Source organism: Canis aureus, chromosome 16 (genome assembly GCF_053574225.1).
Source record: "Canis aureus isolate CA01 chromosome 16, VMU_Caureus_v.1.0, whole genome shotgun sequence".
NCBI lineage: Eukaryota > Metazoa > Chordata > Mammalia > Carnivora > Canidae > Canis > Canis aureus.
In genome coordinates this window covers 61810448-62048027 of record NC_135626.1, presented here as the reverse complement: position 1 = coordinate 62048027, position 237580 = coordinate 61810448, and the positions used below count along the sequence as shown (strand labels likewise).

At 58.0% G+C, this 237580-nt stretch overlaps 6 protein-coding genes and 5 long non-coding RNA genes across 31 annotated transcripts; 5 read left to right on the top strand and 6 right to left on the bottom strand.

Annotated features, from left to right (window-relative positions):
* Window positions 1-5410: 5410 nt before the first annotated feature.
* LOC144287150 (uncharacterized) lies at window positions 5411-11050 on the bottom strand. Its single transcript, XR_013355039.1, has 3 exons — window positions 10854-11050; window positions 9324-10222; window positions 5411-8403 (listed from the first exon to the last, which is right to left on the bottom strand). It is a non-coding gene; the product is annotated as an uncharacterized LOC144287150 (long non-coding RNA).
* Window positions 10858-16309, top strand: LOC144287148 (uncharacterized). 4 transcript variants are annotated; one of them, XR_013355035.1, is made up of 7 exons: window positions 10858-11139; window positions 12445-12555; window positions 13486-13653; window positions 13868-13971; window positions 14411-14875; window positions 15084-15389; window positions 15706-16309. It is a non-coding gene; the product is annotated as an uncharacterized LOC144287148 (long non-coding RNA). The 4 variants fall into 4 exon arrangements; XR_013355033.1 differs by having other exon boundaries at window positions 10859-11139; window positions 14411-14903; XR_013355034.1 differs by lacking the exon at window positions 10858-11139 and adding an exon at window positions 12118-12354 and having other exon boundaries at window positions 14411-14903.
* Window positions 13843-19726, bottom strand: LOC144287149 (uncharacterized). Of its 2 annotated transcripts, none has more exons than XR_013355037.1 (3): window positions 19327-19726; window positions 14745-14916; window positions 13843-14402 (listed from the first exon to the last, which is right to left on the bottom strand). It is a non-coding gene; the product is annotated as an uncharacterized LOC144287149 (long non-coding RNA). The 2 variants fall into 2 exon arrangements; XR_013355038.1 differs by lacking the exon at window positions 19327-19726 and adding an exon at window positions 16740-17007.
* A 1596-nt stretch (window positions 19727-21322) lies between these two features.
* NPTX1 (neuronal pentraxin 1) lies at window positions 21323-30717 on the top strand. Its single transcript, XM_077854543.1, has 5 exons — window positions 21323-21796; window positions 22065-22272; window positions 24452-24696; window positions 25872-26051; window positions 26745-30717. Exons 1-5 carry the CDS (start codon window positions 21353-21355, stop codon window positions 26964-26966), a joined length of 1299 nt encoding a protein of 432 aa, XP_077710669.1. The 5' UTR covers window positions 21323-21352; the 3' UTR covers window positions 26967-30717.
* An 8563-nt stretch (window positions 30718-39280) lies between these two features.
* On the top strand, window positions 39281-40057 carry LOC144287146 (uncharacterized). The gene is made up of 2 exons (XR_013355032.1): window positions 39281-39491; window positions 39627-40057. It is a non-coding gene; the product is annotated as an uncharacterized LOC144287146 (long non-coding RNA).
* Window positions 40058-51292: 11235 nt separating this feature from the next.
* Window positions 51293-69145, bottom strand: ENDOV (endonuclease V). Of its 6 annotated transcripts, none has more exons than XM_077854539.1 (10): window positions 69039-69145; window positions 68512-68683; window positions 63678-63812; window positions 63384-63423; window positions 62454-62587; window positions 61239-61307; window positions 60854-60982; window positions 59130-59200; window positions 58367-58425; window positions 51293-51447 (listed from the first exon to the last, which is right to left on the bottom strand). In XM_077854539.1, exons 1-10 carry the CDS (start codon window positions 69092-69094, stop codon window positions 51428-51430), a joined length of 885 nt encoding a protein of 294 aa, XP_077710665.1. In that variant the 5' UTR covers window positions 69095-69145; the 3' UTR covers window positions 51293-51427. The 6 variants fall into 6 exon arrangements, with proteins under 6 accessions (XP_077710665.1, XP_077710664.1, XP_077710666.1 ...); XM_077854538.1 differs by lacking the exon at window positions 51293-51447 and adding an exon at window positions 53431-54449; XM_077854540.1 differs by lacking the exons at window positions 51293-51447; window positions 58367-58425 and adding an exon at window positions 53431-54449.
* Window positions 69146-69170: 25 nt separating this feature from the next.
* Window positions 69171-82616, top strand: LOC144287144 (uncharacterized). 2 transcript variants are annotated; one of them, XR_013355030.1, is made up of 3 exons: window positions 69171-69544; window positions 70137-73550; window positions 74491-82616. It is a non-coding gene; the product is annotated as an uncharacterized LOC144287144 (long non-coding RNA). The 2 variants fall into 2 exon arrangements; XR_013355031.1 differs by having other exon boundaries at window positions 69183-69544; window positions 70137-70289.
* RNF213 (ring finger protein 213) lies at window positions 71507-169600 on the bottom strand. Of its 5 annotated transcripts, XM_077854533.1 has the most exons (67): window positions 169442-169582; window positions 168507-168625; window positions 160262-160446; window positions 151445-151930; window positions 149856-149984; window positions 149042-149217; window positions 148312-148473; window positions 147744-147946; window positions 144736-145019; window positions 143652-143908; window positions 142773-142970; window positions 138866-139088; window positions 138278-138333; window positions 136430-136583; window positions 133788-133961; window positions 132660-132749; window positions 131625-131747; window positions 129758-129935; window positions 127721-127894; window positions 127269-127418; window positions 124328-124917; window positions 123174-123339; window positions 121955-122172; window positions 120603-120743; window positions 120323-120487; window positions 118486-119641; window positions 117223-117416; window positions 116872-117027; window positions 112460-116071; window positions 110712-110848; window positions 110239-110334; window positions 108829-108947; window positions 107709-107828; window positions 107194-107324; window positions 106733-107064; window positions 104927-105118; window positions 103721-103866; window positions 102703-102860; window positions 100645-100863; window positions 100133-100314; window positions 99436-99556; window positions 95856-95956; window positions 95553-95735; window positions 94686-94855; window positions 94491-94590; window positions 91716-91827; window positions 90535-90745; window positions 90101-90291; window positions 89295-89417; window positions 88438-88548; window positions 87189-87431; window positions 86831-86912; window positions 85584-85618; window positions 84192-84286; window positions 82921-83080; window positions 81741-81921; window positions 80920-81011; window positions 80075-80326; window positions 79165-79297; window positions 78765-78848; window positions 78255-78435; window positions 77954-78155; window positions 76903-76980; window positions 76160-76354; window positions 75671-75760; window positions 75389-75567; window positions 71507-73044 (listed from the first exon to the last, which is right to left on the bottom strand). In XM_077854533.1, exons 2-67 carry the CDS (start codon window positions 168598-168600, stop codon window positions 72891-72893), a joined length of 15585 nt encoding a protein of 5194 aa, XP_077710659.1. In that variant the 5' UTR covers window positions 168601-168625; window positions 169442-169582; the 3' UTR covers window positions 71507-72890. The 5 variants fall into 5 exon arrangements, with proteins under 5 accessions (XP_077710659.1, XP_077710657.1, XP_077710658.1 ...); XM_077854531.1 differs by lacking the exon at window positions 169442-169582 and having other exon boundaries at window positions 102703-102857; XM_077854532.1 differs by lacking the exon at window positions 169442-169582 and having other exon boundaries at window positions 133788-133958.
* Window positions 169601-178178: 8578 nt separating this feature from the next.
* Window positions 178179-195938, bottom strand: SLC26A11 (solute carrier family 26 member 11). Of its 2 annotated transcripts, XM_077854529.1 has the most exons (17): window positions 195862-195938; window positions 194715-194950; window positions 193983-194175; window positions 193600-193685; window positions 191205-191284; window positions 189970-190112; window positions 188749-188924; window positions 188333-188405; window positions 186094-186144; window positions 184224-184284; window positions 182970-183025; window positions 182756-182896; window positions 181171-181298; window positions 180698-180797; window positions 180116-180249; window positions 179698-179770; window positions 178179-179035 (listed from the first exon to the last, which is right to left on the bottom strand). In XM_077854529.1, the coding sequence occupies exons 2-17, from the start codon at window positions 194946-194948 to the stop codon at window positions 178944-178946; spliced, it is 1821 nt and encodes a 606-aa protein (XP_077710655.1). In that variant the 5' UTR covers window positions 194949-194950; window positions 195862-195938; the 3' UTR covers window positions 178179-178943. The 2 variants fall into 2 exon arrangements, with proteins under 2 accessions (XP_077710655.1, XP_077710656.1); XM_077854530.1 differs by lacking the exon at window positions 181171-181298.
* Window positions 195939-196013: 75 nt separating this feature from the next.
* Window positions 196014-202403, top strand: SGSH (N-sulfoglucosamine sulfohydrolase). Of its 2 annotated transcripts, XM_077854526.1 has the most exons (8): window positions 196014-196146; window positions 196769-196929; window positions 198292-198397; window positions 198526-198676; window positions 198985-199141; window positions 199472-199553; window positions 200335-200538; window positions 201322-202403. In XM_077854526.1, the coding sequence occupies exons 1-8, from the start codon at window positions 196044-196046 to the stop codon at window positions 201879-201881; spliced, it is 1524 nt and encodes a 507-aa protein (XP_077710652.1). In that variant the 5' UTR covers window positions 196014-196043; the 3' UTR covers window positions 201882-202403. The 2 variants fall into 2 exon arrangements, with proteins under 2 accessions (XP_077710652.1, XP_077710653.1); XM_077854527.1 differs by lacking the exon at window positions 196014-196146 and having other exon boundaries at window positions 196789-196929; window positions 198145-198397.
* A 437-nt stretch (window positions 202404-202840) lies between these two features.
* On the bottom strand, window positions 202841-231100 carry CARD14 (caspase recruitment domain family member 14). Of its 5 annotated transcripts, none has more exons than XM_077854521.1 (22): window positions 230888-231097; window positions 228457-228767; window positions 225758-225987; window positions 224216-224353; window positions 222986-223311; window positions 219371-219538; window positions 218439-218558; window positions 217802-217927; window positions 217435-217584; window positions 216629-216748; window positions 216070-216212; window positions 215832-215926; window positions 213925-213985; window positions 213509-213701; window positions 209997-210123; window positions 209465-209702; window positions 208590-208653; window positions 207770-207884; window positions 207139-207312; window positions 205455-205576; window positions 204426-204541; window positions 202841-203841 (listed from the first exon to the last, which is right to left on the bottom strand). In XM_077854521.1, the coding sequence occupies exons 3-22, from the start codon at window positions 225966-225968 to the stop codon at window positions 203634-203636; spliced, it is 3015 nt and encodes a 1004-aa protein (XP_077710647.1). In that variant the 5' UTR covers window positions 225969-225987; window positions 228457-228767; window positions 230888-231097; the 3' UTR covers window positions 202841-203633. The 5 variants fall into 5 exon arrangements, with proteins under 5 accessions (XP_077710647.1, XP_077710650.1, XP_077710649.1 ...); XM_077854524.1 differs by having other exon boundaries at window positions 207770-207881; XM_077854523.1 differs by having other exon boundaries at window positions 216629-216745.
* Window positions 231101-237580: the final 6480 nt, after the last annotated feature.

The following is a 237580-nucleotide window of genomic DNA, read 5'->3' as shown; positions in this document are numbered from 1 at the left end:
CAGCCATTCTGCCCCAAATGCCACCAAGGACCCCCAGAGAGCCACCAATGACCTGGGTCAGCCCCACACAGCCCTCCTGTTCCCTGCCTCTAAGATGAAGAGTCAGGTTGGACTAAATGTGATTCTCGACATTAAGAGTAAATCCCGAGAGGCACCTGTGGGAAAGCACCTGCCGTGTAGAGGCCACAGGTGTTCCAGGTCATAGAAGGAGACCCTCGAAGCCAGCCTGTGTGCCTGTCCCCCTGCCCCCAACCGCAGCAGCCCTTGTGCACATTGCTGCAGCCCTATCCCCAGGCCCGTGGAGGCTCAGATCTCTGGTTAGTTGTCGAGACCGGATTGGTCCAGGCAACAAAGAAAGCAAATGTGCGCAGTATGACGGTCCCATGATGGATTTCTGGCCTGTGTTTCCTAATCATACCATCCTGGGGGCGTGCAGGGAGGGTGTGTGTTCTCAAACTTTGGGACATCGCTCTGCTTAGGAGCGTGGTTGCAGACAGAGCATGGAGAGCCCAGGCAGGAAGGCTGGTACCGAGGAGCAGGTGTCTATGCTACTTCCTCCAGACCAGGCCGGGCCTACGTCACATGTCCCCTTGGGAGAGCCTGAGTGTTTAGATAGCTGGGCTCTTCTTGGGTGGCTTGACGCCAGAGAAAGTTAATGTTCTTAATTCGATAAAGTTTATTGGGGTCCTTTTCCACTGTAAGTGCAATACTCACTTATTGATGGGACAGAAATAGGTCCCGCACTGTGCTAGGTGCTGGGGACAGCAGGGTGACACGTGGGTGACAGTCCCCGACTTCAAGCAAGTGACAGCCGTAATCGAGAAAGGGGGCCCTGACCCACGTTTCTAGCCTGGAGGCCCCTTCACTGCTGCTGAGTGTGTGGGACCCTCCCTGCACAGCGTCCCCCTCGCTTCCCCACTCTTGGGCCCCACCCAGGCCTGCCCTGCAGCCCCCTGAGAAGGAGGCCTGGCTTGCCCTCTCTGAACAGAGCCACATGGGGCAGGGCGGGTGTAGGACGTACAGGGGACGAACCGTGCAGAAGCACTTTCCACGCCGTGAGCTCGGTGCCAGGCTCGCATTCCCGTCAACCGTGTCTTGGAAAGCGCTCTTGTCATCCTTGTCTCTGTTCTTGGGAGTTGGATCCAGGCCCAGCTCTGTCCTCCTTTTCTTTATTCCCCGTCTAGTGATGATGCTGTCTGAGAGCCCGGCTGCCCGGGGAAGGAGGCTAAGCTAAGACCACGGCGGGGGAGCGGGGAGGGGGGGCGGGGGGGGCGCTGATCCCAAGCTTGCTCCCCTGCAGCTCGGGCCTTGGCACATTTTTGAGGTTCCCAGTACATCTTCCCAAGGAGCCTCCTCTGAAAAGGCGGGATTCATTTCCACGCCCAGCACCAGCACAGCCAGGGGATCTGGGCTTCTCCAGCTGTTCGCCCTTGGGGCTCCTCTCATGGGACCCCCCAGGGCCAGGCTCCCCATGCCCCCACCCCGCTTCAGCCCACCCCGCAGTCCCCACGAATTCCCCTGAGGGGCCGTGCCCCCTCAGTGCACAGCCAGGGAGGGCATCTGGGTGCCACCCGGAGACAGCAAACGAGGTCTGGTCCCAACCAAGGTGACGTCCTCATACGAGAGGCAGATGAGCTAGCTTGGTTTTCAAGTATTATTGTTGATTGCGGTAAATTACACATAACATAGAGTTTATCATCTTGACCATGTGAGCAAGCTGAGTGTCCCTAAGTGCATTCACGTTGTGTATGGCCACCACCACCATCCAGCTCTTAACCTGTGTCATTGTCCCCAACTGAAACTGTCCCCGTGAAACATTAGCCCCCACCCTCTCCCCAATGCCTGGTGCTCACCATATTTCTGTCCCGAAGAATTTGAGTGCTCTAGGGACCTCCCAGGAGCAGAATCATAAGAGTATTTGTCTGCTTGTGATTGGCTTATTTCTTTCTTTTTTTTTAATTTTCATTTATTTATGATAGTCACAGAGAGAGAGAGAGAGAGAGAGAGAGAGGCAGAGACACAGGCAGAGGGAGAAGCAGGCTCCATGCACCGGGAGCCTGATGTGGGATTCAATCCCGGGTCTCCAGGATCGCGCCCTGGGCCAAAGGCAGGCGCCAAACCGCTGCACCACCCAGGGATCCCGTGATTGGCTTATTTCACTTAGCATCACATCTTCAAGGTTTATCTATTTTGTGGCAGGTGTCAGAATTTGTTTCCTTTTTAAAAAAAAATATTTTATTTATTTATTCCTGAGAGACACAGGCAGGGGAAGAGGCAGGCTCCCTGCAGGGAGCCCGATGTGGGACTCGATCCCAGGACCCAGGGATCACGACCTGAGCCGAAGGCAGATGCTCAACCTCCAAGTCCCCCAGGTACCCTGGTTTCCTTCCTTTTTTAAGGGTGAACAATATTCCGTGGTGTGGAAGGGCCACCTTTAGTCCATCCATTCCACCAACGGACACTTGGTGGCTCCCACCTTTTGGTGACCCTGGGTAGCGCCGCTGCAAACATGGGCGTGCACATAGCTCTTGACGACTGTGCTTAGGATTGGGGACTTTGTGGCTCACAGAACCACCCTTCCTCCCACAGAATTCCAAGCAGTTGTTTTCAAATCGACTCTCCTTGAGTTCTTACCGAGCAGGGTGGCCGTGGCGGCGCCCCCCTCCCCCCCACCGGGCGAACGCTGGGACTCTGTTACCTAATGTGCTCAGCCTGGCATTTCGACGACTGTCCCTATTTTATAGGTGGGAAAACTGAGGCATAGAGGGGATAATAAACTTGCCCAAGGTCACGCATGAACTAGCCTACTGACGCAGGTGGAAGCCGGGCAGCCTGGCTCCGGAGCCCACGTGCTAAACCACTTGACTCGATGGTTTCAGCATCCCCGTGAGAAACGGAAGGGGGACATCATTGTCATTGGGAGGAGAAACTGAAGTCTCAGACAAATTACGTGGCTCTGAAGGCCGCACAGCTCTTGTCTTGATTCTCATTCTGTGACTTAGAAACCCAGGTACGGTTGTTGGCAGACCTTCCACTTTCCTTCCCCCCTCTGCTCGCTACCTCTTCAGACCCGGAATCCCAGGACTTCTGTTCCCGAACCCTGCCTGCCGCCCATCCCGGCCCAACAGAGGCGTCATGACGTGCAAGAGGCACCACGTCTGCTGGGCCCTGAGTCAATCAGACGAGAAAAAGTTTAGGCGGCCAGAGGGAGCTAAAAGCCCCTAAAAGTTTAAAGAAATCCTGCCAAATGGGTGATTGGCTCCCACTGAGATTAGTTTTAATCAATTATTAAGCAATAGTTTAATATTTTAAGAGTTTATGCGATCACAGAGAAACGAAAACATTTTGTGATTTTCTTCCCTTCTATCTTCCAAAATAAAAAAAAAAAGGTAAAACAAGTGACTAGTGGCATAAATTTGTCTTAAATTTCCTTTCTATTGAAATACTAGGATGTCTTTATTTCAATTGTTTAACTTCCTTTTGTTCCCCTCAATGCTTAGCCTTTTGTGAGCCTGACTGGGTGCCAGTTGTGATCGCCTGCCTGACGTTCAAGCACCAGCTCTGCTCAAGGAACGCCAGGAAACATCAAAGCGTCCTAAAGTGCCCCTGACGTGCTGACAGTGGCAGGCAGCCCTGGGGCCCAGGCTCTCCAGGGTGGCCACATGGGAGACTCCCAGCATCTGGTTCTTGAACTTTCACCTTCCAACCTCTCAAGGTCTGGGCCCATTCCACTCTCCTCCCTGCTCCCCAAGCCCTCCCTTTCCAGCCAGGAACTGCAAAGCAACAGGTAGAGGGCAGCAGGAGAAGAGAAGGATGAAAGCACATTACTCCCTCTGTGACAGAACTTGGAAAAATACAGGTGAGAGGTCTCCCATTTTTATTCTGTGATCAGTTCCCCTTTGGAAGCTTGATATAATGTGCCATTTTCACCCACTCATCCAGCCAGCCACCCATCCATCCATCCACCCATCCATCCATCCATCCATCCATCCATCCATCCATCCACCCACCCTGCCAGCCAACCAGCCAGCCACCCATCTAACCATCATCCATCCATCCATCCATCACCTACCCACCCACTCATCCATCTAACCATCATCCATCCAGCCATCATCCATCCATCCATTCACCCACCCATCCTCATCCATCTAACCATCCATCCAGCCACCCACCCATTCATCCATCCATCCATCCACCATCCATCCATCATCCATCCATCCACTCACATATCCATCCATCATCCATCCATCCATGCATCCATCCATCAATCCATCCATCCATCCACCCATCCATTCATCTATCCATCCATCCACCTATCCATCCATGCATCCATCACCCCTTTCATCCATCCATCCATCATCCATCCATTGGTGTAACAACGTGTCAGGTGCTCAAGGAGCTCACTCTCTGAAGGGAGACAGACCTGAAACTGTACATGCCACGCAGGGTTCTGGGTGCTAGACCAAAATATCCTCAAGACACGGAGGACACAAGGGAGAGCAGGGTCCCTCCTCGGGATAAGTGGACTTCACAGGAAGGGGCTCTGTGCTCTATCCAGACAAATTAACTAGCAGGTGGAGTTATTCTAGGCAGGGATGTGGGCCCCTGAGTCCCATTTGGCTCATCTGTCCTGGTCTCAGCACTCTCCGCCTTCCCAAACCCAGTCTCCTGCCCTGTCAAATAAGGACACTCCAGCCATTCTCTTGGGGCCTTCAGCATGTGGGTCACTCTGAAATGATCCACATGCTGGGCAGACCCCAGCATTTCCTGTCTGCCTCTGTCTTCCAGAGGAAGCTCATATGAGGGGGGAGGTGGTCAAGGTTGGGGTCACTTCTGTAGATTATTCAGATCCATTTGCTGTATCTAGTTCACACCGTGTCCTAATTAGCAGACCTTCAAGGTTGTACTATTTGCAAAGTTTTCTGAAATGGGCCAGTGCTTTAAACGCCAACTACTCCTGCCTCCCCACCCAGAAGTTTCCCTCCCTCCCCATGGCCGCCCCCCAGACACCCCAGCTTCCACTCCCGGTGGAAGTCCTGCACAGCGGGAACACAAGATCCTACTTTCGGCTTTTCTGAACTCTGAGCCTCACTGACCAAGGGACGTGTGATAACTGATTTGCCTCCATAAAATTTGCAGGTGACTAATATGCCCAAGAATTCCCAGGCAGCTCCTGGCTACAGCTCTGTGTCACCCATGCGTGGGTTGTTTTCATCGGACGTCACCGAGTGAGATCCAAGGCGGGAGCTGTGGCCGCAGGAACATATGGGCAGAGCCAGGGCTGAGCCTTTCCTATATTCTTTGGGTTCAACAACAGGGATTGTTTTAACTCTTCAGTCAGGGGATCTGTATATCCTAAAGACAGTATGTAAAATATTTATTAAGAAGAATATCTATTTTTAACCAGGGATGATTTCAGTTCTATTATTCATGCAGCCTCGGAGGGCAGGCTTCATGCTTCTCGGTTTGCAGGAGCTGTGAGACAGAGCAGAGGCGAACCTGAAATCAGAAGCGGAGGCCGGGGGAGGCAGCGGGGTTTCGGGCAGGGGCAGGGGTGGGTGGGGAGAGCCACAGCTGATGCTGCCTGCCTGATTTCCGCCAAACCTCCACGTTCAGGTAACTGTCTGCGTGAGCCGGTGACAGCTTTGCCCTCATTTTAAACACAAAGATGCCTGTGCCCCCGGCCAATCCTTTGGAGGCTCCCTCTTACAGGGAGCCGAGGCTGAGCCGTGTAGGAATCAGTGAACACGGCCCCTCTCGGCTTGAGAGCCCAGAGTGACATCCCCGTCAGAGACAGGAGGCCTCCTCCCGGCAGCCCCATGCTGACAAGGTCTTGACAAACAAGCTTCAACCTGTCAGAAGCCAACAGGAACACACTCGGCCTCCCAGGGGCTGGCGAAGGCACCGGGGCAGTGACCCTCCGAGGGACCATGCTTCCCCTCTGCTTCCCCGGGGCCCTGGGTATGCAAAGCTGCTGAGCATCTGGTCACTCGGGGTTGGAAGGAGGCCACCCACACACGCTGAGCAGGGGGGACACCCAGGAGTATGGGGGCCAGTGCACCAAGCTTCAGTCCCACGTCCACCGGGACCAGCTCTGGGACCTGAGCCCAGTCCCTCAACCGTTCTTGACCTCAGTGTTCACATCTGTGAGGACCACAGTGACATGTCCCTCCAGGGGACGTGCTATTCTTGGCAGATGCTCCTGCCGGGTGCTGGCCCCACAGTCCCGCCGACTGTAATCAAGAGTAGCCCGTGGGACCTGGGGGCAGGCGGTTCTCATGGGCACGTCCAGTCCTGCCAATCGGCAGATAGGAAGCGACGAGGGATGTGCCAGGCCCTGTGCTAGACGCACGTTATTTCTTCCAACCTGTGCGCTGCTGCTGCCATTTGCAGACCAAGAGTCCGTCCCCGGAAACCCTTCTGTTCCTCGTCGCACACACCGCAGAGAAGTGCGCCGTGCCGGGCACCCCAAGTCCCCGCCCGGGCTCCGGTGCCAGCCTGACCTTGTCGGGTGGAATCAGGGTGGAGGAGGACAGTGGGGGCGGGAAGGCTCAATGCCTGGGTCCGAAGAACGTGAGGGGTGGACGCTCAGGGCAGAGAGAGGCGGAGGCGGGACAACGAGGTCAGTGCCAGAGGCCCCGAGGAAAACCCGATTACAGCGCAGGCTGGCAAGGGAGGCCTGGGCCGCGAGGAAGGTCGCCGGGCCCGAGAGGCTGCGGCCGGGCCTGGCTCGCCCGCCCCACACCCCACTCGGCACAGGCCCGGAGCCGCTGCTGTGGGGCCGTTCCTCTGTGGGGAGCAGGGCGGGGGCGGGGCTGCTTCCCTGCAGGGGTTGGGGGGCGGAGACACTTGCTGCCCCCCTCCGCCCTCTCCCCCTGCCTCTTCTGCGCACCCTCTGGAGCCCATGGCCCCCAGCTCCCCGACAGCCACTGCATCCTGGTCCTGCATCTTTCCTGTGGCCGGCGTCCAGCCACACCGCCCACCCACCAGCCCAGAAGGTCCCCTAAACACCCAAGGGCCACCACTCTGGCCTTGGGCCAAACGGTCACATTTGGTAAATATCTGTACATTCTGAATGGTTTCTTATAGGGCATGTATATTTGGGTTTTTTTTTTTTAAGTGTTACTAAGTATAAAAGTAAAAAAAGAAAAAAGTGCTGTCACAAATTTTAAAGGAAAGGAGACAGAGGCCCAGGGTTGGTGGCTGATAGAAGCCCTCAGCTGTCAGAGATGAAAATTGGGAAGTGAGCAGCCTGGGGACCCTCTGGGCCTTCTCAGGCTCAGGCCTGCCGGGTCTAATTAATCCGGCTTGATTCCAGGCCCCCGAGCAAACCACCTCTCAAATGAGGCCAGCACCCCCACCCTGCCACCAGGGAACAGCAGGGCTCCTCCAGGGGAGCTTTGCCACCAGCCAGTGCTCAGTCCCCACCCCTGCACGGCTGCTTGGGTGAGCCTGGTGCCTCCTCTGCGTCGGGTGGGAGACGGGGAAGCCCCACGGCCCCCTGCAGGCGGCCTGCATGGGACAGTCCGGGGCAGGCCTCAGCCCAGGGCTGCCAGCAGGACCCTCTGGGCCCAGCCCCAGGGAGCGCAGACCATCGCCCACCGTCTGGATTCTACACCCAAAGAGCGGAGGCTTGGGGGGCCGATGGGACCGGCCCAGACATTGAGCCCCGGGCACCAGGGCCTGGTCCCAAAGCCCATGCCCACCGCCGCCAGGTTCACTGCCTCCCCCACCCCCAGCTCCGGGCCCTAATCTCTGTGTCCCCGTGTGCCCTCTGCACATCCGGCGGGGGGAGGTGGGAGGGCAGCGGACTTGTCACGAGTCCACTTGACAGGCTGCCCCACGCCCCTCCCGGGGGCCGGAGCCCACGCCTACCCCGCGCTGTGCTGGCAGCTCAGAGAATAAGAGGGAGCTGACCCAGAAAGGGCGGGCGACAGGCTGCCCCCCTCCCGCTGCGCTGGCTGCCCGGCGGGGCTTGCTTGCAGCGGGCAGGGCGCTCCAGGCGGACCCGCCAGGAGAAACTTCCTGATGGCCAAGTTATTACCTTTATTTACGTCCTCCGTGGAGACGCTTGAGGCTTCCCAACAGCAAAACACTTTAAAAACAATAAAGAGGAGTCGGGATCCTAACCACAGGAATCCCGGGAGCCACAGGCGCCGAGAGAGCCCGTGGCTGGCCCTCTGCTCGGGACCCGGGTGGGCGCAGGGGCCGGGGTACCCCCGGAGGCCAGGGGTGGGGTCGGGGGCCAAGCGGACAGCGAGGTTGGCTCCACACACAGTATGACGCCCAGGTACCGCGCCAGCTGCTTTGCACACCTCCTCTCCTGCCACCTGCCCTGTGGGCGCCGTCCCCTCCAAGGTCCAGACGTGCTCACTGGCTTTCACACAGATTGAGGACGCACAGCTGGAAGGGGGTGCAGCCGGTATTCAAACCCAGGCTCGCAGGTTTATGGCCTCAGGAGGTGGGGGCGTCCCTTTCCTGCTGTCCCAACACCCCGCCCCCCCACACACACACGCGCTGCTCACCATCCCCCCCAGCCACACCGCACATCACCTCCTACTCTGATGGCCTTTGTTGGCTTCTGCAACCCGGTCCCCACCGCCCCGGACGCCTGGTCCCCACCCCAGGAAGGAAGTGTCCACTGGCAACAGCTCAAGCAGCTTCCTCCGCCAGACCAGGCTGCCCCGTGCAGAGGGAAAGCTCTTGGGGCCAAGGCGAGCATCGAGGAAGTCATTGGAAGGGGGTTGGTTACTGCCACCAAGGAACAGAAGCCAGTGAGCCGGGCGTGGGCAGGACCGGGCAGCCGGGCAGAGGCGCCGTAACGCACAGTCGGACACACCAGGGCTTTCCCTCCCTGTGCCCTCTGGAGCCGTGGTGCCACGGGTCAGCAGGAGGCCCCCTGTCTGCCCTGGTGGCTCAGGGACCCCGTTGCTGCACCGGGGAAGAGAAAGAGAGAATGACCCAGAAGGCCTGCAGGGCTCTGGCCTGAAGCGACACTCTTCATTCCATTCATGACTGGCCACTGCCATTTTGGCCCAGAGCGCCCCCTTCCCAGGATGTGAGCAACGATGCTCGCTCGGTGTGCCCATCAGAGTCCACCTCTCCCAGAGGGCCCTCCAGGGGCCGGGGCGCAGGGGCAGAGGGACGGGACGGGGGAGGCTGGGGCCCTGGGGCAGACTCCACGTTCTGCAGTTGTCAACTAAGAAATCCAGACGGGGTCAGGCCACCCAGAGATCCCACTCCCCGGCGTATACCTCCCCAGGAGTGAAAGCGGGATCCCAAAGAGACATGAGCTCGCCGGTGTGCGCAGCAGCGTTACTCACAACGGCCAAACGCCGGGAGCAGCCCAGGCAGGAGTCCGTCGCCCACCAGTGGAAACACCAAACGGGTTAGTCCTCAGTGTTGAAGAGGACCGCGTCCTGACACCTGCGACGGGGTGGGCGGACCTGGAGGCCTGGCGCTCCCGAGGTAAACCAGACACAAACATGGGTTACCCATTCATAGGAGGTGCCGAGAGGAGGAGGGCCGGGGAGGAGGGCTGGGGAGGAGGGACGGGAGAGCGGGCCCTGGGGGAGGGAAGGGGGTGGGCTTAAGGCACCGAAGTTCAATTTGAGAAGATGAGGAGGCCTGGGGGCCCCGGCACTGTGCTCGCCGCCGCCCCACTGTATCCTTCAACGGTTCAGTTAGATTTTAGGTGTGATGTACTACACATTTTAAAAATTAATCAAATTCAGATTAAAGACGGGGTGGTGTTGAGCAAAGGTCCAGCCCATGGCGTCACTCAGAGGCCCACCCCTTCCTCCCTGGCACTGACCAGCGCCTGCACACCCTGAGGAGGGAAACGGCCACATGATCCTGATCGGCAGGTACCCAGAGCTTCCCCAGCCGGCACCCCGCCAAGAGCTTTACGGGACTTACCTGATTTAGCCCTGGACAGAGCCCAGAGAGGTGAGGTCACCTGTCCGAGGTCACGCAGTCCGAGGCTGCTGAGGCCACCCTCTCACGCCCAGGCCCCTCCATCTGTGAACTGCCCAGGAGCGTCCGGCAGGTGCTCTAGCAGGTCCTCCCGCAGATGCTCTCGCAGGTGCTCTGGGCTCCCAAAGCTCCCGGGAGGGGGTGAGGAAGCGGCGCTTCTCCAGCCTGCGTCCGCCCGGCTCCTGGGGCGCTGCCAGGCCAGGCTGTCTCCACGAGCAGCCCAGGATCTCCGAAATGCCTCTCTGGACTGCTGGACAGAGCTGCCCGTCCTTTCTGTCTCCCAGGTGGTGCTGCGCAGCCACCCCCTCCCACGCAGAAGGACCCGGTGCCCCCGGCGCCCCCTGCCCTGAACGGCTGTGGCCGCCCAGCTGAGTGAGCCCGTGGGCACCGTCTTCCCGCCCCGGAGCAACGATGCTCTGAAAACCCCCCCCATCACAGGAATATTCACCTCGGCCTGCTTCCCCAGGAATGGAGGAAGGTGCCTCAGGTGGCACACAAGGCCCCCCAAAGCACCCCCGGGGTCAGGAGACCCTGGTCCTGGCTGGCTGTGCCCCCCTTCCTGGAGAGCCTGTGAACCTCACACCTGTACCCCCAGCTCTCACCCCTGTGGTGCCTGCAGCCCGCCTGGGGAGACGGGCCCCTGCAGGGGTGTTTGGGGCCAGTCTCTGTGCAGGGGGGGGTGTGGCCCTCTGTCCTGGTCCTGCCTGGGACCCAAGGGCTTGCTGTGTGTCCACCACCAGCAGACCAGGACCCGTGCACTGATGTGAGTGCTGCCCACGCTCTGTCCAGGACATGCGGCCTGTGACCCGTGTGCTCGTGGGAGGGAGTCCCTACTCTGGGGGTGGGGTGGGAGGGCAGCAACACAGAGGGAAACGCACCTGACACCCCCCTTCCCTGATGTAAATGCCAAGGCAGCAAATCAATTTTGCAAGCAGCACGTCCTCTCTCTGCAGCTGGCCCCGGGAGGCTTAACCGAATCCCTCTGGAACACAGTCAGAAGATGGCCCGGATGCACAAACCCCCGCCCTCCAATATCCGGGCCACCCGGCCACTGGGCCCAGGCCAGCGGCAGGAAGTCACCCAGGAGGCCCCTCCGCCCCCACCAGAGCCACAGGGGAGCGGCCCCCTCCCGCAGCGCCAACTGGAAAGAAATCTCCGGGAGGGGTACGTAGACCTCGGGGATGGAGGGAGCCCAGGTGGAGAAATGAGACGGACGGGCGGGCTTTCAGCACCTGCGATTCCCGGCAGGGGTCTCCTGGACCCAGGCTGCCTGCCCCACGGCCAGGTGGGGGTCATGGAGGCACGGGCTGCGCCTCCTCGGGGTGAGGGGACAACCTGAGCTCAGAAAGGGCCATTCACCTGCGGGAGGCCACACGAGTGCAGCTCTGACCTGCAGGCTGGGAGGGCTTCAGGGATGGTCCAGTGACAAGCCTCCCCCCACCTGGCCCTGCTCCGGGGCCTGGGCTCCCAGGAGCTCTCCCCCCCCCCCCGCCCCCTCCCCGTGGCCAGGGAAAGGGAATCGTGGTGCAAGCTCTTGGGAAACATTTTCTATGAATGGTCCGGTTCCCTCCTCCAGCCTCAGGAGTGGAGGCCCCAGCAGGCGGCGGGCAGCCAATAGGAGACGGACCTGCTGTTCCCGCCCCGGGAAGGCCCCCCCCTCCCTTCAGGCTGGGGTTCCCCCTCCCCGAGACCTCCTCTGCCCCCCACCTGTCGCCGGCCCCTGCCATCCTTTTAAAGGGAACACTGCAGATTTAAACCACAAATTAAATTTTTAATGAAACCGCATAACACGAGGGCCTGATGCACTGCAGTATTGATGAGATCACAGTGTCCGGCCGGCAGGAGTTCGCCCAGGAAAGCTTTTTAGGATGTTATGCAATATGGAACCAAATTAATTATTTGCAACAAAGGGATCCGTGTCTCTGTCGTGCTGCTGGGGCCCAGTGAGTGTAAAGCGGGTGCTTTTCATTACTGTCAGCTATAAATGGCAGTCACGGGAAGCAAGCGGTGACTTCACAGACCCAATACTAGAGTGTGAGCGGAGATCACACAACGAGGACGAGGACAACGTGGAGTAGGGGGAGGGAATGTGTGTGTGAGAGGGGGGAGGAGGGAGAGGGAGGGAGGGAGGCAGGGAGAGGATGGAGGGGACCTACCAGCCAGATACTGCAGCAAAATGCAGCAAATGTCTTGGAAACTGGCTGGGAGCTCCCCTACCTCTCCGAGGCATCCCCTCACTTAAAGGGGCAGCAAGCAGAGCTGGGCACCCGCAGCTGCAGGTCGGAGATGATGCCCCCCAGCTGGGGATGGCGCTGCCCGCGAGGAGGGCCTGTCCCCCCGGGTCAGGGTGTGAGGCGGCCTGAGTCTGGCCATCACAAGGTGAGCTTCCTGGTGGCCAGGTCTCTATCCTGCTGAGTTACCCTCCCAGCCGCTCCTGGCTCTGGCTCAGATGTGGGTGCTCTCCTGCAGGTCACCCCACAGCCTGCCCTGCACCTGGAGGGCACGTCGCCGGAAAGGGAGCCCAGCCCCTCAAAGCCGTGGGGCTGGGCCTGCACGAGGCTCCCTGGAAGCCATCCCTGGGTGAGTGGTCACCCCGGGTTGGAGCAAACTGGCCTGGGGCAGGAGGCTGGGTGGGGAATGGCCCGCACCCTGGACAGGAGCCGAACCGCAGGGCCGTGTGCCCGCCTGCTCCGTGCCGGTGCCACCTCCGCGCCCACCACTGCTCCAGGCTTCACCTCCTGACACGCTTCCTTGGGAGGCAGGCAAATCCCTCTTTCGTAGACGAAGAAAGAGACTCCTGCGGTTGAGTGAGTGTCAGAGGTTGTCGGATGAGAGAGGGTGCAGCCCCCCTGGCTGGCCACCAAGGTGCACGCCCCACGCCCCACGACAGCCAGGCTGCTTCCCACGGTGCACGGCAGCCCTGCCCTCCCGCTCCGCTCTGCTCTGCTCAGTGGGAGGCGGTTACGAGACAGCTGGCTGCGGCTGGGCTGGACGAGCGCCACACAACATGAGCACTGGGGGTGTCCCCAGACCGACCTAGGGAATCGGGAGACGGCAGGAAAGGGGCCAGCGGGGCAGTGTCAGAGGCCTGTGGACGGGATTCGGGGCTGCTGGGTTTGTGGGAGGTCACCCAGAGCCACCGCGGAGGCCACGAGCTCAACATGATTGTCCGTCACACCGAACAGACACTGATTCTACACGTGACAATATTTTGGGGGTGTTCTCCCCACCTCCACTCTTCTTCCAAGCCATCCTTCCAGCCGGAACAGTAGTCTAACTGATCTCCCTCCACTGGTGCCAGAGCTGGATCCATTCTCCCTGAGTGGCCAGCAGAATCTTTCCAAAATCGTCCCCTGCTCCAAACCCCTGGGTGGATCCCCAAGACCCCAGTGTAGTCTAAACCTTTAGCGTGACCCACATCTGCCGCTGCTCACCCCACTCTCTGCTATAGCTAGTCCCAAACACCTTGCTGCCTCAGGGCCTTTGCACTTGCTGCTTTTCCTCACTTAGGATACCTCTGTGCCAGACAATTCCGGCTCCTGCTGCAGAGCTCCACTGAAACGTCACTGCTTGAAAAGGTCCTCCGTGACCCCCACAGCCTGGGTCAGGGTCCTGCTGTGTGCTCCCCAGACGTCCCTGAGCTAGCTGGGTTCCCCCCAAAAGTGGAGCTTGAGGCTGGTAGGTAGTTTATCTGTGAAGTGGTCCAGGAGGGAAAGGGAGTGCAGGGCTGAGGGATGGAGCCGCCCATGTCTGCAGGCAGCGGGTGCTCGGCCCCGTGGGGCCTGCGGAGGAGGCTTACAAACCACGCCAGGGCCACCCACCTGGGGGTACAGAAGGGCTCTGGTCCATCGAGTCTTTGTGGGGTTTTTTAAAGATTTTATTCATTCCTTAGGGAGAGCGAGAGAGAGAGCAAGCGACCACACATGCAGCGGGAGCAGCAGAGGGAGAGAGAGAAGCAGGGGGCCCCACGTGGGACTCGATCCAGCTTCCGAAACTGTGAGGATCTCTTCTGTGGATCCCGCGGCGTGGAGGGGGCGGCTTGTCCTCAGTGATGTCCCCTGTGCCCAGCACCACCCTGGCCCGTGCGCGGCGCAGAACAAATGGCTGAGGCGGGTGGCGGAGGGGGGGCGGGGGGGATATATAGGCAGAGGCCTACGTCTCTCGCCACTGGAGACAGAGTGCGGGGCGGCCAGGAGGGGACGCGGGGGGCAGGCACGCCTCCCACGGCCCCAGGGCCCTTCCTGAGAGGCCCACCGGGGGACCAGTTCCTGCTTGGGCTCCTCGGGGCTCAGCCTTGGCCCAGTGACCCCTTGGGGACCCCGGCCCAGTGACGGTCAGCTGATCGGGCTGGTCCTGAGCGGAGGACGGGCTCTGACCAGTTCCTGTTTTCCTGCCTTCCCAACGTTCTGCGCCCCGCCGACCCTGTGCTGAGCAGGAAATGGAACAGAAGATGAAGATCTTCCCAGAAGGAGGGCGTTTTGACCCCACGACCTTTTTGTCCTCTGTTTTCTTCCCAGTCACCCGAACAGTTTAAGGTTTCCCCCATTGCACGCGCATGCACACACACACACGCACACGCACAGAGGGTGCTGGAGGAAGGCTCCTCTCCCAGGAGTCCCCCTGCGTCCCCATGACATCCCCAGAAGGGTAGGAGGGACCACACACCCCACAGGATCTGACGGCTTCAGACACTGACTCAGCATCGCACAAGAAAGAGGTGGGATGTGCATCCCCAACCCAGAGCCAGCTCCCTGCCTCCTGCATGTCACCTGGGCTCCCCTCCGGCTCCGAGACCCTCTCTGCAGAGCTTCAGTCCAACAACATCCAACACCATTGATCCTGCCGGCTGTGTGCCAGGCCTCCACGGCGTCCCCCCGCCCCGTGCCATCTGATGACATCTGTACGTCTCCCTGGGGGTCCTGCAGCTGGTAAATGGTGGGCCTGTGCAGGGGTGGGGGGACCGCTTGCATGCTGAGCCACCTGCCCTCCTGGTTGGCTCCCTCCCTCCCTGCACCAGAGCCCCCCGCCCCCCGCACATCTTACAGACATTGCGGATCAAGGTGGGGGATTGGCCCAGAAAGCTGAAATCCTGCCCCCCTAAACCGCAGGTCGTTTAACGTCCATGCTGCGGGCCCAGCCAGACACAGTCTCAGAGGGATCCTAATATAGCTCCCGGTTAGTAGATGCCAATGTTTCAGGAAAAGTGCATGAAATTGAAACTTAAGACCAAGAAAACTCTAACCGCCAGAGCTGGAAGGCTCTTGGGTCTCTGCTTTCTGGGAGCCATCCCTGTGACACACAGTAGGTTCTGGAAGAAAGCCCGCTGACCCAGCGAATGAGCGAGGGAACGGAAACCCCGAAGTCAGTTCGTGCGTTACTGGAATTCGTGGTGCTGCTCGGGCCAAGGCACTAAGGCAGGTGACATAAAACCAAGACTCCGGGCATGGGGGGCGGGCTTCGGCGACCAAGTGGAGGAAGGCTTGTGAGGGCGACTCGACAAGTGTCCTCTCCGCCCCCTGCATCAGCCCCCCCCTCCCCCCGGCCTGAGCCCCAGGCACCTGCCAGCCTGCAGCCCCCCAGCCCCGAGCTCGTGCCACGAGGCTCCCGCTCTTCCCCTGCCTGAGAACTCCCAGCCCAGGCCTGAGGCCTGTAACCCCGGCTAGCACACCCCGGAACACCTTGAGGCCTCCCCTCATTCTGTTTCCTATGCCCTCTCCTGACGGTCAGCAGATGGCGGACGTGACGTGCAAGGACACATCCGGCTGGCGGCCGGCACCCACCGCACCAGCCAGGTGCTGCCAGCTGGGAGAAGTGGACCAAACCGACGCTTACTGGTGTTGGCGGGGCGCGGGAGCCCCGGGGCCACCCCAGAACCGGCTGCCGCATTTACTAGGTCTCAGAGGGCAGAGAAGGCGGCGCGGGAAGCACTCTGATGCCACAGGTGCCACCTAAATGGCTAAGAGCACCAGGGCCCAGCCTCCCCCAAGTCCTTGAACGCGGAATTCAGCTATTGTACCAGAAGGGTCCATCCGCATCCTCTCCTATGTCCCACCCTCTCCCTGGGTGACCGATCCCCCACTGTCCTGAGCTGATGGCCTGAGTTCACCTGGAGGCGGACGCTGACACCCCCGAGGGGCCCACTGAGAGCTGGCTGCCGGGACAAGCGCCCGGACGGGGTGGCCTTGGTGGCCTCGGTCTGCCCCTGGCTAGCGGAGATGCGCACCGATGCAGGCCCCCCGCCCGCCACCCACTGGCCCAACCCCGAGGGCAGAGCCAGCTCCCTCCCTCTGTTAGCTCCTCACCCCAAGTCACCGCCAAGCCCTGACAGCATAACCTCCCTCTGCCAAGCCCTGACAGCATAACCTCCCTCCGATGTCCCTTCCAGCAGCGCCTGGAGCCAGGCCCCTCTGCAGCGTGGGCTCCCCCAGGGGGTGCCCCCCAGGGAAGTGTTCCCAGGTGGGATGTCTGTGCCTCCTGGCCCACGGGAGGCCCCGCGGCCCCCAGCCGGCATGCACAGCTCCCACCCTCTGCTTTGCACTTTATTCTTCAAAGATGAAAGGCGTCCCCTCCGTGCATGGCATGTCCCCACCTCCCCCGCCACTGGCCACGCTAGCCTGCTTCCTCCTCACTCTTCAAGATGCCTCCCTGGGGTCACCACCTCAGGACACCGTCCTGACTGCTGAACCCCGGGCCACCCGTCCGCCAGGGCTTGCGGCGTCTCCGGTCCCCGTGGCATGCACCTGCCCCGCGGAAGGGGCACTTACACCTGGGTAGCCCGGGAGCCGCCATGCCCTCTGGGACAGAGAAGACTGATTCCTCTGTAGCCCCGGCACCTGGCCTGCCCCTCAGTCGATGCTCGGGAAATATTTGCTGAACTGCGAGCAAACCTGATGAATATTTACACTGTACTACATGCCCACGGCTCTGCCTGGCACCTCAAACGCCTATTCCGGGGAAAGTGAGACGAGACTTCCCGGGAAGGGCTCGTGCTCGAGCTTACAAAGCTCCCATGTATGGGGGTCGGCCCCAGTTGGCCCCCCGCCCCCGTGTGGGGCTCAGGGGAGGAGCCCCCCAGGGCTGGGCCAGCGTCACCACGCCGCCTGTGGCCCGGCAGCCGCCGCGGCTTTGGTGGTTTCTGCAGGCAGACGTGAATGTGTAAGGCCCACGGAGAAGCAGGGCGGCGTCTCCTCCAAGGCTGGCGGCCGGGCAGCTCCTTGGACTGGGCTCTGTGGACCTGGCCTGACGGGCCTAACCCCTCCTCATGCTGCTTTCCCCCAGTCCCATACATGAGGGAGCTCTTGCCTTGGCCGGCCGGGGCTCCCGGGCTGAGTGGGGCGACGGCGGGGGGGGCGGGGCAGGGCCACGGCTTGCCCCCCAGTTTTGCTTCCACTGGACGCGTGTGGTCTGGGGCTTCTCAGGCCTCTCTCGGTGTCCCCATCCGTCAAGTGAGGACAGTAGCCCACGGGGGCCTTACGAGCATGAATGAATGTGGACAGACGGCTTTGCAAAGGGACAGCTTCTTGTTTGCAAGATAGGGTTATTATTGCACAGGCGCCCAACAAGAGGGCTGGAGGGACTGCAGGGTGGGGTGGGGGGTGCGGGGAGGCCACGCCCGGCAGGGCCCTGTCCCCGTCACACCAGAGTGGGTGGGCAGGGTCTGTCAGCAAAACCGCTCCACGGGGGCTGGGGCTTGCTGTCAGAACTGCCCCGTGCCCACCCCTCGAGCATCATCTCATGGGGCCAGGAGGGAGTCACACGGCCTGCCCCACTCTGAGGGTCCAGCTGCCCCGTTGATTGTCACCTGGTGTCAGCCAGAAGCCCGTCTCCCTGCTCCAGGGACAACCCTTGGGTGCCACACATCGCTACACCTCGCGTGAGGTGTCTAATCACAAAGAGAAAAGTGCACCGATCACATCGCAAAGTAAGCACCGCCAGGAAGGGACACAGAACCCAGAGACACAGAACACGGCCGGCAGCGTAGGGGCTGTGGGGGGCACAGAAACAAAACCAAAACACCACCTGGGCGTGCTGCAGGAAGTGTCCCCCACGTGTCTAAAATGCTAGCCCCTGCACGCCTGCAAAGGGTCCTCCCATCCCAGCTGAGACGCCAGCCCACCCAGCAGCGGCCTGCGGCACCTCCTCCGGAGCGACGTGGACCTGATGGAGCCGCCTGTGCTCCAGAGCTGGCTCCGGGAGGACTCCTGCCTTCTTCTCTTCCCAGACAGGAGCCCACGGCTCGCCCCACCCCACCCTCTGCTCCCCGGCCTGCCCACTTCAGGGGTAGCTATTTAAAAAGGCAGGGTGGGCCTCAATGATGGACAGGCTCAGAGTCAAGGGCTGGGTGGGCCATGTCTTCCTGTCCGGTGTTGTCCTAGGTCTTCCCAGCATCTTCCCGGGACCCTCTCTGCACCCATCCCCTCAGCATCCACCCAGTGGCCCACTCTTGCCCACCCCTAGGGGAGTCTTCTGTGCTCAGGTGAAGGTTCTAGATGGGTTCATGGCTTTGGTCCAGGGAGAGGACAGACCCGGAGACATCACAGGTCCTGGGCACAGCATCAGGCTGGGACACAGCCACACTTGCCCCCAGCCCTCTGTGCCCTTCCTGCCTTCTGAAGGCCTCTCCATCCACTTCCACCAGGGGTGTGCAGAGCGGACTGGCACTGGCTCATTGCTATGTTCTCAGGAATTTGCAAGTGGGATTGCTAAACGTAGCCATCGTTAAAATCTAAATTACACAAACTTATAATTAAATAAATTATATTAAGAATAAAGGTAATACTCAGAACTCATCCACTTCTAATTATTTTTATTACATTTTACTATTATCTGTGCCTGTGAAGTTACTTACACCTCTTGCATACTTATGGTGGGAAAGCCCCGAGGACTGTCTTCTGGGCTCAGCATCCAGGCTTACAGCACTTCCTCCCTGCCTCTGTGCCCCTGGGGTGACACAGGAGGGGAGAACCGCGGGTCCACAGAGGAAGGTGCCCCTGCATTGGACCTTCCCACCAGCTAGCTGGGCAGCTGAGGGTTCCTTTTCCATGGGTTTTGTTTCCCCAGCCCCGGGGCTCTCTGGTATCTCCGGGCCCAGGGGACGGAGAGGAAGCCCCAGAAACCATTAGGTCTGGATCTTTCCCTGCCCAGGATTGAAATAAGGTAGAGGGACCGGCAGCTTGGCCCAGCACCCACGGTCCCTGCAGGGCCCCCCCATAGCCCTTCTGGGGGGTTGCAGCGCTCCAGGGGGCTGGGGGTGGAGGGGTCCGTCCCTGGGCCACCGTGTCCTCCCCTCGGATCTCCACACCGCACCCCTCCCCCCGCCCCTGTGCCCCGCACCGTCCCAGGCCCACCTACCCTCTGCGGGCTGTCACTCCATCCCCTGCGGAGCGGCAGGGCGGGCGCCCCTCAGTGCCAGGTGCCGGGTCTCCTCTCCCGGAGGTGAAAGCCCAGCCGTCGGCCGTCGTGGGCGCAGGTGGCAGGTGAGCCCCGCCCGCCCCGGGCTCAGGACGCAAGGCCGGGCCGGGGTTCCCGTTCCTTCCGCGCAGCCGGCCCGGGCCCCGCGGGTCTCTTCTCCTGCGCCCACGCGCCCTCTGCGCCCTGGACCCCCTCGCCCCGGGGACCCCTCGCCTCCGAGTGGCCTCTAGCCTGGGGAGATCGGGGTGCAGGCCAGCGGGGGCGCAGGGGGGGGCGCGGCGGGGCTCGGAGCCCACGACGCCGCTGCGGCCCGCGGGGTCCCTCTGGCGCCGGGAAGCGGAGGCCGAAGGACGCGCGGGCTCCGGGGAGGTTCAGGGATGAGGCGCTCAAGGAACGCGGGCGGCGGGGCGCGGGGGGCGCGGGGGGCGCGGGGGGCGCGGTTTCTGACCCAGGTCTCCACGGAGCGGGCCGCGCACCCCGGGTCCTGGGCCCCGCGCTGGGGGCAGTGCGGGGGCGTCCGCGGGGCCGCCGGGACCGCCGTTCGTCCCGGGCTCCCGCTGGCACCTGCAGCCCGACCCCCCGCGCACAGTGGGGGCCCCACTCGGAGCGCCTAGGGCGCGCCGGCCGCTCGGGCCTGTCGGAAGTCCCGAACCGGGCGTCGGAACCCGGACGGGAAGCCGGGGCCCAGCCTCGCGGCGCAGCTACTCAGGAAACAGGTGCAGGGGGTGGGGGGGGACTGTGAGTAGAGAGCCACCGCGTGGGGCGCTCCGCCCGGGCCGCGACCCCGCCGAGGGCCGGGACCCCTCCCCACCTGCCGCGGGCCGAGAGGCGGGCTCCCGCGGGCCGGAAAGCCCAGCGCACACGGACACACACAGACGCGCACACGCGCCTTGGAGACGGGAAGGCGCTGGGGGCGCGGAAGGGTCCCGGGGCCCCTCGCCCCTCGGGAGCGCAGCGGCCTCAGCGCCTCCCCCGGGGCTGCGGGAGCTTCTGGCCCCGCGGCGCCGTCTGCCCGGAATCCGCGGAATCGGGCGGGCTCCGCGGGCAGGAAAGGCTCGGTCGCCAGGGCTGCATCCGAGAAGTGCCCGCGGGGGCGGGGGCGGGGGCGGGGGCGCGGGCGGGGGCGGGCCTCCATTCCCCCGGGACGCGTGGCGCGGTCCCCAAAGCCCTGGGCCTGTGGCAGGGGGCAGGAGAGCCAGGCCCTGGGCCGTGGACAGCTACACCCAGGGGCAGACCGGCTGTGCAGCGCCGCACGGGCGTCCGAGAGCCCCGCGGCAGCTCGGCCACCGCCTCCCTGGACTCAGCGGCGGCGCGAGGCTTCGCTCCCCAGCGCTCCTCCCCCCGCAGACGGTGTAGACGGTTCGAGTCCCGGAGGACCCGCTCCTGCCTTGAGCGCCCCCCGCCCGGGCCCGAGGGTGCTCTGTGCGCCCCAGCGGGTGCAACCGGATTCGGTCTCCCGGGCGCCCGTAGCCCCGTCGGAGATCCGGGGGCATCACGCAGGTGGCCCACCCTGCAGTCCAGCCCGCCCCGCCCCCCCGCCCCCCTCCCGCGGCTCTCGGGCCTTGGGGCGGCGGTGCCGGCTCGGCGGGGGGCGGGGGAGGACGCGGAGGACGCGGTCCCGGGCGCGCCCCCACGACCCCCGCCGCGCCGCGGGCCGGGCCGCAGACAATTAAAGCGGGATTCCTCCCCCGCTGACGTCGGCAGCGCCCAGGCCCCTCCCGCGGCGGCATAAAAGGCGCGGGCTCCGCAGCGCGGGCGGCAGTGAGGGCCGGGCAGCGCGGCGGTGCGGACTGCGCGGCCGAGCAGCGCGGCGCCCAGAGCGCGGGCCGCCGCCGAGCCCCGGAGCGCGCCGAGCCCCAGCCGAGCCCCAGCCGCGCCCCAGCCGCGCCCCAGCCGAGCCCCGAGCCCCGAGCCCCGAGCCCCGAGCCCCGAGCCGCGCCGAGCGCCGGTCCCAGCGCCCGCAGCCATGCCGGCCCCCCGCGCCGCGCGCACCTGTGCGCTGCTCGCCCTTTGCCTCCTGGGCAGCGCGGCCCAGGATTTCGGGCCGACGCGCTTCATCTGCACCTCGGTGCCCGTGGACGCCGACATGTGCGCCGCGTCCGTGGCCGCCGGCGGCGCCGAGGAGCTCCGGAGCAGCGTGCTGCAGCTCCGCGAGACCGTGCTGCAGCAGAAGGAGACCATCCTGAGCCAGAAGGAGACCATCCGCGAGCTGACCACCAAGCTGGGCCGCTGCGAGAGCCAGAGCACGCTGGACGCGGGCGCCGGCGAGGCCCGGGCCGGCGGTGGCCGCAAGCAGCCCGGCGCGGGCAAGAACACCATGGGCGACCTGTCCCGGACGCCGGCCGCCGAGACGCTCAGCCAACTCGGGCAAACTTTGCAGTCGCTCAAAACCCGCCTGGAGAACCTCGAGGTCCGCGCGCGCCGCGGCTGCCCCTCCGGCTCGCGCGCCCCTCTGCCCTGCCCCACCCCCATCCCCGCCCCCGCCCCCGCCCCGGCCCGACTCCCCCACCCCGCCCGGGCCGCCGGGTGCCCGACAGGGGCCCCGCAGACGGCCGCTCGCCCCGGCTCCCCGCCAGGCCGCCCCCGCATTCGCCCTGAGGGGACCGCGCCGCGGGCCTTGCGCTGGGTCCCGCTCCGCGCGTAACGATGTCGTTCCCCCCGCCCTTGCACCCCCGCAGCAGTACAGCCGGCTCAATTCCTCCAGCCAGACCAACACCCTCAAGGATCTGCTGCAGAGCAAGATCGATGACCTGGAGAGGCAGGTGCTGTCTCGGGTGAACACTCTGGAGGAGGGCAAGGGTGGCCCCAAGAACGACACCGAGGAGAGGGTCAAGATCGAGAGCGCCCTGACCTCCCTGCACCAGCGGATCAGCGAGCTGGAGAAAGGTAGCCTGGGGCGGTCAGGGTGGGGGGTCCCCCGGCATGCTGCCGGCCAGCAGGGCTCCCTGGGCCGCCGGGCTCCCTGGGCCACCCGGCTCCCTGGGCCACCGGACCCTGCCTCCGGTCCTGGCTTCCTGCATCGCTCAGCTCCAGGCTGTAAAAGCCCTGAAGCTCCTCCAGCCCCTTCCCGCTCCCCGAGTCCCTGCCCTGGGTTTTGGGTTTCCAGGCAGTGTTCCTGGTAGGTCTGGGGCCCCCTGGGCTGGGGACCTCAGGAGGGAAGGGAAGCAGAGTGAGGAAGGGGTTGATCGGTGTCGGCTGCACCCCCTGCGCACACACACTGGAAGGATTTTTCCAAGTCCGATTTGTTTAATCTTCAGTAAGTTTGCACTGTAGCTGTGGCGCTCCGAGCCCTCCCTGCCGAGGAAGACCGGCTCCAGCTGGTCCCCGTCCCCAGCAGAGAACGGGGCACCGGCTGGGGATGGTCCTCCCGGTGCCCAGTGGATTTGGTCCCCGAGCAGGTTTTCTCTCACGCCTAATGCACCCCTGGTGTCCTCTGGGGATCTCCGGGTTCCCCACTTCAGGTGAGCACCCCTCCCCGTGGTTTTATTTCCTGAGTGACCCACAAGCCCTGGCATCTTGCATGTCCTGTGGTTCCTGGCTCACCAACGCTGGCCAGCCCCAGCTGCACCCCGGGGCTCACAGATGAGCTGGGCTCAGCCTTGAAGTCACGGAAATCAAACAAGGTTGTAAAAGGGGGGGTCCTGGGCTGGGAGCGGGGCCACGTGACCCTTCTTGGACCGCAAAATGTGCCGGCTGGATTTAAACAGTGCCATCTTAAGGCATGTTATATAACTGAAAAACAGATCAGGGGAAGGAGGGACGGGGGAGGGAGGGGGAGGAGGGAGAAGGAGGGAGGGGAGGTTGGGGGAATGAAAACTACCCCCTAGGGAGGCCAGGGGCTGGATCTGCTCCAAGGTGTGTGTGTGGGGGGGGTGCGGGAATGCGAGCCGAGATGGCTGGGGGAGCCCTGAGTGGGCCAGCCCTGCCCCTGCCGTTCCTTCCCTGATACCTGACTTGGATGGCGGGTTGCTGGCCCAGCAGGATGCCTTCTAGAAATAATTCTTGGCCTGGGGGCCTGTTTAGTTCTGGGCTCCCTGGTGAGCCCCGGAGCACACCCAGGAGCTGGCAGGTGTGTGTCTTCCTGGCTCCAAGCCTGGTGCCTGTGCCCACTGCTGGGTTGGAATGTTTTGCCTGGAGTCAGTCACACCACACCCAGGGCCACAGCTCCAGTGTGTGTGTGGGTGGGGAGGGGGCAGACAAGCGTTCCCTGAGACATCGCTGGCAGGCAGGGAGCTGGTGGCTGTTGTGTAAAGGGAAGCTATCAGGCCAGGAGCCTGATTTTTCAGGAAACGCAGAGGAAGCTCTCCCTGAGAGTGAGTGGCACAGTGCTCAGAACAGTCCGCTGGGCCGGGGCTGGGGGCCGGCTCCCTGCTGTCCTGCCCTCCGTGCGGGGCTCTACAAGAGCCTCAGAAGAACGCCTTTCCCTCCCATGGGGGTAGATGGCATTCTGGAAATAGCCGGAGTCCTCGAGGCTGGTTGATCGGGTCAGGAGAGTGGCCAGGGACTGCAGCACGTCCTGGGCCTGAGAGGAGTGTGCTGGGCACCGGGGGCCTGGTTGTCTCGGGTGGGAATCCAACACGAGTATTTGTGAACACGGCCGCCAGCCTGCATCCCTGGAATCGGGTCTGTGAAGGGGCTGCTGGGGGGAGCCAGGCTGCAGGAGACCCCCTGCCCCTGGGGCTGCACCGTCAAGGGCCAGTTTACTCACTGAGCGCTGACCCATTCCCTGCCCGTGCCCACCGCGCAGCCTAGGCACAGAAGCCTCCAGCCCCGCACGCTCCCCCCCACCCCCCCTGCCTCCCAAGGGGCAGGATGTGGGAGCCTGACCAGCGAGTGCAGAGATCTTGGGTCAGCTCTTTTGTTCTAGCCCTGTGCCCTCGGGCAGGGCAACGCTTGACCCTGCTGGGCCTCCCTCTCAGCTACTCTAGAAGGGAGAGCAGTGTGCTTGTCCGGCTTCCCAGAGCGTGGGGGGCGGGTGCGGGTGGAGGGGAGCACCGAACGGTTCCTACGACAGGGACAAGTGCTTTGAGGTACAGATGACAGGACTATGTCCTGTCCTTTCCAGGTCAGAAGGACAACCGCCCTGGGGACAAGTTCCAGCTCACATTCCCGCTGCGGACCAACTACATGTACGCCAAGGTGAAGAAGAGCCTGCCGGAGATGTACGCGTTCACCGTGTGCATGTGGCTGAAGTCCAGCGCGGCGCCCGGGGTGGGCACACCTTTCTCCTACGCCGTGCCGGGCCAGGCGAACGAGCTGGTGCTCATCGAGTGGGGCAACAATCCCATGGAAATCCTCATCAACGACAAGGTAGGGGCCCTGCCCACCTGGCCCTGTAGGACAGCGTCGTGGGGGCCCAGGCCCACCCGGCTGCTGGGGCGGGTCTGCAGCGGGAGGGACACACAGCCAGGGACGCGGCTGTGGCCCCACCAGAAGGGCAGGCAGGCAGGACTCGGGGGGATGTGACAGGCAGGAGGGCGCCCTTGGCCATGCTCCATGGACGGGGTGAAGCTGGAACTGCCCCAGAAGGAGGCCAGAGGATGATCCAGAGGGTCCTGCGTCCCTGGGATCGATCCCTGGCTCCTCCTCCCCCAGCCTGCCGCAGAACTGGCTTTGCTCCTTGGGGGGGGGAGGGGGGGAGGACCGCAGAGGCTCCCCGGGTGGTAATTCTAGGGTGGAGATTCTTCCAGAATACAGACCTATACCCTGCTCGACCCCTGCCCTCTGGGCCCTTGGAGGGTGCGGCCTCGTCCCACGGGGAGCCTTCTCCACCCTGGCCTTCTGCGAAGCTCAGAACGAGCTGCCAGCCGTCCAACCCCCTGGTCGCTGTGCCAGCGCTGCTAGTAAACATCTCAAGCTCAGGCTGGGGATTGGAACCCAAGCCCTCACTGCGGGCGCCATGACCAAGAAGGCTGTTCCTTTCTGAGCCCCAAGTGAAAGGGTCTATGGGTCGCACAGTCCGCCCTCCCCCACCCCCCAATGCTGGAGAGGGAGGGAAATCCCAGGCCAGAGGCTGGCCTTGCGCTTTAAAAGGGCCGGTGCCATGCCCCCCGGCGTCGGAGTCTGCAGAGGCTGTGCAGTGTAGACCCAGCAGGAGAGCGGAGAGGCCCAGACGGTAGCCGTCGATGTGAGCTGAGACCCCAGCGGTGGGCCTCTCCCTCCCAGGGCCGGTTTTGTAGACCAGCAAAGAGGGAGGAGGGTGAGGAGCGGTGAGGATGTTGTGTGTTCGGATGGACCTTAGGGGTCCTTGACAAATGGTCACATTTCCTGTGTGACTCCATGGTTCGTTGATGGATGGGGCCGGCGGACAATAACGTCTCGGGGGGTGGGGGGGCAGGTGCCGAGACAATTCTCTAACGGCCCCTGGTAATTATTTTAAACGTCGTGATGGGAAGAGTAACAGTTGAACCGGTGAGTGGCGACGATCACTGACCCTGTGCCGTGCCCTGTGTCCATCGTGTTGTGTGTGTCCTGCTTCCTCCCAGGTGGCCAAGCTGCCCTTTGTGATCAACGATGGCCAGTGGCACCACATCTGCATTACCTGGACCACCCGGGACGGGGTCTGGGAAGCCTACCAGGATGGCACCCAGGGTGGCAATGGCGAGAACCTGGCACCCTATCACCCCATCAAGCCGCAGGGTGTGCTGGTGCTGGGCCAGGAGCAGGTACTGGCCTGGGAGCTGGGGGGATGCCGGCTGCGGGGGGAGGAGCCCCAGAACCAGAGGAAGGACAGCATGGCAGGAGGGTGGCCGGGTGACCGGGGGCAGCAAGGAGGGAAGGAGCCACGGAAAGCCGGTTGTGCGGCGGCTGCGGCAGGGTCCCTGCCCTGCGGGTGGGAGTGGGCTCGGTCTGCGTGCTCTCGGGGGCTGCAGCAACACCCCCGGGCACGGGAAGGCTAGTCCGCCTTTAGCGATGCGTGATTTATTTCCTGGAAATGGCTTGTGTCCCGCTGGGCAGCCAGAGGGAAGCGCAGGTGGGAGGGTCCCAGGCCTTCTGTTCTGTTGGGCTCAGCAAGGAGTGACACCTGAGCTCCTCCGGGCCCTGCTCCTGTGGTGGTACCAGGCCCCAGCGGCCCCCTCGCTGGCCCCCTCACTGGTGGAGGGACGGGCCGCAGGTGAGGCAGAGTGCAGGTGTTTCCGGGAGAAGCTCTGCATCCGGGGCACAGATGGCCAGCAGTGTCCCCTTTCCTGGGCTCCCCGTGGGAGGGGGACCGATGCGTCACCGAAGACCCAGAGACAGGATGTGAAATGTCCTTGGGGGTCCGTGTGAGAGAGCCCCTGAAGGGGACACATCACGTGCCCCCTCGAGAGACCCCCTCCATGGCCCCTTCCACCCTCACTCTCTGCTTCTCTTTCGAGGACACTCTGGGCGGCGGGTTCGATGCCACCCAAGCGTTCGTGGGCGAGCTGGCCCATTTCAACATCTGGGACCGCAAGCTGACCCCCGGGGAGGTGTACAACCTGGCCACCTGCAGCAGCAAGGCCCTCGCGGGGAACGTCATCGCCTGGGCCGAGTCCCACATCGAGATCTACGGGGGGGCCACCAAGTGGACATTCGAAGCCTGTCGCCAGATCAACTGAGGCTCCTGCCGGCCGAGCCTCCCCCCTGCTTGTGTGGTGATGACCCTCTCGTGTCTCCTTCTCTCCCTCTCCCCAGGAGTGACTCAGGCCCTCACACGCCCATGCGCACGCACACGGCCTGGCTCGCCCTCGTGCCCCAGGGGAGGCCCTGCTCCCCTGGGGGAGCCCACTCTGGTTCCCCGCTCGCGCTCACAGGCCCATGTGGCCGTAGGTGAGGTCGTGTGTGTGTGTGTGTGTGTGTGTGTCACGCGCACATGTGCGTGTGTGTGTGAGTGTGTGTGAGTGTGTGTGTCTCGGGGAGGCGCTTTCTTTCAGAATGAGCTAGCTCCTTTCCTCCTCCCTCCGCGGTGTCGGGAAACCCCGATGGGGCAAACATGTGAACCTGCCGAGCCTGGGCCGCCCGTGGGCCCCAGGGCCGCGTGGCTTCTTCCGCGCCCGCGTCTGTCTTCGCAAACCCTGTCTGGCGCGGCCGGTCTCTGTGTGGGATGATACGTGCCTCTCAGCGGTTGGCTCGAGGCCGGGGGGCCTCTCCGCAGAGACTCTCTCTCGTAGCAGGAGCGGATCGTCCCCGATGGGGCCCTGGGGTGGCAGCTCGTGCTCTGTGGCCGGGCGCGGGGCGGGGGCGGGGGGCCGGCCTCGGGCAGCGGCCAGTGCCCGCCCAGCTGGTTTGCATGCCCAGCTCTCAGCTCGGCCCAGCACCGGTGCCCGCCCCCAGGCCCGCGGGCTCGTCCCTCCCTTGCTGCTGCAGGCTGGCGCCCCTGGGGGGAGGGGTCCCTCCCATGGCCCAGGAGGCCCCCTCGCCTTCGGCCTTGGGCGGCGGGACCGGAGGCGTCCGCGGGTCAGCTCCACGGAGGACCCGTTGGACCAGGAAACCCACGTTCTGATTAAGACCCAGCCAGGTCGGGCCCCTGATGCTGGACGTGTGCGGTGGTGAGGTCCAAGCTCATCTTGACAGCCCCCTTCCTCCCGCACCCCCGGGGCCTGCGGGCTGGCGGCCAGTCCTCCCCGTGGCAGGGCCTCCCGATGCCTCCACACAGAGCCCGGCAGGGCCTGAGACCCGCTCCCCATCACAGGTCCTGCAGGGGCCCCCACCCATCACCAGCTGGTGACCCCCAGGCCCCCCAGAACCTTTCCTTCCCCGCCGTGAACAGCACCCATACACATTTCCTCCTAGTCCTTCCGAGGCGGGGGGGAGCGTATGTGTGTGTGTGTTTGTGTGTGCACGCGTGTCGAGAGTGAGAGTGAGAGAGAGAGAGAGAGAGAGAGCTCGCGCTCCAAGACGGATCACGCCCACGGTGAGCTCCCTGCTCTGTTGTACCATCTGGGGGTCGCACCCTGGACTCTGTCGCCAGGAGTCTAATTAGCAAAAGGCTGGCACGTCTTTCTAGAAATTCTCCCGCACTGCCTGGCTCATCTACAGCTGCAGACATTTCTTCTGGAGGAGCAGGTGTTCCCATCTTCTGTCCCTCCCGGGGGCACCTGTCTCTTTAAACGCAGGTCCGTGTTGTGTCGGAAACCTAGTGCATCTGTGTGTGTCTGTGTTGTTGTCTCTGTGTTAGTGTTCGCGTGGGCGTCCGCGCGGCACCCAGTGGCCGTTCCCCAGAATGGGTGCGGGCCGGGCGCGCGCGCTGCGTGTTGTGGTTCAACAGTGGCTTTTTTCTGAGACCATCGTGCTTCGTCAGAGCCCGTCGGGTTGTGGCATCTTTGGATCTGCAGGGATCTTCTGTGTTTGCATGTTCCTTGGGGTGGCGCGTCCCTTGCTCCTTTGGTCCGATGTGTGTCCCCCCTGCCTGCATGGACTTCTGGTTCTGTGTTGTGTGCGCACTGCCACCCGTCGTTCCGTGACCATCCACGTAGCTACCGAAAATGGCTGGATAAGCAAGCCAAGGGTGTCGGGGGAGGCCCGGTGAGGGAGCCGTCTCCCTCCCCTCCTCCCCACTCCCCAAACACAACAAGAAGTATTTTTCACATGTAGGTTGACAAGGAGCCTGAACAGAGCCCTTGACTGGGACGGAGCGAGAGCTTGGAATCACCCCTCTAGACAGGTCGGCCCCACCCCTCACTTCAGCCCCCGGCGGCTGTTGCTTAGGCAGAGGCCCGGGGGGGTGCTGGGTGCTCCCCTGTCAGCACCTGCCACCAGCCCCTGCCGATGATCTAGCGGACCCCAGACCACCGTGTGCCCCCCGTGGGCCCTGTGGGAGCTGTCCGTGCAGGACCACAAGCCATCCTCTGCCCCCGCCAGAGCCGGGCAGAGCCGACCCCAGACGCTATGCCTACACCCCCGTGGCCCCCGTGCCCCGTGCACCTTCCTCGCCCTCCCCGGCCGCACCCCCGCGGTGCCGGGGACAGAAGCTGACATTTGGCTTCCTCCCCGCCCCTCTCCGGAGCCTGTGCCAAGCCCCTTGACTCCCTCACTGTGTTCACACTTGGCACGTTGCTGGCCCCGAGAAAGGTTGATGACACAGCCACAGATCTAATCCACGTAGTCTCCCATCTCCTTAATCTGACCGACGCTCCCTCTTGCACTGAATACCACATGCCTATCTCAGGTAAGCCGTTTTATAAAATAAGAAGATGCACAGCACTGCCGAGGCGGTGTTGGCTCTTGCCGAGCTGGTGTCCCACAGCTCCCCGGGTGTCCGAGCTGGGGGAGCTGCCGACAGAGGCTCTCCGGGCCCTCGGGGCTTAGATCCCACTGGAATCGTAAGCCTTCTTGCTTTTGATAACACAGTATTATTTCTCTTACTGTAGAAGAAAAAAGTTTATTACCAAACAAGAGTATTTTTATGAAAGAAAAGGACAAACCTATAAAATTAACTCAACCTATATCTCCCTGGAAAATACTTTCAGGCTCCGCCAAAATGTAGGATTGAAAGCGTGTATTTTGGAAGAAAGAGATACATTTTGTATGCTTTCTTTTCCTTTTTGTAGATTCCCGGTTTATTTTCTAAGACTGCAAAGATCACTTTGTCACCAGCCCCGGGACCTGAGACCAAGGGGGTGTCTTGTGGGCAGTGAAGGGGGGTAGAGGCTGGCGTGAGGTTCAGTCATTCCAATGAGCTCCAGAGAGGGGCCACGTGCGCTCAGAGGTGTTGGGGACCAGGATGCGAATTGGCCCATTCGTGGTGGACCCTTTGCCTCGGAGCCCATCAAGTCCAGGACTTGATGGTCAGTTCCAATCCCGGTAGAAGAAACTAGGGTTGCGTGTTGTTAACACGAAGAGGATAGAACACTTTATAATCTCATGGCAACCAAAATGTGGCTTGACACAGCCGTGGTTTCATCTCTTAAAACACAGCGTGTACATTTATTCAGCTAATGATGGGAAACGTGTCACTTCCGGGCACAGTGGACTTAAGTGCAATTTGTCCAAAGGGAACAAGTCATTGAGGAGGAAAAAAAAAAAAAAGCCCAATACTTAGAGTCCCGATCTTGTCTTATTTGCCAAAAACAAACAAATCCAACAAAGCAAACCCCCTCTGGTTGATATTGTTACAATGTATATACTGTATAATATGAAAGAGAATCAATGTATCTTACTTTTTCATTATTTGCTAACCAAAGCTGTACATTTTTCATATGATCTGCAGCCTTTTGGGTATCAAATGGGTCAAAACCATGGGACCTGCCACCTCCCATCAGCAATTCTGGAAATGCACTATTTCTACTGGTATTGCTTTTTTTTTCATTTTCTTGCTGAAACGACATGAATTGTTGAGTTTATTTTTACACAGTAAAGAGTGAAGAAAGACGGTGGTGTGCGTGGAGTGTTTCTTTCCTCAAGCTCGCCGGGGTCACCCCGACCTGCCTCAGGGAGGGGCCGCCCGGGCACTGTGCCCCTGGCAGTCTCACGGCCTTTGCTGATGCTGGGACATGGGTGTGGGGGACGCTGGGGGGGGCTGGGGTTCACAGGTGCCACTGGCACAGAGAGGGAAGGGATGCCCTGGCTGGGTGTGGCCACACTGGGCTTGGGGTGTAGAGTGCCCCCCGCCCCCATTCCTCGCCTTACCTGCAGTCCTGCTCCCTCCTGGGCGCATGCACTGCCCCCACCACCGCACAGCCAGGCGACGCTCCAGGCCACCCCGGGCTCGTGCTTCCCAAGCCACCCTGCTCTGTTCTTTGCCATGTCACAGCTGGCCGGATCGTGGCCAACGCCTGGTCACCTCCCCTCTTCTGCGGTTCCCGGGCCCCTTCCCTGCATTCAAGTAGGAGAGCATCCCCACATTCACACGACAAGGGGGGCAGGTGAGGCGGGGGCTGCCCTCCCGGCCCCTCGCGAGCCGAGCTAGACTCTGCATGCACATAGAGCTCGTGAGCCGCTCCAAGGGACAAAGGGACCAAGAGCAAAAATAGCCCACCTGGTGGATTGGTCTCCCCACCACACCCCAACACACTTGTGCGCGGCGGCTTCGCAGAAGGGGTGAGCCCCGGCTTCTCAATGGCACTGACCGTGCTCCTCACCTCACCCACGGATTTCCTGCCCGGTGCGGTCAGTGGCCTCTGTTGGGGTTCCGGGAGCCGGCGTTGGCTGGGGCGTGAGCGAGGCCCCTGGTGGCCGGTGGGTCAGTTCTCCGGGTTGTGCCTGCGGGAGGAGCCTCTCGGCCCCAGAGCTGCCTGGGGGGGGCGGGGGCTGCAGACCTCACACCTGGCCCTGTGGCCGGGCCGGGGCCGGGCCATCCCCACAGCCGCAGCCCACGCTCTGCCTCTTTGCGTCCCCTCAGGAAAGCGCGTGGTCAGGCCCGCGATAACGTCACTGAAGTTTTTCATTTCCCCGAGGAGCTCTTTCAAAGGCTCGGGTGTTTCAACTATGATTAGAAACGAGTTTCTCGGGATCCCTGGGTGGCGCAGCGGTTTGGCGCCTGCCTTTGACCCAGGGCGCGATCCTGGAGACCCGGGATCGAATCCCACATCGGGCTCCCGGTGCATGGAGCCTGCTTCTCCCTCTGCCTGTGTCTCTGCCTCTCTCCCTCTCTCTCTCTGTGACTATCATAAATAAATAAAAAATTAAAAAAAAAAAAAAAAAGAAACGAGTTTCTCTCCACACCTCTCCCGATCCTGGCGCATCAATGAATGACGTCGGGGGCCTTGAAACGGAAAACGACCTCTCAGGGGCGCCGGCTCGCGTGGGCGTCTGAGCAGGGGGACACAGGCTTGGGACGTCAGCTCCAGAGTGTCTGGGGGTCAGCGATCCCGGCAGCTCATCAGACGCCTGAAACTCCTCTCGGCTTGCACACGTCTGGTGATGGGGAGCTCACTATCCCACAGAGACCGTCTGTCCCGCTTTCAGACAGCTCCACCAGGGAGTTTTTTTACATGTTTCTGTTATCTGCCTTTTTTTTTTTTTTTTAAGATTTTTAAAATTTATTCTTGAGAGACAGAGAGAGGCAGAGACACAGGCAGAGGGAGAAGCAGGCTCCATGCAGGGAGCCCAACACGGGACTCGATCCCAGGACCCCAGGGTCACGGCCTGAGCCAAGGCAGACGCTCAGCACTGAGCCCCCCAGGCGCCCCATGTGTTCTCTTCCTTGGATCCTGTGCTCGGTTGCTTATACTGAGGTGCAGCTTCCACCCACCTGTTCCCACACGTGGACACCCACCATGTGCCCCGCGTCCCCACCACCCCTCAGCCGTCGAATCACACGGGGCAAGGAGGCCACCTGTCTGATTTGTGGCTTTGTCTAGCTCCGTCATTGAGGGGGGACAAAGCTCAGTCTCAAAGGCCTGTGAGATGGAGAGCCCCGAGGGTCCCCTAGCCCAACCCCTCCATTTTACGGATGAGGGGATCGAGGCCCAGAGAGGCCGTGTTCAAAGTCACACAGCTCGTGTACGCCGGCCCGAAAGAGACCTCGGGATTCCTGACTCCCAGCCCAGGACTCAGTGGCCTCACCTGTCACCACCTGGCAGGTAACAAGGGGGGCAGCTCCCCACTCCTCTTCCTGCATCCCTCCCCCCTCAAGAAGGCTGAGCCCCGCCCCTCACTCCCCATGGGGCCTCCCTGAATGCGGAGGGGAGCTGCCCGGGTTGGGGGGTGTGGTCTTCTCCAGGTTGGGCCGCGGGCCATGTCGGTGCAGCCCTGGGGCCCAGCGAGGGCCTCTTGGAAGGCCTGGGAGGCCGCTGGGCCGCTCCTGCCTCCCCCAGCCCTCCCCACCCCACCCAGGGCTGCAGCCAGCATCTGTCCTGCACGGCTGACCTGCTCCAGGTCTCGTCGAACTCCTGGCCCCCCGCAGGGGCAACGGAGAAGCAGAGAGTGACCTGGGGAGGGTCTGGGTGAGACTCAAAAGAGCCCACTGCCAAGTACAGGATCTGCTTGAAATCGTGCATTTTACCTGAAGCTACAATGCGGATTCGCGTCCTCCTCCACACCAGACCCCTGCAGACCCGACCTGGTCCCTGCCCTGGAAGGCTGGGCCACATGTCCCCCTGGTATAAAAAGGGTAACGCCAGAGGACTCTGCGGTCCCTCTGAGCTCTCCCTGGGGCCTGAGGACCAATGTCCCCAGTCCTGGGGTGTCAGTGTCGTCCTCTGCCCCGAACCCCTGCTCACACAGGCCCCCTGGCCTCCTGCCCCTCGTGTGTGTCCCCTGCCCCGCCATCAGTCCCATAGTCATGGGACCTGCCCTCACAGACCTTCCCACAGTGTTGGCTGTCCTCTCAGGGTCCCTGCTGTCCTTCCTCAAACCCTCCGGCCAGAGACCCCTGCCCTCTCAGCCACGCAGGAGCTCACATGTCTCATCACTGGTAGCAGACCTTGGGTCATGGTTTCTCCCCGGAAGTTTCTTTTTTCTTTTTTTAAAAAAGATTTTATTGATCTATCCATGAGAGACCCAGAGAGAGAGAGACAGAGAGAGAGAGAGAGAGGTGGAGACACAGGCAGAGGGAGAGGCAGGCTCCATGCAGGGAGCCCCATGCGGGACTCGATCCCAGGACCCCAGGGTCACGCCCTGAGTCCAAGGCAGGCCCTCAACCACTGAGCCACCCAGGCGTCCCACCCTGGAAGTTTTTTAGCCACCATGTCAACCGGGGTGCACAGAAGCCCTCGGCGGTGGAGAGGGGGGTGCATTGAAGGTCTGGAGCCCAGAGTCCCTCCCAGCACCCGGCCGCCCACCCGTTTACAAGCTGGGCCTCCCATCAACATGGACCCCAGTGGTCTCCCTCTTGGGAGGGGTGCAGGGCTCAGGGGGCTGACGGGGTTGAGGCGATGCAAAGCCTGGAGGCCGCACTCCCTGAGCACCTGCGGGGGGCAGGCACCTGGGCCGCGAGGCCGGTGGGTGGTCACCGGGCAGAGGGGGTTGGCTACAAGGGGTGCTGGGCAGCTCCGGGGCAGGGGAGGCAGGGGAGGTAGGGGAGGCGGGGGAGGGCTGGTGAGAGTTTGCAGGCTTGCATGCCTATGAGACATTGCCAAGGAAGCCGTCTGTCCCGTTTGATTTCTGTGCTTCTCAATTCAGGCCAAGGTGGGGGGCCATCTGCTAAAGTGGGCACGGATAAAACATTGTCGCTGTGCAGAAAATTGGCTTCTGAGGGGAGGCTGTGTGCTCAGCGCAGAGCAGCCTGCAGAGTTGCAGAGTTGCTGCCAGAGGCGCTGGGCAGCGCCGGGGTGCAGGGAGAGAGGCACTGGCGCGGTGCGGCTGCAGCAACACCCCTGCGCCCCCTGCACCCCCTCGCCGGGCTCCACACAGCCACCACTCCAGGGTGCCAAGCCCCTTCTCCAAACTTAGGGGCCGTTGCACAGGGGGTCACAAAGCTTCCTGACGGCTTGACTGACATACGATTCCCTGTCCTACATGCCGCCGTTTAAGTACATGATTCGATGGCTTTCACGTGTCACACTACTAATTTTTAAAAATTGTGGCAAATGTATGTCCCATAAAATTCAATGTCACTGAAGCGTGCAGTTCAGTGGTTTTGATTACACTCCCAGCGCTGCGCCACCTCCGCCACCACCTCGTCCCAAAACTCTTTCATCCTCCCACTCTGTCCCCGTAAAACGTCGACGGCCCATTCCGCTGCCCCCCACTCACGGTGACCTCCGTGGCCTCTGACCTACTGTCTGTCCCTATGAATCCAGGCCCCTCGTGGAAGTGGGATCAGACGCTATCTGCCCTTTTTGTGCCGGGCTGACTTCACGGAGCATCGTGTCCTCAGGGTCCGCGCACGCTGTGGCACGTGTCGGGCTGTCCCTCCCTTTTCACGGCTGAGTAATACTCCGCCGCGTGGATGGACCACATTTTGTTTCTCCCGTCATCTGCGGACAGACACGTGGGCTGCTTCCAGCTTCCGGCTACTGTGAATAGGGCTGCTGTGCTCAGGGGCGTACCAGGATCTGTTTCAGGCCCCGCTGTCAGTTATTTGGGGTATGCACCCAGGAGTGGAATCATATGGGAATTCTATGTTTAGCGGTTTGAGGAGCTGCCAAACTTCTTTTTATAGTGGCTGCACCGTTTTACATTCCTACCAGCGATGTGCTAGGGTTCCAATTCCTCCACCAACATTTGTCACTTCTGTTTTCTTTCGTTCTTTCTTTCTTTTTCTTTCTTTCTTTCTTTTTTTTTTTTTGATAGTAGCCATCCTAATAGGTGTGAGGTGGTATCTCGTGGAGACACGGATTGTGTTTCATAATGATTCGTGACATTGTGATATCACACAGTACAGTGATACAGCGATTCTTCACCCGCTGTTGGCCATTTCAGTCTCTTCTCTGGAGAAATGTCCATCCGTGGACATCTGGGGGGCTCAGCGGTTGAGCATCTGCCTTCGGCTCAGGTCGTGACCCCCGGGTCCCGGGATCGAGTCCCGCATCGGGCTCCCCACAGGGAGCCTGCTTCTCCCTCTGCCTGTGTCTCTGCCTTTCTCTGTGTCTCTCAGGAATAAATTTAAAAAAAATCTTAATAAAAATATCCATTCACATTCTTTGCCTGGTTTTCAAACGAGGTGTTTGGCTTCTTTGTTGTTGACTCATAGGTGCTCTTTACATGTTCTGGATACGAATCCCTCATCAGACATATGACTTCTGAATATTTTGTCTTTTTGCACTCTCAGTTGTACCCTTTAATGCACAAAAGTTTGTCATGTTGATGAAATCCAATTTGTGTATTTTTTTTCTTTTCCTGCCTGTGATTTTGGTGTCATAGCCAAGAAATCATCTTCTTAACTAAATCCTACTCATCCCCAACCCTCCCCTTCCCCGTGGGCACCCAGGACCCCTCTGCTGGTCACATGCAGCTGGCCACACACATGCAAGTGTTCCGCGTGGCTCCGTGTCCCCCACCCAGAGCCTGGGACGCGTCCTTCCTCGCAGCAGAAGCCCCTGCTGGCTTGAACATTCTTGGCTCTGGGCTTTGCTCTTCAGAATTTTGGTTCTCTAAGAATCACAGAATGTTAGCACAGATGTAGAAAGAATTAAAAAACAACAACAACAACCAGAAACGCTCTTTGAAATAAGAGCTGAGTGCTTTCCCCTTCTGCGGGAACAGCAGAAGTCCTAGGCCAGCTGGACTCCAGTTAGGACCCCCTCCCATGGCTTCTGTTGGTGTGAAAAGGCGCCCCCGGCTCTGTGCCCTCCCTCGTCCCCCGCCTCCGGGGGTCCGGGAGGAGGGAAGGGGTGAGGGGAAGGGGTGCGGGGAGGAAAGTGGGGAGCCCATGGTTTTCTCAGGCATCCTGGGAGAAAGGCGACAGCCTGTGGAAGAGAAAGCTGAGACAGGGCCGAGGGGGGCAGAGGGCGACATCGCGGGGGGTGGGAGTGGGGGTGGGGGTGGGAGGGGAGCCCCGAGCCGCTGCCCCCCATCCTGGATGATGACTCGCCGAGTGTCCACTGCCCAGAGCCACCCGCGGGGAGGAGGCTGTGCACGCATGCAGCGTGGACCACCCATGAGCACGCGGCAGAAGGGGGCGCCGAAGGAAGGGAGGGGAAACGTGGGAGCCCTCCCGGGACCCTGGGTGCTCCAGGCTTAGGGACGGCGCTGTGCACCGCTGAACAGCGCCCCCCCACTCAGGCCACCCAGAACCCCAGAGCCTGACCTCGTTTGGAAACAGAGTCTCTGCAGATGTGATCCAGGTGAGGATCCCTTGGCTCCGATCCTACCAGCAGCAGCATCACAAGAAGGGGGACGTTTGGTCAAAGAAACGGAGACCCGGGGAGAAGGCCGAGCAGACACGGGGGTGGGGGCCCGACCGCGGCATCCACGAGGCTTGGTCCTGGAGGGGCTGCAGGCAGCTCCACTGATGGGAAGACGCGGATCTGATTCTGCCTCGGGGCCACCACGAGGTCCTGCTCACACCTGACTTCACCCCTGGGGTCAGACTCTGGGCCCCCGGGACCGTCCGGGATACGTTTGTATGTGCGAGGCCGCTCCGTTTGGGGGATCCCATCCCAGCAGCCCCAGGAAGGAACAAGGGTCTGACGGCTTCGTGGTCATCGCACAGCAGGGGGTGGCTCAGTCGAGTGAGCGTCCGACTCTGGATTTGGGCTCAGGTCATGGTCTCGGGGGCGTGGATGGAGCCCCGTGTTGGGCTCCACACTTGGCGGGGAGTCGGCTTGAGGTTTTCCCCCTCCCTCTGTCCCCGCTCGTGCTCTCTCTCTCTCCCTCTCTCTCAAACAAATAAATAAATCTTTAAAAGCAAAGCAGAGAGGCCCCTAAGCCTGACGTCCCAGGAATGCCAGGTGGCTGAGCCTGGCTTGCCCTGGGGTCCCTGCCTCCAGCTGGGGGCCGGTCCCCCGCACAAATGAGGCAGACCCACTTCGGGGACAGTGAAGGGCAGGCTCTGAGCTCAGGGTCTCTTCCCCTTAGGGCTCAGGGGGCACCAGGCTTTGGCCCCTGGGCATCTGGCGGTGAGAGTACCCAGTGAGCCCGTGTACTTCCCCCACCCACCTGCCCCAGCAGAGGAGGGTTCCAGGTGGGCCCACCAATACCGACAGACGCACGGATGACTTGGGGGGACAAGCGCTACCCCCACAAACCCTCCGTGCCCTCCAGCACTGGGATGCACTCGTGTGTGACTCAGCCCCCCTGGGCTGCGGGATTTGGTGGTGGCACGGGGAGACACATGAGCCCGGGCCAGGAGGTGGAAGGACGGGCGGTGGGGACGGGTCTGCTGAGGAACGAGTGACCCAGGATGAAAGGACGCAGCATGAGGCCCCGCAGGGAAGGCAGCCAGGGCTGAGGGCACTGGGCAGAGGGCCTGGCCACTGGGGAGGGCCTGCGAGGCCTCGGGGGTTGGGGGGGCGGGTCTCACTGGGGGCGTGGGAGGGGACAAGCTGCAGGCCTTGGAGTGGTTGCTGGCGACCCGACAAATTTAGGGTCAACGTCACAGGACAGGGGCATCGCTCAAGGCCTCTCTGTGACGGCGATGAATCGAGACCAAGGCAAGAGCGCCGCCGGGTCATGTCTGGGTGCAAACACCGCACACACTGTCCAGACTCCACAATCACCCCCCCTTTCCTCCAGATTCGAATGGCTTTTCCAATTCTGGCCTCAGCTTGCCCTGTTTTCCTGCCTTCCGGATAAGAATTATTAGGATACTACTCACACAATGACGCTGCCTCCTTGCCCCCCCCCACCCGTGAGGCCCCGGCGCTGGGTCTCCCAAGTCCTGGCTGACGCCCTCCTGAGGACACACGTGCAGCCCTCCTGAGGACACACGTGCAGACTCCGCGGCTTCACCCCAGGTGGCCTCCCGGGGGTCGGTGGACGGTCGGTGACTGACACCTCATTACACCATTGAAAGAACTGTGGGTTTTACTTTGAATGATATAGGAAGCCACCAGATGGTTTCAAGCAAGGAGAAGTAGGTAGTGATTTTTGAAAGAAACATTCTGGGAGGCGAGTCAGGACGCCGTGTCTGGGAGCCCAAGTGTGGCATCTGCAGTGGGCGCTCTGTGGCTACTCGGGCGGGGGGGGGGGCGCTCCCTGCCCTGCAAGGCCGAGAGGGAGCGAGGGCGAGGACGAGCGGGTGGTCTCGGTGTCCCAGAGGGGACTCCCAGGGGCTCCTGAGATGAGCAACCGGCCACGTGCACAGGACAGGGCTGTTTTCCTCGCTCTAAGCAGCCGGAACACAGAGCATCCTGCGGGAGGAGCACTGAGGAGCCTACCCCCGCTGCCACCTTGAAGCCCTCGGAGCGGGGAGGCCATCACACCCAAGACTCCCTTGAAGACAGACTTTGTCAAAAAAATAAAACCACCCCAAACCTGCAGGCATCCAGGAGCCGGGACACATCCGTGTGGTCCATGCCCCAGCCTGCCCAGGTGTCCGAGGGGGCGGCAGCCTGACCCGTGTCCAGCTGAACGGTGAGGTCATTCCCATGACCCTGGAGAACAGGGTCAGGACGACTGCTCATGCTCAGCCAGGAGAACTGAGGGGCCAGACTTGTGCACCCCTGACCACCCCGATCCCGGCTCAGAAGGAAGCACCCTACCCCACTCTATGCATCTACGGGGTGCTTCCAACTTTGTCCAGGGGTGGGGGGGCTGGGCTAGCTAGGGGCTTCCTCCTCCTGGATGCTGACCACAACACGAGGCCTTGTCCTGTTAAGGTGAAACCATGTGGTGGGTGCATATGGGGGGGGGGTCTTCCTCTGGTTACTGGTCCTAAAGGCAGAGGTAAAGGGTTGGCACTCGGCCCCGGCTGCCTCCCTGTCTGATCTGGCCACTTTTCCTGTTTCTCCCAGGACCCTCGCTCACCAGGACTGCTGGGTTCAAGCCTCATCCTGAGCCTGCCTCCCACCCCGGCACCCTGGCCTCCTGCACCCCAGGACCCCCTCTGTAGGACGAAGGTGGAGCTCTGGCGGCCAGAGGCTGCACCAGCACCAGCCCGGCCCAGCACAGCACAGCACACCGGGAGCCCCGCTCCCCAGCTCCGTGCACCAGGGTCCCGCCCCCGGGCTCAACCCCACATCTTGCCGGGAAACCACGTGCCTGCAAGGGCCACGCAACGGCCTGCAACGGCCACGGGAACGCCAGCCTGTCGGCGCTTCTGTCTTGCGGTGGGATCAAGAGTTTTTATACTTTCCTGTGTTTTCCAAATTTTTTATACCGAACACGTGTTAGTTATGTAATTTAAATTTTATTTATTTATTTTTAAACCAAGTTCTCCAGCCAACTGTGCTGCTCCCCGGCGCGGTAACTTTCCTTTGAGTCAGACTTCTGGGTGAAGTCAAGGCGCACGACCCCCCCCCCCGCCCCCCAGGCTCACAGGCCTGCACCCTGGCGTCCCCCTCGCTGGACCGCGGGGCCGGGCTCAGCGCTGCGGACACCTGCCCTCCGGCAGCCCCGCGGACGCCCCGCGCCCCCGTGTCCCCTCCATCCTCCCTGCCGCGGCCCCGAAGGCCGGCCCCCGCCCACGGCCCCCAGCTGCCCGGGGTCCAGTCCCCGCCTCCTCCCGGTCCAGCAACGGCGGCCCTGAGCTCGCCATGGAGGGGGCGGGGACGGGGGCCCTAACTGCAGGTATCGGGGGTCGGGAGGGGCGGGGCCGAGGGCCGGGAGGGGCGGGGTAAATCCCCCCACCCCCGGCAGGCCGGCCGCGGCTGCTCCGCTCCAGGGGAGGGGGAGGAGTGTTGGTTGGACAGTGAACGGGGTGGACGGCCTCCCGCCTCCACCTGCCCCCGGGCCTCCCAGTGCGGGCGCCGCTGCGCGCCAAGCGCGGCACAGGGACCCAGTGGGCGCCGAGGCCCGGCTGCCCGGGTCTGGGAGATCAGGACCCGGCCCGGACCGAGACGCAACGGGGTTGCCACGGCGACGCGCTCGGGCGCGCGGTGATTGGCCAAGTGTAGAGGGGCGGGGCCCGGGAGATGCTCTCGCGAGAGCTCGCCCTTCCGGCTTCCGTCCGGCAGGAGCTGGCGGGGGCCGGCGGGGCGGGGCTTCCGGCCGGGGCGTGGTCTTGGCCGCAGCCCTCACCTGCGGGGGGGCGGGGGCGGGTGTGCGCGGACCTGGGCGCGTCTTCCGCGCGCCGTGCTGCCCCCTCCGCCCCGGGCCGCCCTCTCGCCTAGCCTCCCGCCCCGGCCCCAGAGCGGGGTCTCCCTCCGTGTGCCCTCGACACGCAGCCCGTGACCTCGTGGTGCCCCCTCCCCGCGGTCCCCAGGTCCCCGGATGGAGAGGCGGAGCCTTCCCGAGGACCACTCCCTCCCTGCGCCCTGCACGCCCGCCGGCCCTGGGACCTGCTGCTCCTGCCCTCGCTCCTCTCTGCCCCAGGGCCTTTGCACTTGCAGGCCCCTGGGCCTGGGCCGGCTGCGCCCCGCCGCACAGAGACCTGCCCGGCTCTCACCTCCTTGGGGCTTTGCCCAGCCCGACGCCCTGAGCAGACGACCCTCCCCGTGCCCCCGCCCCCGCCCCCGCCCCCTGCCGGTGTTCTGTGCACAGGCCTTAGCGCCATCCGCGCGGTGCGGCCTGAACGGCGCAGGGGGTGCAGCGGGGGTGCAGCGGCTGTTGCTCAGGCCGCAGCAGGTGCTCGGGGAACACTGCACACCGAGCAGGTGAATGAGGGCTCCTTGCTCCTCGTCCTCCCCGTCCTCCCCCGGGGTGATTCTCTGGCAGGGGAGCCAGCAGGAAGGAGCGACTGCCCACGTACCAAGTGCCTTACTTTCAACATGTCGCTCCGAAAAAGCTCGCTCGTGTGGGAGGAGCGAGGCGCTCAGGGAATCCTACCCTCAGACACCGGCCCCCTCTGCTCGGGATGCTCTGGGGCCCAGATGTGCCCCGTTGGACCAGGGCCTGGGGCGCCCCCAAGGCTCTCCGCCTGGCGGGAGGGACTCCCGGGCGAGGATGGCGGCCGTGCAGGGGAGCGGGAAGCACAATCCCGGCGGCGGCGACGGGGGCAGCGGGGCGGCTGCTGGGGAGGGGGTGGGGGTGGCGGTCCTCGGAACTCCCCCCGGCCCCCGAGGCCACTCCTGCCGTGAGTCGTGCTCCCGAACGGTCACTGTCCACTGCCTGGCCTGCGCTCGTGTGGGTCTGGCTGCCCGTCCTCACGCGCGATGGAGCAGGACGAGCCTCCAGCTGGACGGGCTGCCCGCAGACGGCTAAGCGGGGCCACCATGTGCTGCCAGCCTCGTGGGGAGCAGGGCACAGGCCACCCGGCAGCCAGATGGTCCCAGCCTCGCTGTGGTGCCACGGCGGTTCCTTCAGGAGCTGGAGCCCCGGTGTCCCCTCCTCTGCGCCTGCCGCCTGTCAGCTCCCGTGGCCAGGGTTTTGGGGTGGTCGGCCGGGAAGGGGCGCGTGCTGCCCTGACCTGGGGCGGCCACCTGCCTGGCCCGGGCGGACACGGGCTCTGCCTCAACCTCCACGGCCCTCGGGGCCCCGCAGCAAGGGGAGCAGAACCGGCCCCCAGGTTCCCGAGGCAGCCCCTGCCCAGGGCCCACTGCGCCGGGGCTTCCCCCAAGGGCCAGGCCAGGGGGATCCCGAGCTCCTTGAGGTGGTCGGGGCGGCCGGCAGGGCACCAGCTGGCTCGGCAGGACACGGAGCCCCAGAGACCCGTCCTTCTGCGGCAGGAAGCCTGGGACCTGCTCTGGGGCCGTCTCCAGTTTGCATTCCCTGTGCCCTCACGGGGCGTCGCTGGGCTCAGGGCAGGGAGAGCCGCCCCGCTCGCTCATTTTCCCGCGGCCGGAAATCAGGGAAGCCGGGCTGAGGCCAGGACACGGCCAGGATTGGGGACGAGTGTCCTGCCCCAAGCGAGGAGTTCTGAGGCTGCAGCTGGGCCGGGGCCGGGGCTGGGGTCGGGGTCGGAGCTGAAGGCGTGAACAGAAGCAGCCCCAGCGGGCGGTGGCCGGGCGGCACCTCCTCACCCGGGCCCCTCCTGTGGGGTCACACGGAGCCGCACCCCCCCCCCAGCATCCTCCTCCCTCCGTGACGCCCCCTGGAAGCCTGTGCCCGAAGCCGGGCCTGGTCACCTTCCCAGACGCAGAGGGGATCCCCGGCCACGGTCACACGGCTTGGTCATAGGCCTTCAGGGTCCAGGTGCAGCGGCGGGCGGGGTGGCCGGTACCGGGTTCCGGGGCGCGGGACACACAGCCAAGGGGCAGAAGAGAGGTGCGGGCCCCCTGGGGCCCCCGGAGGGGGCAGCGGGGAGGAAGGGAGTGGTCCCCACACTGGAGGAGGCCCGGGGCCGTGCCCTGGGCGGGAGGGTGTCTCTGGAGCCCGGGCGCCCCTGGGGGTGGCGGGAAAGGCCGCGTGGGGGGCCCAGACCCGGTGGGCACCGGGAGCCCGGCCCGGAGCCATCAGAACTTGTGAGGCCCCGGGAAGTGTCGTGGGCTTGGCCGGGGGCACAGCCGCACTTGGGGAAACCGCTTTTCAGCAAGTGCCGGGAGCTTTCTGGGAAGCAGGCGGAGTATAAATCATAAACAAACGCGAAGTCTGCAGGTGGGCGTGGGCCGGCGGGAAGAGGGAGAGACCGCAGGCAGAGACCTCACCGTCCCAAGCATCTGCAGCCGGTACCCCGACCTTGACCCCACCGCCGGTGGCCTGGCGGGTGGCGGGGGGGGGGGGGGGGGGGGGGGGGTTGGTGGGGGTGGGGGGGGCTGGGGGGGTGGGGGTGGGGGGGGCTGGGGGGGTGGCTGCTGGGGCTCCTGCAGAGGGCGCCGCTGGGCCCTCAGGCCTCAGGGAGCTGACTTGCCAGGCCACAGGGCAGGCCCAGGGCAGACCCTAGGCCAGGGTGGAGAAGGCCCCCGGGCTCCTGCCACCCGAGGAGGTGCAGGCCTGAGTCTCCCTCGGACAAAAACAGGCCCGGTGGACACTCATCCGTGTGGGAGGTGTCTCACCAAATGTTTGAAAGGGAAAAAAATCCCATTTTCTTAGCTTTTTTTTTTTCCTTTCTATTTTTTGATTATTTTTCTAGATGACTTCATTTCTAAGAAGGGTGTAGGGGAGAGAAGGAGGACAGAGGGAGGGAGGACATGCGCCCCGAGGAGAGCCAGGCGCGAGGGGAGCAAGGGTGGAGGGGGCAGAGGCCAGTGCCGGGACCCAGGGAGGAGCCGAGGCCTGTCTACCTCAGGGAAGGCGGGTGTCCTGTCCCCACCAGGGTCCTTCCCCCTGCTGACCCCTCCCAGCCAGCTCGGCGCCCACGACGCCCTGGGCAGAGGGCAGCCCGGCCAGCTGGGACCGAAGGGAGCTCCTCGCTGGCCCCGGCCTCTGCCCAGGGCAGAGCCGGAAGCGGTGGGCAACCGCACACACCGCGTGGGGCCCACAGAGCCGCCCCCGCCAGCTCCCCCAGGGGCAACAGTCGTCAGTGGCTCCGGGAATCCCCTGGACAGCTGTGCACTTGTCGGTGCCACACGTCCTGGAGCCACCTGCCGACCCACAGTCCACATGCGAGACCTGGGCTCCGAAGGCAGAAGTCAGTACCTGCGTCCCGACGCCCTGCAGCCCAGACTCGGGGCACCTTGGGGGGGGTGACCGGGGCGCTTGCCCTTGGGGAGTCTGGGCTGCAGGGCGTCGGGACGCAGGTGCTGACTTCTGCCTTCGGAGCCCGGGCCCGTGTAAGGCGGAGAAGGCCCGCGAGGCGGCCTGGCCGCTGAGCCCCAGGATGACCCGTCCCGGGCCGTCTCCCCGCCCCCGCTGACCTCTGCCTCCACCTTCAGGGGGCATTCTGGGTCTGAGCCTCCGCCACCCTCTGCCTTCCTCTAACCACACTGGACACTGGGGTTGGGCCCCCCGTGAGCTCATCTCAAGATCCTTAACTTACTTATGTCTGCAAAGACTCTTACTCTAAGTTCTGGGGGCACATCCTTTGGGGGCCCCCATCCAGTCCACCCCAAGAGGCATGAGAAATGGGCATGGTGCCCGGGCCGGGGGGGGGGGGGGGGAGGATGGGGGAAGGAGCGTTGGGGCAGGAGGGGGAGCCCTCGGACCCCAGGGCAGCTGTGTCAGCACGTCCCAGCTGCTGGCGCCACGAGCACCCCGCTTCCTCCCAGGCCCCGGGCGCCCCTGTCCTTGAGAGGCCGCCTTGCCCCTCCCCCAGGCCAGAGCCCCCGTGCCCCGAGCTCGCCCTTCCCGGCTCCTCCCGGATGGCTGCGCTCCCATCTGCGGCAGCGCAGAGGTGGGGAACCCTCAGGGTGCACGTCTGCGTGCACTCCCGTCCACGTGTCCCGTCCTTGGACCGCCTGCCAAGGAGATGCCGACGGAGGAGGGTGCAGCCCCTCGGGGCGGGACGACCTGCGAGGTTCCCACAGGCACCCTGGGGCTCAAACGCCCGCGCCCCGCTCCGGCCCGTGACCCCTTCCCGCCAGCGCCCCCCCACCTCCCCGTTCGCCAGGCTCAACCCACGTCAGAGCTTGAACCCTCCTCAGAGCAGGGAACTCAGCACCTAACAAAATGGCAAATTTCACGGACAATCCCGTGTCCTTCATTGAGGGAGAGCCCGTCCGCGTCCGGTAACTTGATCCAGGACAAAGTGCTTCATTTCTTCCCTTTCTTGAAAAGCGGGGCTTGGCCCCTCCGCGCGCATCACCCTCCCTAGGAGGGTTTCTGGCCTCCCGATGCCCCACCTACAACATCAAGGACACAGGTCCTTGGGTCATGAGACGGCGACGGGGGCACTTTGGACAGTGTCCCCAGCACCATGCCTGGGTCAGCGGAACTGAGGTAAGGACCGCGCTGCCCTGCAGGTGACAGGCTCTCTCTGCCCCAGGGGATGCGCAGCCATTTGGTCACCTCGACTGCCTCGAGCCGGGGCCACCACGGACAGTCACCCTGCCACAGCGCAGCAGCAATGTCATACTTTGGAAAAGAAAAAGAAAAAAAAAAGGCAACCACCAACAAGCGGAGAGGCTGAGTAACAGCTGAGCTGAGTCACGCCGGGCGGGCGGAGGCGGCTGCGGGCCGGGGGGGCGGGGGGGCCGCCCGGGGATGGGGGGAGGCGAGGGGCACCCGGGCCCACCTGGCACCCTCCCCTGGGCTTCTGGACTGGGCAGGGGTGCGGCGCCGGGCAGCCACTGGTGGGGTGGTTGGTGGGGAGCCCCAGGAGTCGGGGGAGCCCTCCCCCCCGGCTCAGCCCCAGCGGCCCGGGGCCTCCCCCGCCTAGTGCTCCTGTGCCCATGAGGCGGCGGCCGGGGGCAGGAGCTCGGCGGCCTCGGGCGTCTGGGCCCCCAGCGCCTGTCCCCTTCCTTGTCAGCCAGGAACCCTGAGCTACGTACATTCTGGCGCCTGCCCATTGGCCCCCGCCCAACCCCCCGTGCCCTCCCTGGCCTGTTGGGCTGTGGGCTGTTTTCTCCAACCTCCCCACCCCTGCGCCCTCCCCCGCAGTGCCCCTGAGGGTCCCGAGTTGGGGGCCCATGGCACCCAGGCAGGCCGGCTCCCCTGCCTTCGTGCATCCGGGCCCCGTGACCTGATAGGACCCTCACTGCACGACTCCAGCCGCAGCCAGGCTGCAGGTCCCGCTTGTGCGGCACTCCACGGGGACCTGGCCTGACATTTGGGGCTACCCTGACCCCTCTGGGGGCCCCAGCCTCGGAGCACACGGCAGTTGCTGCCCACGTGCCCTGGACTGTGCTGGTGTCCCTGCCACCCTCATGTCCTGGCGGGGGGGGGCCCTGCAGATGGCAGGCGTCTCTTTGCTGAGGACACCCCCATCCTGCTGAAGCTCGGGGTTCAGGAGCTGGGAGGCACCCCGGAGGTGTTCCCTGAGGCCCCGAGAGGGGCCCTGCTTGCCCGAGGCCATCCGGCCAGCAGCGGCAAGTGTCCCTGCCCTGCCCAGTGCCTCAGCGCCCTGCCACGTGCCTCACCCCACACCCGGAGCCCCTGTGATCCCAGCCCCCTCTCCCTCCCCAGCACTCCCCGCTCCCCCACCGGCCTGCCTCCGCCCCCACGCTCTGGCGGGAAGGGGTTCCTATGGCACCCCTTCCCCCGCACACACTTAGCTCACTGGCAGCCCATCTGCCCCGAGACAGTTAGCAGCAGATGCCTCCTTGCACAGCGGTGCCTGAAGTGAGGCAGCCCTGCGCTTGCCGGACGCGAGCCCTGCCAGCCAGGCCCAGGGGGCTCACGCAACACTTGGCGGAGGCAGGGGACCCCCCCCCCCCGGAGGGCCCACAGGGCTGCGGAGTGGGGTGTGGGCTGGAATGGGAGCTGCCCTTGCAGCCCCCAGCCCTGCGCCGGCCAGGGCTCCAGCTGCCTCGAAGGGAGTTGGCGGGTGAGACGCTCTTAGCAGGCTGCACACCTCGGGGGGCAGGGTTCTGCGGCTCTCGGACTCCCTGGGGAAGGCCCGAAATGTGGGGGTGCTGCTCCCAAGCCCCCGGCCATCCCCTTCCCCAAGAAGGAGGCTGGCGGACCCCCTGGGCAGACCCCACAGGAGGCCCGGGCCCTCGGCTGGGGTTGTGGGGCAGGTTTTTTGCTGTCAGCTGGCCTCAGGCCCCGGCCTGCTGGGCCCCAGGGCCAATTCCAGCCTCCCCCTGCTCCCTCCATCTCCAGGGGCTTCCCTTACTACCACTGGACACAGGTGGCCGAGCAGGGTCAGGGTGTCTGGCACTGGGCCTGCTGGGAAGAGGTGGCCATCGTCCCTGGAACCATCCACCATCTCCCATGCACGTGGCCAGTTGGCAAGGAGCCTGGTTTCCATGGCAGCAGCCTCTAGCCCTGGGTCTGGGAGGAAGGGCCGCTGAGGACCCCGGAGCTCAGCCTTGGCTCCCGCCCTGCCCTCCGCAGCCCTAGGAGCGAGCTCTGTAGCCGTGGGCGCCCAGCCACGCCCTGGGGTGCCAGCCTCTCACGGTGGGGGGGACGGACGGCGGCGGCTGCTAGGCCCCCACCCACTGACGCGGGGCGGCGCACTCACGCTCCATCCCCAACAGAGACAGAAGAAGGAACTGGCCGAGCCTGGAGCTCTGGGGACTCTGGTTTGACATTAGGTGGAATTTCCTGATTCTGGGAAGAAGGAGAACAGTTCAGTGATCTGCACCCGGGGCTGCTGGCCTGTCTTGCTCCCGGCCTGCGGCGCAGCGTCCGCGTGAGGGGTGACGGAGCGAGAGGCCGTGAGAGCCGGCCTGCCCGGGGCAGAGGAATGGACGACTCGACCCCTGAGGACTCCCTCAGCTAGGACCCCAGAGCCACGAAAATCCAAGCTGCCCCCCGCCCCGCTGCCGTTTACCGTGTTTTCCTCCCTCCTCCCAGCGCCCCCGTGTGTGGGGCGAGCGTGCAGACACACACACACAGACGCACACGCCCCCGGGCCGCCTCTGCTCCCCTCACATCTTGCCTTTGTTTTGCTTCAGCGGGGCTCGAATGGGGACACGCTGCACTCACAATTGGCAGCTTCCTCCGGTCCCCCCACGGAGGTGCCATATGTCAGTGTCATGAATAAGCACGAGGCTCCGGGGCAGGGAGGGCTGGGAAGTGGCAGCTGCCAATCACCGCTGAGGAGACGTGAGGGGGCCATCCCTGGGTGGGGGTCGGCTGCACGGTGGGGGGAGGCCGGGGGGCACAGCCCGGGCCGAGCCACGGGAACAGCGCTGGTCCTGACCCAGAGGGACCGCCGCGTTCCTGGAGACCAAGCAAGCCCGGAAGGCGCGGTGGCATTGGTGGCCCCCGGCCCTGCCTGGTCCGCCTGTGTGCCCGCTGGCCAGCCCACACCACCTGCTCCGGGATGTCCCCCCCGCTCCCGGGCCACATCCCTCGTGTTCCTCACTCCCCGGCCTCTTCCGAGGAGTGGAAGAGGCTCCATCCGAGCCCCCCCGCCTGCCCTGTGAGTAGCTTGCGGGCCGGGCACCCGGCCGGGCACCTCTGCGGGGCACTGCTCACTCTCACAGCATCGCTGGGAACCAAGGATCACCAGCCCCATTTACAGGTGAGGAAACTGAGGCCAGAACGGTTTAAGACACTGCAAGTCCTACAGGCCCGTGGACGAGCTGCCCTCGGCTCAGTTGGCCGCTTCACTGGCCGAGGCTCGAGCCTGCGCTGTGCTGGGAGCCTGCGCCCGGCCGCCCCGAGCCCTCACCCTGACACCCGCCACTCCGCCTTGGCCTCCCTGCCTGCGGCTGCACTTATGCAGCTGGGATCCTAGAGCCACCACACAGGTCACGGTCCCCTGAATGCACACTGGTCCCTCGCAGCTCGGTCCCATCCCTGACCAGCAGTGACCAGGTCGGGCCTGAGCCCGCAGGTGGTCATGAGGTGAATGAATGATGGACAGAGGCAGGCTGCGAGGCAAGAGCAGCGCACCGAGGGGCCCTTAGCGTGACTGCAGAGGTGTGTGTCCTGGGGCGATGGAGGCCGGGCCCCGCCCCCCTGGGCACCCCAGGCCTCTGCCTTCATTCCAGGCCCTGCTGGAGGCTGAGGCGGTGACTGCTGGGGATCAGATTAACCGCTCCAGGTTAATTGGCTGTCCCCCGCTACCAGCATGACAGATCCTGCTTGACATTTCCCTAGATAGTTGATACCCAAGTAATTTGTCATGGAGACCTTGTTATATGCCAACTAGGTCCCCTAAGCCGTCAGCGTCTGTGCCCCAGAAACAAGATTGGCAAGTTAATAATGGAACCTTAATCACGCTGTCTCCTGCTGGCATTGGGAGAGAATTACCCAGAGACAAGATGGGGCATCGCTGGGCAGAGGCCCTGCTTTCTAGGGCCTTGGAACAGAGCATCCTGAGAGATCCTGAAGCCACTGCCCCTTCCCGAGAAGGTCCCCTCCCCTGGCTCCCAGCGGGGTGTGCCCTTCCTCTGGTGAGTGTTTCGTCCACTGAGGACCTCCCTCCATGGGTGCGCTGATTCACTGCCTGGCTCCACCCTAGCCACGGCGATCAAGCCAAGCAGGGACCGTGCTCGGGCTGGGTCAGCCTGTACCCAGGGCCATGGCCCTGGCGCTTTCGCCAGAGCCTTTGGGACTGGAGGGGGCACTCTGCCTGGGAACATACAGGGGAGAATGTAAGCCTGGGGCTGCCGCCAGCCACCCGGCCCCCCGAAGAGAGAGGCCCCCAGAACAGCGCCCACAGGGAGAAAGCAGGTGTGTGGTGCAGCCAGGCCGCCCGCAGTCGCTCTGCTCCTAGCGTGAACTAACAAGCTCGCTTTTGCTTCCTGTGATTTACGTCGGCTTCTGTCGCATGCAATTTGCAGGGTTCTCAGCTCAAACACCTCCAGGCTCTCACCCCAGGATTTGAGCCCACCTGCAGAACCTGTGTAGGGCCTGATCTCAAATGAGCACAGAGGGGCACCCGGGCAGGAAGACAGCCAGGGGGAGGACAGGGCCAGAGCTGGCAGGGAAGGGATTTTTCAGGGTGGCACAGCCTCTGCCCTAGGGAGGGGGTGGCAGGGTGAGGAAGGAGTAAAAGTAGGGCAGGGGCTCTCTGGTGGCACCCCTGTGGCGGCAGCAGCTCCAGCACCACGGACAGCGGCGGCCCCCCCCACCTGCAGCCAGGCAGCCCTGCGGAGCGCATGGTGGCTTCTCCAGGGTCCCTGAGGGTCCCACATCATGAAATGAGACAGTGTTGATAGATACCTGAGGGTCATCACGGTATCCTTGCACCTTAGAGACAAAAACTCTTCTGGGGAGTTTAAGCAAATCAGCCACTTTCCCAGGTCTCTGATGGGAGACCAGAAGGGACACAGGTTTCTGGGTGAGGGTGAGGGTGGAGTTGTTGCTCTCCGATACTCGCTCTCGAGAAGCCACCGGATGGTGCACACCACTAGTGCAAGGGAGCAGACCCAAACAAAGGACTACTGCACAGAACCCACGAAGGAGGGGACTCAACACAGGAGAGATTAGGGTGGAGACATGTCCTTGGTGATGGGTGTGTAGCAGGTGTACAAGGCAATCGAGAAAGGTGGGCATAGGAGGAACGGCTCGGAGTTAGCTGGGTTTTGCTGCTAACAAATTGTCCCAGAACAAAGATCTAGTGTCTCGCACAGTTTCTGAGGGATAGGAACCCAGGCGTATGCTGGCTAGCTGGTTCTGGTTCAAGGTCCCTCATGAGGCTGCACTCGGGATGACAGCCAGGACTGTGGACATGGAAAGTGTGCACTTAGAGGATGGCTTCCTCACATGCTGAGCGGCTGGTGGGCTCCGTTCCTTGCCATGAGGACTCCACAGAGCAGCTTATGACATGGCAGCTGCCCTCAAAGTGAACGATGAGAGAGAGAGAGAGCGCCATCAAGAAAAAAGTCCCAACAATCAATGTGGCCAGAGGACTGCACAAGCCTGGGGGCCGTGGACCGCTGGGCACCATCTCGGGGGCTGGCTACCACAGGCTCTATGGGCCACAAACCAAATTCAGAGATGGCTTGATGTTTTTCATGTACCAAATAAAGAGACTTCTATTTTTGTTGCAGGGTTTAGGGATGAATAAGTAATAGGCACACAGAAAATAACCCAAAACACGAGGCAATTATTAAGTCCAGGAAAAACAAGAGTTTGTACGAGAAAGATGTTGTTATGATACGTTACTGGGGCGTGAGTAGCATGAACGAAGAAACAATAACACACACACAGAATTAGGATTCGGCCAAATGGAGATGAGTGGAAGGAAAGTGTGTGTGAACAAACTCTCAACAGCAGAAAGTCAGTGGATAATTTCTAAATCTGAAAGAAAAAGAGCAACATTACCATGTTGTTTAGAAGTAAACACCAAAACAAACTAACTAAAATAACAACATTTTGCCTTGGAGAAGAGGAAATCAGGAACAGAGAGGGGTGGGGGGGGGAAGGAGCTGCTGGTTTTTCATTACAAGTCTTGCCCTCCCCCACATCCCTGCGTCCGGCCTGGGTCCTCCCGCCTGCCCACAGGGCCCTCCGCGGGCCCCCACCCTTTTCTTCCCTCTCTGTTGCCCTAGGTCTGCTTGCCTGTCTCTCTGGGACAGCGAGCCCACCTTCACTGCCCCCTTCCCCATTCTTCAGCCTGTTGGGTGGGGTAGGATCAGATGGAGGGGGGCCCAGCCCCGTCCCCAAGCAGTAGCTGTCCCTGTCCCCAGCACCGCCTATGGTGGTAAGAAACTGCCAGAAGTTGCTCCTGCTTCCTAGGGAGGTGAACTGGGGATAGCGGGCTGTGCTCCATCATTTCCATGACACTTGCCTAATTACCCAGTGTGCTATTCATTTGGATGTCAGCGCTGCCGCATGCCTGTGCCTTTAATTAATAATTTGGTAAAACTCCATGCAGGGCCTGGCCAGGGCAGTGCAGCAGGAACTGCTGGGGCTGGGACAAATCTGGAGGGGGTGGGCCCGGCTAGTAAGGGACTCCGCCTCCCCCAGCGAGTGCAGAGGCCTTGGGCTGGAGCTTAGGACTCTGGCTCCTTGTCCACCTGTTCCCACCAGGCCCTGAAGGCCTAGGGGAAGCCCCTGCAGGGACCCATCCAGGAAGAGGCAGGAAGACAGACCCCGAGGGGTGCATGTATACCAGTGACTGGGGTCCACGTAGGGGGATTAGTTCCCCTGGAGCCCAGGGGCCTTTGGGCCCTGGAGAGTTGGGACCCCAGGAGCCCAGGAGGAGGAGTGAGGGATGCTCAAAGGTGCTGAGGAGCTGGGCTAAAAACCAGGCTCAAACAGGGGTTGGGGGGGATGTCCCTGGGACAGTTGGGATCATGGCCAGGCCTCCCCCTGAGGCCTGGCTTTGGCCTGATCGTGAAGAGCCACTCCCAGCCCTGGGTGCCCTGCATTCCTGAATGCCCCAAGAGAGGGGAGGGTGCATGGGCTGGGGTCCCCAGAGTGGGGAGACCCAAGGGGCCCAGGTGTGACCTGCAATGGCCAGGCCAACCCACCTCACGGGAGCCTCTTATTCCCAGCCCTTGAGCAGGGTGGGGACTTAGGGAAGGGGCGAGGAGGCCACTGGGTTAACAGGAAGATCTATTTGGATCGGACTTGAATTATTGAGTGGCTCAAGACTTATTCTTGGCTCTGGGGCAGGCAGTGGTCTGTGAAGATAGACATCATCTCGGCCCTATTTTTAAGGTTCTGTGGGAAGAAGCTGAGACACCACCCACCCAGCGCCCCCACACGCCCTCTGCACTGGGGCGAGAGAGCAGAGAAGAGCTCCTGAGGTGGGGGTGGAGGGGGCAAGACATGCCACCCAGGAGCCCCCTCCCCACACCCACACCTCACGCTTTCTGGGTCTCCCGAGAATGACCCTGGCTCGCAGGTCCCCACCTGCCCCTCCATCTGCGTCTGTGCACACCGCCCTGCCACCGCCCCTCTGCTGGACCTCCCAGCCTGGCCCACGTCTGACCCCTGCATCCCGATCCCTGAAGCCCAGCCCCTTCTGAGAAGCCCTGGCTGTTTTCCCACTCGTGTCCTCAGGGTGGGCGGGCTCTCAACAGACTGCCAAAACCCTCTACCTCTTTGAGGCATCTCTGATCTGTGCTCAGTGCCTTGGTTGGCCATGGGAAGGGCTGAGGGGCCACGGCACCCCACACTTCTGTGGGTTCTCTATGGGCAGGCCAGCACTGCCCTGATATCAGAGCCGGACAAAGACATCACAAGAAAACTACAGACAAATAACCCTTAGGAATATCGATCTGAAAGTCCTCAACAAAATACCAGCAGATCAAATTCAGCAGCACAGTAAAAGGATTATACATTGTGACCAAGTGCAATTTATTTCAGAAATGCAGAGTGGCTCAAAATATGACAATGTAACCCATGCAGCACAGCACATGACGGAGTGAAGGAAGGCGATCGTTTCGACAGGTGCAGAGCAGCGGACAAACCCAAGCCCCGCTCGTGATAAAGACACAGACTAGGAACAGAAGGAAGCTCCTTCAACCTGAAAAGGGCGTCCGTGAAGAGCCCGCGGCCCACGCCGTCCTCACGGGGGACCGAGAGGTTCTTCCTAAAATCGGGAGCCAGACAAGGACGCCTGCCCTCGCCACTGGAATCCAATGTCCTACTGGAACTTCTAGCCAGACAATCAGGCAGGGAAAGGGCAGAAAAGACATTCAGATCGGAAAGGGAAAAGTAAAACTATCTCTATTTGCACATAACATGATCTTACACGGAGAGCACCCTGAAGAGTGTGTGCACACGTGTGCAACACGCACACACACACAATCCGAGCTAACAGATTGTAGCACAGCTGGAGGATGCAAGACAGAATCAGATGTGTTTCTGCACACACTAGCCACGAACAATCCAAAAACGAAATCAATAAAACAATTCCATTTGTAATGGCATCAAAAGGAATACTTAGGGACAAATTTAATCAAATGAAGTGTAGGACTTGTGCACCGAAGGGGCGCCTGGGGGCGCAGTTCAGTGGGCATCCGACTCTTGATGTCGGCTCAGGTCATGATCTCAGGGTCGTGGTGTCGAGCCCCGCATCAGGTTCTGCGCTCAGCAGGGAGTCTCCTTGGGATTCTCTCTCTCCCCCTCTGCCCCTCCTCCCCACCGTCTCCCTCCCTCTCAAAACCAAACAAACAAAACCCAGAGACTAGCGCGCTGGAAACCACACGGCCACTGGAAAGAAGCTGACGAAGTGAAGGAAAAGCACCTGGGTCAGTCGGCGCCGCGCCCATCAAGTCCAGCTGCCTCTCAGCCGAAATGGACGAGCTGGTCCTGAAACTCTTACGGAATTGCCGGGGACCCCGCAGAGCCTATAGAAACATTACCTCAGAGTGGGCCAGAGATCGAAACGGAAGGGCTGAAGCCACAGCATTCCCAGGACGTCTCCCTGACCCTGGATTAGGCAGGGGTTTCTTACCTTCCCTTCCTTCCTTCCTTCTTTTTTTTCTTTTTTAGATTTTAATTAATTAATTAATTAATTTATTTATTTATTTATTCATGAGAGACACACACAGGCAGAGAGAGGAGCAGACTCCATGCGGGGAGCCCGATGTGGGACTCGATCCCGGGACCCTGGGGTCATGCCCTGAGCCGGAGGCAGCCGCTCCACTGCTGAGCCCCCGGGCGCCTCTAGGCAGTGATTTCTTAAATATGACGCCAAATGCACAAGCAACAGATACACTGGACTTGATCAAATTAAACAGCTTTCATGAACCCAGAACACTGCCTAGGGAGTGACGAAGCAGCCCCAGAGCAGGAGAGCGTGTGAGTCACGTCCCTGAGAAGGCAGCTCAGCAAGAGCACAGCCCCACTTCAGACAGGGCCAAGGATTTCTGTAGACATTCCTTCCAGAAGGACGACAAATGGCCAAGGATCACTCAAGAAAGTGCTCCACGTCCTCTGTCATTAGGGCAATGCACGTCCCCCCCCCCCCTCCGGGATGGCCAGAATCAGGAGGGCAACAAGAATGTCGGTGACGGAGTGGACACGGGAGCCCCACGGCCTGCTGGCGAGGATGTGGAAGGGCACAGCTGCCGTGGAACGTGGCGGGAAAACTGCATGGCTCTTCCCCAAAAGGCAGACCCACGGCTGCCAAAGGGCCCAGAAGCTGCCCTCCTGGGTGGACGCCTGCGAGGACGGAAATCCCAGGTTCATACAAACACCCGTCTACCTGGCACCCAGAGTTGCCAGGCAGGGGTGGGGGGTGACTGCTAACGGGGACGGGGGCTCCCTCTACAGTGACAGGGCAGCCTGGGAACTAGACAGCAGGTCTGACTGCACAAGAGTCTGTATCTAAAAACCACCAAATTGTCCACTTAAAAAAAAAAAAAGGCTTAAAATGGCAGCTTTTGTGATGTGACTTCAATTTCACAACGAAAACGACTCGGGTGAGTGGTCCGCAAACTTCTCTCCAGGCTCTGGTCTGGTCTTCCCTGATGGGGAGGAAAGAGGGATGGGGACGCCACGGCGCCAGGGCTCTCAGAAGAGCCCCCTCCCACCCCGGGGGGGAGCCAGGGCCACCTGCCCGCACCTGCTGCGACACGGCGCCAATCCTCCCAGCCCCCAGGAGGCAGGAGAGACGGAAGGCACGGTCTGGGCCCGGGAGGCCTGGTCCTAGGAGCCCGTCTGGCCCTCACTGACCCCGCACTCGGGGGGCCTGGGGTGGTGGGAGAGGCTAGGAAGAGATGAGGACTCCTGCTTCCCGTTTCTTCCTTCTCGCTGGAGTTGACAGCACAGCCCCACAGACAGACGGCCACCAACCCCGGCCGCCACGGGCCAGCTCCCCTCGGCAGGACTGGCGGAGCCGGGCTCCGCGGCGGCACCGGTGTCTGTAGGGCACAGCCTTGCCCCGGCCGGTTGGTGAGGGGCAGTGGGGCCAGCCGCCTCCACCTGCACTCCCGACGCCCCACACCTGGTCCCGATGCGCCCCGGGCGGGGAGAGGCCCAGGTGACGTCAGGAGGGCAGCGGGTGTGGAGAGCCCTGCTGCTGGTGGCGGGCAGGAGACCTGGGCAGTGGGCTGGCCGCCTGGCACAGTACCCCACGCTCTGGGCACTGCCAGCTCTCCCTGTCCTGCCTCAGACCCTCCTCCCAGAAAACAGGTGTCCTCCGGGCCTCGCTGGGCCTGGGGACGGGGTGGGGAGAGGCGCTGAGCCCGACGGTGCAGCCCTGCTGGCTCTCAGGACCACGGCTGGCCTTAGCTGCCGCGTGACCCGCCCCTGGAGGGGCCCCGCTGGGGCTGCTTGTGCCGGGGACCCCGTGCCCCTCACACCTCACAGAGGCCTACCCGGGACAGACGCTGGGGTGCTGGACTCCCATGTGTTTGTTTACAGGGAACAGGGCCCACCACTGGGTGAGAGACTACATGTAACCTCACACCTCACCCACCAAACCTGGGGTGCTTACGACCCCGGAGAGAAGGCAGGCCCCGAGTGCGAGGTCATACCTCGGAGCTCCGTCAAATGCTGTGTCACACTTTCCCGGGGGACAGCCTTGTGCCTCAGTCCCAAAGCAGGGAGAACGGGGCCACCTTGGCAGAGGTGAGCTGGAAGTCCCACTGTCAGGATGCTGGGGTGCAGGGTCTGAAGTCGGGGGCATAGCACCAGGGCCCGGGGTCCTGCTGAGGAGGACAGCTGGGGCTCCCTGCACACCCCAGCCCCGATGAGTCCCAGGCCCAGGATTGGGAGGAACGGAAGCTATGCTCAGAAAGGAGAGGAGGTGCCAGGGGAACACCTGTGGAGGCAGCAGGAGTGGGACAGGAGGATGGAAGCCAGCCTGGTCCTCCCCACAGATAGGAGTCCCTGGAGGGCCCCTGTGGAACATGCTGGGACCTGCTCAGCCCACTGGGCCGGAGGAGAGCCCCTGAGCATCTTGGTGGCACCCCACAGCCCCACCTGTCCTGGGCAGTCCTGCTTCCTACTGAGAGGCCCCAAACAGGAGCCACGACCCTACGTGCCTGCCCCCAGCCACCTGGCCTTCCCTGGTGAAAGCAAGAGGGGACGGCGGCCAGCACCCTGCCGGCCCAAGCCGCAGCCTGCCTCGCTCACTGTCCCCCCCCCCCCCCTGCTCCCGGGGGTCTGGGTCCCCAGAGAGGAGCTCACTTCCAAAGGGAGGTGCTGGGGCAGGAAGCGTGGAGACCCAAGGCCGTCCCAACCGGGACCAGCAGCTCTCTGACAAACAGCAGGAGTGGCAAGAAATCATACTTCCCAGCGAATGCCAGCGTGGGGAGGGAGCCTGGGGGCTGCGGCTGGGCCTGCCCCCCACCCACAGCCTCTCAACAGTGAGACACGAGACCCAGACTGGGTGGGGGGCATGTCGCGTCCCCACAGTGGAGGCGGGGCCTGTGCTGAGAAGGGGGGCGCAGCGAGGGGACGCTGATGGCAGTCCAGCCCAGGGCAGACGTGCCCCACCGGCTTCCCAGACGGGGCTGCCCACCTTCACAGCCCCTGCTCGGAGCGGAGGGCCCAAGCCCCTCCCCTCAGATACCAGCGCGGGTCCTCTGGCATCCAGGCTGCCCCATGTGTCCCTGTGCCCTAGCGAACCAGCAGCAGGAGAGCTGGCAGATGGGCAGGGCAGCTAGGGACCGCGCCCCGCCACCCCAGCAGGTGCTCTCCTGGGTCAGGGCGGAGGGGACTCAGTGTGGCCGACTGGTGGAGACCAGGGGAAGAGCTGGTTTAAAATGAACCCTGGAAAATAAAAAAGCAAAAGCCAAGGAAGCGGTGGTGTGTGCGCCGAGGGGGAGACGGACGGGCGGCCAGGGACAGACAACGCAGTCTGGCAGTCTTAAGCCCACCTGGGCACTTTTAGAAAAAAACAGAAAACACCAAAAAATCCCCCTGAACACTGAACGCCCCTCTCCTGCTCTTGGGGAAGCAACGTGACACTCCCTCCAGGTCTGACGCTCTGTGGCGAGTGGGCGGTCTCCTGCAGGTGGTCTCTGGCCGAGCTCTTGGCCGCCTCGTGACGAGACCTCGGAGCAGGACGGGCAGTCCCCGGGCCCACCCAAGCTGGGGCAGGCCTGCTGCCACCCCGTGCGTGGTGTGGCCAGCGTGCGCTGGGGCCTGGGTGCTCCACCCATCATGGGGGCGCCGTCCCCCAGTCACGACTCCGAGCAGGAGCTGGACGTCAGACAGCTGGGAGTCTCATGTGACCGCTGCACCCCCTACTGCTGCCGGGCTTTCCGGTGTGTCTTCGGGCCTCAGCTGTGTGCCTCAGGGGGGCTGCCCTCACCTGCGGGCTCTTCCGAACCTTCCTTGGGGCACACCTTTGGCTTCTGTAGTTTCTGACTCCTGGTAACGACATCGAGGAGGGGCAGCATCAAACGCAGAGGCGGCCCGCAGTCCCCCTTGCTCCCCGGGGGGCCTGGAAGGTGCTGCTGATGCGAGAAGGCACAGACCCCGTGTGCGCTCCTGGGGCCAGGCCCCGCACCTGCGCGAGCTTAGCTGGGCCTAGGACGGCCCCGGACTGCGTGGAGAAAGGAGCTGGAGGTAAAGCTGATGGTGACTGCTCTGGGGCTCGCTTGTCAATGCCAGGCCCGGTCCGCATGGAGCGTGGACAGTGGGCCACAGCACCTGTCTCGTGGCAAGCTGTGGCCAGGGTCAGATAACCATCCCCACCGGCCGTGACCATCCGAGCCAGGCTCTCCCACCTGATCTTGCCAGCCCACGAACAACTACGTCTGGCACACGGATAAGGAAACCAAGGCCCAGAGAGCGTCACCACCGCAGCAGCCAGGACGAAGCCCGGGGCCACCTGACTCCCACGGCCTCCCCGTGGAGACCACGACCCAGGGCCGCGCAGGCAGTGGACAAGGCCGGTGGGGGCAGCCCTGGTGGGCTTCAGGAATTCCCGCTGGACTGGAGTCTGCCCAGGCGCCACACCTCCTGCCTCGGCTCTGCCAACCCCCAGGGACTCTGCGTCTCCCAATCGGCCCCACGGGTCAGCGGCCCCACCACAATTGCCCCACACCGTGCCAAGTGCCCCCAGAACTCACCTCTCTTGCTCTGGTGGGGGCCTGGGGCTTCCCAGGGTCCTGCGGATGTAGTCTCGAGAGCGGATGTCAGCCTGGGGAGAGGGTGGCTCTGTGAGAGGTGGTGGGCCCTGGACAGCCTGGCGGAAACACTCTTGTTCCCCAGAGAGCCCACGGAGGTAACACCAGCCATCGCGGCCCAGCCTTTGGGACAAGGACTAGAGCCCCGGGGGTGACACGATGGCAGGTCCCTGAGGGCCTGAGTGGATAGGCTCAGGAGGAGGCCCCGGGTCACCCCCCAGGATCCAGTGGAGCCGCTGGGCTCTCACTGGGTTTGTGGCCTGCGCTTCCGTGGGCTTTGCTTGTGCCCCAGCCCTGATCTCCCAGGGTCCTCCTAGCCCAGCTGGCCTGTCCCTCTGGCTCTGGTCTGCACCAGTGCCCCCTGCCCCCCGGGGAAGTGTCGACGGAAGGTTCTTCCAAGTCACTGGAATGGACAGCATCGAGGCAGACCTGAGGGAGGGGGGCTCAGGCCTGAGCGGAGACCCCCAGGCACTGCCCCAGAGGCCTGGCCTTCCAGCCCCCAGAGAGCCTCAGGGCCCCAGGGCCTGGAGCCAGAGCCAGAGCCATGTGCGGGCTGCTGCTGCCACCTGCAGGCCACCCTGCACACCAGCAGCGGGGGAAGGTCCTGGCCCCCAGAGGCGGTGGCATCTGTGAGCAGCAGGGGCGGGGGTGGGGGTGGGGATGCATCACCCCCGTGCTGAGCCCTGTGCACCCGCTATCTCCAGGCAGTGGGCCCCGGGGCCCAGCCATGTCGAGCTGACCCAGCACAGGCCGTGGGGACACGGGGGAGGCAGCAGGTACCGGGGCACCGTGGTGGGAGGATTCCAGGCCCTTGGCCCTCTTGACCTACCGCAGCACCAGCAGGAACCTGGGCTCCAGGCCTGGACGGCACAAACCAGCACCTTGTCTAGACGGGCTCCCCTGGCTCCTCTGAGCCACCCACAGAGCCTCTGCTTGTGACTCACACCCAGGTCCCTGTGGGGAAGCCTTGCTCGTGGGCTTGCACTACCCTGGCCTGGCTCCGGCCACACTTTCCTGAGTTTCCTGCTGAGACTCATTCCCACCCTAGGGCCTTTGCGAATGCAGGTCCTTGGGCCTGGACCACCTTTGCCCCTCCTCAGACTGGTCTCTTGCTGAGGAGGGCTCCTCACGGGTGCTCATTCCATGGCTTCTCTGGGACACATACCCACCCGTGACTGCTGATGCCCGGTCCCCACCCAGGCCACTGATGCAGGCCCACGGGCAGCTTGTGCTCACCTCTATCTCCTACAGGCTGAGGTTTTTCTCAGCCGAGCCAACCTGTTCCCCAAAGTTCTGCTCTCGCCCACCCCCGCTGCCGATTTAGGTGCTGGGGGCCCGGCACAGCCACCTCCTGCCACTTCCTGAGGACTGGGCCAACACAAGCCTTCCTCAGCACTGCCTGCAGCCCTGCAGGGGGCTCCCTCCCAGGCTGCTGGGCAGGTCGGGCCCTGAAGGGCTAGCCGGGGGCTGGCAGGGGTGAGCTGCCACCAGCTGAGGCTCCTGATGACCCCAGGACGGGTGCAGGAGGCTGAAGTGGCATGTAGGAGCACAGTGGACCATGGGGCCCAGGCAGGGCAGGGCCCCAGGATGAACTCTGGTCACCCCCTAGGGCGTCCCACAGGTGCTCCTGCTGAGTGGGGAGCAGATGGTGCATGTGGCCCACCCACCTGGCGCACGGGCTCTGGGCTCCGGAACCTGCAGCAGCTTCGGGTCAGGCGTACAGCAGACTCCAGGCTTATCCTGTGGCCCACGGAGACGTAGAGGGGCTTGCTGCTGTGGCTGTGGCTCTTCAGGGCCTAGGACAAGGAAGGCAAAATCAGAGCACAGTAGAGACAAGCCCTGGGGGCTCCAGGACAGATGACATATCAGCAAGTGCAGCCCAGAGGTCCTCTCAGCACAGCTGAGGGTGGTGGTGCGGGGGTTGAAGGCACTGGGCACACCCTGTGTGGGTTGGAGTGGCAGGGGGAGGTGGACAGGGTCTGGTGCACACGAACAAGTGCCTGCATGTTTGTGGGTGCCGCCTCCTTGGGGTGCGGGCCGCTGGCCACTCACCATGCCCAGGACAGTCCCAGAGCCTCCTATCAGAGGAAAGGTGTCTCCTTCAGCCTGTAGAAGTCGTATCTAGAAAGCAGGAAGAGAAAGCATGGAAAAAGTCTTTTTTCGGTGAAGGGCAGGCCTGTGTTTTTGGAGTCGGACGCTAGGCAAGGAGGGGAAGGGCTCAGGTCCGCACATGGTCTGCAGCCGCTTCTTGCAAAGCCACGCAGCCTAACGGCTGTCCTGCGAGCGGACTTGGTGTCCAGGAGGACATCCCAGCGCCATCTGACCCTGACCAGGCCCTCGGAACCCAGTTCTCCCCTCCTTGTTCTGCGGCTGAGGAATCGCGGGGCCTGGAGAAGGGGCGGCAGGCAGCCCACCCAGGCCACAGTGCTAAGGGTGGAGGTGCCAGGCAGGGACGGAGGCCTGGCGAGCGCCCACCCTGCCTGGCTGGTGGACACACAGGTGCTCCCCTCGGGCCAGGACCACTTCCTGCTGCTTTGTCTCCTGTGAGGAATTGGAGTATGTTTGATTCGACCCAACAAGTCTTTTAGGGGCGAGCATTAGTCCACTGAGTGACTCAGAAGCCTCCTAAATGTGCTCTGGGCTCCCCGTCAACTCCATCAACAACTGTTCTGTGCAGGCACAGCATTGCCTGGAGAAATGAGACAGATGTGATCATTGTTCTCCGAGCCTGCCACCCAGCGGTAGAGCTGGATGTGTCCCCGGGTCTCTCTGGAGTGGGGTGTCACATTCCCAGTGCCAGCCTTGAGGCCAAACGAGGGAGATGCTGGGAGAAGGTGGGGCAAGGAAGCTCCGAGGCAGGCCGGGCAGCAGCGTCCTGCAGGCCCCGCGCTGGGGGCGGGGAAAAGCACAGAGGGCCATACGGGCTCCCAGACGCCCTGTGCCCAGTAATTGGAGGCCCTTCCCCTATAGGAGGTGCCACAGCAGCACAAAGGTGGTGGTGATGGGGAGGCGAGCACGTGCCCAGGAGGCTGGGGGAGCTCAGCGGCTACTCCTCCACGCTGGCAGTCTGCGGTCGTGCCCCACGACCCACGGGGGAAACAGGGCACGCACAGAGAGGTAGGGAGCCAGGATGGTGAGGAGCGCGCCAGCAGGCCAGGGCTGGACCAGAGGTGTGTACGGGGCAGGTCACTGGGGCCGTCCGAGCTGCATGCCCCCCAGGCCCTGTGCTCGCCCTCCCCGCGGGCAGGCCATCGCCCCATCCCTCACCTTCTCCTTGTGCTGGGCGTTGTTCTCCAGCCCGTCCACCTGCAGGAGTTTCTTGGCCACCCCAATGCAGGGCAAGTCCGTGAGGATGCCAAGGTGGCAGGCCACCCCAAAGCCTACAGGGGCAGAGGGTGAGGCTGGGCTGGAGGGTCAGCGAGCCTACCAGGCTAGAGACTGTGGAGACGGAGGGCAAATCAGAACCCGCTGAGTCTCCCCAGGTAAACAGAGGCCTGTGGGCAGACTGAGGACCGGGACAGGACTGGGAGAGCCAGCTCGACAAGGGACGTGGCCCCCTGCCCCAACCTCACGGTTGTCGGGCTGGGGTGGAAGATGCTCCTTCCTCCTGGAGAGGTCAGGAGCCTGATTAGCTCATGATACTTCACCCCAGTTCTCCTCCCACTTTCTGGCACTTTCTATCCTCCTGTTTCTTTGGCAGCTGCCGTCAGGCCTCTGCGTCACCCTCCTGACACACACTTGGGGCTCCCGCCAGGCAGTGCGCATGTGGGCGCCCAGAGGTCCCGGGGCCAGCCTGCCCAGCTCCCCCTGCGGACCCACGCCCAGGCCCATGATGGAGGGGGAGAGCTCCCCTCTCCCTCGGTCGCTCTCCGGAGCCGGCGTCCCAGTGCCCAGTTGGGTGCAAGCTTCTCGGTGTCAGCGGGGAACGGTTTCGGTAGAAGGCCTGTCACCACTCAGTGGGCAGCCCATCAGACAGGCCAGCGAGGCAGTGGTCAGGGTGCTGGCTGGGCAGGCAGGAAGGAGGCGGGCTGACAGGAAGCGGGACTCTGCTGGCCGGGAGCCCGACAACGAAGTCAAGGCCAGAAAGTGTGGCCGGGGCCCGGCTGGCAGCAGAGGGGCCTGGGCGGGTGCGCACACTCTGGGAGGACGGGTCAGAACTGGCCCCTCCTGGGCCCTGTCTTTTGGGAGCAGGATTACCTCGGTGGTGGAGAACCCCATTTCCATCCACAAAGAGGACCTGGAAGAGCCACAGGGGAAAGTCAGTCAGCCGAACGGCCCTCACCCATCAGGCCAGGGAATCCTGCAGCAAACAGTCTGGGATCACCACTCCCGGGACAGGCGGCTTTTGAGAAATTCTGATCCCTCCCCTCCAGGTCAAAGTACATCTTCCCAGCGAGGTCAGAGGACTCCCCGTGCAGTGCGGGATGCAGCCCGCAGAGGCCGTCCCTCCTGGGCGGAACCGAGGGCCCTTTTTGCAGTCGGGGTACCTGCCTGGGGCACCATGTGGGGCTCCTTCTCCTGCAGCCGCTGCACCGCATCCACCAGGAAGGGCACCTCTCGGAAGGCCAGGAAGCCCGACATGTAGGGAGCCGTCAGGTTAACCATGCTGCAGTCCTCATACACCACCTGTCGCCGGGCATCCAGGTCACGGGTGGGCGCAGCCTCGGCCCTTTGTCTCTCAGGCCTGCTGCTGCGGCCATCCCCCTCCCCAGCCCCCGGGCCCACTACCTCCAGCCTTGCCTATCTGGGGGGAGAGTGCCTGGTGGCAAGGTGATCCACCGGGGATTCAGCCTGCAGCCTCCCGAGGTGCTCGCACACCCGCTGCACCAGGCCCTCCTCCTGGGGCGCCCTCTGTCCACCGCGTACCTGCCTATCGGGGGGCTCAGGGAAGACAAAGGGCAAGAGGCACGTGTGTGCCACCAGAGCAAGGGCTTGGATGTCACTGTTGCCCATGAGCGGGGACTCGGGGGAGGAGAGGCCGGGTCTTCACAGGGCCTACAACCGCATGAAAGGCAACCCCGGCTCTACGAAGGGAGATTTCAAAGAATCCAGAAAAGGACAAGCGGCTTTCAGAGCTAGACAGTGTGAAAGAGGAAGGGTCCCGAGGGACAGGCAAGTGTCAAAGAGGCAGTGAGGCCGCCGGAGGAGCCAGCAGGGCGCCGAAACCACCACCTGAAGCTCCCTTGTCGCAGGCCGAGCATGGGGGCGGGGGCTGGGGCAGCCTGGGCACCATGCAGGGCCCCGGAGCGCGCGGGGCCTCGGCCGACCGCGGCCCAGGGAGAGGAGCCCGGCAGCTGGCGGCGGCGCCCACGGCAGGGTGACCCCACGGGGACGCACTGCAGTGTGGCCTCTCACATCATTGCGGCCGCTCACGTCTGACCTGCCCGCAGAGGTTCCAGAAACCCGAGGTGCCAGAGCCCGGCAGACACCCAGCCCGGGGCGCACAGAGCCACGTGGCCTCCCCGCGGGGCACGCGACAGCCAGGGCACGGCAGCTGCGGGTCCAGGCCGGGCGAGGACAGGCGGGGACCACGGCAGGCAAGGACGGCACCGGCGGGGGCGCCACCCGGGCCGGCCTCCACATGCCCGCATGAACACGATTCCCCGCGTGACCTCGGACGGCGGCGGCCCACACTCACGGCTCCACAAACACATGCTGCCCATGGGCGGTGCGGCGGGGTAGACGGCCCATCCTAAATGTGGGGGGGAGCGCGGGCAAACCCCAAACACTAGGGACGGACACGAACAAAAACATGGGCAGACGGATGGCCAGAGCACGTGACTGAAGGGGAAACCAGGGCGGCGGGGCCGAGCGAGTGGAGAGTGCGTAGGAGCCTCCATCCGAGCAACATTCCAGAGAAAAGGAAAGGTGACTCCACATGGTCAGAGCCAGCCGTGAGCTTGGGAGAAAGGGCCCTGGGCCCTCGACCGTCAGCTCAGGGTGAGTGAGAGAAGAGGAGGAAAGGAAGCGGGTGCCACACTGGGCACCCCCTGCCCCGAGCCCACGTGACCCCAGGGCAGCAGGGGACATGCACTGCCCCCTGCCCCCCCCCCCCCCCGCTGCCCCAACCTTACTCCCCAGAGAGCAGGACCAGCTCGAGGCGACCGGGGAGACGGGACACGGACAGGGTTCTGGAGGTACTGCGGACCCCGAGGTCTGCTGTTATGTAGGTCCCTCAGGACAGGCCTGTAGGGGGGCCCCCAGGTGAGCTGTCAGCACCTGGGGAGACACCTGCGGATCCCTCAGCGTGCACACACATGCACAAAATACGACATCCATCGGCAACAGCTGGATCTAAGCAGAGTATACGGTGTTCAACGTGTCATTCTTCCAATGTATCCACGTTTACGCATTTTGAAGTTAAATATCAGGAAAAAGTGAAAAACCTCAATTGCGTAATGGGTGTGTGGGCACGATCCGGACGGTCAGTAATCTCCGAGAAGATCTGCAGGTCTCACCCTAAGTCGGTGACGTGGCCCCGAAATACCCCGTCTCTTCGGTGCACTGCGGCCCACCGAACTCAGGTGCGGCTCGGTTCAATGCTGGCGCCTGATGCAAAGATGGACCTGCTGACTGCGGGCCCGCCAGAGGCCCAGCAGCACGGGAGCTGCATGTCACATGGGCGAGCCTCTGAGGACACAGCGGACCACATGGACGAAGCACAGAGTGGTGTCCAGATGATGGAAGGGTGGACGTTCAGGAAGGCGGGTCTGCGCTCTGCTGCCGGAGGCACAATCGACAAGTCACAAACATTTCAGCTTCCCGCGGAGAACACACTAACCAGGTGTCCGACCATGGGATGGGCTGTTGTGAGGCCCCCATTCATCAGGGGTGCTGAGGACGGGATTCCTGGCTGCACAGAAGACGCACCAGGGCCTCCCACCCCGGCTCTACTCTGTGATCACAGGGACGCTTGCTGAAAAGATTTCCAGGTTGTACGCTTGGAGATTTTTTTTTTTAAAGGAAATGAATTAGGGCTCTGGAATCTATATATATATATATATATATACATATATATATATATACACATACATATATATATATATTTTAAACTTTATTGAGGTACAATTTACTGCTATGAAGTTCACTTGAAGTGTATAATTCAATGTTTTTATTTACGGAGCTGTACAACCATCTGATGCCCCACAGCACCAATAAACCTTGCCTCTGCTACCAGTCACACCCCATCCACCCCTCTCCCTAGCCCTCAGCAACCAGGCATTTACTTTCTGTCTCTGGATCTGCCTATGGGGTTTGCATCTCTAACACAACTCAGGAGACTGATGGGGGCAGACCCGTGATCAGGCTTTTAGGAGCCTCTGCACCACACTCCGTCCAAGCTCCTTGCCCAGTCTAAGCTCCCACAGCACAGGACGACGAACACTGACCCCATCCCAGGGGCAGGCACTCTGCTCTCTGCCGGGGTTACAAGAGGAATACAGGATCACCCCACCCTTGAGAACCCAGTCAGTGCGGAAACTGTTAATGTAACGGAAGAAGCACCGCATGAGACAGAGACCACGGACAGGGATGAGAAGTGGCTAATCCTGCAGCCAGGACAACAGACGCGGGAGTACATGAACTGTCTTGAGAAGGGAGGTGTCCTAAGAACAGCTAACATCTATCTTTTGAGGACTTACAATGTGCCAACTAACTGCTTTCCATGGGTGATGCCATTCATCCCTCACAGTGGAGCTGGCTATCAACAGTGCCACCATCCTCAAGTTAGAAGAGGAAGTGGAAGGCCTGGGAGTGGGGGTGAAGTGGGAGGGGCAGACGGGAGGTAGGGACGCAGGCAGTCTGGCTCCCGAGGCTGTGGCTTATCCCCAAGGCCATCGTACACACTGGGCAGGGACTCTGGATCCACTAAGACCCTATATCCAGCCCTTAGCACGCAGCGGGCGCTCAGTATGTTTTTGCTGAGTTTGACTAATGGGGTCTTCCAAGTAAAGTGGAGAGACACAAGCAAGAACAAGCTGCCTTTGGGAGCAAACAGACGACAGGGAGGGTGAAACTCTGAGCAGCAGAGCAAAGGTTTCCTCGTCAACTTCTTTAGTCCAGGCTTCCTGAACTGTGGTCCCCCAACGAATCCCAGGCATACTGCTGAGTGCGTGTCTGAGGGCCTTCCCTATGGCAGGCGTTGAGCTAGGTGCCCAAGGCTACAGCTGGTGGACATGGCAATATGGTTGCTATCACCGTGGAGCTCACATTCTGGGAGGGGAGACACACCCACCAATTCCATCCAGTGCAATAAAGAGGAAAGAGAGGATACTGAGTAACTCCTGGTCTTGCGGGGTGAGGGGGGCGCTCACTGGGGGACCTGAGAAGTGAGCAAGGGTTAGCCAGGAGTAGAAACATCAGTGCAAAGGTCAGGCAGGCAGATACAGCATGGCACGTTTGAGGAATCTGAAGAAGTACTCTGGGGTGGGGAATGGGGGTTGGTGAGTCACACCTACAGCTTTACACTCAGTATGGTCAGATCCCAAAGGGTCCTTATCCTTATTAGCAAGTTCAACCCCACAGAATCGGCACTGAAATGTTTCAAGTGAACTAGGTGGTGACGTGGTCATATTTACTTTCTAGGAGAATCACTTGCAGGCAGCATGGAGAAGGCACCACAGAAGGCGATCCTGAAGGCAGGAAACCCAGTGAAAACTCCACTTGTCCCCTGCAGGACAGGTGACAGGGGCGTAGCCAGGGAAGTGGTGGCGAGGATGCAGACAGGGGGCCAGATTCCTGCAATATTTAGGAGGTGCATAAACGGGGCTAGCGTGGGATAGAGCAGGACTCCATGTGTGAACGCATCTCTGGGGATACAGAGGTGTCCAGGCCGGGCAGTTCGGGACGTGTCGCTGTGGGGTCACTGACATGGGAAGGCCCAAGAGAATAATTAGCCTGAAGTAAAGACGTGAGTCAGGGATCCCTGGGTGGCTCAGCGGTTTAGTGCCTGCCTTTGGCCCAGGGCATGATCCTGGAGACCCGGGATCGAATCCCATATGGGGCTTCCTGCATGGAGCCTGCTTCTCCCTCTGCCTGTGTCTCTGCCTCTCTCTCTCTCTCTTTCTCTCTGTCTCCGTGTCTATCATGAATAAGTTTTAAAAAAAATCTTAAAAAAAAAAAAATAAAGACGTGAGTCAATTCAGGTTCTAATTCACAGAATCTCTTTTAGTTTCTACTGCCCCCCTTTTTTCTTCAAAGGCTTCCCAACCTAATAAGGAAATCCTACAAAAGGAGAAGCAGAGTTCTACACGGGCGCTGGTCCCCGAGCCCCGCCTCTCTCACTAATGCAGCCCACGCCAGGGAAGGGTGGCCCCCGCGGGGTTACCTCGAGCTCAGGGTAGCTGAGCACCACCAGGGAGGCACAGGCGCTGGCACTGTCGCCCTTCACAAAGGACAGGTCCACGCCCCCGACCCTCTGCAGGCCTGAGAACGCGGGGTCCCGCTGCCACGCCTCGGTGTCCTGCTCCACGAGGAGGGCCTTCAGCTGAGCTTGCTCCCTGAGGGCAGACACATGTCCAGTGGCCTCCTGGCCCCGAGCGGTCCGCAGGGCTTGCGGATCTTTCCTAGGGCACTCCCGGTCTCGGGGGACGCCCCTGCGCGGCCTCACCCCTACCTTCCTGGGGTCGCTCCTGCGCGGCCTCACCCCTACCTTCCCGGGGACGCCCCTGCGTAGCCTCACCCCTACCTCTCCCAACCCCCGCCCAGACCCGGCGCCGGAAGCGAGCGCCGCCGACCCTGCAGACTACAACTCCCGAAGGCCCTTTCTTCTGCGCGCCGGAAGCGGGTCGGGCCCCCCGCAGCCCCAAAGCCGCTCCAGCCCCCCGCAACTTGGCAGTCAGCCCGCCCCATTACCGTTTCCAGAGCGACAAGATCTCCTCCGGCGGCTTCTCCGCGGCCTCCCGCGCCATGGCGCGGCCCCCAGGGCTCCTTCCGGTTGCGTCGCTTCCATCTGGCGTCACTTCCGGCGGCCCGCGCGCAGGCGCCTGGCGGTCTTCCCGGCCTTGGCGCGGCTGGCTGGGGCGCGGGGTGGGCGAGGCTTTGGGACGCAGCCGCCTGCCGGCGGGAGGCTCGCTGAGCCCCGCTGCCCCCCAGCCTCGCCCCTGCAGCAGGGCCGCGCGGGGGGAGCCCGCCCGCCGGGGGGCCGAGCGCTCCCGGGCTCACGTGGGCAGAGCCCTCGCGGGGACGGACGGGGAGCTGCGAGCCCTCGCGGCCTGGGCAGGACCCGCCCCGCCCCCCCAGCGCGGTGTGCAGTGCACAGCGCGGGCAACGGGACTGACCTTCCCTCTTGCCATTCTCTCTCCGGGCGTCGCCCGGCCCACGGCACAGTGACTTTAGGTCTGGGGACCTCGGGGACCTCGGTGAGCTCCTGAGAGCAGGACGGAGCCCCCGCGGGCCCAGACTCCGGGGTCGTGGGAACATGGACTGGAAGCCCTAAGCTCCTCCGCTGAGTGAATACTTGGGCCCTGCCGCCTGTGCCAGGGCCTGTGCTGGACGCGGGGGTTGCAGCCTCCTGGGGCGCGGCTGCCCGAGGCGGACGCCCTCGGGAGGCCTCTGGGGCATGGCTATAGGGAGCCGGGCCAAGGGTGCAGCCCTGTCAGGGTCCTGGGGTAGGCAAGGCCACCGCACCTAAGGCGGCCAGTGAGGCATTTGGCCCACAGTTAATATGCTGGGGGGATTCAGAGAAGGGCAGGGGCAAGAAGGGTGGCCCCGGCGCTGGCATTCGGGGTACCTGGGACCGCTGGGCACACTCGGCAGGGCGCAGGCTGGGAGGCGGGGCTGGGGAGGCCGGAGAGCCCTGCCCTCCCCTCCCCTCCCCTCCCCTCCCCTCCCCTCCCCTCCCCTTTGGCCTAGATGGCTCCCACCTCACAAGGAAGCGGGGTCCTGCTGTCCCCAGGACCCTGACACCGTGAGCTCAGCATTTGCCCTTTTCTGGTTTTGCTGCTTTTCCAGTGTCAACGGGGACTTGCGATGCTGGCGCCCGAGCTTCATTTAGTGACCGACCGAGATGGACCTGGACAGTGCTGCCTGAATCCCGGAACCCCCGGCGTGTCCCACGCTGGCTCCGTTAACAGATGAGGAAATCCCGCAGCCCCGGGACACGAGGTACAGCGTACACACACACACACACCAAGGTGTTACACAGGAGACAGTGATCGGCGGTGGAGACTTACGGGGGAGTCACACCCGCCTAGCGACCGTTTCTGCCTGGGCCGAAAGCAGAAGGAGCTGGAACCGTCCAGGCGGGTGGACGCGATTGGGAGATGGGAACGAGGAGGAGGAGGAGGAGGAGGGAAAGGGGGCAGGGGACCCCGGGGTGGGCTGGAAACATCCTGCGGAAAGAAGAGCCGTGTGACCTCAGGGGCAAGCCCTCTGGAAGCCCACAAGTCCTCCGCCGGGCGAGCTTTTCTGTTCAGAAGAAAACATGCAATTTCCTCCCTAAAGTGGTATTTTAGCACTCCAGCTGGGAGCTTACTGCGTATCCCTTGCCTATATCTTTGTAAATATTTTATTTATTAATGAGAGAGGCAGAGGGAGAAGCAGGCTGCACGCAGGAAGCCCGATGCAGGACTCGATCCCAGGACCCCGGGGTCACACCCTGAGCCCAAGGCAGACGCTCAACCACTGAGCCACCCGGGTGTCTCTCACTTGCGCGTCTCTATTTCCTTTGACCGAGGCGGAACCGTTGCACGTGTCAGCAGGCGTGCTGCTGTCTTCCAGAAAATGTCTTAGGCAGGGAGGGCGGGTTTACTGTGAGGCCGAGGCCAACGTGTTTGCCCCAGAGCCTGGCGCCTGGGGACCGGGGGCCAACAGTGGACCCCGAGCTCTGCTGCTCTTGTGTCCTGACAAACATTTACCGCCCACGTTCTGCACCATAGTACATTTAAAAAAAAATTTTTTTTTAAAAGCCACTGAGATGTTTTTATTTGAATCTTTTCAGATAAAGTTTCCCAAATATACAACATGCTTTACTAATTTCTCAAACAAAGGATACTTACCACAGTTTAATTTGTTTTGGAGTTCAAGATTATCATACTAGATGTTCATTATTTTTTTTATCCACAATAACCTAATTTGACAATTGTTTTATTATTTATTTTAATTTTTTAATTTAAATTCAATTTGCCAACATACAGTAAACCCCCTGTATTCATCCCATCAAATGCAGAGTGCATTTTGTTTTTGGAACCTTCCACTCTTATGGATGCGTCTACTAGTTCATTTTCACAAAAAAAAAAAAAACCCTCCCAAAACCTTTACTCCCCAAAGCTGAGTTGATGTCTACTTGCCATAAATAGAAGCTCTGCCCTCAAAGAGGAGGATTCTTTTAGCAGCAAAACTCAAGTTTATTGAAAACAAGTATGACAAGTATAATAAAATTTATATTTGCCTGTGCTACGCCAGTGTGTTTTTGTACAAATGAGATAATGCTAGATAAGACAGTTAAGGCTTTGAAAGCATAGCATACAAAACAAAATCATTAAAAAACCTTTCATAAAAGTAGGGGGGAAATTCCCAGCCAAAAAAAAAAAGCTTTATAGCACAAGATTGTCACCGGACTCCCCCGGTAAGGTGTGGCACGGTGAGGACGCAGAGCAGCACCTGATGGCCACACCAGCTCCGTCCCAACTTGGAGGTATCAAAGGAATTCCAAGTGCAAGTCGAGGACCTGAAGAAGTCCCCCCACCCCCTTGGTCCACGAAATGGGCAACCCTGGTGGAAGGTGGGGGGGTACCTGTGCATAGTCTAGAATCTGAGCAATCCTAGTTTACTCGGTGCAAATGGATGTTGTATCAGGTTAATCTCTGAGGGGTCTGGATTCCCGTGCATCCCCTTCATCAGACCCCGAGGAGCGTGGGGGGCAGTTTCTTCGGCCTGAGGCTTCCTCCACTGTGGCTACAGAGTCCCAGCGGTCCTGGCAGCATTTTCCGCTCCTGCAGCTCTCACCCCGAGGACCCGGTTTCAAGTTGATGGAGTCATTAACTCATTCAGAATGTAAACTGAAGACATTTGCCTGTGACTTGTCAACAGCAGTCGTCCCAGTGCCGATGGGTGCTGAGCCACCTGGGAGCAGGAGACCGTCCGGAGGCCACAAGTATCCGAGGACATTGTGCAAAAGAGACCCAACTCTCACAGTAAGAAAGGCACAGGATCAGAGCTGGTTGGCTAGTCTTTTCCTTTTTTCCTTTTTCAGAAACTTAGTGGGTTCTGTGTTCTGAGTCTGTTTTTATGCCGTGGCTGAGATTCAGAGGAAGGACCGGAGAGTCCCACGTCAGGGACACTGAGGCCACGTCAAGACCACGCATATATTTAGCAGGAGGCTGGACCGTCCAGAAGTTCCCATGAGAATGCCGGAAGCATGCCTTTGATCCAACTTTAACTGATAAATCTTTAGAGTCAGAAGCAAATCTGGCCGTCACTCCAGGCTCTTCATTGTGCAAACGAGGAATGGAAGGAAGAAGCAAGCGGGACTCTCCCCGTGCGTGTAGGGTGCGTTAGCGAGAGAACGGAAGCAAAACCAAGAATGCTGCTTCCTCGGCCTGCGTGGCCCCCAGGCCTCCCCTCCCGGCAGCGCCCCCAGCCCCGGGAGGGAGGTGAGGCAGGCCAGGACGGCGCATCTGTTCCAGGAGCGGTGTGGCGCAGGGCACAGCACGCCGGGGCGGAGGACGGAGGAGCCCGTGTCCCCAGTCGCCAGCAGGGCGGGCTCTACGTTGCCTGCCGAGCCCGCTTCAGCCCGACAGCCAGGCTCCAGGCGGGGACACAGTTGCTCAGCAGGATCTCCTCTGGGAACTGGTACTCTAGCTCAGGAGGAATTTCACTGTCTTTGGTTTCCATGTAACTTACTAGGGTGTCTCTCAGGCTGAAAAACCAAGGAAAGAGCCAGAAGGTTAGGCGCTGTCCCTTGGAAGGCCAGGGCAGCCTTAGCGCTCGTCCCTGGGTCCAACCAACGACTGAATGCCTGAGCAGGGCCTAGGGCCGGGGCTTGGGGGCTCCAGGACACACCTGCTGCTCCCCACGCCGCGCCACACAAACACCCCGGAATGGAGCTGACCCTGGTGGCTGCCGGGTCCCATCCCCTTAGGTGCTCCGCGAATGGGACCCGCCTTATGAGCACGCAGCTTTGCCGTTCGAAAAAAGCTTGTATTCCATTTCATATTTTCGGTTAGCAAGATGCTAAATTCTCTAGGAATGAGATCTTTGTCTTCTACGCTAAAAGTCCAGGAGAGTAAGGACTCGTTGAATATGTTCAAAGAATACAAATGTGTGCATATGTGTGCCAGACAGCGTGATGGAAGAAACTGCAAATACGAAGCGTGCTGGCGAGGAGCATTGGGATTGGACCATCCATGTAGGAAAACAGGAGTGGTAAGTCCCTACCTCACACCACACATAAAAAATAAACCGGTCAACAGAGCCCGCGTACAACATGAAACCATAACTGTACAAGACAAAGTATGGCAGGCTACTTCGCACCCGGGGGGGGTGAGGATGACCCTGGTGGGTGCATTTTCCTAGTCCTTATACAAAGAAGCTACCAGGTCTGGCTTCCTTGAAATTCAAGACTGAGGGAGAGCATTTGTAACATAACAAATATGAGGTTAATCTTAAATCTTTTAAGAGGATGAGAAAGGATAGCCCGAAAGAAACATAATGGATGTCAAGAAATAATTCAGGGGAAGATACAAAACTAGCAGATACATTGGAAAAATATCTAGGAAATAGGAAGATACAAGTGAAAATGAGACCTGTTTTTTGGCCAATGGATTGGCCAAAATGGAGAGTATCCAGCGTTGGGTATTCTCATATACTGTGTGTTGGTGTGGCTTTTTCTTTTTAAAGATTCTATTTACTTTTTCATGAGACACACAGAGAGAGGCAGAGACACAGGCAGAGGGAGAAGCAGGCTCCATGCAGGGAGCCCGACGTGGGACTCGATCCCAGGTCTTCAGGATAGCGCCCTGGGCTGAGGCGGCGCTAAACCACTGAGCCACAGGGCTGCCCAGTGTGGCTTTTTCTATCGAGTTTAAAATGCACATCTCTCTCCTCTCTCTCTCTCTGGTGTTGAGTTATGTACGCTCTTTATATGTTTTGGGTACTAACTCCCCAATAGATGTGTCACCTGCAAAAACCTCTCATTCCATAGGTTGCCTTTTGTTCATGATTTTCTTTGCTGTGCCAAAGTTTCTATTTTGGTGTAGTCCAAATGGTTTATTTTCTGCTTCTGTTTCCTTTGCCTGAGCAGACATTTCTAGAAAAATGTTTCTACAGCTGATGTCAAAAAACTACCGCCTATGTTTTCTCCTAGGAATTTTATGGTTTCGGGAGAAAACAGAACCCTCATGCACTGTCGGTGGGAATGCAAACTGGTGCAGCCACTGTAGACAACAGTATGGAGGTTCCTCAAAAAGTTGAATATAGAGCTGCCCTATGACCTGGCGATTGCACTACTAAGGATTTACCCCAAAGATCCAAATGTAGTGGTTTGAAGAGGCACCTGCATCTCAATGTTAAGCAGCAACGTCCACAGTGGCCAAACTATGGAGAGAGCCCAGATGTCCATCAACGGATGGATGGATAAAGAAGACGTGGAATATTACCCAGCCATCAGAAAGAATGAAATCTTGCCATTTGCAACGACGTGAATCAAACTAGAGGATGTTATGCTAAGAGAAGTAAGTCAGAAGAAAACAAGTACCGTGTGATATCACTCATTTGTGGAGTTTAAGAAACAAATCAGATAAAGAAAAAAGGAGGAAACCAACAAACAAAAGAACCAGACTCTTAAGTACAGAGAACAAACCAGTGGTCACCAGAGGGGAGGTGGAGGGACGGGTGACACAGGTGAAGGGGATTACGAGTACTCGTAGCCTGAGCAGCACTGAGTAACGTACAGAACTGCTGAATCACCACATTCTACACCCGGAACTAACATAACATTACATTAATTACACTTCAATAAAAAAAAAGAAAAATAAGTAAAATGCACATCTCTGACCTAAGTACACTTGTTATAACAAGAATATAGGATTTCTGTAATTACTTTAAAAAACCCAACAGAGACCAAACCCCAGAGGCCAGCCCGTGGGGTGCCCGGAGTGGGTAAAACAGCAGGGCGCGGGGCTCCTGAGGTGAGGCGGGGGCCCCCTCCCCATCTGGGAAAGATCACGGGATGGACCGCGGGACACCTGCGCAACCCTACGTACCTCCACTCAGGTCTGAAGTTGTCCTCGGCCTGGGGGCTCTTCAGTTTCAAGATCATCATCTCATGGAGCTCCAGGAGGAAGGCGTCGAGGTCCATCTGATTCAGGAAAGTGCTGAGACACTTGGCATTTTCTGGGCTGAGACCAACTTTGTACCGGCTGCTAATTTCCCTGAAGGGCTCCTAGAACACAGCAGGAGGGAGGCAGCAGGAGCTGGGGGGAGGGGGAGCGCCCTTGCAGGTGCAGGTGCGGGTGCGGGTGCGGTGGGAGCGGAGCTGTGCTCACCTTTTGCAGGCGGAGCAGCTGTTCCGACCTGTGGGCGGACAGGATCTGCCAGAGGGCGATGGCATGCTTCAGCTGGCATCTGTTGAAGGCCTGCAAGAGCAACGGGCTCCTGAACAGGACGTGGGGCTGAGCGCGAACAGGCGGGCGTGGTGGGGCTTCTGCTCCCCCGCTACTCGGCTCCCCGACCCTCAGATGCCTCCCTACCCTACCACCAGCCACGGCCTCACCTCCAGAGTGTCCCCCCATCCCCACCTCAGGCCGCGTCTCGGGAGAGCCAGGTGGCCTCAGGTGGCTGCAGTGCTGCAGGGGGGCGGAGGGGGGTTGCCCAGCTGCCATGTGCCTTAGTCAGAGTCTCGCGCTGCAGGTGCGTCTCTGCCTCTGGCCCCAGAGTGCGGTCTGTGGCCCCCCCCCCCCCCCATGGCACCAACCCCGCAGGAAGCAGGAGGGCAGTGTGGACTAGACGGTGAGGTGACCCCAGCCAAGACCCACCTTTAGTACCAGTTCTGCCTGGTCGCCCATGCGCAGCATGTCTTGGACGTACTCATTCAAGGACATGTTGGGGTCACCGCCGGCCGTGCTCAGGAACCCCAGAGTGACCTCTATGACAGACAGAGCCTTGCAGCCATCGCTGTAGGATGGCAGCTGTCCGCGGATGGAGCTGATGGTCGCGTTGGGGAGGGGTTTCTAGGGAGTCAAAGGCAGGACAGGGGTCCACGGTTGGGGCTACCCGCACATCGCTACCTGGCAACACCGCTTACCTTCTTCGCTGCCAAGGGCACAAGGTGGGACGACCCCGTGAACCATAATGACAGTTAACACGTCGTGACTCCTAAGTGGCAGCGGTACTCTGGACTCTTTACAGACACAGACCGAAGTCACGGAGCCCTCAAAACAGTTTTGTGGGGATATTCACGTGGATGCGTACACACGCCACACACACACTCCACACATGGGAATCCAAACGCCAGGAATAGGTAAGTTCTCTGGACCTTGTGCGTCAGCCTACCCGGCGTGACATCATCACTGAGAAGCTAGCGAGGATTTCAGCAGGAACGCTTTGGCTGATTGTCCTGCTTGCACCCTGGAAAGGGCGGCGGACTCAGGGAGCTCAGGGAGGCCACCCCGTGGTGCTCCGGGCCAAGGCCCAAGCGAGGCCCAGCAGTCCCCCTAGGAGGAAAGCACCACGATTCAGGCGGAAGCACCATGCAAATGATAAGGTGCATTGCGATCACCTGTAGCATTTTGTTCTTGATCTCCATGAAGAGCTGTTCATAGTTCCAGTCACGTCTGTACACCAGAGTGGGTATTCCCTAAATTGAGAAAGAAAACAGTCTTTGGAAATGGAATCCGCCGTGGGGTTTCCTGCACAGTAACTCCGTGGCAACGCCGTGCTGTCCTGTGCATCACCAGGCGGAGCGTGCCGCTTGCTGCCGTGTGACATCTGCATTTCACCCGCGGTCTGCGCCAACAGAAATGCAGGGAGGGGCCTGGGCCTCGCCTTAATGGCCACGCAGATGCCAGCACGCAGAGCGCTGCAGGCTTGCGAGGCGCCGGGGGGAGCAGGAATGTGGGGGCCTCTGGTTGCTGCAGTCGGCCAACCACTACGGGCCACGGCCTGGGACAGGGCAGCGCAAGCTGACGTGATGCCGTGCCCACGCAGCTCAGGGCCTAACTGTAGGCAGTGAGGGGGCTCACGGATGCACAAGGTCTCCACCGGGCCCAGAAGGAACAACACTGGCCCGGAGAAAACGAAAAGGAGAGACATGATGGGTGCACAGTGTGTGCAGGGAAGGAGGGCAGTCCGGTGTGCAAGGTCACAGGAGTCCACGCAGTCTGTGAGCAGTGGCCGGAGACAGGCCTGACGAGCAGCGTGGGTGTTACCCTGCACCCCCTGGGATGCCCGCCGGGGATCGACTGCCAAGGGGAGCAGTGGGGGCTGCGTGGTAGTCACAGTAGGGATGGGTGCAGGGAGCGGGAGCTACATGGGGCGGCCGTGGAGCCAGGTGACAGGCTGCCCAGGGAGAGGAGAGCCCAGGTGCAGCCGCCAGGGGCTGTTGGGGGAGAGATCCAACAACCGGTCTGCTGGGACCTGAAGATGAGGGGGACGGAGGCCCGGGAGCAGCTCGGGAGAGCCGGGGGCATGGCCTCTGGGGGAGCACGGGGCTGCACAGGCATTCCCACCCTGCCTCGCTCGGAAACCACGAGTGGGACGAAAACCACACTCGGGCCGACTTCCCCAGAACAGACACGCCAACACAGTGATCAGCCCGGGGTCTGCCTCACCATGAGGGTGATCCTGGGCTTGCCCTGGAGGAAGCGGCTGGTGACCTGGCGCTGGATCTTCTCCAGGTCGAACTCCTGCAGTGTCTCCTTGCCCTGCTCCACCTGGTACTGGCAGTTGGACAGGATCAGTGGCATCAGGTCCTGCTCGACCTCGTAGCTGATCACGTGCAGGTCTGTGACCTCAGAGGCGTCTACGGAGTAGCTGGGGGACGACGTGGAGTCTCAGGATCCAGTGTGCCCCCCAGAGCCTGACCCAGGGGCTCACGTGTGCCCTGTGCCCTGCAGGCATGCAGGCGCTCACCTGTTGTTTTCGTCGGAGAACTTTCCCACCGCATAGACCATCTCGTTGTGCAGGCTGATCAGATAGCTGACTAAGGCGGTGGAACAGAGGCCCAGGCCGCGGCGGCGCGGCAGGATGACCTCGAAGTTGGTGTCCATGTCCAGGTCGGCACTGCAGTAGCTGTCTGGCAGCTTGATCTCACCTTCGCGGGACAGAGTGTTCTGAGCAGAGAGGCCCCCACCGGCCCTGTCTGGCTGCCACTCGCAGGGCAGCGGACACCTCGCAGCCACAGGGCTGGAGCTGGGGACGCCTGATGGCTCCGCCTTCCCCCTGACTGGCGTCCAACGTTCCCAACCCCGTCCTGAGTCTGTATCGACAGACCAAAGGTGACCAGGGATTTATTCCTCCCGGTAGGTCATTTCGTGGGTCCCAGCCGCCTCCACCCAGAGGGTCACAAGTGACACGCATGGGGCATGGCACCGTGGGATCGCAGGGCAGAGCTGGGCGGGAGGCAGGGGGCGTGGGGCCTACCGTTGGTCTGCAGTGATCTCCTCAGCTTATTCCAAGTTGACAGAAAGATCTGGATTCTTCCGTGAAACAACTGCTTCAACCCATCTGTCATACAAAAAAAAAAACACTTCTTGAGATCCCCGTGGAAGACACCTGCCCCGTCAGGTCCAAGTGACTACACCCCAAGCTCTGGAGAGGAGCATCCCATGGCGCTCCCGGGGCTGGAGCTGTGGCAGCGGGTGTGGCCGAAGCACAGCCTCTGGCAGGCTGGCGGGATTCACGCAACTGCCACTTTGCCCTAAAAAGCCCACAGCGTGTAGCACCTGGACGGCACTGATGGCACCTCTCCCGACCCAGCTGCAGCAATCGCCCAGGTCCACAAACACTGGGGAGCCGATATCTCACTAGGGCAGAGCCGTACCTCCCTGGTGGCTGCTAATGAAGGATCGGATGGACTGGTAGTCGGCTTCGGAAGCGTTCTGGAACCGCCTCACTAGGTCCCTCTGCAGGGCCAGGATCTCAGGCAAGAACCTCACGAGTCTCAGCTCTGCCTCCTGGAGAGGGAAGACGGCCCGGCCACGTGTTAGTTCACCTAGAACGTGTCCCTGGGGAGACTCTGGGGCTGGCTCAGGACCCGTGTTTGTCTGCTCGCGGTCTGGGCAACGTGCTGGGTCACATGACGCTGCGTCGGGCTGCTTGGACGGGAGCGAGGCCGTTGTGTCCCTCACAAGAGCCCGCTACCCACTCGCTGAGCATCCTGCACTCCGAGAATAGAGGCATGAACAGGACTAAGCCCCTGCCCTCGTGGGGCCGACACCTCATGTGGGTTTGCCAAAAGCTCGTGAAAGAAATCGGCGTCATGAGCCCTTGGGAGGGGCTGGGTGCACAGAGAATCTGCTGAGAGCAGAAGGGCCGGGAACGTAGGCTGCTGCGTGTTGTCTGAGGATGGGACCCAAGCATCTGCAGCGGAACGGGACTGGGCGCTTCCACGGGAGACCTGGGAAACCCTGTCCACGGGAGCTCCCGCCCTTTCACCGGCCGACAGACACTTCTGCTGGACTAGGAACGCTGCTGCAGAGGGCATCAGCCCAGCAGCCGACTGGGGAAGACCAGCCTGACCCGGGCCGTGTTTGCGGTCTGACGACGGGGCCAGCTCACCGCACTGCCCCCGTGCCCCAAGGCCAGGTTGGGAACAGGGGAGGTTTGGGGCCATTTGATCCTGGTCATGCACTCCTGATGAACACTTCTTCCTTCAACTGACACTCACGGATGGCCGGGGGCTCCTGGCACCGGGGACAGGTGGGTGCGTGGTCACAGCGGGACAGCCTTACCTTCTGCAGGAACTTCCAGAGGATGGGCACGCTTTCTTTGCCGTTCTTTTGCTCCACAATGTGCTGGAGGTAGTCAACGGTGACCTTCCTCCTGCAGGTCCACATCTTAGAGCAGTGGAACACGCTCTTCCGGGGCAGGTGGGGCAGGAAGACTGTTGGGTCCTTGTACACGATTCTGGCCACAGGGTTGGAGCTGATCCGTTCATCTTGGCTGATGCTGGCAGTGACCGTCAGCAGGGCTTTCTCCAGGTGCTGGGCGAGAGAAGGGCCCAGGGGCCCCGAGGTGAGCCACTCATGTGGGCTCGGACACCCCGCAGCTTCAGCAGCGGGCCAGTTGGGGAGTCTGCCCTACGCGGCCCAGCGCCCTAGCAGGTGGTCGCACTGGCTGTGTCCATTGTGACCGCTTACAAGCTCCTCATGTGCAGGCTTCGTCTCCCCAAACAGGAGATTCAGAGGCCTGTGTTCTAAGCCTGATCTTTTACTGACTTTTACTTCCCGTTGAGCTCATAAACTCTCAGTACTGTTCTTATCTGACAGTACTGTTCTTATCTGCATGAGAGTTTGTCTGTCTGTCTGCTGCTCCCACATCCTGCTGTAAAAGGTGGTGGAGCGAGAGCCACCTGCACCTTCTGGACTCAGAGTAACCCCTCCACCTGCCTGCCCAGCCTCAGGGGAGGAGGACACAGAGACAGCAGGACAGTGGAGTGTCCGGGGGTTCAGCCCTGGGCTGGGGCGCGGCCAGAGCCCCCAACAGCACCTGCGCGAGGGACACTGGCCCGAGCGCCTGCGACACACCCGGGACACCTGCCTGCAGGCTCCCAGCAGGGCTACCGGCCGCCGCGTACCTCCAGCTCAGGGAGAAGGAGGGTCTGCATGGCTTTCTCCCAGCTGTTTCTCTGCTCTCGGGTCTCCAGGTTTGCCTTGAAACAGAAAGGCCCTACAAGGGAACATGTGAGTTACCCAAGGAACGGAAACCACGGCAGCTCCGTGAACACGACCTAAAGGTGACACTGAAATCACACACCCTTTCAGGGCCGGGGGCAGGTGGGGTGCCTCTTCCTAAATTAACCTGAGTATTTAGAAATGGTTCCTGCTGTTCCCACCAACCCCATGATCTTGAGAAGAAACAGATAAAAAAAAGAAAACCAAGTCACTCCCGATGCCATCACTCAGAACCGTTTTCCTAAGTTACCTTATGGAGCGTCCCTATCTATGGATTTCAGTTTAGCTCAGTGACCACCAGGGTTTGCAGCCCACGTTTCCACACAGCAAACCGTGGACACGTCAACACGGTCAGGCAGCCTGGGCAGCCATGTCCTCAGGAAAAGCAGAAGGCCCCACAGACAGACCAGGGGTCCAAGGAGCACACATCTCAATAAGTTACCAGACACTGGTGTCCGGCCAGTGATGACTCACACATGGCCCGTCCCGGAGATGGTGCACAGCACAGCAGGCTGGCGCCCGAAACTGCTAAGCCTCCCCGCGGCGTGTGCCCCTAACACCCCTGTGCACACGACCCTGCTAGCTCAGGTCTTAACCCGCAGGGGAAACGCAAGGGCGAGCCATCCTTCTGTCCGCTCTTCCACACCCGTCTCCCAGCTCCCTTTATCTGGCTCAGGCTCTGTGAGCCCTGCCCCTGCCCCCCCGCAGCACCCCATGTGCTCACTCCAGCTGGAGAGGCGGCGCTGCCCGCGGAGGAGGCTGCACAGCATGAGGTGCACGGTGGTGGTGGCCTCGTCGGCGCTCCTCCCCAGCGTCTTTGCCAGCTGCTCCAGGTCCCTGTGGATGTGCCGCTGCAGAAAGCTGCTGGGATCCCGCACTGGAGGCTTGATGATGTTCATCACAGCCTGTGAGACATAAGACCTAGTGTGTCGGGGGCCGGCACGCCCCGTGGGCCCCAGAGGGCAGGCCGGCACTGAGCCAGAGGCGGCTCCTCAGAGGATGCTCGTGAGGTGGCCGGAGCATGCATCAAACGAGCGGCAGAGCAGACGGGGCGCGGCCTGGGGACCACTGCCCTCGACATCGTCAGCGCGACACAGACCCTCATGGCTCTGTTCTTAATGCATCAAGACCACGCAGCACAAAACCCGTCTTCCTTCCCCAAGATGCATGTTTGTAAGCTTACATGGGAATGGCCTCATCCCAAACTCATTGAACCTACTATACTGTGTACAAACCTAAAAAAAAAAAAAAGAACTCTCAGAGCCCCAACATTTTGCTCTCACGGTTCATCAGAGGAGGCACAGGACGCTCTTTTTTTCCCAGAAAGGTAAACGTCATGGTTACAGGAGCCTCTCTGCTCCCAGGTGCACCCCGAGACGTGGAGTGCTCATTTAACATGGATTTTAGGGGCGCCTGGGTGGCTCAGTTAGTTGAGCATCCAACACTCGGTTTCAGCTCAGGTCATGATCTCAAGGTCGTGAGATCGAGCCCTGTGTCGGGCTCTGTGCTCAGTGGAGAGTCTCTCTCCCTCCACCCCTCTTCCCTGCATGCTCTCTCCCTGAACAAATAAAATCTTAAAAAAAAAAAAAAAAAGACACAATGAGATGAGCACTGGGTGTGGTTATACTATATGTTGGCAAACTGAATGTAAATAAAATAAAAAATAAATAAATGGCTTTTATGTAACCTGATGGGTGGTTCCCCGCCCCCCTCCCCCCGCCATCGTACGCCGCAGCGGGGAGATGAGGACGTGCAAATGTACGGCTCTGCAGACCAGCACACGGCTCCGATCCACGGGAGGTGGCCAGTACTTTGTAGACAAAAGGACGCACTGTGAGAAACCTACAGTGGTCGTTACAAATGAGCGACGGACCCATGGCTTAGCAACAGTGGGCGTGTTGTACCTCAGGCCTCTGGGTCGCTCCCAGGAGCAGGGCCAGGTGTGTGAGCAACCGGATGAGCAGGAAGACGTCCGGGGCCAGCTCCCGGTCAGACACCAGCACCTTGTCTCTGGACGGCGGGGCTCCCAGCACGTGGCCCTTCTGTGTTCTGTCCGTCTTGTCTCTGCAGAGGACGAGAGAAGACAGGGTGGACACTGAACACGGTCATCTCTCCTCAGCCCTAGGGCCATACCCCGGATTCCTGGGAGTTGGAGGCGAGGTTCACCGTTTTGAGGAAAACGGCGTTCCGGGACATATCCTCACGCGCCCACACTTCTCACTTTGGGGTCTTTGTATAGCCTCTCCTTCCTGGATGACCACAGCCCGCCACGTTCTCAGCGCAACATGGCTGAGCCAAGTGGCTAACTGTGCAACCCCAGGGGCCGTGTGTCGGGACAGAGGTCCACACCTGCTTCTCCCCCTGAAATCAGCACGGGGAGGGCAGCAGGCAGGCCAAGGACAGTCTGAGTGTGGGACATCGGGATGTGGGCGCACCCGTCCCATCTTCCCAAATTGAATACTGAGATCAAAGACCCGGCAGGGAACTTCCTGTCACACCTAGATGGGAGGCACAGTATGATAGATATAGTCTGTGGCAAAAAATATTGGAGATTCTGGAACATTCTGAAGGTTTGTGGAGATAACAGACTAGGGCATTTTAAACAATCATGGCACCAGACTAGCCCATATGCGTGATGGCCACAGGGCGGCCCCACCTGCCATGGGGCGGGGAGTGGGGGGTGCACGGGGAACCACACTCTTCTCGATCGAAGGCTGGCATGCGGACCCCAGCCGTGCATGTGGATTCTGGGCTGTGCCTCCTTCACTTCCCGCAAGCAGTGGAGGAAGCTAAGAGTTTACAAGTGAGACACTGTGGGTTTAGATAGACAAAAGCCCGATTTGTGGCTTTGCGGCCTTCAATGTCCCTCTGAATTAGGTCACTTGTATGTGTCCGACACATTCCTACAGGGGACACAGCCCAGACCCAAACGGAAGACATCTGGATAACACATCTTACCGTGTGGTCTGCTTTACATTCAAGAGCCCAGTTAGCCAGTGACAGGTGAGACACCTCACCGTAGCCCAGGGACCTGGGCCTTGAGGTCCGATGTGACATGGGCCCAAATGCGTAACAGTAACTAATACTGTACTTTGCATCAGTTTATCCACTGGAATAGAAACAGCCCCCAAACCCGTGGTTCACTCTCTTAGGAAGGAGATGCCCTCTTACATACGTGATAACATGAAATCCGGTCTCAGGACTGTGGTTAACCCCTCCAACTTGGACACCACAGTCAATGCAGTGGCTCTTCTCCATTGGCTTCCCGCACTAGGACAAAGGACAAAAGCGCCCGAGCTCAGTTTTGGAGGAGGAGTGCTCCATGCGCAAATGCACCATGCAGGCCAATCCACGCTTGGCTCCGGGGGCAGCTGAGGGCACTGGGATTGCTCATTTTCCTGCAAACACGTGCTGGCGGCGGCAGGAGCCACGGGGCACAGGGCAGGTGCTCCATGCAAATATGGTGCATGTGAGGAAATCTGGACTCTTTAAGCAGAAGAGACCATTTGAGTTTTATTCCCAAATAGATACTTTGTAGACAAATATGTGATCTGCCTTCCTTTCTCACACTCATTGGTCTTCCCCACTCCCCCGACCACCACTCCAGGGCTTCACTACCTAGCGCCAGAACACTACTGCAGCCTCCAAACTGAATTCCTGAACTCAGTTTGGACTTTGTTTAAAATAATATATATATATATATATATATATATATATATATAACCATATGATCTGCTCCTTCGCAAGCCTCATTTTTCCAAATCTGGCTGTGGGCTACTGCAGACTGTGAATCACAGCGTGTCACAGAGCCAAACCAGCCTCGAGCCCCAGACCTCAGACCGTCAGAGCCGAGAGCAGTCCTGGGAAGAATGTGCCTCGAACTACCTGCTTCGCAGACAAGGAAGTGAGTAAACCCCAGAAACGCACAGCGTATATATCGGGTTTTCTCCTTGAGGTCTCTCATTTACTCTGTTCAGTTCAACAGCCTGTTGCTGGGCAAGCAGACACCTCGAAGGGCCCTGGTCGGATGCTGCAGGATGCAGAGGTGAGGAACCCACAGCTCTCTCCACCAGGGTTTATGCTCCAGCGTCTCTTTTATCCCGTCCTTTGGTGTCTAGACCACATCTCCTGTCTGGGCCAATGACCCAGCCTACGGACCCACCAGTCAACACCTTGCCATCACAGGAAGACACGCATCGCTGACCCCATGCAGCCGGGGCTGGGCACAATGGCTAGCAGCAGTTTTGACTCCCAGAGGGACTTTGGCAATGTCCGGAGACATTTCTGGTTGCCACATGCGGCGTGGCTGGCTTCTGGTGAGTTGAGGCCAGGAATGCCACTCGGCGCCCCACCACAGCTCATGACAGCCCACAATACAGAGGTAGGTCTGGAGATCCCCTGCACCATTTAGATGTTTAGCTGGAGCACCGTTAAACAGCCCTGGAAAGAGTCTATGCTCTCTAGAAGGTCACGACCCTCACCAACCTCTTCCCCCACGTGCTCCTGCTCAGATCTAGAGGAACAACGTTAGAGCCCTGCAAACACCATCCCAAATACCAAGACTCACCTCTCCCACAGAGCACGGGTGGCCGTTGGGACACACTGTTAAGAGAACAACAAGACTCACGTTGGCTGGTGAGGTTTTACCTAACGGCCCGAGGAAAAGAAAGCCAACACTCTCTTCTCAGGCCAAATCAGAGCAGGATGTACAGTTAACATGTCCTGAGCACGTTTGTAAAAAATATGCATGAGCTTCATTTGATGGAGCAGAGGGAAAGTCCGTTACAGTCTCCTATGGGGCTGCTCTGGGAGGCAGGGGCAGCCCATTTTACACTCTCCTTTTCTTTTTGATTTTTTTCTTTTTAAAGAGTAGGACCTTTAAAAAAGATTTTATTTATTTATTTATTTATTTATTTATTTATTTATTTATTTAATTGAGAGAGAGAGAGAGAGAGAGAATGTGGGGGGAGGGGCAGAGGGAGAGAAAGAATCTCAAGCAGATGCCCTGAGTATGGAGCCTGACCCGGGGCTCGATCCCACAACCCTGAGATCATGACCTGAGCCCAAGCCAAGAGTTGGATGCTTAACCGACTGAGCTACCCAGGCGTCCCAAGAGCATGTTTTATGACAACTTTTATAGCTGGTTTATAAGGATAATTTACTCGGGGGCACCTGACTGGCTCAGTCGGAGGAGCATGAGTCTCCTGATCTTGGAGTTGTGGGTTCCAGGCCCATGTTAGATGTAGAGATTACTAATAAATAAATAAAGTTAAAAAAAAAAAAAAAAAAAGAGGGAGCCAGGAAAGGCCTGGCTTTACCTGTTTAAAAAAATAAATAAAAACTTAAGAAAAAAAAAGGATGTTTTTCTCAGGCAACAACAATTTGAGCTCCCAGTTCTGTGTCTTGAGAATTGTCCTCAGGTCAAAAACTCGGTTGTAGGGATGCCCGGGTGGCTCCCTGCAGGGAGCCTGCTTCTCCCTCTGCCTGTGTCTCTGTGTCTCTCATGAATAAATAAATAAAATCTTTAAAAAAAAACAAAAAACAAACAAAATAAACTCCGCTGTAGCAGGAGCCGGCCCCTGCCCAAGCCTCTGGCGTGGCTCACACTCCAGGCAAGGGAAGCGCATGCCACGCGGATCCCACCCCGGACCCAGGAAGGGCCTGGTGTGCGTCCTCCGCAGTCAGCCGTGCGCCCTGTGTCTGCAAAAGCCCCGACAGCAGAACAAGGCAAACATCTGGGACCTTTGGGCACAAACCACGGGAGCCTCGTCAATGCGCAGAGGATGTGACACCGTCTCAGACCCCGACACTCACTGTACCAGGAGAGGGTCTCCAGACCCTTCCAATTCCGAGCCTGAACCAGCAAGTCTTCGGGCATCGTCGGAAGATAAGAGTTCTGAAAAGCCGAGAAAGAGAGAAGGCTGCCGGAAGGCGAGAGATTGGGCCAACTGCCACTGCCCTGGGCAACAGGGGGACTCTGGACTCTCCCCCTTGTCCACCTCCAAGGTCTCCAAGGGGCAAAGAGAACAAGGCTCTCCGTGACCGTGGACTTGGGTATCAAGTGGGACACAGGCCAAGAGAGGAGCCGTGACACGGACACTTTCAAAAGGGCCCCGGGGACAGGCCGCCAGAGATGCCATCCCCCCAACCGTCGCCCACCTGCCGGTCTTACCACCATGTCAGCCGGGGAGAAGGCCAGACTCTTCAGGGGTTCCAGGATGTCACCCTGTCCACACAGGAGGACAGCTGCGGTGTGAACAGCCAGTTCTGCCACTGTGCCCTGGAGGCTGCTGTCCCTGGGACCTGTCCTCAGCAGGGGCAGCGTGTTGTTCACCAGGGATGCTGCAAAATGCCTCATGTGCGGAGAAGAAAAGATCTTGCCTTCCTCGATGAACGCGTTCAGAGCCTCACATTGCTGGCAGGAGAAAATAGGTCGAAAAATATATCAAAGAAGAAGATGAATGTGAAGCCAAACGTTTGTTCTTAAGTCAGGCGTTCGTGTGGATGCAACTATGCCTCAATATGGAGGAAAACACGGTTCGAGGGGCAGTAATCAGACAGGAGCGTTTCCATCTGCAAACAGCGCCGCACCGCTGAGCGCTAACTGCGACATTCTACTTTGTGAACAACAGCATCTCATCTTTTTGACTTTGCTTTTTATCATCATCCTGAAAGTTCTGGGTCAAACAGAAAGTTGCTCCTCCATGTAGGACAGCTGAGGGGCGCCCGGGGGGGTGGGCAGTCAGCTCAGCATCTGACTCTTGATTTCAGCTCAGGTCGTGACCTTGGGGTCATGAGATCGAGCCCCGCGTCGGGCTCCCTGCTCAGTGCACCGTCGCCTTGGGATGCTCTCTCTCTCCCTGCCCCTCCCCCGACCCTCTAAAATAAATTAGTGGGGATCCCTGGGTGGCGCAGCGGTTTGGCGCTTGCCTTTGGCCCAGGGCGCGATCCTGGAGACCCGGGATCGAATCCCACGTCGGGCTCCCGGTGCATGGAGCCTGCTTCTCCCTCTGCCTATGTCTCTGCCTCTCTCTCTCTCTCTCTCTGTGACTATCATAAATAAATAAAAATTAAAAAAAATAAATAAAATAAATTAGTGAATCTTAAAAAAAAAAGTTGAGGGATCCCTGGGTGGCACAGCGGTTTGGCGCCTGCCTTTGGCCCAGGGCGCGATCCTGGAGACCCGGGATCGAATCCCACATCGGGCTCCCGGTGTATGGAGCCTGCTTCTCCCTCTGCCTGTGTCTCTGCCTCTCTCTCTCTCTCTATCATAAATAAATAAAAATTAAAAAAAAAAAAAGTTGAAAACCCCATCCTAGATTAAAAAAAAAATGGGGCATAATTTATGGCTTTTACTTCTATTCAGAAAAGTCCCTCTGGATATGGAGATGACGTGTACCTCCTCAAATGCAGACACTCACCTCTGGCTTAGGGTGGAGGCTAGTGTTGCAGGATTGGTACAGCACAGCAACCTCTCTGAAGAGCACTAACAGTAAGTGGGCCGCCAACTCAGGATCGTGGTTCCTGCCCCCCTGAAGCAAGAAATGAGGACGCCAGTGAGGCTCCAGCTGTTACACAGGCCCGTCTGCGGCCAGAGTCCTGCTGATGCAGCCCGACACCCTGCACCTTGAGGGCTGCCGCTGGCAAGTGACTCTGAGACCACGAGGCTCTTGGACATTCCGTTGTGACACAACGGAGATTTATTAGAGTTTATCAGAGTGCTTAGGACCCAAGGAACAGAAATCACCGTCTGTTCTTTTTCTGACCACTTCGCTGCCCCTCGAAACTTCAGAGTAGAACGAGGCTATTTATTAACTCCCTGGCTTCCCAGCCCAGGGCCAGGGTAAACAGGGACTCTAAGAGGAAGAAGGACCAAAACTGCATAAAGATTAGATGCTAAAGACCCTGCCTCTTTATGAAAATAAACACCCTCGTCATGCCGCCAGGAATCCTGGATGTGCATGGGAAGGAGTTTCCCCAGTGCTGCCCGCACCTGCCATCAGGGTGACCTCGGAGGAAGTAATGCACGTGAGCAGTCAGGAGGGCACTGCGACAGCCCTGGCCTGGCAGGTCAGCAAGGTCCAGCAAATCTGTCCCCTAACTCAGTAGCTAAAGGGCTCCTGTCTGGGGCAGGCACGCCGCGGTCGTGGACACGCGACGCCCAATATGGCGAGTGGCTTTGGGTGCCTCTTCCACAGCGTCATTTGACGCCAATGAGGCAGATGAGGATTCCAAGGGGCGCTGTGTGGTACAGAGGGAGGCCCGGGGCTGGTCCTACCTTCAGAACAGCCACAGTAGTCAGGGGCTCGTTCTGGAGGATGGCTTTGCCCACTGTGTCACGAAGAGCCTTATATTTGTCACCATGCACCAGGTATCGATCCATCTGGCTTAGCATATTCTCCTGCAAGCCCAGGAACACAGGGGTTAATCACAGGGGAAGGGGGTGAGGGCACAGTTGGCAAAGAATCATCTGGATAGGTAAATGATCCGGGCATGACAGCCAGAGGTCCAGCCCTGGGCATGACAGTCCCCTGCTGTGTGGGGCGGCGCCGCCTCCTCCTCCTCATTGTCCAGTGCAGAGGTGAGAGTGGGAGAGAAATGGGGGAGAAGGGGGAGTGGAGGAGGCGGCGGCGCAGACTCCATCGCTGCATCTTGCCTGTACCGAGGGTGAAGACCAGGGGCAAGTGAGTGCTAGTACGTCGACTGCTCCCACTGGCAGCAAAAAATGCAAGCTGGGGTTTTGTGCTGTTATATTGTTGTATCATCCTCAAAATCATGCTTTCTGTCTCTGCCCGCCGAGGAGAGCAAGGACTTCTGCAAGCTGAATTACTTTTAACTGGTGGAAAGTGAAAGCCACAGAACCATTCTTTGGCTTTCCACATGTCACATTGGACCAGAAGCGATGCCTTAGGTAAACTTCCCTGCAGAGAGGCCCCACACCAGCAGCAATGCACGCACCTGTCCCCCACGACAGGCCGCCTCAGCGTCATCTCGAGCTGGGTCAAGTTAAGCGAAGCGAGACACAAGGGACCAGAGCAGTCACGGGGCAGTGTGGGGGTGGGGGCACAGGCCAGGTGTTCTCACCTCCCGCAGCAAGGCCTCCTCCGGGAAGATCCAGCGTGCCGGATGGCCCTGTGCACAGAATTGCTGCACATACTCTATCCCTCGCTGGCTGGAGAGCTTCCGCACCAGGTACACCCGGTACCAGTCATTCTTGGCTTGTCTGCAGAAGCGCTCGACCTGCTGCAGGTAGCACTGCTTCTCCCTGGCCGTCTCTGCAGGGCCCAAGAGAGGGGTGAGTGACGGCGGCAGAGAAGACCTGTGGTCGCCTGTCTCGGACACCGAGCCAGGCAAAAAGTGGGCGCCCTGGTCTCTAGGAACTCACAGTGAAAAACACCGGAGAAGGGGACACAACGCAGACTGGGATGGTTCTGAGAACCAGTTTCCCCTGCTCCCCCAATCTCTGAATAATGGAGTCTCGAAGCCTGGGGTAGAGGAAGGTGCAGAAGGGGACCTGCCTGAGCTGTCCTGAAGCTCGCTGAGGAAGTCGGAAGCCTTGTTGAGACACAGGCGGATGCGGGCCATCTCCTGCAGGTATTCCACGGAGGCCTCGCTGGCAGGCTCTGGGCTGCACCACATCGAGTAGGTCTTCAGAAAGGCTCCTTCTTCTCTCAGGTACCTCAGCTCCTCGCTGGTAGACAGAGCACTGGTCTTCTCGTACAGTGAATCCTAGGGAGGAAGGCACCAGGGGAAAGAAAAGGGCTTTTTTTTTTTTTTTTTAAAGATTTTATTTATTCATGAGAGACACAGAGAGAGAGGCAGAGACCCAGGCAGAGGGAAAAGCAGGCTCCCTGCAGGGAGCCCGACGCAGGACTTGATCCCAGGACCCCGGGGTCACACCGTGGGCCGAAGGCAGGTGCTCAACCACTGAGCCACTCGGGTGCGCCAGGATGTTGTTCTTTTTCATATGCACATTCTCCAACCTTCCAAAATCTCCAAAGCATGACGGTGGAGAACAGGAAGGAAATACCCTAAGTTTGAGGGTAACTGTATCGAATCACGGGGAATGAACATCCCTTTTATTTCAGGGACAGGAAGGCGGGGAAGAGAAAATCTGGGGGAAAAATATGCCGTATGATCTCCTTTTCTCACAGGCCGTGTGAAATCTGGGCAAGCAACAAACATACAGAGAATAAAAAGAAAAGCGGCTGTAGGCTGGCCAGTGGGAGACGGGCATGGTTACCTGGGGGTGGGGGGCGGGGGGTGGGGGGACGTTTCCATTCTCTCACCCAGGCCCGTGCGTCGCAGTACACACAGCCACGGGGGACAGAAGCAAGGTTGCTGAAACAGCCCCCACCCCCGTTTTTAAATATTTTATTTGTTTATTTGACAGAGAGAGAGAGAGAGAGAGAGAGAGACAGAGGAGTCGGGGGAGGGGCAGAGGGAGAAGCAGGGAGCCTGAAGCAGGACTTGACCCCAGGACCCTGACGTCATGACCTGAGTGGAAGGCAGATGCTTCTCTGACTGAGCTCCCCCAGGCGCCCTGCTGAAACCCTATTTACGTGTGTGCCTGCAACTGTGTCACTTCACCGACAAAAGTTATATTCTGTAAATTTTCAGACACACTTTCCACTGCATCAACCATATGGTGCAGCCGGTTGGCAGGAGGCGAGCAGGACAGGTCCGGGGTTGTGCTTACCTCCAGGCAGTTGCTAAACAGGATGTACAGCTCGGTTTTATCTTCAGTTACCAGGGCCTTCTGCTGTAGCAGGGACAAGTAAGCCTGGATATAATCTTTTACTTCTTGGAAGCTATGGGAGGAAAAATATGGTATCTGGTGATCTCGGGTTTTATCATGTCAAAAAAAAAGAAGAGAGACACACACAAAGTATCGGTCAACCTACCTACCTATCCATCTCTCTCTCTCCCTGTATAAATATAGACATATAGTTTGTAATATTTTATTTGAAATACTTTAGTGCAATATCGGAGGAATACAAAATTCCATCTTTATACCGGCTCTTCCCAGACTTTCGGGTTTTAGAACTCCTTAACAGTCTTAAAAATCATTGAGAACCCCAAGAGGCTTTTGTTTATGTGGGTTGTATTCATTGATATTTACAATAGTAGAAATTAGAATTGAAAAAAAAAAGAAAACTATTAACTCATTTAAAAAAAAATAACAAAAATAAATAAATAAAATAAATAAATAAATAAATAAAACATTTTTTAAAAAACAAACTATTTTCCAGAACAAAAATTAATCAGTGAGAAGAGGACCCTTTTGTTCTCTATCCCTGCAAATCTCTTTAATGCCTGGTTTAGTAGAATTTAGCTGGGCCCTCCAATCTTGCTCCGGGAAGAAACTCTGATCTCACGCATTATGTCACTGGAAAGGAAAGGAATATTTTCCCAGTATTTCCTAGTGATGGTAAATATCTTTCTTTGACACAATGCCAAAACTTGATAAACAATAATTTTTAAAGCTTAGTTGCAATGTGCAATCTGAGACCATGTCAAGGCACTTTTCATACTGAATTACATTAAGGTTAAGTGAGCTATCTTGCACTTGAATGGATTTTTTTTTTTTTTTTTTTTTTAACCAATGCATGACTCTGTGATATCATGCATTGGCCATTTGGAAAACAGTGGTTCACGAGGTATGCGGATCTTGCAAAGGTTGACATTTCTGTACCATGAGGTATTTAAAAAAAAAAACCTCGCATTCATTAACCTGGACCATCAAATAGTCCCTATGCATGAGGAAGCTGATAGGCTCATGGGGGACGGTATGAGTTTTCCAGAATTCCAATATTTGCTTAAAAGTTTGAATTTTGGGGATCCTTGGGTGGCTCAGCAGTTTAGTGCCTGCCTTCGGCCCAGGGTGTGATCCTGCGGTCTCAGGATCAAATCCCACATTAGGCTCCCTGCATGGAGCCTGCTTCTCCCTCTGCCTGTGTCTCTGCCTCTCTCTTTCTCTCTGTGTGTCTCTAATGAATAAATAAATAAAATCTTTAAAAAAAAGTTTGCATTTTATCCTTAGCCATGAACATGATCAGTTGCTTCCCCTGACAGGCTCCCTTTGCTTGTGTTCGAGGAAATGCCTGCCAAGCACCCAGCTCTGAGTAATCATAGCATGCCAGCCATTCTTGCAATCATAACTGGTATCCCACAAAACAACAGGCCGGCTCAGCACGTAACTCGAAAATTGCCTGAGAGCTCTCCCTTGATGTAACTGTTCGCTTCGGCAGGCAGCCGGGGCATGTTGTGTGCACTTCTCATTTTCACAGGCTACAGTCTATTAAAAAATAAAAAGCAAAATGAAATGTCCATAGACCAGGTTGCAGAAGATACGCATTTTAAATGTGTATCTAATCTCTATTCTGAGTCTGCCTTTGGGGCACTTAAGTTAGAAATAGTTGTTCCTATTGGAACTTTTTAAAAAAATTTGAGAGAGAGCATATGCACACGAGTAGGGGGGAGGGGCAGAGGGAGAAGCACCCTCCCCCCAAGCAGGGAGCCCCACGTGCGACTGGATCCCAGGACCCTGGGATCATGACCTGAGCCAAGGGCAGACACTTCGCCGATTAAACCACCCAGGTATCCTATCGGAACATTTCTTAGAGCCTCTTGATTTTGCCATCACCTCAAAGAATGCTGTGTCAAGTAACTCAGTGCCCAGGCCGAGTGTACAAAGTGTCCTCTGAAAGAAGCCTCTGAATATAGATCAGCTTCCTTCTTTTTTTAAAAAATATTTTATTTATTTATTCATGAGATACAGAGAGAGAGAGAGAGAGAGGCAGAGACACAGGCAGAGGGAGAAGCAGGCTCCATGCAGGGAGCCCGATGTGGGACTCGATCTGGGTCCCCAGGACCAGGCCCAGGGCCGAAGGTGGCGCTAAACTGCTGAGCCACCCTGGGCTGCCCTAGATCAGCTTCCTAAAAATTTTCTAAAATGGCATCATTTGTCGAAACCACTGATCAGTGGCACCATAGGGGCTTCTCTGTCTCTTCACAGAATCAGAGCAATGGAACCACTGCAATGAGACGTAGGCGGTGCACCTGTAGGACCACGAGGGCGAGGGGACGTGGTGGGGTTCCAGCCCTCAGATCCCGGCATGAGGAGGCTCAGCACGGCCGGTTCCCACCTCGCGGGTTCCCACGCGTGCCACGGCACCGCGCTCCTCTCCCTGAAATCTGCACCAGGCGCTCGTGGCGACGCTGAGCTCATGTGCCTGCAGGTGAAGACGCTGAGCACACAACCAGTCCAGAGAAAGAAACCAGGTGGTGGCTCGTGGCAACGCTCCCCCAAATCGGGAACCACCTCCCAGTTGAGCCCAGAGCGCTGGGCGGCAAAGTAGCGACCCTGAGGACGGAAGCCGGGGGGAGATGGCTTCTCGGCCTTTTGGCTAAGATCAAGTGGAAGCAGGGGGCAGGGCTCTCCAGAAGCAAACTCCACGCTCGCTGTGCCTACCTGTACTTCAAAAGCAGTTTCAGGACCACGGAGCGGATGACGGGGGTCTTATCCACAATGTCGTCGAACGGAGAGAGAGATTTTGTGTGTTCACAGTGTCCTTAAACCAGAGGGAGACAGGTCATGTTCACACCCGGCATAAAGAAGCGAGGCGGGGAACGGCGGTTTTAAGTCTACAGGGAGAAAGCGACTTACTTTGGGGAGTGTCTCTTAGGAACTCCTTTTGTACAAAGAGCAAATTTAGCAGGACGTCGATCACGTCCTTCTCTGGTGGCGTGTTATCCTTGAAGCACACGGTGGAGACCAGGTCTAAGAAGAAACTGTTGCACATCTGCCGGAGGCAGGCGTGCTTCCTGATGGCATCCCTGGGGAATGAACGGTTGGGAGGCACAGTCAACGGGCACGGAGAGCGTGCTCCAGAAGCCCCCCCCCCCCACAGCTTCGGGATGTGGACGGCATTCCGTGTTTTACAATAGAAAGAGGCATTCCGTGTTTTACAATAGAAAGATGCAACTATCTCCTTACCCTGATGGGACCTGGGTGCGTGCCGCCAGATGCTACGCAGACGCATCTCTTTCGAGGAGCACTTTGGTCCTCAGGACCAGTGAGCAACACCCTTTCACCCTGAAGTCTGCAAAGACCCTTATGTGTGTGCAGGGCTGACCTTGAACTCTGCTTTCACGAGGCATCCAGAGGTGGGGGGCCCTGACAGGGCGGAGCTGAAGGCCGCCAGCCCATGGAGAGGCCAGACAGGAGCTAGCTTTGCCCTCAGGTCATAGGAGCTGCGACCTAAGCCCTCCTCGGGTGTCCTGTGATGGTTTTATCTAATGTAGGACTTTCTGCTTCATTTCCTCTAATCGTGTTGTCTTCCCAGTCTCCACAGGTGTGTGTCTCGGGGAGGGAATAATTTTGAGACCCTAGGTGTTAATGAAGGTAGACAGGGGGCCGGTCTCTCTTAGGATGGTTCTCTGAAGTCAGGTTCTCTAAGGTTAACACACTTGATATTTCTCAATGCTATACTTGCCAAAAAAGGAAGAGAAAGAAGCGGAAAGGGTGATTTACCTGTGCTCTTGGTTCACCGTTAGAGAGAAGTCTTTTGGTAAGTCTGTTAAACAATAGGGGCATGCCATCTGCCCCAGGGTGATGCAGGTGTTGATGCATCTCAGGCAGAACACATGGCCACAGGGCAGGGAGACCGGCTCCTGGGCATCTCCCAGGCACACGGGGCACGGCTGGATCTCAAACCTAGAATCCGAGCAAGGGCATCGGGTCAGAAGCAAGGAAGCTGGCTGTGAGCAGCTACAGATCCCACATGTGCAGCGCTCCCCGCGACCCCCTGCAGGGACCTCCGACCGAAGATCTCACCTGGACAGGGTCTTGCTGGCCTGTTCCTTGCATTTACAGAGAGTATGCATCACTGTGACAAAAGGCCTGTATGTCTTGATGTCAGAGTCGTCCTGCAGATACTGACAGGGAGACAGGGGCAGTGATGAGGAGGCTGATGAGCCGCGAGGAAGGGCAGAGACCAGCCGGGCACAACGACTTTCCCCGGGGCCACACGGGGCATGCATTCCACACACGCCTTCCCCCTGCCACCCCCGTAATTGCTGGCCCTGGGACCATCAGGTCAGTTCTCTTTCTAGCAGTTTCTTTAGTTTTGAATGCCCTTTATCATTATGCTGCTGTTGGGGGGAGGCTGAGATTCCCAACTTCTAATTTTCCTCCCCTCCTCCCTTTTTCACAGGGTCACCCTTCTCCCATGACGAGGTATTTCAAACTTTATTTCTTTTGTATTTATTATTTATTCAAGAGCAAGAGCAAGAACTCGTGCACCTGAGTAAAGGGAGGGGCAGAGGGAGAAGGACAAGCAGATTCCCTCTCTGCTGAGCAGAGAGACAGGATGACTCAGTCCCAGGACCCTCGGATCACAACCGGAGCCAAAGGCAGATGCTCAGTCGCTGAGCCACCCACGTGTCCCTAAATTTGATTTCTTAATCAACAGCGTAATTCACAAGAAAGCAAAGAATCTGAACAGACGTCTCTCCAAAGATGTACAAATGGGCCACAGGCACATAGGAAGATGCTTGGCATCATTAGTCGTCAGGGAAATGCAAGTCAAAGCCACGATGAGATACCACCTCACACCCATTAGGACGGCATCGCAAACCGAACCACCTGAGGACCAAGTGTCGGCAAGGATGTGGAGACACCGGGACCTCGGGGCGTCGCTGGCAGGCGTGCGGTGCTGCCGCCGCTGTGGGAAACACTTTGGTGGCTCCTCAAAAAGTTAAACACAGAATTTCCCTATGGACCCAGCAATTCCTCCACTAGGCGTATCTGCGAATGAATCAAAAGCAGGGACTCTGATGCTTGCACGTGCCCACTCACAGCAGCGCTGCTCCCTGTCGCCAAGAGGTGGCAACAACCAGAATGTCTCCTGGTGGATGGATGGGTGAACTAAATGTGTCCGTCCACACAGTGGGCATTATTCAGCAGTAGACCGGAAGGACATCCTGACACCTGCCACGACAGGGATGGGTCTCAAGGACACTGTGCTCAGCGAAGCCAGCCAGTCACAAAGAGACAAATCCTCGGGGATTCCACTGCTGTGGGTCCCTAAGAGTCATCAAATCACAGACACAGAATGTAGGGCAGTGGGCACCATGGCTAGCGGGGAGGGCTGGGGACTAAGTGTTGCATTGGGATGGTTTTGGTTTTGCAAGACCAAAGGGTTCTGGAGACGGACGGTGGTGATAAGCGTACAGTGGTGTGAATGTGCTTGATGTCACTAAACCGTGCACCTAAAGATGATCAAAATGACAAGTTCTCCATGACGCGTGTTTTACCACAATGAGAAAATGGCAGTGGTCTAGCGGTTGGATGGTGGATGGTCAGGCTGGAGAGCCGATGGCCTTACGAGCTGCACACAACATCTGGTAAGACTGGCCTGTGTGACCCCGTGGAAGGCAGATCATAGGGCAATACAATCGGCCTACCTACCTACATCCATCCATCCATCCATCCATCCACCCGTCTACCTGTCCTTCCTATCACAACTGAGAACACAGAATATCCATCTTTTTGCAGCTTTTGCTGAAGTCCTGTGGGACGCTCTGCTGACAACTAGCGCAGGCAAACTCTACGTGGTGGCTCTCAACAGGCAGCTCCAGTCGAAGATAAGAGTTGAGGCCCTAGGCCTCGCCAGGTTAAGACTTCCTTCCCAGCCAGATGACAAGAGCCAGCGCTACGGGCAAAGCTTCCCCTCTGGCCTCCTGTGCACGTGGCCTCACAGCTGGCCTTGGAGACGAAGGGTAGGGCACGAGGCCATAAACACCAGAGCCTTCGGGTGTGAAAACGTATTAGAGGAGACCCCTGGCTCTGGTCACTCACACATGGATCTGACTGGGAAGAAACAAGCCAGAAACCCAGTAGGTTTCTGGGGTGACTTTATCGCCCCAGACACGTCCCCACACACCTCGCCTGCAAAACACTGTGCGTGTGCACGCACACACCGGCATGCGGGGACCTGAAAACTTATCTTTCGGCTCGCCAGTCACCTGGCCATTAGGAGCCACACTGGGCTGGTTGGAAGGACAGAGCAGCCCCTAGGGCCTCTGGCCAGGGATAGGGTAGGCCTTGGAGAGAGGCTGCAGGTGGCTTCCATGCAGGAAGAAGGGTGTCACGGGTCCTTGTGCTGACCCCAGGGTAACAGAGCACTAGTTTTTTTCTAGAGGTCTTTCTCCACTTTTCTATCAAAAGAACTTCCCGGTTCTACCTGGGCACATGACCACGCGCCCGAGGTGTCCCCACCTCCTCTGCAGCCGGTTGAGGCTGCGACTGCATTCAGGACGGCGATTTATGACCTGCAGGGGCGTGGACAGACTCTAGGCTCTGCTCTCAAAATGGGCCCTGCTTCCCACCCCGCAGCGCACGATGGCCAGCGGGGCCTTCTTAGACCACGAGGTGGAAGTCGTGCAGTGAGGACGACAAAGGGACAGCTCAGAGGAGCTGGGGCACCTGACATGGGGGAAGTGCCCGCTGCCCTGCTTAGGCTCACACTGCCACACGAGCGAAGGAGGCTTACATGTTGTCTCTGCCACTAATATTCTGGGCACTGAGGAAGGAGACTGGCCCCTGGTATCCAGGGCAGCTTCCTTGGAGCGTGCCCCCTGCATGCCCGTCAGAGCCTAGACAGCTAACGTTGTTAGATGGGTTCATGCAAAGCTCCAGGGGTAATTGAGGCAGAGGCCACCTTTCGCTGAGTGGCCATCGGGACTGAGCGCATGGGCACAGAGATGGTGGCCTTTCCTGCGGCACCATCCTGTGCATCGCTGACTTTATAAAGGGTGTCAAGCGGCAGAGGCACCGGGGCTCCCCATTTCCTTCTGGTCCACCCACAGCACCCTGTTAGAAGCCCACAGCCCAGGGATACCAGGTGGCCCACCGGTTTAGCGCCTGCCTTGGGCCCAGGGCGTGACCCCGGGGTCCCAGGATCGAGTCCAGCATCGGGCTCCCCGCAGGGAACCTGCTTCTCCCTCTGCCTGTGTCTCTGCCTCTCTCCGTGACTCTCATGAATAAATAAATAAAATCTTTAAAAAAAAAAAAAAAAGCAGGAGAGCCCACAGCCCAGTGGCACCCTTTGCAAACCTGACCTCCCCGGGGGGGCCAGGCTGGTCTGAGGCCACCGGAGGCCTGGGTGGAGCCCACCCCTCAGCCCTCCCCGATCCCAGAGCATCTTCCCTGCCTGAGCCTCAGCTGCTTCTATTCCCCGCAGGGGATCCCTAACTGGTGCTCACGAGAGGAAGACTAAGTGGCGGGCATGGTGAACGCCCAGGGCCAGACAGTGGGAGGGGCGTGCGCTGCCCCACAGATGTGCGTCAGGTCATAGCTGCGTCCTGCAAGGAGGCACATGAGCACGCTGCTTGCTGAGCTGCCCAGCACTCACCTTGTTCAGCAGGAAGAGGTGGTCAGTCACCAGTGCCTGCAGCTCAGGAATCTTGCTCCTGACCCCCAGGACCACGTGTTCCACGAAGAGGGCCACGGGGAAGATGCGGTTCCAGTGGATTCTGTAAGAGAGGGCTGTCGCTCAGGGAGCTGACAAAAATGTCCGAGACGCCAGGAGGAGGACTCGGGGAGGGACTGAGAAAGGGTGGGGCAAAGGCAGACGGAAGACCCACAGACGAGCCCTTTGGCCCCTACCCCCAGCCATGTCCGTGTCCCCCATGCAGCTCAGAGGGAGCTGGGGTGGCGCTCCTCCCCCCGGCCAGACCGCAGCCTCCTGAGCCTCCTGAGTACAGCCTCCTCATGTACCTCCTGAGTCCATGGGACCTGCCCTGGCTTGTCCCTCCCCTGCTCTGCTGGTCCCCGCTGGGCCCCTTCCCACGGCTCCCTCCTGCCGGCATCACTCCCGCAGGACCGTGAGCATCTGCTCCCCCTTCTGTCCCACCTGCACCCCTGGCACTCCCTGAATGCGGGTCTGCCCCCTTGTGTCTCCAGCGTCAGTGTGATACCCAGTGCTGGGCAGGTGTGAAGTGAGCGTCTGAGGATGCTTTCCCACAGCAAGAGAAGCACACGTGCTGGGGACCCGTGGGCCGGGAGAACAGGTCGGGTAGGGGTGGGCAGGGCCGGGCTGCTGATCTCACCTGACTTCTCGGATGGCATCTCTGGCCATCCTCCCACAGCTCTGCAGGTACCCTTTCGAGCCCAGGAGCTCCAGCGGCATGGACAGGTTCTTCACCATCTGCAGCCACGCCTGGGGGCTGGGCTTCAGGATGTCCCTCGTGAGCACCTCCGTGCAGGCCACTGCTGCCAGTGCATCCAGAGTCTGGGGACACAGAGAACAGGCCCCTGATGAAGCAGCACCCCTCCCCCTGCGGCAGTCCTCAGTCCAGAGGTCCCAGCTATGAGCCGGCATGTGCTGGCATTCCGTGCTCGGAGCCTCATCTTCCCTCGTCCTGGGACATGGGAAGCTTTAGCAGGGGGTGTTCCTGACGTCTGTGTTCCCCAGGCGCACCTGCCCTGGGAAGAGACCTCGCGGGCAGAACACAGCTCCTGGGCTTTCCCGCCCCGGAAGCACCCCCGCCCCTGCCCCCACCTGCTCCAGGAAGGCCAAGCCCCGACTCTGAGCACACACTGTCCCCACGAGAGGCCATACCAGCTCATTTCTGTCCAATCTGTCATTCCTTGTGCTCTCGGTCATGTTGCACAAGAGCACTTGCAGAATCTGGGGATAAATAGTCAAGATTCTGGACAGGTTTTGTAGTCGGCTCCTGAAGTGCTGGTAAGCCAGGTGCACCCACGGCAGGGAAAGCTGTTCGTCGGGCCTCTGCGTGTGCAGTTGATTGATGCAGGACCACAGTGCCATATGCAAAACCTGGCATCAGGAACAGGTTTTAGTGTATGTGCTGTAAACCACCGACACAGAACAGACACGTTTTCATGGTGGAAAATTTGAACTGATCAAACGTGACGAAAGGGAATGTTACAAACCACGCACCTGTTACCACCCTTGGGTGTCTGTGGTGTCACCCCACCACACCTGCCCCCGTTCTGTCCTCAAATTACAACCACACCGTATGCCTGATTTTTCTCCACTTAATATCACGTCGTGAACATCTCCGTCATGAAATACACTCGAGGAACACCCTCGCTGGTGTGCGCCAATAAAAATAACCCATCACCCATCAAACGGCTGTAGTTTAGTTGGTCTGACCTTTTACAGTGGACAATTAAGTAGTGTCTATTTTTCCTTTTTTTTTGTTTTTTTTTTAAATTTATTTATTTATGATAGGCACACAGTGAGAGAGAGAGGCAGAGACACAGGCAGAGGGAGAAGCAGGCTCCATGCACCGGGAGCCCGACGTGGGATTCGATCCCGGGTCTCCAGGATCGCGCCCTGGGCCAAAGGCAGGCGCCAAACCGCTGCGCCACCCAGGGATCCCTCTATTTTCCCATTTTAAGAAACCGAAGCTGGAAAGAACATTCCTGTGGATAAAATGTTTGCCAGAGAACACTCGGAGAACACTCGGATAACGCTCCCGGGACAACAACGCTGGCTCCGATTTCGTAAGGTTCCCCCCAGTCGGTGCCTCCGGGCTTTTCCAGAGCACAGTGCTGGTTCCCGTGGGCTACGGAGGAGCCGCTGGCCTTTGCACGCACCAGGCCTGCCGCGTGGGCAGGTGAAGGTAGAAGCTAAAAACCGCTGGTGTGTTGTCGACTTACCAGTGAGGCTGGCTAGTTTTTCTAATATTTTTTTATCTCTTCATCATTAGTTCTGTTGATTCTTAGTTTATAACAATCACCTATTTTTTTTAAATTAGGAGACTTTCTGGAGTGTCTGGGTGGCTCAGCCGGTCAGGCATCCGACTCTTGATTTTGGCTCAGGTTGTGATCTCAGGATCCTAATATCGAGCCCTGTGTCGGGCTCTGCACTCAGCGGTGAGTCTGCTCAGTATTCTCTTCCCTTCCCCCTTTCTGCACCACCTCCCCCCAGGCTCTCTCATAAATGAATAAATAAATAAATAAATAATAAATAAAATAAAGAGACTTTCTTATTGATTCCTGAGAAATTTTATTTTTTTAATTTTATTTTATTATTATTATTTTTTAAAGTAGGCTGCATGCCCAGTGTGGAGCCCAATGTGAGGCCAGAACTCACAACCCTGAGATCAAGACCTGAGCTGAGATCAAGAGTCAGACGCTTCTCTCACTGAGCCACCCAGGTGCTCGTATTTTATATTTTTAAGTCATCTCCACCCTCGATGGGGGTGGGGCTCGAACTCATGACCTTGAGATCAAGAATCATATGCTCCACCAATGGAGCCAGTTGGCCGCTCCAAGATTCCTAAGAACATTTTATTAAAACCCTTAATCATACTGGTTGTAAGTATGTTCTCCTCAAATTTGTATTTTTTTTTTAACATACTGAAGTTTGAAATCCTTCGGTAATCACAAGTATCATAACGTCCACTAAAATTTCAGTTACTGTTATTGCCTGTAGTGTCTGTTAAATAGTCACATGATTTTCTTCAAGAGAAACTTCACACTTAAAAAGGTGTTACAGGGAAGGTAGAGGTCTGCCTCGTATTAATGGAAAGCCCGTGGTTTTGGAGCCCCGGGTGGGGGCTGGGGGTTGGGTACACTTGGCAGTGGAGGAGGGGCGGTCCCCGTCCATGTGATGCCGGCATCACCCTGCCCCAGACCCAACACTTACGTTCAGTTGATCCCACGTGGACGGTCTCATGGTCAAGAGCAGGAAGTCCTTCATGTAGCTCACAAACAGTTCTTGCTGCTGCTTGACACTGAGCTGAGCGAGGAACCTGCCCAGGGGGGTCTGCTGAAAGATCTCCACTAACTTCTTGGACAGCCCTGCTGAGGAGAGGAGAGGGCGCAGAGGGACGGCGTGAGGCGTGACTCTTTCCCAACACCCAGCGTCTCCGGGGAAGGGCGGCTCTGCAAACAGCAGCAGTGGGGGAGGCTCCACCAAACGGCTGCTCTCAGCAAAGGAGAGCAAGCTGCAGGACGTGTTGGTCCTTTCTAGACGCCTTAAGTGTTTTCCCAGCAGAACATTACAGAAACAAGGTCAGGACAGGTGTTAGATTTGTCACCAAGAGCCTAGCTGGCCCCAAAGGGAAAAAACAATCTGAGACACACCAGGCTCTGTGGCGAGGGGGTCCTAATGGGCCTCGGGAACCCCAGGACCCAAGGGGGTCAGAATGGGTGGGCTGCTCTTCAGGGGATGGGGTCACACGCTGCTCAAACCAGAAAGACCTGCGTCTAGAGGTCGGGTGCTGGCCCCCCAAGTCACAAGCTCTTGCAGGAAAGCACGGTCAGTTAGGGTAAGGCTTCAAAGAAGGGAAATACTCTTTCCTCGGGACACAAATGGCTTCGATTTGTTCAGAGAAGTGAGATCATCCACGGTGTTGACCTGTCTTTTTAAAAGGCAATGCTATAAATAGACTTTGAAAAGACTATGTCTCGTAGGGAAGATGACTCTTCCAAAAGCGTGCATGATCCTGGGATTTCCCAGGACGCCTATGGTCAAGCTGCCGGGGCTGCGACGGCCGAGCAAGGAGCCTCGTGGCTCAGAAGGGTGTCGCTGGCACTGTCAGGAAAGGCTCCCCCAGAGCCACCTCCTGAATGTGGGTGCCCTAGCCATCCGGAAGCCTCGGAACGGGAATGACGGGGAGCATGACAGCACACGCCCCGCGTGACCGCATCCCCCGGCTCACCTTCAGCCCCAGTGATATACTGAGCCTGGACCCACAGCTCCTCCAGATAGTCTTTGATCCTCCAGCTAAACGGGACGTCACCGGACACGCCCTCGGGAGGGCTCATGTCGTTGTGCACCATGATGTAGGGCATCTCACTTTTGGATCTGCGGTCAGGCAAAGGAGAGAGGCTGGGATCAGCGAGATGTTGCTCGAGGCAGCAGACGCACCACGGATGCCAGTTGCTCTCCATGCTCAGCAGCAGGGGTGCCTGAGAGGTTTTGGAGGCCACCCGTGGGCCTGTTTAACGGCTCTGGGCCTGTATCACAAAGGAACCCAGGACGTCCGTGGGTCATCTCTGTCCCACAGACAAACGGAAACAAACCAACGCTGGAAGGAGTCAAGCAGGCTGCCCAGCATCTGGGCCAGAACTGGGTCTCGCGGTACCTGGACCTACGCCCTGCACCACCACCCCCACCTGCCACGCATACGAAACATGACTTGTCCGAAGCTTCACAGTCAACAGAGCCTTGTCTTCTAAATCAGTGTTTCCACTGGAGACCCAGGGTCCCAGTTACTTAGGTACCCTCTGTACCCCCACCCCCCCCACTCCAGAATCAACGGCCCTGCGATCCGAAGAGGAAGCTTTCGGGAGGAAGCTGCGTGCACAGGAGCAGGCCTGGGCGGGCTGTGTGGGCCGTGCGGTGGCACCAGGGACAAGCAGAGCCACACGGGCTCTCGGAGGCACAGATTCGCCAGTGCAGATGAAGCTGAAGCTGGCAGTTCGACCCGTGATGGGTGCTCTGGAAGCAGGGAAACAGGGAAGGGGTGTGAAACCAGGATTTCTCAGAACTTTCGAGAATTCCTGTAACAAAACAGAGATGCCATCGCCCTCAGGCTGCAAAAGCATTTAAAAAAATAAACGTAAAAAAAAAATAGTAAAAATAAATAAATAAATAAATAAATAAATAAATAAATAAACGTGATTCAGGGGCACCCGGTCGGCTTGGCCGGTGGAGCATGAGACTCTTGATCTCGGGGGTCAGGAGTTTGAGCCCCATGCTGCACATAGAGATTCCTAAAAGACAAAATCTTAAAAAAAATAAAATAAAATAGATGGGATTCCGAAACTGAAACCTATGCTTCATCAATTGCTTGGAAGAGCATTCGTCTGCTACGTCACGATTTTTTTTCCCCCTTCCCACAAAAAGAAACTCCTCCATTTACCTCATATCATATGTCACAAGAGGAATGTTCAGAAGCTTTGTGTCCTGGAAAATAAACATCCAAAGATCTCTTGTCCAGGATGGAGCATCTTGTCTGATCAATAGCTCGAGGTTGCTGTCTCTGTCCAGGACAGACACGATGCTCGCCAGGAGAGGGGTCACCATGCCCTGGACCCGCTTCCAGAGGGTCTGCCTGCAGCGTGGGAGAGAGGAGACCTCATTCTAGCTCGACGAGCACACGCCACCTTGGGGCTCCTGCCTCCGTTAGACATTTGGCTCCTTCTGGGCAGTAACAACACATCTGCTCCACCCACTCCATGCTACGGCTATGGCTGCAAATGCAAACTGCCGTAGTTTTTAAGTACTTGGGTGCAAATTCACAAGTAGAGATGTCTAGGATTGGAGACAGGACCCGAACAGACCTTAATTCTACTCATAATACATGGTCACTGGTTCCCCGAAAGGGCCAAGTAGCATTTGTTGCATTCTATTATATCACTATTTCCCTATTTCCTCAAGCAAGTCATCCAGGCTCTATAAAGAAAAGAAGGACCACGTGCATTTGGGGAAAAAAAAAAAAACCCAAAATTAAAAAAAAAAAAAACAAAAACCGCAAATGTTATTTTAAGGAAAAAGAAACCCAGTTGTGGAGAGAATATAATAAAGCACGAGACAAATGTGTTCCAGGGCAAGTGCAACAGGAAAGTGCTTATTGCTCCAGAAGGTAGTTCCCGTCATGGTTTACGTCTGCTGGATCTGAACGTTCATCTATCCAGACACTCCACTGCGTCTACAAACTCGCTTCCTTCGTTGTTACCGCGCTGTTTGTACGTAATCCTAAACTCCGTAATACGGTGTAAGACATTCACTGCCAGGTAGTTAATGCTGGGGAGGCCCACTCAGCTTCCATTTTGAGAAGAAGGAAGACAGATGACTTCCTTCTTCAAGCACAGGCCGCGCAGGGACCTGGCGAGAGCACACAGGCGTCCTACCGAGGAAACAAAGCTCACTAATGGTCAAGCGGGCGCTTGCGTGAAGGAAATATGGCCAAGCGGGGGGGAGCGTCAAGGACCCCGGGGTGGCAGGTAGAAGAGGCTGGCTGCGGGGGCGTCCCTGGACAGGCACGCAGACGTCGGGCGTCGGGGAAAACCAGGACTAATCACGCCTCGGAATTTAATCCCAAAAGGGCAAACGACCTAGGCCCCAGGTACGTGAATGAAAACAGAGACGGGCCCTACAACACGGACACGCCCCCTGGGGGAGTCACAGGTGTGGTCCGGTGTCTCCTCGCAGGTGCGTTCACACAGCACAGGAGAGCGCGGAGGGGTGGGCCGCTCTCAACACCTGGCGAGAGCCTGGGAAGTCTGGAGGCTGGAGAGGGGCCCCAAGTGCAGCTGAGGGAGTGGTGACGGGAAATGAAGGATTTGGTGGAATCTGTGAGGAGTGACGGGGGAAACGACCTGGATTCAGATCTGATCCTCCACGACGTCTTACTCAGGAGGTGTAAGTAGGGAGGACAGCGGGGGTGACGAGAGAGGAAACCCCACTGCCCAGCCGCGGACCCTGCATCGACAGGCTCCCGGCGTGCACTCAGCTCTGGGGGCTCCACGTCGGCCCCGAGCCCGTCACACAGAGGCGGCGTCCCCGAAGCCACACGGACCGCGGCTGAGGAAGGCCGGACGGGCTGAACGTTCTCTCAGAAGTGAGGGCAGCAGGGACAGACCGGCCGTCACAAGCCTACGAGGACCCTGCGGCCGGGGGCCGGGGGTGGCAGTGGTGTCCCGCCGAGGCGCCCCGCGGGCCGTACCTGAACGTGCCTGCCTCCTGGAGCGCGTCCTGATTCGAGGCTTCCCGGGACACCCAGTCCTTCCTGCTGAACGCGCTGCTCTCCTCCTGCTGCTTGAGGAGGCGGTGGAGGCGCGCCTTGCACACCCGCAGGAAGGCGGCTGCAGGGGAGCCGAGGGGCCGCGCGCTGGGCACGGCCCGGGCCCCCGCACCTCTGTCGGCGTCGTCCTCGCTCAGCAGGCCCAGAAGGATCTCCACGCGCTGCATGCCGCGCGGGCGGGCCTCCTCCCGGTCCCGGAGCATGCCCACGGCGCCCTGCACGCAGCTGCGCAGCAGGCTGCTGGTGTCCAGGACCTGCGTGGTTGGCACGGTGAGGCCTCCCGGGCCGCGGCTCCCCCCCGCCCAGGGCCGTCACCCGGGGCACGAGCAGGAGGAAGTGGCCCGCGGGGTAAGGCCCAAGATCGAGAAGGAACCAGAACTCACATCGCTCCTGCCCCGCTCCCCACGCCAGCTGCCTTCCGGTGCCGAGCTCCCCTCCGCCGCCTCCCCTGACGCAGAAGCCTCGATCTCCATCGCCTCCCCCAGGCCGTCTCCGGCCTCCTGTCCCGTCTCCACTGCAACAGAGGCACGGGCCAGGCGCTGGGGACGGGAGCGGCACGTGGACGCCCTCCCCGGGCCTCCCGGTCACGCGGGCGGGCCTCCCTCCAGCCCGGTGTGTGCGCTGCACCCGGCAACCCGCCCTCCCGTCCCGGGCACTCGGCTGACACGCGGCCCGGGGACCAGACTGACACACAGCAGAGGCCGCACTCTACAGCCACCCCATCCACGAAGACCGGCTTTCCCCGTGGGAATCCTGGCGGCTGCAGGTACAGGGATTCGATGGGACGAAGGTGTGGCCTGGCCCTGGTGGCACCGCAGTGTGCCTCCTGCACATCTGCACCCCGGAACGCCACTCCTACCATCCCCGCTATGTCCCCAAAGGCTTCCTCTCGACTCACGTTTAGGCTTCTCTTCTGGCTCAAAGAGCTGGCTGATGGCCACATCCTGCAACTTAGTCACGTCTGCAATCATGACCGTGGACTTCTGGAGGTCATCAATGTGCACGGACTGCCACAGGCCTGTGGGGAACACGAGCCACCAGCCTTCCCGTGCCTGTCCTGGCTTCCCCTTGCTGGCCATGAGCAGGGCCACACCACGTGTCCCGATGTTTAAACACACTGCTGCTGAATGATCTGTGCCCCGAAGCCCAAAGCCAGAACACACGCAGAAACCCCCTGGCCCTGCCATCTATGCCAACGACTGTGACGTTAACATCGGTCGTAAGAATGAAAGGAGCTGCTTTTCTGTAAAGGAGATCTGAAGGTTTTTGAGTCTTTTGTACGTTTGGGGTTATACTTGCTGCATCACAGTTAGTAAAGAGCGTGGGAAACTGGCAAGGCTTGCCTCCTGTTCCCTGTGAAGTTACTGAAATAAACTGTGATGTGCCGATTTCTAGAATACCCATTGTCTCAATGTATTAAGTTGCTGGTTTAATTCCTCAGGAGAAAAAGAGATAGAGGTTTAAAATAGCATCCCCCCTTCCTCCAGAAACAGGCATCAAGGGGCGCCTGGGTGGCTCAGGGGTTAAGCGTCTGCCTTCGGCCCAGGGCGTGACCCCAGGGTCCTGGGATCGAATCCCACATTGGGCTCCCTGCAGGGAGCCTGCTTCTCCCTCTGCCTGTGTCTCTGCCTCTCTCTCTCTCAGGAATAAATAAATAAAATCTTAAAAAAAAAAAAAAGAAAAGAAAAGAAACAACAGGCATCAAGCATCAGCGCTTCCATTACAGTGCCAGCCAGGAGGATCTGCCCTGTGTTGTCCTCGTAATAAAAGGCTCATCAGAGGGGCTAACCAAGTGTTTATCTGACAGTCTCTAAAGAGGATGCTGTACGATGAAACAGCAGGTCCAGATATGGGCGTTTCCTGCAGTGGCCACTGATACGAAATCTAATCGCATCCGAAAGCAGTATCGTTGAGATCGACGCCAGTGTTCTCATTCCAGACCCGCACACCCCGGGACCAGATGAGGAGGAACTCAGGCACGATCTCAGTAAGCGTTAGCACTAACATTTCCGTCCTACCTCCATGGAATCCCACGTAGGCTGCTCCACTTTCCATCCGGGACAGTTTTGTGATGAAATAGACCAAGATGCGGTCCTCATTGCCTTGTATCTTGTTGATTTCATTTATGGCCGAATACCTATTTTGGAAACGAATAAGCAAAGACAAAACAACTCAAAACAAACAAACAAAAAAAAAAAAAAAAAAACAAAAAAAACCAAGCAAATAAAAAAACCCAAAGCCCTGAGGGGGCAGAAGGGTGTCCCACCAGTAGTCATGTTTGATCTCGTGTCCTTTTAGCTTTAGATAGATTTCTTTCTTTCTTTTCTTTTCTTTCTTTCTTTCTTTTTTTTTTTTTTAAGATTTTATTTATCTATTTAGGAGAGATGCATAGAGAAAGAGAGACAGAGACACAAGCAGAGAGAAGCAGGCTCCCTGTGGGGAGCCCGATGAGGGACTCCATTCTGGGACTCCAGGATTACAACCCGAGCCAAAGGCAGATGCTCAACCTCTGAGTCTAAAGGGTACCCCTTTAGATAGATTTCATACCCTTGTGCTCATTATCTCCTCCCATGAGAGAAGGAGGGCAAGCTCTGCCCCAGCAGGACCCTCTTCGTCCCTACTCCTGTGTCCTTCTGCTTTGAAGTGTCATCTCCTTATTGACCAGGAGCCCTGCCTTGCAACCCTCATCGATGGGCCTGCTCTGAGGCTGCTGGGGGTGAGGCTGGCTGAGCTTTCCATCTTGAGAATCAGGGTTCTGTGAACCCACAACCCTGCTATGAAATACGGCTTCCAATGCTTTCACAGGCCCAGAAGCCACCTTTCCCCTAACTTAAGTAACAAGGGAACACAGTTAATTCTAAAAGTACCAGATTTCTGCTATACTAATACTATAAAAATGTTCGATAAATACAAAATGAAAGCTTTTACCTACTGATTGTCCTTGAACTTGCAAGATATTCAAATTGTGTAATTTAACATTAGTAATTACCAAGACATGTCTGCACACATGTGTCCCTAGGATATTCTTTTTTTTTTTTTTAATTTTTATTTATGATAGTCACACAGGGTGAGAGCGAGGCAGAGACACAGGCAAAGGGAGAAGCAGGCTCCATGCACCGGGAGCCCGACGTGGGATTCGATCCCGGGTCTCCAGGATCGCACCCTGGGCCAAAGGCAGACGCCAGACTGCTGCGCCACCCAGGGATCCCCCTAGGATATTCTTTTATATCCTACTTAATAATCTATTTATGCCTCTTGGCATTTTACCATTTTTGCCTTTTCTGTAGTCCATATCTGTGAGAGATGAAGAGCAAGAACCCTTTTATTTTTATTTCTTTATTCTGATACTATCCTGTTTTCATGGACAAAACTCTTTAGGAAGTCCTGGATAAAATCTGGGCTTTCTGAGAAAAATAACAAAAACGTACTTAGCTGAAGCAATGAGCTGAGCACTACGGACTCCATCTTCAAAATCCATTTGAATAATGAGGATTTTACATTTGGCTACATTAGTTAAGCAGTTTCTGAAAGAAAAAGGAAATTGTCCTAAAAAATGGGTGGTAGGACTCCCCAGAGTGATGGGAAATATGAAGACAACCAAGAAGGAATCAATCAGGTGGGGTTTTCCTCTATGTGAGCAGACAAGCCAGCAGAGAGCACATAAACCCCAGTGAATGCTTCTCCAATAAGACAAAAGATGCTGATTTCTGAGAAATGCAAAAGGCAGCTGAGACGAGGGGGCGGCAGGGAGAATGGGACACTGTCCTTCTCTGTCACGTGTCCTCGTGTTCACTAACCAGTGCTGGGGACAGCACCAGTGATCCCTGCAACCACGCAAGGGAAGCACAAAGCAGTCTGAGCTGGGAGTCGAGGGGACAGGGAGAGAAGGTGGGACCCTCACTGGACTCTTCTGAGGAATGAGCTCTCGGTGTCAAACTGCTGCAGAGACAGGATTGTAGGCCTCACGTCTCCATCCATTACTTCTGATTCCAAAATTTTACAGTCATGGCTGGTCAGCAGTCTGGAGAAAGTGGTGATCTGCAGAGTCAGGAAATGCCAATGATTTGCTAGAATTCAAGGGAGGTTACAGGTCTGCTGGGTTTAGGGCCTAGAAACATGAGGATGTTCAACAAATATCCTCTCTGGGCTCAGCATGCATTGTGCAGTTGGCACACAATAGAAAAGAATCCAAACCCAGAGGAATGTTAAAAGGGGGGGAGGGGCAGTGTTGAGGCAAACAGAACCTATGTGATCAAAGGTATCAGAGAGAAAACTCATCCTGTCGTTACGTGCCTTTACATCTCCTTGGACTCCAGCCTCTCTTCCTGCTTGACTCCTCCCAGAAATTCTGATGATCCCTTAGGGCTCAACACAAATGCCATTGCTCTCTCACAGTCTTCTGCACACTTCCAGACGGACTTCAGATGGATGGTGCCCCTTTCACCCCATAACTGTTACCAATTCTCCTGTAACACTGGATCATAAGCCCTCCCCCCCACCCCAAGCAAACCAAAACACTCCTTATGGGCATGCTGATACCATAGCTCCTGAGCCCCAAACTCCAGGCTGGCCTGGCCACAGAGCTTCTGAGCCCTATATCAAACTGAATGATAGATATGCCTGCGTGGATTCCCCAGGGCATCAAAGTCTGTCCCGAATGGAATTTACCACCAATTACTTTTGTTCATTCCCGGACTGTAATTAACCAAACCTCTGGTCATCCAAGGAAGAATCCAGGAAACCATGCCTAGAGTCCTCCGTCTTCCATAGCCCCCAAATGGTATCAGCCACTAGCTCTGCCAATTCACATCTTAACTATTTCTCAGGTCCATCTACCCGCTCCTCTACTTCGACTAAGTTGGTACAGCAGCCTCCCTACCCGCGTATCTTTCCTGTGATAGTCATTTATCGGGCTTTCTCCTCCACTTCTCCGAGGCAATGGGACACATCTCAACACATGTTCCTCTGTCTCTCCACTCTCGAAGGCAGACTCAACTCTTCAGCATTGCTCATAAGACCCTCCATGAAGTCTCCCCAACGAGACTCTCATCTCCATCTCTTGGCCTTTGCACCCTCAAACTTCACGCTGTGTAGTGACCAGTCCCTAGTTTCCAACACAGACAGTACTGTTTCACACCTCAACACCTTTGCTCAAGTACGGGATCTCTGCCTGTGATACTTTCCCAGCTGCATTTCACAATCAGCTTGAGGGTCCTCTGACCTCCTACCCTGGTCTACCTTCCTCCTTGCTGTCCGTATGGATAGCACTGTTGTATGGTGCCAGCAGCACCCATTCACGGATTTCATGCTGTATGCTCATCAAGGCCAAGAACTGTGCCAATGCATTTTTATATCCTTGGTGCCCTCAGCACGGTACTCAAATGTGTCACTTTGTTTGTTGAAGCAAACGCTGTTTATAATGTTACTATCAGCACAGACCTCTGCACAGAAACAGGCACTTAAAACTTGCTTTGATTCAATTTTCACGAATACTTGGGTTTTCTCACACCTGATGAAGAGAAACTAAAGTCTCACCATATCCATATGTGACTCCTGTTCACTGATTTGAAAAGAATCCTGAATTCTTGAAATGGGATTCAAGGCTTCAGAGATGAAAGAGGACAAGGGTAAAATTATAGAGATAATCACCTCTGTGAAGATGACACGGCGTTCCAGATCCACTGCGTGAAGCTGAGCCTGAAGGAAGTCTGCAAAGGAGTTATGTTGCTGCTTGTGGTAGTATTCTCGAGACAGGAATTGTGCAGTGAACAGGCCCAGGGAGGTAGTACCCAGCCGAACCACCGCATCTGGCGTGGCACAACCCAGCAGTACCAGCTTGGCCTCCTGAGACACCTTCTGGTAAAGTTCATCAGTTGGGAAGTTGGGACCTAGCCTCTGCGTGACCTGGAGCACCACTGAGGCACAAGCGTCAGGGTGGTAGCCAATGAAGACTTCAGAAGGGCTGTATTTGTGTGTGGCTATAAACTGTTCTGTTTTCACCTCTAGAAAGTTCTCCACCCAGGTCTTGAGCTCTTCCACAATACTTTTCTGCCATTTCTCCAAAACGGTGTTGATATCCAGATAGTGTTTCTCCAGTCGGTTAATGAGGGGGATGGGAAAGTGTTTGTAGACAACATCTTTCTCTTCAATGACTATCAAGCGGAAGTCTGGGTGAACCCGACATTTGACCCGATGGGTCCCCAGACCAAGGTCCACGTACTTCTGGCCTCCGAGGTAGACGTAGTACTGATTCAGTGCATCGTAGAGGCTCTCGTAGAGGCTCTGCAGGTTGAGCAGCACCACCATCTTGCCAGTTTCCATGCAGATCTTCACTCGGTTGATGTTCCTGCAGACCTGGGTGTACTCTTGGTCCCTAGGAAAGCTGGAACCAAAAATGATCTCTGGCTGCTGGTTCTCACTGAAGAACATCTGCTGCTGCAGGACCTGCAGGGCCGCGTAGTTTCTGGTCAGCACGAGTAGGTAGCGGGATTCAGAGTCATCCAGCTCCCTGCCTGGCACTGTCTGAAGGTCGCCATACATGTTCTGCTGGATCAGCTGCATGGTGCTGACTTCTTCCGAGCACTTTGCCTCAGGTAAATTGGCTGTAAAAATGTCCAGAGCATGGATGTCATCTTTGCCACTGAAGTTCCGAAGGATAGCCTGTGCAATATCTTGCGGGGAGGGCTCTTTGTTAGAAGCCTTTGCCTTGGCAAAGACCATCTTGATGAGGCTATAGTAGTCACGAAGGCCAAAGAATTCCTTGTCTTGCTTCTCACACACTGTTTCATAGGCTTTGGCAAAGGGTGCAAAGAACCCTTGGACTCTTTTCTGAACTAAGGGCTCTGAAGAGCAAATCCCCTTCGCGCTCTCTATGAGCTCTTTCTTGTTGGGACTGCCGCGTGACACAAAAATACCTCGGTTCATCTTGGCAGGGTCAAGGGCCCAGTTGGAAATGCCTATGAAGCCAACCTTTTTGTGGGGGGCGGGATTGTCTTCGATGCACCCGTATTCCAACAGTGGGTGCAGAGCCTTCAGGGGCATTTTAGGTGAGTCTTCGGCCAGCCCAACCTCATCCAACACCACCACGGAGACGTACTGGTATAGGTCCTTCTCCTGCTGGAAGCGGGCACACTGCTTGAACGTGCTTATGATGCCTTGCGGGGTAGAATGTGGGCTGCACTGGAATGACACCAGATGGACCTGCTTTAGGCTCCGGAAGAGGTCCGAGTGAGCCGCTGGGCCTTGCATGGCATCTGCCACGACGGTCTTAGCAAGAGATTTGGAGCTGCCGGGCTTCCCCACTAGGAAGAGGGGAATCTTCAGCTCAATGCAGATAACCATCATGAAGACATTCTCCTTCAAAGCCGCGTTCCTAGCAATGGTTTTCCTTAAGGACACACCATCTAGAAAAAGATCCTGAGTTTGAGTTATCTCCTCCAGGATCACCTTGCTATCGTTATATGGTTCTGGAAAGAACACGCAGATGTCTTTCCAATATGGTTCCTTCTGTTCTAAAGAGGCGTGATAGCACACCCCAAGGGCCAGCACCAGGGACCAGAGGACAGGATCTCTCTTAAAGTTGTTTTTGCTGACATGGGACTGTTGGAGAAAGGAATCCAGCTTTGCTAGGAGCATCTCACTGCGGTTGTAAAACCATCTGAACACTCTGACACAGCGCTCTACGTCCCTGAGGCTGACAAAGCTGCACTCATTTACTCTCGTCCTCATGAAACCCTGAGAGGTGGAAAGCACTTCTGTGATCACATGAGTCTTATCTTCATCTATCCTGATGGAGCCCACCAGCCTCTGCATGATCTGCTGGATGTAGAGCTTCTCGGCATTGTTATTCAGCTGTCCGAAGTCCCACACCAGCGGGATCAGGCTGGGCGGCAGAGCGTGCACTCGGTACACCAGCTGCCTCAGGGGGATGGAGCCAAGCCTCTCTGCCGTGTCCGCTGCCCTGACCCTGTATCCCAAACCGGCTGACTCCAAACGGCAGATCATCTCCTGCGAGTGCTTCCGGTAAGGGTTGCAGGCCGCTATGATTTGAAGGCCCGAGTCCTTGACCAGGGGCTGGCCATCCACTGTATGATCACACAGGACTTCCTTGATACAGCTTATGGCTTCCGTTGTATTGGCCTCATCGAAGAACAAGATGGTGTCCAGTTGATGTTGTTCCTTATTGAGGAGAGCTAGTTTCTCTGCCTCCCGGACTTTGGCATAGATCATCTCCGCAGTGGTTCCACCGTGGACCTTGACCAGCTTCATGGTTTCAGCTTTGGTGCTCCCACATCGCAGGTCACTGAGGAATTTAACGAGCCTGGTTTTCCCACAGCCAGTCTCTCCCATGATGATGACGGGGATCCCACACCGGAACCGCATCTCGATGGCCAGGATCTTTAGCATATTGTCCGTTGTGATCTCATAGGTGTCATCAGGGTCTATGGGGCACTGGATGCCCAATGCCAGGCAGAGCTTTGCAAGTTTCTCTTGCCTGGGCAGCTGATCAAAGTCAACATTGAAAGGCACCCTCTGCAGCAACAACCCCTGGTACAGTTTCTGCCCCATGACGTCTTTCTTGATCACCCTTCCACTGGAGGGATGAATGGCATCAAGGCTGGCATTCCTGTTGGATTGGATGTGGAAGCCTATGAAGGTCATGGACGTGTGGTCACCATTGAAGAACACGTACGGGTGAGGCTCTGATTCCCACCTCTTCCGGAGAGAGAAAGGGGCTAGGTCTTCGTCCCTGACCCCGTCCATGATGACTGCATGCCTCCCTGGGCTTTGGTCATTCGTGTGAAGTGTTGGTGTGGCAAAATCTCTTGCCATGAAGATCATGAAGGTGACCACAAAGTTCTTGAAACCTTGCAGTGTGTCTCCAACCACGTGTGAGTTACAGAAGGCAGAGGCCTCACAATCTCTGAGCTGATAATTCAGGAACCCGGCAAAGTTCTGTAGCTCTGACCAGGATGGATCAATCAACCCACAGTAAATCAGGAAATACTGAAGGCATTCCTCAGGGGTGCCTTCCACAAAGCCTTCCTGGTACTGAAAGTTGTCGAGGTTTTTTTTCTCGTGGAACCGTTTCAAATACTGATAAGGCCTCTGGAAAGTCTCACTACGGAACACTGTCAGATCCATCCCTGGATCATTGTAGCTCTCTTCAGGATTCAGCTCCATGTTTATCACTTCTTTGGGAGGCCGGCAGGTGACTTTTGGGAAGACGTCCAGAAAATTGAACTGGGGGGTGTGTGTGCTCTAGAAAGGGGAGACAGGAATAAAATGGTTATGACTACATTGGTTATTTCCTTTTTTTTTTTAAGATTTATTTATTTATTTATTCATGATAGATAGAGAGAGGCAGAGACACAGGAGGAGGGAGAAGCAGGCTCCATGCCGGGAGCCCGACGTGGGACTCGATCCCGGGACTCCAGGATTGCGCCCTGGGCCAAAGGCAGGCGCCAAACCGCTGAGCCACCCAGGGATCCCCCATTGGTTATTTCCTAAAAAAAGCTTCTGCATTTTAAGCCTCCATGTTACCTACACTGGATAGACCCTTTTGAGAACCCACTTTCTGTAAACTCATTCCTGTAGACTCCTTTGTGGATGGGCTGCTCTCTTTTGTACGTTGATATATCACAGGAGCTACCTGCACAACCGTTAGGTCTTTGCCACCCAACTTCCTGAAACAAAATCTCTACTAAGTACAGGTATGTGCATGCGTGTGTGTGTAAGACTCCCTTTTGTTAAGAAGTGTCTATGGCAAAAGCCTCCTTCCCATCTCAGCTGGCATTAAGAAGGACGGAGTGTGCCCAGCAGATGGATTTACTGTGCTTTGAGCACCACTGGCGTTTCACTCAAATGGCATCCACCCCAAAATGAATGCTACAAACTTGAGATACTCCTACCCAAGAAAAGTATTTTATTTTTATTCAAGACGTTATTAAAGAGTAATTGTAAAGGCTGATTCATCTATACAAACACAGTGCCCAGCGGCTTCGCTGAGGCAGAAACAGGGAGCACGGGCACAGAAACGTGAAAGGGCCCTGGGTACACACCCGTCTTGAAGGTGCCTTAGGTAGTGCTGGAGTCGTTTCCAGGATTTCAATGATGTATAAGTGGCGCGGGTTCCGAAGCCATATTTTCCCATTTATATCCATTAAGTACCGCAGGATGAGGAGCTTGAAAATGAACACCCAAAGTCCAGTCTGCACCTAGAGACAGAATCACATGGGTCTGTAAGCACTTGCACAGACGGCGACACAATCCAACCCCGAGGGTCTTGGACGGAGTGATACTGAGGCGCATGCAGAAAGAGGAAATTCTGTATATAGGGAGGGGCCAGGGTGGGACGTGGGGACTGTGTCCTCCCTGGCTCGGCCATTCAACTGACAACCTGGGGCACTCACGGAAGAGGTCACATCAAAGTGGAAGATCACAGGCATCGTCTGGTAGTAGGACTTCAGGAAAGGCAGGAGGGAGCTCAGCACTTTTTTCTCGTCCACCTGAGGGTCGATGAGTCGGATAACTTTCAGGGGCACTTCTTTGTCTCTAAGCTTCCTTTCCAGTTTGCTATGTAACCTCTCCACATATAGAGACTTTCCTGTAACATGAGAACAGGGAAATTAGGGGGCGCCGAGGGGGGGGGGGCTCAGTCAGTTAAGTATCCAGCTCTTGATTTCGGCTCAGGTCATGATCTCGGGGTTCTGGGATGGAGCCCCGCATCCAGCCCTGCACTTAGCGCTGAGTCTGCTTCTCTCTCTCTCTCTCTCTCTCTGCTGCTCCCTCCTCTCTCTCTCTCAAATAAATAAACAAAATCTTAAAAATAAAATATGGAAATTAGGTGCCAGGGTTGTGGACTTGGAATAAGAGAATCCAGAAAGATTTATTATTATTTTTATTATTTTTTAAAGATTTTATTTATTTATTCATGAGAGACACAGAGAGAGGCAGAGACACAGGCAGAGGGAGAAGCAGGCTCCCTATGGGGAGCCCGATGCGGGACTCGATCCCAGGATCTCGGGATCATGCCCTGAGCCGAAGGCAGACGCTCAACCAGTGAGCCACCCGGGCGTCCCCAGAAACATTTAGAACAGGTCACTTCTCCGTGCAAAATTCAGAACTGACGCAATATAACATCATGGTTAAAAAATGTACTCTTGAACCCTCAACTGTCCTTGCTGGGATGGATGGTGGGATCTGAATGGGAGGGCAGTGGCCGCGCCACCCACGTCTGGGGGAGGAGAGCAGGTGCAGGTGCAGCTTTTCCGTACAGAGAGAGTAGTGCTGTTAACGCGAGAAAGTGAACAGAAGGGAAGTCAAGGGACATTTGTTTCTTCCTAAGACAAAGCAGTCACACCTCTCTCGGCTCTCAAGACCCGTATCAACCTGAAAGTGGCTAAAAGAGTTTAAGAGAGAAGGAGCTTTGGAGAAGCTTGTTGAGAGGAGGGTGGCTTGGCTCCCTGGAGTCGCCAGAGCATGAAACCCAGGAAGAAAGGGCGTCCTGTTCCAGCACAGGCCCCAATTTACAGCTTTGCAGGATCAAAACCTCCCTGAGACTCAGTTCCCCCTCCTACAGAAAGCTCCGTCTGAGTTGCCCCTGCTGGATGGGGAAGGGCTATCAGAGGGTCCCTGGGTCCCGGGGGGCCCACCCACCCCGGAGCTGTCATTACCAACGCCAGCTCTCTTGGAGGTCACGACCCCCACGCACATCCGGTCCCGGAACACATCGGCGGCCGACGGCATGTTCTCGGGCACCTGGAAATGCTTAGCCAGGTAGGCCTGGATGTCTTGGAGGGGTGCCTGGGGGGTGATAAGGACTTTGTGCTGGCTGAAGGCCGAGGGCAGGTGGCAGTGTTCCCGCTGGGAGTCGCAGATCATCACCAGCTGGAAGTCACCCTGATGCGACTGCAAGCACAGGTTCAGGAAGAGCGTCTCCGCCTGGCAGGCCACCTCGTAGCTCAGCAGGTCCGCATACAGCAGGCTGTAGATCCCGCGCCCCCTGGAGCCTGGGGTCAGGCAGCGGCGCAGGAGCAGCGCCACCTCCTCAAATGTGGTTCCCGGGGTGCAGAGCAGCATCTCGTCGAAGGTGGGCAGGGGCTCGTTCTCCATGTGCCTGTAGATGGCCAGGGCCGCCGGCAGCACCTCCGAGTGGCCACAGACGATGAGGTTGGGCTGGCCGACGTGCAGGCCTTTGGGGAGGTCCCGCTCCACCGGGTGTCTGTTCATGCGGGCCAGGGAGGCCAGATAGAGGCCGAGGGCCTCCAGGTCCAGGCAGTGGGGCAGGAAGGCACTCATGCACACCATCGACTGCTCCAGGATGGCCCGCAGCTTGTCCACCAGGCTGAACTCATGCGGGAGCGCCTGCCTCAATCCCTCGGCCGCTGTCCTCTCGTGGTGCCTGGCAGCCTTGCCACTGGACCCCCGGAGGGCCTCTTTGACGTCCCTCAGGGTGCAGTTGCCTTTGATGAAGGACAGCATGGTGAGGGCGGCAGTGCTGGGCTTCTGTTCCTTGAGCTGTGTGCTCAGGTACACAAGCTGCTCGGCGGTGTAGTAGTTGAGATAAAAGTGCTTGGCCCGCTTCTCTGCCACGAAGCTTATCCAGTGGTCCAGGAAGTCCTCCATCTGCCTGCTGACGGCCTCCAACAGCTCGACCACCGGCCCAGTGCCCTTGAGCTGGTTTATGAGCGTCAAGCAGAAGTCCATCCGAAGGGAGACGCCGTGCCGGGGGGAGCAGTACACCTCAGCTTTCCAGGCCCTGAACAGCATGTTTCCGGCACAGTAAAGGTTTATGAAGGACTGGACGAGCCTCTGCACATTGGAGAACACCTGTAGGAAATAGAACCAGGTGGGAGATATCACAGGGCCACGTCAGAGGGGACACAACCATCTAGAATGACACGAACTGATCTCTAATTTGAAGAACTTGGGTTCACGTCTTTCCACTGATTCCCTGTGTGGCCTCGAGGGCCCCGGGGTAATCCCAGACACCTTATTTCCCCATTTACATAATCAGCTTCCAGGAGGGACTCTCTGATAAGGGTAAAGGCTGTCATCATAAGGTACAAACGCCCTTGAAAGACAAGAACACAGCACAACGTCTGGAGTCTCTTACGTACGATGGTATTCCTTTATCAACATGGTCACTTTTGATTCCGATGAAGAATGACTGTCTACATCTTCTAGTCTTTGTGGGTTCTCACTGACTTACAGGGTAAGTGAAGCAAGAGAAGTCCCTTCCTGAGGGCTGAGGACAATTCTGTCTGTGCACCTTAACAAAGGACCACCGACCACAGGGCTTGTCGGAGCTCGGTCATCTCTTGGGGTCAAGAATGGGGGTACTGCATTCTGCGGACCTGCTAGCTCTTCGTTCCATGCACTTAAAGCAGAGCGCTTCCTATCAATTAACCCAAACTCAAGTCCTTCTGACTTCCTCCAGCCACTGGGCTGCGAGAGTCCTCGGCCCAAACACAAGCTCGAGACCCTTGCTCCGCCCCGACGAGTCCTCACCTTGGAGAACACCTCTACTTGGACGTTGCCGTGATCCTTCTTGCCAGACATCAGCATTAATTTGTTCAGAAGCTCCTTGAGCTGTTCCAAAGAGTAGACTCGCACCTCCTCATGGTCTCCGTGGCTTTCAGGCAGGAGCAACTGCAGAACCGTGTCTGGGGAGATCTGTGGAGCCGCACATGCTTAGAGGGCATTTCTCTAGAGGCAGGGCCCCCCCCCGCCCCATTTCCAGCAGCCTGCACAACCACTGCCAGCTGTGCCAGGAGGCAGGGCGGCTCACCTTTTGGCCATCTGTGGGGGCCCCAATCATATAGATGCCTTTGGTGTTGATGGCTGTCGCCAGTGACAGGGAAGAGAGTTCTACTGACCCGTGGCTTTCCCTCACGGTTTTCAGCCACTCCAAGTTCCTGGCGGAGTCACGCTGTTGGGACGGGAGGGGAACAGGCCAAAGTGTGAGCAACCTTCCTTCTCTTCTTCCTGTGGTGCCTCCTCTCTGCTCCCCATGGGGTGAGCCCCTCCTCCCCAGCTGCCCCTCGCAGTCCCTGTCCCACAGTGTTGCTCTTATGTGACGGGCTGTGGGTCCGTGTTCCCCACCAGTGGCCACTGGCCTGGCTGACACCTGGGGGCACGTGGACAGGACGGTGGGAGAGCTTCGTTCTGCTGGGCCCCCAGGCCAGGGGGATGCTGGGTAGAGCTGGGCAATGCAGCCTCACGTTCTAAGTGCGCTTCTGGGGACCCCACGTCCAACCAGAAGCACTCGGGAGAAACTACAGCAAAGGCCTTCTGTGCAGACCTAAGCTCCAGCAGCAGAAATGGAGACGCCTCTGTCTGGTCCTTCCATCAACTCTCCTTCCCTCACTCACCCCTGGATGGCTCTGGCCAGACATCGCCTCTGCATGCTAGCCACGTGACGCAGTACAGGTCTGCGCCGACCCTGGTGCACAGTTTACTTAAACTAGCATGTTCATTCATTTTTCTGATAAAAAATTAATTTATAGGGGTGGCTGGCTGGCTCAGTCAGTGGAGTGTGTGTGACTCTGGATCTCAGGGGCCTCAATTCAAAAGCCCCATGTTGGGTGTAGAGATTGTTTTAAGACATTATACTAATTGTAGGAAATACGGAAGGTACAGAGACATACACAGAATGAAATAACAGTTATCACCATTCAGCACAGAACACTGGTCCTGCGTCAGTCTTCTTTCCATGTGCATTTTGCACGATGGAAGTTGCTCTCATTTACATGAAATTCTCAATCCTCTTTCTAATGTCACAAGGGAGAGGAAGCATCTACACATATGAAGGGAAACTGGTGGATTTTTTTTTTAAGACTTTTTAAAAATTTTATTCATGAGAGACACACAGAGAGAGAGAGAAAGACAGGCAGAGGGAGAAGCAGGCTCCATGCTGGGAGCCTGACGTGGGACTCCATCCCGGGTCTCCAGGATCATGCCCTGGGCCAAAGGCAGGCGCTAAACCACTGAGCCACCCAGGGATCCCCCGGAAAACAGGTTTTAAACCTCATTTGAACACCTGCTGTACAGGTGGGGTAACCTGCAGTCCTGCCCCTCGTGGTGCCCAGCGACCCCATACACAGCCTTGTCTGCTCGGGTGACGCCAGAAATAAGACATACCAGTTTATGGGGCAGGTGCGGATCTTTCTCCAGAGCCTTCCACATTTCTTTGAGGTGCATCATGAACTCATTGAATCCTGCACTCGTGTCCAGCTTATACAGCAGCGACGCGGAGCCCTGCACGGCATCGTGGAAGCAGGCCACCCGGTCCACGTCGATGTCGTTCTCCCCCGCCGAGATAGAGGCCAGGTCCACAAACACCTTCAGCTCGTTGATGCCTTGGGGGCAAAGACACGCAGGTGAGCCCCGGGCTGCTCCGGCACGACCCCCTGCTCCCCGTCAGACCTCCAACCACATTTAGCGAGGCTAGAAATGGACGGGGTGGGTTTTTAGGGTCTGATCCACTTTCAGCTTTTAGTATGAATCTAGGGCTGCTTTTTCTTCTGCTGTCGATGTTGACACCAGCGGCGGATGCCTGGCCTTATGAAGCAACAGGGACATCCAGACACGGCAGGAGGCCTCCGTGCACTTGTTTTATGTAATCCACGCAACGTCACCATTTAATACCAAAAGAAACCGGCTCAGCTGGTAAGTACTATGTTGACAGTGAACTATAAAGAAATGGAGATAATTCTCCTTGGGCTGCTTACTAGTCCAAGGATATATGTCAAAGTGGGCATTTGGGAGCACCAAGGCTCCAGATGAGAGCCGCCCCCTCTGCCCTGCCCCGCACACCAATGCTGCCACCGCCACTGCCCCCTTTCCTGCTTCGTCCACCTTACCCCTCCTGCTCCCCTCCATGCAACCCCTCTGACAGAGGCGCCTAGGCCACAGGGCAGAAAAGCCTTCCAAGCTCTTGCCCTCCCCCCCAAAAAAGAAATGCACATAACACTAACGAAGCTGATGTAATCAGAACTCTTCTGTGCACAAGAGCTTATACGTTTTCCAGTTAGAATCAACCAGAGGAAAAAGCTGAAGGGGGCAAGATTTGTAAGAATGTGATCCCCAACTGTATCCAGCAAGCCTCCAGAGTGGGGGAAGAAAAGTAACCAAGGAAATCGGTTTTATGCCAGAACATAAGACATACTACGGCCCGCATCATGCACGTTCTGCTGACAGTCGATGAGGCACACACTGAACACCCACGTACGGGATGCAGACATGCCTGATCATCACACAGCGCGTGACCTGTCTGCAAGTGTAGGAACCCCTCCACCCACCCCGTGAGCCATCTGCGCACCCTCTCCAGACCCCCAGCAGCCTCAAAGACCGGCTGTACCTCCAAGAGCCTCCCGGACCCAGCTAATGAACTCCTTCCTCAGGGCCAGCTCCTTCAGACACTGGGACCGCGTCTCACTGATGTCCTCCAGCAGCTTTTTGGCATTGATAAGCTCCCTGCTGATCCGCTCCAGCTTCTCGTGGCGGTACTTGTCAAAGTTGTCAGTCTGCAAGACAGAGCTCTACTGTGGGCTGGACCCAGTTACCCGGAACCCCGGGGTGGGAGCAAAGGCACTGACCATCCCAAAGGCCCCGTTCATGCCCCTCCTGGACTTGCAGCAGCTAAAGGCAGGTGCATGAAGCTCCTGTCCAGGAGCTGGGATGCTAGAGGCCCCCACTGCCATCTCCCCATCGATCCACGGTAACTACTCTGCCTCGGTACCTGGCATTCCGAGAAGCGACTTAGGTAAGAACTTTGCCAGGTGCATATTGTTACTTTTCCTATTTTTCCTACTTTTCCTATTGTTATTTTCCTATTTTGCCAGGTGCATATTGTTACTTTTCCTATTTTGTTACTTTTCCTATTTCCTACTTTTCCTCTGGGCCTTTTGAAACAAAGGCCCAGAGTGGTGACCTACTTGAGAACACGCTGCTGGGATGCAACCTTATGTGTGTGCAATTCCAAATTTTGTGCTACCTTTGCATCGTCTTCGTAAGTGATTATATTGTGTTGTAACAGAGGTCACGGGACGCCTTGCAAAGGCTCGCCTGAAGGAACCAAAGCAAAGGACTCGCCCCTCCACTGTAGCCGAGACGGCTTACGGTAGGCTGCTCCTCGCCAGCACCAGCCGATGTGAACAGAGGGGCCTCTCCCGCCTGTCTCTAACCTGCTGAGACCGGATTACTCTTTCCAAATCCCTGGCTACTGAAAGAGGGTCACTGTCCGTTCCCAAATTCTCAACCCTCGTGCCAACCTGAGAAAACGCTCACTTGCCAGGAGCACTCACGCTACTGATAAACAGGTAAAAATGAAGACCTTGGCACGGTCAGACCGTCAGGTGAGACACAAATGACAACTCTTGGGGAGACCGTCAGGTGAGACACAAATGACAACTCTTGGGGAAGGCTGTGAACCTATCCTATCTGGCTCCCGGAATCTGGAGAGCCTATGGGAACCCCCACCTCCACGCCGAGGGTCCCTGGCAAATAACTTACAAAGTGTAACAAAGTGTGCAGAATACTGAAGTTGCCAATCAGGCCCAAATTCTCCTTGACCTCCAAGATGACCTTGGCTGAGCTGACAGCCTGGTCCAGGTGATGATACTCCTGGATCTGCGCAACGCGATCCTCGATCCAGTCCTGCTGGTCGCTGGGGTCCAGGGCACACATGGTCCGGAGGTCGGAAGTGAGGTTGCTGTATTTATTCACAAAGTCCTTGAAGACAGTGTTGACCTCCTGAAAGGTGATCTTGCCTGACCTCAGATCCTCATACAGTTTCATAAACTTCTTGAAACAAGGGACATACAGGTATGTATACACCTCCTCAAGCTGAAGAATCTGTTGTTCCAGCTCCTCCTCGGGTTTTCTCAGCCCCTCCGTGGTGTTTTCCCAGAAGACCTGGAAGATGTGGCTGTCCTTCAGCTGGTCCACCTTCTCGGCCATCTCTTGGATGTGGGGACTCAGGTTGTAATGCACTGTCCTCTTCACGTCCGGGGAGCTGGATGACAGCCTCACTGTCACAACGTCACACAGTCTTTTACTGCCCAGATCTTCCAAGTTTTTCTCCACCATCTTTTCCAGATCCACTTTGAAACCACAAAGGAAATCAGAAGTCAAACCTCTGCTTGAGACACCATTTCACTTTACTTTCCCCGTATGTACTGTCCTTGCTGCTCATCAGAAAACTCATATAAGCACGCTTGCTGGCCATTTCCCTCACTAAGAACCCATCTGTCTCCCTGCCCCGAGCTGGTTCATGAACTCTCACAACAAAGCAAGCACAGTCGCTTCTGGGTGCAGATGGCAGTGTGGACACTGCCTGCCTCACTCCCTCCCCACATCCCGCGCTCCAGTGCTAGCACAGACTTGGTCTTGGAAAAGTCATAAACCGGCCGGGCTAGGAGGAGCAGAAAAGATGTTCACAGCTAGAGCAGGGGGCAGTAAAAACCCAGATGTGCAGCGGTGGCCAAGGCCGAGCTGGGCCCCAGGGTGTGGACCCCAGCCCACAGTGGGGAGGTGGGAAGCAGGAAGGCTCTGGGTTCCCTGATGGCATATTCAGCGGTTGCTCGGCCGCTGGAGGTGGGACCTGCTGAGGAAGTGGGGAGGGTCTGGCTGGAAAGGCTGGAGAAGAGGTCAGACTTTCATGCCCACCCCATTCTAGGTAGCAGGCCGGCCACCCATTCCACTCCGGCCAGTGACAGCTGCTAGCGTGGGGACCGCAGGGCTGGCCAGCCCTTGGGAGAGGACCTCACGTGTCCACCGCAGGCCCCACTGCACCACCCTTAGGGTCTTCCCTAGGGTTGCCGGCCCCTCTCTTCATCCAAACAGAAAAAGGATGCCCAGACACACATGGACAATCTTTACTGTGAAAGGCAGACATGGCAACATAAAGACAGAGGAAAGAGGAAACTCTGGGAACAAAAGACAAGGAAAACCTCTAGGGGCACCTGGGGGGTGCCGTCAGTCGGTTGAGCATCCCGCTCTGGGTTTCAGCTCAAGTTGTGATCTCAGGGTCGTGCCATTGAGCCCTGTGTCAGGCTCCCTGCTCAGCGGGGAGTCCGCTGGAGATTCCCTCTCCCTCTGCTCCTCCCCCTGCACGCTTGCTCTCTCTCAAATAAATAAATCTTAAAAAAAAAAAAAAAGGAACACCTCTAAACCAAAAATGCAAATACTCTCAGAAAAGACAACTGCAGCTGTGAGCAAGAACAGGATAACATAAAAAAGGTCATTCAGAGAACAAGAGAAGTTCCTCTTCTAAACCAGACCCAAGTGTGAAGTGAAACGAAAAACAGTGGAAAGGCTGAAGGTCATGTTGCAGAAATTTCTCCAACAGCAGAGCGAAAACCAAAGAGACGGGCAGCAGAAGAGGAAGTTTAGGAAAGTTCCAGCGACTGCACCCCAGGAGGCCCAGCACCCAACGGCGCACGGTCCCATGTGAGAAAGGCGAACCACTCAACTAATTCTCGAGAATTGCCCAGGACTCAAGGACGTGGATTCCTGGACTAGAAGGACCCTCCCCATCATGCCCAATATGGTGGATGGAAAGGACTCCCACCGAGGATACATCCCCTGAAGCTTCAGAAGCAGGAGACCCGAAAGATCTGAGAGCTTCCAGAGAGGGAACGCATGCCACACACACAGGCCGGTGGTGAGAATCGCATCTGGATCCTCAGCAGTGCAGGGGCGATGCAGCAATGCACTCGAGAAGCTGCAGGATTTCTGCTGTAATTCCGCCCCTGGCCTGGCGGTCACCCTGGTCGAGGGCAGACATCCTTAGGGGTGCAAAGGTTCAAGATCTGTTCCCTCTCTCGGGGGGAGGGGAGGGACAGAGAACTCATTGCACTAAAACGCAGGAGTGAGAGAGCCGGGCCGGGGGGCAGGGTCCGAGAAATAGATCTAGTCCGGGAGAAATGTGAAGGAAACCCCTAGGATGGCGAAGGAAGGTTCTAGAACCACAGCCTTCCAGTCGAGGGAGGATCCTTCTGGAAGATCTAACTGATTGTTTGGCAAGGAAATCCAGACAGTCCATAAAGAGCCAGGGGGTTGCACTGAGAGCAGAGCGTTTGAAAAGGTGAGAATTTAAACTCCAGAGACACCCCAGCTGGCGCGAGAAACAGAAGAAGAATATGGTTGTGGATGGTGCATGCACGCAGCCGGGATCACGGATCCCTGAACGTCGATCTGCTGGAGACGTTCCTGGCTGGAGCAGGCATGGGGGCGGCTGAGGGGCCCGTGTGCGCAGGGGACGCAGAGAGCCCAGCCCTCGTGTCCCACAGGGGCGGATGCCCCAGCCCGAGCGGGGAAGGGGTGTCGGAGCGCCATGGGGGGTGGGGGGCGTCAGGAGAAACAGCAAAGGGGACTCTGCTGCCCCGAGGCTGCCGTGTGGCGCGAGGCCCCGGGGCCCCTCGGTGTCGTTCGTGTTAACTCTGAGGATCACCTTGGACCAGCTGTTTCACCTTCTCGCACATGCTCAGGAGACTGCTCACACATTTCTTCTCCCTCTTCAGAGAGCTCAGCTCATCCTTTCTCCAGACCAGCACTTCCCCCACGTTGTGTTCATTCTCCAGGGATGAAAGACTCTTTCTGTCTGGAAGGAAAGAGTAACCCAGTGGAAGTGGGAGCGGGGCCTTCCCAAGGGTGGCCACCATCCCCTTCACGGCCCTTTGGAGCTGCTCACGGCCACGGGGAGGGACACGGTGACGCTTCCTGGGTCACCCTTTGACCACTTTCTCACCGGTTTCCGTGGGATTAGAAACCATCCCGTCTCCACTTAACTGACGGGAAGAGCCGCTCACCGTGAAGATGACAGAGGTCACCCCCCCAAGAAGTCCCCGGGCCAGCGCAGTCATCGCAGGCGGACCTGCGGCTGGAGCCCGCTCGGAAACGTACTCGACTCCCAGATGCCCAGGAACTGATCCGTGTGCTTCTCGATGAGCTCCAGGTGTCTGACCAAAATGGTGCCGTGCAGGAGGTCCTCGCCGACTTTCATGAACACAGAGCTGCCGGTAGCCAACAGCTCCTTGCTGTCCTCGGTGATGTTGGCTAATATCTTCTGGTTGGTTCCTGATCAGATGGAGAACAGAGTGAGAACAGCGGGGGCCCGCCCCTCGGCCCGACTCTGGAAAGCACGGAGGTCCCCAACAGCCTCCCCGTTGGGCCCCCACTTCCACACAGGCCAACTCAAGGTCACCGGGCGTCTCTGGACATGCTTCGCCCTTCACTAGGTTCTACGTGTGCCTGGCAGGCTTCCCAGATGACCTTGTTCATGAAGACGACTCCTCCCAGGGCAGAAATCAGCCAAGAGAGCCACGTTGCTTAGGGTTTTAAAACCTGCGCCCCACTCAGCAGGCTGGATATTATTTTTCTTTTAAAGATTTATTTATTTGTTTATTCATGAGAGCCACACAGAGAGAGGCAGAGACACAGGCAGAGGGAGAAGCAGGCTCCTGGCAGGGAACTCGATGCGGGCAGGATTCAGTCCCAGGACCCCGGGGTCATGACCTGGGCCAGAGGCAGAGGCTCAACCGCCGCACCACGCAGGCGCCCCAAGATGTGGAAGAGACTTAAATGCACATCTCTAAGTGAAACAAACCCATCTGAAGAGGCCACAGACTGGACGACTCCCACCATACGACATTCTGCGAAAGGCAGAGCTTCAGGGAGGTGGGGGGACGGACGAACAGGACAGTGCAGGACATTCTGTAGCATATCACAAAGGTGGACACACGTCATACGTTTGTCCAGACTCACGGAGCGTGGAACCCTAATGCAAGAGGGAACCCTAACGCAAACTGTGGAGTTCAGTTAATAATCATGTACCCATATTGGCTCATCGGTTGTCACCAATGTCCCCCAACACAGCAAGACATGAAGAGCAGGAGAAACTATGTGTGGCGGGGGGCAGGCAGGTAAAAATACGGGAACTCTGTACACTCTGCTCAATTTTCCTGTAAATCTGAAATTGCCCTAGAAGTGTCTATTAATTAAAAAAAAAAACACAGGGGCGCCTGGGTGGCTCAGCGGTCAAGTTTCTGCTCAAAGGTGTGACCCCAGGGTCCTGGGATCGAGTCCTGCATTGGGCACCCCGCAGGAAGCCTGCTTCTCCCTCTGCCTGTGTCTCTGCCTCTCTCTCTGTGTCTGTGATGAATAAATAGATAAAATCTTTTTTAAAACATTAAAATTTAAAGATTAAAAAAAAAAAACCCACAAACGTAACCTTTTCAAGCAGGTAGCTTTCAATAATGTACATAAAAATCCCACATCCACGATCTTATTTTGTCGCCACCACAACACTTGCACGCAACAAGCTCAGCTTTTGTCCCCATCATCCGATGGAACAGAGACCGCAAATCATCTCACTGGGATTTTTCATTCTGAATCCAGTGCTTTTCCACTACATCTGAATCTGACGACTTACACACACACTTGAATATAATGTTTTTGGGGCGATATCTATCTCCCCCACCGAAACACTCAGGCACGGAGGGTGGGGGCGGAAGAAACAGACGGTACTTGGTCTTCTGTTCAAAGGTCAACATTGGATCGGACGTTGACGCTGACCTCAGAATAACAGAGCCGTTTCTACAGCCAGACAGGCTTGGGTTTGAATTTTAGTCCTTAACATGCATCCCCGAGACCTTGGGTAAGTCACACAGCACAGCCCCATCTGGAGGACGGGGATCTTTCAGGGCCATCTCAGGGTGGCCACAGTGGCTGGGGCATGGCTGGCATTCAGGGGATGGTGGCTTTCGGGGCTGGCTCTCGTTCACCAGACGGCACATCCTGAGTCCCCTGGGTTCCTCCCTCAGGTCTGCTTCCTTTGTCGAACACCAACCTGTCCTATCAGGTGGAACAGTCTGCCACCCACCCCCCCGGGGGTCGGGCAAGCGGGCGGAGCCGGCGTTCCCAGCACCCCCACGGACGTACTGCACAATTTGAAGAGATGCTTGATGTCCGGACATGTGAGCAGGTGCTTCAAGACCTCATCCAGGTAGCGTGGGGCGTCCTCGTTCCTCGGCCAGGACTTTGTGATCACAGCCGACACAAGGGTGCCGAAATTCTGCAGGTTGTGGTAAGAGATCCTCTCTAGAATACTGGTCTGATTCTGTAAGACAAGGGACAGAGACAGAGAGAAATGCAGGAAGGGTTTTTTTTTTAAATTGGTTTGCTTCTGAATAATGGAAGTAAATCACTCATCCAATAGCACCCCAGGGATCCTCTGTGGCTCATTCTACAGAGCCTCAAGGAACCTGAGGACTAAATACCTCGTTTTCCCCAAGATCTTCCTGTTTCCTCACGTGACCAACAGCAGAGACGTGGAGATAGGCGGGCACACATATGCACACACGCAGAAAGAGGCGTGCACAGGCCATGCGGACACGCGCACACTCCATGCCCCCTCTCCTTCTGGCTCGCCGTCACTTCCCATGTTTTTTCCCTGGACTTACCATAAAAAGCACCAAACGTAATGTGCGTAAAACAATTCATATGCATAGACTCTGTCGTAAACCCTAATTCTGACCTGTGATAGGCTTTTTGAAAGCCTGCCTACACACAGCACATGTATTTTAACTCTCCTTTCTGGGTCCCCCGGCCAAGTGACAAAGTGTCCTCCCCTTCTTTGGGTTCAAAGCTTTTACAGAAATTTTCAGGAATTTGTTAGAAAAAAAAATAATAATAAATAAAAATAAAATAGAATAAAAATAAAAGGTAGGGTTAGTTTATAAGAGATACTTTTTGATACCGAGAAAGAAAAAAAAACAAAGTTTTATCCAGCAACATATAAAAAGGATTATACTAAGACCAACTGGGATTTTTCCCAGGGAGGCAAGGTTGGTTTAAGATGAGAAATTTGTTACTGTGATACATCGTATCCAGGGAAGAGAGGAAAAAAAAGAAAAAAAGAAAAAGACAACATAGGATCGTCTCCGGAGATGCAGAAAACTTTCAGACAACATCCGATGCCATCTCATGATAACAACTCTCAACAAAGCACAAATAAAAGGAACATGCTCCACCTGAGGAAAGGCTTCCGTGAGAAGCCCACAGCTGCTGCCACCCTCACCGCCGACGGACCAAGGGCATCACCCCCCTGAGATGAGGAGCAAGGCGAGGATGTCTGCCCCGGAGGCTCTTGTCACACCCTCTCGAGAACAAGACACAGAGGCATCCGGATTGGAAAAGTAGTAAGACTATTTCTACCTGCCTATAACGTCATTTCATGTATTAAAAACTCCTAATAACAAAATAGAACAATTATAATAATATATTGTAATAAAAGGTAAATGAATGTGGAGGAAAAAAATACCCCACAAAACTCTAAAGCACACACGCGGTCCCAGGAGGTGTCCCTAAGAGGCAGCCTGGGGCAAAAGGCCTTCCCACCCGGCAGAGAAAACCCTAAGTGATTTCCCAGAACCTTTTCAACTTCACACGTTTCTCTTCCGTTCGGTCAGCCTGTGGAGTGTTCTGCCGACACCCGCCCAGGAAACGCCCAGACGCGGAACCACAGGCCCGCTGGACCTGCGCACTGGTGACCCCAGCCAAGGTCACCCGGATTTGGGATTTGTGGCGCGTTACCTGTAGCAGCGGGAAGCTGAGCAGCATCTCGGGGAGGCGGTCAAGGGCAACGAATTTCAGAACCCTTCCTCCAGGGCCGGGAGGGGGACACCCGGTGCCCACCCCAGCGCTGCCAACGGGGCTCAGGACCAGCGGGCACATGCCCCCCCAGGTCCCAATGTCTGAAGACCCCCACTGCGAACCCCGTGTCTCCCGGGTGGGAGGGGTCACTCACCTGGCTGGCTGCGCTCACTGCTTCAACGACACACTTCTCGAAGCATTTTGACACACTATCTTCCTGCCCCCTGGCATCCCACTGGGGGCCACAGAAGATACAAATCTGGTCGAAAGGCTTCTCCTGCAAGAGCAGAGAGCGCATTGGCAACTGCACCCCAACACTCCGGGCGATGAGGACACCCGCCTTATTTCCACCTTCCCCACATGGCGGCGGGTCCCCGGGATTCCACTTCCCACCCCGCACTGACCGTGTCCCCCAGCCCCTCCCCACTTGTGCCCATCACACAGACGAGGCCCCAATTCAGAGCCTCCCTTCCAGCTCTGCAGGATAAGCAGCTGGCCCCGCCGCTTGCAAAAACAGGTAAACTTTGAAAAATAAGTGATTTTCCCTTGTTCCTACTTTCCTACAAAGCATTACTTAACAGTTACACATTAACGTCTCATATCCTATAAAAACAAACCCTAATTTTCCTACGGTCATAAGCTTTAATTAAAAACTAACATTTTGGGCAGCCCGGGTGGCTCAGCGGTTTAGTGCTGGCTTCGGCACGGTGTGTGATCCTGGAGCCCCGGGATCGAGTCCTACGTTGGCCTCCCTGCATGGAGCCTGCTTCTCCCTCTGCCTGTGTCTCTGCCTCTCTCTCTCCCTCTGTGTCTCTCATGAATAAATAAATAAAATCTTAAAAAAAAAAAAAACCAAAAACGAACATTTTTGTTCCCCCATGTGTCGCTGGGTTTAGTGAGGCTTGTGTCATCAACAGGCCACTTGGAGCTACTGCAGATGAGGGCGCTTCACCCCCTCACCCCATGCCTAGGGTTCACCTGGTGGCAAGGCCCCGTTCCCTTCTTCTTTGCTGGAATGCCATCTTTGGTCAAACCAGTAAGGCTAGATCAAAAATGCAAGGTCACATCGACCGCACGCCCTGTGCACACTAGCACTGTCCATCCAAACGCACCGTTCCTATCTAGGTGGTTACAAACAGTCTGGCTTCATCAAAGCACTCCCCAAAAGGAACAGCCCGATTTCTGGTACCTGTTTGATTCTCCCTTCCAAGTCCTCCAGCAAGGACTCCTTCCAGCCATACTCCACGGGGAAGTTTATCTTCATCAGCTGCCTCCAGACCTGCAAAGCCCACATGTCAGTGACAGCCACAGCAACAACTAAGTGCCACAGTGAATTCTATTTAAAAAAAAAAAAAGAAAGAAAGATGGAAAGACTGTAACAGTAGTTCCAGGAGGGATGGGTACCTGGGTTCTGACCTCATCTTTGTCCCTGGTGAGCTGTGTCGGTGGCAAGTCAGAGCCACCCACCCCAGCCTTCAAAAAGGAAGGGCCCCGACAGGACCAGGCAGCCAGGATGGCCCTTCCACCATGTAGCTGGTTTTTATTCTGAAAACATGTCTCCCCCTTGCTTTATCTCCAAAACCTTTGAACGTACCCATAAAGTTGCAAGAACGGCCCAATGACACCCATGATTCTTCGAGTGGACTCCCCCGTTGTTGAGGCTCAACGGCTGCACTATCTCTTTCCTGCTCTCTCTATAAGAAGCGCTTTCTCTGCAGAACCCCCGCAAGAGAAGTTGCAGGTACCCCACCACATGGCCCCAAAACACTTGGGGCAGGCATCTGGAACACCGCAGCCGTTCTGCTGCATGATCCCGGTGCACGCAGAAAGAAAATAGCAGCGGAGGTAAAGCACCCCCCCAGCCTACAGCACACACCCTTCCCAACCCTCCGGCCTGAGCAGCTCATCCGCTCCCACCCAGGTGACCCCTGGGGGCCAGACCCCACAGCCACCCCGGGCCTACTCATCCAGCTTCCTTCTGGAAACTTCCCAGCCTTTCTGAGGACTGTTTTTCTCTTCTTTGACTTCAGATGCCTTGTGCTCGGTCTCCCCTTCAAGTACCTCTCGCCTCCACAGTTTCCTGACCTTTTCAGCCATCCCTACCGGCCACTCTCCTTGCTGACACAGCCCGGAGGCGCCTCACCACAGGGCCTGCATGCCCACCCTTCCTATGGGGCCTGTCACGGGGAGGGGGCCTGTGGGCAGCGTGACCAGCACCGCATCTCCAATCCTGCAGGTGGACCATGGGCCCCGGGCCAGCACGTCGCATCCCTGCTCAGACCCCTCCGGGCAGCATCTCAGCCCAGCAGAGCTTTACCTTGATTTCATCTGTGTATCTGAAGGTGAGAACTGCCCTGGCACCAATGATATTGAAGATACGCTCCCGAAAAACGCTCTGCAGCCAAGCTCTGGTGTTGATGATGGTCCCCTGGAACACCGCATGCACAGAATTCCTCCTGGCTTCCTTTCCCAGGCCCTCGGCCGAATCCTGCTGTGGCAGGAGAGGGGTGTGTGTGTTAAGGTCCCCAAGCCGCGACTCAGGCCATTCTGGAGACACTGTTCTCCCTTCCGGATTCTTGGCAGGAGCCCAAGAAGTAGCAACCTCTGAGTCACACGAATGCGTTCAGGACCCGGGCCTCGCCTGCATCTCAAGGTGCCTGATTTCCCTGGACTCTGTGGGTTCGCTCTGAGAGCAGGCAGGTCGGGCAAAGTGGGGCCAAGGTTGGGGGAGGATAGCACTCCACCCCTGTGAACTGCCCTAGCACAGGGACAGCAGGGGGGAGGGGGCACCCTGCCTTACCAGTGAGCAGATCACGCCCGCCACGTAGAGCACGCCAGCCCACCTTCTCCAAATGGCTGGGAAAGGAGGCCCCAACAGCAGAGCCTCCAGCAGCTCAGAGAAGCCCCACCAGTGCGCCATGCAAACCCCTGCTCCTTGGCTGCGGGGACGGCCCACCGTGGGCCAGAGGTAAACCCAAGGCCCATGCTTTCTTCCATGAGGCTTCCTCTACTCCCTTTTCCCGTCTGAAAAATCCGTTTTCTCTGGGGTCACGGAGAGGGTCCTCCCAGTTCTGCTAGCGTGCGTCCTTCTTCAACAGAGGCCGGCAAGTCAGGCGTGCGTCAGGACCCACAGGTGGCTCTGCAGCCACTCCTCCTTCCAGGGACGCTCCCTGAGGACCACCCTGTGCCCTTCATCCTGCCTGGTGGCCAAGGAGATACCCTTCCTGCCGTGGGAGCTGATGCTTCGAGGGGGCGGGCCACAGTCCACAGACAGGCAAGCAGCTAGTCCTTAACCACAGTAGGTGCCAAGCAGGGAAAGCACAAGGTGTTCTCAAGCACACGAAGGGGATGGAACCCAGCCTGGAACAGGAGGGCGCCAGATGCGTGGGGAGGGGTGGACACAGGTGTACCCAGCCAGCATGCCGGGTCAGCGGACAGCGAGAAGTGGCAGCAGTTCTCAGCTGACTACTGGACATCCTAGCACTTGCCTAACATCTCCGAATGGCATGAATCCCTCTAGAACGATCCCGAAGCTTCAGCATGGTGTGCTTTCCCTGTGACCTGGCCTGCTCTAGACCTTGGCCCCTTCCCAGCCACACTCCGTTCCTTACTGGCCCTCGGGAACAGTGGTGCTCCTCCTCCCTGACCAGGGGAGGGCAGTTCCCACTCCGTAGGCACACCAGCCCTGCCATCGGTTCCCAGGGCACCACGGCGACTCTCCAGCCTACCACCTGTGCCCTGCGCTGCAGGTGCGTGTCCCCTGGGCAGCCCCCCAGAGACCCTGCTACAAGGGGGGCCCTTGCCTTTCCCATCCCGGCACCTCCTGCACTCGGCACAGGGAAGGCAGAGACGGGCAGTCCGTGAGCAGCTCCATCTAGGTGGGAAGCCTCACGTGTGTGCTCCCTGCTTCTCTCCATCAGGTGTCATCAGGTGTCCCGTCAATTCAGCTAACCCTCAACATCAGGACCCAATCAGAAGCTGTATGAACACGCATCATGCACTTTTGTTGAATTTTAGATCGGCAAACCTTTTTTGTTTTCATGACACGGGCAGAGTATTTTTACCATGATGTAAGTTACACTGCTCTGGGGTTCCAACCCACATTGAAGACTTTTCTGCAGGAAAATATGCCCTAGAAAACCGACAAATTTCCTAAAATACAGTTTATCTGGAAGTGGGCATGTGCCTGCAATGGTTTAGATGACACCTGCTTCAGGAAAAAGCAATCGCCTCACCAATAAGAGTTATTTTAAAATGTGTCTTTGGTATTTTAAAAAGAAAAAGTAAAAGGAATAAAAATAAAATATATACTGAATTCTTTCCTATCATGAACGTCCCGATTCTTAATCGTAATACGTGTAACCAAAAACTGGTCAGTCTAAATATAAAATCTTGAGGCGTCTGGGTGGCGGTTCCCCCTGGGAGGCATGTGGAGGGGGTTGAGGGGGTGGGCATAGGGCACTGGGGCCTCCCTACGGCTTGCTTCGAGAGGGCGTGCACCTGCGTGGAAGGTACAGAGGTGTGGACTTGGGAGGTGCGGACTTTGCTGCCGTATCTAAGGAATGGCATGCAGGAAATGAGGTCAAGTGGGAACAACCGCACATGACATGCACTTGGGGCACACATTTTAGGATACCTTGCCTGACTTCCCAGCCACCCGCACTGCTCTTTGATTAACCCATTCAGTGGATGTTCTGTACCCTGACCCCCACACTGCCCCTCTGCCTCAAACGGAAGCCCTAGGATGGCAAAGGTGCAGGCTCTGACCCCAAACCATCCTCAATGCACAGAACAGAACAGAACCTAGCAAGGGGGCAGGTGCCCCAAAATTTCTGAGGACAGAATCAGCCACTCCGTGTCCCTCTAACCATCCTAGAACTGGCCAATCTCTGTTGTGAATCACTTGAAATTCCATACGTATCGTGGGTGTGACGTGGTGTGCATGTGTGTTCCACTTACCACTAGAGGCTGAAGTGTAATAATTCTGCAAACAATCTCAGCAGATAAGGCAAGCAGCTCATAAAGTCTTTCGTCTTTTGTGATGCTGCAGATAGTTTCGTGAAGTTTCTGGCACACAGTCAAGTAGGACTGTATCAAGGGCTCCTCAAGAATCCTACCCCGCAAAGAGATAAGAGAAATCATTGAAGTAATTTATTTATTTATTTATTTATTTATTTTTTTTATGATAGTCACAGAGAGAGAGAGAGAGAGGCAGAGACACAGGCAGAGGGAGAAGCAGGCTCCATGCACCGGGAGCCCGACGTGGGATTCGATCCCGGGTCTCCAGGATCGCGCCCTGGGCCAAAGGCAGGCGCCAAACCGCTGCGCCACCCAGGGATCCCTCATTGAAGTAATTTAGGAGAAATGAGAGAACAGTACCCATTATCCACGACACGTTCCTTCCTTTCAAAATACCAGCGAGGAAGGCATGTTTTGACCCCCTATAGGTTAACATCGGGAACTTACAACCGACATAAAATGGAAACAAAGTCCTTTTGGTTTGCCTCCATGGTCTGAACTGTTTTAATAAAATCAAGTGAAACTAATCCCTAGTTAAAAAAAAAAAAAGGGAATCCCTGGGTGGCTCAGCGGTTTAGCGCCTGCCTTCAGCCCAGAGCCTGATCCTGGAGACCTGGGATTGAGTCCCACATCAGGCTCCCTGCATGGAGCCTGCTTCTTCCTCTGCCTGTGTCTCTGCCTCTCTCTCTCCTTTGTGTCTTTCACTAATAAATAAATAAAATCTTTTTTAAAAATTTAAAAAAAAAGGCTAGGGATGTTTATTACTGAAGATTAAGACACTGCATAAATTTGAAAAAAATTCAGAAAGATCGGGGGCGGGGAGACAGGGAGGGAAGGAGGGAGGGATGGGGAAAAGTGGTAGAATGGGCACTGTGTGTGGAGTCTCTCCCAGCCCTGTGGGGACCAGGTCTCATGTTCCCTGGCTGGCACAAGGCCAGAAGTGATGGGCGCTGACCGGCGGGAGGTGCGGCAGGTGACGTGGGAAAGGCACCGTGGGGGTGCTTCTGTGACCCACGGGGGCTTGACATTAACAGAGATCTAACACCCCACCTCCATCCTGAACACCTTAAGAATTCAGGTGAGGGGATAGCGGCAGTGCTCTGAGAATCTCAGAAAACACCTATCGGGCACCTGCGCGTTTCTGTTCTGCATTCTATACCATGTCCCTTCAGGCTGCCAGAGGTCATACAAATCTGTAGGAGCAAACGCTTTCAAATAACTATGTAAAGTCAGGGTAGCCTGGGTGGCTCAGCAGTTTAGTGCTGCCTTCAGCCCAGGGCGTGATCCTGGAGACCCAGGATCGAGTCCCATGTGGTGCTCCCTGCATGGAGCCTGCTTCTCCCTCTGCCTCCATCTCTGCCCCCCTCTCTCTGTGTCTCTCAAGAATAAATAAATAAAATATTAAAAAAAGAAAAAACTATGTGAAGTCACGTTTGATTTTTTACTTCCAACCAGCCTGGCTTGCAAAAAACATACAAAGACCAACATCAGAGGAATGCAGAACACAAGTATGAAGAGGCAATATGGTGATCGTTTAAAAAATATATATAAATGGAAAAAAATGCATACAGGATAAAACACCCAGTGGAAATAACCCAAATCTCAGCAGCTGATACCTATTATTTTCCCCTTAAGACCAAACCCAACCAAACCAGGATGTTAATAGCTCAAAAAGGAGGTGGGATATATATCGAAGACCTTCTGATTTCAATAGCAAACACGGGACACTGTCACTCAGTCAGAGAGTAATCGTGTAACACCGAGACTGTGTTTCACTTTTCTACTTACTTGTCCTGATAAATATTCAGGAGGTCCAACAGCCTCGTTAATATCTTCCCAATGTTCTGGGGCAGTGAAGAAAAAAGATAGGAAAGAGTTAATCACAGCGCCACCATCTTTGTGAAAACAGAATTGAAAAGAAAAAAAATCTAAATAAGGCAAAACGAAGGATTCTCTTCTTCCTACAAACGAGTTTTATGTGCTCAAGAACCAAGCTTACATCTTTCACAAATAAAACTCAGGATTTAAACATTATACCTGATCCCTGCACCTCCATGCAATGAGAGAGTGTGCAGCTGGGTGGACCGCCCCCCCCACTACATGCACACACGCATACACGCACACTCGTGCACACACGCACACTCGTGCACACACATGGCCTGACCGTCCAGAGGCCAGAACTCTACTGCCCAGCGTAATGACAAACAAGCAACCCCGTAGCCATAAGAAACAGCAGTCCTGCCCTCTTTTCTGGCTTCTAAGTGCTTCCCTCTGCCAAGATCTCAGAAAAAAAGGAATCCCAGGCCCTGAAAGTCTAGTTTCTGATCTGCATTTGCTGAAGCAAGGACAGCCTGTTCTGAACATCAGACAACAGACCTCCTGATGTCTCTTGGAGAGTTTTGTATGGTGTTGAAGCCGGTACCAAGTCCCTTGAAGGCAGTCCAGGATGCAAGCAGGGATGTGACTCTGATACTCCACGAAGTTCTCCATATAGTCAAGCAAGTTGCTCAGAGGCACCAGACTGAACCAGGACCGGAACAGGTACGTGTCTACGTTCAGCAGATGGATATACTTGCTCATGAGCTTAACCAGATGTGTCCTATGTAAGCAAAAACAGGGAAAGAAGAGCAGCGCTGGGATCAGCAAACACAGATGGAGTCAGGGTAAGTACAGTCATGTTCCAAGAGACCTGTCAAGTTCAAACTTTAAAGATAATTGCAATGCCAGGCAGTGAATCAAACCCAAAGCAAACAATAACATAGTAAGAATTCACCAAAACGGATGAAACTTGAGGATGCGATGTGGAGTGAAACCAGCGGTTGCAAGAGGACCCCCCCCTGACTCCACTTACATGAGGTCCTTAGCATGCACAGATTCTTGGGGCAGAAAGTAGGATGGTGCTTACCAGGGGGTGGGGGGACGGGGAGACAGAAATGTGACTTCGTAGGAATAGAGTTTCAGTCTGGGAACATGGGAACGCCTCTGGGGAGGGAAGGTGGCGGCACAACAACATGAGTGTACCGGGTGCCACTGAACTCTACGCCAAAAACGATAAAAAGGGCAAATTACATGATGTGGATATTTGCCCACAGCAAAAACCTGCACTAAGAATTAAGCACTTTTTCTGGCTTCATGGAGGTATAACGGACGCCAAACGTTGTGGACGCTTAACATGGACGAGGATGTGCTGACTTGATACACTTCACCGAAGCATTAGCTAGCACTGCACCATGTCACGTAACCAGCATTCCTCTTCCATGCTGACAACACTGAAGATCTCCTCTCTCCGCTACTTGGAAGCACGTCATCCAGGATAACTATGTCACCATGCTGCGCAATAGGCCTCAAAACTTACTCCACTTCCAGCTGGAAATTTGTACTCTGACCAACATCTCCCGATGTCCCCCCATCCCCTCGCTGCCAGCAGCCTCCATGCTACTCTGTTTCTATGAGTTTGACGTTTTTAGATTCCACACAAGTGAAATCACACATATCATGTTCCCCTGTGTGTGTGTGCGCACGCGTGTGTGTACCTCACATCTTTGCAATCCATTCATCGGTCAATAGGTACTTGGGTTGTTTCCGTGTCTTGGCTATTGTGAATAATGCTGCAGTGAACAGGTGACTGCCATATGGCTCCAAGATACTGATTTCATTTCCTTGGGATACACATCCACAAGAGGGATCGCTGCCTTACACGGTGGTTCCATCATTAACTTTCCATCATGGCCTCAATGATTTATGAATTAAGCATTTTGATGAGTGAATTAAGTGAATGCTCCAGATCAAATGGTCCACGTGAGCCCAGCAAAGGTATTTAGATTATGCTGATTCTGTGACATCGTACTGGAGACCCCAGAAGAAATAGAAAATAAATAAACCAAGGTGCCACAGAAGTCACAGGGGTGGGCGCCTATGTGGTTCAGTGGGTTAAGTGCCTGCCTTAGGCTCAAATCATGATCTCAGGGGTCCTGGGATCGAGTTCCCAAGTCTAGCTCCCAGCTCAGTGAAAAGTCTGTTTCTCCCTCTCCCTCTGCCCCTCCTCCTCACTCATCTTCTCTGTCTTTCTCTCAAATAAATAAATAAATAAATAAATAAATAAATAAACTTAAAAAAAAAAAAAAAAGAATGTCACAAGGGCTTAGAAGGCTCTAAGCCTTTAAGTGTGGATAAAGGCTCACAACACAGTAAAGGCCACTTTTGCCTGAAAGACAAGATTTTAAAGACCAAGGCTGGTGTTTTCCATCCTCCACTATTAACAACTAAATTTCTACTAGAAAGTTTGGACACCTACAGAATGGGAGAAGATATTTGAAAATGACCTATCAGATCAAGGGCTAGTATCCAGGATCTATAAAGAACTTATTAAACTCAACGGCAAAGAAACAAACAGTCCAATCATGAAATGGGCAAAAGACATGAACAGACATTTCACAGAGGAAGACCTTGGCCAACAAACACATGAGAAAATGCTCCACGTCACTGGCCATCAGGGAAATACAAATCAAAACCACAATGAGATCCCACCTCACACCAGGGAGAATGGTGAAAATTAACAAGGCAGGAAATAGCAAATGTTGGAGAGAATGTGGAGAAAGGGGAACACTCCTGCACTGTTGGTGGGAATGTGAACTGGCGCAGCCACTCTGGAAAACTGTGTGGAGGTTCCTCAAAGAGTTAAAAATAGATCTGCCCTACGACCCAGCAATTGCCTTGCTGGGGATTTACCCCAAAGATACAGATGCAGTGAAACGGCAGGACACCTGCACCCTGATGTTTATAGCAGCAATGTCCACAATAGACACACTGTGGGAGGAGCCTCGGTGTCCATCGACAGATGATGGATGAAGAAGTTGTGGTCTATGTGTACAGTGGGATATTCCTCAGCCGTTAGAAATGACAAATACCCACGGTGTGCTTCGACGTGGATGGAACTGGAGGGTATTATGCTGAGTGAAATAAGTCAGTTGGAGAAGGACAAACATTATATGGTCTCATTCATTTGGGGAATATAAACAATAGTGAAAGGGAATAAAAGGGAAAGGAGAAAAAATGAGTGAAAATATCAGTGAGGGAGACAGAACATGAGAGACTCCTAACTCTGGGAAACCAACAAGGGGTAGTGGAAGGGGAGGTGGGCAGGCGGTTGGGGTGACTGGGCACTGAGGGGGGCACTTGACGGGATGAGCACTGGGTGTTATGCTATATGTTGGCAAACTGAACTCCAATTAAAAAAAAAAAGAAAAAAGAAAGATGTTAGCCAAGGGCTATTATTCAAAAAAAAAAAAAAAGAGTTTGGACACCACTTAAAATAATGCAATTATATCATCTTAACTGGGCTTTAACGTCAAAAGGTTCCTATAATAGTGAAGAAGCAATAACTTAATCTAGCCATCTTAATCCCTAAAAACCCGCAGGCAGGAGCGTCCTGGGTTGGTGGATGGGTGGGAGCAGGTGAGACTTGGAATCCTTTCTTTCTCTGACACAAGACAAGGTGGGTGGGCGGGGGCGGGGGCGGGGGGGGGGGCTCTGTGCTTGCAAAGGAGCACAAGTGTTCATCTTTCTGTATTTTTTAGTTTTGATTTTTTTGTACTTAAGTTCAATTTACCACTTTTCGTTGGTAGACTGTGCTCTCTGTCTTCTGTAAGAAAGCTTTGCTCACCTCGAGACTGGTATTTCACCACCTCGAGATTTGCATGTACAATGCGCTGAGCCTTGGACCAGCAGCCCCGCTTTCAGGGATTTATCTTGAGGAAAAGATTGGGCAGGGAGAGAATAAGGATGCTCATCAAAGCATGCATGCTTACCAAGTCAGACTGAAAAAATAAGAACTAATCCACATGCCCAGTCCCTGCTTACGTAAAAATTAATTCTAATGGGTGAGCGGTCATTATAACAACGTAGCTGGGCGTTTACCAAGGAGGAGTTGCTCACAGAATACTATGAAGTGGAAAAAAAAGCCTGTTGGAGAACAGAATAAATGGCCAATCATTTGTCACTATCGTTGAGCACCTAACGTGCCCACCAACATGCGTTTGGACAAAAACCCCGGAAATGTGCCCGCCAAAGTGTGAACAATAGTGATTATCTCTGGGAATGCAAGCCATTTTTTTTTAATATTCTTCTTTACATTTCCTGTATGTTTAAAATTTATTAAAGGAGTAGTTTTAAAAGAAGCGTCGCGAGAAGTGGGGGCATGTGCACCCAGGGAGCCCCATGGAGGTCCTAGAAGCACAGTTGTTATTCTAAGATGTACAGATGGAAGTGCAGCTCTGCAACTTACTGATCTGGCCTTTTTTCCCGAAACTCTGAGAAGGAGATTCCTTCCAGGGCCGCCCAGGTGTCCTCAGGCTGCATCCTGCAGTCCTTTCCTTGCAGGAACAGCTCCATGCAGTAGTGCAGGAGGGGCAGGGTGAGCACCCAGAGGTCAACTGTTTGCTCCATGCATTTTTGGCACAGGTTAACCAAGGCCTCTCGCCAGCTGTGGGGGGAACGGAGAGTGGCGGTGAGCTGGGGCGGCCAGCATCTTGCCCAGGGTCTGATGGCTCCTCACACTCAGGAGCACTCGAAAAGAGCAACCAGCCCCAGGAGAAATATGGTTGCACCGGGGCGATGGACCTCGGGGCGCCCTGGGCACCCCACGAAGCCCCGGGCCTTGGCCAGTCCCTCCCTGAAGCCCCACGGCAAATATCCCTCCTCGACAGCTGAGGTTCAGGGGTCCTGTGTGATCCATGAGCCCAGACCGTCTGGCAACAGTAAACCCGGATAGAAAGCCACTTTGCCAGTGCAGGGAGAAGCCTGCAGACAACATCCGGCATTCTCCCTACAATCGCAAGGTGCTACCGCTTGCCAGCTCTTCAAGACACTCGAAACAGCAAGCTTTGTACATCTGCCACCCGTCGTTCTCTCTTAAAAAATGTAGTGTGGGGACGCCTGGGTGGTTCGGTGGTTGAGCACCTGTCTGCCTTTGGCTCGGGGCGTGACCCCGGGGTCCTGAGATCGAGGCCCACAGCGACCTCCCCCAAGGGAGCCTGCTTCTCCCTCTGCCTGGGTCTCTGCCTCTCTCTCTCTCTCTCTCTCTCTCTCTGTGTCTCTCATGAATAAATAAATAAATCTTTTTAAAAATCATTATAAAATCATTTGACACACATACAATACATACCTCTGATATGTTTCAAAGATGTCACTTAGGTCACTGTGAAGATCACCTGGTGACCTGACGTTCGAGCAGAGAAGGGTACAGAGCATGCTCAGGTCACTGTCTGATAAGGGAATGTTAAATTTTTCCACAGCAAAAAGGACAATCAGGCCCATTCTCAACGGACTCTTCACTGGGTGGTCCTCAGGCAGAGGGTCCACACTACTTTCCAGAAGTGGCGCCGCTTGATTTTTCAAATACTCCCACAGGTGTTTCTTCACCTGATCCCAGAAGAGAAGACAGAACCATGGAGCTGAAGCCATCAGAGGTGCCTGCACGGCCGGCCCGTCTTTGTCCTCAGGGTCACAACAGCCTGAGGGGGCCCAAGGCCCCAAGGGGCAGAGCCAGCTCCATGGAGGGGCCACCCCACTGCCCTGCCTCCCCAGCTGCCCCGGGGCCTTTGTTGGGGGCCACCATCAATGGTGCAGTCCAGAAGCCCTGCACGATGGACGGGCCCTCGACGCCTGCAAGGGTCCAACTGCCAACTCAGAAATGGCCCCAGGTTCTTCTCAAAACTGCCAGAGCCATCCCACCATGTGGGAGAGGGGCGATAAAGGAGGGTCCCATTCTCCCTATATTACCAGAGACTCGGTGTGGGAGGGGGTCTGTGTGTGGGGGGGGCCAGGGTGGGGCCAGGTGAGGTGAGACTAGGGGTGGGACCAGGGGAGGAGGTGGGAGCAGGGGAGGGGGGCGGGGCCAGGGGAGGAGGTGGAGCAGGTCAGGAGGCGGGAGCAGGGGGTGCCAGGGGAGGGGGCAGGAGCAGGAGGGAGCAGGGGCAGCCAGGAGAGGTGAGACTAGGGGTGGGGTCAGGGGAGGGGGCGGGGCCGGGGGGGGCAGGGGAGGTGGGACGGGGGGGGGGGGGGGGGGGTGGTAGGGTGAAGGGGGAGCAGGGGAGGGGTAGGAGGAGGGGCTAGAAGGAAGAAACCCGGGAGGAGGAGGATCCCAGGCAGTCCCGCCACTGCCACCGGCTCCGGCTCCGGGGGGGTGTCCGGTAGGAAGTGGGGTGGTGTCCAGGTTGGGGGAGCTGCCGCGCCCCTGAAGCCAGTACCTCCTTCTCGTCGTACTTCAGCGAGAGCCAGTGCTGCGCTTGGCCCTCGTAGATCATGGGCACCCTGACCACAGAGAAGAACTGCTGGAACTGCACGAGGAAGCTCCTGAGGTTGATGGCGCCCCAGTCCTGCAGGAGGCTGAAGATGTTGTCCAGCATGAGGGTGGCGGCCACCTGCTTCCCCTTCACCAAGTCCTTCCTTATGCTGTCGGTGACGGAGCTCATGAGCTTCTGCAGCTTCCCCGGGGACTCCATGCGCACCATGTCGTCATACTGGTGCCAGTCTAGGAGCGAGGACAGGACAGCACCACACTGTAGGCCACCCAAGCGCGCCCCGGGACCCCACCCGGGAGGTGACCCACACGCTGGCGCCGGCAGAGGAGTGGAAGGAATGGTCCCCGCGGTGGAGGAGCCACCCGAGCCGCCCTGTGAGTGAGCACAGCTGTGTTTAGGACACGGACCCTTGTCGCCCCACGGTGATAGAGGGGGACCCAAGGTCACATGATTCAGCTGGCCTGGAAATACTCCAAACGTGTCTTGATTGAACCGATGGCTCAGTGCGGTTGGTACACGGGTTCCTTAGAGAACGATAGCGCAGAGGTTAAGGATTCTCTCCCCAAACTGCCCTGGCTAGCGCCCGAGCACCATGCTGTAGGTCACTGGGTGCCAGTGCTTGGTGTCCTCTGTACTGGGAACTGTGACGCCCCCTCCATTAAGGACAGTGTGGACCCCACGACACACAAGACAGAGCCCTTGATGCAGCGCAAGGGCTGAGAACGTGACTGCTCCTAGACTGGAGCTAGGAGACCCAGCAAAGCCGGCTGCACAGAATGACAAGACCAAGCGGTCACTAAGATGCCAGAGGCGACACAAACACACAGAATCAGCCACAAAGTTCAGAACGCGCAGGTCTCCGGAAGAGCAGGTGCTCTGCTCATCTCGCTGCAGGCACGGAGGTGCCCGCTCACCCCAGCCCTGTAGGCCCCGCGAGGACCCGAAATTACTGTTTGGAGTCACTGCTTTTCCTGCCCCCTGTGACCTGCCTCCAGAGGCCCCGGTGAGCTGCTGGCCTGGCCGGGCCCACATCACAGAGGAGGAGGGAGTGTCCCCAGGCTCCCGAGCAGGGGACACCGTCGACCCCGGGATTGCGGGGGTTGGGGTGGGGGGGGGTGTTGCATCAGATGTCTTGGGTCTCTCAGAATCTACCAAAAGAAAGGAGATGAAACGTTGACATTTCCAACCCACTAGAGAAAAGAGAAAGAAAATCTTGAAGGTTAGGAAAAAATACCCCAAAACGGGCATGAAAATGTGAATAGAGAAGACAGGTCAAGGTGACAAAAGTCAGTCTCCCAGCAGCAACCGGGATGAGTGCTGGCGGGTGATGTGCCTCCACCAAGGACGGTCGGACAGCGTGAGAAACCACGAAACAAAACCAAGCAACGAAAGCCCAGGGAACAGGGAGGGCGGAGGCGGGGCAGCAGAGGTGGGGGCGTGATGGCAGGCCCCCCTCCGCCCAGCACCAGCAAGCGCTCCGCTGTCGGGGTCTCTGGGGGCGCGGGGCTGCACCGGGGGCCCCACCCTGGCGGGGACGCTCACAGAGAGGAAGGGCACAGCCACCTCTCCCCTCACCTGCGCTGGGAATAAGGAAACCTGCATTTGTTCAAGTCCCTCTATGATGAGCCACTGCTGCGCGATAGGGAGCAGAACACAAACCTCTCCCGGGTTCTGGCACCTTCCAGATGCCTTCCCAAGCCGTCCACCAGGATGTCAGCCGCCAGGGCACCCCGCACCTGTGCTCCAGCCATGACCTCCCGGCCTGCAGGAAGCCAGCGAAGGGCCTCCCATGGTCACCAGGCCTCAGCCCCATCCCGCCCACCTGGCTCGGGCACTGGCTCCCCAAGGCCCTGACGGTCACCCCGGCCGGGCGGCATCTGAAGCCCCAGGGTGCTCACGGCTGCCCTACAGGGAGGAGCACCCGGTTACGGAGGGACGGAGGCTCTCCTCTCTGGAGCTGACGCTCCAACCCTTCCAGAAAGGCCTTTTGATCAAATAGGCTTCACGTACGGGACGTGCAGAGATCCGAGCGGCCCCGCACACTGCTGGCCTTGCTCAGCACATGGGGACACCTACCACCGACTGGGCGCCAGGCCACAGACAAGGTCCGCGTGAGTTCCCAAAGCAGGAGCCGCGGCGATCGTGGCTACATAGAACACACACGCCACACTCACACGCACCATACATTCATACAGGCCACACACATCACCCGCACGCCATACACACACCACACACGTCACCCCCATCGCTCCTACATGCCCACACTCACCACACACACACCCCCACGCTCTCATGTCCCACATACTCCTACACGCCGCACAACGCCACACCTGCCAAACATGCTACACATACCCCACAGCCACACTACACGGTCCTACAGCCCGCACACCACACATGCACCCCCCCACACACACACACACGCTGCATGTAACAAGTGGAAAATAGAGCAAAGAGACAACAGAGAAGACAAGAAAAGGAAGCAATTAGACATAAACAGGAGAAAGGAGAAGAGCGTGGAGGGCGGCGCGGACGCCAAGCAGCAGGGGTGCGGGTGTGGGTACGGGTCTGACTCGTGGTCTCCGGGGCAGGGGGTGGGTGCCCGTGGCTGGTCTCCGGGGCAGGGGGTGGGTGCCCGTGGCTCTGGCCTCATCTTCCTGCCAGCCCCCTGCAGCCCCCTCCCCTGCCCAGCTCCTCACCCCCAGCAGCTTCACCATCTCCCCCTTTAGCAAAAATCCTTTTCCTGGTTTCCCCTTGGAAATGAGTGGTTCTGTTACACTGATCAACTTTCCGGCTTCCAAACTCGGGTTTCCTCAACGCAGAGCCGGCGGCGGGGGTCCGGGGCCACGCCGGTGAGGAGGACCCACCGAGGGGCCCTGCTCTGCAGAGGAAGGCCACTCTGGGAGGCCTGGCGCCCGCAGTCCTGAGCTCGGCCCCGAGGCCCTGCCCCGACTCACCTCCCAAGGCCAGAAGCTCGGACCTCACGACCAGGCAACGGTTGACGTGGTCGCCGTGCTTCTGCTTTTGTTTGTAGATAAACTCGTACTCGCAGCAGCCGTCGCCGTCCACGATGACGTACTTGTAGGGGATGGGTTTATCCACGTGCTGCCTGGAAAGGACGGTATGGCCTTCCACGAGGTACCCATTCTCATGCAGGTCTCTGAATAAACAGGACACCAGTCACATCAAAAAAAAGAAAAAGAAAGAAAAGAAAAGAAAAAAATTCTATTTTGAACATTTTAGCTCTCCTCAAACTGCATGGAGCACAGACTCGAAGCTACACCTCACTCCTGAGCAGGAGGATGCTTCACGGACCAGTCTGCACACAGAACCAACATTCCATGGGCCATGGCGACAGAGGACAAAGTATGTTATGGGGGGAGCTCTTGTTTGAAACGGTCATTTTCCAAGAGTGTGTAAAAAACGTCATCAGCTTGAAAAGAATTATCGCCTCGGTATATTTCGAAGACTGGGTGTTCTGGATGTTTCCCCGAGGGACTCCCTGCAAGCCCTCCGCACACTCACTTGGTGTAATGCATCTCACAGACGTTACTCTGCCATTTGAGCTTCCCAAATTCCTCTCCGCCCCTGACATACACCTGGTGTGGGTTGAGGTTCACGTTGCAATCCTTAGGAATGATGGCGTGGAAGTACACGGTGATTCCTTCCTGGACACTCAGGGGGGTGCTGGAGGAAAGCCAGAAAAGAAAGCACCCATGAGCTTCAGGTCTGCCCCCGCCCCCCCTGCACCCGCACACACATGCACACGCACACACACACACGCACATACACGCACGTGCACAACAGGATCCTCGCTTCTCGACCCGGCCCAGTGCAAGAGCGTCCACGCTCCAGACAGACACCACACCACGGGGTCCTACTGTGCCTCCCTCTGCAGTGGGGTGGCGAGGAAGGGGGGCATCCCCCTGCAAGGGGGCTCTCTCTGCCCAGCTCTGAAGGGCTGGGGGCAGTGGTGGGAGGGGGCTGATGAGCACTTGGGGACATGCCAGCCTCTCCCCCCTCCACCACCGGGCCCTCTGAGTTCCTGGGAGGCCCTTGAGGCTCCAGGAGCACTGAACCAGGCAAGGAATGGGGACGCAGGATGCTCCCCAGCCTGCGCCCTGAGTAGGTGCCCCGTTTCCCCAAGAAGGGTCACCAAGAAGGGCAGTAGCCTGGGACTCTCCATCTCCAGCCCCAGGGTGGGGGTGGTCTGGGAGGCGGTGCCTATGCCCCGGGGCCCAGGGCTCACACCTACCTCCCCATAACCTCACTCGCTCTGGCTTTGCGGTCCCGTTGCTCCTTCTCATTTTTCGTGGTGGCCACGCAACTCTTGTTATTCCCTTCTGGTTTCTTTGGACCCCCCGGCTTGGCCTTCTCACTTCCACCTGTTTTGTCTGCAGGGCCGGCCATCTTCTTCTTGGGTTCAGCTTTCTGGAACAAGTAACCGAGCCCCAATCTTTACAACCAGTTTCCACACTTGCCCTGCTCCAGCCAACAGCTGTCACGACGGCTAGAACAGTGGTGTCCCTTCCCTGCTCAGAACCTTCTGAAGCCCTCTGACCCATGAGCCACAGCCTCCAAGAGCCCCCCCTGTGACCCTCTTCTCCTCACTTGCTCCTGGGGGCACTGGCTTTCTTATTGTTCCCTAAATGGGCCCACCACACTCTGCCGCAGGGCCTTTGCATCTGCTGCTATTGCCTGGGACATGTTCTCAGAGAGTGGCATGGCTTGGCCCTCACTCTTTCAGATCTCTGCTCCACCTGCACCTCCTTGGGGGGGCCTTGCCTGGCGACGTGCTCCCAGCACCCACTTTCAGCACCCTCCACCCTCCCCCTGCATTCTCCGTGGCTCTCCCCATGCCTGACTTTGCTTTTTGTCTTTCCCTCTGTAGTAGAATGTGAGCCATGATGGCAGGAGCCAGGTCTCCTTTGTGGCTGTATCCATGGCCCCCAAAAGAGAATCACCGAATGAGTGAATGAAGGATAAACTTTAGAGAGAATGGGGTTTGAAAGAGCAGGTGGTGGGACAAAGGGCAGGACTGGGAGGCTTCCAAGAACCAGGCACCCTACCTGGTGGTGTTCTGGGGGAGCAGGGGTGCCTGCTGGTGGCTGGTTCAGTTTCTGAGTCTTGGCCTTGGCTTTACCTTTGTCGCCAGCCCCTCCCACCGGCTGAGCAGGCTGGGCCGCAGCGGCAATTTCCTGAAGGAGACAGAAACCCCAAACGTCAGGGCCTGGGTGACGCCCTGATGGCGGGAGGGTCAGCATCTGCCACCAGGGAAGGGTCGGCATGTAAGACCAGGGAAGGGTCAGCGTCTGCCACCAGGGAAGGGTCGGCATCTGCCACCAGGGAAGAGTCAGCATCTACGACCAGGGAAGGGTCAGCATCTGCCACCAGGGAAGGGTCGGCGTCTGCCACCAGGGAAGAGTCAGCATCTACGACCAGGGAAGGGTCAGCATCTGCCACCAGGGAAGGGTCAGCGTCTGCCACCAGGGAAGGGTCGGCATCTGCCACCAGGGAAGGGTCGGCATCTGCCACCAGGGAAGGGTCGGCATCTACGACCAGGGAAGGGTCGGCATCTGCCATCAGGGAAGGGTCGGTGTCTGCCACCAGGGAAGGGTCAGCATCTGCCACCAGGGAAGGGTCGGCATCTGCCACCAGGGAAGGGTCAGCGTCTGCCATCAGGGAAGGGTCGGTGTCTGCCATCAGGGAAGGGTCGGCGTCTGCCACCAGGGAAGGGTCAGCATCTGCCACCAGGGAAGGGTCGGCATCTGCCACCAGGGAAGAGTCAGCATCTACAACCAGGGAAGGGTCGGCATCTGCCATCAGGGAAGGGTCGGCATCTGCCACCAGGGAAAAGTCGGCATCTACAACCAGGGAAGGGTCGGCATCTGCCATCAGGGAAGGGTCAGCATCTGCCACCAGGGAAGAGTCGGCATCTACAACCAGGGAAGGGTCGGCATCTGCCACCAGGGAAGGGTCGGCATCTGCCACCAGGGAAGGGTCGGCATCTGCCACCAGGGAAGAGTCGGCATCTACAACCAGGGAAGGGTCGGCATCTGCCATCAGGGAAGGGTCAGCGTCTGCCACCAGGGAAGGGTCAGCGTCTGCCACCAGGGAAGGGTCAGCGTCTATGACCAGGGAAGGGTCAGCATCTGCCACCAGGGAAGAGTCAGCATCTGCCACCAGGGAAGGGTCAGCATCTGCCACCAGGGAAGGGTCGGTGTCTGCCACCAGGGAAGGGGCGGCGTCTGCTACCAGGGAAGGGGCGGCATCTGCCACCAGGGAAGAGTCAGCGTCTGCCACCAGGGAAGGGTCAGCGTCTGCCACCAGGGAAGGGTCAGCGTCTATGACCAGGGAAGGGTCAGCATCTGCCACCAGGGAAGGGTCGGCATCTGCCACCAGGGAAGGGTCAGCATCTGCCACCAGGGAAGGGTCGGCGTCTACCACCAGGGAAGAGTCAGCGTCTACACCAGAGAAGGGTCAGCATCTGCCACTAGGGAAGGGTCAGTGTCTGCCACCAGGGAAGGGTTGGCGTCTGCCACCAGGGAAGGGTCGGCGTCTACACCAGAGAAGGGTCAGTGCCTGCCACCAGGGAAGGGTCAGTTGTGCCACCAGCCAGGCGAGAGGGATCAGCTGCTCATCACCCCCAACAACTCACCCCAGAGGCATGGGCCCCAGCCTCCTGCCTGGGGGTCTGTGGTTCTTTCCTGGGCTCAGGGCCCTGTTTGGACTCAGGCAGCAGGAGTTCCCGGGCAGCATCTTCCTTCCCAGGACAGTCTTTACTGGCAGAGGCAGTGGCCCCCACCCCTTTGGAGGGGCTGGGGGTGTCACGGCCCTTCCCATTCTGGGGGGCACTCCCTGTGGTCTGGTCCGGCAGAGGGCTTCCTCCAGCCTTGGCGTGCCCTGGGGGCCCTGGGGGCCCAGCACCCTCCAGCGGGCTCGGGACGGTGCCCGGGGGCTGGCTCGGCTGGCTGGACGGAGCACCTTGTGGAGCCTGGCCTTGGGGTGGGGCTGTGTCCCGGGCCCCGGGGTCTGCAAGCAAGGAGACGCTACAGGGGACAGAGGGGGCCTCGGACAAGGAGCCCGGCTCTGTGGAAGTGAAGGCATTCTGGTTCTTCCTCTTCCTTCCTCCTCTCCTTCTTTTCTAAACAGAAAAAGAGACACTAATTTTATTTCTAGGGTCACTACAGTCTCCCAGCATCTTCCTCCAGTTTCCTTCCAATGTCTCAAGTGCGTCGAGCATTGCCTGACCGAACCCCCTCCTGTCACACCTGCCCACGTCTTCATCTTGGGAAGACTGAAGCAGAGACACACGTGGCCGCGGGTGGTGGACGGCGCTGTAGGCCCCACAGCCAAGCCCTGCAGGCCCCGCGCTTCCTTCTGCCAGATCGAAGCTGAGAGCCTCCCCCGAGTTCCTCTCGACGGCGCATCCCTGGAAGCACGCTGCCTGTGTGTGACAGAGCGCACGCGGCCTCCCGGATCACACGCGGCCTCCACGGATCACAAGCGGCCTCCATGGATCACACGCCTACATCGCAGGCGTTCCATCCAGGGCCTTTCAGGCCTGGAGGTCCCTGTTCAGAGGCCCATGCTCGCTGGTCAGTCCCATCGAGTGCTGGTGGCCCGTAAATCCCCTGAAATGCAGTGTGGACACGGGACCCACCACCCACTCCAGGCCTGGGTAGACTCGCCAGGGACAGTGAGGGAGGAACGCAGCAGTTGCTTACGCATGGGGTTCGGCGGCCTCGTCCTGGGTCAGGTCCTGGCCGCGACAAGCGACAACCCTGCAGGACACACGGGGCTGCGCCAGCACTGCGTCCTGCAGGGGGATTTCCTGGCCTGAATGACAACTGACACATGCTGCCCTCCTGGTGGCAGGAAGGCTTTCAGGGTCATCTAAGCGGGAGGTTGAGGGCGCTTGGGCAGTTCTCTTGATTTTGGCTCAGGTCAGGATCCCGGGGTCCTAGGATGCAGCCTGCTTGTCCTCTGCCCCTCCCCTTGCTCGCTCGCTCTCAAATAAATAAATACATAAATAAATAAAATCTTTAATAGGGGCACCTGGGTGGCTCAGGGGTGGAGCGTCTGACTTTGGCTCAGGGCGTGACCTCAGGGTCCTGGGACAGAGTCCGGTAAGGGGATCCCCAGAGGGAGCCTGCTTCTCCCTCTGCCTGCGTCTCTGCCTCTCTCCCTGTGTCTCTCATGAATAAATAAATAAAATATTTTTTAAAAATTAAAAATTAAAAAAATGTTTAAAAAGGTCAACTGACTGGCTGGCTCAGTCAGAAGAGCATGCAATCCTCGACCTCAGGGTTGTGAGTTCGAGCCCCACATGGGGTGTGGAGATAACTTAAATAAAATTAAAAAAAAAAAAAACAGTCCTCCAAGGTGATAGCCTGTCCCACGTCTGTGGGTGTACAGAGCACTAAAATATTTGCTCACGTGCGGATGGTAATTCGGCAGGTGTGGGGGGCCCAGGGCCACTGGAGAGCGGGGTGGGGAGGGGGTGCCAGGTCAGGGCCCAGAGCTGCCCCTGGGAGCCCCGCCCACGTCTGGGCCGAGGGTCCAGCACCCACATCTCACTGGGTCTCCTGATGGCTCTCAGCCCGCTGCAGGCTGGCTTCAGTCAAGCTGCCCACCAACTTATGGGGGCACCTAGGGGACCTCAGCGCAGGGACAAGGAGCAAGAGAGCGAGACCTGCTCCTCCAGCAGCAGCCAACGGTTTCTGGGTTCGTAAGAGGGGGAGACCACGACGGTTTTAGCCTGTGGGAAGCGCCAGTGACAAAGGCGCTAGGATCTCAGAGGTGGCCCCGAGCCTGGAAAGCTTCGTGGAAGAGAAGCCTGAAAGACACTAAATCCCTAATAAGATGGCTTCGTCCATTCCACAAGGATTCCCTGGGCCTGCACTGGCTGCAAGTGGCCGGAGACTTGCTCGCCCAGGACAAAAGCTGCCAACCTCATCCTACAATGGCCTCTGGGATGACTCCTGTTTTTTATTTTCTGAAGCTAATGATGCTTTGAGAGTTTAGGGTCCTTGCTAAACTTGGAGCCGCCCCTCCCAGGGCTGGCTCCCTCCCTCCCTCTCATTTGTAAATCAACCAACCCAGAGCCCACACCCACACCCACCTCCCTCATTGCCCCAGGGCCAGGTACTAAATGACTAGTGACACCCCGACAGCCCAGAGACCACCAAGGTCGTGCAAACCAGCCAATCCTAAACTTGCTCACACTTGCCTTGCCCCCTTTGCCCCTGGGCCTTCCGAACACCCAGACCCCTAACCCATTCCCCCCACCCCCCCACCCCACCCCCCCCCCCACCCCCCCCGTGGTAAGACGCCACCTCTTGTCACTCAGCCACAGCAGCCACAGCCAGGACGCCTCCTTGCTGTCCTCTCCAGCTCTGATTTCCCCCTTCCACTGACCCCTCCTTCCTCCTGCCCGCCGCCCCACACCCCTGCCCGTCCCTCCCGGACACCCTCTGTAGGAAATCGAGCACACCCAGGCCTCCTGCCCAGTCCAGCAGGGGCACAACCCTGCCTGAAAACAATGCATTCATTCTTCACTAATAATTTCCTTTTCCACCCCCTTCCTGCTTTTAGAAAACCTTCCACTCAGCCTTCTGGAGTCTTTCTGTGGTTGGATGGGATGCTCCCCGATTCAGGACTCCTCGAATAAAGCCAACTCTATCTTTAAATCGACTTGGTTGAGTCTCACGGTCTAACAGACCACACAGGGAAGCAAGGGCCACAGCGAGAACCAGGACGGCTTGGAGGCTCAGCCTGCAGGGAGTGCAGGAGGCAGGCACCCTCGCGGGGCCCGTGACCCGGTCCCGGGTGAGAGCGCGGAGGGGTGACCCCAGGACTACAGCCCACTGCGTGGACACGGCCAGCTGGATTTCACGACCCTGGACCAGGCCGACCCCCAGCCCCCGGGGTGCCGCATCCCCTCTCCCGTCCCCGCCTTCCCCCACCCCCCCCCACCCCCGCTGAGCAAGGTCCATGGTGCTCTATCCATTTGTTCCTCTTCTATAAACTATAAACTGCCTTTTTACATCCTTCACCTGCCGTCCGTCCGCTACTGTCCTGATCATCTTATTTCTTGGAAGGAATTGAGTATCCCAGTTGCTGACCCAGCATCACAGGCCGACAAAGTTTTCTGGCTGTTTGCTTTTACATTTTAATAGCCAGATGGTCTCCCCTGACTCAGAATCTATGATTATTTTGATGGCCATATTAGCATTTACAGGTTTTTTTCTTTTAAAACGAGGCTTAGAAAAAAAAAACGAGGCTTAGAAATACTGAAACAGGGATCCCTGGATGGCGCAGCGGTTTGGCGCCTGCCTTTGGCCCAGGGCGCGATCCTGGAGACCCGGGATCGAATCCCACGTCGGGCTCCCGGTGCATGGAGCCTGCTTCTCCCTCTGCCTGTGTCTCTGCCTCTCTCTCTCTCTGTGACTATCACAAATAAATAAATAAATACCTTAAAAAAAAAAATTTAAACCTTTAAAAAAAAAAAAAAGAAATACTGAAACAATTTTACAAATAAGTCACCTCTATTTTTTACAACTTTTAGGGTGTTGTTTTACGCTAAAACATGGAATCGCTCTGGTATGTATTTTATTTTAAGATTTTTATTTATTCATTCATGAGAGACACAGAGAGGCAGAGACACAGGCAGAGGGAGAAGCAGGCTCCTGCAGGGAGCCCGATGGGGGACTATATCCCTGGACCTTGGGGTCATGCCCTGGGCTGAAGGGAGATGCCCAACCGCTGAGCCACCCAGGTGCCCAATGTCACCATATTTAAGGGACTTATTTTTAAGTAATCTCCACACCCAGCGAGGGGCTCGAACTCACAACCTCGAGACCAAGAATTGGGTGCTCTTCCGACTGAACCAGGCAGGTGCCCCTCAATGTCATCATATTCAGAAAGTGCTTCAGGAGTTAACCAAGGAACAGATCCAAACCCTGCAGGCAAAAACCACAGCTGCTTCGGGCGCCTTGGTGGCTCAGTAGGCTGAGCGTGTGACTCATGGTTTCAGCTTGGGTCATGATCTTGGCGTCATGGGATGGAGCCCCCCATTGGGTTCTGTGCTCACTGGGGAGCCTGGTGGAGATTCTCTCTCTCTCTGCCCCTCCCCCCCTTCCCTGTCTTTCAAAGAAATCTTAAAAAAAAAAAAAAAAAGACCACAGCTGCTTTGCAAGCTTTCCACCAACACCTAGACCTAGTGCCTCGTGCTCACTAAAGCTTTGTTAAAGGCATCAATGGTGCAGGGGAGCAAATTTTGCCACCCACAAATATGCCTCTTTGGCATATAGATTATTTTAAGCTGGTTATTTTTAAGAAGCTGCAGGTAGGAGAAGCTCTGAAAACCCAGAAGTTTTCCTTTTATGAGATATTTCCACATAAAAGGGAAATCTCCATGAGTACAGTTGTCTCCCTCACCACCAGGAAGATGGGGGTGACTCTTAATTGTCTAGAAACTCGTCTGTGGAGAAGGCTGAACTTCAATCTACACAACACTCTCACCTTGTTTACAGTGCTTTTCCTGATCACCCCCCACATCCACCCCAACATCTCCTATGTCTTTAGCTGGAGGTGGTATTTAAGATGATGGCTTTGGCCATTTCGGGGAGCTACTTCATTTTCCCGGGTCTCTCCTATGTATGCAGGAGGTATTTATGTCGTTCAACGACTGTCTGATTTCCTCCTGTTAATCTGTCTTGTGTCACTTTTAGACCAGCCAAAGAACCTAGAAAGGCAGAGGAAAACTCTTCCTCTCCAACAATGGTCATCTCACTCAGCAAAAAAGTTTCCACTCTGCAGAAACCCAGTATAAAAGATAAACTCCGCAAATATCAATCTCCGATGCAGGAAACCTCATTGCTTTTCCTCATAAGCGAAGAAACTTTCACTGCGCACCCCAGCTCGTTTCACTTTTTACATGAGTGACCCCTCAAAACTCCTAAATGCTCCAGAAAATTCACAAAGTCAGGATTTTAACTCCCAGGAACCAGAAATGAACTTGGCAGGGCATCCACTGGACCCTGGGGGTTCAGAGCATAGGCCCTACAACCTCAGACACGAGCAGCAGCTGTGACAGTCACCAGTCAACCTTCTCGGTCAGCAGAACATCCTCAGTCACAAGAGCCCAAACCAGAAGGCACCGTTGTGGCCGAGACCAGCCCTGGGCAGAAGCTGGGCAGGGCCTCACCACCTTCGTCCTTCTCAGGGCTGGGGGCACTCAGTCCACATGCAGAGCATGCAGGAGGCACCTTTTTATGCAAGGTCCCACTATTTATGCAAACCACAGACATACCTCAGAGACACCTGGAGTTTGGTTCCAGGTTCTCCAAATAAAGCAACTATTGCAATAAAGCAAGTCAAACAAATTTTTTGGTTTCCCAGCACATAAAACAATTATATTCACACTACACTGTATTCTAAGTGTACAACAGCATTATGTCCAAAAAGTCCATGTGCACACATTAATTTTAAAATACTTGATAAAAAAAATACTTCATTTTGGGGGCACCTGGGGTGCTGGGATGGGGTCCCACATCAGGCTCCCTGCTCAGCAGAGTCTGCTTCTCCCTCTCCCTCTCCCTGCCCCACTCATGTTCTCTGTCTCTCTAATAAACAAAATCTTAAGAAATAATAACAACAAAATAAAATGCTTCATCGGTAAAAAGTGCTAACCATCATCTGAGTTTCAGCGAGTCATGATCACTGTAACAATGATAATAGTGATAAAGTTTGAAACAGTTCGAGAATCACCAAAACGCGACACAGAAACACGAACTGAGCAAATGCTGTTGGGAAAATGGCACCAACAGACCTGCTCGGTGCAAGGTTGCCGCAAACCGACAATTTGTACAAAATACCAAGTCTGCGAAGGGCACTAAAAGGAGGCGTGCCTGGGGGACTCAGTGGGTGAAGCATCTGTCTTCGGCTCAGTCATGATCCCAGGGTCCTGGGATGGGGTCCCACATGGGGCTGCATCTTCTTTTCTTCCTTTGCTGGGAGGGTAATTAGTCTCCAGCCCCCGGACTGTGCTCTGCCACGAGGGCTAAGTCACCTGTTACTGAGATTTTGCGAAGGTCCAATCAAGCTTATTCTGGTTGTTTTGCTCAATTTTGTTGGTGCTTCTCTGGAGGGACAGACCCCTAGAGGCCCCTTCTCTGACGTTTTTTGCTGGTATCCCTTCCCTATACTTGGGGTTTGTTTTTTTTTTCTTTTTATTTAGTTAGCTGATCTGATTGCAAGAATTTCCCCCACATCTTTGAGAAAATAACAGTTGGAGGCCACAGTCCATTCTGCCCTAAGGACGATACAAATGGGCCGAATGGGCCTGTCCGTGGTGGGGGATTCAGGAGGATTCCAGAATTTGGCCATAGAAGCTGAAGCAGTGATTAAATCTTATCTGAAACCTTCAGACGCCTTCCTGGAGTCCTTTTTCATAATGAAATCAAAGAAGAGCAGGTCAAAGGACACTTGTCATGCTGAGTGGTCCCACCATGTTACCTGCGGGTGCAGGGAGAACTCTGCCCCAAATGCTGACTTTAAACCAATTCTTTAGGGGCACCTGGGTGGCTCAGTGGTTGAGCATCTGCCTTCAGCTCAGGGTCTCGGGATCGAGTCCCACATCAGGCTCCCTGCAGGAAGCCTGCTTCTCCCTCTGCCTGTGTCTCTACCTCTCTCTCTGTGTCTCTCATGAATGAATAAATAAAATCTTTAAAAAAAAAAATCAATTCTTTAATTTGATAGATTTCATATAAAAGCTTGCAGTTCTTTTTATTTTCAATGTTTGGGTTCAGAAGTGGGACATTTATACACTTACAGGTCATCTATTTATATCTTTCCAGTTGTGGACTACAACACATCACTGACCCATTTTTTCAGGGTCGTTGACTGTTTTCTTCTTGATTTCTATGAGCTTTTGACATATTGAGGCAACTCGTTCTCTGCTTTAAAAATACTTTTATGAAAATAAATAAATAAAATAAAAGTACTTTTATGTAGGGATCCCTGGGTGGCGCAGCGGTTTGGCGCCAGCCTTTGGCTCAGGGCGCGATCCTGGAGACCCGGGATCAAATCCCACATCGGGCTCCCGGTGCATGGAGCCTGCTTCTCCCTCTGCCTGTGTCTCTGCCTCTCTCTCTCTCTCTCTCTCTCTCTGTGTGTGTGTGACTATCATAAAGAAATAAAAATTTTAAAAAAATATATTTAAATATTTAAAAAGTACTTTTATGTAAATACAAATATTCTCTATTTTTCCCAGGTTGTTTGCCCTTCTTTTGTTCTTATCATATTCTATACAGTTTTTAGTTCTTTTAAATCAAAGACACCAATCTTTTGTTTGTAGTCTTTCCCCCTGCATTAATTACTAGAAAGTCTTTCTCCATCCAGAGACCAGATAAATATTTATGTATATTTTCCCCCACTGTCCTTGTACGTACCAGGTTCTGACTCAGGGCTGTCTCTGCCGCTGCAGCGATCGCCCCCAGAAATCACTGTCTTACTGACTATGGCTTTGTGCCACGTTTTTGTTTGATTTAGTGTAATAAATCCCACTCAAGACTTTTCTTTTTCATAGCATTTTTGGTTATTCTTGCCCATTTTTGTTTCCAAAAGAGCCTTAAACTCACTCCGTTTACTTCAAGGTTAAAAAAGAAAACCCAGTCCTGCTGAGCTCAGTACCAGGTTCACTCACGGTGCTGCGCACCCTCCATGGGCAGGGCACCCCTCAGCACCCGTTTTCAGAGTCCACCTAAACCCTCACCATCCCACATCCTGCCCTGGACGGTGACTCGCCAACGGGAAGGACACACACGCACACACTCACATGCACAGAACACGCACCACACCGCACACACCCCCTACTCACACAGCCCGCTCACGCCCACACCCACGCACATACTGCACCATACCCCCCACACTTACACCCACCGCACATGCACACCCGGCACACAGCCCACGCCCGCACACACCGCAGCCCCGTGGGCGGCAGCTCCTCCCCCGGGGACCCAGACGCAGGAAGGCAGCGCCCTCCCTGGCGCCCAGCAGAGACCGCGGCCCCGGGCCCCCAGGCCGAGCTTCAACCGGGCGTCTGTCCAGGGGGCCCCGCAGGCGGCGGCCGGGCGCTGGCGCTCCCAGGGGGCCCAGGACGGCTCGTCGGGGGGGCGGCCCGCACCCACCCGGGGTCTGGGCCTCGGGACAAGGACGTCCGGGAGCCAGGTGGACGTGCCCGTGGCACAGCCCAGCCACCTGTCCGCGCCGGGAGCCACAGGGACCCGGAGCCACGGCCACCCGGGCACGGGGTGGGGGGCAGGGAGGGCGTCGGGCCGGAGGGACGGGCGTGCAGCCGGCAGAGGCGGCCTCAGGCCACGCGGGTGCGCGGACAGCTGCCGCTCCGTGTGGGCCCGCGCCCGCGCCCGCCACCAACCACCATGCCCGCCCCCGCGCCCGCCCTACTCACCCTCCGGCTGCTCAAGGACACGCTGGAAGGCGGCTCGTCCAGACTTCGCGGCGGGAGAGGACCTCTTGAGCCCGAGGACAGGAAAGGGCCGCCGTCCTCCCTCAGCTCCTGCCCGGGCTCCACCTCTCCCTCGGGGGCTGCCGCTGCCGCTGCCGCTGCCTCGCCGCCGCGGTTGTTCTCAGAATCTGTAAAGGTACAAGCACGTGGTCAAATCTCAGGAAAAGGCGAGGGACGTCAGGGAGGAAGATCCTCCCAGGACGCTGTGGCCAGGTCAGTCCTCTCTCGCGTTACGCGCTCTCCCTGGGCCCAGTCTCTGCTCGCCTGTGGGCGTGAGGGGCCCAGGACCCTGGCCCCAGCCCCAAGGAAGGGGCCACACCCCAGAAGCAGCACGTGGGTCTGAGCATCCAACTCTCGTAATGTCAGCATCGGTGGGGGGGCCTGGCCCTGAGGCCTCCAACACTGTGTGCCGCTCCCCTCGCTGCCCCAAGCACTTCTTCCTCTCTTCACAGGGGCAGGCACCCCATTCTCAGCCCCTCTCACTGGGGCTCCTGGCCACCCAGAGTCTCCCAACGCCTCCTTGGTCCCCGGCCTCATTCATCCTTGCCGGCCGGCTGGTTTGCTTTCAGAGTCACACCTGCTTAGAGCTGTCATCCACATAGCTACCAGCACCTGAGCAGGGGCCCCTCCCAAACAGTCCTTCAGGGACGCTATTTTCAAACCTGGGTCTCCATGCCACTCCCCACACTCCAGATGGCTTTCTGCTCGGAACCCTCCCTCAGCCTGGCCTCCAAAGCCCCAGGCCCACTGGGCTCCCCTCCTGAAGCCCCTTCCTCTGCCCTCTTCATCTCTGTCCTTCCCTCTGTAAATTCTGGAGGGCAGGGACCAGAGCTTTGTTCCCCTTGGAGTCGCTGGCACCTGAAACATATAAGGCCATCAAGAACCATCCACTGGATCGCTCTGACAAGACTCGCAATTAATAACAAATACATTAAACGTCTAAATACGCATATTCAGAAATTAAAGTTGCCCCAAGACGGGCCGCTTTGGCATGCAGATTATTCCCATCTGAAAAGACTCAAGAAGAAACTCTGCCCTTCCCCCCAGCAGCCTATAGGAGAGTTGAGATGGAGGCCCTGGGAGCCACCACAGATAGCCTCATGACACGATGAACTAGGGATGGCAGACGGGGGTACTCTGGCAAGGCCTGCTGGATCAGCCCTCTCTTGCAGGTCCCATGGTTTCTGGATGTTCACCTCCGACTCCTTTCCATCTTCCCGAGAGCTATTTTCTTCCCTTCACTGTCCCAGACGCCTACCGCCCTCTCCTGAGTTCAGGATGACATACACACCTCCCTTCACTTGTTTGCAATCTCTCACTGTGTAGAAATTAAATTTGATTTTCTCCTGTTAATCCGTCTCCCGTTGATTTAATTCTTAGACCAGCCAGAAGCATTTTGAAAAGTAGAGAAAAATTCCTCCTCCCCGATGACCTGATGTCGAAAGAACCGAAGCAGCAAGGATACCATGACACACAACAGCCCAGGGCCACTTGCCCTTGGCAATAAACTGTGAGCATTTTGGCCTTCTTTCTTCTACCAGCCTCCGCTGTGGGGCGGGCCCTGGGTAGCCTGATCCAATCAGAACCTGTCATTTCTCCTGGCCCCAGTGATTGGCAGGAAGTGCAGATGGCCTCCAGGGCTGGTTGCTGGGGTTTCAGACACATGGATTCCCTCCCCCTGGTCAGACAAACAGATGCCATGCACTGGAACTGGTGGACAGTCTGCCTCTGCGAACACAGCCAGCCTGAGGACAAAGCAGGGGGCCAGAGAAAGATGCAGAGACAGAGGAATTCGGGACAGAGAGGGAGCCCCGCAGAAACCCAAACCCGTGGATCGGGGGCTGAGTGTGTGCAGCTAGTGCATTCCTCCAGCTGATGAAGCAGGGAGCTGGGTTCCTGGGCACCTCCAATACAAACAGCCCCAGCGACTATGAGAATCAGTAAGGATTTTTCTAAAAAATGAGCTTCCCAAAAGGAAAACAAGAGGCGGTTCAAAGAAACAGAAATACAACTGACCTTTTAGCCCTCAAAAACACTGCTGGCTCCCTACTGATCAAGGAAATGAGAAAGGAATCTATGAGATACCATGTCTACCCATCTACTTGGCATTGATTAGCAAGATCGATAGAGCCCAGCGCTGGAGAGGCCTCGACCCAGGGAGACAAGAGACCTCCAAGCCCACAGGCCAGCAGGGCCAGAAGCCTTATGTCCTCACACAGCCTGGTTCTGGGGGCAAGATCCGGCCGCCAAGGGCCATACCGCAAAATAGTGGAACAAGGTGAGTGTCCAGTGATGCGGGAAACAAAGGCAGAGGAAAAATTATTAAACTTCCTTACTACCTACAGCCCACGGACATGTCCTTGAAACAGGCATGAGTGACCTTCCTCTAGGAATTCAGCTACCTCGATGTTCATACTTTGCTGAGGGCAACAGGCAACCTTAGCCTGATGCCCAGGACCCGTGAGTCTACTCTAACATATAATAATTCCAGGGACGCCTGGGTGGCTCAGCGGCTGAGTGTCTGCCTTGGACTCAGGGCGTGATCCCAGGGTCCTGGGATCCAGTCCTGCATCGGGCTTCCTGCAGGGAGCCTGCTTCTCCCTCCACCTGTGTCTGTGCCTCCCTCTCTGTGTCCTATGAATAAATAAATAAAATCTTTAAAAAAAAAAAACATATAAAAATGCTTTTGGAAACTTTCTTTATCTCTAAACTCCCAAGGTATGTGTTGGTGATCATCCCCCAAGCACATGACCCCCCAGTATACATCTGAAGGGTCTCATGACTGGTTTTACTAGATGGTAATAAATGACGTTCTCCCCACAATAGCTAGCCCCCCCTCCCCGGGGTCTGGAAACCTTGCTTCCAAAATCCCTTAGGGACTTACGCTGTCCCTGACCCCCTCCCAATTTGACATTATATAATTGGCCACCCCTCACGACCCCAGTGCAGCTCTCTCTGCCCGCGGGTCCTGTCCCTGTGCTTTTAAAAAAGCCACCTTTTTGCACCAAAGATGTCTCAAGAATTCTTTCTTGGTTGCCAGCTTCAGACCCTCACGTCTCTCCTACATCACCCAGGACTGGGCTGGCAGCTGAGCCAGGCCCTGCCCCGTGGCAAAGCAAACAGTGCTGTAGCCAGTCCTGAACCAGAGGCTTGGGGAAGTAAGCGATGGATGTGGCACGACCCCCCCCCCCCCCCACTGCTTACAGAAACACGAGGGTGTGCGCATATTCCCACACAGAGGAAACATCCATAAGGGGACACATCAAATAGCTAACGGTGTTGTGTTAACTGGAGATGTGAAAGGCTGGGGGGCTCAGTGGTTTTGACACCTCCTACAATATGAGGGCCATTTGTGATGTGAGGAACAGAGACAAAAGAAATGTAGATAAAATTAAATGTCCTTTCACTTGTGACAAATACTTGAGACAGAGGAGTACATTCCTCCAGGAATTCCCAATCTGCATGCTAATGCCTTACTAGAGCCCAAACCCACCTTAGCTTGACACTAGCCAGGCCTCTGGGTTCCCAGAAGTTCCCAGAAGTCTTCTTTAAGATACAAAAATCCTTTTGGAAACGTTGCATTGTCTTTACCTCCCTCAAAGCACTTAGCTGTGCTTTTAATAAAGCCACCTTTTTGCACCAAAGATGTCTCAAGAATTGTTTCTTGGCTGCCGGCTTCAAACCCTCACGCCTCTCCTACATCACCCAGGACGGGGCTGGCAGCTGAGTCAGGCCCTGCCCCGTTATACTCCAAAGTGTATACAATAGCTCCTCATGATCCGGGGGCAGCTCTTTCAGCCCACAGATCCCGTCCCTGTGTTATAATAAAACCACTCTTTTCGCACCAAAAACATTTCAAGAACTCTTTCTTGACCATTCTCTCCAGAACTCGACTTCAAATCATCAATTCACAGCACGTGTGTTATCTCTATGATCCCCAAAATAAAAAGGGAAGTAGCTGGATTCAGTGAGAGTGAATCTTCCCTGGCCCTTAGTAGGCACGCTGCTCGTTACCCCAGTAAGTACCCCCAGCCACCCGACGGGGTAGGTGCTTCTCCCAGCACCTATCTGCTAGATTAAAAAAAAAAAAGGAAGAACAAATGGGGAGAAGGGTTTGAACCCAGGCATGGGGCTGCTTCCCGTGGCTTTACAGAGACCAGGCCAGGCCCTGGGGACAGGTGCTGGGGCCATGGTCCTTGCCTGCAGGACATTTTTGGCTGAATCAGAACATATTCCTGTCCCTCATCCCTAAAGCAGGCACGCACACTGGGCAGCTCGATCTCCCCTGGAGCTCCTGCTGACAGACTTGTGTGCACGTCCACAGACCTAAGGGTATCCAGGGAGCTAAGTGGGTCTGAGCTCCCCTGCAGATCCCCAAATCAGGTCAATGGCTAATTAGCGCATGAAGGAGGGAAGAAGGCAGGGGCCCGCGCTGGCAACCCCAAATCACTGCTACAACAAAATGTCATGCAAAATTAACTCAACCTAAATCAGTCAGCAAGGCCGACTCCGACACCCAGGCTCCCAACGAGAGCCCCTGCAGCAGGCCCCGGGGCCGCAGCACATGCCCCCCTGGGGTGGCCCCCAGCTGTCCCCACTCATCCCTCAGCTGCAAAACAGGGGTGCGCCTTCCCTGCCCGGGAGGCTAGAGCTAGTAGTAGTAGGCACACATCCCACGCTCCCCCTCCGGCGAGGCCCTGGGGGAGTCACATTCCCAGAGACAGAACCAGGACAGCGGTGGGAGCGTGGGAGCGTGGGAGCGGCTGCGGGAGGCAGGAGGCGGCAGGGGTTACTCAGGAGGATCCGTTTGGGAAGATGAGAAAGTTCTGGAGGGGGATAGTGGTGATTGATTAGGGAGCAGAAGGCCAGCGGAGGACAGAGCACAGGCTCACACCCTGCAAACCCACCCCCTCCGTGGGACTGGGTGATGCTCATCCAGGAAGCTCCCCACTGGCTTCGTGGTAACCCCGCCCTAGAGGGAAACCGCCTCAGCTAGACGACGGCCGGGCCTCCGCACCCTGGGAGCCCTCTGCAGCAGGTGCCAGTCCTTTTGGACCCTTTCCTTTCCCTGACCTCCCGCAACGCCCTAGGATATAATCAGCTGCCCCCCCACGGCGCTCTGTGCCCACGGGTCTGTCCCCGTGCTTTAATAAAACCACCATTTTGCACCAAAGATGTCTCAAGAATTCTTGGGGCGCCCGGGGGGCTCAGTGGTTGAGCGTCTGCCTTCGGCTCAGGGCGTGATCCCAGGGTCCTGGGATCGAGTCCCCCATCGGGCTCCCCGCAGCAAGGAGCCTGCTTCTCCCTCTGCCTGTGTCTCTGCCTCTCTCTGTCTCTCAGGAATGAATAAATAAAATCTTTAAAAAAAAAGAAAACCTTTGGGGAAAGTTCCTTTGTCTCTCCCCCTCCCAACTTAAAAGTATATCATCAATCCCTCCTGGCGACCCTCATGCAGCTTTTTCTGCCCAGGTCTCCTGTCCCTTTGCTTTAAAAAAACCACCTTTTTTGTACCTAAAACGCCTCAAACATTCCTTCTTGACCATTCACCCCCGAACCCCACACCAAATCACATCGTTCAGCTCCTCCAAACAGCGGCTCCAGCCTCTCTGGGCCCCCAGATCCCAGCCCTGCCCGCCACCCCGTAGTGCCAGGTCCAGGGTGCCTGCTTCCCCACCCCATCCATCCCATCTTCCTCACTCCACCCATCCTCCATCACCCCACCCTCCCCACCCCATCCTCCACACCCCACCCATCCTCCATCCCCCCACCTCACCCCACCCATCCCCCATCACCCCATCCCCCACCCTCCACACCCCACCCATCCCCATCCCCCACTGGCCCCTAAGCCCCAGGGGGGGCAGCCTGCCAGAGAAGATGCTGGGCCAGGCCAGGCGGCAGGCAGCGTGGTTTCAGTTTCTATTCCCGGTAAGCAGGAGGGGAGGAAGGAAGCTGCGGAGAGGTGGGAGGACTAAAGCACGGTTCCCCGGCCAGGGGTACTGGGGGGGACGGTCCAGGGGATTGGGTGGCCCCAGCTCCCACCAGCGGCAGGGAAGGGCCCTCCAGGTGACCCCAAGAAGCCAGCACCCCCCCAAGCAGCATGCCAGCATCTCAGAGGCGAGCAGGTGCAGGGCTGGGAACCCGACCCACCCTTCCAGCCCTGGGCAGCCCCCATATGGGGCCCCCCCCACCAAGGCTTCAGGGCATCCTGTGAAAGTGCCAGGCACCCAGGCCCTCACGGATCACCCTTTCCCCCGGTTCTCTGGCGAATATCTGCGCTGCCCTCAGCAATGCCCCGAGGGTCCCTCGCCCAAAACCAAAGGAGGCCAGAGGTAGAGTGGGCTCCCCCGAGACCCTGAGAAGAGGGAGGCCAGGCGGCCCCTCGGGGTTCTCCGCCTGCCACTCCGCTCCCGCCCCCCCCCCCCCCCCCCCGCTTTGTCTGGCTACAGTAATTCGTTTCCACCCCACACCCCACCCCTGCCTTGCCCTGATCCCAGACCCCATGACCTCCACTACAGGCCAGTGCCAGCAGGGGCTGGAGCTGCTCACCCACCCAGCCCAGGTGGTGGCCCTTCAGAGCAGATAGAGGGGTGGGAGGGGTCCCCCACCCCGGACCCCACCTTCCCGCCCATCACTTGGAGGCAGCCAGACCACAGCCACAGCTTCCTCCCAGCACACTAGGGACTTCACTTCCCTGTGCCTCACTCCGGGCATCCGTAAAATGGGAATTCATGACAGCTCCTCCCTCCATACTTGGCACAGCACCAAGCTCAGGGCAATTGCACCAACTGGTCTGATTTGGGTTTTTCTTGTTCATTTTTTCACCCTCTGGGGTCCCAAAGAGCCCCTGACAAGGTCTCCCACTCAGGCGGATGTTCTAGGGACCAGGGGAGATTCCAGCTGGACAGGAGGAGCTCAGCGGCGCCGGGCTGCAGAATCCAGATAGCAAGGAATCAATGAGGAGAGCCGACACTGAGCAGATCAGAGCGCGACTTGCGCAAGTCAAGTCCCCGGCGTTCCAAAGGAAGACAGACTCCCCAGGTCTGACCCCAGCCAGGGCTCCCCTCTAAAGGGGCCGCAGCAGAAGGAAAGCAAACACAAACTGACAACCAGAGCAGCCTCCTACAGCCCAATAAAAGCATCCGTGACGTGAGCACTGTGCACACGGGCAACAGAAACAGGAGTAAGGAGCCAGTGACTCCCCCCACCCTTGACACCCAGTGCCCCCTCCCAGATTACCCAGAGGTCTGCGAGCAAGAGGGGCTGGTACCGACAGCATCTACTGACTCGCATGCAAACACGCACGCACACGCACACACCTCACGTGACCTTCTAGAGGACTTTCTTTGGTCCAGAAATTATTAATTGAGCACCTACTATGTGCCAGGCACTGTGCCAGGGACTTGGGAGTAAAGCAGCTAACAAGTGTGAAGGGCTCATCTGAAGACACACGCTGCCGTGGTGCAAATGCTAGGAGGGCAAACAGTGTTGGCGAAGTGGCGGGAGGGTGGGGGGAGGCAGGTGTAGTCCTCAATGGGGCGGTCAGAGGGGGCCTCCAGGTGGGAGGGCCAAGGAGCAAAGGCCAAAAGGAGGTGAGGGGGTAATGGTGCTGCCCTGAGGAAGGGGATAGTCCAAGCTGAGGGAACAGGCAGTGCAAAGGTCCCGTGGTCCAAGAACACCAGGGAAAGGAACGAAGGCAGCCTGCGGTCCTGGACACCAGGAGAGTTGAGGACCGACCTGAGCCAGCAGGTGAGGGCCACCTGACACGGTTCCCCTTTCAGGCACCGACCTGCCACCCCTCACCAGCAAGGGTCCTGTCCAGGCTCTGGGGACCCCGTGCCCCTCACAGCACCTGGGATACCACTTGCACACGGCATCCTCTGAAATCCACTGAGACCCCCCAGCCCAGCCCGAGACCCCTGGTCCGGAGAAGGAGGAGAACCCTGGAGTTCCCTCCAAGAAATGAAACCAAAAGTTTTTAAAAAGTGACAAAAGCCCTGGGCAACAGGACCAGATGAAACTGTTTTTCTGGCACAAGCGCGTCTTCTAGGAAGTTCCTCAGCCACACGCCCAGGCCCTCTCGGAGCACCCGCTGCTGCCGCCCGCTGAGCTGCCTGCCGGCCAGCTTCCACTTCAGCGCAGGGAATGGGGCTCCGCTGCCGCCCAGAGCACGGCCCCCCGCGGCCCTTACCTGGCTCGGCTGCCTGACGCAGCCTCTGTCCACACTGGCTGCAGAACTTGGGGGCCTTGTCCTTGGAGACGTACCCACACGACACACACTCCATTCCTCCGGGATGGGCTCCCGCAGGTCTGCAAGAAAAGGGAAGGGTCCCGGGGCCGCGGGCTATATACCGAGCCTCCTGTCATGTGACCACAGCCCGGCTTCAGTTTCATTTTCTGGGAAAGTGAAATTACGGCACCAGAAGGTCCTCCGCACAATCGAAACCCAGCGCTAGCGCCTCCCCGCCTGCAGCGCTCAGAGCCCCGACCCCCCCACCCCTGTCACCCAGCGCCAGCGCCTCCCCGCCTGCAGCGCTCAGAGCCCCGACTGCCTCCAAGTCTTCCAAGTCCAGTCCCCGCTACTGGCTCCCGCCCCCCCCCCCAGGCCCCAGCACCCTGTTCCCTCTCTGCCTCCCCAGCCAGGGGCGCCCTCCCGGGCTCTCCATCACTCGGCGAGTCTAAGACCTGCCCCCCTGGCCGAGGCTGGGGGTAGGACACCCTGAGAGCTAGGGGTGGGCAGAGGGGGGCTTGTTCCAGGCACAGGCGCAGCGCTTGCAAGACCCCGAGACAAGACACGGGGTGAGGGTGGACGGGGGCGCAGGGACTGAAACACCCGGTGCACAGGTGACGGGGGCTAGGTGCGGCACACAGCCCTGCAGGGATGCCACAGCCCACCCGAGGGACAGCCCGCCTGGGAGCCCCGGGCTGACGGGGCCAGGGGTCAGGATCCCTGCTCCCTGCCGGCCCTGCTCCCACCCCAGTGCCACCCCGCGCCCCCTGACTGGGCTTGCTCCCGCGGGAGCCTGGGGGGCAGAGCAGAGCCGAGCCACACTGGTGTGTGCGCGCGTCCTGGCCCAACCCGGGGGAGCCCTGGCCCCACCTCCCCCTCCCGCTCTGGGCCCTCACCCACACTTTCCGGGCCTCCCGGGGGCCCAGGCCGCCGCCCCTACGCTGTCCTCCTCTGCGGGGCTCTACTTGGCCCTCGGGCGGGAAGTCCCAGCGGGCTCGGAGGCCTCCCCCAAGCTCCGATTGCTTCCCGCCGCGCCAGGAGCCCGAGCGAGGACCGGAGGCCGGCCCCAGCCGACTCCACCCCATCAGCTGCCACACTTTGTCCTGCCCCTTTTCCCAGCTGGGGAACTGCCCCAAACTCGAAGCCCATTCCTCCGACCGCCGCCCCGCCTGGTGTGGAGGGTGGGGTCAGGGTGCAGGGGGGCGGGGGCAGGAGGGAGTCAGGGGGCAGGGGCGGGGCGGGGGCAGCAGGGATGGGTCGGGGAAGCAGGGGGTCAGGGGTCAGGGGCGGGGCAGCAGGGGCGTCAGGTGTCAGGGGCGGGGCAGCAGGGGGCTGCAGGGGTGGGGCGGGGGCAGCTGGGGACGGGAGTCGGGGGCCAGGGGTGGGGCAGCAGGGGGCGACAGGGAGCAGGGGCGGGGCGGGGCAGCAGAGCAGGGGCGGGGCAGCAGGGGGGTCAGGTGCCAGGGGCGGGGAGGGGCAGCCGGGGATGGGAGGCGGGGCCAGGGGCGGGGCAGGGGGTGGCAGGGGTGGGGCGGGGCGGGGGCAGCAGGGCAGGGGCGGGGCAGCAGGGGGTCAGGGGCGGGGGCAGCAGGGGTGGGGCGGGGGGCCAGGGGCGAGGCAGCACGGGGGGGTCAGGTGCCAGGGGCGGGGCGGGGGCAGCCGGGGATGGGAGTCGGGGGCCGGGGGCGGGGCGGCAGGGGGCGGCAGGGCTGGGGCGGGGCGGGGCGGCAGGGGTGGGGGGCCGGCCGCCCCCGTCTCCGCCGTCCTTCCTTGCCAGCCCCCCAGCCCCCCCCCAGCTCGTGGCCCTCCAGGCCGCCCGGGCCGGGGCGCACCCTGGAAGCCGGGCAGGACGCTGCGCGGCGGGGCGCGGGCTCCGGGGGCGGGAGCCTCCTCCTGGAAGTTACGGCGGACGCGGCCAGGGCCCCTCGGGCCACGGCTCGGGCGCGGCGACTCGAGCGAGAGCAGGGATCCCGCGGGGGGCTCCGCGGCCGCCCCGCACCCAGCGGCTGCCCGGGGCCGGGGCGGGTCCGCACGGCGGGAGGGGCGGGACCCGGAGCCCGGGGCGGAAAGCGAGCGGGCGCCGGCTGGGGGCGGCGGGGAGGGGCTGCCCGCAGCTCGCAGGCGCCGGGCCCCAGGCCACGGCCCGCGCCCCCGCCGCCGCCCGATTTCGTTTCTGGGGTCTGGGTCCCGCAGGGGGCGGCCGGGATGTCCCCAAGGCGCCCCCCCACCGCGGACCCGGCGCGCGGCCCGCGGGGATCCTGGCCCCTGGGATGCGCACCGGGGTCTCCCCCAGCAGCCCCAGCCGCGGCCCGGAACCCTGGACAGCGCCCACCTCCCTGCACAGCCAGCGGCCACGGAGGGACACAGGACACCCGGCGGGTCACTGGGCCAGCTTCAGGCTCCCAGGGTGCAAAGTGGAGGTCACCAGCCCCATGGCATCGGGGCCTTGCGCAGATTAAGTGACCCCAGCAGCAGAAGGTGGTGGAGGGTTTCCAGCCGCCTGGGCGCTGGGATGGCCACTGATAACCAGGAGGCCACCCCAGCCTGCGCTTGCACCCAGTCCCCACTGTCCCTCAGTGTCCTCATCTGTGAGCTCATAGCGCAGCATCCCAGGGCTGTTGGGGAATCTAGCAAATGTTGGCATTCCAGGGCCCAAGCAAAGTGCTTGACCTGCATTCCTCAGTCCCTACTCTCCTCACTGTCCAGCCCTCAGAACCAGTTCAGCCTGAGAGCACATGTGGGCACAGGTGCTGCTACAAACTCCAGTTCGGATAATTATTATCAAATGTAATAAGCCGGGGTTCCCGTCCTGCCCGTGTCTCCAACCCTCTCCTTTCCACATGCTCCAGCCACACACGGCTTCCTCTGGAATGCCAACGGCAAACTCAGTTCTTGGGGTTCCCCTCCCGCGGTGCCCACCCCTGCACAGCTGGCTTCTTCATTCAACCCAGCATTGCTGAGTTCAGGCGGTGCTTAGGGGGTGCTCAGCGCAGGTGGCCGTGATTGATCTCATATTTACTCGAAGCCACAAACGCCTACTCACGACCAGCTACTCCCACTGTCTAGTTCATCTGGATCTGGGCAGGACCCAAGCCATGTCCACTGCTGTGGCCCTTGCCCTTGTGAATTCGTGTGGGGCCCAGGAGAGAGAGCTTGTCCTGAAAGAAAGGGCTCCAGGCAGGGCGCGAGGCCGCGCAGGCTGGACCGGGCTGTCCCTTCTGGGTCCTCGCAGGAGAGGGGGCTTAGCCAGAATCCAGGGAAGGCTCCCAGTGCTCAAAGATGCTCCACGGTGGGATTCCTCTGGGAGCAGTGAGCGAAGGAAGGGCCCAGTGCTACCTTACACTATCCTGTGCCTCTGTTAGATTTGGGGAGATGCCAGCAGAGCAAAACCCAGATGCCCTTCCACGCCGGTAGTGACAAGCTAGCCCTGCTGGCCTGGTGGCACCTCCTGCATGGGCCCTGGGGGCAGGGGTGGCTCATGTAATCCAGAACCCTGAGCCTGCCCAAAATAACAGGAAGTGGTTGACAGCCCAGCACAGTGGGCATTGCTGTCAGAAGGTCTGTAGCCTGGGGGCACCTGGGTGGTTCAGGGGTGGAGAGCCTGATTTTGGCTCAGGGCGTAATCCCGGGGTCCTGGGTTGGAGTTCCACATCGGGCTCCCCAGAGGGAGCCTGCTTCTCCCTCTGCCTGTGTCTCTGCCTCCCTCTCTGTGTCTCTCATGAATAAATAAAATTTTAAATTAAAAAGAAAATATCAAAACATTAAAAAAAAAAACCCTCTGTAGTCTGGCAGGGGCAGGATGCACCTCCTGGGCAAGTCAAAGAGCTGAGAAAACACACCTGCTTGTGTGGTGTAGCATGTTTGTTATAAAACCCAACATAGCTTTAGGAATGAGATTGCTTCTGGTGAGAGACAACACACCAAGGGAGACATCCTTTGGTTTTTTTAAAAAAATTGTTATCTATTCATTCATGAGAGACATGAAGTACGTAAGTGGCATAGTTGGCGTGGACATCCTGTTCTGACAGGTGCAGATACAAGCCACCAGAGAAAAGCAGAGGTTCCGGATGCTTCCGCCTCTTGGTGCTGAAAACCTGGCAGTAAGTGGCCCTGTGGACAGGACACCTGCACCAGACAGATGGTTAGTGACCCAAAGAACCAAGTCAAAACTCATGGAGTACACGAAATAAGGACCAAACGAAGAAAAGATGGAAAAGCCAGGTGTTATGAGTCCACTCTGAATACTCAGAGAAGACCCCTTCTGTTCCCTGGCCTGTATCAATGCAATAAGTGTGTATGTGGAATATGCACACTATTTTTTTTTTTATTCATGAGAGACACAGGGGGGGCGGCAGGGGCGGCCAGAGGGAGAAGCAGGCTCCATGCCGGGAGCCGGACGTGGGACTCGATCCCGGGTCTCCAGGATCACAGCCTGGGCTGAAGGCGGTGCTAAACTGCTGAGCAACCCGGGCTGCCCTGCACACTATTTTTGAAGAAAATAATAAATATACTATGGCATAAAATAATATATAAATGTAATATATGATTTAATACCATTAGGAAATAAGAAAGAGGGGGATCCCTGGGTGGCTCAGCGGTTTAGCGCTTGCCTTTGGCCCAGGGCATGATCCTGGAGCCCCGGGATCGATCCCACGTCAGGCTCCCGGCATGGAGCCTACTTCTCCTTCTGCCTGTGTCTCTGCCCCTGTCTCTCTCTTTCTATGTCTATCATGAATAAATAAATAAAATCTTAAAAAAAAAAAAAAGAAAGAAGAAAGAAAATAGCAAGATAAAAGGACAACAGCAGATGTGGTTTCCATTGCGGGGCTGAGCCAGGAACAAAGATTGACATTGTTGCAAGAGGAGGATGGGGTCGTGAGGAAACGTTGCAGGCGGTGCCAACCTCAGCTTTGTCCCTACACATAGGGTGGTGTTGACCCTGCAGGATTGAATCTCTCCTCTTGGCTCAACGTTCACAAAGAGCCCGACCCCTCCCCGTGGAAGATCCCCTGGCGGCAGGCCTGTCCAGTCATTATTCCCGGGGTCAGCTGCATGACGTCAGTGGAGGGGCCCGTTGACTCTAGCCACGTGGTCTCCTGGGCCAAGCCAGGTGTAGAATATCTTCCAGATCCTGTGGATGTTGGATCATTTGAAATGTCCTTGATCTTGATATTGCAACCACCAGCATTTGTAGAATGGATTCAGTGGGACCCAAAACTCACTTTGTTAGCCAACCTGGCTCCTCACCTGCACATACTGAGACTCCTGGGGTGGCCTGCAGAAAGGATGCTCTCCAGCGGAGAGGCCCCCTTTGCAGGAGTGTGAGGGCCGGCAGGGGTGGGGGAGGCCGAGCACAAGGCTGCCTTATGAGGAGAATGTAGGCCTGGGGACATGTGGTTCTGCACTGCCCACAGCACAGCTCTGTGGCCTTGGTCTGGATCGGCGTGTCCAGACATCTCAAAGCAGGGCTTGTATGACCGGGCCGGGCCGAACAAAACACTCTCATTTATCCCAGAGCTGTGTAAATAAAAACCGTGCAAAATAAGAGGGCCTGGAGTGCTCGGCTTTGGCTGCATCTACTGTACCAGCCTGCTTCAGATCCTATCTTCAGCTCTGGTCTTTTCCTATGGAAAGACCCCAAATCTATTTGAAGGAGACTTGGCAGTCAAGCTGCTCATGAAACAGGTTTTGGGGTACAGATTGGTCGGGGCTGAGTTTGGCTGGTGAGAGGTTTCTGGGCCTGGATAGTCTTGAGCCCATTGAGTCTAATCCATCCCAGGGTCAGATGTTCCTCAGGTTAAAACAGTGGAATCCAGAAACATCCTCGATCGGCCCCGACCGAGTCCCCACATGGGCTGCAGGCCTGTGAGGCCAGATAAGCATCCCCCGGGGAAGTGCTATGGTTCCTTTTTTGTTTAGGGGCCACAGGGCACAGAATTGAGAAGGAAGTAACCGAGTGACTTCATGGCTCGTAGGCAGCGTTCTCCTTACACGAGTGTGTCTCCATCCCCCCAGCCATCAGATTTAGGGCCACCTGATCCAGTATGACCCCATCTGAACACAACTAATTACATCTTCAAAGGATGTAATTTCCAAATAAGGTCAGAGTCACAGGCTTCTAGGGTCAAGAATTCAACTCTTTTCCAGGGACAGAATCCCTCCTACCACAGGCACCAGCTCCGTGGGCTTTCCCAAAAGTCCTCTAAAAAATGCAGCCCTTGGGCCCTGCAAAAGTTCACAGGGTTTGGATAAACTTGGGTCCTTCCACAGGATTAAAATTATTTTAAACAGTGGAGGAGCAGGGAGAGGTTCTCTGTCAGCATCAGTAGCTGAATTTATGGAGGATAGATAGACCTACAGGGAACAGATTTTATACAAATAACCACGTTACAGGGGATCCCTGGGTGGCTCAGCGGTCTGGTGCATGCCTTTGGCTCAGGCTGTGATCCTGGAGACCCAGGATCGAGTCCCACATTGGGTTCCCTGCAGTGAGCCTGCTTCTCCCTCTGCCTGTGTCTCTGCTTCTCTCTCTCTCTCTCTCTATCATGAATAAATAGATAAATCTTTAAAGAAAAAAAATAATCACGTTACAGCCAGAAAAAGGTTTGGTGTTGTCTCCAGGTCAGCCCAGACAGGGTAGCCTGGCCCCAGGCAGGCTAAGGGTGATGGTCCCCGCCCCACTCTAGCTCTAATGGGGACACCCACTGCTCCCATTAGCTTGGAGAGCAGCCTGACCCACGAGAAGGCCTTGCTGGCTGCAGGGCCTGCAGGGACGTGGCCACCAAGCCTGTAGCTGCCGCCTGTAAAGGGCCGGTGGCACTGGGGGCCCTGCTCCCTGGTGGCTTCAGACCGCAGAGCGGGGGTGATGGAGCAGTCACACTGGGCCCCCGACCTCGCCCTGGATCATTTCCCTGGGGTCAGGGGAGGAACACAGAGCTGCCACTACAGCCTGAGACCTAAAGCTTCCCTCTCACCCCCTCCTCCACGCTGCTGGGAGCTCTCCATCATCAGAGTGCTGCATCGAGCCACCTCCTGCTGGGGCTACCGCCCCAAGGTGCTCATCGAGGAAGGGCATTCGGTTCGTGCGCAGAGGGGAGAGCAGGAGAGAGCCCAAGAAAGGACAGTGCCAGGAGGTCCGGTTCTGGGCGGCGGCCGCTCCTTAAGTGCCTGATAGCCACCAGGCCCTTCTCACCCTGCTCTGCAACGAGCCCTGCAAAGGCTCTTTGGAGGACGTGGAAATTAAGGGCCGGGGAGACGAGACAATTCATTCAACGACACGCAGCGAGAAACGAGAACGGCCTGGCCTCGAGAGAGCTCTCTGCAAAAGCTGGCTGTCGCCAGCAGATTCTGACGACCACCTCCTGGGATGGAGCGGGGACAGCACAGGCCCGAGTGAGGAGCTCGGAACAGCCGGGGCCTCCTGACAACGCTGGATGCGCATCTCACACCTGGGGCATCCAACGCGGCAGCCATGCGACACGGCTGGCACGAAGCTCTCGAAGCGTGGCTGGTCTGAACTCAGACGTCCCGCGGCGCACAGCTCACAGTGGGGTTCGAGATGTCGTGTGAGAGAAAGCACGTCGACTATCTCCTCTGTAAGTGGTGTACAGGCCACATGTCCAAAGGATAGGATTGTGGGTGTAACAGGTTAAATAAACTTAATTTCAGCTGCGATTTGTTCAGTGAGGCTACTTGACGCGGCAAGACGGCACGTGTGGCTCACATGTGTGGCCCGTGTCGTGCTTCCATGGAGGGCACAGTTCTGGGTCAGCGTTCACTGTAGTCCGGGCTCCGGGAGCTGCTGTGACAGGTGGCCAGTGCCGTGGCGGGTGCTCAGCAGATGCCCTCCTCACTCTCTCTGCCCTAAACTTGGCCATTCTCAGTATGTGGCTTCGTGGGCACCAGGGAGGTCCTCTCCTGCCAGCCCGCCGGCCAGCAAGGGGAGCGAGAGCTTGCAGGAGGCAGCTCCCAGGACCTCTATTAGTTCGCCAGGGCTGCTGTAACAGAGTTGCACAGACCTGGAGGAGCCAAGGTCTGGGGGGTCAGCACGGTCGGTTCCCTCTGAGGCTGTGAGGCAGCAGCTTTCCCAGCTCCTCCTCCAGCTTCTACGTGTCTGAACCAAACCTCCTCTTCTTACAAGGGCTGAGCTGCCTGGATTAGGGACTCACTTAACTAATTACACCTGCTATGACCCTATTTCCAAATGAAGTCACATTCTTAGATACCAGGAGTCAAGAACTACAAGTCAGCATATGAATCTTGGCGGGGGTGGGGGGGTGCGGTGCAGGCAGTGTCCAGGCACGGCACACACCACCACCCACATCTCAGGGACATGGCTACACTCACCGGAGGGGCCGGGAACTACAGTGGTGCTGGTGGCACCGTCGCCCCGCCAGCCAGCTGCAGGTGGCACACCAGCCAACGGTAGCATCCACACCATCCCGGAGGCCCTGGGTCACAGGCCAGGGCCCAGAGGGGCTTATCTGCTGATGAGGGGTGACAGTGGGGCCCGTCCTGCATCCTTCAGCACTAAATCCCAAGCTCTTCCCATGCTGTCATGGCCATACCAGTCTTTTCTCTTTTTCTAAAATTTAACTTTAATATAAATTAATTATAAATTAAGCTTAAGTATATGACTTATTATATATTATTATATTAATATACAGATTAATTTTAAAATGTCATTTTTAACTATGAATGTATCGTTGAGAAATTGAACCATACGTATATGGTTAAAATCAACTGAAGCAGTACAACATCAGAATAATTCCTTTTATCAGTTTGATGGTATCTTTCCAGGACTTTTTAAAAAACCTGTACAAACATCACAGCGTCATTCCGTGGGTGAGTTCACACGAACGTCTCTTAAGATGAGCATCACTCTGCAAAGTGCCTCGTTTCCCCTGAGAAACACTAGCGCGTCGAGATGCACAGCCCTACCCCGTTCCTGTAAGTGCCACACGGCATTCCAGCTCGTGCGTTGCATGGCTAGGACATTCCCAAATTGAGACATTTTAGCTCGCTTTCATTTTCTAAAATTGTTAACGAGGTGGTGATAACCATCCTTGGATTGGCTCCCAGGCAGACGGGCCTGGGCTTTGTTGGAGCCGATGCCCGGAGGCGGAGCTGCCGAGGCACAGGGGCGGCTCTGGGTGAAGATCCGGGAGCCCAGGTCCCGCCACAGGGGACAGATTTGCCCGCTCCACCACTGGGACGGTCTCTGGGCTCCAGGAGGGGTGTGCCTGGTGTGTGGGCCGGGAACGACTGGGCCGCTGCTCCACGGGGCCCTGGGCAGGGATGGCCCAGCCGACAGGGCTCCAGGACATGCTCTTTGGGCAGAGAGTCTGCTTGAGGCAAGGAAATGCAGATTCAGGGCCAGGGGCTGGAAAGAGAGATCCCCCAGGGCGGGCCCAGGACGCCTGGCCAGGATCGTGTTGGGGGGAACGCTGCGGAGCTCCAGGGGCCACGTGCAGTGCGTTGTCTCTAAGAAGATCCGGGAGCCCAACCTCCCTTGGCTGTGAAGGCAGGCGTGGAAAGGTGCGTGTGCAGGGCGACGGGAAAAGGCCGCGGGCAGAGGCTCATGGAGTCTGCCGTGACACAGACACAGAACAAAGCACGTCGGAGGCACCGTGATTCACGTATTCTCTATTTATTATCACAACGAGTCACTCACATCAAGGACTGCATGAAAGGGTGGGTCACGGAGCACCACGTATGAAATGACCCCATCCGCACGCAGCTGCGAGCACAGGCCCACAGGCTGACTTTCGGACACGCGCGCACCCCGCGGGGAGGCGGCCCCAGCTACCACCGAGGCGGATGGAGGTGATTTCTTATACTTTTTACAATAAGCGTGTACGGTTTTTACAAAAACACAAAAGCTAGGACTTTAATTTAAAAAACACTGACAACAAAATTGTTTTTAACAGACCCGTCAAGTCATCTGGCACGTCTCGGTTCCCTTCCCAAAAGCAGCGCAGACGCCACCGCCCAGGTTGGAACCTGCCTCGGGGCCGCCCGCCCCCCAGCGTCTCCCATAACCAAAAGGCGCTGGGGTGTGAGGACCCCTGCCCGGGACCCGGTGGGAATCCTGCCTCTTTGCTCTCACATGGTCTATCATTCTAGAAGGCTTTCTCCAAACCGCTCTTCAACCACTCTTTGGAAAAAGTCTCGTTCCCAGGGAACAGAGGGAGGCAATATTTCAGTCACCCCAAATGCAGCCAACGAGCCCCACCTATGGATGTCCATGTGTGGCTTCCTTCCTCCTTTGGGGGTCACCTGGCTCAGAGCCCTCAGGCCAATGCGGTTATAGGGCAGCATCTGGCATCACAGCATCAAGACTCTTCTGTGAGAACCCCCCCCCCCCCCGCCAGCATCAGATGCCCATCCGTGCCCCCATCAGGCCTTCAGCAGGGCGACCTTGTGTTCCGGGACTGAGTCTTCGCTGATGTTGTAGGGCTGGATCCCTGGTTCTTGGCTCAAGTGTTTCTCTGCAGAAAAGAAATACGAGGCACGGGGAACGGTCACAACACAGAATGCGATTAAGGGCTGGTGGCTCAGGGTCCCGGTGCACGGAGAGTTGGGGTCTCTCCAGCCGGCACCCCCACCAGAGTCCCTGTCAGTGCCTCCTCACGTTCCACGCCCAGGTAACCCTCCCTTAGTGCTGGTGGACCCCCCACCGGGCCTCGTGGGTCGGCGCCTGAGTGGCTCCTTGCAGCCATATGGATGGATCTCGGACACCGCCGTGAGCCACGGATGTCAGCCACAGTCTCTATGCTCCCGGTCACGTGCAGTTCCACAACAGGTGGAGCTGAGCCACGGTGGAAGGGACCAGAACAGTGGCTGCCCCAGAGGGTCATGGGGAGGGACAGATGGAAGGGTACGTCGCACCCGTGCATACCCGGCTGCACCCACCTGTCAGAACTCCAGGCGCAGGTACACACAGCGTAATTACAAACACGCCCTGACGTGACTCCCCGGAACAGGGGGCCCCCTGACTCTGTACCCTCCACCATCCCCACTCTGCCCGTGCCCCCACCCTTGCACTTGTCGCCCCCCTCCCAACCCTTCCGGTCCGGTCTCCTGATCCCGTGGGCTGCGGACGCGTTGGGCCGAGCGGCTCTCTCTCAAATGACTCTCTGCCTGCACCTACCTGCCTCTTCCAGGGTGGAGAAGTACTGGACCCCCTTCAGGTCGGCGGACAGCAGCACACGGAGAACGGGAACCTGCGGAGCAGAGAAATCTGAAGTCCGGGGGCTGGGGGGTGTGCCTCTGCAGCAGCCCGCAGGCTGGTGATCGCCTCCCTGCTACGCCAGCACAGGGATACATTTTACACAATTACTCTCTAAAGCACACAAAACACAATTCTGCACACAAGCAAGAATGTAACAGTTCTGAGTAAGCTCTGGGGCCAGGTGCTGAGTCAGGGAGCAAGAGGGCCCAGCATCCTTGCAGTGTGACCTTCGGCAGGTCAGGGAGCTTCTTGGGACCTGACAGAATGACAACACGGCCACACACCAGGTCTGAGAGTGAACAAAACCCTGGCCAGGGCGCCCTGTTCTGACACCCACCTGCAGGCCGACGAAGGCGAGGGTGACGCCCTGCCTGTGGAAGTCCCCGAGCAGCTCCTCGAGCCCCAGCACCACAGTGTAGTCGATGCTGCAGACGTGGGTACACTCCAACACCGCACAGCGTGGCGGGGACGCTGCGGAGAAGGTGCAACCCGTCACGCTGGGCGGGGGCAGCTGCAGGAGGCCCTGGCACACAGTGAGGCCATTGGGAGGCCCACCTCCCAGCAGGCTGGGGGGGGGGAGGGTCGCGGGACCCCAGACAACAGGCGTCCAGGGATGGCAGCAGCTACTTCCTTCGGAGAACAAACAGGCCTCTTTTCTCCCCTAAATATCAACCCCCGGGACGGGGGGGGGGATGGGGCTTTAGGAACAAAGACAGGAACATCCTCCCCTGCTGCATGCAGACAGCGAGCACCCACTAGATGCCACTGAGACGCCCCAAGACCTCCTGGAGCCGAGAGCCGGTGAGCTCCCCTGATAGCTGAGGACGGGGCCCTGGGGTCCTGCGGAGGCGGACTGGGGTATGGAAACAGTGTCCAGCACTGGGGGTGACTGCAGCCCGCCTCGTCCTGGCCCACGTACCTTCCAGGGCTCGGCTCAGTATCGCCTCCCGGAGGGCCTCCACTGCAGGGAAGTGCAGACCACTGGCCGGCTGCAGGACCAACACCGGCCCCTCTGACACCTGGAGACAAGTGGACAGAGTAGGGGAGAGCCAGTGTGTCCTGGAGGCAAGTCCAACCTGGCAGCTGCTAGGGTGGCCCGTCCAGACAGAAGGCCCCAACCCAGGCCAATAAAACTGAGGGAAGCAGGAGCACTGAGCTGACCAGCCCTCAGCCACCCCCCCGCGGTCTCGTGTGTGGCAGGAGCTCTAACCCTTACGGCAAGAGGCTTACACTTGTCCACAGAGTGAACAGTCACTCCGCAGTGCCACGGGCCAGTCACACCGAAGATATGCAAAACAGCTGAGCCAAGGAGTACTGCCCAGGGCACCTGCACCCCACCAGGCCCCTGAGGCCAGGAGATCCCTCTTTTGGGGAGAACGGATGGGCTGCTACCTGCATCTTGGGTCTGGCCACAGAGTGCAGGAGAATGAGCACGGACACCAGGGTCCCGGCCAGGATGCCATACTGCACCTCCCAGAAGCAGAGCAGGAACGTCACGCAGAGAGGCAACAAGTCCAGCCCTGGCAGAGAGGGATCCAGCTGAGGGGTAGTCCCCCCTCGGTAAGCCCCGGCTAGCCCGAGCCCTGGGGGACCTCTGTCTGGGGACTCAGGACTGACGCCAATCATGGGCCACACGGGCTCAGAGACGAGTCAGGGCCACCCCTCCTTGCCTGGCTGAGGGGCCGCTAGGACCCTGCCCTCTGGGAGGAGGTCGACAGTGGGCACTGGTCGAGGCAGGAACTTGGCGACAGGGCCAGACTTGGGGACCAGGGAGGCCTTGCAACCCCTCAGGGGCCACGTGCAGACCCTGCATGACACACGTGACCTCCTGCCGCAAACAGGTGGGTGGGCCTGGGGGTCAGCGCAAGACTCGGCCATGACACGTGGCACTCAGACAAGGCCCCATCCTCCTGGGCCTCCGTGCCCCGATGGGGGGTGGAGAGAATCACCGTTTCCCTCCCCTCATGACTCTTGGGGGCTGACGGGAGAGAAACCAGAGAGCCCCACAAGTTCCTCAACTGCTTCAATGAACAGAACAAATACTTCTTCCTGTAAAGGCCCCACAGGCTCAGGGGTGTCCCGAGCCACCGGGACTGGGAGAGAGCAGCGGACTGCTCTGTCGGCCATGCTGGTCACCCTGGAAGTCTCCCCTGCTCCCCCAGCTGAGCAGGGCTTGGGGCTGTGAAAGGGGAGCAGAGAAAGAAGGATGGGAAGGGAGAGGAGAGATGGGGGGAGGGAGAGGAGAGATGGGGGGAGGAGAAGAAGGGGCAAGAAGGGGGAGGAGGATGAGGGCAGGGGGGAGGAGGATGAGGGCAGGGAGGAGGAGGGGAAATGAGGGAGAGATGGGAGGGGAAGGGAGAGGAAGGAAGGGGAGGAGAAGGAGGAGAGAGGATGGGGAGATGGGAGGGGGAGAAAAGGGAAGAAGGGGGAGGGGAGAGGAGGGAGAGATGGGAGAAGGGAGGAAGGGGAGGGGGAGGAAAGGGAGGGGGCGGAGGGGAGGTAAGGAAGGAGAGGTGGGAGAGGAAAAGGAGAAGGGGTAGAATGGGGAAGAGAGGAGAAAGGGGAGGGAGGAGGAGGGGAGGAGGGAGAGGAGAGATGGAAGAGGGGAGGAAGGAGGAGAGAGGGAGAGGAAAAGGAGGATGAAGAGAAGTGGGAGGAGGAGGAGCAGGGAAAGGAAGGAGAAGGGAAAAAGGAGGAGGGGAGAAGGAGGAGAAGTGAGAGAAGGGGGAGGTGGGGAGGGGAGGTGGGGGAGGAGGGGGAGGAAGGAGGAGGGGGGCAGGGGAGCAGGGGGTACCCTGAGAGTGTCAGGTTTGCTCAGCGCCGCATGGAGCTGGTCTAGGGTGCTCCGCGCGGCCTGACCCGCGGCCAGCAGGCCCAGCTCCCAGAACAGGGACAGCGCCCCAAGCCTGAGCGGGGTCCTGGATGGCCAAGGGGGGGCACACTCCAGGACGCACATGACAGCCGAGAGCATACGTACTCTTCATGCGCCAGAGCGTCCGGAAGATACTGGCGTCGAAGAGCGGGGCCACGGCCATGATGGTGACGGCGGCCAGCGCGGACTTGGGGATGTAGTAGAAGGGCGACGTCAGGTAGTCCAGCGACAGCAGCACCAGGGCTCCTGCGGGGAAAGGGGTGCCGGTGACCCCCAACCCTGCGCACGCGCCCTGGGCCCGACGGGGTGGGGTGCTCACCTGTCACCAGGCCCCCCGCTGGGGTGCACACCCCCGACTGGGCGTTCACGGCCGTCCTGGAAGGCAACACGGGGACCGTTGGTGTCTGTGGGAGCCTGGGGGGCAGGGTAGGTGCCCTGGAGGGGACGGCGGGGCCCCGCGGACACTGGCACCTAGTGGGAGCCACAGAGGGGCACCCTGACCTCCAAGGACCCCCAGCGGGGGGTGGGGTGGGGAGGCAATTGATGTCCCCAGGGTCCCCAGCCTGCGGTGTTGTCACGGCAGCTGGAGCAAGCACATCTGCTCCTGGCAACCCTTGTGCACCAACAGGGAGATGCAGGAGACACCGTCGAGATGGGTAACGTCCCCCTTACCACACCCGCCATGCACACGTGCACATACACGTGCACGTGCACACGGAGAGAAACTCCAGATGCCCTCGCCAGCTGCTCCCAGCGTGAACCTGCAAGTTAACTTCTGCTCCAACCTTCCTCTTTCCTTTTGTGTGTTTGGAAAACCGCATCCGGACCCGAGTCTCCGCCGAGAACCAGCCCACGAGGACCACGAGGGAGTGGCCACCTGATTCCCACGACACGAGGCCTCTGCCTCGCACCCGCTCCCGACAGCCCTGCCGGTGACCGGCGCTGCCTGTGTGGCCCCGGGAAGTAAGGCCGCCTCTCCGCTGGTGCCCACGGGGAGCCGCCACCCCTCCCGCTGCCGTGGACTGAACGCACGCCGACCGTCTCAGCCACGAGGTGCCAGGCCAGAGCCGTGGGTACAGGCGAGGACGTCGAGTGTGCCCAGGGCCGTGCTCTGGAGGTTGGGGACGTCTGGTACCAGACGGGGTTGGGGCAGCGGCGCTGGGGCCCCCTTACTCTTCTCGGCCACAGGCCGCTCTGTCCTGCCCTCCTGCCTGGCGAGGGGCCGCTGGTGGCACTGGGCCTGGGGCTCCGCATGACCCACCGCCTGCTCCAGGCAGAGCGCCGAGGTTCTCATCCCCCTGTCCCTTAGGACCGCGTTCTGCCCTGAGACGCGGCGAGCCCTGCGTGGGCTGGGAATGGTTAAGGACCAACCACGTGAGGTCACGAAGGACACCGAGCAGCCCCACTCCCACATCCCATGGACGCTGATCCAGGGCTGCGGCTGCTGCGTGGGAGAACAGAGCGGCGTCGACAAGTGGGCGAGCGCCTGGCAGGCCCCTCGAGGTGGACGCAGACTGTGTGGCCTGGGCGGGACCCACCCGCGGCGCAAGGAAGGAAGAACACGGTCACTCACCGTCCAAAGCTGCCCGTGACCGGGTAGGAAGAGACGAGCGAGCCCAGCACGTTGGTCAGGCCTGCGGAGAAAACGGAAGGAAAAGGTTTACCCACGAGGGAGGGGGTGTGAGATAGAGGGGGGTGTGGGGAGGGGGGCCCGAAACCAGAAAGGAAACAGAAGAGAGCGAGAAGATTCACCCAGGAGCGTCTGTATGTCTGCGTCCGTGTGTCTGTCTCAGGAAAAAAAAACCAACCACGATCTTTGCCGAGTTCACTGTGGCCTCACTGGCCCTGGCCCTGCCCATGCGCACCAGGGAGGGGAACCCACCTCCGCAGGAGCGGCCGAGGCCAGGTCAGGCCAGCAGCCCCACAGGCCGTGCCCGAGGCCAGCTGCCCACCCACTGGGCCCCTCGAGCTCCTTCAAACCCACACCCCTCTCGGAGATGACCGGCTGGGGGACAAGGTCACGGCCAGTAAGCGGTCCACCCCTGTGACACTGACTCACCCACACCCAACAGAACCTGGCCGGGCCCCTGAGGACGGAGGTAACCAGCCCACGTTTATCACGGGTGGCCCTGCCAGCATCTGGCTCACGCTGGGGCCTTCACAAACACCACAAGCTCACACCACAACGGGGTCACAGGTCCAACACCCGCTGGAGATGGCGGCGCAGTGTGGGGCCCGCTCAGAACCAGGCCCTCCCGGGTCCCACAGCCCAGCACGTGCCCCAAGAGCAGGGCAGACGCCGAAGAGTGTGGGAAAAGCTGTGCACAGACCACACGCAGTCACCCCGGCTCCTTATGATGGGCCCTCAGGACTCGGTGGGGAGCCCTACTGCTCGAGGCGCTGCGGACGCGTGGATCCCTCCCACCGCGGGGTTCTGGGGGGCCCTGGGAGGCCTCTCGCCGTGCGCCTGCTGGACAGCTGCCCAGCCTCTCCTACGCCATGGCGTCAGCAGCCCTCATGATCCCCACGTCCACCTCAACCCCAGCTTGGTGGCCACTCCTTGCTGGGCCCATCAAGGGGGGAGCCCTGTGCTATCTGCACAAGCGGGAACGGGAGGCTCCGAGGGCTACACTTGGGAACTGCTGCTACTGGGCGCGGGGAGGTCAGTCTGCAGACTCCACCTGCCACCTGGGTGACACCATGAGCTCCGAGAGGAGCCCCCCAAAGCCCGTGACCCACCCTGGCGCCCCATGCCCTCTGCCATCAGGAGATCCAACGGCTCTGGTCCAAAATGCTGCCGTGAGGTGAAGCGGCCTAGGGGAGGCTCCCGCGGACTCCCCAGGGAAGGACCTAGCACTGCTGCCCGGTCAGACGCGTGCCCACCTCACCAGGGGCAGGAAGGAAGAGAAGCCTGGTGCCCACAAAACTGAAAACAGTCCCGATAACTGAATTTAAGATTCATGCTGTGCCCTCAGAATGAATCCCCAGAGAGACCAGATTCACGAAGACAAGACAAAACAAAACTGGGGCACCGGGCACTGTCCCATCCACGGGGGGCCCACCCGAGTCCTCACGGACCCGCCTGCCAGCCTGGAGGGAGGCCACGAGCGGGCACAGGGCATCAAGGTCCCACCTGGCCACGTGCTTCAGCAGTGTGACCCCAGCGGGACATTCCAGGTATTCCCTGACAGGGACGAGGCTACAGACCTCGGGGTCTGGTATTCAGCAAGCGCTCAGAAAGCTTCAGCCACAACGGACACCACGTGTCAGCGGTCTAGTCCCAGTGATTACGCGGAACCATCTGGAGGCTTAAGGATGAATCCATGCGAGTATTTCAAAGGGTCCGGCTCAGGGCCACCTGTGCTGCGGGTACCTCACGGTGCCCATCACTACGACCGCGCGGCTCAGGTGGGACGCGGGGCAGCACGCTCGCGGGCGCTTACCGATGGCCAGCAGCTCCTGGTTGGCGTCAACACGGTAATTATTTTGAGAAGCTGAAGAGAAAGAACGATAAAAACATGGTCACTGGGTACCCGACTAAGAAACCATCCGCAAGACGAAGACCTCCGTTATAGATCCCCACGCACTGTATCACCTACATGTCCTAAATGCGGCGTGTGAACGCGTGCAAAACACGAGCGTACGCGACTCTACGTGCGTACGTGTCTCCGTATCACAGAACAAGCAGAGATGGACGTACGGCAACGTGTTCACAACGTGCAACTAGGGAAGTGAAGGACGGCGCAAGGGATTCGCTCCTTTGTGCTTTTCTGCGCTTCAGACGTTTCCCACGAGACAGATACGTGCTTGTGAGAGAAGGGGAGGCGTCTGAGCTGAGAGATCTCTGACCACAAGCGGAGAGACCAGCAAGTCCCAGCTGAGGCCGTGCAGAGAGGGGAGCCCGCAAGAGTCTAGGGGGACACGGCCGGGGAGGCTTGCACCTGACACAGCGCCTGGCGAATGTTCCCGCCAAGGGCCACGGGCTCTGCGGGCTGGAAGCCACCGTGGGAGCCCATAAACACGTAGGCGAGACGGTGTTCCAGCAGCGCTTCTTTAATTTATTAATTTCTTAAAAAAAGATTTTATTTATTTATTCCTGAGAGACAGAGAGAGAGAGAGAGGCAGAGACACAGGTGGAGGGAGAAGCAGGCTCCATGCAGGGAGCCTGACGCGGGACTCGATCCTGGGTCTCCAGGATCACGCCCTGAGCCAAAGGCAGGCACTAAACCGCTGAGCCACCCGGGCTGCCCAGCAGCACTTCTTTTATATAAACGCTGGGATACAAAAGTCACACGCTTTTCATGTGTCACAACATCCTAATCTCTGGAAATATTTTACAGACTCACTTAAAAACGTCAAAGCCCCTCTTAGGTCGCAGGCAGCAGGCTGAGGTTCTCCGAGCCCTGGTTTTGGAGAACGGCAAGCTTACAAGTTAGGACATCAGGCGACTTCAGGAGAAAACGAAGTTGTAAAATGACAAGAGGCATATATGCTGTTGAGATGTAGCCTCCGAGATACCCCCAAAGTTCCTTCCCTACTCAGAAAAAATCAGAAAAACAAAAATGGCACAAAGACTTGGTTGGAATGTGTGGCATGACCTCGAGCAGCCACTGGCTGTTAGATGGGACAACCCCTTGGACTGGGCATCAGGCACGGGTGTCCTTGAAGGATGGGAGGCTCAAGAGGCTGCCACAAGCACAAGCCACAAGGTCCGCATGGTTATGGTGACACCCACGCCGTTCATTGGGGTCGATCTTTAGAAATGACCTATATCCCAATGCAACAGGAGCATAACCATCATAGAGCGGGAAAAAAATGCCACCACGCGCACAATACGAAACTGAACACCCCGGAGACCCAAGGGAGGGGACACGCGAGCGTCAGAGCAGCCTCAGCTCCGATGGAGGAATCCCAGTGCAGGGCGACAAATAGGTACTTGGGTACCTGGTGGCCTCCCCGGGCACTCAGCCAGCTGGGAGGGGCTCACTGTTCCATCTTGGGGGATTTTGGGAACTTGTCGCTAAACACAGCCGATGCTACCTACTATGTGAGACCTTTCAACAAAATTAATCTCATCAAAAACAGACTTAAAACTTATCCCTTCCTGACATCCTACTTTTTCCTACGACCCACAACTTTAACTGCCTGTGTCCAGGGGCGCCTGGGAGGGCTCAGGGGTGAAGCGTCTGCCTTCGGCTCAGGGCGTGACCCCGGGGTCCTGGGATCGAGTCCTGCATTGGGCTCCCTGCAGGGAGCCTGCTTCTCCCTCTGCCTGTGTCTCTGCCTCTCTCTGTGTCTCATGAATAAATAAATAAAATCTTAAAAAAAAAAAAAAAAAGAAACAACTGCACGTGTCTGGTGGGCAGAGGCCGTGACGAATCTCTTCCTGACTCCACGATCCGCTGGAAGTCGGCGGGTGGGGGGCACGTTTACGCCACAAAAAAGGCAAAGGCGAAACGCAGGCCCTTCTCTTTCCAGAGAGCAGCTGGCACATGTTACCAGCCGCCACCGGATGGGGTTTCTCATCATAAAATCCACTTTTACTACAACATGAGCATGTGTTACTTGAATAAAAACTCAAGCTGTTAGAAACCGAAGCAGATAAAAGCAAGCAAAAAAAAGCAGGCAAGCAAGGCGGGCTCCAGGCCACCACTAGGGAGGCAGGGACGGCAGGCAGCTTACCGAAGGACTTGGCCACCGCGATGCTCTCCAGGAGGCCCATCAGGGGCACCACAGCCAGCCCAGCCCCCATGTCCTGAGGGAGGAGAGAGGGGTGGTCAGTGACCCGCCCAGGCCACACCGGGCTCTGCGTCTGACAGAGGAAGGCAGACCTTAGCTGTGGGGCGGGACACAGAGCAGAACGCAGAACACGGCCCTGCTCTGCCAGCGTCCACAATGCCAGAAACTCCCCTGGGCTTGGGCAGAAACAAGACGTGCTGTCCTTCGAGGCTGTCCCTGCACCCAGAGCTGCTCCGTCCTGAGGACACCGCCGTCCTGGCGGGGCTCAGGGCTCCTCGTTACAGGCAAACGCGTCAGGGGCCCAGGCCCAGAGGCCACCACGGTTCAGCCCGGCGGCCCAGCTCCCTGTCTCTGCCCACCTGTACCATCTCGGTGAAGGAAACTGTCCCGTTGGCCGTGGTCACTGAGAAGGGCGGAGTCCGGACTGGAGGGAGCCCCTCGGTGGTCTGCCCCGTCAGGACGAAAGGCTGGTATCCGGTGACCTCGAAGGAGTAGGCGACCAGGGCGGCAAAGGAGACCACCAGGGCGTTGCGCGCTAGGACAGAACGAGACCCACTGGTGAAATCTGGCTCCTCTGGGTCCCTGGGCAGTAAATGCACCCGAGGAAGCAGGACCCCCTCCTCCAGCCACGGCGCCTGACACTCCAGTCTGAAAAGAGCACACACACTGGCGACCGTGGGGCAGGCACGGGCACGTGACACCACGGCAAACGCAAGACAGCGGGACAGGCCAACGGTGACACACGTGGCCTACCCGTCCCAGGCACTGGTCCCGGTGGGCTCCGTCCTTCACCTCTTGCCTGGGCTGCTGCTTCTGTTTTTTGTTTTTTTTTTTTAATTTCCTTTGTCAGAGAAAGACACCGTGTGTGCAGCCGTGCTCGTACGGGGGGAAGCCCGCAGGAGGGAGAGACTCCCCGGCAGGCTCCCTGCTGACCACAGAGCCCACGCACGGCTTGACCCCACGACCCGGAGATCAGGACCTCCGGTTCCACCCAGGTTCCTCTTGGCCAAGGTGCCACCCTGGCTTCTTATGGGGGTGATACCTCTTCCCAGAGTACAAGCCCCGCTGCCCACTCAGCTCTCAAGGGGCTGTGTCACGCTGTCACCACTGATGTTGTCAGGACAGTTACGTCAGCTGTTTACCATCTCCCAGGGCCCCGCTACCCATCGTGGGATGGGAGAGCCACGCAGTTCAGGCAGCACCAGGTGGTCCGTGTGCTTTCTCTGTCAGGCACCTGCCAGGGCGTCCTGGCCTCCGCACCGCCCACGCCCCGGCCAGATCAGCCTTTGCCATGGGGGGCCGTGCACGCTCAGTGGCCTCCCCAGCCTCTCCCACCAGAATAGCCTCGCCCAGGAATCTCAACCAGAAATGACTCCAGACGGTGCCAGCTGCCCCCAGGGCAAAACTGCCCCTGCTTGAGAACTCCTGCACCAAACGGGGCTTTCCACCCTGGCTGTGAATCGCCCAGACTGGGGACACGGGACTCTCTCGGGATGGGACTCCGGGCCCGAGGTGACCACAAGGTGCACCCCAGGCATGCAGGACGACTGGAGAACGTCCTTGGTCAGAACCCCGCTCACCTGTCGTCGCAGTCCACACCAGCCCGTGGCTGAGCCGCACGCCCGGGGGCATCTCGGGGTGCACGGGAGGCACGTGGTCTCGCATCAGCTTCAGCACCAGCAGCAGCACCATGCACACCAGCCCCAGCACAGCATCACCCACCCTGCAGACGGACACACTGGTCACGCCCAGGCCAGCCCAGGGCATGCACCTCCGCCCTGCCATCGCCCCATCTACCCGAAAGCCTTCTCCCTCGATCGCTCTTTCTGCCTTTTCCTAAGAAGCACGCGTCTATGTTCTACCTCAAAACTTTATTCAAACCTTAGTGACCACACAGGCCAGCGTCGGCCTGGGACTCGAGACCCAGGTCACAACAGCAGTAGGGCTACTGGCTCGTATTTGCAGAGACCTGGCTCTGTGGGCGACAGATGCCTCATCTATTCCTGAAGGTTCATTTCCCACAGCCCATGATGATGTCCTCTAACCAGCTTCCAATCTCCTACCCCCCGAGGGTGAGCCCCACAGGCCGCATGTCCTGGGCCAGGCTGGGTTCAGCCCCGGGAAGCCCCGTGATAGACCAGAGGAGGAGGACAGAACAGTTGGTCACAGGTCTCCCTGATCCCTTGGGCCTCAGCACTGCCCCTCACCACCCACCCCGGCAGCTCCCCCAAAGTCAAAGCGTCCTCCTGCTTCTCCCACCAGGGAGATGTCCTGGCTGCCGGCTGGGCTCCCTAGGAGCATCTCCCGCCTGTCCCCTGGGAGAGGCCCTTCACCTGAAGAAACCCCATGACCCGTGGCCTGGCTCACGCCCCCTCCCCCTGCACATCCTGCTGCACCTGCCTCCCCCATGCCCTGTGTTCTCACCCAACTACAAACCCATGGAGCAAGACTGCTGCTCTTGCCCTGCGTGGGGCCCTCCCACTCCTACCACCCGAGGAGGCTCTGCACAGGGGCATGCGACGGCTCTCAGGCTCTCTGGGGCAGAGCTTCTCGAACTGTAGGGCCTACACAGACTCGCCGGGGTTGCCACTGACCCCTGACTGAGCCGGTCTGGGCAGGGTGGACACTCTGGGTTTCCAACCAGCTCCCCTGTGATGCTGCTGGTGCTGCCCTAGGACCCGGGTTTGGGCGGCCAGGCCCCAAGGGACTGGGATAAATGCCACCTGGGGGTGGAAATGGGGCAGGGCCTGGGCGAGGGGGTCCGGAGGGAAGAGCTTCCTCACAGGAGGGCAGGGGCCACATGGCCGGCAGATACCTGGTCTCTCCCACCTTGCGGAAGGTCTGATACACTTGCAGGAAAAACTGCCTCGGGATGTCCTGCAGTCCCAGGAGGTTCTGTTCAAACAGAGATTGTCAGACGACCCTCCCCTGCAGTATCTCCGTACCCCTCAGCCCCCCTCCTGGGGGCACATCCCGAGGCTCTCGGAGGACTACCTGCCCATTCCCAAAGCCCCCGGGCAGGAGGTAAAAATTCTCAAGGGGAGAGGTACTGCCCATTTGGGGTCCGTGACCCCTCCTGGTGAATAATCCTGCCTTGCGAAGAAAATCAGTCTGGGTGATTTCAAAGCAGGGAGACCAGTACACTCATGCCCTGGTCCCTGGTCCAGGGTCCAGGGTCCAAGGTCTTGCCTGTCTGCCCTGTGGGTCCCACCGCCCTAAGCTCACTCAGGGAGGGCCCGGCCCCCTCTCATCACTGGCCCAAGGCCACAACCGTCACCCGGAGGCCCGCTCGCTGGGCTCTGCTCTCTGCCAGAGGGAAAATCAGGTGGAGCTACGGGCAGAACCACCAGGAGCTCCGAGCGCCTCCAGGGAAGAGCCGCTGAGGGACCCAGGCAGGCACGGTCCTTGGAGGGAAGAAGGGGAGTAGACTCTGTGTTTTAATTCTTTATCCCATGTGAGACCTGGTGGGCAGTGTTGGGGGGGCAGCTGAGGCCCAGATCCCGGAGCGGTCAGGCTCCAAGGACCCCAAACCCCGGCACGCAGCCATGGATTCTGGGACCCAGGGGCTCCTGCCAGGGCAGGTCAGGAGAACCCCCACTCCCGACCCCCACTCTGGCCCAGGGCTCTCAGATGGCTGTCATGACCTAGTCAAGGTGCTAAAGATTTAGGGGACTCGAGCCACCAAGCACAAGTGCATAAGAAGCTACCTTCTACGCACCACAATCCCATAAACGAATGCTCCTGATGCCAAAAAAGGAAAGATATTGTTTTCCAAATAAAGGACAAACCCTCCCACGGAACAGCACTTGCCAAGCTTACCCTGACATATGTGCACACAGAACACACAAACCATGTCCACCCACACCTTCCTAAGGAGCTCCCTCCTCCCTACGCGCAGATAACGATGAACCTGCCTCGCAGAGGCATCAGGAGAATCGGCCTCGTACAGGAAGGGTTTAACCCAGCACGTGGGAGCGCAGAAAGGGTCAGCTACCTTCCTCTCGCTCATACCCTCCTGCCCCTGACACTCTCGCTCCACTTCCATCAGGGAGGCCGCCCTGGGCCAGGCCGGAGCAGAGCCTGGCCACGGGAACCCTGGCTTAGAGAGAGAGGCAGGCTGGTGACACCAGGTCCTGAGGCAGAAGTGGGCCTTCATTTCTTCGATCTGGCTCTGCCCCACTCTGCACACCCAGCTTGGCGCTCACCTACTTCTGCACACAGTTTGGGGCAGGGCGGCTGCAGCTGCAAGCAAAACCATTCCTGCCCTTTGGGAACTTAAAACCCAACGAGAGGCGAACAAATGATGTTCTTGGATCACTGAGGATGAATTCTACTGTTCCCTACAGGCTTTGTTTGTTGTCTTAAGATTTTATTTACTTGCTTAGAGAAAAAGTACAAGTGTGGGGAGGAGAAGAGAAGAAGGAAGAAATCCCAAGCAGGATTCTAAGCGCAGGGCCCAACATACGGGGCTCGATCTCACAACCTTAAGATCATGACCTGAGCAGAAGCAGCCAAGAGCCGGGTGGTTTACTGACTGAGCCACCCAGGTGCCCCTCTGTTCAGTATTTTTCAAACACCACCTCCTTAGGTTTCTGTTAAAAACACTTATGAGAGGAATGCCCTGGCAGCTCAGATCATGATCCCAGGGTCCCGGGGTCAATCCCCATATCAGGCTCTATGCTCACTGGGGAGCCTGCTTCTTCCTCTCCTCTGCCTCTCTCCCTACTCGTGCTGGCTCACTTTCTCTGTCTCAAATAAGCCAACAAAAATCTCAAAAAAAAAAAAAAAAAAAGGAAAACATGGAACAAAAGTCAGAGAAAAAACATCACATCTAAATGAAATCATCTACCTAAATTAGCATGAGAGAATGATTAGCTTTTCAAAACATTGGTGGTACACAGTGGGCCTGAGAGGCTGCGCTGGCAGATGTGTACCGGGGGCAAAACAGAATCACCCAGTGAGGAGAACCAAGCACACTGGCGTGAAAACTCCAACAGGAGTGGGGCTGTGGTCACCAATCACCCAAATTACCTGTTGTGCAGTCGGGCCATCACTCGGCATCTCCCCTGAGGGCTCATGGAATTGATGGAGACCCGCTCAGGCACCTTGTGCTCCGAGCTCTAGAACAGCACATCACCTGGCCCACACATATGGAACCCAGCGTGGTCCTACTTACCCAGGAGGTGCCTGGGAGCCAACTAGCGGCCTACCTTGATCTGCCCGAAGCCGATGGTAATGGTGGCAGCAGATGTGAAACCTTTGATGACGGGACAGGAAATGAAATCCAGCAGAAAGCCTGACCATCCAAGAGTGGATACTTAGCTGGTGACCCCAGTCCACCCAGTCCCAGAGCATGTGGGTGGATGGGGGCTGGGAGAGGCGGTCTGGGTGGGAGTGGGGCTAAGGACTGGTGGGCCACACATCTCACTTGGACTGGTTTGGACATTGGGGAAGGGAGGCTAGGGTCTGAGGCCCTGGGCACTTCTCTAAGCGTCCCGGCCTCTAAGCAGAATAGTGGAGAGCCAAGGGGCCAAGGCATCCCCAGGAGGCAGGGGCCTGGGTACCCCGTGGCAGGAAGGCCTGAGCGTCTTACCCAAGCGCAGGAAGCCCATGGCTAACTGGATGCAGCCTGATAGGAAGGCCAGCAGCACAGCATAAGCAGGCTCGTGGAAAGTGTAGAAGGAGACCAGGAGGGACATGATGGCCGTCGGGCCCAGCGTCACATCCCGGGAGGTGCCCAAGAAGAAATACACGAAGCATCCCATGAAGGCAGAGTAGAGGCCGTACTGGTGGGGAGACAGCGTTGAGCATCGAGGAGGCGCTCGGCATGCCCACAGGGTCCCCGGGGGGAGATGTCCGAGCACAGGATCTGTGGTGGTTATTGCAACTAGGGGCACAGCGGCACACACGGGAGGGCAAAAGCACTCACCGTGTCAGTCATAGTGTGGGCCTACAGCGATTAGGGGGCCTCTTTTCTCCCTGCACCCCAGGTGGGTGCCAGCAGGAGCACAAAGGCCTGGGTGCTTGTCAGCCTGAGAGTCTAAGAAAGCATTCTTCAGACTATGGTGAGTCACCTTGCTGGACCCATCAGGCAACCCAGCACTAGCTCAGTGCCTGTGTGTGACAAGTGTGGCAAGAGCAGGTATGGGGCATGTGTCTGGCCAAAAACAGTCATGTGCTATACATTGTAAACTAAGACATTGTGGGCCTCATGGGGCTAAAGTTCTGGCATCCTGCTTGTCTGGAGGCGATATTACGTGTTTCTGCTGTTTCTGGGCAGATGCCGAGGCTGGAGTGGGGGCAGCAGCTGAGGCAGACGTCTCACCTGGGGCGGGAGTCCAGCCACCTCAGCATAGGCCAGCGCCTGGGGGATGACCGTCAGCCCAACAGACAGTCCGGCGATGAAGTCCATCTTCAGCCACTGCACGGAGTAGTCTGGCAGCCAGGCCAGGATGGGCAGGCGCCTCTGCACCGCCGCAGGGGAGCAGCAGCCCGCCGATGGGGCCATGCTGGCCCCCGAGGGCCTGGCCTGACCCAACGCCTTCAGGGAAGAGGGCATGCCTGGGGTGGGCATGGGGGCGACACAGACCAGCGGTCAGGGTCTGGGCTCGCGAGAATCCAGCAATAGGGAGGGGTCTAGGGCCACCAAAAGGGCCCCATCTGTCCCCCCTCCCAGGGGATCTGAGCCAGACGGATTAAATGTGCCCTTTGGCTGGTCTCTAAAGAAGCCAAACCTGTTCAGAAAAGGGGGGGGGGGCTCAAGAAAAGCCGCAGCCCCCACCCTGGCCCCGGCTCACTGCTCTCCCTGAATCCACCTGCCCCAACCCCAGCTGCCTTCTTTCCGCGGATGCCGCCCAGGGGCCCCCTCGTCCGGCTGGGGGGGCGGGGTGGGGGCGTGGGTGGGGGGACTGCAGCCTCGAGGGCGCCAGGCTTTGCAAGTGCGCAACACCGCGGCTCCACCTACTACCGCGGACTGCGGCGCCGTGGAGGGTCTCCCCTCGCTAGGCCGCGCCTCCCCCCACCCCACCCCCACCGCCACCCCCCACCTGTGGCTTTCGCGTCCCTCCCGAAGCGCCAGGGACTCTGGCGGGCTCGCGGGGGGCACCCGAGGCCCCTCCGTCGGCGATTCAGGATGCGCAGCATCCTCCAGGGCCCCGCGCCCCCCGGCCCCCCGCGCCCCCGCGCCCCCCGGCCCCCCGCGCCCCCCGGACCCCCGCGCGCAGAGCCGGCCCCGAGCACCCCTCCCCTCACCCCGCAGCCGCCGGCCCCGCCCCCGGGTCGCAGGTGGGGCCCCGCGCGGCCGACCGCTCCAGCGAGGGCGGTGGGGACCCGGCGGGGGCGCGGGGGGCGGGGGTCGGGGGGGCAGGGACCCCGCGGGGGCAGCCCGCGCCGCCCCGGCGACCTGGACCTGGGCCGGCCCCGCGGAGCTCGCCCCTCCGCCTCGGGCCCCGCTCCCCCCCGCGCGGACTCACCGGGCGCCGCCGCTCGGGGTCTCGGGCGCCGCCGCAGCCGGGTCCGCAGGAACCGCAGAGGGAGGCGGGGGCGGGGGCGGGGGCGGGGCGGGGGCGGGGCCAGCACCACGTGACCGGGGCGGGGCCAGCGCCGCGGGGCGGGGCCTGCAGCGCGTGACCGAGGGCGGGGCCGAGCCGCCGCCATGCGCCACCGAGGCCGGGCCTGCGGGCTGCTGCTGCTGCTGCTCGCCCTGGGGCTGTGCCGGCCGCTCGGGGCGCGCCCCCGGAACGTGCTGCTGATCGTCGGTGAGCGCGCCCCGCCGCCCCGGGCCCTGGGTGCTGCCCCCGCCCCCCGGAGCAGCCCGGGCCCCCTGCCCGGGGCGCTGCGCGGCTGTGCGGAGCTCGGAGGCTGCAGCCCCTGCAGGGGTGCCGGGGGACGGGCTGCGTCGGGGGCCCTGGGGCGGGCGCGGAGGGGCTCCCGGCCGTGCAACCCCGTCCCCCGCCCTCCCGGAGGCTACCCTGGGGCTGCAGCCCAGCTGCCCTCTCCCGCAGCCCCACCCCTTCCCAGACACCCCAAGTTCCCCTAGCGCCCTGCTGTCCACGGGGCAGCCTGCACTTTCCTCCTTCGAGGTCTGGCCTTCTGCCAGATTCACTCTTTCTGATTGACTTTGTGGTCTCCAGCCGGGGCCTCTGCTGATTGTAGCACACCGCGGCTGTCCCGAGGGCTCCTGCCAGCAAGGCCTCGCTGGGGAAGGGTGCCAGGCCGCTGGGGGCCCGCCGGAGATTCGTGCCTGCCTGCTGACGGGTTCAGCTGGTTTTCACGTGTGCCCGGTAGCTGGCATTCCCACCCAGGCGTCGTGCCCTCGTGCCCGCCCGGGAAGCACACTGGCCCAGGCCGCCACGGCCTCAGCGTCTCTGCCTTCCTCAGCGGACGACGGAGGCTTCGAGAGCGGCGCCTACAACAACACGGCCATCAGCACCCCGCACCTGGACGCCTTGGCCCGCCGCAGCCTGGTCTTCCGCAATGCCTTCACGACCGTCAGCAGCTGCTCTCCTAGCCGAGCCAGCCTGCTCACCGGCCTGCCCCAGGTGAGGGCTGCCGGGGTGCAGGAGGAGGTGCATCCCCTCCCCGGCCTCCCCTGGGGATGTGCCCGCCTTGTCTACCCCACCCCAGCCACGTGGGTGCAAGTACAGGTGGGGGGCAGAGGGGCTCGGCCTGCCCGCCGTGAGCCCTGGCTCCATGCTCAGTGACCGTGAGCAGAGCACCATTTGTGCACCTCAGTCTTCTCACCTGTTACATGTGGTCACAATAACACCTGGTTCACGGGATCGTTAGGGGGTTGCCCAAGCTTGTACTTTATACTTAAAGCCGTAGGAAGGTGTCTGGCAAGCACCTGCTCAGGGTTAACTTGGGTTGTGATATTGTCCGGGAGCTTGAGAGCCGGTCAGAGCTGCCCCGGGAAGCCCTCGCTCTGTGCTTGCCGTGCTAGGATAACCACAGGTAACACCCCAATTGTTTGTGTTTAGCTCAGTGGCGCTAGGTCTGTTCACACCGTCGTGCATCCATCCACCTCCAGAACTTCTTCATCTTCCCAAACGAAAGTGCCACCACTCCCTGTTCCCTCCCCCGGCCCCTGGCACCCTCTAATCCTCCCTCTGGCTCTCTGGACTCCATGACTCCAGGTCCGTTACCTGAGGGGAGTCCTACAGTACCTGTTCTCCTGTGACTGCCTCATTTCACTGAGTGTACTGTCCTCATGTCCTCTCCACTCTGTGGCATGGATGGTGGCCAAAAGGGCTAACATTTGCCATACAGGTGTGGCTCAGTTTGCTTACTCGTCTATCCGTCTGTTCACGGACAGTTAGGTTGCTCCTGCCTGTGATGATTAGGAATAGTGCTGCTATGAACCCCAGGGATGCAGGTACTTGATGTGTTGTCTCATGACATTGTCTCACGGTGACCGGTGTGCTCTGGGTGTCCCCGTCCGGGACACTGAGGCCCACGTGGAGAGGGAAGCCATGGCCAGTGCCCTGCCACCCCTGCAGGGTTCGTCAGGGGATGTGGGGCGCAGGAGTCGGGACAGGGCTACTCCGCCCTGTAATTACTCCATTAATTCTCTCCATTACTCTGTAATGGGTACAACCGGTTTTTTTTTTTTGTTTTTTTTTTTTAACACCGTGGAGCACGTGGTTAAGAGGTTTGCTACTCTTTTTGCACTATAGTACCTGCTTATAACGAAACTGGGGAAGTCCAGGCAGATGATAGAATAAAAGCCACCCCTGATGATGGGTCCATTTTCCCAGTGTGTTGCATTTCCTGTCCCATGGGGAGGACGGGGGAGGCCGTGAGCACCCCCCCATGCTGGCCACCTGAGTCTGAAAGGCCTCCGAGGGCCGAGTGGAGGGGCCGTGGGAGAGCGGGAGCCAGCCTCACGGGCGTCTCCGGTGCAGCATCAGAACGGGATGTATGGCCTGCACCAGGACGTCCACCACTTCAACTCCTTCGACGGAGTGCGGAGCCTGCCGCTGCTGCTTGGCCGGGCCGGCGTGCGCACAGGTGAGTGGCCTTGTGTCCCTGGTGGAGGCCCGGCAGGCGCCCAGGGCCCGGGGCTGGGGGTGCGGAGAGGCGAGAAGAGGGCTGGGGGCGCCTCAGGGACTCCAGCAGGCCGGTGTCCCCGCCTCCAGGCATCATCGGGAAGAAGCACGTGGGGCCCGAGTCGGTATACCCGTTTGAGTTTGCGCACACGGAGGAGAACAGCTCTGTCCTCCAGGTGGGGCGGAACATCACCAGGATCAAGCTGCTGGTCCGGAAGTTCCTGCAGACCCAGGACGACAGGTGTGGGGAGGTCCCCGTACCCGCCCTCGCATGTGGGCACTTAACACGCAATGCACATCTCAGGGTCTAGTTGGCTTTCTTGGAATCCCCAGGTGGAGGTGCAGGGGAGGGGGAGAAGGTTCCAGAAACTCAAGTGAATTGGTTCAGAGGGAGAGGGGCCATGGAGAGCCTGAGGCAGAGGATCCCAGACAGTTTCTACTATAGAGGAGTTAGCAGCGCTCAGGGGTGTTTCCTCCTAGAGATCGGGGCTCCCCAGGTGGCCTGTTGACCCACTGACCTCAGGACTCAAGTCCCCCCTCCCCGGGCAGGCCCTTCTTCCTGTACGTCGCCTTCCATGACCCCCACCGCTGTGGGCACTCCCAGCCCCAGTTCGGGACCTTCTGCGAGAAGTTTGGCAATGGGGAGAGCGGCATGGGGCGGATCCCAGACTGGACCCCCCAGACCTATGACCCTCTGGACGTGCTGGTAGGAGAGCCACTTGCTGTGTTTCCAAGATGCTCACCCTTCTTTCTCCACCTCGTCAGCGGAGGACTGGGAAGCCCCGGCCCCAGTGTGACTTGAGCATGTTTCAGGGGAGACTCACTGGAGCTGGGTTCCCATCCGTGGGGCTGGCAGAGAGCGGTGTAAAGAGGTGGAGCGATGTGTCCAGGAGCAGGGACGTCCTGGGCCAAGCCATTCACTGGTGGCGGATGATCTCAGGCCCTGGGAGGAAGGCCGGCTCCTCCATCTCCTCCCCTCCCTGCCAGCTCGCCTCGCCTCTTCCAGTCCTGACCTCGCACCCCGGCATCTCTCCAGGTGCCTTACTTCGTCCCCGACACGCCTGCGGCACGAGCTGACCTGGCTGCTCAGTACACCACCATCGGCCGCATGGACCAAGGTGGGTTCTAGGAGCCCGGACAGTGGGGTGCACCGCAGCGTGAGCCCCCGTCCCAGAGGTCTGATGACCCAGTGTCAGCAGGGCTGTGTGCTGCCTGCAGCCCTGGGGGACGGGACAGTCCTTCCCGCCTTTTCCAGCATCTGGTGGCCCCAGGCGTTCGTTGGCTCACGGCTGCTTCCCTCCGGTCTCTGCCCCGTGCTCTTGTGGCCTCTTGCGGGTGTTCTCTGTGTCTCCTCTATACGGACACTTGTCAAGGGATTTAGGGCCCACTTGGGCACTTTGGGATGATCTCCTTGAGATCCTTGACAGTTGCATCTGCGAAGGTTCCTTTTCCAAACGAGATCACATTCACAGATTCCCATGGTTTGTCTTTGCTGGGACCACCATTCAGCCGCCACAGGAAGTTGGAACTTTTATAACGTCCCTGGTGGTGCCACTAGTGGGTGGTGATCTGGGAAGGGGGCAGGCGTAGAGGGAGTTCTATCTTCCAGCCACTGCCCCGTATCGTCCCTGTTATCCCTACGGGACAGTCATGAAATTCCAGAAAACAAAACAAAAATCAGCGTATGGCGGGTAGCAGCTGCGTGGGGTGACGTGGACGTGCTGAGGGATGGCCGGTGTCTCCGGCCTGCTCCAGGACAGGGTCCTGGGCAGGTGGGTGGGAGGGACGGCAGGCTGCAAGGTCCAGCAGCCAGATGAAGAAAAACGTGTGAGCGCACGCGCATTGCCGCCCCCCATGCCTGTTGGCTGCTGAGCTCTCCTGTCCCCTCTGCACCCCCAGGGGTTGGGCTTGTGCTCCAGGAGCTGCGTGGAGCAGGTGTCCTGAATGACACCCTGGTGATCTTCACATCCGACAACGGAATCCCCTTCCCCAGCGGCAGGACCAACCTGTACTGGCCGGGCACTGCTGAGCCCTTGCTCATCTCGTCCCCAGAGCACAGGAAACGTTGGGGCCAAGTCAGCGAGGCCTACGTGAGCCTCTTAGGTACAGCTCCGCAGCTCATGCAGGGGCAGGGGGTGGGGGTGAAAATCCAGGGCACCACCACGTGTAGATGGTGCTCCGCACCCACTGTTCTACGGGGTTTCTGTACCACCTGGGCAAGGAAGGGACGGCCACCCCTTTCCACGGATGCAGAAACGAGGATCAGAGAGATGAGGTAAGTTGCCCAAGGTCACACGGTTCGTGAGCACCAAGCTCAGGTTTCACCTTGGTCTCAGTCGTGGAGATGGTTGCTTTTCCCACTGGCCCAGTGGTAAGTGTCAGAGTCACCTGGAGCGCTCATCAAGGTCCGCATGGCAGGCCCCATCCCCAGAGTGTCTGGTGTGGTGGACCTGGGGCAAGGCCTGGGAATTTGCATTTCTGACAAGTTCCCAGGGAATACTGATGCTGCGGGCCCTGGGGAACCCCTACCTTGAGGGGTCAGGGCAGCAGGGCCCATGTGGCTTGAGACCCACGTCTCCCTTTGGCCCCAAAGCCCAAGTCAGGGAGCACTGTGGCCACGGCCCAGGGCAGGAATAGATGACCCCCTTCATGGGGGCTTTCGGACTGATCTAAAGGATTGTGGTGGGATCCGAATACCACCAAGTTGGGGCCTCTTGTCCTAGAGGGCCTAGACAGCATCGACTGGTGTTGGGCCCACAGCAGCTCCTCCCTGTTGGCGATCCGGTGGCCCACCGGCATCCCAGAGTGCCTTGGAGTCAGCGCTTCCATGGCGAGGGCTCTCCTACCCGGGAGGGCCGCCATGCTGAGACGTCTCCTCCTTTCCAGATCTCACGCCCACCATCCTGGATTGGTTCTCCATCCCTTACCCGAGCTACGCCATCTTTGGCTCAAAGACTGTCCAGCTCACTGGCCGGTCTCTCCTGCCAGCGCTGGAGGCAGAGCCCCTCTGGAGCACCGTCTTTGGCAGCCAGAGCCACCACGAGGTCACCATGGCCTACCCCATGCGCTCCGTGCACCACCAGGGCTTCTGCCTTGTGCACAACCTGAACTTCAAAATGCCCTTTCCCATCGACCAGGACTTCTACGTCTCGCCCACCTTTCAGGACCTCCTGAATCGCACCGTGGCCGGCCACCCGACAGGCTGGTATAAGGATCTCCATCATTACTACTACCGGGAGCGTTGGGAGCTTTACGACAGGAGCCAGGACCCCCACGAGACCCGGAACCTGGCCGCTGACCCATACTATGCCCCGGTTCTGGAGCTGCTTCAGACCCAACTGGCCAAGTGGCAGTGGGAGACCCATGACCCCTGGGTGTGTGCTCCCGATGGTGTCCTGGAAGAGAAGCTCTCCCCCCAGTGCCGGCCACTCCACAATGAGCTGTGACAGTTCCTGGGGGCACGAGGGAGGCCTCCTCAGGCCTGGTCCCCACCTTTTCAGCTGCTGTGGGAGGATGGGCCATAGTGGCCCACCTGAGGAGGGCTCTCCCTGCTGCTGGGGTCATTCCTGCCACTGCCTGGGAGGGAGAGTGGGGCAGGTACCCCGGCCCTCCCTCCCCCCGTGCTAGAGGACACTGCTGTTCCTGTGTCCAAGCCATGTCTCAGCCTAGGAATTCCAGGGGGGCCTGGAGCAGGGTGGGATCCCCAGCCCGTGACCTGTGAGGATGGTTGAGGATGGTCTGGGCAGGGGCGTCTTGTTTCCTGCATTGGGTTGGGGACCTCCAGAGAGAAAGGGCTTGAGATCCTCCTTGTTATTTGGAGCCACAGATGTTCCTGCATCCTTCACCCCAAAGGAGACAGGGCTCCCAGGTACCACACGGGTGACGGGAGGGTTCAAACTACACGCTATGTACGAACATGTTGTCTGCCTTTTATCAATCTCTGGTCTTGAAAAAATCTTTGAAAAAGCCTTGGGCTTGTGTTGCTTCCTTTGCTTTGCCCCACGGTCAAGTCCTGGACCCTGGCTGGGCTTCCACTAGGCCACCGATCCATGGCAGGCTCCCCGAGCGCTGACTTTCATCTGGTCTGTATGGACAGGCTCATCCTTCTTTTTGAACGTCCAAGGGTGAAGACCCCCCTCCTTGGCTTGGGTTAGTTCTGTCTGGTTGGATGCCAGTGCTGTGGCACAGATGTTGCTCGTAGATGCTCCACACCTGCCCGGCTTCCACCTGCCAGTGAAGCAACGGCTCTACCTGGGCAAGCCCAGGAAGCGGGAGCTTTTTTGCCTTGAGTGGGTGGGCTCCCACTGGCCTCCCTCCCCCACCGGCTCCATCCTGGGCGCATGGGGAGAGAGCCACAGGCCAGGGCACGGTAAAAGCTTTTTATTTGAATAAAATAACATAGAAGTTCATTTTCTGAACTTGTTTATGGTAACGCCAGCCTGGATTCCAGAGCAGCTTCCTGAGGCGCTCAGATCCGGGCCGCTGGTGCCAAGATGACATTCAGTCCACCACTGTGGGAGGCAAAGCCAGGTCAGGGGGGGGCCTGGGTCCCTGAACCAGGTACGGTGGCCACCAGGCACAAACCCACTGCAAGTACTGTTTCCATTGCTGGGATACCCTGTGTCCCAGTTTGTACACCTAAACTTAGGTGTACCTAACCCAGTTAGTATTTCCTAAACTTGAGTCCCTGAAGCACGTCTCAGCCATCAGAAGCTGAGAAAGTTCACCAGGATCACAGGGGGGTTTGCACCTCTGCTCTGGATGGGGGGGCAGTGACTTTGGGGGGCACCAGGGCTACTAGCCTGCTGCCTCAGTGGCTTTAGAACAAGCCCCTTGGCACACTGAAATGCAAAAGGGAAGATTTGGGTCAGACTAGTGGATTTCTGGAGACATCTGGGGCCTCCCGCTCTGCGGGGGGAGGCGCAGGAGATGCCTCCACCACAGAAGTGTTCTCGAGGCCTCTGGTTCAGAACACGGCAACCAAGCCTTGTAGGAGGAGGAGACCGTTTGCACAAAGTGGGCAGATGGTTCAAGTGTGTTCATCTGTGACCTGCATGTATTGTGGGTTCAAGGTTGGACCCCAATGGGAGAGGGGAGCTGATGCCCGCAGAGCTGGGTTGTCGGGTGAGCGCCCCCAAGGCTGTGCCTGAGAGGCTCTGAGCTCAGACCACAGGGACTCAGAGGGGACACCGGAGGCATCAGTGGGGGTTCTGCTCTGTCCACACAACCTTCTTCTGCTCGTCTGCGATGGCCACGCGGACACAGCCAAGCAGGCCTTCCAGGTCACTCCAGCTGTCGGGGGCCAGGCTGCCGTAGAGACAGGGCACTCGGTCCAGCTGGCCCTCCTCCTGCCTGCCCGCCTCCAGGAGCTGCTCCTCGGAGGTGCTGAGCCGCTGCAGGACCTTCCTGCACAGACCGGACATGGGGGGACACACTCAGGGAGGCGCCCCAGGAGGCTGGCCACCAGCTTGGAGTTGCGGGGACCAGCGTACAGGCGACAGCGCTGCACAAATGCCCTGCTGTGAGGGCTCCAGTGGCTCGTAGAGAAGACGGGAGTCAGGCCCCAGATGGCCTTGCCCCCATGGGGGCGCGGTCTAGTTTACAAGCTCAGCTGACACGTTATCAGGGGCAGCAGGATGCCTGGGCCGGCCCCAGCCGTAAACCACGTAAACCACGAGCTGGTTTTCAGCCCTCTCCTCACCTAAGGCGGGTGGACTGTCAGCGTCTACCCCAGCGAACACGTGGCCTTAGGCAAGGAAAGGCAGGGTCCAGGCCTCGCCTCACTGTCCTCCAGGCTGTTCCCTGGGGGTGGGCAGCAGGTCTCTGTCCCAGAAGCTGTGGGGGTCGCGCCCTGTCACCCTTCCAGGGGCTGGCGCTGGGTGAGCTCCTGGAGACCCTGCCACGTACCCTGGAGGCACGCAGCCCCACCACCAGCCCTCAGGAAGCACCTACTTTTTTTTTTTTTTTTTTTTTTTTTAGGAAGCACCTACTTGAGTTTCTTTGCCGCCCTCTCGTTGATGGGGATGTGGATGATGATGGGGAAGATCTCCATCCTGTGCAGGGCACAGACGCTGTCCAGCCGGACGTCCAGGAGGGCGTGGGTGTTCTGGAAGGGACGGGGGGTGGGGGTCAGAGGTCCTCAGCCTCAGAGGCAGCGAACGGAGCCCACACTGGGGAGGGGTGGTGGGCAGACAAGGCAGGGATGCTCTGTCGTGTATGAGGGCACTTGCTGTACAATCTCAAGAGTGTGTCCCTTTGGGTTTTCACCTGGAGAACCGAGGAACGGTGAGCTGTTGGGGTTGAGGGAAACTTCATGAGAGGCTGGAGCCCGAGGGGTCGGGAGGTTCCATTAGCCTCTGTGGGCACCGGGGTTGGGAAAGGGGCACCAGCCTCTGGCGGGCGGCTGGGACTGGCCCCCTTACATCCACATAGAACTGGTTGGAGCACCTGGGTGGCTCAGCGGTTGAGCATCTGCCTTCAGCCCAGGGCACGACCCCGGGGTCCTGGGATCGAGTCCTGCATCAGGGCTCCCTGCAGGGAGTCTGCTTCTCCCTTTGCCTGTGTCTCTGCCTTTCTCTGTGTGCCTCTCATGAATAAATAAATAAAATCTTTAAAAAAATAAAATAATAAAAATAAAAAAATAAAACCGCATGGTTCATGGTGAGCTGCCTTTCACATATTTGAGCCTTAAATTACGGAGCGTTACCTCCATTTTCCTTGTTACTCAATTAATGCTATTCAACATCTCCTGTGTTGAGGAATTGGGCTCAGGGAAGGTAAGAGGCTCGGCCCAAGTCCCACAGATGCCAGATGGCAGAGACGAGGCTCGGTGCTTCTGCGCTCCGCCCCCTGAACGCTGAGCCACACACGAGCGAGCACCGTAACAGCTGTCCTCGACCTGCAGGTTGGTGGCTAGCGTCCCCCAGATCTCAGGGTCGGTCCTTCCTGCCGTGTCCCGCCACCATCCTTGGAGATGGAGGTCCCAGAGCCCCAGAGCAGCCCCCACCCCTGCCCCTTACCTTTTCCATAAGGGACTCCACAGCCCGGCGGGTCACGCAGTAGCGGCCACCGGATGCCTCCCGCTCCTGGATGATGTCCCCTCTCTGGCTGCAGGCACCATGTTCCTCCTGGCTCAAGTACTCTGAAGGTGACCGGGGGGCGGGGACATCATACACCGGGCCGGCGAGGTCCTGGGGGGGCTCCGTGCTGAACATGCCCCCACCCCCAGCTCTGGGGGACGCCCCCCCAGGATGTCCTCTTTATGAACCTGGCCCTGTGCTCTTGGCACTCAGAGGAGCCTGTGACGGCGCTCGCCCTAGGCCATCGGACCAGCAGGTGCTCGGCCAGTGCCAGCACGTGGGTGGCCAGGGAAGGAAGGAGGAGGGATGTGGGTGCACAAGCCCCTCCCCCAGTACCACAGCCCCCCCCCCCCCCCCTCGAAAGTGCGCATCCAGCTTCTTCGACCTAGAAATCCTTGGAGCCCCTGGGTCCACACATCTCGGCCCGGGGCGGCTGTGCCCCCAGGAGGCGTTTTGGAGCATCCCCCCCGGGGGAGGCCATGCATCTGGCGTCTGGGGGGTGGAGCCAGGATGTTCGGCCCCCAATGTGACCGGAGGGGGAGGCCGCCCCGTAGGACTGTCAGCCCGAGGTGGAGGGAGAGCCCTTGCCCTGAATAAACCCATGGAAGCACAGCCCGCACTCGCCCGTCTTCCTGAACAGCCTGTGTCGTGGCCACTGTTGTCCCGGGTCAGACCTGCGCCCCCAGCCGCGGGGACCCCAGCTCGAGGGCCTCCCGCCCCCAGGGCCGCACCTGCAGCACCTTTGCCCGGTGCGCCCTCACGTCCCCGCCTGACCGGCAGAGCCCGGCCGCCCGTCTCCAGGAGCCCGCCTCTCCCCGCAGGGAGCCTGGCACAGGGCAGGTGCCGCTAGAGGAGCCACAGGGACCCCCAAGCGCTGGGGCAGGGCTCCCGCCCCCTCCGGTGGCCACCCAAGGCCTCCCATCAGCCAGCAACAAGCTGACGATGGAAGATTCCCACGACGCTGCTCTCCTGCTACGAGGCGCTCAGCCCTGTCCCCTGGGATCCAGGATTCCAAACGGCCGGTTCCTCCCCGAGACTCTCCACCAAGCAGCGTTGGAGGTGAGCAGCGGGTGGATGGCGCCTTTTGGGGTCCTGCCCTAGCTGAGAACAAACCTATCTGCCAGCGGTAAGTGCACCAGATTGAATAGCATCCCCCAGGACGCATGGCCCCTGGAACCTGGGAATGGGGCCCTATTTGGAAATCGGGTCTTTGCAGATGTGGTTAATGAAGACGATGTCATCCTGGAGCAAGAGAGACCCTAAATCCATGACTGGTTGCTCGTGAGAAGACCATGGATGACACAAAGACATGCAGGAGGCCACTGACAAGGAGGCAGAGGCGGGAGTGGCGCAACCACAAGCCAAGGACCCCAGGACTGTCAGCACCGCCAGAAGCCAGAAGAGGAAAGGAGCGACTCCCCCCGACGGCCTTGGGGGTGCGGGGACACCTGGACCTCAGCCTTTTGGGCCCCATCACCGCGGGTGAATAAACCTCTGCTGTTCTAAGCCTGCAGGCTGCAGCCCCGGGACACTGGCACGACGACCTCCCGCCGCCTCCCCAGAGAAGGCAAGCCTTGTCCCGCCACCTGACAGACGAGAGCGGGGGCTCCCAGGGGACACGTACCTGCTAGGCATTTCTTAAACCCTCGGAGGAGGCACAGCTTCTCGCTCAGGATCTTCCCCACCACGCTGGGCACGAAGAGCACGGGCCGGGGCTGGCTGGGCCTGTGGGGGTGTACCAGGGTGTAGGGCACCAGGGTGAAGCAGCTCTCGGCCCAGAAGCACGCGGTGGAGGGCTCTGTGGGGGAGAGGAGGCGGGAGCGGGCTGGGCTCCCCACACTGGTGTCCCCCCCACCCCCACCGGGGGTGGCGCTTCCCTGCACCCGTTGATTAGGTGACTCCGTGTCCCTCCAGGCTCAGCTGCACAGGCCCGGAGGGGGAATAGAGAAGAACACTTCTCCTCCCTCCCCGCGGTCTACAAGGCCTCTGGCATCCTCACCTTTGCGGGACCCACAGCACCAGGCCTCCCTCCCTCCCGGTCCCTGGGCTCCTAGGTTGTGCTTCTGTTTTCCCATCATGCACCCAAAACACTTGCCAAAAAGAAGAAAATCTTCTCAAAACAATTCACCTTACCCTCAATCCGCTTCTACTATGTTCATTGCACGGTTAGACCCGATTGGGGTATGTGCCACACTGGCCACACTCGTCACACAGTGGCGACCAAGGGGCCCCTTGAGCCATAACACCCGCCTCACCTTCCAGCCTGCTGGGCTGCGGCGGGGTCCCATCAAAGGATGAGCGCAGAGGGCTGGGCTTGGTTCTGTCCACGCTGACGATGCGGACCAGCTTCTGGGGTCCCCCGGAGGACTGCTGGAGGAAGGAAGAGGGATGAGCAGGTGTCCAGGCCACCTGCACAGGGCAGGGGGCTTGCACCTGGCCTTGCTGCCAAATCCAGCTGCTGCCCGGACCACCAGACCGTGCCCACTGAATAGCCAGGAGGCCCAGGCCGCATGCCAGAGGGTGGCAGATGAGGGGGGTGGAGCAGGGTCCTCAGGCAGAGCCCCCGAGCAGGGCCCCCCTGAGCATGGCGTCCAAAGTGATGGCAGGCTGCATAAAGCAGGAGGGAAGAGTCGGGGTCCCCCAGCCTGGCCCTGCTCCAATCCAGGGAAGCTGCCCTAGCATCCTGCTAGGAGACACCTGGGTGTTCTGTGTCAGGACCTCAGAGGGAGTAGGAGGGGGTGCAGATGGGCAGGCAAATGGGATGAACGGGGAGCATGACGGAGAGAGCAGATGTGATGTACCTGCGCACAAGAGGAGCTTGAGGGCTGGGTGTGGTGTGCAGGCCTTGGTGAGGGCTTGGAGGGACGGCGGGGAGACATGCCAGGTCACACCCGTGGGGGCAGCAGCCTGGGGCCCCCAGGCCAGCACCCACCCTCTGCCAGCCCACGCCAAATTGGGCCAGGACCCACCCCCAGATGACGGGAGCCAGGAGGAGGAAGGCCAGGACGAGAGGCAGGGCCCACCCCAGCAGGGCCCTGTGTCTGGGATCCGGGTTGGCCGATGTCACCACCTCACCTTGCGGGCGATGGTGGTGTGCTGAGCCATGTCCTGGATGAGGGCGATGAGCAGCTGCTGAGCCCTGTGCAGAGGAGGACAGCCCTGAGCCAGTGGCCCCGGAGCACCCCCTGTGGCCCCAGGCAGCCGTTCTCCACCTGGCGGCCACCATGGTCCCCTGCGGCCTTTGGAAAACCGCAAACCCACAGCTCACCCCTGCAGCTGCCAATGGAATTGTTCTGAGTTGGGACCTGGGTGACTCTGGGTGAGCCTGGGCCTGGGCCACGCCCTAAAACATCAACAGCCTGGCGTCCCCGAGAGTGATGAGGCTTTGGGGTACTGGGTGAGACGCTGCTCTGTGCACTATGGTTGATCTAGAACACGGTGCTCGGCAGGGGAGATGCTGCTCCCAGGGAGGGTGGCCCTTGTCCCAGCTGGTCCAGGCCTGAGGGGTTCCCCAGGACACAGGACTTTCCATGCTTTTGCCAAAATAGTCCTGGACACGCCAGGATGATGGGCACCCAACCCCAGGAGACACTAACTGGGCGATGTCTGGAGACACCTCTAATTGTCCCAACTGAGGGCCAGAGGCACTACTGGTGTCCAGTGGTGCCACTCAACATCCCACAGGGCCCAAGGTGGCCCCCCGTGACTGAGTAAGCCAGCCCCAAATGCCACACTGGTCCTGAATGCTCTAGAATGCTCTAGGATGAAGGGCCATCCCATTCCACAAAGAAACCCCTTCTAAGCAGTGATGGGGGTGGCACATAGGGATTCCACTTGAGGTGTCTCATCATGCCCACCCTCTCCTCTTGGGGAGGAGGGGTCGTCCACAAGAAGCCAGGCAGCGCCCCTGGCCCAACCTGGAGAGGTGCTGGGGCACTAGAGCTGCTCACCGTGTGTAGTTGGGGATGGTGCCATGTTCGGCGCCCGTCGTGCTGTAGGGCCCCACGCGGTGGGCGTGCCAGCAGCCCCGGCCCTGGAACATGGTGTCGGTGACGTGCAGGATGTCATTGCACCGCACCTGCAGCTCCCCCTCCGCCCGCGCCTCTATGGCCAGGTTGACCCGGATGTAGAAAGAATCCCCTGAGGTAGCCACTTTGGCCTCCAGGTCCTGGACCAACTTCTTATAACCTGATTAAAGATAAGCCCGGGGCTGTGATCCTGCACGAGGAAGGTTCTGGAATGTGAAAGCAGGAGAGAAGGAAGGAATCTCCCCTAGAGTCTTGGGAGCCGTTGTGGTGCTAGAGCCAGTGGGTAGGAGATCCCCAGCTGCCCTGCAGCCCTCTGCACACTTGGGGCACCGTCTGATTCTGGGGTGCACGGGAGGGCTGGCATCGCACAGCTAGGGGCTCAGGGACACAGGACTCAGTGGCTCAAGTCTCAGGTGGTGGGCTTCCCGGGTGGGTGGCGTGGGGGAGTGTATACCTTCCATGTTGACCTTCACGGACAGGCAGCAGAAGCCATTGACTCTCTGGAGGAGTACAACCGCTTGCTCTAGGGTTGTGTCCTCCAAGGTGGCTTTAAACAAGGGCTCTGTGGCCTCGCAATCCACCTGAGGGCAAATCACCAGTGTCGGCCCTTCTGACCTGGATTCTGCGGCCACAGTTCCCATCCAGAGAGAGACTCAACCACCAGCCCTTCCCCAACACGCAGCGTGCTGAGATGACCACTGAGGACCGAGTTTCCACTCTTCAAGGGGGACTTCCACTCTAGAGCATTCCCCAGGCTAGGGTTTCTCAGCTTGGACTATCGACAGTTAAGGCCATTGTTCTGCGCTGTGGGGCCGGCCCTGGGCCCTGCAGGATGTTGAGTAGCATCCCTAGCCCCCCACCCTGTAGATGCTGCGGCAACGGCTCCCCCGCCCCGCTGTCCTGGGGGTGAAAGGCCATGGGCACGGGGCTCTCACCATCCACTCCACTCATTCACTCAACTCTGGGCTGTTTTAAGTTTAGGAGAATATATGCGTACATATATATTTTTTAAAGATCTTATTTATTTATTTGAGAGAAAGATAGAGGCTGAGCAGGGGGAGGGGCAGAGGAGAGAGAGAACCAGACTCCCTGCTGAGCCAGATTCAGAGCTCGATCTCAGGACCCTGAAATCATGACCTGAGCCAAAAGCAGTCGCTTAATCGCTTAATCACTTAATATACTGAGCTGCCCAGTCATCCCAAGAAGATATATATATATATATATATATATATATATATATATATATATATATATATTTTAAAGATTTTATTTATTTTTTCATGAGAGATACAGAGAGAGAGAGGCAGAGACACAGGCAGAGGGAAAAGCAGGCTCCATGCAGGGAGCCCGATGCAGGACTTGATCCTGGGACTCCAGGGTCACGCCGAAGGTGGCGCTAAACCACTGAGCCACCCGGGTTGCCCAAGAAGATATATTTTTATAATGAAAAAATATTGTAGCTCCAGCAATCAGACGACAAAATAAATAAATAAATAAAAGCCATCCCGATTGGTAAGGAAGGAATAAAACATCCACAATTTGCAGGTGACATGATATCCTATTTACAAAAACCAAAAGATTCCACCCAAAGGCTGTTGGAACTGATATAGAAATTCAGTGATGTCACAGGTTACAAAATCAATGTACAGAAATCCACCACATTTTGATATACCAATAATGAAGCAGCAGAACAAGAAATCAAGGAAACAATCCCGTTTACAATTGCACTGAAAATAATAAGATAGCCAGGAATAAACCTAACCAAAGTGGTAGAAGATCTGTTCTCTGAACACTATAAAACACTGATGAAAAATATTGAAGGCGACACAAAAATGTGGAAAGACATTCCAAGCTCACGGATTGGAAGAACAAATATTGTTTGTCTCTCCTACCCAAAGTGATCTGCACACTCAATGCGATCCCGATGAAAATACCAATAGCATTTTTCACAGAATTAGAACAAGCAATCCTAAAATTTGCATGGAGCCACAAAAGACCCTGAGCAGCCAAAGCAGCCTTGAAAAAGAAAACCAAAGCTGGAGACATCTCAATTCTGGATTTCAAGATACTGCAGAGCTGTAGTCCTCAAGACCGTAGGGCACGGGCACAAATAGAGACACACAGGTCAGTGGAACAGAACGGAAGACCCAGAAACGGACCCACAGCTTTATGGGCAACGCACCTTCGGCAAAGCAGGAAAGAATCTCCAATGGAAAAATGATCGTCTCTTCAACACACGGTGTTGGGGAAACGAGCCACATGCAGCACGAAGGTGCACCACTGCCTCGCGGCGCACACAAAGATGAAGTCCAAATGGACGAAGGACCGAAACGAGAGACGGGAAACCATAAAATCCTAGAGAAGAACACGGGCAGGAACCTCTTTGACCTCGGCCATAGCAACCTCTTAGCAGACCCGCCGCCCCTTACCAGGCAAGGGACTTCATCAAAATAAAAAGCTCCTGCACAGTGAAGGAAACAATCAGCAAAACTAAAAGGCAACCAAGTGGGGCGCCCCGGGGGGCTCAGTGGTTGAGCATCTGCCTTCGGCCCAGGGCGTGACCCCGGGGTCCCGGGATCAAGTCCCTCATCGGGCTCCCCGCATGGAGCCTGCTTCTCCCTCTGCCTGTGTCTCTGCCTCTCTGTCTCTGTCTCTCATGAATAAGTAAAAATCTTTAATAAATAAAAAATAAATGAGAACAAAAGGCAACCGATGGAATGGGAGGAGATATTTGCAAATGGCTTATCCAATAAAGGGTGAGTATCCGAAGTACATGAAAAACTTCTCACCCTCCACACTCAAAAACCTAATAATCCAGTTTAGAGACGGGCAGAAGACATGAGCAGACGTTTCTCCAAGGAAGACATCCAGATGGCCAGCAGACGCATGAGAAGATGCTCCACGTCGCTTGTCATCAGGCAAGTGCAAATCGGAACCATAGCGACATCCCACCTCACACCAGTCCGCGCGGCTAAGATCAACCACACAGGAAACAACAGGCGCTGGAGAGGATGTGGGGAGAGGGGAGCCCTCCTGGGCCGCTGGTGGGCGTGCAAGCTGGTGCAGCCACTCTGGGAAGCAGTGTGGGGGGGTCTCAGAAAGCTAAATATAAAGCCACCCTACCGCCTACGAGCAATTGCACTACTGGGTGTTTAGGCAAAGGATACAAACACTGGTTTGAAGGGGCATCTGCACCCCGACGTTCATAGCACCCATGTCCTCAGTGGCCAAACTATGGAGGGAGCCCAGATGTCCAACAACAGATGGATGGATAAAGAAGGTGTGGTCTTGGGACACCTGGGGGCTCAGCGGTTGAGCGTCTGCCTTCGGCTCAGGGTGTGACCCCAGGGTCCCGGGATCGAGTCCCTCATCGGGTTCCTTGCATGGAGCCTGCTTCTCCCTCGGCCTGTGTCTCTGCCTCTCTCTCTCTCTCCCTCTCTGTCTCTCATGAATAAATAAACAAAATCTTTAAAAACAAAAAAAAAGAAGATGTGGTCTATACACACACTGGGCTATACTCAGCCATCAGAAAGGATGAAACCTCGCTATTTGCAACATCATGGATGGAGCTAGAGGATATTGCGCTAAGCGACATACATTAGTCAGAGAAAAACAAATACTATGTAATGTCACTCATATGTGGAATTCAAGAAACAAAACAAATGAGCAAAGGGAAAAAAAGAGAGATAGACCAAGAACCCAGCTCTTCACTATGGAAAACACACTGATGGTCACAGAGGGGAGGGTCAAGGGGAGGGGGGAAACAGGTGATGGGGATTCAGGGATCCAGCAGGGTTCCCGTGGGCGTCGTGGGAACCGGGAACGGAGCCTCCCAGTGAGTGTCAGCTCAGCCCAAGCAGGAGCATGGGCCACCCTGAGAACGCATCCTTGACCAGTGGGAGCTGTGGCCGCCGACCCCGCCCGGAGAAGATCCTTGGGGGTTTGCAGGGCTGGGGTCACACCTACCATCATGATCTGGGTGCCGGGGCGCAGGGCCATCTCGTCCGCCGCTGAGCCAGGGGTGACCCGGTGAATGAAGATGCCCGTGAGGTTGCCACCAATGACGCTTATCTGCTCCAGCAACGCGTCCCCCTGGAAGGCCAGCACGGTGACCTGGCTCAGGATCTTGCGGGCCGGCCTCCTCCGCACGGGGACGCCGCTGCAGGAGGGGAGGTGATGGAGCCCCCGAGGTACCGGAGCAGGTCAGGCAAGGCCCTGACCCCATGGGCCCCAGCATTCTGGAATTCTCTTTCTCTCTCACACACACACATAGCCCCAGCCGTGGCCTTAATCTCAGGAAGGCTGTCACCTCCCAATAGTGATGGGACCCAGTCCTCACTCTGCCCTGCCACCTGCTGACCCTGGCCCCTCCCACCGCTCACCTGGACGAGGTGGTCAGGCCCCCGGAGAATGGCTGCAGGCTGCTCTCACACTCAGGAAGGTCTGCACGGAGGGGGAGGGCTCAGACCCGGGCCAGGCCAGCCCCTGGGCTCCCCTTCCCCACGGAGCCTTGCCTACGGGGTGGGTAACCCGTCGCCCCTACCCTAGCCCACCCCTCCCTCCACTGAGGCTAAGCCTCCTCTGCCTCTTCCCTTCCTCACTGCCTAGAATCTTGATTTCATCTTCCCCCAAACAGGAGTGGGGTTTGACCTATAGGGTATCCTTAGGGGGTAGTTGGATGAGTTGCCAACACTTTACAGGAAAGGGCAGCTAGAGGCTGGCTTTCTGGCTTCATTAAAAATCAGATCTAGGGGCAGCCCGGGTGGCTTAGCGATTTAGCACCGCCTTCGGCCCAGGTTGTGATCCTGGGGTCCTAGGATCGAGTCCTACATCAGGCTTCCTGCGGGGAGTCTGCTTCTCCCTCTGCCTGTGTCTCTGCTTCTCCCTCTGTGTCTCTCATGAATAAATAAATAAAATCTTAAAAAAAAATCAGATCTAGGTAGGGATGAGTGGGTGAAATAGGGGATGGGGATTCAGGAGGACACTTGTGATGAGCACTGGGTGATTAAAATAAACTCTTAAATAAAATAAAATAAAATCTGGAACAACCCTGGGCCCACGTTTCTGCCTGGACCCGCATCTCTGCCTGGCAGCGGTTGCCAGTGCCGGCCATCGGCTGCCCGCCCCTCCTGCTGCCCAGCTGGCCACCGCAGGCCCCAGAGTCGGCAGCCCGAGGACTGGACGGCCCCGGGGTCCCTCGGGGCTCTGCATTTTAATGTGCAGCTTGTAAAGCAGCCCCACCCCCACCGGCACCCCGACCCCGTGCCCGGGGATCGACCTTCCTGCAAGGACATGGCTGCTCTTCCCGACTATGGGGGGGTGAGAACCAGCCAGCCAGCGAGGACCAGTGGCCACCTGCTGTCATTGCCCAGCTCACAGGCTACACGCCATTCGCGATCACATTCAAAGCCAAGGGAAAATAGCCTAGTCCTGATGTATTTGAGGTCAGTTCCACCAAAAGTGTGCAAAACGGGGACGTTATGTAGAAGTGTGGCAGAATAAAGGGCATCGCATCCAGGATGGATATTTCCTGGGGGGACCCTCTCGGTTGGCCCTAGTTCTAAAGATGCCAATGGCCTCGCACAGGCCAGGGTTCTTGTCCAGTGACCCACAGGGAGCCCCGACCCCGGGCCCTGCGGCGCCGCTGTTCTGAACAGCGCGAGGCACATGCTCCCCCTGGTGGCCACCGGGGTGAATTCCAGACGGGGCGCAAAGCACCTGCTGTGCACCTGGCCCGAGGCTGGGGGCAGGTGTGCAGGGGGAAAAGGTGAGGAGGCTGCGTGGGGCCCAAGGTTGAGAAGGAGACCGGTCAAGTCACAAATATGAGGAATAAGCCATAGGCGATGTGGGAAGGTCTCAGGGGCCAACACCCAGGAGGAGAGATGCTCCCTGCTGGTGCCTCTTCCAGGAGCAGAGGGGACAGAGGCCCGCTGCCTTCCAGTATCTCTGGGGAACCTAAGTGTCCTCAAATCAGAGCAGGGAGGGATAGCGAGACAACAAATATGCCTGGAGCTGCCTGAAGGTTACTGCTGAGCTGAACACAACTCCCTTGGCTTCGAGGGGAGACAGAAAGGACGCCCAGTAAACAGGGCATGGGCTAGAATGGCCAGGTAGCCTGGATTTCCCAGAGCCTGGGCCCCGGCAGCAGTGACACTTGCTTCCTCCGCCCAACCCCTGCAGAGGTACCCGGTCTCTCGGCGGCCTCCCTGAACACCCGTCTTCTCACTTATCCTCCTGCTCAGCCCAGGGGAGGTGAGTGGCTGCACAGGCCCAGGTGGGGTGGACTCACCTGCCCTGTCTACAATCTCGTAATCCAGGTCTGCATCACCTGCCTTCGCCCCCGGGGAGGGCCCCTGGTCCACCTGCAAGGTTTCTGGGAAGCCGCTGGAAAGCATGGGAAGAGGACAGCTCAGGCTGCGTCGCTCTCCTCTCTGCTCAGACTCCGAGCCCCTGGCACCTGCCCAGCCCTCGGCTCGTGTCCCAGCCCAGGGCCCATGGCATCTGGACCCCCGTTGCCTGCCTGTTACCTGAAAGACCAAGGGTCTTCCCAGAAGTCGTCTGTGACCCGCTTGTACAGGGACTGCAGGCTGGGAGGCCTGGGGCTACTGGAGCGGAAGCTGTCCACCAGCTCACGGTTGGATGTGGCACTCAGGTCGGAGCAGAGCTGAGACTGGAAGGGGACAGGACAGAGGTCGGCACAGGGCTCCCCCGGGCACCCCGTGACACCTCCCCACTGCTCCACTGGGCACAATGGACAACAGTGAGAAACCACGGCGCCTATAGGGCAGAGGCGGTGACAGGGACACAGCACAGAGAGAGGCACGCTAGCGGAACCCCTACTGTGTGCCAGGAGTCCTTCTAGCCGCTAATGGATAAAGCTGCGTGGTGGGTAGTATGGTCCCACTTCCCATACAAAGCAACTGAGGCCCAGAGAGGCCAAGTGCCTGGCTGCGAGGGTCACGTGCAGAGGGAGACACCGGTAGATGGCAGGTGTGCAGTGCAGACCTGAGTGCAGGCCCACATCCGCTTCACCCGCTGTGTGCCAGGGACCCACCCCTCCAGCCACCGAGGAGGCACCAGCCGTACCTCAGTGGAGCTGGGGCAGCTGTAGTCACTGTCATCCCGCGGGCAGATGGCGAACATGCGCACGAGCCGCTGCTTCCCCTTAGGACAGGGCTCCCTGGCACCGGCTTCCTGCTTAGGCTGCTGAGGACGGGGCGCAGGATGCTGGGTTCAGGTGGGTTTCCTCCTGGATGCTCTCGGGGGAGTTTCCAGCAAGTCACCTCCCTGCCGCCTCCACCTCCCACCTCCACCCGGCAGGCAGTCCCCCTCATCATGTCCCCTCCTTGGAGCGCCGGTTCCCCGCCGGCACGGCAGGAGCCCACCAGGGAGGAAACGGAAAGCAGGAAAGCAAGCAGCTTGGTGAACGCTAGTTCATCTCTTTTGGAGCAGGAGCTGCTGATACACTGTAATCGGAGGTTTCAGTGATTATTTTCGCTCTTTGGGAACATTTTAGCTCTTTCCCTTCCTACATGGAAGTCAGCTCGTGGACATCGGGCTTGCAAATATGTCAGGAATGCATCATCTACAAAAGTATCATCTACCAGATATCCGGCCGTGTCATAGGCTTTCATTCTCCATGGAACACCGTGCTTTACAGGTTCCAGAACCTTCCACCAAGCTACGTCTCCCACGACTTGCATAAGATTGCCACAAAACGAACTGCAGACACAGGCTCAAGATGCCCAGTTGTGCATCTTCAACGATTTGGCAACAAGGTTCACCCACGAGAGCCAGGGCGTGGCCGATACGGCTAAACCCGAGGTCCAGGCCGGGGCCTCGAGCGGCCTGGCACCTCCCGCCTCCCCGTGGGTGCGGAGGGAAGCACTCACCCCCTGCAGGGACTCGGCCTGCGGCTTGCGGACCTGCTGGCGCAGCTCACAGACCTGGTCTGTCAGCTCAAACACTTTCCTGCGGAGGGCGTCCTTCTCTGTCAGGTTCTGAGCGATCTCCATCTGGGCTGCATCCCTGGCGGAGTAGGCCTGGGAGCCAGGAAGGGAAGGGGGGGTGTAGCGTGTGTCGGGGGTGACAGCCGTGGGGGAGAGACCGGGAGAGGCGGGAACCAGCCATCCTGGGGGGAGGGCGGTGTGCAGAGAGCCCTGTGGCACCTGCCAGCCCAGGGTCAACCCCCTCCCAGGGCTTCTGGGAGGAGCCTCAGCCAGCTGCCCAGGTGCCCTGGGGCCCTTCCCGGGGAGGTACCTGGTCCCGCTCTTTCTGCAGCTGGAGCAATTGGCTCTGCAGGGCGGTCACCCTCTCCTTGTAGATGTCGCAGTCCACCTTCGTCCTCTGGAACTGGAGCAGGGTCTGCTCCTTCTCCTCCCAGAACTGGCCGGGGACAAACAGAGCACACGCAGGGCGGGGGTTCTGGGGTCAGGCGGAGGGTGGGGCGGGGCGGGGGTGCCTCGGGGGCGGGGGGTAAAATAGGTGCTCGTTTCTTAAATGCTGAATTCCGAGGCGCTGCTATGGTGATCCCTACGCACCTGGGTGGTGCAGGTATGACCCCGTGTCGTTTACTCCATGTCCCAAAAGACATAAATGATCTCCCTCCACACTGCCTCGTTCTCTCCCTCCATCCCCTTCCTCCTGGTCCTCCTCTGGCTGTTGCAGCCACTAAATAACCCCCTGGTGCCCACCCTGAGGGCTCCCCCCACTGGAAGGCGCCCTGAGTTTCGGTGCTCTTTTGTCCGGTGGTTTTCTGATCACCCGCAAACCAGACGGGACCGCTGGCCTTGGGCTGTGAGTCCGTGCTCTAGAAGCTTCCCCGAGGGCCGAGAGTCTGCAAAGCCCGTCCTCCCCGCCTGCCTGAGCAGCCCTGATGCGGCCCCCCGAGGATCACCTGCTTGCGCTGCCTCTCGGCGGCCACGGCCCGCTCCCTCAGAGAGTGGATGCGGTCCACCAGCTCCTGCTTGCTCTCCAGGGCCTCGTCCAGGTTCTGCTCCAGAATGTCCTTCTCCACCTGGGCAAAGGGAGGTCAGCCCAGGGCCACCCCGGGAGGCGCCCCATCACTCTGCCCTGAGTAGAGGCAGCAGGAAACCTCGGGGCGGGGGCGTGGGGACGGATTCAGCGGGATTCCTGCGCCAGGCAGGGGGGAGGCGGGGGAGGCAGGTGCATTTCCCTTCTGTTTCTCTGTGATCATGGGCAGGAAGTGAAGGAAACTGGAAGTCCCCCGGGGTGGCGATCCCCCCTCGGAGGCAGTGTCGGGCCGCTCCGGCCACACGCCCGCCGGCACGGTCTCCGACAGGGGACACACCAAGGGACACGCCGGTCCCTCTCTGGCCCACTCCCCAGGGAGGGCCTTCGGCACCCAGGGGACGTTTAGTCATTGGAAGGAATCGCTCTATTAATAGACATGTTATTGATTGAAAGGAATCGCGGAGGAGGAGAGGCAGAGGGTTTGCATAATTCCGGGGCTTTGGCGTCACTGGTGCTGCCGCTGCCCCCCGGGGCGCGCGTGGGTGGGACCTCGTCAGATTCTGCTGGCAGACAGGCCCCCTCGCATGATCTTGCATCCCGTCATTCACCATCGGCCTGTCTCCCTCTAAGCCAGCACAGCAGCAGCTCACAAGCCGAGTGGGGGGCACTGCTCGGCATGTCCAGCAAGCTGTCCGCCCTGCCCACGTTCGCGGCCGCACAGGATGGGGAAGAGGGTGGAGGGTGTCCCGGGATGGCACCCCAGTCCTCAGTCACCCCCACGAGGACCCCCTGGGCGAAACCCCCCAGCCTGCGGGAGCCCCGGGCCAGCTGCCCCGGGAAGGGATGGGGACCCACCAGGCTGAATGTCAGCGACCGGAGTTTCTCATTCTCCTCCTTCAGGCGGCTCAGCTCCCTGTCCCCGGGCCCCAGGCCGCCGGCCACCTGCAGGGACCGCTCTCGGGATTCCCGCTCATGGGAGGAAGATATCTTCTCGCGCTGCAGCTCCTGCTTCATCAAGTAGAGCTGCCAGGAGGAGGCCGAGAGGAAGGCCCGTGTGAACCCAGGCTGTCTGCTAGCCCGGGAGTCATCCTCGAGGAGGAGATGCTGCTTATACTCAGAAGGGTCCCTCCCCCAAGCTTTCAAAATCCACTCGAGAGTTTTACCCGGTGAACAGTTACGGTTCTTGTGAAGGAGGAAGGTGTTTCTAGCTTTATTTCTACTGGGGTGGGTCCGAGGGACCAGAGCAAGGAACCCAGGGAATCGGCTTACTCCGGCGCGAGTGGCCAGGGAGCGAGTGTCCTCCAGCACGCTCCCTGGCTTCCCTGCCTTTCCATATTCTGCTAAGTACATTGCATGAAGGGAATCAGGATTCGTGAAAATCAGTAAGTGAGAATAAAGAAGAAATCAAGTCAGACGGAGCAGAGATGACTGGTCTACGCGGACGCGCTCACAATCCGTGTGCAAATATGTGCCACCTCCCGCCCGGCGGGCTGCGTGTCCCGGGCTGTGGGCCTCTGGAAACTACCTGGCCAGGTCGGTCCTGCTGGATGGTGCCCCAAGGGAAACTCAGGTCTGGAACCAAGGGAGACACGGGGTTTTCCTCAAGAGGCAAACCCAGGAAGCCTGGAGGTCAGAGTGGAGTCAGCCCTTGCTCTGGGGTCAAGAGAAAGAAGAACCTTTCCTGAACTTGTTCCCTCCCGACATCTGCTTAGCAAATTTTCTGTAAACAATTACACAGCGCCTGCTACGGGCCACCTGGGTTAGGAGTGTTGTGCTCCACGTATTAAAAAAGTAAAACTAGGGAAGTCTGGGTGGGTCGGTCGGGTAAGCATCTGCCTTTGGCTCAGTTGTGATCTCAAGGTCCGAGGATGAAGCCCTGGGTCATCAGGCTCCCTGCTCAGCAGAGTCGGCTTCTCTCTCTCTGTCTGCCCCTCACCCCTGTTTGCACTCGATCTGTCTCTCATTCTCTCTCTCTCTCTTTCTCTGATAAATAAAATATTTTTTAAAAATTAAAAAGTAATATTAAATCATTAAGACCTGAAAGGGGGGTGGTGACCTAAAACTGAAAATAAACCTAAGCCAATGAACCTGATTATGTCTCAAACACTGTAGCCACAATGAGCAGAGGGAGAAGGGATGGAGAGGAAGGAAAGGGATCGAGAGCCGGGCAGCCCCGGCAGCTCGTGAACTGCAAACCCCTGGCTCTTCTCGGCAGCTTCGTTCACGGGGCTGGTGTGGGCACAGCTAATTGGAAAGTATTTTCCGTGCACTAAGGGATTGAGCAAGCGAACGCTAGTGTGGGTGGGAGGATTCTCACCGGGGAAGAAGGGGCACCCAGTATGGAATGAGGGAGGCGGGGACGCGCCCTGGGGATTGACCGGAATTAGAGGCGTGGGTGTGACCTCACGGTTTCTGAAATACAAGTATGTCTGTGGACATGCATACTCGCACGCATAAGGGCGTGTGCATATCTGCACACGCGTGCACGTGTGTATGTGTATGCGTATATTTACATGCACGTTTCCTAGTTCTGTCCTTGGATAGGGCCAAGGAGCAAAGACATCCCAGGAGCAAAGAGCAGACCTAGAGCCCAGATCTTGGTCTGGGGGAGACTCCAAGGCCCTTCCGGGAAATGCCTGAGCCCAGAGCTGCGGCAGGATGGGGACGAGATGGTCCTGGAAACTCTTGTGATGCCAGAAAGGGAGTCTGTGCTCATAAAATGGGGAGCTGTGCCACAGGACATGGAGGAGATTCAAGGGGCTCCCACTGGCCAAATCTAGGACAGTCTGAGCAAGCTCATTCAGAACAGTAATATGTTACAGGCCACTGGAAATCGGAATCCACGTGTCCGTGCCAACAGCAGACGCATGAGCTGGGGGAGTCAAAGGTTCCTCCTCGTGGTCAGGGTGTTGAGGACCAACGGGGGGAGCAGAGGGGTCACTGGAGATGGGGCTCATCATTGAGCATCCACCAGAGTGAAGATGAATTCAGGCAAGGATCGCCAGTGAGGCCGTCTAGCAGGGAAATGTCGATGAGGAGCAGGGTGCTTGCTGGTTTCAGGGTCCCCCACCCACCCCAGGCTGGAGGAAAAGGATCATGATCAAGGCAGAGGAAGCAGCACCTGCTCCAGGTGGGTGACATTAACGTCCCCGGCGAGGGGCGCTGGGCGGGTCGCCACGGTGGGCGACGGCAGCCAGGCCCAGTGTTCCGTGCAGTGTCCCGCCAAAGAGGTATAACCCCCCATCTCCTCACGAGGGGACGTGAGGCAAACCCGAGATGGGGAGTGGTCTTATCACAGAAAAGAGGGGTCCCTGCACCCTTAAAAAGAATCCATGTTGTGGGGCGCCTGGGGAGGGGGGCTCGGTTGGCGAAGCATCTGGCTCTTGATTTCCGGTCAGGTCATGACCTCGGGGTCATGCTCTTAGGGTCACGAGATGGAGCTTCTTGCTGGGTGTGGAGCCTGCTTGAAATTCTCTCTCTCTGCTCCTCCCCCATCCTCTCTCTGCCTCTCAAAAAAAAAAGAAAAAGAAAAAAGTCCATGTGTGCTTTTGACCAGAAAATTAACTACTAATGGGCTACGGTTGTCTGGAAGCCTCACCGACCTCATGAGCAGCCGGTTAACACGTTCTGTGCGCTACATGTATCGTAAACTCTATTCTTACAATAAAGCAAACCAGAGCAAAGAGAAGGCCATTAAGAAGATCATAAGGAAAAAAAAAAAAAAAAAAGAAGATCATAAGGAAGAGAAATTACATTCACGGTGCTGCATTTACAGAAAGAAAACTGGGTCTAAGTGGATTCCTGCGTCTCAAACCGTGTTGTTCAAGGGTCAACGATATTTGTATCTTTTAACAGATTTGGAATTATTTCTCAATGAAGATTTAAAAACTAAGAACAAGCATACCACGCCGCAGTTAGAGGCAAATGACAGATGCCAGAATGACAAGGAATGAACGTCCTCGAGATCTAAAGAGCTCCTGCAGCTCGACCAGAAGATAACGGCCCCCAGCAGAAAAATGAGCAGAGGGATCCCTGGGTGGCGCAGCAGTTTAGCGCTTGCCTTTGGCCCAGGGCACGATCCTGGAGACCCGGGATCGAATCCCATGTCGGGCTCCTGGTGCATGGAGCCTGCTTCTCCCTCGGCCTATGTCTCTGCCTCCCTCCCTCTCTCTCTCTCTCTCTCTGTAGGTGACTATCATAAAAATGAGCAGAGGCGCTGTGGGGGTGCAAGGGCCCCACTGAGGACACAGACCCAGTGTGTGCCACTGAGAACGGCGCGGGAGGGGCTGGCAGGGGCCCACGGGCCCCGGGTTCCCGGCCGAGCAGGAGCAAGGTGGATCCCAGGTGTGTCCTTGGCTATGGGGTCCCGGTCGGGCCTCCCGAGCAAGGCCACCTCCCAGGCCAGCCGGTCCCGGGGGGCTTACGGGCCGGCAGCGGAGGGGTCCCGGCGGGCGGGGGGGCACCGAGTACCTCCTCTTGCAGGCTGCGGCAGCGTGTGGCGGCCAGCTCCTTCTCCCGCAGCGCGTTGCTGTAGTGCAGGGACAGGCCGAGCATCTCGTCCTTCAGCTTGAGCAGCTCGTGGAAGTGGGCGCTGACCTCACGCTTCATGCGGTCGTGGTCGGCCTCCAGCTGGCACAGGCTCTGCGCGCGGGCCTCGGCCTGGCCCAGGCGCTCCTGCAGCTGCCGGCAGCGCTGCAGCAGCGCCTCCTTCTGCCCCTTCTCCTGGCTCAGCTCCTCCTGCAGGCTGCCGATGGCCCCGGCCAGGCACTCGGTCAGCTTGGCCGTCTCCATGAGCCCTGCGGAGGAGACGTGGGTGGGCCACCTCGCCCTCCCTCCTCACCCCCCGCCCGGGTCTTTGCTGCCTGCGCCGGACCATCAGGCAGGAGCCCCCACCCTCATCTGCGGGTCTCCTCAAAAACTCCCAGGCTCAACCAGACTCTGTGTTTGATTATATGACAGCATAACAGGCGCGGTGGGAATCAGGATTGTCCTGTCTGCTTCCCCGTGGGACCCCGCTCTGCAGACCCAGCACCTCCCCGCCCCCGCCATCAGCTAAGATGTGCTCTGTGCTAACTCATTTCCTTGTCATCCTAAGAAAAATACGAGGAACACGAATCTGTATATTAGAACTCCAACCAACGGAACCACCCACTATGACGCCAAACAGGCAGAAAAGCTTTCTCATCCAGGTTCTGATGTTGGTCCCTTGTGTACAAAATCTTTGAACAGCTCCTCCAGGGGAGCCTCAAAAAGGCTGCCCCATCCACCCCTCGTCCCCCCACCCAGGGGCCTCTCCCAGCAGAAGCCGCCCCCTGCACGTGAGCAAGCTGCAAGGCTGAGGCCGCCCCAGGAGCACGTAGGCAGCCCCAGGGAGTCCAGCTTCCTGTCTCCCGCAGCTGACTCTCAAATGCAGATTCCGTGTCCCAGGAGGAGTCTCCTCTTGGTACCGTGTAGTTAGGGACAGATCTTTTAGAAACACAGGCCACAGAGTCTGTCTCCTACCACCTGCACCATGGTTAGTGGGGGTGTCGCCACCCCCAGCATGCTGGGGCACAGGGACAGGAACCTCAGCTGGAGAGGGGCAGGGGGGGCATGGTCAGGAGAAGCATCTAGAAGAGCATGCAGGCACCAGAACCCAGAGGCTCTGACGAAGCCCCTGCAGAGCATCACCCCCAAGTGCCCCCAGGACCCAGCCCTCACCACTGAAGTTGCTGAAGTCCACCTGGGGCTGCAGCCCAGTGACCAGGGTGTAGATGTCTGGGTTGTGGAACTTCAGGCTCTCCAGGAAGGCAATGGCTCCATTCTTCCCTCGAGTCTTCAGCAAGTCCAGTAAGTGCCCTTGGGTGAGAGAGTGGTGTCAGCCACCAAAGCTCTGGGTGGGCTCCCAGGGGTGCACCGTGGGGCAGTGGAGGAAATCCTCGCCCGTCCAGGATCGGGAGGTGGAAGCAGTTTTCCAGGATCCCTGGGGCGGGGTGGGGAAGGTGCCCTCACCACTCTCGTGGGTCCTTTCAAGTGACAGGTCCGCAGCCAGTCCCTGGAAGGGCCAGACTGATAGGCCTTGAGCAGCTACCACAACCCGAGAGCTGAGAGTTGACCATAAAAGACTAAGGAAGAGGACCTTTGCTGTCAAAACCTCCCAGGCGTTGGGTGGACACGTGCAGACACTGCACGAAGCTTCCGTGGCACAAAGAAAGCAAGGCCGGTGCCCCGGGGCCCAGTGAGCCCACCCGATTCCACCGCTCTCAGCCCGACTTAGAGGCTTGGATTCCTTCCTCCTATATCTGAGGTCCATAAGGAACAGGAAGAAATAAACTCCTGGTGATAGCTATCCCCACCCCGAATGCCTCCTACGGCCTCAGCTCAGAGAGCAGTAGCGTAGAAACCATCTCATCCAATCTCCTAACAACCCGACAGGGTGAAGCCACTTGCTTCCCTGGTTCTCAGTGAATAAACGGAGCTAAGCAGACTGTCAGGACTGGCTCCAGAGACATCTGCAGTGAGTGAATCGTGGCACCCCCAAAGGCACATCCACCTGGAACCTGTCAATGGCACCTTATTTGAAAAAAAAGGGTCGGTACGCCTGGGTGGCTCAGTGATTAAGTGTCTGCTTTCGGCTCAGGGTGTGATCCCAGGGTCCTGGGATCGAGTCCTGGATCGAGGTCCCTGCATGGAGCCTGCTGCTCCCTCTGCCTGTGTCTCTGCCTCTCCCTCTGGGTCTCTCCTGAATAAATAAATAAAATCTTAAAAAAAGAAAAAAGGGTCCTTGCAGATGTAATTACAGCAAGGATCTCGAGATGAGATCAGCCTGGACTACCCAGGGGGACCCTACATCTGCTGAGTCCAATGACAAGCACATTCATAAGAGATAGAAGAGGAGACACGGAGAAGGCCACGTGAGGACAGAGGTAGACACCGGAGGGACGTGGCCACCAGCCGGGGACCACCTGTGGGCCTCCAGCAAGAGGCAGGAAGGGCACACCCCTGGACACCTCAAGGGAGGCAGCTCTGCCCACACCTGGATTCCAAACTATGAGCAAATACATCTTTGCTAGTCTTGTGCCATTTGTCATAGCAGCTCTGGGGACACACTACAGCGTCCCCCGGGTCTGGAACGCGGATCTCTAAAGTCCTGCACTCCTGACACCAGGCTTCGTGCAGCACAGCCTGTGTGGAGCTGGCGTGGCAGGAGGCTGAGCTGGCCCGGCAGGCCTGAGGCCAGTGGCGTGGGCCGGGGGTCCTCACCGACTCGCATGACGGTGTTGGTGAACGTGGGGCTGTGCAGCACCTCCTCCTCGTCCAGCTGGTCCAGCACCTTCGCCTGGCGCAGGTAGGGGGTGAGGCGACTGGGGCAGATGCTGCGCACGATCTTGTGGCGGTGGCTCTCCATCATCTCCCACAGCGTCTCCTCGTCCAGGGCCGTCAGTGTGGACTCGGTGCGGTGTAGTGCTGCCATGGCTGGGCGCCCCGGGACGCTGGGAGGGAAGGGTGGTGGCCACAGAGGCTGGAACACGTGGAGGCCTTTCCAATCAAACCCCCTTTCCCCAGGTCATTGGGGCAGGGAGGAAACGAGCCATCTGGAGAGGATGGTGAGCTCACCCTGGCCCTGGTGCCCCATGATCGGGGCAGGGGGGCCGGTGGTGATTATTGAGGATCCATCCTTATGGATGATTTCAAATCAATTCCTCGTCTATCTGGAGAAGAGCAGAACTGGTTTCTTTTGGTTTCAGGAAGACACTGCATTTGCCTTTAAAGCGCAGGGAACTGCCCTCACCGGGAAGCTGGTTTACAAGATTGATCTAGAACATGCATTCTCCACGGGGGCGATAGAGCCCCCAAGGGTCGAAAACTGGTTCTTGGGTGAAAATTCTTATATGTGCAAAGCACAGTTGTGCATAAACAGATGTTCAGTACACCTGTGATGGTATCTCGCGGGAGCACAGGGAGGGAGATGTCTCCCAAGACTCCTTAGGGACGAGGATGGCAGAAGGTCGAGGGACACTGTCCTGGAATAAATGGGAGGGTTTGGAGGCCCCATCTGGCACCCCAGCAACCCGAGGAGGCACCTACAGTCCCAGTGAGGGGGTTGGGGGCGATCAGCTGGGAAGTAGGGCTGAGGGAAAGAAGAAAACACACCGCTTTCCCTTGGTGTGAAAAATCAGGACACTTGTCCTGAGACACTCAGGATATGTGCTAGGGAATGACCCCTTGGAAAAGAATATTCCAAAGCATTTTTAAACTAAAACAGGGATGCCCGGGGGGCTCAGTGGTTGAGTGCCTGCCTTCGGCTCAGGGTGTGACCCCGGGTCCTGGGATCGAGTCTTGCATCGGGTTCCCCGCAGGGAGGCTGCTTCTCCCTCTGCCTGTGTCTCTGCCTCTCTCTTTGTGTCTCTCAGGAATAAATAAAATTTAAAAAAATAAAATAAAATAAATAAAACTAAGGACTCAGTAAGTCGTAAAGCGCACCAGCTCTTGGCCGGCAGGGGTGTGGATGAAAGATGGGCAGGTGTCTGAAGGGGCTCAGCTGCACTGGGTCTGGGCAAACTCCCTGGCTAGGGTCACAAGCTCTCAGTCTGTCTAGGTAGAGATCATGAAGCTGCTCACCCTTAAAGTACCTGAACAGGGGCCCTGGGGGAAGGGGTGTTGACGGTGCCTAATCCTCTGTTGGGAAGACCTTGGAGGGCACCACCCAGCCTCTCACCCGCGGAACATGCCCTGGGCACCCTCGGCTCTGCAATGAGCCACCCCCATAGCTGTGTCCCTGCCTAAGTCTCTTTCCTCCCTCCTGGCCCTGGCACAAGGTCACTAGACCATTAATCCATCTAAATCATCCTAAAATGCTTATAAATCCTGGACTGGTTCAAGCATATATTTTGTCATTGTTTTTTATTTTTTTGTTTCATTTTTTTTTAAAGATTTTATTTATTTATTTATGAGAGACACAGAGAGAGAGGCAGAGACACAAGCAGAGGAAGAAGCAGGCTCCCTGCAGGGAGCCCGACGTGGGACTCGATCCCGGGTCTCCAGGATCAGGCCCTGGACTGAAGGCGGCGTTAAACCGCTGGGCCTTCCGGGCTGCCCTGTTGTTTTTTAGAGAGCAAGAGTCGGTGCAGAGCCTGATGCCGGGCTCAATCTCACAACCCTGAGATCATGACCTGAGCTGAAATCAAGAGTCAGATTCTCCAGTCTGAGCCACCCAGGAGCCCCTAGTTCGAGCCTATTTAAAAAGTCCCGCAGGCGCACAACATACCCATGCACCGGTCACGCAGAAGCAGCAGTGGGCACCTCAGGTTCCTCACTGAGGAGTCACCCCGGTCCCGCTGGCTGCAGCCTGGCATCCGTCTGTGCCCGGAGGACCATGCCAGGCCACGACCTACACCTGTACGTGTCTACAAATAGGCACCCACTTTTACCGGATTCTTTTGTGCAAAGAGCGACTGTACATAAACAGTATCTTTACTGTTGACTCTAACCTTCTGTAACAGTGTCAGACTGGGCATGCTGCTAGCTTGCGGCTCCAGCTCCGCGTCCCTGAGGTCTGGCAGGTGGGTGCGTGCACCTGACACATACTCCTTCCTTTGTTTACCTATGGCTGGATTCAATGATATGAGCAAAGCACAGCGGCCTGTGGGCCAGCATTAGGTCCCTTCCACTTTTTCCCCGTCATTGCCAGTGCAGCAGTGATGACCTTGGGCGGAGACGGGGGGCCTTCCTCTCAGACACCTGCATCCCTGTGATTTGGTTCTTTTCATTTGGAATAACAAGCCGGACCAGGTGGAGTCAAGTGCCTCCCGAAGAGGTCTGTGCGCTAAAAACGCTGGAAAGCCAGAGCTAACCAGCCTCGTCAAGTAAGAGAAGTGGAAAAGAGTGGCCAGAGGTCCTCGTGACACGGGAACGGCCCCCCACGATCCCCACGAGGAGCCCAGGCTGCAGCGAGTGCTCACCCAGAGATGCTCACGCTGGCTTCCACGGGCGCCCCTCACGGTGGGCTGGGGTATGGTGTCCCTCCGTGGCCAGGTAGGACGGGGCAGGGGCGGGAGGGGGCCCTAGCCCTCCAAACCTGGGCTGCCGCGGGCTGTCTGCTTCCTCAAGCCCCGTGACTTGCTCCACGATTCAAAGCTCAGGCACCGAAGACTAATGCAAGGAGGAGGGGGAAAAAGGCGAGCTCTCATCCAGGAAATAACTTGACAGATCTTTGACCTCTGAGGTTTGTTCAGTAACTGTAGATACTTCCTTGGGGCCTGGAAGTGGGTTCCTAGAAGGAAACCAGGGTGTGAACCGTGGGACCGCTCCCCCTGTGTCGTGGCCCCTCTGAGACGGTGGTGATGGTTGCTCATATCTGCGAATGTCCTAAAAGCCATAAATTGCACCGTCTAAATGGGTGAATTGTGTGGCACATGAATCATATTTTTAAAAACTTGGTTTTTTTGTTTGTTTGTTTGTTTGTTTTTAATAAAAAGTTCCCAGAGCTGCCAGTAACTACCCCCTGCTTCCCTGTGGCCCTGTTCCCCACCAGGATGCAGAGGAGGCTGGGTGGTAGGGAGGTGTCCTGAGTAGCTGGCCTGTCCCCCTGAGGCCAGCACCGGCCACCCTCGGCCCATGGGACACCAGCACCCCGTTCTTCGTGCCTTCCTTTAAGTCCAGGCTGAGCCCGCAGGTGCCCTGGCCGTCGGGTGCCCCAGCCAAGCTCCGTCTCTGCCCCGGACGTTCCCTGGCGGCCTCCTCCCCTCTGTCCCCTATGCTTGCTCATTCCAGCATCCGTGCTCCCCTCGGCTGCCCGGCGCCCCCAGGAGCAACCCCCATGTGCGTGCCGCTGTCTTTGATGACATCGGGGACACTCTGCATGAGTGCAGCTGCCTCTCCCCACGTCCAGCTCCGACTCTGGGGCAGAGTCAGCATATAAAATCAGTCTGAATGGTAGAAGGTGGAAAGTAAACACTTTTTGCTGACCCTTTGAAAGATGGCAGGTGAGCCCTGAGACTGACGGGGTGGTGCGAGGGATGAGGGACCCTGTGACTCCTGCAGCCCCCGTGATGGAACCAGGGAAACGGTCTCCAGGACTTTCCCCCACGAATTGCTCGCCTCAAGAGAAAAAAAACTCGGGGGAAGTCTGCTGGGGTGAAAGAAAGCACCCGGCACTCCTACGACTCCCACTGAAGAACGCTCAGCAGAGGTGGGCTGGGCCCTCCGGGGACAGAAGAAAGCGGGGACCCCAGGCTGAGCTCCTCATGTGTGGGGGCGGGGGCACTGGGTCTGTTTAATTTCAGATCTGGCCCCGGAGTCCTCAGGACCCCCACGGAAGGCCTGGTGGCACTTGGGCTTTCATAGACGCCCGCTCCCATCAGAGTGAACACGGAGAATCAGGGCCAGTTCACGCTACCTGCGGCCCCACTGGGGCAGCTGAAGACAGAGGTCTCTCCAGGACTCTCTAAACCCCAACCAACTGCCGTGGGTTCCTGGGACCCCTGGCCACACTGGGGTCGGGTGGAAGCGGGTGTAGCCGGGTAGCAGCCACTCGGGACCACGCTTCGTGCAGTGAAGCAGCTTATAACGAAACCCCAAACGGCAATGCAACATGAGGGGGTGTCTTTGCAGCTCCCTTCTGATTTACACAGGGGTTAGTCCTAACAGTAAAGAAAATGTACCCCAGAAATCCGTCAGGATATTTTAAATCATGTAAAAGTCTTCTCTAACCCTGCTGCAATCCCAGAGAGAACCCAAGGTTGTATGAGGCCTGAGCTTCTGAGATTGGGGGTCCTCCTGCAGGATGCCCCATGCCTCCTCGTAGCTCAGAGCTCAGTCTTGCCTTATGTGTAATGGAGAGAAGGAGAAAGCGTATACACCCTCGAGCACACACATACACAGACACACACACGTGCCCACACGCACCCGTGCAACACACAGGATTCCAGAACGGGAGGGGATGAGCTTAGGAAGGCTTAGGGAAATCAGTATAAATCTAATAAACACGACAGGTGAGGCGGGTGGTCACCAAGCAAAGCAGGCGCTTTCCTGCACCCCTCAGCTAAGGGCCCTCACCTCTGCTCCCCCCTAAATGTCTCTGTGTCCTGACCACCAGTAGGTAGAGGCAGCTGGGCTTAGGAACCCCCTTTCCCTGCTTGCATCTGGGGCCACCACATAGAGGTAAGGTGAGAGTGTTCTTTCATCCATCACGCCCGCACACCCAGGGTGACACTCAGCAGCCAGAGAGCCTTCGGTCCTCTAACCTGTCCCCTAACCGAGCCCAACGGGACGAGCTGGCTCCTCCGCTTCCATAAAGCAAGCCCCTCGGCTCCTTCCCAGGCCACAGCCTCTCATCCCCCGAGGACGGCTCCCGGGCCCCATCCCGGCCTTCCTCCCTCCCCCGGCGCTGACCTGCTCTCCCGGGGACGTCGCCATGCCATTGGCCTTCCTTGTCGCGGAGGAGCTTGGCTGACCTGAGACTCCCTCTGGCTCAGCAGCAGACGAGAGGAGCAGGTTTGGCAGGTCCGTCCTTCTGGGCCCTGCCCGCGCCCGCACTTGCCTTGGGTCTCTGCGGATCGCCGGGGCGCCAACACCTTCTCGCGGCAGGGAGGACACATGTGGAGACGTTGGCTTTTGTCAGCACCTTGGGAAACCTCCGGAGGCGGTGACCGAGAGGATGACGGAGAATCGCGGGGTGCAGGGAATCTTCTCCGTGAGCGCTCGGCCTCGTTTATGGTAAATCCCTCGGAAAGATCCTAGGAAGGCCAGGATGAACCTGGAGCCCTTCGCTGGTTCTCGCCATCAACTGCGGAGAGAGCTAAGCAATTCTGGTGGATCCCCCTAAAGTCAGCGTTCGATAACTACTATTTGGGGTGAGACAAAAGTCTTGGTCTTCTGTGTTTAGACCTAACCAGAATCCTGTCCCTCCTACCCCTTGCACCAGTGTGTCCCGCCCTCTGCAACGACCTCCCAGCCGCCTGCAACCACCCCCGACCCCCCACAGGGGCAGGCAGGGCCATACTGTTCCCGGATGAGCCAGGGCATGTCATTCCCTTCTGTCTACATGTCCTCATGTCCTCACCAAGACCCACAGGGTCTTTCTTATCTCATACTTGCTGAGATCATATCCATTTATCTGCCCCCCACACAGGGGCTGCTTCAAAGCCTTTGAAAGCCCCAGGCACACTCCAGCCCCAGGACCTTTGCACTTGTGAGTCCTTCAGCCTGAAATGCTCTTCCCTTTGCCTCTCAGGACTCCACTCAGGAGCCATCTTCCCAGAGAGGCCCTTGCAGGACATTCTACTTAAAATCATGGGCTCCCCACCTGGGTGCTCCCTCCCCTTTACCCTGCTTCTCTCTTCTCTGTTGGGCTCACTGCTTCCTAAGGTATGATATCTTCCAGCTACGGGCTGGTGTCTCGCCTGCCTCCCTGAGATGAGCCTGCAGCCTCCAGGGGACGAGAATTCTCGTCTCTCCCGTTCTCTGCCGTGACGCTCCATTCGGGTGGGTTGGGGGAACGAGTAAACGTCGGCTGGGTGCCTGGTTCCCACCGAGGCAGAGGCTAGTCGAGAAAGAAGAGAAGTTCATGGCTCCGTGGATGGAGCAGGAAGGACCGTAGGATCATCATGCCAACAGACAAGGGTCAGTTTCCAAGGTCATGCAGCTAGGCGATGGCGGAACGGCGACCAGAACCCAAACCTCCTCCCTGGGGAGGAGAAGGACGAGGCTGTGGTCACCCGGGGGGAGCGGGCAAGAGCTCGGATCGGAGGTCAGACTCGATGCAGGCTCGGAGTCCGGAGTCGCCGTCCTGCTGCACGTCGGGGGTCCCCTTGGGCAGGATATTTAAACTCCTAAGCCTTGGCTTTCTTCCCTCTCCAGTGGGGTTGACTGTGGCACCTGAATCACGCTGGGAAAGCGCTTTTCGCCATGCCTGGTGTGTGGAAAGTTCTAGATATCAAAAACTCAAAGAAATGCCATCGTTCTAGGTCAGAGCGGAGGCCAGTGGTGCGTACTGATGGTGGCTGGGAACTCGAGAAGCCCCTGCTGAAAGGGACAGAAATCCTGAGAGCTGTGGGCACAGAGCTGGGGAAGGCCCTCTCCCCTTGCCCGTTCCCAAAGGGCCATGAGCTCAGAAGGAGGGTAAAAACCATTTCTCAGTCACCATGGCAATGGTCAGGTGGACCCCGGCTGACGATTTTTCCACACTTCGGAGGTCAAGAAAGCAGTATATGTGGTAACCTTGGCTTGGTTGAGTGTCTCCTGGAGGAGCACCCCGAGGAGGGAGCAGCGGGGTGCGCGGTGGGGTGGGGGACCCAGGTGGCATGAGGACAGCACCACCTAGTGACCACATCCCATAGCAGGGATCCCTAATCACCGCCAACCCCCAGGGGCCAGCCACAGAGCACCTCCAGGTGACACTTGATCCACAAAACATAGGGAGGCCGAGTGGGGGGGCTCCTGGGCTTGCTTCGCCGTCAGGATGCTGGCAGCACGTGCAGGTGCAAGTGCCAGGGACACGAAGGTCTCGCGTGAATAAAACCAGACTCTCAACAGAGAACTGGAGCTCGGGTGGAGGACGGGGCCCTGCAGCCCCACCGCCTGGCAGGGGCAGGTCCCAGATGGAAGATGACATACTGTAAATGGGGACTATGCTTCTTCTCTCTTCCCACTAATGCTGGGGAGGATTCCAGAACTTCTGGACAGGTTCTCAACCGCAAGCTGGAGACCACGGGGCGAGGGTCCCCGGCAGGCAGGCGGGTGGGGCTGGTGAGGCTCTGCGGCCTCTAGTGTCCTGACCGGGCAGGGCGGACCCACACCCCCTGTGGCCCCACCAACGCAGACAGTGGGCTGAGGAGGGCAGGAAGCAGCTGTTCCCATAGGAGCAGGTAAAACCGGTCACTCTCTGTTACTTGTCCTATTCACACACGCAACCACCTGCCTGAGAGCCCCACTTGCACGTCTGGGCGTCTCAAATCCAACCCAGCGAAATCAGGTTCCCCTACAAGAATTTTTGTTAATTAAGGTGAAATTCACACAACATAAAATTAACCATTTTATTTATTATTATTATTTTTTATTATTATATTATTTTGTGGGGCCTGAACTTACAATCTTGAGATCAAGAGCCTCACGCTCTACCAACCGAGCCAGCCAGGCACCCCTAAGATGAACCGTTTTGAAGTGAAGCCTCCCGTGGCCTTTAGTGCAGCCACAGTGCTGTGCAAACATCACCTCTAAATACAACACATTTTTTGTCACCCAAGAAGCAGCCCTATGCCCACCGAGCAGCTCCTCCCCTCGTTCTCCGGCGCCGCTAATCTGCTTCCCGTCTCTATGGATTTGCCCCTTCCAGACATTTTGCAGAATTGTACACATGTGACCTTGTGTGTCTGGCCTCTCTTCGCTCAGCATAATGGCTGAATAATTAATTCCACCCATCGTGGGGCCCGACCACCACCATGAGTGTTTATCCACTCATCCCTCTGTGGACACGGGGCTGTTCCCGCCTCTGGCGATCGCGAGTGGTGCTGCCTGCGTGCACACGTGCACCGTGGGGCTACAGGTTTTGCCTCCAGGTGACCAGCCGCTGCTGCCCCTCGGACTATCACACCAGAAACCCCGGAGTCAGCCTCAGTCCCCGTGAGCCTTGACAGCTCCTGTGCACCGCGCCCATCAGCCCCATCATCCAGCCCGACTCTCCGGAGGCCTCCCCTCCCCGCTCCGCTGGCCTGGCCCCGGCGGCCACCCGTCCAGCAGGGCTCTGCGGCCCGTAAGCCAGCCTCTTGACCTCTCGCCACAGCCAGGTCATTTGTCAGCACGCAGTCCTCTCTTCCCAAAGATCACCCTGAAGTGGCTCCCGTGGCAACCGGAATGCATCTGAACCCAGCCACACCCTGTATGACCCCCTATAATCTGGCCTTGTTCGCTGCTCCCACCCGACGCCTGCCCACGTTCACGATGCACACCCGCCTTGGCTCTCCGTCCTTTGTGCCAATCCCCTGCCCGTTTGGAGTCTTTACAGTCACCGCCCCTTCTTCCCGGAACACTCCTCCCTGGGGTGCCGCCGCGGCCACCTCCTTTAATAACTTACAGGGCGCCGTCCTCCTGTCACCCGGTAAATCAGTGACCCATTCGTTCTCTTCCACTTTGTTTTTGTTTGCTTTTTTTCCCCATCACAGCAATGATAAAACCTGCAATTATCTTACTGGTCTGCATGTTTTGTAGGGCTTGCCCTCCTATGGAGCACAAGCAGCGTGAGGCAGTGCAGTCTGTCCTGCCCGCCACCGATCCGGCATCTGAATGGTCAGAGATGCTCTCGTACTCCTGCCCCCGAATGCTGGACGCCAGCAGCATGTAGTCTAGGGTCCAGCCACCGGGTTCAGGAGTTTAGTGAGGTGTCCCCCCTAACCAGATGGGGCTAGGGCGGTCCGTGCCTAGGAAGGAATGGTGATGGGCAGGGATCTCTGGCAGGAAGTCCATCTTTGGGGACAGCCCCTCCGATGGAGGGCAATAACTCCTGTGCTGATGATTCACGGGAGCCCAGCCCAGCAGCACTACACCCAAACCTCCTTCTGCCGCTGGACAAGTCAAGCCACTTGGACTGTCTCCACCCTGAGGCTGGCACAGGTACAGGGAAAAGGAGCAGGTGGGCTCCTGTGGTGTGAACCACAGATATGTTCCTGTCTTCCCCCGTTGAGCTGGGATGAGCTCAGGGATCTCAACAGCCAGATCCATCTGCGTCCCTCCCGCCCTCTTGCTCTACACATCCAGGCACATCTATGGTGCACTCGGACGGCGATGGGGAGGCAACAGACCTGGGGCCCTACCCTCCCTGCAATTAGTCTAATCTGGTAACCTCCCTCCCCCAGATAGAAAGGGTGTGGGGGTCAGATGCAGGAGACAGAGGAGGTATTGCACCCAAAAGGAATGGGTGGGTTCCCTGTGGTGACCTAAAGTCCTGGGATCAGGCCCCTGGGGCTGATGAGCCATCTAAATCCATTTCTTAGGGGACTCAGAGTGGGGCCCTCTTCTAGCCTGTACCTTCTAGCTGGAATTGTGATTGGGGTTTCTGAAGGAAGGGAAACATTAATCTGGATGTCCAAGCAGTGGAATTGGGTACCAACAGGCAAGCCAGGCTGTCAGGTCTTGCGCTGTAAGTAGATGCTTCTGCTCAACATTACACGGTTACGGGGAGCAAATATGTTAACAAATAGTGCAAGTAACTAAAGCATGTTCCCAGTACACAGCTGACTAGATGACACTTCTTACGGGAGATGAAGCAAGATGCGTTTCAGATCCTACTGACCCTTTGGTGCCTGTTGCATAGGCTCTGTGAAAACTGGCGCAGCACTGGAGCAGAAAACCTCTCCTGAGAGGGACTCTCTCTGGACTGCAACTGCCAGGGGGCATCTGTCCTACATAATAAAAACACGGCTCTGCTGTGATCTCTTGAACCCACTTCTAGCTCCAAGCTCCCTAGAGTGGACTCACCCTCCTTACCATCCCAGAGGCCTCATGGTCCCCAAGGGGGACCCGCCTGTTATGCTCGTGTGCAGCCTCTGCTGTGTCCTGCAACTCACTTCGCACACTGTATTTTGGGGGAGGGTGTCATCCCACCCTATTAGACTAACCCCAAGGACAAACACCCAAGTCTACCTTGCTCCCCCTTATTCCCGGTGAGCGCGGTTCAGGAGAGACGACACCTGACGAAGTTCTCGTCCTTTTCATGGGCTCTGGCCTAAAATGTTATAAAGTTATTGGCCCCAAACAAAAGGAAGAGGCATTTGAGATGTGTGTTCAAACACAGCGAAGGCACATTGCAGGGAAATGGCGTAGAAGTGTGAAGGCCAAAGACAAACCTCGGTGGATGGTAAGATGAAAAACCTCTGAACAAGTGCAAAGAGGCAGCTGTCCTCTTCTCACTTAGTAGGAACGCAAGGGTTTTTTCTCTCACTGATGTCACAACTTGTAAAGTCACTAATCTTTCTCCTACTCATGGCAAGGTTATTTTCCATGCTCAGTACCTAGAGCAGTGCTGTCCCACAGGAGTATCATATACAGTGTAATTAAAACATTCTGGTAGCCATATTTTATTTTATTTTTAAAATTTTATTTATTTATCAGAGAGACACAGAGAAAGAGAGAGAGAGAGGCAGAGACACAGGCAGAGGGAGAAGCGGGCTCCACGCAGGGAGCCTGACGTGGAACTCGATCCCGGGTCTCCAGGATCACGCCCCGGGCCCAGGCGGTGCTAAACCGCTGTGCCACTGGGGCTGCCCTGGTAGCCGTATTTTAAACATAGGTGCAATGAACTGAAATCACATATTTTATGTGACTCAGTATATGTAAAATATTGTCATTTCAGTCTACAGACAACATAAAGGTCATTCACCAGGTATTTTACATACTTTCACCCTGAAACCCACGTGTACTTTACAACCCAGCCCTAGACCACAGCTTGCCAAAACTGTGTGCAACCTCAGAGAGGGCATCCCGAGGGCTTTGGGATGATGCTTCATGGAGTAAGAAGATGTAACAACTCACGTTTTATTTTAGAGTCTAAGAAAGTCAGGTTTAGAAATATTTAAATTCGACTAACACCAGCATTCTCTTCAGGTGTGTTCATCAGATGAACCATCCCATAGGGATTGAATATGTTGGGCCCTTAAGGCCAGAGCTTCTGCAGGCAGGTAGCCCTCGTTTACTTGTTCCCTGCCAATGAATTGTAACCCACTGAACTCTACGCATGTCTGGTTTAGTGGATGAAACGATTATCCGCTTTTTTTCATTAAAGATTTTATTTATTTATTCATGAGAGACACAGAGAGAGAGGCAGAGACACAGGCAGCAGGAGAAGCAGGCTCCCTGTGCACAACCTGATGCAGGGTTGCAGGACCCTGAGGTCACGACCTGAGCCAAGGGCAGCCGCTCAGCTGCTGAACCACCAGGCGTCCCAATTATCCACTTTTAAGTAAATGCACCTTCACAACAGAGGAGCACTCAAACAGCCCCGGAAGGACGCCGAGGATGAAAGACAGGCCCAGTGATGGGAGCCACGCCAACGGTGAGACAGGGAGTGAAGTCCTCACCAAGGGAAGGGGCGCG

What these genes read in the sequence shown, in the direction of transcription:
- ENDOV (XM_077854537.1), bottom strand. Translation starts at nt 69,094, where the DNA reads ATGGCGCGGGAGGCCGCGGAGAAGCCGCCGGAGGAGATCTTGTCGCTC. An exon ending in ATCTTGTCGCTCTGGAAACG is followed by an intron (nt 68,684 to 69,038) that starts GTAATGGGGCGG and finishes GTCTGCCCTCAG; the next exon opens with GGAGCAAGCTCAGCTGAAGG. An exon ending in CTGGGACTGTCCTGGGCATG is followed by an intron (nt 60,983 to 61,238) that starts GTGAGTGGCCAG and finishes TCCTTGTCCTAG; the next exon opens with GCCCTGAAGAGCCACAGCCA.
- SLC26A11 (XM_077854529.1), bottom strand. Translation starts at nt 194,948, where the DNA reads ATGCCCTCTTCCCTGAAGGCGTTGGGTCAGGCCAGGCCCTCGGGGGCC. An exon ending in GTCACGGGCAGCTTTGGACG is followed by an intron (nt 183,026 to 184,223) that starts GTGAGTGACCGT and finishes GTTGCCTTCCAG; the next exon opens with GACGGCCGTGAACGCCCAGT. An exon ending in AGCGGGGGGCCTGGTGACAG is followed by an intron (nt 182,897 to 182,969) that starts GTGAGCACCCCA and finishes CTTTCCCCGCAG; the next exon opens with GAGCCCTGGTGCTGCTGTCG.
- SGSH (XM_077854526.1), top strand. Translation starts at nt 196,044, where the DNA reads ATGCGCCACCGAGGCCGGGCCTGCGGGCTGCTGCTGCTGCTGCTCGCC. An exon ending in TGCTCACCGGCCTGCCCCAG is followed by an intron (nt 196,930 to 198,291) that starts GTGAGGGCTGCC and finishes TCTCCGGTGCAG; the next exon opens with CATCAGAACGGGATGTATGG. An exon ending in CATCGGCCGCATGGACCAAG is followed by an intron (nt 199,554 to 200,334) that starts GTGGGTTCTAGG and finishes CTGCACCCCCAG; the next exon opens with GGGTTGGGCTTGTGCTCCAG.
- RNF213 (XM_077854533.1), bottom strand. Translation starts at nt 168,600, where the DNA reads ATGGAGTGTGTGTCGTGTGGGTACGTCTCCAAGGACAAGGCCCCCAAG. An exon ending in CTCCCCCAGAACACCACCAG is followed by an intron (nt 149,218 to 149,855) that starts GTAGGGTGCCTG and finishes TACTTGTTCCAG; the next exon opens with AAAGCTGAACCCAAGAAGAA. An exon ending in AGCCCAGGATCACCCTCATG is followed by an intron (nt 76,981 to 77,953) that starts GTGAGGCAGACC and finishes TTCTCAATTTAG; the next exon opens with GGAATACCCACTCTGGTGTA.
- NPTX1 (XM_077854543.1), top strand. Translation starts at nt 21,353, where the DNA reads ATGCCGGCCCCCCGCGCCGCGCGCACCTGTGCGCTGCTCGCCCTTTGC. An exon ending in GATCAGCGAGCTGGAGAAAG is followed by an intron (nt 22,273 to 24,451) that starts GTAGCCTGGGGC and finishes TGTCCTTTCCAG; the next exon opens with GTCAGAAGGACAACCGCCCT. An exon ending in AAATCCTCATCAACGACAAG is followed by an intron (nt 24,697 to 25,871) that starts GTAGGGGCCCTG and finishes GCTTCCTCCCAG; the next exon opens with GTGGCCAAGCTGCCCTTTGT.
- CARD14 (XM_077854521.1), bottom strand. Translation starts at nt 225,968, where the DNA reads ATGGCAGCACTACACCGCACCGAGTCCACACTGACGGCCCTGGACGAG. An exon ending in TGCAGAAAGAGCGGGACCAG is followed by an intron (nt 217,585 to 217,801) that starts GTACCTCCCCGG and finishes CCTGGCTCCCAG; the next exon opens with GCCTACTCCGCCAGGGATGC. An exon ending in AGGGCGGCAAAGAAACTCAA is followed by an intron (nt 203,842 to 204,425) that starts GTAGGTGCTTCC and finishes CGGTCTGTGCAG; the next exon opens with GAAGGTCCTGCAGCGGCTCA.